The sequence below is a fragment of the Melanostigma gelatinosum genome, assembly GCF_949748355.1.
Source record: "Melanostigma gelatinosum genome assembly, chromosome: 24".
Taxonomy (NCBI): Eukaryota; Metazoa; Chordata; class Actinopteri; order Perciformes; family Zoarcidae; genus Melanostigma; species Melanostigma gelatinosum.
In genome coordinates, this window is record NC_136657.1 from 5,838,554 (window position 1) to 6,069,532 (window position 230,979).

The 230,979-nt window shown below is 44.5% G+C and overlaps 3 protein-coding genes across 4 annotated transcripts; all 3 read right to left on the reverse strand.

The window, feature by feature from the left end:
• Window positions 1-786: 786 nt before the first annotated feature.
• Window positions 787-156,016, reverse strand: LOC306797204 (interleukin-1 receptor accessory protein-like 1). The gene is made up of 12 exons (XM_079296440.1): window positions 155,880-156,016; window positions 145,261-145,354; window positions 98,616-98,895; window positions 89,076-89,262; window positions 87,798-87,951; window positions 66,012-66,086; window positions 19,591-19,723; window positions 14,269-14,414; window positions 10,951-11,097; window positions 6,221-6,391; window positions 3,931-3,975; window positions 787-1,702 (listed from the first exon to the last, which is right to left on the reverse strand). Exons 2-12 carry the CDS (start codon window positions 145,340-145,342, stop codon window positions 966-968), a joined length of 2,157 nt encoding a protein of 718 aa, XP_079152566.1. The 5' UTR covers window positions 145,343-145,354; window positions 155,880-156,016; the 3' UTR covers window positions 787-965.
• A 39,368-nt stretch (window positions 156,017-195,384) lies between these two features.
• Window positions 195,385-200,713, reverse strand: LOC306797145 (uncharacterized protein). 2 transcript variants are annotated; one of them, XM_079296345.1, is made up of 6 exons: window positions 200,556-200,713; window positions 200,164-200,268; window positions 199,916-200,025; window positions 199,637-199,798; window positions 199,118-199,344; window positions 195,385-195,519 (listed from the first exon to the last, which is right to left on the reverse strand). In XM_079296345.1, exons 1-6 carry the CDS (start codon window positions 200,620-200,622, stop codon window positions 195,447-195,449), a joined length of 744 nt encoding a protein of 247 aa, XP_079152471.1. In that variant the 5' UTR covers window positions 200,623-200,713; the 3' UTR covers window positions 195,385-195,446. The 2 variants fall into 2 exon arrangements, with proteins under 2 accessions (XP_079152471.1, XP_079152470.1); XM_079296344.1 differs by lacking the exon at window positions 195,385-195,519 and adding an exon at window positions 197,779-198,408.
• A 1,215-nt stretch (window positions 200,714-201,928) lies between these two features.
• On the reverse strand, window positions 201,929-227,347 carry LOC306797206 (FERM and PDZ domain-containing protein 4-like). Its single transcript, XM_079296442.1, has 16 exons — window positions 227,316-227,347; window positions 217,300-217,422; window positions 214,362-214,513; window positions 213,171-213,273; window positions 212,577-212,622; window positions 211,918-212,022; window positions 211,546-211,653; window positions 210,971-211,102; window positions 210,514-210,633; window positions 209,990-210,126; window positions 209,400-209,526; window positions 208,364-208,453; window positions 208,093-208,275; window positions 207,824-207,962; window positions 206,384-207,409; window positions 201,929-205,970 (listed from the first exon to the last, which is right to left on the reverse strand). The coding sequence occupies exons 1-16, from the start codon at window positions 227,330-227,332 to the stop codon at window positions 202,606-202,608; spliced, it is 5,973 nt and encodes a 1,990-aa protein (XP_079152568.1). The 5' UTR covers window positions 227,333-227,347; the 3' UTR covers window positions 201,929-202,605.
• Window positions 227,348-230,979: the final 3,632 nt, after the last annotated feature.

Genomic DNA, 230,979 nt, shown 5'->3' on the forward strand with positions numbered 1-230,979 from the left:
TTATAGTTATAACATCTCTAAGCAAATACCCCTCAGTTACAAAAATAGACTTTTCTTTTTTTCATAAAATAATACACATAATTAATTTTAGGTGATATAATCATCTGTTAAGGTAAATAGCAAGGCTGTTTTTTTTTTCTTCTTTTCTTAAAGTAAATGTTATGGTGAGAGAAACAGAGACGTGAAGCCTAGCACCATATTCTTCATATCCTCCTTCACAGATGTGACTTTTCCGCAAGCATTCGAATACGATCCATTTGTGAAACCCATCGTGTCCCTGCTCTCTGGACTCCATATTTTGCATATTCTGGTTGAGTCCAGATTCTCAACCCTTCACAGCAGCCGGTGGAGATGAAACTCCTGAAATACAAACCGAATCGTTCTCATCTCCCGAAGGCTGCGACTTTGACCCCCTCCCCGAAAAAAACCCCAAAGCTTTACAAACTACACCGGGCAACAAATCAAGATAAAGATAACAACGGTTCATCCAAAACATCTCACAGGCCATTGCTTCACTTTTGTACAAACTAAAACAAAACAAAAAAACAACTGATGATGAAACATAAGTAGTAACAAGTCCCAAACACTGATGCTACAAAGAATTAGAAAAACGTATGTACAGGACCCTGTATTCCTTGAACCTTCTGGGTAAATGATCATAGGTGTTGGCTTGTGTTACGTGAGTGTTTATACAGGCATACAAAAAAGTTCTCCTTGTTTCTTTTTTTTCTTGTTCATATTCAATAAAAGCTCTTATTGGACCAAAACAAAAAGCTGCCACCTCCTCCACCCCCAAAGAGTCCAGAGTGTCTGACGCCCTGTCGTCCCTCCCCTGATGTTTCCCGGTGCAAATTCAACAGCAGCAAGTAGCTTAGTGTCTTTCAGGTCCACCTGGCTCCGGTGCATTCAGGGTCCAAGTGCCAGAGGTGAGTCCTCCCTGTGACGGACATCGGCCGCCGTCTCTGTCACCAGATGACGCTGGATATACTGGTCTCTCTGGGCAGCAGTGGCAGCATGGCGTTGTTGCCGTGGGCCTCCTCCAGACTCTGCTGGCGCGGCGACTTGGACTGCGGCCGCTGTCCGTTGATGAGCGTCATGGGGATGTTGCAGTAGGTGTGCTGGCTGCCGAGCGTGGCGAGCGGCGGCAGCGGCGGGAGAGTGCCGCCGGGTGGCATGTCGTAGTCGTAGCTACGGTAATAGTGTTTCTGCCTCATCTGGGCGTGGCAAGAGTTGTGGAAGGTGGAGCGCAAGTCCGGGTGCGTCGTCGCCATGGCGGTGGAGGTGGCCGCCGCCATGGAGATGGCCGAGACGGTCTGGAGCTCGCCGAAGGGGCCCTGCTCGCTGACATCCAGCACCTGCTCGTGGGAGATGCTCAGGGGCTCCATGTGCTTGAAGGGCATCTCGTAGAGCAGCTGCTTCCAGAACTTGGAGTTGAGCTGGTTGCTGGACGGCCCGCGCCACTTGATGACCGTCAGCATCTTGATGGTGTGTTTGAGGGCCTCCACCTCCTGGTAGTTCATGATGCCGCGCAGCTCGGCGCACTCGATCAGGATGACCTTGATCTCGCCGGTCACCAGCATGTTGCGCAGCCTCGTCTCCAGCTCAAAGATGCTCCACCCCCTCCGCACCACGTAGCTGGGTGTCATGACGATGATGAGGCGCTTGCTCTGGTCCACGCAGCGCGCTACGTCCTCGATGTAGGCTGAGTACACACACAAAGACAGAGACGTGGAGAGATAACTTTGACTTATTTCTACTTGCTTGTTTGCTGTATGTATTTTTAGATACTTTAATCCGACATGAAAGTACACAGAGCTCACGAGTGATGGAAATGTCACACTGGCTATTTGAAGAATTCTGTTGGCCTCGTAGCGACTCGTGGCCTCGTAGCGATTCCCTTTCATCGACGTTTCAAACAACCAAATCAAATTAACTTTCCACGAAACAAAATGTGATTGTTAAAGAACGATTAAGGTTGTTTAAATTATACATCGGACGAATGCTAAAATCTACAGTAACACCTGTTTATTCACGAGGAGAGTCATGATACATTCAATGAAGATAAATGAGATATGTCATTATGTGTTTCAACTGAAATAAAGCCTCCGCAGCACTTAATAAAAAGATGTATTCGTACAGAATTATAGACAAAACAGAAAGCGGATCACTTGGTTTTACTATAAGATGACAATAAACGTAAAACATTCAAAGCCAAGCAACATACCTCTGTGAAGATCAAATGAATTTGACTTTTCAGTAAATAAAGTATTGTGTCCACGTTCTTAATGAGTAGCTCTGCCGCTTGCGTCGAAATGAACTTGATTTAAGTGTTTCCCCAGGTCTGTCTGTGGTGTCAGGAAGTGTGTGTGTGTGTTTGTGTGTGTGTGTGTGTGTGTGTGCAGCTAACGCCAGCTTTTAGCCTTTCTTGGCTGAGACGAAGACAGAGTGGCTCCTCAACAGCAGGTAGACGGGATTAACTGGGCTTCACTTCCCAATCAAAGCTTACGACCCTCTTGTGTGTGTCTGTTTTTCTTCCTCCCTCTTTCTCTTAGTCAAGAGACAACGAGATGCCGAGTGTGTGTGTGTGTGTGTGTGTGCGCATGAGTTTGAGAAAAATATCTTGCTGGTCTTTATGCAAACGAATGCCACATCTCCTGTCCTGAGAATGAACTCCTCCTTTCATGTCACCCTCTGCCTGAGGCTTCACCGTGAGAGAGACCTGATTCGAGTCAACATGACTCGTCAATCACTGGGCTCTTTGCTGATTGGTCCTTATGCGGTAAGTCTTCAGCCCCAGTCGGGTTCAAGCTTATTCCGTTTCGGCTCAAGGAAACAGGCAAAAAACCAGTTTTACTTTTATCTTCTCGTGAATCCAACAAATGGGAACGGATGAATGGATACTATATAATTAACTAATGAGGCGTAGTTTCATTTTATGTTTTGAATTGATTAAACTGTAAAGTAAATATGCCCTCTGTCTGGTAATACTTTACAGCATTATAGATTACATTCCTCCTTTCAGAGACCTCACAGGCTTCACAATCAAAGTGGTGCATGTGTAATAATTGATTCCTGGCTCCATAAAAATTAAATCAACGCTAAATTACACGGGGCAGAAAATCACTGTTGCCCTGCTCTCTGTAGTTTATCTCAATTATTTATTTAAAGGGAAAAGCCCATTGTGACAGTGAGTAGGATATGTTGTTACTGCCAGAAATTCCATCTTCCAGCTGGACGTCAGCAAAACAGAGTTAACTACAGATATTACAGGAGTACTGTGGTGTTCGTCAACAAATCAATAAATACCTGATCTGTAAATACAAAAAGCGTTCGTTCTCTGTTGCTATAGTTGCTGGCACAATCTGTAGCTACAGTCATGTTGCAACGAAGCAGCAGAGGAAGATTAGACCCTCCTCAGCCACCGTACCGCAGACCGAAAGATCAGCAAAGTCTGATGCTTTTGTTTGTAGCTTGTGCTTCCACCTGCATTTCACGCGTTTTGAGGCATCGAGATTCCAGGTCACTGATGCCTGGTTAGTGCAACACAACAAAACACACATAATATATTTCTGAGACTGACTGTCGAAATAGTTTTGATGCAGTTAACTCTACGCATCTAATTTGCTAAACACAATGAAAAAAACAGTTTGACTAATCTGTCATTTAGGTAAATGCAAGTTAAAAACATTTAAGAATTCATGATTTATGAAGGCTTTACAAGTTGTAACTAATGACTTCATACTTGATAAATAAATAATGAATCAAACCAGAAATAGCTGTTACAATATCAACCGTAACACCGTATAAACGCTAACAAAGGATGACTTATTATACAGAGTTACCAAAATGAATTTCCACATGACTGATTTGATGAGAAAATCTGAATCATTATGTGTTGACATGAAAGTTAAAAATCTGGGGGAAAAGTACCTCTAAGTAGTCTTGTGTCATCCTGGAAATGATCATTGGTGAAACCTAAACATAGATATTTACATTCAAAGTAGGATCAAAAGATTTGCAGAAAAGCATTTGAACAAAACAAAAAAAAACAGTTTTGTGAATGTGGGGACATGGTTCTGGCATAAACTGTGTTTCTCCACTGGTGTTGCACTGGCGATTGTAAAACGGTAATCGCGCTGACCAGTTTATTCCAGTTTAATATGGGAAGATGTAGCATAAAAAAGCCAAGGAAAAGCCTTTTGTTATTGCTAGTTTAGCAAAATTGCCCTGTTGTCGGCATCAACTCTATACACTACATATATATAAGAATTATATTAGAATGGTGAGATGTTTAAAATGTTAAAAATAATCCAGCATACTGTAGAATAACAGGCACATGTCGACACAAACCCCAAACCCCAAACCCCAAATGGCCAAAGTGTGTTTGTCTATGGTCGTGGATTATGCCTTATTATATCAACTGCTGAGATGCTAATACATTCCCAATGGGAGCTAAATGTTCATACATGAGCTGGAATAGTGGCAGACCCGCTTTAGGTTCCTCTCAATCCTTGCATTTTTATGCCATCTTTCCCATATTACAACGGTCCCCTCGCATCGAGCACATCATCACAGCAAGGGATTCACTGTATAACCGTGGCACAATGCCACTGAAGAGGAACATGATTAGTAATGGCGGTATGTGCGGGTAGACAGGCAGATGCAAGTATTCAAATTGAAGCTAATAGCATAATGATGTTATCCAACTCATCTGTGTGATGAGTTAAGCACAGGCCATGGTGAGACGCTCCATTAGAAATATACTGTGGTAAAACATGCATTAATATCCATGCGTCGAGAGCGTTTCGATGGTACAGCTGACATCATTACACAGCAGCATGCGGAGGTACAGTTTGCATGGAGCTGGATCAGGACACGGACTGTATCATGGCTGATCAAAACTGATCCATTGAGTGCAGCCAGCGTTTCCATATTACTGGAAACAAAGAACAAGTACCTCCAAGTATACTTAAGTACCTGAGTCATTTTACACAGTTACCTTCCGCTAATGGTAAACTCAGAAGCAAATTCAAATGAATAATAATAAGTAAGTGTTTCATTACCATGATATCCATTTCTCAGATTAATTAAATGAGCTATCTCACTACTTTTGTCAGGTGATTAGAATAAATTAGCTCCCAATCTTTTATTTCTTTGTGTCGGATTGATGAAACATGTCCTCAGAGGCTCTTCAACCCTGTTTCTTAATATACGGCCGTTAAAACCGAGCCAAACTAAACTTCAGGGGTTCTTCAGAGGCGCTGTTATAACGACAGACACAAGCTCAATGGTTAGGAAGTGCTGCTAGCAGTGGTTCACCTATCAGATTATTGTACACTGTACTCCTTCATTAACACCACTTGTGATGTTCCACTTGTGTTCATATGAACGGGATGTTGTTCAACTCTGTTAGTTATATAAAATCTGGATTGCATCGTCAATGCTTAGGTCGGGTTGGTCCGGTTTCCGTCTGCCACTTCGATTCATTCCCTTTAATTGATGTATCTTAACTAGTTTTCCAGCAACTGCAGAGGTGCCGACACAATGAAAAGAGTACACACACACACACACACACTGCTGTGGTTTTACCTGAGGTGTCAAGTCCATGTAGAATTGAAGAGGAGCTGGGAGACAGCAGTGTGTGGGTACTTTTTCTTTATGGATGTGCCTCGTAACGGCAAAAGTACCTTCAGTTGGGAATCACTCATTTTCAGACTGCAACACTGAATTAAAGGAGGCGCAAACTGTTTATTCAGAACGGTTTTAGGATGTTTTTCTCATGCTAATGCAATGCTTACGTTGCAATGTGCCATAACTGCACCTTTGTTAAAAGCTGGAATACGATGTTTATGTCGGGAATACATTATCGCTCACAAGCAGGTTGCATTGAATTAACGACTTAAATGAAAGAAACGTAAAATGCTGACACTCTAGTTTTGTTTCCTGTTCTATTCCCATTTATTTTCCCTCAAACATTTAAACTGAAGAACCCCCAAGTTCCACCTTTTACATACTGATCCGCTTCAGCTCAGCCAGTGGTTAGAGAAAGCTCGATCCGATTAAAACGATGACGGTCTTACAGGTGGAGATGCGCCACAACACAAATGCATCGCAGAAGACCACAAACAAGCCATACCACCACGGCACTGACAACACGAGCAACACCAAGCGACAAAACATTCGACACAACTTCGACATCGCCGCGAGAGAGAGCGCTTACTTCCTGTGGGGATCAAGTCCCTGTCTGGAATGAAGAGTTTATACCCATAATGCTTCTCCAGCACGTCGGGGAGGATCTCCAGGGCAAAGCGCTCCTCCTCCCGGGTCTCCTGGCTCCACTGGTCCGGGTCCACTTTGGTGTAGGACAGGTAAGCGTCGTAGTCCTTGTTATCTGCAGGGAGACGGACACGGAGATGGGTGAAATGTCACAGCTCCTGCTGTCCACCTGGCACACCAGCAGGATTTGTTAGCCTCAGCAAACCGAATAAAAGAGTCTGTTCCCTTGAATACCTGCATCACTTCATGTATGGGCATCGGGAAGCTCCCAAAACCACTTCGCCCCAATTAAACGTGGAATGTTTTATGATTTGGACATAATGTTTCCTGCTTTGATCAGCAAAGATATGCCCCAGGTGCTCGCAATCTATTTTCATACTGGTGCACAGAGAGCCATTCATTCACTGGGAGACTTCATTGAGACAGGCCGCCTCCATTACACTGACCTCTGGGCACTTCTGCCCATCTCAGTGCTTTTCATTACAGCTCCGTCCCCACTGACGAATAATGTTACCTTGATAGCTACTGTGCCCACAGCAGGCAAAAGAAATTAGACTCCGGCCTGAGCTAAAGCCCAACGTTGCCTGCTAGGCCGGCGCACGGCGCGGCTCCATCACCCACATGAAAGCCCCGATTGATGACGGAATTGAAAAGAGTGAGCGGAGAGACGGAAAGTGAGAAGTGAGGGAGGACTTAAATGTTTCTTCTCAAGCACTTCAGCAGAATGAGTCAGGAGGGTGAACATGGAAGACATGGAAGAGAGATATTCCAGATCCTCAGAGTACTACAGGAAGGAGATAACAGCCTCTTGCTCATGAACGACCAAACAAACTTCATCTATTAGAGTGGATCGATTCACGAAAACTGTCATATCTTAGCCACAAAAGAAGGGGGGGACTCAGAATCGGGACTCTGAGCTGCGATGGTAAACTCATTAGCGATGCGAGCGGGCGTCTTTGAGTCTTCATTCAGGCTCCCTTTGCTTTATAGTGGCCACCTGCAGTGCAAGTGCTGCGAGGGGATGTTTAACCTGTCGAGACACTGGAGAAGAAGAGAGCTGAGGATGAGAGAGTCAGGTCCAGGAGCGTAGAAGAGCAGCTGGGTTCAAGAGGAAGGATTGTGAGATCAACCCTCAGTACGGTATCCCCTTTATCTTTTAATATCCGCTCTATTTTACACCATGAGACCATCAACAAGACCCCCTCCCTTCCCAGTGGGAAGTCTTGCTATTTGGCACTCGTACATAACACTCATCAAACTCATTTTTATAGCATCAGGGACATGTAAAAATAATTAAAATGTAACCTCATCATCACTTAGTACGTCTAACTCTGAGGCTCATATTCTACTTCTCGGTGACATAAATCTCCCTCTCTGGCTTTTCTCCGGTAGCATTGAAATGAAAGCTGTGTAGGCGGATCAGGGGCTATTTCAATGGAGCTGATTCACTCGTCTGTAAGAGAGAGAAGGGAGAGGAAGAGGGTGAATCTCGAGGGCGGAATGACCCTGTTGTTGCACCTCGAGGAGTCACTCCTTACAGGAGGCCGGTGCATCTGAGGGCACAGCACACCTCTGGAACTGCATCCAGAACTCCTCCGTCCCACATGCAAAGGGGCCGACGCTCACTGCACATGGAGGTGCGGGGTAATATATATATATATATATATATATATATATATATATATATATTCATGTGCATAGAGAGCCTACAGTTAGACTGTGAACTCCTGAACTCGCGGTGGAGAGCGCCAAGAGAATTGGAGGCGTAATCTCCGGGTTATTTCTGGGCTCCATTACATTTAATGGAGAGTAAATTAGAACGTGGCACACCATACTTAACTTCTAAAGCTACGGAAGCACACGAGGCGGACCGCTAATGAGTAGCTGAGCACTTTTAAACATGCCGTTTTGTTTTCCATCACCAATAAACAGCTACCTGAGGTCATATTGGGCTGCGACTGGGAAAACAGAGACAGTGTCAAATCGGTATATTGTCCGGGGACAGGAGAACAAAGTGGCGATATATTTATACATACATATATAATAGATGATTCCGTTTTTTATGATTAGAGTTGTTTTCTACTTATATTTCTACATCCTAGAAGGGTTATTGTGGAATATAAAGAAAAGCTTATTTTAACTCTCGATACGTCTCTGTAAGTCTGTCGTCTTTTGACCACACAGGTGCAGCAGGTCACCAACAGATATTTTCCCATTTTGAAAACACAGCGTCTGTAGATTTATCTGTGATGATCAATGTTTCCCCCTGGCAGAAGCTGTTGTGTGTAAACTCCTTTGTTTCCCATTGCATTTGACAATATCACTTGGGAAAACCAAGACAGCATTTGACCTTCTGTTTACAAACGAGCTACTTTGTGACGTTCACCTCTGCATCTTCCATACGCAAATGAAACGGGACGCATTCCAGTTCTTGCGTGCGAGATGTGAAAACCATTAATGCTCGGTATCTCCAAACTACACTGAACACAGACGGAGCCTCATAACTCCACTGACAACACTGACATTCGTATTTATGGCAGAGTGTTGATGAGTTCCTGCCTCCTGGACATGCTCGCTCGGCTGTTGTCATCATGAAGCCTATTATTGATTCCACTGACACCCACACAATGTGACAACTGAGCAGTCTTTAACTAAATAGCTGCGCTGACAAATAGCCGACAGTCCGTCCTATTGTTACGTAAAGCTTGCAGTTTTACATCTGGCAGAAGAGGGAGGCAAGCGTTCAATTAGTTCCTCGAGTGGCCACAATGAAACACGAGCACTTTCTTGGCAGCGAGTGACGATTTATGTCGGGGAGAAAAAACTTTAACTCTCTGTGCATCCCAGACGCTGGCTTAAGGGCTTTATTTATGAAAACTATCTGTGTGTGCGCAACTACATCTTACATGCAGCCACTTTCTCTCCCTCAACTGGCAACCATTTTCAGTTTGGTGCATATTTAACGTTGTATCCTTCCCTATTCACGTCCAGTGGCCATTGGAACTGGAGGTGGAGATGACTTGGGAGGTGCAGGTGAAGTGATCTAATCGACCGCGGCGTGGAGACAAGTATCAAGAGTCTCCTGAGAGCTCCGGAGGCAGCGCTCTGTGGCTTATTGAACCTGATCCCCTTATACTGAGGAGCAAATTGAAAATCTGTTTCTCTCTCCCAGCACTCACTCGGGTGGCACAATTAACGGAGACAATTGCTGTTTGGCATTAAGTTCAAGGCCCGACATGTGTGTCGACCCCTTTTTCAACACAACTGCCTCTGGGCCATCCGTTACGCCGATGCTCCGCTTTCCGGAGCCGAAAGCCCAACACAGCCGGACGTAATGACTTTCATTGAAATGTCTGATGGAGCAGGCATCTCAGTTAAGCAGAGGATGCACGAGGAGAGGAGCAGAACGCTTTTTACCCGTTACCGCTCGTAACTCTCTCGCTGTCTCTTTCCACTACGTACAGTCCCTCGGCCTCTCCGAACTCATCTCATTCCCCCTGAATTCATTGCAGCGCTGCTACTTGAGAGACTCATTACAGGGGAATCAAATTAAAACTTGCTCCTTGTCTCAGTTTGATGCATTCCCAAGACAAGACTCACCCACCAGGCCCAATCAGGGGGCTTTTTTTTCTTTGACTGTTGCTGATGGGGCCTCAGAGTTAATGTTTTTGTCTGGCACAGGGACTGTGTTTGGATTTGCTTTCCAGAGAGTGTTCAGCAAAATGCATCATCCTTTCACTCTTGCACTTGTGCAGTTTGCATGCAGACGCATGGGAAACGATCAACAGGAGACACATTATGCAGAATCACAACCCAACCCACATTTACCTTCATGTTTTCATCACCAGTATTGCTAAAGAAAACCTACATTTCCTTCATGTTTTCATCACCAAGTTGGCCTTGACTTTCTACTGTTGTAAACTAAAGAAAACCTACATTTCCTTCATCGGCAAGATAAAGAGTGCCCAACGTTATTCACTTCCAACACTGTACTGCATGTCTTCAGCAAACGACAGCATTGTGGACAGTTACTGAGCTGACAGTGGTCTTAAAATGTCTTTTAAAGCTGCTGTCCTTGAAAAAAAACCGATGGCGCAGCGAGAGGGAACCGTTTGAAAACTTCATTAACCAGAAGTAACGCCTTGCGATGTCAGGAAACAGCACGAGCATTTCTACAAGGCTGGCTTCTGATTTGTTTTCACACGGATGCAAGAACGACAAGAGACGGAGCCACATCAATGGCTGGTGAGTTGTTCGCTGCTGTTTAGGAGACAGTTTACAGAATATTTTGCATAAAACGTTTGATTTCGCTCAGCGGGTTGAGACGACTCCCTGAAATCGGCGACATCATTTTTTAGTTCAGAACAATGGGAGGCTCTTCTCTGCGTCATTTGGACTGATAAACCAGGTGCACATTTACATAAAAATAGTGCCAGGTGGTGTGAAAAATAGCCCAGGTGTTTTCTGAGTAAAAATAAACATGTGTGCAGGAGTCTGCTAGTGCTCAGGTTAGAGATTTGATTCCTACTGATGAAAGAAAGGATGCTTTCAAAGCAGAGGAAGGAGCTTTAGAAATCATCCGCTGAACAGAAAACACTGTGGTATCACAGATTTTGGAGGATTATTATACCACGCTGTAAAGTAGATTTAGTCTTGCGCCATATCTCGTCTTACCTCCGTCTATGTCCTCACTGCCAAAGTGTCTTCTGTAGAAGAGCATGAGCTCAATCCTGTAGCACTTGTAGAGCGTCACCAGACAGATGAGCAGCACCAGGATGGCTCCCAGACCTCCGGCCAGCTCCACAGTGTACATCAGCTCTGCTAATAAGGTGACAACACAGTGAGAGGGAGAGAGAGAATTTATTGATAATAAGAAATAAATACATATCCCATTTTTCATCTCTTTCACTGGTCCTGTTCAAGATGGCAGAGTACAAGTTTAGCATGTAAAACACAGATAACAGAGTTAAAACAAACCGGAATATCATTCCGTATATTCAGTGCTAAAATTATCCTTAATGCTATTTTTAAAATCTTGCATGCTTATGAAATAATCTAGTTTAAAATGTGTTTGTAGTTCAAACAATGTTGAGGGTCCAGAAAACAGCACGGGTTCTCGGAGTGATAAACATAATCTGTCCGGAAGATTGGAGGTTGCAGCTGCTGAGTAGAATCCATCATATTTCTGAAAAAAACCCATAAAAAAAAAACTTCTGCTTCTCATTTCTTGAGTGACTCAGTATTTGAAGGTTTGCAATCATTTCCCTTATTTCTCTTGAAAGAGTCATTCTTGTATACCGGCATGGACTGAGACATCTCCAGCTATCCATTATCCAAGTACACTGTCATGATTTCTACTCTTCATGATTCATTTCAAATTTTTATCTGACATTAAAAAAAGCAAGCATAGACAATTTGATTTAAAATCTGTTCATTTATAGGCTGAATTTATAGCCGTTTGGTTGAACAGCGTGAAAGGTCAACATTTTTACTGTCACATTTATCATTTTCATGTTTTTTTCTGATCTTCCCGCAGACATTTGGTGCTGTGAGACTATATATTTGTTCTGCAAAATGTCAGAAAGTTGCACAGTTCCTCAAAACTACCTCCCCCTCCATCTTATTGATCTGCTCTTATGTACGTTAAAGTTGGCGTGCAGAAATAAATCTCACCCCAGAACATCAATACATGTGAAATAATGCATGACGCCGGTATGATGGATGAGAATAGTTGCACTCGCTATTGTTAAAAGCGTCTTTGATTCTACCTGCACAGTCGTTTGAAATAGGCATCTCCTGCGGCTGTGTTCTTTCCTCTCCATCTTTCCATGTTGCTTATATTCTCTGCATCCACAAGTACAACACCTTCTGAACCTGTAACTTAACGCTGCTTGATTGGATCATAAAAAAAAATCGCAACTCGGCAACAATAGCATACGACAGCTCAGAATGCCATGCTTATGAAGATTGGTTAGGTGTGCGGCTGCAGAGAGGTGCGCGGCGAGGAAACGCGCCTGGCTGTTTACCCGCCATCCGTCATCACTGCAGGCTGACGTGAACTCGTGAAAAGCATCAGTGGAAGCTAAATTCAAGGAACTGCAGGACTTCACTGTTGATATTTCACTTTTTCACTCACATTACTCTGTGTTACTTGTATTTCCAGAAGGACAGGACAAAGCATCCGGTAGAAGACTAGTCGTGTTATTCAGGAGGATGAAAGGTGATTTTTTTACACTACAAGACAATGGACTTCATTAAGTTCCATGGTCCAGTAGCTTGCCTTGAAAGCAAAGTCATTTGCTTTGTCTCATGGTCTCTTTTTCAAGGCTTTTTTCTTCTTCTTTTTCTTACAGTGTTTTCTGTCGGATATCACTCCATCTTTTGCAGTTCAACATTTTCTCTTGGCTACGCCTCACAAAATGTGGGTGGTCAGCCTTCATTGGCTGACTGATGGACAACAGTAAAAGGCTTGACTCGCCGCAATGCCGCACGCACGCACACACGCGCAAACATGGACGGAGAGGAGTCGCGTGCATCACCATCCATCACGACACACATTTAACCTCGTTGGGGTGCGCAATGCCCATTCCACTGCAGCGGCCATCAGGCTGACAGCTCCCATGATGAAGGATGATGTTCTGGAGAGCTAACGAGCGTGGCCCCGCGCCGCTTCATTGCGCCTGTCTGGGTGACAACCTTCAGCCAAACGTACAGACGTACGTACGCAAACAAAAGAGCAAACAAACTCGGGGCATATTGGGCACAGTTCTCTCGCCTCAGTCGCTCTCCCCTCAGCCTGGGAACCATCTTGAATGAGAGGGGAGTTGCGGCTAACGAGCACCGCGAGAGGATGGATCCAAGCAACTCCACCTCTCCCTCTCCACCTCTGCTCTGCCCTCTCGCCTCAGTAAACACTGCTCCTCTCCTCAGATATCCGCACAGTGTAACGAGCCAGCTGCTCCTCAAGCTGCAGAGATTACAGTGGAAGAGGCCAATTCTTCTCAGCCAGGCATCCATATTGTAGCAGCTCTGCAGCGGGACGGATTAAGACAAATTAGCTCCTGACTAGAAGGCTGGATTTGACGGAGCCACATGGCATCCGGCGATTCATCAGCCCCCTTTTTCCTCCCTCTATTGCTGCGTCTCTCTCTCTCTGTTGTCTAGGGAGGGAGATGAAAAGGGAGACAAGGAAAAGGCGGCGTGGGGGTTGAATGGTAAAATGAAACAGAGGAGAGCGGCTGTGAGAACGGTGAAAGCAGAGTCTGCTGCTTCTCATGTTCACAAATCAAGAATCTAGATGTTCGTTATCATATACAGCATAGGCAGCAGTCTGCCAGATGTTGCTGCTGCTGCCGTGAGATAAAAAAATGTATCTGAGGATGTGGAGCCGCAAAAATAAAAAGTTGGCCAGGAGGACGTCTAAACTTCTTCACTATGAGAAGTTGTACAAGAAGTGGAAAAGTGAAGACGTATTCTGATTGATGCTGCGCTGAGACGACCAAATTTATTTGGCGTGTCGTGCTGGTTTCACCGCTTCAAGAGACAAGCGAGGAAAAGTCTGAAAGGCAGCGTCAACACTGACTGGCCACTGCGCCACACCATGGACAACATGGGAATCGGTCGATTTCTGGACCCGCAATCCTGCGAGGACCAGGCTAACCTTCTCCGAGTTCAGTCTGAGATTTGACTGTGCGGCATAAACCCCTTTAACATAGCAAATGGAGGGGAACTGGGCTGCCATCAAAGCTGGATCCAAAGCTGCGAGCTTAAAAGAGAGGAAAAATATCTGAGTAAATGTGTTCAACACTGACAACTTTAAGGCTGCAGAGAATTAAATGGTGTTCTTCACCCTCAGAGCTGCAAAATGCCATGATTAAATCTCAAGGCTCCTACAGCCCTCTGCTAGATTCATGGTGAAATACTGTATATCCTTTAAATAACTGTTTTTCCCCCCATCTTACAAATGAATCCGTGTGCTTGCGTTCGCCCCACCTTTCTTGTTGAGCTGGATGTTGGCCTGCCGCCGCCCGTTGCCGTTCTCCACGTAGCAGGAGTAGTTGCCGAGGTCGTTCTCCTCCAGAGAGTCGATGGTCAGAGAGATGGACACCTCCTGCTCCCCGAGGTGCTCCCGGATCGTCCTGCAAAGGGGACAGAGAGCACAGAAAAGGGGATGCTGGGTTGACGCATATGAATACACATCACATTCAGTGTTTGAGCCAAAGACAAGTGCTGCAAGTATCTCATGGTGGACAGCGTCCGTCAATCACGAAGGGACGAATGATGTACGGCTGTCTGCTCAAAGCTATTACAAGTTTGCGACTTTGCAACTGCGATGGTTGGTGAAACGAAACCAACATACTGTACCAGCAGTTCGGTCAAATTTGAACGGCAACATGACTTCAAACGGAGTCCGGCCGCCTCATTACTGACATCAAAGCAGCTTCTGTAGCAGTGTTCGAAGTTGGATTGGGATGAGAAATAAAAACAACTGAAAATGTGACTCAGAACATCAGAGAACATGCAGAGCTGGAGTTATATTTTTAATTCTGTATTCCCAATGTTTGTAGGTATGCTCTGTGACTACAGATTCCAAATAACAACGTCAAACTGAATGTTCTGAATCTGGACCAAAATAATACAAACTATGGAAAACAATAACTCTAGAGTGCAGGCAGCCAAAAGTCATAGAAAGTATGACTCTTTCATAAAATATGGATGTTTCAGACAAAAAAAAAAAGTTTTCCCGAAGAAATTTGAGTTGTGTCTCAAGTATGTATCCTAAAATCCATAAATCATGACCTTGGAATTATAAGCTTCCATCTGTGTGGAATTTTGAGTCAAACTACTGTGCACTCTATACCTGCACACCCATCGTACCCATAAATATGCAAATAACTACATCAGACAGAACCGTAGTTTAATACCAAGCTCTATAATCTGCTGACATTCCGGGCAGCATTTACTTTTCCGTTCATCAACAAAACAGACGGTAGGAGGTGACAAGAAGCTAGAATCACATGAGTTACGACAGATTTCCCCCATGAACAATACTCACTGAGGCTCCTGATGTCTACTGGTTGTGACATATTGCTACGGGGACAATAGTGTGACTGTCACGATGCACTGCAGCGCCGACCTATCGCAAAACATTTTGCCAGGAGGGTCAGTGAGGAGAAGGAAAGAAAAGCCCTTTTGATGTTTTTGTTGCGTAGAATTCACCCATTTTCCGGCAATCTGTACACTTCTACAACAACACATGCAAAAGAATGCAAGCCTCGACTATATGATCACAGACTGACACTTAGATGCCATAACGTGTATACTGTTTGGCGTTTTTCCCGAAACGAGTTACCTGAAGGACCAAAGACCAGAACAACAGGAACACAACGATGGTAAAGAGCTGGATCTCTCCTGCTGAGTTGCTGTGCAAAAATAGGAATGATATATGAGCAGATAGTCTTTTTAATGGTTACAACAATTGCAGCTGTTGCAAAGCTCTGTTAAATGATGCATGGGGCTAATCGTGCGAAAAGGTACAAGGCCTCTTGGGCATTCGTCTGCCGTGGGGCATCCGAATATGAAAACCGGTGTAATTCCTGCTGATCAATGAAAGGACGAAACAAAGCAGATTGTGAAGTGCGGGGGAGATAGAGACAAACACTGCTGCCATGACAATACCTCACATTAGCTTCACAAAGCGCTGCTAATAATTGGTATCCCACATAAGATAGAGATATCACACTCCCAATGGAATTTATTTTGCATTAGAGGTAATTATGTGGTAGCTACATGGACTAGCTGCTTCATAACAACTAATTATGAAGGAGCACTTCTTTAGCTTCTGCAGGAAAGCACAGTGTTGCGGCTCGTACGTATTTGAGAGGGAAATCAATCCAGCGTTTTCTCTTAAATCCTGCAAGCTTGTCAAACGCTCATCCTTCTCCATTGTGCGGCCAGTCAGGCAGAGCCACGGGGCTCCACAAGGTTGGGATATAGATCCACGCTGATGGCTTTTTAAAGAGGTGGCACCCATGTGTGACTCAACAGAGGCTGGGCGAAAACACTGTGGGTGTTGGCAAAGGAAAGCAATACAAATCTATATTTGTTTACAAAAAGACTCCATCGTACCTGTTAGGGAAAGTTTCGAGCGTACAAGTGAGGATTCGTGTGTGTGTGTGTGTGTGATGAAAGCGGTAAACTGGTGCTGTGGAGCTGGATGGAGATGAAAATGCACTAGAAAGCCAGACCAGGGGTTCACCTAAAAACATGCATTTCAAATATACTATTCTTCTTTGAACGTGCTACAGCAGCATCCTATCATCTCTCCGAGCAGCCTCAATGCGACACCTGACCTTTTGAACTGCGCCATGTTGTCATGCTTTGCTCCATTTCTAAACGCCTCACTGGCTGTTACCATCCCGCTGTCTGCACCTCCCCTGACTACACCCCAGAGGTAGATACGAATTAGATCACAGCAGACGCTCCTGTAAAGAGTGCTTGACACGGAACATTGTATACAGTGACAGATTGCCCAATAGGCATCAGCTTGGAGTTAGCAAGCTTGTGTCACGCTGTTGCATTAAGTGTTCCACTTTTGTCCGGCCAAATTTGATTTGCTGCACAGTAAACATCAGACTGTTCAATGATAGTAGCAGGTGTGCAGGTGTGCAGGCAGTGGAAGCATTGCTGGACTGCATGTACTCTGATTTTCCATGAAGATATCTCTATATCTGCCTGAGCATGAATTAAGAGTTACATTTTACACTTAAACTGCTGCTCAAAAGGGTGCCGCATGCCCATGCACCGGGGACTGAAGCGCCTTGTGGTTTTAAACTGCAGCAGCTGTCGCTGTGTTCCACGCTGTGACTTCACCTCTGAGACCCACGGAGTCTTGTTCTGCAGCCACAACAGTTTATATCAACCCGGAATCTCAGCGGTGAAACATTGTGCCAAAAGCTCCATTTCATGTATTGCAGGCAGCCCGTCGGGGAATACTCCTTTGTGATTGATTTCCATTTCAAAGCCAAAAGCTCACAGAATGATGTCAGGGGGCGGGTTTGAAGTGGTGCACATTCAAAATGGGAACAGAAAATTGAAATAAGTAAAAAACGCACAGGGAGACGGTATCACGCGGTGGCACACAACAAAAATAGGCACTCGAACAACTTGAATGTGCACGCACCGTGGGCGCCCACTGTGTGCACACTTCTGCCCCCGCACACACACACACACACACACACTCTTTCAAAGCAGCTCAGGGTCACAGTTTCCATCTCTTGGCTCGTTACCTCATTTGAAAGCAGGGTTTCGAACCGCATATGACGCACTTCTTCATCTTCATTGTACCACCTACCCAATGCCGCCCCACCCCCCCCCACCCCTAAGTATTGTTGGCTCTAATTGGCCTGGTGTCCTTCACAACAGAGAGCGGTGCTGAGAGCTGGATGGAATGTGCTTGAAGGCTAATAGAGACATCTCCAAATGCCAGGTCACTGACTGGGCCACTAACTCTCCTCCCAGCCTTGTCGCGCTGCTTACAGTTAACCTTTTCATTAGACGGCATTTGTCGACAACAGGGGTTTTCTAGTCATACGTCGGGTCTGTCAAAGGAGTACAGTGGGGCAGCACATGAAAGGGTGTGTGAATGTGCGTATTTCAGTACAGACACACCAGCAAAAATGTCTACCTGAACAAATAATTAGCTTAAGAGGGAATTAATTATTCCTTAAAGGTGCAATGTGTAAGATAAGGGCAGAATCTTTCTTTAGAACATCAAAAACGACTGGATATCAAAAGACGGCTAACCTAAGCTGCAGGCTGAAGACACACGTGAGGATAAAAAGAGAACATGGTAGTCGTATGACAGAGAACAGTTTCTGATGATTTTGTTTCCTTATTATTCAATTTCACAGTATTTTCTGACGACAGCGGTGCAAAACACACATAATTCCACCGATTATCTGCTGCTTACATTTTTGCAACAGCATCTGGGAGACGGTGGCCACGCCGCTGCACAAATACAGTTCGTTACTTTACTTTAATTTGGTTGCAACACCTTTCCCACCTGGTTGTCTGTCAAGATACAGTCTTCTGTATCCTGAGTCACTACAAGTCTCTCGGCTCTCGGCTGTGCTCTCACTTCATCTGACAATCTGATCATATTCATCCTGTCAGGGTTTACGAAGTGAAATATAAAGGATAATAAATATGTGTTGTCATCTTTTCCTGCCATCGTCTCACACATGTGTATTAGCAGACTGAGGAGTCCTGTGTTGATGATGAGGATTGAAGGAGGGGCTATCTGAAGATGAGCTCTCTACTCTACTGCCTGAAGACCAGCTCAAAATCTAGAAGAAAAATTTGGGTGAGGTACACTGTCTTTCTCTTCGTTTACATTTTCCTAACTAGTTACATGTAACAGCATAAAATGATCAAACTACAAAATATATATGACTGCAATCAGAAACACTGAGAAAAAACATGTTATGAAACTACAGTTAAGAATCAAAATGCTGGTGGCAAAGGGGCTGCTTCCGAATATATTATTTCCGGTAAAAAGCTTCTGCAGAATGTACTTATTCTGTTGCTCTTGCATCTTTTCAATGTGCAGGAGCGCTCCTCTTAAAAACAAACAGTCAATTAGAGGGCATGTTGGATGCTCAACCATCCTCAGGCAGTATGTGTGCCTGGCCGCCAGGTTTTGACCTGACTTTGGATTCAACAGACTTCTGTTTCCAGACATGAGTGCGAGCCAAAAGATGGCGGTCACCCGAATGCACCAGGAGGCCAACACAGACATTTAATTGGAGTTTCCATCTGCTGTGCTGCTCCGCTATTAATGCCTCCACTTATATTTCAGTGCTAAGTTATCGCTGTGCATGATAAAGAATGCATAGCTATCCGCATTGTTGAATCGCTCCCATTAAGCATTCATGAATAGAATTTCAACGATAGCTTGGTGGTGAAAAGTTCCCTTTGTTGTTCCGTGTGTTGATGTGAGGCCCCTGGCTTTGAATCGGTGTTTACGGTACTAGGTCAGCTCGTGGGTCCCTTGCTGCTTTTGATGAGATTAAATGTACCTCATGAATTTGTGATGTGTTGCTCGACCTCTGCTGTAATATTAACAGGGATAAAAAAAAATACGCTCATTCAGTGGAAATAATGAACTAAGAGAATTTCTCATATTTTTGTGTCCATCTTTTTAGTTCATTCCACCAAATTGAGGTACTGAGAGAACCATAGCTTTGCGTCTAGCATCCGAATTGCCATTAACAATATGGATTTGCACTCGTAATCAGGTGTTGAATGTCTTACTTGATGTCACTCTCCTGAACCCGCTCCTCGTCCAGATCCTCGATGAACTTCTCCCCCTTCATCCAGTAGATAAGTGGACTGACGTCTCCGCTGTATCCAAAGAACGCTCTGCACGTCAGGTTGAGAGGACTTCCTGTTGGAGACAAGAGACGGGATGTGAGCTGACGCCTCCATGAACCTGCATGTCTGAGTGTATGAATAACATTGTGGCAACTTTTTGATGCCCGATTTAATCAAGAGCCAGACTTATAGTAAAATATGAATTGTTAAAAAGTTTTCACCGCATACTTTACACTGTTTTCCCACACTGCATGTGTAAGATACACTGAGACTAAGATACATCTTTCACACAACAGAGCATGCAGAGCATGTTGACACAAAGTGCTGAAAGTCCTTTCAAATGCGATCAGCAAACATAAAACAGCAGCAGGGAAAACGGACGGTGCACCAAAACAGATATCATGCGTTTTCTATTAAAATGATTAAACATCAGCTCCAGCTACCGGATGACGACAAACATTAAAACCATTCTTTATTACCCCCAAAAGGTGGTAGAAAGGGCGACCCACAGCTGCAGCATAAGACACAAATTTCCCAGCGTCAGTTCAAGTCAAGTCTCAGGATAAAACTGGTCATGCTCGACTCTGCATCAATGAGCCCCGAACACCTAAACCTGCATGTGCTTCCCGTTATGAAACCCATTCTCTTTCCAGACTCCAGTTTTTAGCGTTCAAAAACTCCACAACAGCATCCTCGAGTCCATCAACTCCTAAACCGCCTCTCGCTCTACGGAGGTGCCATCTTAAACCATCCCAGACCCATTTTAAATTCCCAGACGGCCTCTTAAACTTTAAAACACTCTCTGGAACCCTTTTTCACAAAACGTCAGCTCTGCTGCACCTCCATAAAAGCTCTTATACTCTTCAGCAGTCCCCTTCTATTTAAATTTCAATCATTGTAGTTTGCAGGAAGTACTTTTAAACACAAAAGTACGGCGCAGCTTTCAAGTTCCAGCAGTCGTGCGTCGAGGAAGGCAAAAAGGTGATTCAGCATCTCTTCATCAGCATTCCTTGCTCATTGGCCCTGTGGCGAGGACTCAGAAGTCTGTGAGATGGGAGATAACTGTGGCGTATAATTGGGTACTTGCTAGTTCAAAGATAATGGGGATTTTATTTTACCAAGGCCGGCTTTCATTTGGCCCTCTAGTGTCGTATGGCGTGCTCAGATGATGGCTAAAGCTTTAATAGGGAAAAGCTGGTTTGGAGAATCAAAAAAAGGCCCCGAGTTCGAGGACGGCTTTGCATTTTGTCTCACGGCTCAACAAAAATGTTGTCCACAGCCGAGAATCAAGGACTAGAGTGTGTGAGAGTGTGTGTGTGAGAGAAAGAGAGACAGAGCGAATGTGTTTTTCGGGATGCTGGGATCTGTCCTGGACCACACACACACATACTGCTATACTTCCCACTTCCACAAGGGGTCTCTGTGGTGCTGCAAAGCAGGAGGGCCGGTGTGCAGGAGGAGCACGTGAAGCAACAACAAAACAACGAAACAAAACACACCATTCTGACAGGTGTAGGCAACAGTAAAAGGAAACACGGATCCTTTTGTGTGCCACCTTTGATGTCAAGAGGCTTCACCCATGGATCCGAACAGCATGTTGTGGTGTAGCATTGACAGCTCTGCTGTCATTCTCCAAGACTTATTCCAAGGGCACGGGAAGAGGTTGTGTGCTCAGTTTGGGAAAAGCACCAACAGCCGTGCAGGGATTTGAGTGCACAGCTTCTAGCATTCAAAATCCCAACCTCTGGTCAGGGGGGTAAAGTGAGTCTTAATGCGATTGTCTCCTCTTTCTTATCTCCCTTCGCCTCTGGAGCATCTCTCTCAGTCGCCGTGGCTGCAGGACGGAGACGTCAGCAAAGATTCCCGTGGCTGAGCAGACGGGGCTGGATGCAATGGAACCATGAAACGCCACAGAGGGGCGGAAAAACCCGGAAAGAGACACAACGGGGAAGAGAGAGAGAGTCGGCATGGTGCGCATCTCTGCATCTGTGTGTATGCCATGCATGTGACACGTCGATACGTGTCACATGCATGGCATGAGAGAAAGGAGGCATATGTGCATGTGTGTCAGTGTGGATGTGAGTGAGACGGAGGAATCACACACATGGGGGAGCAGATCATTCTTTGTGGAGCATTGAAAGACACAGATTACAGATCAGTACATCCACATGCAGAGTGTGCACCAACCATGTCGAGTTAATCTACCAGCGTTTCCCTTCAGATCCAAACAATCCAGCTCTTGAGTTGGGAAGCCTTTTCTTTTTTCGCTTTTAGCGTTTAACAACCTTGAATAAATTAAGCCCTGTAGCTAGCAAGAATACGACTTCAGAGAGGGAAGAGACCAAGCTTTTTCGGAGGTGTTTGTTTTTGTAAAGGGCATTTGCAATCTCAACAGCAATGGGGACACAAATAGCTTCCTGTTGAGTGTCTTTGGTGAGATGGGAGGCAGTCTACGAGCTGGCAATTTAAAGACATATAATGCACAAGAGCAGCAGACTTTCCCAATTACCGGTGTTCCGCAAGCGAGCTTGAGTTCTCTCTGCGACATTTACACCATATTAATATAAACGGAGCCCATGGCTAACTGGAAGATGTAAAACAAAGACATGCAAATGTTAGTTAATTAATGTGGTTGACACAAATAATCTCACCATAATAACCATTTAGTGGCTGTTGTGGACCTTTCAATCTCATCAAATGGATGAGTATGCTAAGGCCTTCACAGTCACTCGACCTCAACCCAACTGTACAACAATAGAAGACTTTGGCGAGACGAGCTCTCCACCATCGTCACCATCAAAAAAACAAATGAGGGACTGTATCTTTTGGAAGAACGATGCGCTTCCCTCCACTAGAATGTCAGATACGTGGGGAATCTAAGCCAAGTGATGCTCTGCTGGAGGCCTCAACAACTTACTAAGGCACTCTATTTGGGGTTTTCATTTAATTTGTCACCATCTGTCCTCCACTAATATACTCCTGACTCCTAAGGTAAAAGGTATTTTTTTTATTATTCAATCCAAAAAGGCCTTCGCCCTTTTGCTTTGGACACGATAAACAGCATGTGCTTTTAAAGCACAACCGAAACCTCTTCACAAAATGTCAGAATGTCATTTCTGTAACTTCTGGCATTGGTGGAAAACTCCTCTTTTCTCCCTTCAACCAGCCAAAAATGATATTCACTCTACTCTCTAATTGGTCCTTCCTTTAATGCAACAATCTGGGCTCCACATAAAAGGACTTGAAGTTTGCCCTGTAGCTTGTGATCAGCAGGGCAGCGAGCGACTGATCTGGACCGAGAAGAAGCCCAGGAATTAAATCAGGGGATAATATGATCGTCGATGGTGAAAGGGGATTTCCCAGATTCTTCGGGGGGGCATTTGGGCAGCGTGACGCGATTCCTGAAACCATTTTTACAAGCTCTGACTGACAGTGATTATTAGCGTTATCTTCTGCCCCTGCACAACATCCAGGCAGTGAGGGCTAACACAAGTGATGGAGCCCTGCAATTGCGGTGGCTGGGTACACACTCGCATCGGCCATTGCCAGATGTGGCGGTTTAATTGTCTCTCTATTCAGCATTCACTTTGTTTTGTTTATCACAGACCGAACCTCTACAGTCACGGATTTTAAGGCAGCCATCGACTTTGCTGTGTTCAATGTTAATTTAGCTCGCGTATGGTTATTCATACTTGGCATTGCACCTCATTACCGCTAAGTAGGCATACTGCTGCCGCTGTTCCCCTTAATTATTGCAGGTAAACAATACGATGCGCAAAACGGTTTTCCTGAATTCTATAGGCATATTAACATGTGGCAATCATAATAGGAAATGCTCAATGATGTGTTGTGAAATTAAAATGTTCTCCAGTCCTTGTTATTTTTGCCGAGGACAAGCCGGGTCTAGAAATTAAATAATGTGGTGTTGTTGAGTATTAGAAGGCGGTGGGGAACAAACCGGCTGGGGGTCGGGTGAATAACAAGTCCAATTTGAGCCTTGTGGAACAGAGCATGACATTTGCAAAGATCAACAACCGCTCTTTGCATTGATGTTCTCATAATAACAATGCTCTTCAGCACAAAAGCAGGGCCTAATATTGCCGCCCAATCCAGAGTCCTTACCAATCATTACCAATGTAAAACCGTGTGTTGCTTATAATCTTGCATGGAAAAGTCACAGTTGAATTCTCCGAATGAAAAGCTGATTAGACATTAATGAAACACTTAAAGGGTACTTCACATGACAATAGACAAATGCCACGTTGAATGGAGGAAACAAGGTTATTCCACAATTAGAAAAGTCATCAGATGATGATGGCAATTGCCAAGTCAACTTTGAAGCAGATGCTCGTTTTGCTAATGGTTTTGTGAGGCATTTTGAAATATGCTCTGCCTATTGTGGTTTTATTGCTTGTTGCTGCTGCTCTGCATCAGTTATTTCTACTATTTCCTAAACAGAATCATTTGTCAGTTGGGTCGTCCATCTTATTGATCCAAATACACATACAATTGGGGCCTGCCACTTACAGCAGGCAGAGTTAAGTACAGTAGAATCTTCGTTGAAATACCAGTCTTCTGAAGTGCTGATGCTGGCTTTTTCCCTGATCCCAACATAATCTGAACGCTTACTGGGCTGTGGTGCAGGAAGAGGAGGGACTCCTGGTGGGGGACAAAGCCGTACAGAGGATCTATAAATGGCAAAATGTCGTTTAGCTCCCAATGGAAGCCAGAGAGGTGGGAGAAATGGGAAATGAGGTAGGGAGGGAAACTAGATTGACACATAATGAGAGATAGAAAGAGATTGATGGCACTGAATAGCAGGTCCCTTGAGACCATGCTGGACGACCTTTGAAGCATGCCCACACCCCCAGCAGTCCCATTTCTTAGCTGAAGCTCCCTGTGGTTAGATGCTCAGCTACAGCAACACTTTCAATGAAGGCTTTTCTTAACTGTTGTCCAGGGGTTCTGAAGTATTCTCTTCCTCCACACGGCACAAGCCTTAATGTACTTCATGTACATGACTGCAAACTAAATCTTTAAAGTTTTATGTTCAAATCTCCGTCCAGCTTTGGCCATGTTCACTTTAATGTTAATACCTAAATGTAATGATTCATAGAAGTTGCAGAATCTACGGAATGCTATTTCTGGGGTCGTGCCTTTAAGTCCACAGTGGAAAGACGAGAGGGAAGGAGATGGGGAGCGACATGCTACAAAGATCCCGAGATGTGGACAAAACTAGGGATGCTGTGGTTCATGGCCAGCGTCTGCTCAATCATCTTTGCATGTCATGCAGGTCATATAGACCGCAAACCATCGGCCTATTGGTCAGGGTTTCAACATGAAGTCTCTGCGTCTCCTCTACTAGGCTTTCCGCAAGAGTTTGCAATCTGGCGGCTGGGATTTGCTCCAATTCAACCGTAAAAAGCTTTAGTGAGGGCTCCATAGTCAGCATCCCGAAACGATTCCCAGCAATATAGATTGGAAAACATGGCTTTGAGCAGGAAAGGGCCTTCCCCAAACTGTTAAGAACACTATTGTCTGATATGTTATTGTTGAGTGGCACAAGACAACACTTCACCAGACCAAATGTACACATAAGTATGTGAGCCGGATTATTCATCCATACCATATATCAGTCTGCCCATCGTCCCTAGGCTGTATGTTCACATGTTTAGGGTTCTCCAAAGCATGATTGGGGGTACCTTATTGCAGCAGAGTGGCCGAAGCCATCAGTGAAAAGAATCTTGTCCATAAATGGTCCAGAGGAGCAAACTCACCAGCCACGATCAAGACAGCTCACTGTGCTCAGTGAGCGAGAACGAGACGGAGAGAGAGAGGTGAGTGGCGAGCACTGCTGTATCCATACCCTCTCCTGGGGAGTCCATGTAATGAAAACAGGACACAGCAGAGTGGTTGGGACCGTAGGTGCTTTTCCCAGCGTTTCAGGAGGCACGGTGTTTGATATCTGCAGCGCACGTGAGACGAATGAAAAGGGAAGTCCGGGGGGCGACTTAACTGAGGAGGCGACGTGAAGGGAATGAGTGGAAGAGGTTTGAAAGAGCAGGAGGAAAAGCTGTTGGAACTTATCACCTTAAATCTAGCTGTAGAACCAGGGGAGGGAGGGAGGAGGTGTTAGTGGGTTGGGAAATGATTGCATCACATTTCTCCAGGGGGATGGCGGGAAAAGTGAAGAACCGGGTTTACATGGTGTGACTGAGGCACTCCAGTGGTAGGAATGCATGCACCGAGATGTTCTCTCAAAAACACATGCCGATCTGAGACGTATAGATGATGACCACATTTTTCTTGAAATCAGGTTGTCTGTTCCAGACAGCTGGGAAAGAGTCTTGTTTACCTTCAAGCCAAGTTAAGGTATGCAGCTGCAAATGATTATTGAAAATATTGATTGAAGCCGCACGAATAACTTTCATGATTTGGGAGAAGAAGATGTGCAATGTGAAATGTGCAGTGGACAGACAAAATAAGCAACCAGCTGGTGAACAAAGTCAGACATAGGAAGAAAAATACCAAAATCTTTTTCTTAGGAGTTGGCAGAGACCAAAAAAAATGCGAAAACTATTATTGGATATACATTTTTCAGGTGGCACATGATGTGTGCATGCTAATGTTTCTCCATGTGTGCTGGATGTGAAAATAAACTATGTTCATCGTGGCAAGTTTATGAACTGACTAACGATATTTCACATAATTGATTCATTGTTTATTCTGTAAAAACGGTGAAAATACCAACCACAACTTTGATGTCCGGCAGGCTATTTTTGGCATGTTTGCTTTTGAAACGACAAATAATCGATGAGATGTGTTGATCACTGTTCTGTCGACTGGCTAATCACTTCTGGACTGAATACTATTTGAACTGTAAAGTGTAATTTACAGGTACAGCTGCTAATGATAGTTGGCAGACAAAAATTGTCAAACACCAATAACAGTACAATCAGCTGTCACATGGTACGACTCCATTTATCTGTTTCTCTTTTCATTGTTCATTCTTCTTCGTTTTCCATCTCCACGCATCCCCCCCCCCCCTCTCCTTTGTCTCCTGCCTCACGCCTTCCTACTCTCTCATGCCTTGCAGCTTGGGAGTGCTTTGTGCACGAACAGGTATCTATAACGAGTGCCAAATCCGGACAGGGACAAACAATAGGACTGTGTGACGGAGGGGGCCGGGAGGAATAAGAGAGACTCTGCAGGAACAACGCTGAGGGAAAGGTTAGAGCAGGCATCACCTACACAGCGTCCTGCTGCTTTCTCCCTCTCTGTCATACACTGAGATCTCGGCCTGTGTGTGTGTGTGTGTGAACGAGCGTTCTGGTGCATAGGCATGATAATTGGTGTGATTTGTATTACCTATGCTTCTGTCCGTCCAATTTGCATGAACATATGGAGGTAAATAAATCCATGTTCATATGTTCCAAGAGGGCATTGGGGGTCGTTTGGGTACAACTGTCACGCTCAAACCCTCCATGTACCCATCTGGATGAATTAGCACAAGATTGACACAGCAATCATCCGGGGACGACAAAATGTCACCACGATGGGAAATATCTGCGATGAAAAAGGCGAGGAGAATTCCCCTCGGGGGCGGCGACATGACTGGCTGAATGGTGCAGATTTCAGTGTTGTAAGGTCAGGAAGGTGTTCAGGCCGCTGTCGTTGAACAGTTTGTCATCTCGTGAACGGCGAACTAGAGCAAGTAACCGTTGGGGCATTCTCTCCAATGACCTGATATATAGATAAATCACATTTAACGCCAGTCACACAGAATAAACCCTCGGAGTCCCTAGCTCGCTCTCTGATTATATTCAGACATACTTCTCAGCATGCACTGTGGATAATCGAATTGATTTGCTCGTTCCCACCCACGACTCCTTGCTGCAGTGTATTTTCCTTACTGAGTACTCCGGTGGTCTGACCGTACTCCTGCAAGGTTTGTGCAGCAAGGAGTGGATGTAGACGTCAGAGACAGGATGTGAAATTAAGCATTTTACCAACTTCAGAAATGACCCTCAGTTCTTGCATTCTTGTTTCATCAGACAATATGTGCAGAAATGGTTTGATTGTCACTGAAGGAAGTAGTGCTGCACTGAGCCCGATGTGACTCCATCTAATTTAAAGTTCTTTATCTCGGTAATCCAAGGCTGCTTCCTCTCCGATCCTCCATGCCAAACTGAGTACACACAAGGCACAAGAGTTTGTGGTGTCCCGATGTCTGTGAATTCACCGCTACCCAGCCATCGCTTTATCGCTCTTTTCTTCTAAAGGTGACATTTTTCTAAGTGTTCAATCCCTCTTACCCACAGCGCAGCAGTTTGGGACCTATTTAGCTTTATAGTTCCGCTTTACAGTAGGTGTGCGCTGAATTTAGAATTCAGATAAGGGATGGCATGTCTTGGAACTGCCGGCCACTTAAACTCCCTTGCCATCCATTTAATTAAAAACAATACAATAAATTACAAGCAATTCTATCAAGAGGCGGGAGGGAGGGAGGGAGAAGAGGAGGTAACCGGAGCCAAGGTAAATTATGACCTGAGGCCGGAAAACATTTTAAAGCGGGGGATATCATGGTGTGTGCATAAATTCAAGAGTGCAAATGCTGATGTGTCAATCATGCACCGTTCCCTGAATGCAACAGTGGGGGGGGGGGATGGAGAATCAGTATGTTTCATGCAGAAAATACCACAAAAATGCAAATTTTTAACCAACAACACAACAACGTGTTCCACAATCATCGCCAAAAACCCTTTATCCCCGTTTGCAGCTACCACATTTCACCACTGAAACAGACTGACAAACATATGTTACAATCTGTAAACCAGCAGGCACATTGGGAGCTTTTGGGCTTATTTGCTTCATCCACTGTTAGACTAGTAGCTTCTCTACTGTAGAGACTTAGGCGGCACTCCCAAATCCACCATGTGATGCTCAGTGATAATCCACAGAATATCACAAATACTGTATCAGCAGGATTTCTAATCAAATCTGAACCAATACAACAAAATCAGACGCGCTGTTGAAACCCATATAATCAGTTCACATGAGGCGTTGAGGCGAAGAGTGAAAATATCTGTCTGCAAGTTTTGTATGTGCGACTAAAGGAGCATGTATAAGGACTACACCTTTACACACCCTGGGGCTACGGAAGTTTTGAAAGTTTTCCGCACCCCCTGCCATCGACAAATAGTAAAAGGAGTTCCCTCCTAATCAGTAAACAGAATATGAAACTCGTCAATATAAGCCAGTTCTAGGTCTGTACGGAACATGTTCACTGCCGTGGCTTCTGCCTCAGTACTGCAGCCGTTTGCTGCTAGTCGCCGGCTCAGCGATCGCAATGTTGAGAGCCGTTTGGAGACACTGCCTCAAATCATAGATTGACTCTGAATTCTGTATAGAGCTCCTATAAATGAAGGACGTTGCCAAAATGAAACACTGAGTTAAAGTTTCCTGATATCCAGAAGTAAACGAACCGAGTAATCCAGCCAAGCATTTCATTGGTCTGTTATTTGTCAATCTTGACTTGCATCCTTGTGTGTGTGCAGCATACCGATGAGTTCCCAGCATGCCCCGGATTAAATTACACTCCCCATTCTCTTTCTTTCCCTTGGCTTGACTTTCAGTCAATCTTGCCTGTTGCTCCTCCTCGAGCTCGCTTGTCTCTCTGCAGGTAAACAACTTGGCTCCTCTGCAGAGTGATGCTTCTGACTGGCTGCTGCCACAGCATTTGAATTCCTGGTGACATAAGAGCCTGAATCAGATGCTCTATCCTGTGTGTTCCTCACCCTATTCAATACGGTATATGATTTATATTCATCGAAATAATATTATATCCAGCAGTCAATGGACTACAGTACAGTAACTGCCAATTCTGACAGGATGAAAGACTGGCAGTACATGCTCCTGTTATTTGTTCATCGTACCGTTTCTGGGCACCACTCTGGCATTTATTTTCATTTTGTTCATCTTTGTGCTGGAAACTTTAAATATTAAATCATTAATAAAACATGATGAAATAAATTTCCATATGAATAAATACATACGCTGTTTAATATGACCATACATTCGAGATACATTTAGAACTGCAGCTACTGATTCAAAAAAGGTATGTTGATGTTATATTTTGTTGCTTTTTTGTGTTAATAAATTACAAAGGTTTTCCCAATCTCTGACTCACCATACAAGCTATTTACTTAAACGCGCGTCACAGAGCAGCGGACTGGATGAGGGTCAAAAATGAGGATGTCATGTTTCCAACACTGCCGATCGGAGCTGGAGCCAATAAAGACCCGAGACTACTGCAGAGCCATTTGTCCTGGGAATGAATGCCAATTGTAATCTTTCCCACTAAAGACAGATGTTGTTGTCTTTTTAGGTTTTCAAGTGAGAAAGGGTCTCAGGGTGGGAATCGCCAGAGATCTCGCGATACTTCGTTATTATCGTGATACTTCGTTATTTTCACGATACTGCGATATTCTGAGTATTGTGATAACATATATTGCGATTTATTACTTTTTTCAACTTCAAATTATGTCCCCAAAGGAAAACTGTGTCAACAACATGTTTTATCAGAGTTCTTTCTCTGATGTCTCCATCTTTGTTTCGGCCAACTTCCTACCAATCACGCACGCAGACCCGGCACCTCTGCTGACCTCACCAGAAAACAACTCAGCGCCATCTAGTGGACTGAAAAAGCAATTGATTTTTAAAAAATTAAAACAAAAAAAAAAAATAGTTTATAGAATAAAATATCGATACTTGGCGTCCGTGTAACGATATAATATCGCCACGCAAAATATCGTGACACTATGCTGTATCGATTTTTTCCCCCCACCCCTAAAAGGGTCCCAAAGATGTTATTGTCAATCATCATTTCATGGGAAGACTAAAAACAAAAGCTTTGACCTGCTGTTGGCACTAAATAAGAAGTCAGGGGGCCGACAGTCAGTCGAAGTAATCCCTTGGACACCATGAATGTCGTACATTTATTGGAAACAGATTCATTCGTTTTTGGGACATTTTAGATTGAAACAAAGGGGTTCATCAACCGACCGGTTTGCCATCACTCGATCTGGTGTGGATGACATAGAAAGACTTTGCTCGATGAGTGAAAGAAGGACTGACGTGCAGAGCCCTGCTGAGTTTCTTCTCGCACTGCAACGTGGGACACCGAGAGCCTATTTGGAATGGGTGCTGGGCACCGACGGGCACGATGCTGTTCTGAATGCCGACTGGCTCGGAGCGGGGCAGGACACCAGGTCTAGGTCAAGCGCTTTCAGAGGTGGAGCGTGGCGGGGCCGATTGACCCGGAGGTTGCGGGAGTGGAGACGAGGTGGAGGAAAGCAAGTGGGTACATCTGCTCTAGTGACTCTTCTGTGGTAATTTTTGGAAATGGAGCGGGATGCATAGAGAACATGAGTCACCCCTTGCATGACTCACCGCTTCAGGGGCTGATTGCATTCACGGCATCAGTTCAGCATCATTTAATCAGGAGATTAGATTTTTGTGAAATTGTTCAGTCTGTAAATTGCCAAAATGATGAGAAATGCCCATCACAAAGTCTCTTGTGTTGCCTCATCAATGATATCCAGCTTAATATGCTGTTGAACATAAAACAATCAGACGGTGAAGGCGTGTGCAACCAGCAAATGTTTGGCATTTTTGATTTAAAATTGAGTTTAAACAATAAATTATCAAAATTGTTGCGGAGTCATTTTGACCAACTGAGTAATACACAAATTGTTTCAGCACTAATTGCACTTGAAGGGTGCATTTGTCTTGCTTATATTAGCAAAGTAAAGCAAAGTATTATAAAGTTACGTCTTGCTTGTGTTTTTTACACACCAGCTCGTTGGTGATTCAACTGTAGAGATCATTATGTGGTGTCATTATGTAGAGTCCCTGCTTTGTTTCTAGGCCACACAGCACCGTCTCTTTGCGTGTATGTGTGGAGAGGAACCGTATCTGAACCAACCCATAGCCCCCCATGGGATGCATAGACACATCAAAGCATCCCCCGGCAACATGCTATGTATGCACCTAAGCGCATGTTGTCTATCTCCCTCTCACAGTCTCTGTCCAGGCCCACAGGCTCTCTGCTGTTTAGTCTGGAAAGGACTAAGAGGTGACCGCCGCTGAATATGAAGAGACGAGCGCTGACAGCATAATTCTCACTGCTAATTGCAAAGCATCATGCTCAAAAAAATGGAGGTTGAAAAAAAGCTGCTGATTGGCAGCAGGGCAACCAGGTGGGGATGTTTCTGAAATCATATTCAGGACCTGCTGATTTGCTGAAACATCACTTTGCAGGAAAGTCAATAGTTTCGGATGGAGACGCACGCTGGAGCTTAATTACAATATAATTAGCTGTGTTTATTTTTGTGTTATTTTTGTGTTTAGCTGTGTTTCCTACTGGATTCGAACAAGCAGCAGCTGCAGGGAGGAAGTCTCCCGCTGTGTCTGTTTTCGTGTTGATTTCACCACCGACGTTTGCCTCTGCATGCTGTGAGTGTAGAAGACGTGAACAACTGGATTCCAGGAGATCAAAAAATACACAACTGTGTATTTACGTCACCTTTTCTCTGGCGAACTGAAACATCTAAATTTCCAGGAGATACCAGTTGTTCTTTAGGTATTAATTACATTGAAAGAGATTAACAACAGAAGGTTTACTTCTAATGCACAGACGGCTGCCATTCCATATTTATATATTGGAAACAGATTTGAGTTTCCCACTCAGTCAAGCAGATTCAGTTATTCCCTCTCCACTACGGAGGGTATTTCCCGATTCGGAGGTAAAGCCCCTGAGAGACATTCTCTGGTCAAAGTCTTTGGGAATGTGATGTTCGAGGAATAAGAAACAGAAAGGTGCCATACCTTGAGGGACAGAACTAATGAAGCAGGTAATGAATGAACCTGCTTCCTAAAACATCAGCCAGCACAGCTGGAGCATAATGGAGTGCAACAAAAAAGAAGAAGAAAAAGAGTCACTTATTAGATCAGTCTCGCCTACCGATGTTGTTGGCGTAAATACCAGAAGCTATTAACGTCCAACTCGTTATGAAAGAAGACAAATAATGAATAGAAACAAAGGGAGGGATGATTGTTGAAAAGGTTTGCAGACCTTTTTTAGATGCAAATGAGACATGAGGCACAGAAACACGGTGCCGTGTGGTCCATCTGACGCATCACGGTCCACCTGACCTGACAGGGACCTTGGATGAAGGTCTGACGCAGCTCGACTTTCACCCGAGTGAGTTGTTGACCAGGGTTGCCACGGGAACCTGATCATTTTTAAATTGCGTTTACAAAAAAGCTGCAGCTTCAGAGACGATGCCAACTCCAAAACACATACGGAAATCCAAAGCAAATACAGTCACAAAAAAGCATGCAACAAACACAGAAACGATGCAAAGTCAAAAACACACAAACCCCTAAAATCAAAGAAAAGAACCGGTGCACGTTCAGTCAACGTTCTCCAGGCCTCTAGGGGCAGCGCAGAGTGGAGGAGCTTTATTGTTATCAGTGTCTGGTCCACTTAGTGCTCCCTCTATGCAGTGGTTTTCATTGAGTTGCATTTCTTTTCGGGGGATTGTGTGTTTTGGATTTGGCATCGTTTCTGTATTTGCAGCATATTTTCTGTTAACGTCTTCGATTTGGCTTTCTGCAGCAAATTCCTTCATTTGCAGCTCGTTTCCATTGATTTCTAATTGTATTATTGTGAAGCGTTTTTGAATTTGCATTTCTGACGCTGTATATACATACTGTAGCTTCACAAACATGCGATTGATTTGTCTGCATGTACTGTTCGGAAGGGAAACAAGGGAGAGACAAAAGAAACCAGGCCGATTCATCACGGGTGAAATGGAGTGGCAGGTGGCCTCCCTCCTGATCCGGTCCTGCTGTCCTCTGGTGACCCGCTGCCCCTCCCCGGCACGATCTGGCCCACCCGTCTGCTCCCCTTATGGCCCCCGCTACGCCCCATCAAGCCGGGGAGCCACAGCCATGAGCCCGGACCTCAAACACCCCTGCCTGATGGATATATGTGTGTGTGTACCAACACAGCCCCTGCTGAGGGTGACACCTGCGGATAACAGTTTAATAGCTGAGTAATGTCTCTGGCCTCCTCCCCAGCTGTGCCGGGGCAGCCTGGTGGGGCATGAGGCAATTGAAAAGCCTTTTCTCTCTTTAGTTTGTCTACATGGACTTGACCATATACACACACGTGCACACACACACTGTATATATATAGATTTGTTTCTACACACGCACAGGTGAGCAGCGGGGCAGGAGCGCCACTGAGCAGGCTTATACATCATATATTACTCCTCCACCTGCTCCTGATGTTTTCCCTTCAATTAAAGGTAAGCGTGTCCGCTGGGGGAACTGTTGTACAGTACAGTGCATTCTCAAGCTGTGCAATCGCCGCAGACCATACAGCTGTGTGGTGATTTTAATTATTTATTTTTAATCCATACATTGTACAGAATAGGAGGATAACCGAAAATGCTCCTGCCTGTGGTGAATATTGATCCTGCACTCTGATGAAATGGTTCTATTCATAGAGCTCACTGATTATCCACCCAATGAGATTATCAAACAGCTTAAGTCAACTGTGCACACATCCTAGAGACGCTGGAGAGGATAAATGGTGACGATGCATGAAAATAAAGATTTCCAATGGTACAGAGTCATGTGAGGCTGGGCAGAAGCAGGTCTGTTTCTCTTTGCGTGCATGGCTGCATCCGTGTCTCTAACCACGCTAATGAAGCCAAATTCACAAATGAGCTTTTATCCCTGACCCTGCACATGCTCCAGATGTTTTATATTGGAGTAAACAAAGTTTAAATTGCCCCTCCTGTCAGCATGTGGAACTTTGTTGGGGAACTTTTCACTGTGCCCTGACAGACGGACCGAAACTGAAGAGACATCAGGAACACCAAACGCTCCACGGAGGAATGGGAAGTAAGTTACAGAGGACCTGCCGGGAGTCTGAATGCAAGAAATGAAAGACTAACTGGCAAGTTATGAAATCTATAAAAACACACTTAATAGCTGTAACAACAAGATTACGTTTGTGAGACGGGATTCTAAAAATAAAAGGTTCACTCCACCAGACCTCCTGCTGAGCTCCTGTCTTCAAATACATTTCAGGCATCTGCCACCTCCTTAGCAGAAAGAAATGTCTCACATTAGAGGCAATAGTTTACTTGACTGATCCACTCGTCGACCACAGAAGAGAGAGACTGTGCATAATGTTCCTTCTTACTCCTTCTCATTAACTCCAATGATCTCCAGGTGATGATGCAGCGGCCATAGACTTCCAATTAGACTCTTCCATGAACTAAGCGGAGCTTTCACTCACAATTAAACCAAACATACTGCAGTAACCGTGGGGGCGACCGTGGAGGCGACTGTGGCTCACTGGGTTAAGAGGGTCGTCTGGGAACCGGAAGGTCAACGGTTCGATCCCCGACTGGGACGTGTCACGTGTCGAAGTGTACCTGAGCGATACACTGAACCCCCGGCTCCCCGGGCGCTGATCAATGGCAGCCCACTGCTCCCTATATACAGGGATGGGTCAAATGCAGAGATACATTTCGTGTATGTGTAAAAATATATATGACAATAAAAATGGTTTCCTCTTCTTCTTCTTTAAAAGTGTTACTAAAGGTGCACTCCTTCTCCTCCCAACACCTTCTACGCCCAAACAGAGACGCAAATCACCTAAATTACTAGAATATCACTAAAACGACTCAGAAATGGTCAGAAAGCTTCCCAAAAAGAGAGCATGACACTTTACTGGACACTCCCAGACACTTTACTGGAAGAAGAAAGTTTGAGCATACAATCCTGTGATAAGACTTCCAAAGGGAACCGGGAGATCCACACTTAGAGACATAGAGGAAATAATAAAACAAGATACTTCCTTGGCTCCAGGAATATCACAGAATCGATGTGAAAGTATGATTCACTCGCCTAACTTCTGGCCGTAGAGACTCTCAGCTCAACTAGCTCATAGCTACCATTACAGTCCTACTTTCTGAATGCCAGCCTTTCTTTTTCTCTCAGGCATTTTTGTGTGTCTACTATAAAAGTATGGCTTTGTTGTGTTCCGTGTGGCTCAAAGGCTGCTTTAAACCCGACCCATTCGGTGTTCAAAGGAACGCTGGTGTATTTGCCTGTTCGGTGCAGTATGTTAAAGAGGAAGTGCGCTAATTTGACACATCAAAGACTATTTCCAGATTTTGGGGAGTACTACTGCATGTGAGAAAAAGAATCAAACCTCTTGTGGCTCTAGCGGGAGCTGCACAGAGGCTGATAAATTGCCTTTTTGCGTCTGAAGACAAGTCTTGAGAGGGTGTGGAGCTCTAAAGAAGCGAGGTCACCAGACCTCTGTAGACCACTCCTCATCTCTGCTAGAGAATAGAGGCTCAAGGCTGCAGTAGTCACTGCTAGCCCTTTTCACAGCAGCCAATTTGACATGTCGGTGCAGAGTAAACACGGCTGTAATTAATAACATTAATTATGGCCTTGTACCATTCGTGGGTATTGTGCATGCTGGCTCACTAAATAGAACTGGGTCTACCCTGGCTTGTCAAAATAGCTGCTGTGCAAAGAACCTCCAACTAAACTGCTGGTGGATTGTGGGTTATGTAGGCACTACGTTTTGACACGGAGTTCTCTTATCCTACAAGTCATCGGAATTAATTGTGTTTTGATTGTCCCCAGGATTACAGTCATGAAAACTGTCCAATGAATGAAACTTTTGGGAAAACGTACCCGTCAGCCCATAAGACTTTGATGAGACAATTTTTAGAAGGAATGCTATGTTGCTGATTGACCTACAGTATGAGTGCATTTCCTCTCAATGCCTCCCGCATTGATCGATGAGGCTTTGTGAATTGATGATAATGACAATGTGACTGTATGCAGGATAATGGGCTCTCTGGCATTTGCTTGAGCATTTGTCCTTTGTCAAGCAGTCAAACAGACATCAGCGTATCGACTAAAGAGACAGAATGCTGGGTCCACTCGTCTTTCGCTCTGCGCAGAAAGAATATCCGATTAGCATCCTAATTATTACTGACAGATGGGTGGCAGGGTCACGGCAGATGCACCCACTTAGTACTAAAACCACCACTGCTCCACTTGATCTTGACGTTCTTGTAATGTTAAAACCTTGGAGCAGTGAAATGAGAATGGCAGCAGTGAATAATGGGGGTGAGGGTAACGTTCTGACCGTGCAGAATAATTAGCGAGGAGCGAATGAGTGAACCGGAAACGAAGATGAGGAATGAAAAGGGTTTGATAGCTAATCACAAAATGGTATGATTTCCAGTGAGAGATAATTACCATCCGCAATTTCTCAGCGCTGCAAGTTCCTTCTAAACATCGTGAAGGAAAAGGAGTGACGCAAAAGGAGGGCACTTCTTTACATCTGTGGCTGTCAGCCGTGGGAGCTGAGTGGCATTCATCCTCCACTCTGCTTTCAACCGGGCCGGTCAGTAAATCACAGGCTCTCTTTTCTGTTTTGTGCCTCTCTTGCCTTCTGCTGAGGTCAGCTCAGAGCGGTCCAGACGGAAGGAGGAGGCATCCATCACATTTTTATACATCCTCGGCTTCTTAATGCAGCCTGAGATAGAGCAAAAGACAATCCAATCAGCAGGCTGAGATCCAATCCTGCCACATTCCTGTGATTCCGCTATTTTCAGACTGAAAAATGCAGAGAGTTGCAGGAAGGGGCTTTCGGTAAAAAACCGATGCAGAGACGAAAAGTGTAGCTGCATACGGCTCGAGTTGATACATTCGGGACGGATGCAGGTTAAGTACGGGAGACTTAAACGTGTTTGTTCGGGAGGGAAATAATTTCCCAAGTGGCCGTTCTTTAAGGAGACTGTGATTCAGCATAAACACAAAATTGATGAGCGTTCATGGTACGAAAATATTCTCCTCACTCACATCAGGCAGGAACTGGAAGAAAACAAATTTGGAGCCATTTACTGGAAGCGGCCCCTCGAGACTAATAAGACATTCTCAGAAAGAGAATTAACGTCCACTGCATCGTCCCCCTCATTCTTCATCCCTCCAGATGCGTGTGCATTGTCAGAACAGTGGACGAGAGATGCAGTGTGAACAGATTATGACAAATAGATACAACGGCGTACAGCTGATATTGCGGCCCAGAAAAGACGCTATGGACATCAGTTTGAATGCCAGGAAAATCTGGCTGATCCCAGAGATAAGAGACAAGATTTAGGGGGATAAACTGCTCCAGGATCTGCTGTTAGAAGGCAGCCCTCCAAACCCATTATCTAAAGGCTTCTTGTATATCCTGGCCATACAGATGTTGCCAAGGTATTACACAGGCTATGTGAGGTTGTTGCCAAGACAACCTAACAAAGGTTGAGTAATGCCAGTGGTGCATGACTCCAGGAGCTCTTTCCATGGCTGCCAAACAAATCAAGTGCTCAGTTTCAATGCAAATGGCCTTTCTTTCTACAAACGAACAACATAAATGTACACAGTCTAGTGCAGGTGTGTGTGAATGACAACTTGATTGGACAATTGGACAATCTGTTACCCTTTCGTTTCTCAATTTGTGTCCCTCCAGTACTGCAGCTCATGCCAGCCACTCGTTGGTTCGTAGTGGTGGTGGCATCATGTGAAAAAGTATCATTGATGCATGAATTGCTTTTTGTGAGTCAGCAAGATTTTTCAAAGTATACACCACGGTTACCTAAGATCAGACGTCACTGCTGCTCCACTCACTGAATCACCATCCGGTCGTCGCCTCTGACTTTCAGAGAGTAGGAGTGGAGGGGTGGAGAGTTTGGGGGCTGACTCTACATCCACAACATAAGAATCCAAAAATGAACCAACACACGTAACAAAGCCGGTGTGCTGATCAAAATTCATGTTCAAAGCCTTTTTTGTTCTTTTTGTCATCTTAAAAATATGTACATATGGAGACGGAGTTTGCCTGCATGCACTTGTTTGTATTCTGCCGCAAGGACATATTAAGATTCAAATCATGTCTGCATCCCATTTTGATAAATGGAAAGAGTCTGCAAAAACTTCCCTAAATGGCCCTCTGGCATGGCTGGGGAATAAATTGAGCTAATCAAGGGTGGCCTCACAATCACTGCATCCACAAAGTAATCAAAGACTTGAAAGGGAAACACACTGTGCATGTAGATGTAGGAGTGAGTGGATGAGTGTCACCGAGTCAGTTTCGAGATATCTCCTGTTGGGTAGTAAAAGCCACTTTCGAGCGTTGCGGCTATAATTGGCGCTTGTCCTCCATTCAATGCCAGTAAATGCACGTAAAAAAAGCTGGCTGTCACAGCTGTGTGGCCGCCGTAAGCACACAAGCTGGTGTCTACATTAATAACCACCTCATTCAGTTGACGGGCCACTCAGGGCGACGCCGCAGAAATGTAGGCGCAAGCAGCCGCGGTGAATTAAATGTTGACATAAGGTGAAAATGAGCACTTCTGCTCAAACGGCTTCTTTGTGTCGGGATCCAAACAAATGACATGAGCAGGTGATGACTTTGTAAAGTCCCAGTTAGCTTAACCCAACGCGCTCCATCCCCACACGCTTTCGCTCCGTTCAAAATGAACCGAGGCCAAATAACAATCGATTCCTCCGGGACTGATGGCCGTGGAATAAATCCGGGGATTTGGGCGTAACGACACACCTGCTTTCCTTGCGAATGGGCACGCTCGCACTCCCTCCAAAAAGTGTTTTCCTGCAGCCAATTTAGTCACTGGTGAGGAGATTCTCAACGGTGGCAATTGTAGCAAACAAACATTGAGTGTGCTTCTTTGACTGGCTCCCCCAGTGGAGATGGACTGAAGCGTCATGGATAACCACTCGGCCGAGCTGCTGCTCTTTTCTACGCGCCTGGGTCGGGTCCCAGGGGTGTCGCTACAGAAAACCAGCAATGAAAGGCAAATTTCACACAAATTAAACTTTATGATCTCATACATTCTGAGCACACAGCCCTGGATGGCACTTTAGCTCTGAAGACTGTCGACTTTATCTGCAGGCACAGACCATTTGTAGACAATGTGACAGCTTCTGCTGGTGCGTTTTAACCTTGTGTTGCTGTCTATGTCAAATCCTAGCTCGTTATGCTAATTTACGCTAAACAATGCCGTTTCTTAACACGCACAAAGAGCAGCAGCATATGTCTTAAAGACTCTGCAAAGCCGAATCAGGTATAAATGCACTTGAGAAAACATTTCAACTGCATGCAGATCTTTTACACATAACCAGAGGCAAGACTGTCCATGATCATTCAGAGGTTAGGGTGCTCTTAGGTGCCAGCATTACAATTTTGCACACTCACTCCAACATGTTCCAATGTCCTTACTTACAACCAATGTTAAGCATCAACTAAATATGTAAGTCACCTTCTCAACTCTCATCAAAAAACAATCAGTTCCACGATACCAACAGGCAGCGCTCAGCTGCCGCATAATGAAAACGTGACATTGAAGTCCGATGTGGGAAAAGTCAGAGAAAACTCAACCAGATCGTACTGTCTCAAGGAAGGACGAATGCAAATCTCCCATTTGAAATGGAAAGTATGTTTCACCTACAACCTTCGCCGACTCCAAGTTTCACTCGCTGAACAAAGGCAAAATGTTGAACAGCTTTCCTTGAGCCGCTCTTTGTCAGATACCTTTACCGTCGCAGCAGGAGACCCCGTCCGTGGGTTGCGATTCTGTGCTACCAAAGGACGGAAGACGTCAAGTTGACATCCTGTGAGGCAAGTGTCTGCAGCGAGCAAGAAAGACCTGCCTTTCTTCTTTCTCACGCTATCCGGAGTGGCCTTAGCGCTCAGTCAGTCTGTTGGAACAGGCGCTGGTGGAATGGCTGAGGGGACACAGAGAGGCTTTGTTCAAAAGGCAATGGTCCATAATCCCTCTGTTTGTGACAACAAGAGGGTATATCAAGTCCATGTCAGACCTGAAACAACTCTCCCGCTCCCTTCCTCTCTCTGAAGTGTCCTTGTAAGAGGCCCGCTGAATGAAGGGTAGTGAAGCGAGGGGAAAGGAGCTACACAGCTATCCTCCTGAATATCCACTGTTCAGAGGGCAACCAAATCTATGTGGGATTAAACGCGATGTACCTTCACAAATCCCCTCCGAATGTGCCAGGGCTTCAGATATATTCTCTTCTTATCAAGTGCAGTTCGATAATTTGAAGTGTGCATGTATACTGTGTTTTTCAAACCTGGGCGCAATCGTAGGCGCCATGTGGCAGACGTCAGGAAACACAATTTCCTGTCTGTTTGCGTTACTCGGGGAGGGAAATGAACGTGCGAGACGTCTTTGTGAAACAATGAAAAGACGAGACAATGATCGGCATTGCGCACACACAGGAGTGCACACACACGCCGGTGACTCACGCTTGATTGTTCGTACTCCTCCCTTCCGTCGTCCTGCCCATCCCCCCCTGCTTCACCCACACTCAGTGTGTGTTATCTCTGTCGACCCATGCCTCCCTCCCTCACGCACCGCTGCCTCTCCTGTTAAGAGGTGGGACCGCTGTGAGCGAGCAGGCCCTTCCTCTGCGCCGCACTGATAGAGCCTTAATCTGAAGACTGATGCTCAGGGAGAGGCTGATTAAAGGGGGGCCGACGGGAAAGAGCCAGGGTCTTATCACGGCGAGCGAGAGCAGCGCAACTCTCCGGGCTAATTGTCCGGGGAGCGAGTGGCCAGCTGCCGGGCAGAGATTGGGTCACTTGATGGCTCGCCTTTCACACTGTCGGCGGGTGTACTTTTACGCACCCTCTCCCTCGAGTTTGCTCCCGTTTAACTCTCGGCCTTGTGATCCGCAGAGCTCTCCGAGAGCAGAGATGAATGTGCTCCAGTGAACCCCCCCCTCCCTCCCTCCTCCAGCCCCGCCGCACAGGGAAAACCCGGGAAGCTTGATGTCATTTTTTAAAACCATGCTCGAAGGGACGGGGATAGCAGTCCAGGAGCTACAACACAAGGTGAAAGGATTAATTGAGCTTAACAATAGGGGCCGGCGAATCACTCTCGGGATCTCTGATACAAATGCCTTGTTCACACAGGAACATTTCCTCATGACACCCCCTTGATATTTGCACAGAATTGCTGAGATAATTTACCCACCAACACGTGTCCAACCCTTCAGGCCTCACGACAGTGTGGGTTTGGTGAAGAACTAGGGCAAGAGAGTAATTACTTTTCTTTCTTTTTTTCTGAGCCGGGCTCTGGGTCTGGCATCCTAGAAGCAAGACCTCGATGCAACAGCAAAACCTCAGCGCAGACAAACAATGAATCACGAGACGTCACCAAGACACAGTACGAGAGGGATGAGGATGCAAGAGTGCATCTTCTTCGTTGTATAAATGCATGTTTACAAAGGTACAATGCATCGTCCACGGTGCTTAAATGTAATCAATGGCATGTCTTTGACGTCATTTTGGCCTCACATGGAAGGTTAGATATACACAAAAGTTATTTTTAAATAAAATGTAACCTGACTAACTAAGGTTATGTTAATTGGTATTCATGGTAATTGGACTGTCTTTATTCTTTAATCTATGTAAATTTCGCTGAGATATGGGAGAGGACAGGGAAGTACATTCCTTACAATCTCTCCAGCCCTTGCACTTTACATTGTTACTTTCTGGCAGCTCGTGTATAATTAGGCCTTAAGAGGAGCATTTTGGACATAAAATGAAATGGCTTGAACCTCAAATGAGGCGAGGAGCTCTGTTCTTCATGCTACCAGTACAAGATGTCTGCTGGAGTCCTTTGTCATCGCCCCTCTCTCCGAACTACTCATATTAGCATAAAACTCTTGTCAGACGGCGTGCGGGATTCAGCAGAAGTGCGATTGGGGAAAAAGAGGAATGATAGACTAGCATCGGGTCTGGGGGGTGGGACTCATTTTCCCAACCCAGATCTGCACCACAAGCAGAACGGATGCAAAGGCCCCTTAAACGTGCCAAGTTCAAGCCCATTCTTCAGCAAATCTAACACCTGTGACATTAAAATGAAGCTGCTTTCGCCAGATTTGTCCTCCAGCTTCCCGGATAAGATCAACAGGGCAGGGCAACACTTGAATACTGACAAAGAAAAATTGGCAATAAGTGCACTTCAAATCGACATGAAAGCGAGACCAGACACTCAGTCCCCCTGCACATGCAATTTTAGCATAAAATCATTGTAAAAGTCTTGGACAGAGAACTGACAACTGAGATCTTGTGAGAGGTGAAACAAAAGCGCTTGCCAGCTGTTACACAAAACAGCGAAATATGGAAATATGATAAATGTATGAAGGTACTATCTCAGGGATCAGGACTGACTTATGACAATCTCCAAGGTACAAAGCCTCATGCGCTGTATCCAGTAAGGGTTAGATCACTTTGTGTGACAGAGCCTTACAGGATGTGATGTGTGGTGTCATGCTCAGTGAGGATGAAAAAACCGGCGTCTTATAATCCATGACTCTTTTTTCTGTTTTACAATATAACTGCTGCGGTGGAGTATTTTTCAGAGTTATTCTTATGACACATTTTAAGACAAACCCCACCAATTCCCTGGTCGAAGTTGAAAACTGCAGATCAGCAGGAAAATGCAGAAGAAGTATTATTTTCCGTGTTCCGTTCCGAGTTCCGAAGTCCGTATTTTGTCAAATCCCTCTGATTTAACAAGCACACTGCTGAATGCTGCTTCTCACTACACCTGGGTGATAGCTGGTGAATTTAAATAATGACAGAGCTTGATGCGTCTGTTCTGGACGCACCGAGGCGCTCAGCGCTCACAAGGAGGCTGAGATGGAACGGTGTATTTTTACTCGCTGTGCCAGCCCGCACAGCTTCTTTTATGCTGAAGATAATTGAGTCTATAAAGAGAAATGCATCACCTGAAAAGCAGGTACCAATTCACTACCCGCCCTGTATTTTTCCATAAATCCACACACAGAAATGTTATTTACGGAGTCATGAATGCTGACGCACTTTGCCAGGTTTGGATAATGTCCTTTCTCTGCATCACAGTTAGTGCTACAAACGCTCATTATTTCCAAAATAACACTGGTACAATTAAAGAAAAGCAATATTATCAGATCCTTTGAAGCCCTGGAGTTGTAGCGGAGGTGACTGCGAGACTCATGCCTCGGTTTAAAGTTTGCAGGCTTTTTTTTTTTGGCCTAACCGGCAGACTTAGTCAGTACACCGGGAGGGTCACAATGTCAACGCAGGTAAAAGGCTGCTGTACAATTGGAACTTTTTCCGGGTTGATGAGAAGATAAAGACGACAAAAAGTAAAACTGACACTAAAGTAGACGTGGAATGACATTATCTGCTTGTCATAGTTTCAATGGGACCTTCAGTCGCACTATGTCCCGAAGGCATAAAAGGGATATTTGTACTGTCACAGATATGTACTGGCATTTGTATATCTGCACTGAGCTGAAACTAACTGAAATACAGCTATTATATAAGAGCTAACAGAGAGCAAAGCACATTCATTTAATCATCAAGGATGTATCTGCTGAATGTATTCAGTGTTATATGTTCAAGGACTCTGCGACCAGGTGTATTAATACAGAGTACAGCTCTGATTAAACTCTTTATAAGCGTTCTCACAGAAGTATTTATCTAAAGGATCCACATTAGCTGATGCCAATGTCAACTTCAATTCTGAAGACACAACTTTGTCATGTTCTCCACTTGTATTTGGGGCAAAATAAAGTGTTGAATTGGTGGCGTAGATTTGTATTCTCTCTTTACACAAAACAGACTGCAAGTCACTCGTAAAGATGGAATACAGAAGTGATCCGCTACGCTGCAGAAGGCCACAGTCAGCTCTGATATAGCAGAGCCTGACAACATAACCGATCACGCTGGCTGACTCTTAACAATTGTCATTACGAGTCCTCGGCAAGAGCCACCAGGACATTAAATGATGTCTTGCACAACACGGAGTGAATAACTGGCCCTGGTCAAACACATGTGTTTTGGACAAGCAGCAAGAAATACAGGGGCAGAGACACTGAAAGAGACAGACAGTAAGAATTAGAGGTACACAGAGGCTGAGCGAAACAGAGGGAGGGCGAGAGAGGCTTTGCGTGGTGTAAATCACTAGGCCTGAAGCATGGTGCCAGGCCTGCCAAGCAGCTGTTTGGTATGCAGTGTGTAAAGCCTGTTCTCTATCGGAGCTGACATCCCGGGCAGAGGAATTATGATGAGAGATGATTGTATCATGACTGTAATTGTAAATGTAAATCCTGCAGCGCGGCCACCCTCTTTTTGTGCACAACGATGAGTTGCCCAAACAAAATTTACATTCCACTTCATATCGTGCGACATTACTTTGACAAACAATAACAATTGACGAATGAATAACATAAAAGGAGATGATTAACTCCAGAAAAGCAATCTGCGCAGATAATTTACGCTGTGCTCACGTGCTGAAGCTTCCCCGGGCGGCACTTGTTTTTTCTCTGCATGTGGGTGTGTGGCTATGGCAGCACAGATTTATATCGTGCGTAGTTAGCGTGCATGGAGACCCGCACATTCATTTGTCTTCGTCATTAGAGCACTTAGTGTTTCAGCCTTATATTTTAAATAAGGAACTGGAATACTTTCAGTCTAAAATGTTAAAAGTTAAAATGTGAGATGAAACAGCTGTTGATTCCTCTCATGATAAAAAAACAAACTAAAAAGATGTGCCACAGTGCAGTGCAATCACTGGTCTATGGTGATTATACACATGCACAGAGAGACTGGAAGGTATGGCGCGTAGGACTCCAGAGGCATCAATCTCACGCAGGCAGTGCAAAGAGACTCAGCGCTGCATTGATACAACAACCGCAATTAGCATACACAAATAGCTATGTGCTGCGCCTCGTTTTTTATCAGCCAAAGAGGTAAACGAGCTCACAAAGTTGGCACAAATTAGCCTAATTAATGAAGCTAATTGATCCTCTCTTCAAATCGTTCTTCCTGTCTGTTGAGGACTGCATGTAGGGGTTACCCAAACATACTTGCTGGATTTACGGGCCTGAATATGGGCCTCGAATTTTGCCGAATGTCAAATGGTCAGTTCAGAATTGGTTTTCATTCATGCTGCTCACGACATTGGAAATTGACATTTGCAAATTTGAATTTCTTTTCTCGAAACAACTGTGAACCGTTTTCACTGGAACTAAAAACTGCCGTCCACAAACCAATGGGTGCCATCAGAGTGACAACATCCAACACAGTCTGTGACTGAAACACAAGCCCTTTTGATTGTCTTGGCATTTGCTAATGAACTAGCCAATAGGCTAATCCATCATGCTACTATCCACCCCAAGTGTTATTGGGAAAATTAACAATTGGCGTGAAAAGCATAGGATGAACCCTGTATTTTGAGTTTGGGTCAGAGAACTTTTACATTTTTGAAAAAAAAAAGAGTCATTCTCAGCTCCTGCTGTCCAGAATCTCCAGTCTGGTCGTCAAACAACGGTGCCATGTCACTTGAAAGCCTGCTCCCTTTCAGACACCAACATCCAGACAAAAAGAGACCTCTTCCAATTTCTCCACTATACTTTCTGTCTATATCCCCTCCCAATGAAGTGATTGGCAGCTCTGGTTAAATCTGCGACCCAGAGTCCAATTACATTGAAGGGGTGTGAAGTATATGAGTACGATTACGGGCCCATTTCCCCAGCAATAAGGACTCTGTCACCGGGGAGCTGTGGGCCTCACAGAGCCAGCCAAGCCTGGCCACCAATGAAAGAGGTATTCTCTCCTCTGTCACTTCTCATTGTTGTGAAGCGGCCGCTCCGCTCCGCGAGCAGACTAACCTGCAAACAGGCAGCGCAGCAGAAAATGCAAAGACATAATCTGGTATTTGTATTTCTTAAACACACGAGCACAAGCATGCACACACACAGATGTGCACAAACGGTTCCTTGTCTCTCTTTCTCAAGGGATGCATGATTGCACAGCCGTGCATGTTTGGACATTGAGCGGCCGGTTTTTAAAAGTTAATATACCGAATTCCTGCGGAGCTGCGTCACACATCCCCAAACACAACATCAAGTGAACACTAACATTAATAATGCAGATCCCATCACAGTGGTTAGTCTTATCTACTTATAGAAAACGAGGCCCATAGCATACTGCACCAAGAATACTAAAAAGCAATTATTGCTCTCAGCTGTGGTGAGCCCCAAATTAATGAGGGAGAGGGAGCCAGCGGAGTGTTGTGCAAAAACTCTGCAGGATAATTTGTTTAGAGCGTTAGGAGGAAAACAAAGTGTCGTTAATCGTATTCTTCTGGAGAAATTGGGAAAGTGCAAAAGGTAAGAGTGCCACTGGTAGGAAGAGACCCGAATCAAAAATGTTTTTAAGACCACATTTATTCTCCTTCTAAGTTGCACGCTAATTAATATCGTCGCAGACAATTACACAAGCAAGTCCTTCTGTTTTTGCAGAGAGGCCAGATGAAGCGGCAAAAATGTGTCTTCATTTGAGTGATCGCAGCGAGAAGAAACGTATGGTTGTAAGTGTTTTGCTTCAGTGTTTGAGAACATTGTCTTCTCCTCTGCGTGACAAGATAACGATCGCTCTCCCCCTTTTTTGCTGACACACGAGTCAACCTCCCAACAGTGAGAGCATCTCCCATACTGGCACCACCGGGGCCAGAGGAGGCTGACTTTCAAGTGGGGGCATCAAGTCGGCCTTCTCCGAGTCCCCTGGCTCTCAAGCTTAGGATGCACACACACACATATATATCTGTGCATGAGTGAGCGTTTATGTGGGAGGGATGTGCATTGAAAGGTCAGGGATCAGCCCACATCCTCCCCCGGAAGGACGAGAGCTGGGTGATGGGTGTGGGTGGGCAAGTGTATAAATCCAGTAAACAACATGACAGCATGCCTGCCCTGTTCTCAAACTTATTTATTTGCATGTAAACATGTACATAATTTCAGTTTGTGTACATTAGCTTCGGTTGATTGATGGAAATAAATTAACATTTGAACTGTAAACCCTAGTACCAGTACTATGAGCCCCATGAATGAAAAACCAGTTATCATTGTATTGGAGGGATGGTGTCTCAGTGGAGGACATCTCAAAACCTTGAGGTAACTGTCATAAAACACTGAAATGTGAATTATGTTTATTGTGATTTTGCTCAAAAGTTCAAATAGGGCAGCTTCCATCAACACCTCCATCTCACAGTCAACAGCTCTGCGGACCCGCTGTGTTGCTTTGCCGCCCATCTCACAGCAAATGTTGCCATGACAATAAGCAACTTTCTGACGAGCAACTTTGTTTTCTCGACTGCGCCGTAATCTCTGCAAACCAGACTCCTATATCAATGCCACTCCGCATTACCCCCGACACTCACCGGTGCTCTGGTAAAACATGAAATATAGTCTCATGAAGGTCTTATCAGCCAGACAAGTGGACCTAAGAGTTCCAGACGAGTGTGCTTAAAAGGCTCATGGTGAGTTTAAAGGATTTAATGATGTCTGGCCCTGGAATAGTTTGAGCTCAACGCACAGACTCTTTCATAAGCAATTAAACATTCGGGCTTGCCCTCCAGTGCAATTGTCAGTTATTTCCTTTTAACAACTGTGTCACAAATTCAGAAAACATGTCACCGGATTTTCACAGTGTTTTCTATATTTGTGCTGGATGGGATCATCGGTTTAATATGAAGCCAGATAAAGCCTCTCTCATAAGATCATGGTTTTAATCAACCAATAAGCAGCTGTCAGAATCTCCAGAATATGCCGGGACAGAAAAACGAGGGTGCTCATTTGTTTGAACTTGTCTCTTTAAATCCACGCTGCGGTGATCAAAAGCCTCGGCTGCCATCTCACTTAGCACATGTGACAGCTTTCAGTAGCGGCATTCAGTCCGATGACGCAGTGGACACAAACCCAGCTCCTGCCCTCCAACTGTTTGCCGTTTACCTGTCCTGTCTATCAACTTTGATTACCACTCACGGTTGTTTGTCGTTTGCTTTACCTCCCACTTCTCCATTCAACAGACACCATTCAATCAATTCACCGTCGGGCAAAATTGACGAAAATAAACCAAACAGATTTACTCCTCACCAGGGTGCTGCTCTGCTAACGGTGTCCTTTAATCCTGTATCTGCTCATGTTACGACATCGAGTCATGAATACGGAGATGTTCTCTTTCTCACACCAAACATCTGCACCATTCCTCACTGAGCACCACAGAGCCCAAAACACCGCAGGCTTGGCAATGCCATTGAAGATGATACCGTAAGGTGAACGGCAAAACAAAAGCAGCATTACAAATCTCCTGTGTTGTACAATTAAGGCAGTCACACCAGTCTTTGTATTCTCTTCTCTGAAGAGAAAAGAGGATCTATTCTAGCACTGGCCTTGGGCCGCCAACAGTGTGACAGAGGGACTCATGCTGATAGAGAATCCTTGGTGCTACAAAGCATCATTAAATCAGACCTTGATCATTTCTTAACGCTTGTGGAACACAGTTGCGGCCAAAGTATTATAGAAGGAAATGATGGCCGGGTAGAGGTGAAAGGGTAAAGTTTGCTCCTGTCACTCCATCATCACACTTAGGAAATAAACACGACTTCTGACAAAGTCCTGACAATCTTATCAGCTTATCACGGGTTGACCCGCTCCCAACTGAAAGTCCAAACAAACCTGCCTCCAGAATACAGTTGCAGACGGTCGCTAGCAACACCTATTGTCTGTTAATTGGAAATGCGTTTGTTTGCTCACTATCTCCAAAAAAGGATCTTACAGTGCAGGTTAATTATCGGACTGCTCGAGCCTGGCGAGCCCTCTGCACGCCGTATTGTTTGAGAAGCTGTGCAACTGTGTAATCAGCTGCTGTGCCCATTCATTCATTTTCATTGCATCTGTGCAAATAACAACTTTGGTCAAATTTCACCATGCTGCACGATGATGAAAATGGGCTCTCCAAAAAACTGGGTCACTTTGAAGTTCCACATTTCCAAAGCACGAACAATCTGCTTCTAGACCATAACTTCACAACAACACAGATAGAGCCTGAAAGCAACCGGTGTCGACAAAATGCATCAATATGGATTCCTTTCAAACACCTCAGGTGTTAAAAAGGAAGGTGATGGAGGAAGGCCAAACATGTACAAAGGACTTCTGACCAGGAGAATAAGCCAAACATGCAGCGTGGTTTCAACAAAGGCACAAGAGAGAGCTATGGAGACTTTATAGTATTGATTTGATGAATAAAATGAAGTCTCCCAGCCCTCAACTAACAACTGCACTGTTGAATGTGGACTGCATTAGAGAGGAAGCCATGAATGAGCCATGCCCCCCCCCGGGCTGTAAGATTATAACCTTGCTGCTAAACCCAGGGACAATTACAACTTTGGGTCCTTGGGTGTATTCTGCTCGATAGGAAAGTCCTTCAGAGTCTGTCAATCGCTACCTGCGGCTAGAGACAATTCAGCGGAGTGGTCACAGCCCAACGGAATTCAACTGTATCTGTGTTTCTAGTGTTGAGGTTTGAAAGAGAAGAAGAAAATGACAATTCAAATATTGCCAAACTTGTAGTTGTTGTCGACGGTCCTGCTTGCATATTTGTGTTTTGTATATTACGGTCAGTGAGTGATGACCTTGACCTCAAGCTGCTGGGCTGTGGATTGAGCTCCATCTCCCTTTGCCTCGCAGCGGGGGAGGATGCTCGGAGCGGGCGACTGACCTGGATGCTAACCGGGGGAGAAAGTGATGGAGACGGGACTGCCTTTGCGTGAGGATATGAAAAGCGGCCATCCGCTCCACATTGGTTGATTTACTCGGTACGCCCACGAGTGACAGCCGGAGCTTTGCTCTTACAAGGTGAAACGGATCGCATGCATGTCCCATGAGCTCTTGGTGAGTATCACAACAACAGTGATGACCAGATCAATCTCAATCGATACCCATTACGAGGCCTCCTTAAGGCCCTCTTGTTTAATCGTTGCCTATATTCATCTTCCCCTGAAACCCATAACCACGATTTTTCTTCACCGCCGATTGATTAACCGCTGCACTTTCTCTCTAAATCAGTTGCTTTTGTGTCCTGTGATGTGCCAATACACCTTGGATCAATAACCGTGGCTGTGTTTTGGGCTGTAATGACGCTTAACGGCCCATTAAGGTGATGGAGACCTTCGGCATGGTGCGGGTGCCGAGCCGTGCCTCTCATCGCCTCGGTGAGGTGACGTTTATACGAGACAAATGCACTTGATATGTAGATTTGTAATTTCAAGGGAGTCACTTCTTATCTCCCTCAATTACACTCAAACTGTCAAGAAAGTTACATCTTTAAAGAATGTAAAAAAAAAAGGAAAAAAGATGGTAATTTTTCTCTGTGTATAATTATGTTTAATTGCGGAGCAGAATAAGCAACACTTTCTCTGCAAACAAACACGGGGTGGTTAGAATATCTAGCGATTCATGAACGCTCACTCTGCCAAACAACTACTGCTAACGTCGCTCTATTGTTTCATGACCTCAGTGGTAGAAGAGGCTTGTTCTCCATTGTTTGTCTCTGCGGTGAAATTGATTAACATTGGGCTGTAATTGCAGCAAAGTTTCGGGGCCAAACATGAGACACCATTATCTTTCCCACTGGGTGACAAAATGGAGCCATAATTACCATCAACCGTTTCCCAAAGCAGCGCGTCTAAATCCGTTCAGTCGTACACGCAGTTGCACTTGCATGTGTAATTGACGATTACCCCCCCTGCTGATGAAAAAAGAGTAATGTTGCTGCAGATGGCAATAACAGAGGAGGAGGAAGAGTATGTGGGAGAGTGCGCGGCTGCATAAAAGCTGGAGAAAGAGCACAGGAGAGCCAATGAAAGGTTAAGCGAGGCAAAGTCTACGTGAATATGCATGCATATAAAATGAGACGTCCACTTATCTCAGTGAGAAGATGCCTTGCTAATAAAAGGATTATCTTGGTTGCCAACAGACTGCTTATTCGCTGACATTCTGTTCGGTACGTTTTTACAGAACTCCACGAGGGGGAACTTCTAAATGCCACTTTACTTGTACATTTTGTGATGACGGGTTTGAGTGCTGCAGCGACGGTCTGCGCTTCTTCAACAAAACTGCCTCAATGTAGGTGCCTGCACGCATGCACACGTGCGTATAAACATCAACATACACAACGCGCACGCTTTGAGATTGCACAACATGACGCTCAACTAATCCCACATGACACGAATACATCTGGCCGACAGGCAGATTTCACAGCCTCCAAAAGCCTCTCCGACGGGGGGAAACTACAGCACACGGGCCTCGGCTGTTCCTTTGAGTTGCAGCAGCCGAGCGACACGAAAAGAGCCATTTATTTCCAGTCGACGCACTGTGTGGGTCAAGACAAAACCAGACACTGCAACTGGGTGTGGACTGTCTTTGCCTTCATGCAGGTTGACACACTGGTTTCGCTGCTTCAGGCGCTGACCGCATTTCACGACTGGGGAAAAAAAAAAAAAAAGTAATCTCCATGGCAACAGCTTCTGCAGTTTGCAGGTTGTAACGCATGCGGTGCCATCATGCAGACATCATCCGCCACCATGGATCAGAGGTACCTGCTGATCCGACTCACTCGTCAGAACCTCATGTGGCCTCGGAAAAAAACCCGGAAAAAAACGAAGAGGGAAAACGAGCCTTCCATGACAATATTCAACACATGTTTACAAGAGCAATGAGGCAATGAGCCATTGAGCGTGTCAGCTGTTGAAACATCAAAAGAGAAATGAAATGAACGTCATTCACTGTCAACTCCGTTTGAAATTGAGTGATGCCGATGGTTTGGCTTGTGATTTGAACACTTTATTGGAGTCCTCGCCGGACGAAAGGCATCGTCACACCAGCTGACTGTACCCTCTGTGTTTAAAGGTCCAATGAGGAAATTCTGACGGATAGCTGGCAGAAAGACTCCAAAACAAACTCCCATTGGAGAACTATGCCTGTGTTTCGGTGAACCCCATTAACTAAATCCAATATTCTCTCCCCTTTTTCGCTCGGTTCTATCTTGGCCTGAATGTAACGCAATATCCACCAAGACCTGAGGGAAATATCTGGCCATTTAGCTGCTAAATGCTGCACTATGTTCACCAGACAGTTGCAAACTTTGACTGTCTCCACTTCTGTGCCGGGCAGGTAGTCTGCTGTCAATTTATGCCTGCTGCATTTGGAAACTATAGGTTGATGAGAGCAGTGAGAGTGGCACGAAACTGCAAAGTCACACGCTGAATAACTATACGCTGAATAATGCAGAGTAGATGGTGAGTTAAGGTACTGACTGCAGGTCATTCCTATGAAATCATCTTCTTGGAGACTTCTGTGCCACTGAGAGAAATCACATGACAGGCACACGTATATAGAGTAATGGATGTCGAATGCTACCAGAGCGCCTGAGCGAAAGATGCCACAGTGGCTGTTAATGATGCGATACAAATATGGGGAAAGGCAGCAAAAAGAAAGCTACACAAGAGGGAGCAACGATAAAATGTTGGGAGAGATTTGAGAGGAGAAGAGGGAAATATGGCAGGGAGGGAAGACAGATAGAGAGATGCCACAAGCATGAACAGATGGCTGCGAAGGGAGTCGGAAAGAGCGAGAGAGGGAACGAGAGAGGACGACACAGAGGGAGAGAGGGAGGAAAATCTGGCTGAAAAAGGCCCCGAGTTCACTTTGGGGAATGCAGTAAGTAGGACAGGCAAAACTTAAATTCCAAAAAACGAGACCCAAAAATAACCCAAAGGAGAACAAACCACTGAAGCCTGGGAGCTATGCTCGATGGTCAGTCAAAACAGAGCTGGCTGTCCCGCTTTGAAGAGCATCCCCTCTTTGGGATTCATAATCTACCTGAGGATGAGCACAAAAGGGGGCTGACATCTTAATGGTAATCGATGCAAATTCAGCTACGAGGGAAAAATAACAAACAGGGACAGTCCCGATGCAAATGAAGTCTCCTAAAGGAGGCAGATTCATCCATATGTATGTGAAGGTAGGGCTGTATCATATACTTCATGTAACGTGAGATTGAAAAATAAGCTTCTTTAGAGCTGGAGTTGGACTGGAAAGTCTTCTGTCTGCAAACCCGTGCTTCAGTCTCATCTGCCACACACCGTTCTGCATCCAGCCAATAAAGGAACAGATGCTTAAGGCAATATACACAAAGACAAAGTCATTAACTCAACGATCATATCAGTTAATTCCCGAGAACGCATTTGAACATAAGAAATGATGTGACTCATTCAGTGGGTTGAACCAATACCATTATATTGTAATATGAAACCAGCCCCGTGGTGTCCCAGATTGACAGCTGTTGGATGAGCGTAGCTACGCCGCATAATACAACGGCGCTGTGCGTCTCAATTACAGAGGAAACCCTGCCGAACCCCGCAAACACACGAACGGCACGATCCAATTTGATTCAGTGTTTACCGATCGTGCCTTTGGGCATGCGTTGGCTCTAACTTTCACCTGGTGAGTCATCCACCTCGGTGGGTAAAAAAAGACGCGATATGGTGCATGCCCTTGATTTGTATGCCCTCCAGAGAAGACGTGCGTGTTTAAAGATTACGTTTTCTTTCTCTTCATTTTAAGGGGAGCACAGTGTGCAGGCTTCTCTGCGTCGCTTTGGTTCATTTTATTACACTGTCAGTTCTGGTCACAGGTCTCTGCCTATGAACACAACCCAACCATGAGCCCATCTTAATGCATGTACTGTAATGCAATGCAAGTACAGTATAATACCAGTCAAGCTCTTAACCCTGTAAAACTTTCCAGTTCTGACTTACGTTTTTTTTTTCAGCATGACTGACGTTGAGCTGACATTATTACCCACCTTTAGACAATAAGCACTAATACTAGTTGGTAAAGTTCAAATTGTAAAAAAAAAGTCAGAATGTGTCTCCTGGACATCCCGTCTGACAGAGAAAAATCAATACAGCACAAGCCAAAACCTGTTGTTGGATTCTGACAAATTCTGTGAAACGAGGTCTTCTACTCTGTGTGTGTGTGATATTCAGCTTCTCTGCTGTCAGACAGGCAGTCTTCAAGTCATATTGGAAATACAGGAGCTGGAAATATCCGAACACCCAACAAAATAGGAAACACCAAAACACACACGTTACCCGACCGTCCGTTAGAGCCTGCAACTTCAGGCCACTAACAACCTGTTAGAAGCAACTATCATTCCGGTCAAATTACTGTACATTTATTGATCACGCCAAGTTTATATTCTGCAGGTGAAATTCATTCTGGACATATTATACAACCGTATCATTGTGTACTATACGAAATATTGTAAAGGAAACCAGAAAAGGAATCCTGTGGTGCATGTTGTATGTTATTTACAGCAGAGCTAGTCATATTTCAATGCATTTACTAATTGCAATGTCGGCTTCATGCACCTTAAGTATGCACTGTGCAGCTGTATCATACAAGAAACAAATGCTGAAAATAGATCAGATTTGGCAGCCTTTGGTCCCCGTGCCCAGCAATCTCTGCTGAACATGGCCTTTCATTTTGTTTTGCTGCACAGGCCATCAATTCAGGTTGGCATAAGCATCATGTGGAAACTGGCACAAACTGGTCCTCAAACTCAAACAACTAATAAAGCCATCGGATTTGTTTTTGAATTCCCTACCCCTCTGGCCCATCATATCTTTTAATATCCGACTGATCAGGGTTAGGGTGCTTAAGGTGTGTCCCACTCCAGCATCCTGTTTCAACAGGAAATACGTTATATTAGGGGAGTTACGGCACTATTTCATGGGAGGAACCGATGCATTCTGTTAATGTTAGCAATGGTAGCTTCATGTAGCATCGCTCTATTATTCTGCATTCTATGCTGGAACTGGTCCAGCGTGCAAACATTGGACTCCATTATATTTAATTGACTTTCCTGCAGAACACTGATAATAATGTAAACTGTATTTAATGGTGACTAATGAACTATAAGCATCAGCTGAACAAACACTGTGAGCAGAAGTGAACATAAATGATTGTCTCTATTAGTCTTGTTGCAGCCATCTATGTAGCATCAACATGAAAACATAAAATGTTACGAGCATAAACAGCTGGCAGACCCACAGCTGCTCGTAACGCTGCAGCTACTGTTCTGCCTCTGACATCGGTGTCAGGAGAAACAAAAAGAGCCCGACAGCACAGTGAGGACGACAAAGGACACACACACACACACACACACTTTACAGTTGATGAGGGGAATGAAGAGCGGCTGCAACGTTGTTTGAGTATTTATCTTAATGCAATTTGCAATCCACTAATGGAGGAAGGAAAACACAGACTGTGCATGTGTGCAGGTACAGTAATGAAAGCGATAACACAACAGCCCCCATGGTTCACTCTCGCCGTGCTTCCTTCCCCATTTTTGCACACATTAAACGTGCACATACACTTACAACGCAGGCATGTTGCTCTCTCTCTCTCTCTCTCTCACGCACCCCCCCCCCCCCCTCCCCCTTCGGCTACTGCTTGATGAGTCATAGCTCTGGGTCTTCTAAACTGGGACAATCCACACACACACACACCTACATGCCACACAGAATACACTCCCAAACAGACAAAATACACACATACACACAGGGGCGACGCGGCGGCAATGAACTTGGCAGCCTGGGGACTCTGAAGCTGCCTGGTGTTGATGGGTTAGTGCTGTCTTTCTTTCACACATCCCCAAAAAGAAGAATGGAGGTGCTGGAGAAGAATGAAGCCTTAGGCAGCACATTGAGCCGTCGTTGAGTTTGGTATCTCTGTGTATTTGCACTTTGACTGCTGGTTTGGAGGGGGAGTAGTGACTAATACATCAACATTTTATATCAAGATTCATACATTGCTCTTACAAGAAGAGCACAGAACCACTCTGGCCATCAGTGGAACTCGGCGTGAGTGACAGCACTGGATCTGGATGATAATGGCTGCATATGGAACTGTATCATTATTTGTCTGAAAATAAGAATGTCAGAGAAGGGGAGGGGGGGGGGGGGTAGAAGCAGTATGAAGTGATAGATGTAGAGTTAGTTAGAGTAGAGTCAGATAATTGGTTTGTCTGTGTCGTCTTTCCTTTGTCTTCGGAGAGTGGTTGACCTTCCATGTCTTTTGTATGATTCATAGTCGATCTGTCAGGGACATGTTCAAAAATGAAGAAACTGCATGTGATGGAAAATGGAAAACAAAATGGAAAACAAAAGAAAAATCTGTTGTTGATGGCTTTCCACCAGCTGCAGCGACCAACAGACCAACGATCCACAAATCCCCTGAAAAACACTTCAGTATGTTGATGTCATAATTAAAATTAAAATCAATACCAATACTGTGTCACAGCATGGAAGGATGCTCAATATCTTCTATCTGGCCTGCGGTTGGCAGGCAGAGTGGATGGCCGGGTGTGTGTTTGCTAAAGAAGAGAGGTTAGCCTGAGTCTCAGAGATTAAACCAGAGGGCTGCCAAGACCGTTGGCACGGAGACGCTGGTTTCTCACCAGCAACCACGGGGGGAAAATGAAATCATTTTGCAGCAAAATATGTTCTGGGCACTTTGGTTTCTTTGTTGGGAACATTTTGGTCCCTTCCAGAAGCGATATGCTGAACTGAGAAGTAATGATTTTGAATTAAACATTGGCAAGTGCATCTCGTGACTCACCCAGAATGCTCTGGGAGGAACTGCCTAAACTCAATCCTGACTGCACACCACTGTGCACTGATTTAATTCACTACTGAGTATATCTAGTAAAACTGCTTTTTTTGCATGTGGTGTGGAGTCTTTTCTCCCACAACAAAAACGTGCGCTAAATTACATATTTTAAAAAGTTATTTAGAATATAGTCATTATTTGTATGATTTCTGGATCACTTAATGCTAATCTATAGTATGGATACAATGGTTCAGTCTTAATGTGTGAAAAGGAATACATGTGTAAACCAGCAGAGGAAAATAAACATATTCATATGTATGTAACAGTGTGAATTTACACATTTCTATGAGTTAAATTGGGAATTATTGATCTAGACACCATTGACAGACTCTCCACATCTATAAGGAACTAAAACAAAAGTATAAAAGTGATATACACACTTTTAAAATATCTACAAATTAAGAATGTGATTGCTAAAACACAGCATAACTTTCTAACCCATTTCTCTTTCCCTTTAGAATAAAACTACATCATACATTTATCATTGTCACAAGTTCTAACTACCGGTATTAACATGTTGTTGATGGGAACCTACTGTAAAAAATAATCCATGTTTTTATTCCTCCTGTTATTAACCAAATTGATTTTCTGAAATGAAAATAGAGTAGAATAAATTCATTGGTTTAAAATATTAAAGTAATTAGTGTGAAATGGATATAAAGTCACTCTTCCTGTATCACAAATGACTTATAACACTATAAACAGCGAAATAAATGTCATCATTTTGCACGTGAGGAAGCAGTAGAGATGACATGTATGAACACAACAACGCTGAATTCCAAAATATAATACTTTATTCTATTCTGGTCTGCAGAGAGGTCAGGGCCTATGTGAGCATGTCACAATCCCTCCCACTGCTGAGGGAAGAAACAGTGCTTCTTTACCCGAGGTATAAAAACAAGGTGTTGCCTGACTCATAGCAGTTATGAGACAAATATCCACAACATTTCATCTGACACATTCCTATCCCCTGTAGCATGACTGCCCACGGACCGAACAGAGGACCGACACAAAGCCGACCAGTGCTGGATGCGTGTGGAGAAAGACACACCTGACCATATCAGGCTGCTTGAGCACACACAAATCCCTTGAGGTGACAGTGTGAGGTGGTAAAAGCTGCAATAGACCTTTGTGTGTGTGTGTGAGCGAGACAAACAGTGAACATTAGCTTCTGTTTCTCCTTGTTTGAAGAATATTGGATTTTGCCTGGATGGGCACCAATTATCTGTGTGTGTGTGCAGCAGCTGTATCATGACATCACAGATCTGCGGTCTCATGTGTCACTTGCCAAAGTTTGCTGCCACACACACACACACACATACAGGAGTTGGCCACAAAGACCAACGTGAGACCAAAGACAGTGCAGAGGGAGCGTCGCCTAACCAAAATCACGCTCCGGGCGGAGAGGGGACACTGTCATCTCTTTCCAACCTGGATGCACTGTCACATGAAGACAGCCGGAAGGAAACCAATATGGCCACCTGTTTGGCTGGAAACACAGCGAGGGCAATTAGTTCGACCAGGCAACACACGTGCCCTGTCGAGGGGATGATGACGAAGGGGAAGTTTGCAGGGTTTGCATTTTGGCCGAGGCTTGTGCGGTGGAACTGGCTTCACAGGAGAGGCTGATATATTCTGGGGGAAATAAAAATGCAAGCTGCTCTGCTTCTCTCTACATTCCGGGGTAAAATCCAGAGAGAGAATATCAGAGAGAAATTACAATGAAAAGATTATCTTCGAGTCACCAGAGCAAATGAATGCTGCTAGCAGTTGGATTTTTTTAAATAGTGGATCACAAAAGAGCAAGGTGACACCACTGTGTCTAGGTTAAACTGAGGGCTAAACTAATGGCTGTAAAAAAACAAAACGCTGTGCTTAACTGCCAGACTGAAATGGGTTTCATTTGAAGGAAGGTGGCTCGTGGGTGCCCAGCTGTCACAAAGTGAGTCTTCCTGCTGCTAGTAATCCATATGCTGGTGTTTGACTTAAGTTGCCTATCAGACTGGGTGTATAGCTGCTGCAGTGCAGAAGCTACTGATACATGACGGGACTGGAAGGAGCGTCAGAAAATGGAAACGAATGTGTGCGAGTGGAGGAGGAGCGCTTTCAATTTGAAATTCTAGCTCGGATCTGAAGTACACAGCTGGTGACAGAGCAACAGCTGGACGGGAACTGCACAGACTGCACTCTGTGGCAGAGTTGGTGACACGAGTCGGAGGATGGAAAAACCCAATAATAACACGGAGGGGGAAAAAAAGGTGCAGCTTTAAAGTTACACTGTGCTGAAACAAACCCAAAAGCACCAGAGTACCAATCACAGAGCGAGCGCCTGAAGGGGTTGTTGTACTGTAACATAAGGTCGCTCACACACCACTACTGCAGCTGTGACAGCCTGGATAGCAAGTCCACAGCTGTTACATCTTCCACTGTGGTGAACTGTAACTCACACAGTGAACCGAAGACGTGAAAAGGCCACCGTGACTGCAGTGGTGTATCACATCAAAACCACGAGTCAGGTTAATCAAAGAGTCAAAACAGGTCCAGTGGGTTGTAGTCAAACCGTTATATCATCTAATAATCTATGAAAATAAAAAAACGACAACAAACCAGACTTTCTGTAAACTACACGCCGAAGACCAATTCATGATGAACAGGTCTACCCAGAGACGGGAAGTGTGGCGGACACAGACAGGAGGCAGTATATCTTCATGCTTGGCAAATGCTTGACGCTATTTCTTTTGCTAAGGAGAGCGAACGCCTTCAGCCATCTTTCCCTCTTACTTTGGCAGAGACGGGTACGAGGCCGCAGATGGGAGCCGCTGACAGGAAGCAGAGCGGTCAACGGGGGACTTCAGAGTTCAATCATCATCCGACATGTCAGCATGGTGTTCGCCCTGCGGTGGCGCTAGCATCAACACCAGAATTTCCTCAAGGTGTTCAGTGAACCTAAAGTCTCCTTCGGTCTGGCGGGCCGACCGAGTCTCCGCAAGCCCTCAGACTGTCGCCCTCATTACCGCACTTATGTAAAACATTAATGGGAGCAGTCCTTTGCCAAGAATCTCTTCCAATCACCACCAACAAGCCCGCCAGTCAGGATTTATGCCTCCACGCTGCATTTGGGACAGTGTGCTGTCTTGTATCCACTTTCATCTGTAATAACTCAAGGTACGACACCATCGTATTTCATACCCTCTGTGAATCCTAAATGATCTCACTCTTTCTCCGACTCTTTGCTCCCCCCCCCACCTTAATTTCTCTCTCATTCTCTTCCCCCCTCTCTCTTCTCTCGTCTTTATCTCACGCCGTCTTCCCCTCCCTGCAGGGCCTCGACTCGTCTGGAGGCTTGCCAGGAATACAGATAGGATCACTCGCAGATGTACAATAACTTGAGGGGAATAAATATGCCCTAATTGAGAGAAATTATGTGATATTGATCCTCGGGCCTCGGACCTTTGGCGTCGATGGAGCGTTCTGCGGAGCCAGTGGCATTTAGAGGGATGGCTGGGGTGTGTGATATCGGGGATAGGTGTTACTGAGGCCGTGCTTGTGGGCGACTCTTTTTCTTTGTGGAACTAAAATGCGTTTCATGGTTTGATGAGAACATCTTGGCTGAAAAGCATGAGACTACTCGAATGGTAGCCAGAGGATGTACCGATTATAACACCGAGCGGCAGCGAGTGATGCTTTCAATTTAAAACTCGAGTCGGAAAATATCAGCGTGTGCCGTCTGTACCCGTGCCATCGAGTCAGGTTCCAGGTTGGCTTTTGGGGTTAAACTGAGCACCAACACAAGCGGTCTCATTTAAAAAACGTTCTGCTCACATCCAAGCCAAGTTGAGTGGGTTATAGGTTCAAATGTTCTCGGTTTTCATTTCAAAGTTATCTTCATTGTAGCATTATGTAAATTAGATCCAATATTTATAATCCTTGTCCTACAGGCAGACACTTGACTGAAACCCTGAGGTGCTCCACCTCTCCTGTCTGGTGCTGTTCAAACATTTACTGGATTCAATGCATTATGTAACGCACTTAAATATATATATATCTATATATATATATATATAAATAAATAAATAAAAGGAGGGCAGGTTTCGTGTGAAGACAATACATGATATTTATGTTACAAGTGAGAAAAACAACAAAATCAATAAACCCTCAAGTGATAATCACGTCTTCCTGACCCTTGGACGTTTACAGCCGTTCTCCAGAACTCTTGGTATTTACCTTGAACATGATCTACATGTGTACCTGTCTGTGGCATGGTGGGCCTTTTCCCCACAGCCAATTGTCAATAGTACATCCAACACATCAAAATCAATCGTTACGTATTGAAAAAAGTGCCTGAATCAATGCGACAAGAACCCAAATATTACTCCATGAGAAGAAATAATACATACAGCTCCAGGATAATGGGATGATCGACATTCATAGATTTATAAGGTTAAACTTTCCAAGACCATCTGTTGGACTGAGTTTCAACCGCATTGGAGCAGTGTGGTGAAAGGTGACATTTTGTCTGCTGTCTGTGTGCAGTTCATCATCTCTTCCTAATGATGCTCTGTTTCTGCAGAGGATGGAGAAAGAAACCCACACGAGTGCAAATTTCCTGACTGAGGGATCTGGGTTCGTCAAGTCTTAATGTGAAGGTTTCCATGTCAGCTAAGAGGAAAATGGGAGTCTCATAGCAACCTGACCTGCACCAGAGTAACAGTACATTGATGTGCTGGCCTCCTCATTACCAAAGCGCTGCACATTCCAAATTGATGTGGCTGCCGACTCCAAGTCAACTCAGGATAATGATGGCGTCGTTCTGAGGTGTCCTCATTTGAGAATGTAACTCCTCCTGATGAGTGACTGAAGACCAATTTCCAGTTTACACTGTTATTATTCACGAACCAACAGACGAGGAAGCTCAACCTCTGAGAGGAGTGCAGATTGTCAGATTGTAGAGAGGCTGCTTAGAACAGACATTTCCACAATGAGCCTTTCTGAGAGGCAGTAACACTGATATCCAAGCTATGTTTTTAAAAAGACGCCTTTTGTATTACTCGGTAGCGGTTTGGATTCTGGGTTTCATAACCCGGATGCAGGTGCTTGCTGTGCGCTCACGTTTAAAGTGTTTCAATTTAGCCAAAGATTACTTTTTATTTTTTTCATAATCCTAAAGTAAACAACAATATATATATATAGTTTTGGTGTAAATCAAAGCGCGACAGCGTCATTGTAGGCTGTTTTTCACAAACTATACGTCATACAGGCATTGATGGAAACAAAGCAAATAACTAAGTGAGGCACTAAAGAACAAGAAAACAAGACAGTTTGGGGGAAATCCATCAAAAGAATCAATTCAATGACTCAAACACAACACAACTCTTGCGGTGAATATTACAGATTGATGATGCGTACCAGTACGACAGAGAGTTGCAGGGCTTCTCAAAGCATTCAAGTGAGAGCTTAAAAGTGTATTTCGGGGGAATTCGGCAAGGAGGCTCAGACGCCATCACCTTGTTTTCTCTCCGCAGCAATTTCAGAAAACTCGCTGCGGTGTCGTAATGTCAAGTGTCAGGAGATGAAGTGTGATATCTTGAGGAAGGAGGCAGTTGAGAGAGCTTGAAGTTTTAACAGCCAATCAAGATCACAGGGGAACTCGCTGGATATTCCCAGTATGAGCATCACAAACGGAGTGCCGCGATGGTCGTGAATTCAATCTAACCCGAAATAAAATGCCAGGATCGGTGGGCAAGCGAGGCAGCGAGTGACACGTCAGGCCTGCACAGAAAACAGCATTAAAACAAATCAAACCTGGCAGCAGAACAAAAGTTCATGAAGCAGATTTGTTTCTGGAGGTTGAATCCCTGGTTGGGTTGTGTTCAAGAACATCGAAGTGGCACAAACATGTTCATGTATTAAGGAAATGAATCACCCCGGCGTCAAAGTGTTTAAAAATTGAACACATTAGCACTCTGGAAAAAGACTTGCGCTGCAGTTAGTCTGCTTGGCTTGACTGCAGACAATTATTCCACATCTGCACAAGACTGAGTGAAAGCAGCGCATTCAACTGTCAGACTGAATTACGGACCGAAAATGTGAGGCATCTGTCCCACAGAGAAAGCGGTGGAGAGGCCCGCCCACCGAGGGGCTGAGAAGAGCATTCATACAACACGTTTTAATCAAGCATTTGAATCAATTAGAACTCAGGAACCACGTCCATTCGGAGACGAAATAGGGAGTGGGCCACGGACGATGTGGCCCGCCATTTACAGATCTCATCAGTTCAAAATAGACAGAGTACTAAAACCAAATCCAAGGTTCTCCAAGTGGAGAGACACTTTTTGGGCTCTTGTTATGGAAATAACAAGAGCCCAAAAAGTGTCTCTCCACGTTCGCCTTTCCCACTCCTCCCGCTCTCTCCCTCTCACCTGCCTGACTAACTGTCAGCCGAAGTCATTTACGCTTCTATATTTCAGTGTTTTTCAGAGTATGAATATTAAAATTCCACCAAAACTGCCACACTGCGTTCGACTGGGTTCCCTCTGTGGATGACAAGAGCATGCTAGCCCAACGCTAACAGGAAGCGACAGGGGGTTGTACAGGCAGAGGATCAAATAGGTGCTCATATATTATGTACACAGAGGTGCTGACTCTGCATAATATCAAGCATAAAAGCATAAAAACTGTTTCTACTGATCCTCATCCACTGGTAAATCTAAATCAAGAGGAAAATCCAATCTGATACATTTGGGGGATAAAGGTCTAGAAAGCTGAAAGAAGCTGAAAATCCCTGACAGAGAATGAAAAGGACAGTAAAATGTTCAGCTCCACAATAATTAAAATCAACCCCAAAACCAGAACAGCAGCACGTTTCTTATCTTTGGAACATTATCGCCTGATCTATCAGGTAATGCGTATTGTAAATCTCCATCATCCACGATCAAACACTCAATCAGATGAAAAAAGCCAGAGAGGCTTTTATCCACCATCAATTTAAAGCGACAGCGATTTGCGTCTATTTTCTGATTGCCACCTTTTACCTCTGCGAGCCAGTTGTGTTCGTCGCCCATGACAAATTTACTTCAAAGAAAGTCTCCATCATGACCCATTTTCCCTTCCACCAACAGCTCAGCTCTCGTCCAATAAGGCACAAAGCGGGAATTCTCCCATGAGCCCCTGAGCATCAAAAGCTGGTAAGGCAAACGGAGGACTGCTGTTCTGAGGCAGCCACATGAGGCAGAAATGGAGGCAATCAGTTGAAGTAATGCTGACATTAGGAATTTGAAGGTTGCGTGAGTCGAGGTTATAGGATTTCTCAGAAGTAACAGCAGCACTTCGATTCATTTCTGACTAATTACGGCTGAACAAACCAGCATCCATGTTGCACAATGAAGAGGCACTCCAATGGAAAGGAAGAGAAAAGGCTTTTAAACCCACTGAATTAACTTTCTCTTTCATACACAAATGCATCGAATGACTCATCTCGCGTTTTTCCTCCATTGAGAGGAGAACTCAAGGTCCATTCACAAAAGGGCACAGAGAACAGACCAAATTGAAAATCTTGTACTGAACACTTTAACTCTTGTTGTCAGATCTGTGCAGATGCAAAGCATAAATTGAACTGAGAGGAAAGTGTTGGAGATCAATACAGTTCAACACAACACACTCCAACTAGTGTCAATGGTTTGATCTCATTGAATTTGAACTTTGATGTCAAGTACTCGGAGGATCACAGAGTAAAAGTTTCAGCAATACCATGAATTGGCAAATAAGAGCTGGTATTCAACTAATGTGCAAGTCTCAAGAAACAGGTCAATTCAGCATAGTCTATACTTCCACAGCAATAATTCCATTAGTGCAGTGGTTCTCAAACGGTGGTATTACAGGTGGGGTGCAGGGGGAAATGCAGAATTTTTGTATTTCAAAAAACAAATGTATTTATTTATTTTTTTAATAAATACATGGCGACATGCCTGTACTTTCGTGTAAATGTTTACGTTACGCCGTTAACATGTTACATTTGCGCATGCGCGCCAACCATGATCCTTGGCGACTCACATGTGTGGCTTCGTGTTCCAAATGAAGAGACATTTGGCAGGCGGGAACAGAAACGCAACCGCAAGCGACGCATCCGAGACGAACAGCAAGCAGCCAAGAAGAACATATGATGACGCCTCTCTTGCTCTGGGTTTCACAGTGAACGCGGTCGGAGATGAGGAGAGACCAGTCTGTGCTTTATGTCTGAAAACTAGCTGCGGATAGTATGAAACTTGTTTTGTTTAGTTTTTCACAGGTTGCACTTTGTTGTTATCTTATCAATCATTTCAGGATAATCTGCACTAATTCTATCAGTACAACAGGTAAACAAAGATGTGTTGAGATCGCATTGACAGCAAACGGCGTCAACAACGAATGGAAATGGGAGCAGATCAGAAAACAGGGAGGACTCTTCCTAAAATATGACAAACATGACGATATTGTTCCTAACAAAGCCACAGTTAAGTAGAACAGCTCCTGCTGTGAGGGAATTGGCTTTGCCACGAATATGACAGCACACGTTCCACCAACAGACAACAAGCCATCAGCGTGGGGAATAAAACACGTCTCCTTACCGATTGCCATCTCTATGACGCTCATTTGGCTCTCTGACGGGGAAAGGATTTTCGGCGGCTTGTCAGTCAGGGGAGCTGTGAGAAGGCAAACAGAGAGAAAATGAAGAGCAGATTAAATTCAACATCGTTCTCCCCCGTGGATCGCGGGAGTATGATTTATTCATTAAGGACCACAATAAAGGCTGCATTAAAAATGGGAACAAATAAAAGGAAATATAATATTTAAAGAGTGGACGGAGGAAGAGACCGGATGACTTACTGTGACTCAGAATTACCCATTCAAAGCTTTAAACATCAATGCACACGCTTTGAAAGAAGCAGCTTCTTCAATACTAATTCATTCCTCGTAAAAAACACTGGAACTCAGGATATGGCTTTGACGTGGATTGCGCTATAAACCGCACTGTATATACAGCAGCTGTGTAACCAGTCAACCATTTCTGGATCTACAGAACATATACCCGAAGGTAAAAATCCTTCACAGCTGCAGTGGGCATGGGAAGGTTAAGAGCTGCTGCAGGAGATGCAGTATTCTCAGCTGGGAAGTATACATTCTTTTGACATAGCGTGAATAATTCTGTTAAAAAAAAATGAAAGCAAAACCTTCTGCACAAGCAATGTGGTATATGTTGTCAAAAGGTCAGCCATGAGCGGGTCGCTGATCCAAAAGTGTATCACAGTTATAGTCGAACAGCCGTCGTCCCAATGCCCTTCGAAAATACACCGACTCCAATTAGACAGCTGCTGAGTAACAAAAGACGTGCAGTTAGAGCCTCCTCATTATAATGATTCCCTAATTGGTTCTAGTCTTCAAAGTGGCATCAGAGAGGTTTTCTATCCGTGCACGCTGGGAAATACTCGGAGGGACGAGGCTTGTTTCAGTACAAATGACTTGTGGTTTGACTGCAGCACTGATCGCTGAGCTCATCCTGGAGAAAAAACACAACCCACAGAGAGGAGCGACAGAATGGAGGGAGGTTTTCCAAAGTTCACGGCGAACCTGTTCCTCCATACTCCAGTTCTCTGGTGATGTGACTCACCGCAGCAGAGAGCGTTCGCTACAGTTACGTGTTTGTACAAAGCCTTCCGGCTAGTTATCAGATTCAAAATGCAGTTATTCAGATTTCTGCTTTCATATGTTGTTTGTTTCTATTTGGTTTGTGCAATACGGGGCAGCTGAGGGTTTTATGACGCTGGAAATGCACTTTTGAACTCCTGAGTTGAAATCTGTGCGTGAGATTCTGTCTTGACACGGCCAGTAAATACATTTAAAAAAGTCAATTATTACAAAATATGTCATTGCCTTCCATATAGACAAGTTTGGCCATTTTACCCTCGATGGTCAAAGCCATGTGACCCACCCCTCCGCCCCGGTTTTCACGCACGCTAGAGTTTACCGGCAGGAAAACCTTAACATTTGGCCACTTCAATCATTGAACCAACAATTAGTTTGAGCCTCTAACTGCAATGAAGAAGCAAAAATGATTAATTTGACGAAACTACGTTTTGCAGAAAAGCAAACGATGAGCTAATAAACTACGAAATGCCAAACGCCATTTGTGCAACACTTAAAAACAAGAGGTTTGATGTTTATGTGGGTATTTTGTTGAAGTTGTCCTCTCTTGGTGCAATCTCTTAATTTGTTTGGATGCACTTCATATTTTAGGCACTCCACACTATTTTCAGCCAAATATACAAGGTTCCTTCAGTGATGTCCACTCACTCCGACTAATCAAATACACTTTCATTACCAATTGACAGATGAAACCATAACTCGGTCATACAACTTGTTAAGAGGAGTGGGCTGACAATGCCTGTGTGAGCTCATTAATTACACATTTAATAAAAAGGACCGGAGCGAACGATGCCTTTCCCTGTGCCCGCCGTGTTTCAGTGCTGCGCAAAGAAACCTCATCGCCTGAATTACCTTCCTTCTTGATGAAATATGCTGAGATTATTTTGTTTCAAAAGAAAAAAACAACTTTTGCCACTCTGATGGTTTGTCTTACACAAGACAATGCTGGATTTGAGAGGAAAAGATGGCGCACGGGCAGGAATGTGGCTGCGTGTATTTATAGTAACATGAAAAGAAGCTCAGCTGGGGGTACACTCATCAACCATGGAGCCACAGCTCACTGCTTATGCGGTGAGCGAGTTTGAAAGCCATACATTATATATGTGCATGAATGATAAAACTATGATTCGAACATATCTGCAACCGCACTACTGTCAAATACATGTCAAACAGACATTTTAATGACTTATTTTCAACTTTTGTAGATTTCATTGGCCGTGTGTTGACAACTGCCTCCAGTAGCACCTCGGCGTAGGAAAGCACCACCGTGTTTGAAGTTACACAATCAACTGCATGCCGGGATGCTGCAAACGTGAAAATGGAAAATGCAGCGCAGGTTGAAAATAAGCTGAACGCTCCAGCGCTGCTCCTGGTGACCGTACCTCATGTGCTGCTCATGCAACACAACACAGCACACCGAAGGCTCTCTGATCGTTTAGATGGACGTGAACAGAGCAGAATGAGGCATGAAGATTTATTCAAAAGGTGGCGCTATCAGCCTCTGCAAAAATGAATTATATTTACCTAGAGGACAGAAATCCAAGGAAACATTTTGTCCAGTATATTGTAGTCTGGAGGGGATCTTTTATTTTTTTATGTATGTTCCTGCAGTAATTTATCCAACTGAATCCTTTTGCGGGGGCTTCTAAAAAATGCATTTTCCCCTTTACTGTGCAGTTCTTAGTATAGAGGCAGTCAGGACCATTTGGCTACCGGCGCAGCCCCAAGTTTATCGTTAAATGTCAACAAATCATGTTATAAAGTAGCCTACGTTCTGCTGTTGAAACTCAAGATCCTAAAATCTGTTCTATCATGGTAGTCGTCAGGATTTCCACACCCAGTGTGGCGAAGTGGACCAGCACAAACAGGACTAATCTATTGACTAAAAAGGGCATGACATACTGCTCACTGCGGTAACCTCACTTTGTCATTTTTAACTGACGAGGTGGATTTATTTAGATATTCTTTTTTTTTTTTTAAGTCATGCACGGCCAGGTATCGAGGATATAGAGTTTCTCTGTGAAGTCTCGTTTTGGTATGCCGGTTGCACTGAGCCGGTTGAAGGTGAAATCCCAATCCTGGAAGGCAATCAACATCGTGGAATGTTTTTTGCAGAACTTATTTTACAGCTAAAGTTAAAAAAGAAAGTAGGAGAAGGCTGTTTCACTCATCCAAATCAAGGGCACGATAGGCTGTTCGTCAGTGGGATCCCACCGTGCCGGAAGGCACGCAAACAGACACAGACACACACATTTGAGATGCATGAGTGAAGCTGGCTGGTGTTCAACTACAAAACCATAATTCTGTGGTGGGTTTTTTGTAAAAGGGAGTAGGCAGGCTTTTCGCCGAAGGGCGAGCAACACAACCAGCCTGACCTGCTTCCCTATACACACAAACAGCATGGCCACATTACACACACACACACACACACACACACACACACACACACACACACACACACACACACACCTGCACAAATGGAGGGTTGGGAGAAAATCTTTAAAGTGTCCCTCACAGGCCCTGTGATCTGCTCTCGTTGTGATCACATGATGATGGATGGATAGGGGATGGAGTGATGAAAGAGGGGGAAAAAAGACCTTTTTCTCTCCCATTACCTCTCCCATCGCCTTCCCTCCCTCCCCTATGCGTCTGTCGCTGCATGTATTTCTCACCCTGTCGGTTTCTCTCAGGGGTGAGAGAGAGCGGGGAGATGAAGAAGAAGGAGGGAGGGAGAGGGTTGCGGTCCTCTGTTCACACCTCATTAAAGACTACTTCAGCAGACACAGATTAAGAGTAGTGTGTGTTCGTGAGCTTAAGATCGTTAAAAGTGTGAGTTCCGCGGGAGAAAATATATGAAAGCGGTTTTAGAGCAACTCGAGAAGCAAAACCTTGTTAGTGAATCACATGCAAAAGAAAAAATAAATAAAAGATCTTCGACTCCTGTTGTGTTTCTGATTCAGTTTCTTCAGATCAGTCGGCACTCACTGATGGAAAACCTGCCTGAAGATTTTCCTTCTTAAATGTCAATCCTGATCAGTGACTTGATACATTGACAGAGTAATTTAAAATAAATAAATAAAAGCGTATATTAGTGAGCCTAAATGATTGAATCAAGTTGTCAACTCATCACTGTGCTTAAAAGAAGGCAACATCTGACCTAACTTGTGCAAACCAACCCAGCTGATCATTTATATCGGAAGATATGTCATTTGAGTGAGTCTGAAAGACTCAAAGACTTAAATGTGTTGAATAAGTTAGCATTAAGGTCTTCAGACTGGACTTCAGCCGAGGGGTTCTCTGGAGAACCGGGCAGGAAAATAAATTTGCCAGCCGCTGTCAGGGACTGTTAAAGTTTTGAAAAAGTGACTGGCTTCCTCAGGGCAGAGAGGATAAATGAACCACGAGCCAGAAAACTGAATTCAATACATCCCTTTGTCAAGTTTGTGCTGGTAAATAATCAAACCCATCTGGATGATTGAAATAAGGTGAAATTACTGTAAAAACACTAGAAGGGAACAATACTTGAGTCAATTGCTGGAATTAATTGCCAGAAGTTATTATTATTACTACATAATGCGCGTGCTGTATTTCCGAGAGGCTGCCATCAAGTACTTACACGCTTTTATTGTGCAACGTTCTCGTTCATGGCTAACTATACAGGTCAATAGACTGGAAAAATGCCATTGTAAATTCTTAATGTGATAGCAGCTGAAGGAAAATTGCTTTCATTACCTCACAACAGAACCGCTGCAATTTTCCTTCAGCAAACTGATTTCGGACCAGTCAGACATACAGATGTTGCCTGTGATCGCGCTGTGTGGGAGTTGGATGTTCATAGTTCTGGCAAAATAACAGTGATTTTAGCGGGAGGACCTTGCGGCTGTTGCCCCCGAAGAAGCTGCCTGAGGCAAAGCGGGTGAAATGGAGCAGACTCAGGATGAGTGCATTCTCCGATGAAGGAGTTTAACGACTACAAGAGGGAAACGGGGAGCAATAAAAGACACCTGGCTTTCATTTCTTCATAAGCTCTATCATTTAGCAATTTGAGGTTTCTATTGAGGAACTCATTGTCCTTGTTTATCCCCCTCCATTGCCGTGATAGCAGCATTGCAGGTGGGACAAAAGTCAATTGCTCACATGAGGAAGGGCGTCAATAGGCTCAACGTGGAAGTATATTATTCTGATTTGACAGTTTCCTGAAGCAACACTGGCAACTACCATTCTATTGGCATATTGTTCGCTTGTTTGTAAGCTCTTCTTAGCACTATGGCCACGAACAGAGTGAGCAGTATCATGAGTCAATTGTAGCTTTCGAATGATGTTTAGCTGACATTGAGGTGTCGAGTGTGGGTCCAGAAAAGCCTCTCCACACTTACATTACCACCACGAAGCAGGATGCCTCCATGGATTCTTACGGCAGCCTACTATGCACATACGTTGCAGCAAAATTTGTCATGCAACATGCTGAATTGTCCACTTCTTGTGATAGTGTACCCACTGTGGCCTCAATTTCTTGATCTGCGGCACTTTGAGGACAGCAGCCGTTTCGGAGATGCTGCAAGCTCCGTGTCTGGCACCAACAGTTGCACCATGTAGATCAACATCCGCCTCGCCCATTCTAATACATAGTGGAAATGTGTCTTTTGTGTGCTTTGTTGAGTCGCAGCCACTTGTTATGATGGATATTTCTGAGGTGCAAAGCATAAATCTTTTATCGGAAAGAGGACGCTGCTTGTTAAAAATGAGCTCGACTCCCCGAGCTGAAATGGTGATCTTTAAACGCGCTGGAAAATATTGGAAAGAAAATGAGCCCTAAAGCAATGACAATGCAATACTCTCCGAGGATACATGTTGAAAAATACCAATATAGAAAGCCTGAACAGAACATAATAAGGGTAGATTTCCTTATTGAAAAAGGTGTTGTTTTAGAAGATCCATCAAACCAATTGAATATAAGAGGGCTCAACGGATGGGACAATACATTCAGGGGAAATCACATAAATCATATCACTGCAGGCGTTGGGAATAGCTGGAGCGACTTCACTCTTTGAAAACAGAAAGTCACTCCACATAATTACTCACAGCGCTCACGCTGTAATGAGACGTCGGTTGGAATCCCATGCGTACTTCTTGGACCTTGCGCCACCGTAAACATTTGCGCTGCTGAAGAAAAGCTGTCCACACGCGGATCTTTCACAGCGACTAATCACGCGTCGCTATGAAAGAGTCGCTTGCTAATTAGAGAGGCCTGCACTCATTGCTCACCCGTTTCCTCGGCGGTGGCCACCCGCCCCAGAGATGTGCTATTCGCTCGACGATAGGGAGGCTGGGTGGTGGGAGGGATGGTGATATGTTTAAAGCTGCATGGCCTAAAATATCCCTGAGGGGAGGAGTTGGGGATGAGTCAGAGAGGAAGAAGCGGAGCTGCACGAAGGCTTGGGGTGCTGTGAAAAGTTGTTTTTTTTTGCGGCGGATCGAGTGGGAGAGTGAGCTGAGAAGGGATGCAAAGAAAAGAAAAATGAAGATGCTGTTTGGTGCTTCTTAACCAATAGGAAAGTGGGCCTGTGTGTGTTGGGAGGCAGCTTGGGTCATTGCGTGGGCGTGACATATGCTTTGTGATGGAGGTTGAAGAAAGAAAGCGAGCTGGGTTAACACGTAGCCGGATGACATCCTGTCATACCCGTAGTCTTCTATCTCAAAGTAGGAAAGGTTTAGATCTGAAATAAGCTGCAGTCATTCGTCTTCGGTTGACTTTGTTGGATAGGATCAGGAATGATACAGTGCAACAGTGTTGGTGAAACTAGAATAGGATGACACCTTGCTGCGTGTTGTCCTTTGCAGCGGCAGACATCAGACTTTTGACTGAGGCTTAAATGCCAGCTGGCCTTCGTGAATGATGCCAAGGCAGCAGGTGTGATGTTGAGCTCTGCAGGTCATCAAACATTCCGGGTGATTCATGTTCCCCAGATGAAATCCAACATTTTGCACATGAAATAGATCGGCTTCTGCTGATGGAAGTTAGAGGGAGTGCCGCAGAGCAAATTACACACAGAATCCACTGTGAAAAATCAATTTCTACCTTTAAGTGACAAAGTGACGGACATGATTATGACCACGTTGGCACGGTTTTCCGACTCTGAAAATAAAATAGAAAAAGGAAGAAACTGCTTTTCCCGATTCCCCCATCGTCACTATCGGTCCCTTCTAAACACCCTAATAGCTCGTCTTTCGAGTGTCTCTGACTCAGGAGATGGTGGTCCCGGCCTCAGAAGCACTAAACTGTGTTAATGTGCAGGTTTCTGCTTTTGAACTGCCTTAACAACAAATTAACATTCTGGGAAGCGGTCTCCTCTGCAGGGGGAATTGCTTTCCTGCAGCATGAAAACAACAGAAAACCAAGTGATTTAAAAAAGAAAAGAGAAAGAGAAAGAAATGATGTTACAGAAAATTCATGAAAGGGTTGGTGTAAAGTATAGTCAGCTTGATGGGAGGCAAAGAAAGAGAAAATGGATTAAACAACACCCAGGAAGCACATCTATCTCCAATCTCCACTGCGCGTGAATATGCTTGAGAATCAAATACAGATGCACATTTTCCATGAGGCAGTCGAGGAAAAACGCTCTATTGATTCATACACTTTCTTCCATATGCTGCGTTCTCAGCAAGCATGCTTGCCATTTGTCTTAGCTTTAAATTTAACTACTCGACAGGCAATACCGATGTACTTCCCTGTAATTAAAAAGTGAATTAATCTTGAGTGCTGGCTGTCATAAATTCCCCCAGCCTGCTTTCCGGTTCGCCTCAATAAATGTATTCAGAGCAATCAATAGGGGTATTACTATGTATATATCGCTGTGGGAATCAGCCTGGCAGGTTGCCTTTGGCAGTGCTACACTTCCCGCTTTGCCCATGTTGTCCTCCCAAAATGTCCGTCTCCAGTTCTATATGTGGACTTGGCTGCTGTTGAGGGGACGGTGGGAGTAACATGTGTGGGAGTGTTTGAGCAAAAGGCTGTTTAGCTGGATTTATTTTCTGTTTTTTTTGAAGTTGTAGAAACAAAATGGGCAAAAGTTAGACTTGGACAGGAACACGGCAGAGAAAGAGAGAGAGAAAAAAAGCACTGCTATTATGACAAGTTCTGCTTCCTTTGAATTTGAAATAAAGTGAAGGAAAATTAGGCAGATGCGTATACCAAGGCTGTCTGCTGTAATTAATCATGATTACGTAAATTACACTTTGTTTTTGCCATAATGAGGACTAAAAAGAGACGAACGGCAGAGGAAAATATAGAAAATGAAGGATCTTGTGCCAAATGACACTCTGCAGCCTCAGTTACTATATTGAGTCCATTGCTGTGGATATTAAAAATGCCAATTCTCTCCCTGCGGCAAATAAGTGTTCTCTCATTCCAGCTACCCCAGCAGACTGAATTATTTCTCTGCTCCGTCTGTAAAAACTTGTCTTTTAAGTCCATTATTTCCCTATTTTCCATAAGCAAAGCCACGTCTGATACAATCTTTTAATTAAGATTTTACAAGTTGCTTCCTGCAGCTGAAAAACAGATTTTCTTTTAGTGCTACAGTACACTTCCCAAGGACGAATTGTAATATTGTTTAGCTTTGCAGATCACCCATCTTCCAGAACTCATCTGTAGTGAGTGTACTACTTTTTATTTACCCTGTGCTGCAGGTGGTTCACATTACACAGACGATATAACACGGATCCTTACAACCCTCTAATGGAGATTGTTTAGGGGGACGGTGCTTCAATAAAGTTCTCATCGGCTTAATCCCACATTCAAACTCTGAAGGCAGATACCAGCGAGGCGGAACTCGATTTTAAAACTCCCTGTCGGTGTTACGACCAGTTTGAAGCATAACAGGCTGCATTCCAAATATAGAAATGATTAAATGGTCAATTTATTTTCAACTCAATTTTGTCATTCAGTCACTGCCCATCAAAGTGATGCTGCTTAATTGTGCTAGAAATTGGGAGGGTGGGTTAGAAATATCAACTGAATACATCTGATCATTTATTTTGGCACTTTATCACAGTATTTGTACAATATATATATATATAATTATACTAGTTCTATACACATAATTCATAAATAAGCTACATCAACAGCTGGCGAGGAGCTTCAGTGGAGGGAAGCTTGGAAATAATGTGATGTTGCTTCGGGAGAACTAGAACCTGACGGTCTAACCCTGGCGGCTTGTTAATGGAGGAAAAACAGGGCCTCAGACCTTGATTGCAGCCATCTATCTGCTCCACTGTGATGGTGCAGAGACGTTTTGCTGCTATAATCGGCTGCACCTCTGTAATATAACTCTGAGCCAATACAACCAAACTGGACTTGAGCAAACATGTTTCCCTCCCAATGTTTCAGTCAAACAAACTGGGTTGGTCAAATATTGGCATTTGATTTGAACCACTGCGTGGTCCGATTGCTGGTGCCTGAAATGATTTTAGCCAATGGCGCTCTGCCCTGCGCTCAAACGTCCTGTGGAATGTGCATTGAGTGTAGCATAAACCCTCTGCATTATTCATCGGAACGGCTGTCGACATACCTCTGGAAAGAAGTATGATTAAACTAGTGGGCTTAAGCATACGAGGGTATGACCGTCTTTAATAAAGTCAATCAGAACGCTGCAGCTGGAGTCCTCACTAAGACCAGGAGGGTGGATCACATCACTCCAGCTCTCAGGTCTGTGCACTGGCTTCCTGTCCAACAAAGAATTCACTTTAAAATCCTGCTGTTGGTTTATAAAGCACTGAATGGTTTCGGGCCAAAACACATCTCTGATCTGCTGCTACCTTATGAACCATCCCGACCCCTCAGGTCGTCTGGGACCGGTCTACTTTCTGTTCCCAGAGTCAGAACTAAACATGGAGAAGCAGCGTTCAGTTGTTCTGCTCCACGATAGCACCTCTCTCACTGTCTTGCATAGGACCCTCAGCCTTGTAGCCTCGCTGTAGTTCGACCTCTCTGTCACACACACACACACACCTGACCTTCCATATAGCCCTCGGCGGAGAACCAACGTTTGAACCTGGTCTGTCATTGACATCCTCTTGCATCATCATCGCAAGCTGGAAATGACCCTGTGATTGTGATGAAGTGACATCACACGGAGAGGCTGTGCACCTGAGATAACATCTGGTTTACCTGCTCAGTCAAAATACTACACACAACAGATACTTTCATTTGGAAGTAATACGTTACTGTGCAATATTAGTCTGTCTTGTCCCTCTCAACCTCCTGCCAGTGACTGCTTAGCTTTGGTCAAACCCCTGTCGCAGGCTGTGAAGCGCTCCCTTGGTTGAGTCAGGAACCTCCCACGCAGACACACAGCCGAAACCCCTCCAAAACACAGAGGCTCTTTTTTTTTGTTAACGACATACAAAACAGTTGGCATAGAGGCTTCTTGACAAACTATTTATTATTTGTCCAGGCCACTCATTCATTGCGAAACCAAAGTGACCCACCAAACTGGCCAGCCCCCTATTAAAAACGGTGTCTATTTGAGTTGAACTCTACTCCAACCTCCTCCTCAGCTTGTTGCCAGCAGCCTGTTTAATTCCTGCTTGGTGCCATTTCTGCACAGTGGCCCCCTATTGCCTATGAATCCATCCTCCTAACTCCGCCACCATGCCTCCCATCCCCCCGTCCTTCTCTCCTCCCCCACCCCCTCTTCCTTCCTCTCAACCCCTTTGCCAGTGGCCCCGCAAATCTCCGGAGGCAGGCAGTGCCAAGCGTTCCAGCTGTTTATACAGGTCAGTGGTTGGTGCCGGGTGCCAGCCGGGGTAGCTTCACCACTGTGGTGCCCTACATCGCTGGTTTGTGCAAACCCCCCGAAATCTGCTGTCCCCAAGGGAGCTGCAGGGCCCAACCTGTACTGCTCAGCTGGGAGGTGTTGGATTTACATGCATTTTATTGACTCAACATCCCTTTTTTTGTTTCCGACTTTAGTTAAAAGGCTCGATGAGGAATTCAGAGCTGTGTCACAAAGGCATGAAAACACACACACATTTATGGCAGCGTGCTCTTTCCATGAACTACAATGATCCAGGTGAAAGCTGTGAACCTTTATTGATCTCTCCTTTTAAATCCTCGAGTCATTCAGGGGAGACGTGCTGTACATAGATGAAGGGAAGAGGAAGAGACATTTTTGCAAGTTTTAAGCCTCAGTAAAAGTGAGACATGGGTTCTGCAAAAATAGAGCGCATCTCATTACGAGCAAGGCATTTCTTTTTGTTCACATTGGCAAGTTATTTTACCGAGATATGCAGTCAGAGCACCGGAAGGTTGGAGAATTTCTGAACCCAACAATTATTCCACTTTCTGTTCCATTTAGTTCCAAAAATACCCCAAAATAAATCTTACAAGGTTGACAAAGAAGTTAAGAAAAAAACTGCACAATCTCACTTAAAAATCCGGTCTAAAATTATATTTCCTTCATAAATGGCTTTCCAGTTCACATTAAACAGCATTTTATGCAAATATTAAAGAATGACAATGTGAGTTTCTTCTTTAAATGTCTGAAATTCTTTGATGGCTCCATGGGACTTACAGACTGAACAAAAGACACTCAAATATAAAGTAAAGGTCACTTTCCAATGTTTGAATTGGAAAGTCTCAGGACAGATATATTTTCAAAAGGAACAGGAGGTGATGTACTGACAGCATTTGCGAGAAAAGCTTTTCTGTATCAGAGTGGACCGTGTCAGTCTGATCAGAGCAGTTCCACATGCACACTGCGGGTTGGCTCTATGAAAGGAACGGAGGTGGACGGCTGATAACAGCAGAATCAGAAGGTTTGAATGTCGATAACATCAGTCCAGTGAAATGCTATTGGTCCAATAACAGTCACTCATTTAAAAGAAGACCTGCTGGCCCTGGGGGCCCCAATTTGGTATTATTTTGAATGCAGTTGTCAAAGCAAACATATCATTCAGTGGCCGGTGCCACGACGCCTCGACGCCCACCCTGATATCTGGTAGCTTGGGCTGGGCGGGTCTGGCCAGTGGGGTCATCATAAGCGGGAGGTAACGGTAAAGCGAATGTGGGAGGCTGATGTGCAAGACACCGATGATATGTTGCCACCATTGTAATCCATGCTCCAGATCTGTCACAGAGAGAGCTGAGATGTATTAAATCTAGCTCTATAAGCCCACAGGTGAATATGAATTCAGCATATTTGAAGTAGCCGAGTGACTCCTCATTGAGTATGTGGGGGTGGCTTCTCTCACACACACTCCCCTCTCCCAGGCTCTCTTTCATGTCTCTGCATGTGGCAAACACATTTCGCCCACAGACGCAGCTGACCGGCCACCTCTTTCCCCCTCGTGGACCCGAGCCGCTCGCCCACAGACGTTCCGCATCAAAGTTCATTTGAAAACACGAGGGAAACGCATTACTTGAACTACTCATGCGTCAGTTATTACAATTGCAATCTGAATGCCATTACACTTTAAAATAAATTAGGAACTGATTGTGTTATGAGGCCCTTAAGTACTCATCGCTATGTCCTGTGTATCTTTTGCGTGTAATATAAATCATGTTGTTTATTGTATAGCAACTAAGCAGAGTGGGAAGAAATTAAATGTGGGGAAAAAAAAAACAGAAGAAGAAACAGGATGGCAGACAGCGTAAACAACGACTTTAGAAGTTTGCCCGTGGCAAAGAAGAGCCAAGTCTCCTCCAACAACACAAAATGCATCCGCCAGCAAGTCACAGAGGAGTTCCCTGAATGCAACTTGTTGACAGGACATGGCCTCACGTGTGGAACACACGTAACTAAAGCCTCCGTCTTTACTTTTGTTGTTGTTTTCTGAGACGGGATGGGGAGGGAAAGAATAAAGGCACAAAGAGAAGCTGGAAAACTCCGTCTGTCACAGCTCTTATGTTGCAACCATTAGCTGTGTGCGGCCAATAAACAACAGATTTCATCTCGGCTGAAAATCGCCTTCCTCCCTGGTTGTCAGGTTACTGCTTCGGATAAATGGGCATATACAGTACACGGCTTGTATGTACTATACTGTACCATCATAGAACTGACACCTAAATGTGCACAGAGAAGCACAAATCATTCTTTAATTATAACTTCTGTGGCTCACTTCAACCACTATGTTCCCTACTGAGGCGGTAACTCACCAGATGGCAGGAAAATGGCTCTGAATCGTTACCCCATCACCCACCGACCCCCATCATTTTCTTCTCAATCTCTCATCGCAAACGCGCCCTTTCTTTTTCTTAAGAAACATTGCGCCATCGCAGAAATAAATAAAGAGCATTGCTGTAAATACGCCCCGAGTCACTGTACTGCCTCCTCCCCCCTCCTTTAAACTTCAACATAAGCCCGCTTTAGTGCCATTAAATAACTGGGACTGAAAATAACAATTATCTTTTTTTTTTTTTCTCTTCTTCATATTCATAGGGACCATTTCGTATTCTGAAAAAATTCTAGTCATGTTCCAAATAAGGAAACAAGCCTAATTTTGCATCATAACATCATGTAAAAATTAACAATGCAGTCTCGTCTCGCTGCAGTGAGTCTCTCCCTGAAGTGATTTAGAATGCACCTTTTGGAAAAGACCAATCTGCAACTAATTAACTACAGAGGAATTTATGCCACAAAATTGATTTTTGCTCCCTATAAATTATGCAACAGTCCCATCCGCCGTCCCTCCCCACCTTCTTATCTCCCGGGCGGAATCAGTGGATTGACGCGTGGCTCAAGTGTCCTTGATGTGGCGTTTCTAGGAACTGTCAGAGGTAGGAGTGGTAGGAGAGGAGGAAACGATATCGTCAAGGCTACTGACACATGAATCTTAAGTCTCTCGAAACCAACCTGTAAAGTAAAGACACTTAAACACAACTTTAAAGGTAAAAGAATACAAAATAATACAGATGTGTTTATTAAATCCGGTTTTCTGAAACTCTCAGAGCGATACGGTTTGGTTTTCCACATCACCTACTTTGATCGCTTTCATCACGCCACCGTGGTGTGGAATCACATTTAGCACTGCTTTTCACATCTCCAAAGCTAAGGCACTAAGCGAGCGCTAATTAGCAGAGCAAAGGCATTAATTATGCAACACGTCATCTTAATTAGCAATCCCAGATGTACAGGGTGTCGGGGGAGCATTTGCAAGCACAGTTTGCTAATTGATAGATATTTGACAAGTTGTGCGACAGCAGCCCGCTGCAAAGGTGACGGTCGGTTCAGGGATCCGAAATCAGATGGAGTAACACTCTGTGGGTGAATCTTTTCAGGGAGGAATAAGTAGACGGTGTAAAAAAAAAAAGAGTAGAATAAGAAGATAAGCTCAGCGGTGATGTGGTGAAGGACTGAGGCTTTCTGTAGTTCAGTTTCAGCTGTCAAATGACGAGGAGTATGTCAATAGCTGCCCACTGTTGGTAATTAAGGGGATTCTGTCTTCCTCTTTAACAAAAAGCCCAATCAATGTGCTGCAATAGAAGCACAGGCACCAGACCACCTGACCTTTTCTGCATTTTTCGCACCATCTGTTCAAACTGGCGTCACATCTGCTGCTTTGCTTCACCTGCTCCATGAAGACCTTTTCTCTTAGGCAAAGAGGTTTTGCTAAATATTCACTCCAAACTGTCCTGGGTTCAGATTTCCACGCACACACACGCTGATTTAATCACACGTTCACAAAGACCAGCCCACGCGAATGTGTCACGATGACACAGACATGAGTGCACCTGCCATTTGTGTCGCCATTTTGTGCATCCATGAGCACCGTGGCCAAAAGGGTTGGCACATGTGGAGTATAAATAGAATGGTGGGTGTGATGATGAATCACAGTCGAAGCCAGTCAAACCATTTGTACTAGCTTTCATCACACATGATGAAAACGTCTCATTGAATCAGAATCAGCTTTATTGGCCATGTGTGCTTACGCATACATGGAATTTGTCACCGGTTTCCACTCCAATGAAGTAGAGAAACCAGACTGACGACACCGAATAATAGGCGCCCAACTACTTTGGCTTCCATCCACATCTGACACACAGGAGACATGTATGTCAGAACACCTGCACCCATTGTTTTCCACTGTGTGTTCGGCCACGCAGGTGGCGTCTTAATGCGCCTCACTGCTCATTAGGACGTGCCGCTATTCTACTGAGTCCATAAAAGCAGTCATTCTGAAATCCCATTCATTCCCTGGCTGCTGCTGTACCCTGCTACTTTTATCAGGATGGCATAACACGCTCAGTATGTGCTGCACTTTCTGCTTCATTACATAAAGGGCAAACTGCTTTCTTCACCGCGAGTGAACACTGACATTGGATGTAAATCATGCGATGCAGAATCACCCTCTGTGAATACAGCTTCCATGGATACTGGGAGGCATAATGTGTCATGCACTCGAGCGATGGCTCGGGCGTCTTCGACAGTACATGAAGCAAGTCAATCGCTCAATCTGTACTGTAATATAGATCAGAACACGAACGCATCACATTGAGTTATTGAGCTAACTTGTACAAGGAACTCCAACGTCATGGCACCTCCACTCCCACTCATTGCCATGCACACTGTGCAAGGTATAGAAACACATGCAACATGCAAGTCAACTGCAGAAAACAGACATGTGCAGCATGGAGCAGACTTTGCAATAACAATACCGTCTTTCCCAATTCCTGATCGTGATTTGTGTATCTATACAACTCTAAAAGTCCAGAGACATAGCACTAAAAATACATTGAATCCTCTAGGCCACCCTTGCCAGCCCTATGTCCTAAATCTTGGGACAAAACGCTGAGGGAGATAGCCCTTTGTTTGCTAAAAACAGCATTTGTGCCCAGAAAGTGCCACCTCATCAAACAGGGGGGACACTGATCAAAGTCACCCCATATTGTGGAAAGCTGGCCAAGTCAAACTAAATCCTGGAGCTCTTCCTCGGCAGTTTGCTGAAATCTGGCAGGCCGAACCAAACAAAAGAGGCATCCAGAGAAATGTTGCCAGTTACCTGTCAGTGTTTCATGGGAGCAAACAGTCCCCACACACCTGAACATGTACGGGGATACAGATGCAGGGAGATGGGCTCCCCAAAGCTCTGTATCTATGATTTTGTTCATCTTCCAAACAATAACGCTGAAACCTCCTGTTCATGCACCTCAAAACACATGTTTGGTAGCAATAAACACATTTCAGTAAAATGACAGCCTCCAGTCTGAGAACACCGGGCTCTGCACATGCTTCATGCTCAGATACTCTCTCTCCTCTTCCGCCCACTTCCTCCCCTGCTGTTACCTCAGCAATCACATCTCCTGTGTGCTGTTCCTTTTGATGGCGCCAGCAGGTGGAAACCCACCGGGATGCTGAGTGTGCACTACAGTGTACACACACACACTGCTGCTGGATTGATCAGAGCCCAGGGTTGAGTTGACTCACCGGGCCGGGTAGCGTTTGCAGGGGAAACGCATAACAAACAGCCTGCCAAACCACAGGGGGATGGGGGCATTGCTGAAAACATGGAGTTCTGGCAAACAGCTGGACACAGTAGACAACTACAGACTGGAACTGTATCATGTGGAACATGTACAGAGTTGAGCATAAAGCACAGAGTAAGGCATTCTTATTTAAATGTGCTAAATTCCCCTGTTGCTGTTAGCACCGTTAGCTGCTAGCCGCTAGCTCAGCCGTCGTGTTCAGAGCCGTGGCGAGGCGATCCCTCAATCATACATACAGTATGCTCTGAATTTGGAATCAAGCACCACTGCATTACAACCGGTCTTGCATGTAGGTAATTAAAGTCTAAATACACTTCATCATCATGATCAAAATGTTGATATCATGATATGAAATTATGTTGTCATAAGAAACATGATCGATCGAAGGAAAAGCAGTATTTCATTGATCGCCCTCGAAGCTACGAAAGATGTGCCTTCTGCAAATTAAAGCTGCACAAGAAAAATAAATGTTGTCCAAAATACACCTGACTCATCAACCTAAATCTTCAAGTAAGAGCGGCAACAATGGAGTATGGGCAGTGGTGGGGAATCTTCACTGGAGCGCAGCCCGTAATGAATTGAAGCTGAGGACAATACTACACTTCCTTATTAATAGCAGTGAATGAGTTTCTGTGAAAACTAATTTGTTCATAACCTCTGGCCTCTCCAGCAATTAACATGATGAAAAAATTGAAAGTAAATTGTTGCTCACGTGACTTTTAGATTATAAATTCCAACAAATTGTTTCAAAGGTACCTCTCGCCACCACTCAGGCTTTCTTCAGTGCGCAGGTCTCAGCAAATGACTTTAACTGTTGCATGACACACTTAGACAGCTTCCATCTGCACTGCATAGTCAGCTTTTTCTCCTCTTCTGTCACATGGAATTGTGAATGGCCTCATCATGGCTATGTCCTGACGCAACAAGGCCTACAATCTGGTCCCACAGCTGACGATACAATTTAGTTGGCGGTCGCAGAAGAAGAGGAGGAAGAAGAAAATGCTTGAGACTTTCCATTTTTGGCTGTAAAAGAAAGCCTCAGGTTCTGCCTCTCACCTCTGATTGATATTTGGTCTTGACTGGGGTATGAGAGTGTGGCAGAGGTGGAACGTGACAAATGGCGACCCAAAGGGCTGAGGCAGAAAAAGGAGGTAACAAAGGAAGATATGGTGTCGTAAATCTTAAAACACCGACACTATAATGACAAAAATGCCATTTTAGATGTGATATTTGGTAATCAATTTTGGTTATGCTGTTGAAAAGCTCTTTACCAGTTGTCGATCATTTTGTCACTCATACTATTCCAAAGATCGAGAACGCTGGTATCAGGCATTGTAGCTTTTTCCATCCAAGCCCTCCCATGTTCACCAACCCTCTTCTTCCCTCCCTATCCTCGCTGTCACAATCATTCTATGTTGTTGTACGTGATTTTTCGAAAGGTCTTTGGCTGACGTCTACAACACACGTTAACCCTGCCGTGCGCTAATGAATAACTCCCACTCTTGAAGAGCTCCAGCACCAGCAAGAGACGACGGAAGACTTACAGAATAATGACAAGCTTCGTCTTTATTTATAAGTATGTTCTCTAATAAAGTGAGAAAAATATCAAAGGTGACGATGTGAAAAAAAAATTGCAAAAACGATTAAACCTCATCAAGCGCCTGCAAGAAAGGAAAAATAAAACGATTCCGCTCAGCTTCCACTCAGTGCATCATCTTCTCTTTGGCACCGGCACCTTGGCCAGATGAATCATCTTCCATCAATTAAAGGAGCAATTGTATTCCAACCTCTTTCATATGCTAATGGGTCAACTCAGGGATGGGAGAGGAAATCTGTCATGGCCACCAAATGGTGCTGGCAGGAGTTACAGCTTGCAGAATAGAGATGCGAGAGAGTCGTGTCCCATTGCACTGAAGAGGTAAACGGTTTGTTCGGTTTAACAAGAACAGAGAGGCCCTGCTCACATTTTAGCGCTCACCAACTGAGTTTGTGTGAATAATTCAATACTGAACGCATGTTTGAAGTTGCATTTTGATCATTTCAGTCTGCTAACGTGGCACGGTGAGGTAGCCTGAGCATCGCCGTCTTGCTGTGGATACTAGTTTACACACTTCGTAGAATGAGAGCGTCGTGTTACAAGTGACCAGGAGCTGCACAGTAGGATTTCAGCTGTATCTAGTTTTCATTTAGATACCTGCTTTTATGTAAAAAGAAACAAAATCAACACATTATTGGAGATCAAAGATTAGCGGTATTGACATAACCTATCTGGATTCATCTGATCGTGGGCTTATTTATTTGTATAAATAAGTGTTCCTGTTATCTAGTTTCTGTCCACATTGTAATTAGATCCAGATATGCAAATGATAATATATAATTGATCTGGATGACTAAATGCAGTGATCTCATTGTAAGCATATTATAAGTGATGGTCCATCAATAGTCTTGTTCTCTATTTAAGAATCATGTTCTAAACTTGTACACTCCTTTAACTCGTTGTCTTTATTCGCAGAAAATAGCCTCTGGCTCTCAAACGCACAGCAGGAAACGCATATCGGGGGAAATGTTCCCATCATTCAAGAGCAGCGGTTGAGCTGAGGAAGCAACACTGGAGATAAATAGTTTTTGAATGTGCTAGACTGAAAGACTGTCGAAACGAGGATTGCTTCAACCACAACGCTGCCGTAGAATCCAATCCAACACTCAGACTTTATTTAAGGGCATGAAACATATCCAGTGAATGCGTCATTCGGTTGGAGGAGGAAGTCAGCAAATGGGATACTTTCACGATTCTTTACATCCCTTCCCCAACCAAACACACGTCGTCGCGTGCTGGTTCAGAATCAGAAAAGCAGGTTAACAGCATCAGTCCCAGCTCATTAGCTCCACTGACAGTCTATTTCGCACACCAAAGTTGCTGCTGCCCTGCATGCATCCATTTCATCACCGCTCCTTTAGTCTGCCGTGTTTAATCTGAGACATCAAACGCTGCACCGTACAAAGAAGTCATAAAACCGCACATTTGATTTAAAAAGGAATGCGGCTTCCCGTTACCCAGCGAGGGAGCTCATTATGATTTGAGTGGTGCTCATTGTAATCACGTGGAATCTGACCTTTTTTGTCCCACTGCGCTGCTGTGAGAGGGCCTGCAGGCTGTTGATAGAAAGGGGAGTGACAGGGTTTTATATAATTATATTACCTAAAAAGAGAAAGTATCAGGGGCATGCCTAAAGTGGCGGTACCAATACTGGTATCGCCCCGGGAAGGAATGCAGATCCAAAGGTCAAGTCCGAACCGCAGATCTGTGGGACTTACTGTAGCGTAATGTGTATCTGTCAGGTGCCTGCAATAAACACACGTTCAAGGGGATTTACAAACTTGCATTTCCACTGTATCCACTGACAAGGGTCTTGCGTCATTAATCGTGAGGAGTGAGAAGTTGACTGGGTCTAAGCACAAAGCGCTTTTTCCAGGAACAAAACCCCCCCTTCCTTATAGGACGCGATGCGTTTCTTGTGTACTGAAGCAGCGACAGCATACAGAAGTAGAAGACAGATCAAAAGAACCCCTCCCCTAGCATGATCAGCACAGCCACAAAAGAAAACACCACGCAGGAAAGCTCAAAACTTCTTCAATCGAAGACAGACAATAAATTAATAAATCCAAAACTCAGAGGAGAGCAATTCTGCCAAAAAAGAAAGAAACCAAGCCAGAAGCAGAGTGAACAGTGGCATTGCTCTCCAAAGATAAAAAGCGCTCCAGGTTCAGAGAGAACAATGAGAACTTGGAGAACACTTTGTTTCCTGGACGCAATATTGTCTCTTGTAACTTACAGTGAAAGTCAACTTTGGTCTCTGCATCCTAAAAGGTACATTTAAGTGAACCAATAAACTGCTGGATCTCTCTTCCAATGAATTAGAACCAAAGGTATCATTATTAACGATACTATTGAAAGCAAAATCAATCACAATCCTTTCTTTCACAAAAACTGACAACTTCATCTTCAATCAAACCGTCGGGTAAACCTGATGTTATCCATCCATCCATTGTGTATACTGCTCAAGGGTTGTGAGAGCTGGAAGAGGCAGGGTGTATCCTGGACAGGTTCAAAAGGCCAAAAACAGACACATACACAGAGGCTGGTGGGAAAATGATTCATGACTTAGCTCTCCCCTCACTGGAGTCTGTCTTTGTCTCTTTCAATGGACCCACACAGTCTCATCAAGTAGCAGTTCACAGCAAACACTTTGTCTGACCCTCATACCGCGCGATGGCAGCTGCGCTGAAATCCAACGCCGCCTTTCGTCCGTCCGAAGCCTCTTCGCTTCTCTCCGTTTCGTTTCGTTCTGCGTCATCCTGCATTGGTTGGAGCCACCACTCAGCCAAATGAGTCACCGGGAGGGGAAGCTGTTGTCGTGTGCAATTGCCCAGAGCACAGGAACACTTCTACTCAAAAGAACATGAGCTGAGGAATATGAGGAATATGGAATATGACTGGCCCTGGTCCTAATACTATTCATCCGATGAATGCAAAGCCTGGTAGAGGAAACTGGCAGTGTAATGAAGGAAGCACTCACAGAAAAAAAAGATAATGTAAGTCAATATTAGCTACTGCATGTGTTTCTGTTCAGTGACGACAAACTTAAAGAAGCATTTTGTCTCAACGTTGTTTGTGGCAGTCTCGGTGGCAAGCAATCTGTCACCCACTTTAGGTGCGGGCTTAAATATTTTAACAGCCTTAAGAAAAAGTGCTGAGCTGGCTGGTGCTGGAGGTGAATTCCACGACTAAGCAATTAAAGTAGCCTAGAAGTCAGAGAGAGAGACAGTGACGCTATTGACTGCGACAGTTCGGCGAAAGGTGCAGGGATCAGCTTTAAAAAGCTCAATCTGTAAAAAAAACAACAACCTGGAGCCACTTTTTGTTTCCCTCAGGTCACAGTGTAAAAGAAACACAATCCCCCGACACCGTGCACAAAGGCGGATATTCTTTCGTGGAAACACTTTTGTTTTGGATTGCATTCAATGTACCGGTGAGTATATTTGCAAAGAGGCGTTCAGTGTGCAGTTACTGGCATTCCGTTCTGCTGTCGCAAGCACTGCAGCAATTCAGGCTCTCTGCATCTCTTCCAGGGTTTTAAACGTCTCAACAAAAGTAGCCGAGATGACTCTTCAGTCAAAGGATGTGCAGCATTGAGTAAATGTCAAAAAAAAAAAGAAAGTTCCTTACCTGTGACGGACAGCTCAGTCGTCCTCCGTACCACGAAGTTCCCAAACTGTAATTCGCATGTGTAATTCCCAATGTCGTCTTCCCGTACTTCCTTGATGGACAGAGTGTCCCTCCTCCTTTCTATGGTTTGTCGCCACTGCTTTGGCTTGCATTCCTTTATTTAAAACACGGGGGGGGGGGGTACAGAATGTTAGAATAAAGAAAACACGCGTGTCACCGTTGGCTTTCATGTGGAACTAATGTTTGAAATCAGCAGAATACTTGACATGAGCTTGAAGCATATTGAGGCTACATCCATAGAGTCAGAAAGAACTGCTACAGCTTTCCACACAGTTATGATAGAGAGACCTCGTCTCAAATTATGCCAGATTTCAGACATTAGCTTAAGTTTCAGACTTTAGTAATGTGTAAATCAGTTGCTAAGAAACATCTTCATCGCAACCCAATCCAAAGCAATCTAATTTGTGAACACGAAGTAACTTTAGCGTCAAAAACAGTGACGGAACTTCCAAAAATAACAGTTTTTGACTCCTTTGATGATGGGTCGCCCACGACAGTGTTCCGTCTTAACCAAGTCTGGACACAGAACACCTGAGGCAAAGGAAAGTGGGGCACTGTGGGGTTTTGTTTCGAGCTGTAGTCCAAGACGGGCCTCCCAGAATTCAATCTGCCCCCTCTGACAAAGTGAGAGTCAATAACTGGAGGGTGTGGAGCCCACAGTCATTATCTGCTATTATAATTTGATTCAGTGGGAACATGAAGAAGCGTTTTGGCCACCTAATCCGGCACACTTTATCGATTGATGAATTGGGCCCAAAACTCGGCCGAGCGGCTCAATCAAAGCGGCCTCTGGGACGCGGGAGGTCAGACTGGGTCAGGCACACTGTGGGCGTCACAACTCTCCGTGAGGAGGAGGAGAACGTTTGGGGTCAGAACAGAGGAAATCAGAGATGTACTCAGTGAATATACTTCTTTCTGTCGGTTATATATTTATCTCGCTGATGCTTTTAGTTTCAGAAGTCAGAGAGGAGATTGCATTTGAAGCTAATTAGATCTGAATATAGCTGACCTGAACTGGGTTATCCTTCAGATGTATGAAATAACTTCCTGTGAAGTAGCTTTTTAATTTCAAGGCTCCCATTTCAAATGATGTGCATGATGGGTTTGAGGTGAAAGAGCCCTCTGTTTAGAAAACATCTTGCACTTCTGCATTTAAAAGGGGAACAACATCAGTGGTGGATATTTGTGAGAACAGCGAATACAAAGGGGGCATCTTACCTTGTACCACACAATCTCAGGCTCCACTCCTGGATGCAGATAATCCTCAATGCCCGGGCATGTGATGTCTTTGCTTTTGCTTAGCTCTGCCTTCTCAAACAACCTCATATTGGAGTTGTAGCAAAGGTCTGTGTCATTCTCCGCCACCGTGAGGGACATGGACACCTTCATGCAGTACGTGGAGTTCCTGCAAAAAAAAAAATACAAAGTTAACCAATCACATGTAGTGTACACGAGTGTGTATGTTCACGGGGCAGGGAGACGGGCGGTAATACGGAGCGATAGCCTTGAACGTCAACAGCGCTTGGAGATTGATTGAGCCTTTGGTTGTCCCGTGTTAAGCAGATACAGCGCGAGCTAGCAGAAAATGACTTGCTACAATTGATGTACTGTAACTGCTCGCGTCATATACATAAAGAAGAGGATTTATAAGGCAAGGGAGAGGGTGCGTAAAATGCAAGATGACTTGTAATGTTCGAGGACTACGTGCTTGCCTGGGCTCAGATACTGGCGAGCATTCATCCACGGCGGAATAAACATTTCAGTTCATCGCTTGGTATTGCGGCGCACCTTCGGTGATGTGTGTTGGCAACGCTGGTCTTTAAATACTGAACCAATCTGGGTTGAGCGGTCTCCTGTGTATACGCAGAACCTTGCAGGGACCCTGATCAGATCTACTTCTGCCTGAGAGAGCGATGCTTCACAGCCACACACACACACACACACACACACACACACACACAGAGGTAAAAGATACAGCTGCGACGCATTAACAGCTGTCCTGTTTGGGTCATTAATGGGACAGTGATTTTGAGATGGGATCTGCTGCTTGAGTCATTAACATGGGAGTCAATGAACACATTGATTCACTGTGAAAGTTGGGGCTATTTGCAGAAGGGGAACAGGCGCAAAGGTCCATGATGATCAATGAATTCAACAAGAGCACCTTTTCTTTGGCTCATAAGACTGTCACAATTGACAAGTACTCCAGCCAGACTGCAGCAAATCCCTCCTGGTTAAAAGACCAAACTAATTGGCAGTGTGTGAAGGAAAATATCACTGCGAATTTTCCAACTAAAGCTGGTTACACAAATTGAGCTGAACCAACAAACAATTACAAACATGTTAAATCCTTACATAATTGCACAGCATTAGCAGCCTCGTGGATTAGTACAACACACACTGGTCTTAGCTACACTGTCTGCAAACAATCCCCCCCCCCCCCCCCGAACTGGCCACTCCGCTTACAGTGAGCGTGCCGTTTTCATGAAGCGCAGATGCAAATGTGATATGATGTGGAGATTATCCCAGACAACTTCTACCAGATGGACACCTGTGCAAATGAGATCCCATGGGTTCTCTTCCCTGTTCAATATTCTGGGCAGCACTGATAAAATGGAAAAGAGAGAGAGAGAGCGAGAGAGAGAATTGTGTCATCTGCTCCACATGAGTGATCGATGGTGTTGGCCAACACTTTGTCCTACGATGTCTTTCCAACATCTCACATCCATCGCAGTGCCTTTTGAGCCTGAAGAGGTGAGCAGGTGATCTCCTGCAGGTATTCATGACGCCTGTAGCCAAAGAACTAAGCAGGGAAACGGTCCTACTGCTGCACACTCCAGATACAGTGATACCGCGGCATTAGTGTGCGACAGTGTCTGTCAAATGTGTCAAACTGAAGGGGCTGTGCAATGCCGTGGCAATGACAGATGGCATCCTGCGTACATCAGCCGAGAGAAGTGTCAGGCTGACAGCTACTGTACACAGCTGGAGGGCAGGCAGAGGACTCGAGCTGCAATATGCAGCAAACGCAGTGAAATCCTCTGCAATGGTCAGCTAGGAGTTAAGCAGCCCGCTGAAAGGATGATGAGTCGCATACTGTGGAGAGACACTGCGGTCACTCCCCGCTACAAGATACTCATGGGATTTAGCAGTGCTTAAATCCACGGGTTCATTTACAGATTTATGTATGAAGCCAGTGCTTCTTCCAGAGTTGCATCCCTCCCACTGAAAAAAAAACCATCCGCAATATTTTATTTCATTCTATTGACCACCTATGAATCGTCCCCACCAGAGCATGAGAGCAGATGGAGCCAGCCCTTTAACTCAGCGACTGTTCACGCCGATATTAAATAATAGGCAGCAGAATTGATTTGGAATCCTCCTGAGAATCCACAGCACCTGTGGGGAAATTAATGAAGTAACTTAATGAATCTCTTAATTAAAATAACTCTCGAATAGAAAGTGGATGATGAAATGCTCGCTGATTACTCATTAGAGCTTACTTTCAACTGACAATAACGTTCCCGGAGAATCGTCTCAGCACGAGGCGAGCGGCCCAAAGATTGATTAAAGGTTACCTCGGCATAACGTCCGTACAAACCCAACACGGGGTTAACACTTTAAAGATGTAGTGTTGCTTCTTGACCTATGCTGTGCAGTAACACTAAGGTCTCCACTCAGGACGTCATTCGCGGCGACTCATCGGCTTAAATGGCTTCTCTGTCCAACCGGGCACGTCCTCCATCACCGCAGCTTTTTCAAAACGTCACAGAAATATCCCTACTGTAAACCCGGTTATGCAAACATCTGCCAAACAACTGCTGCGTCCCTTAGCAGCACACTGGATGTGTATGTATAATATAATATAATCTTCTAAATTGAAACGCCCGTCTGTGAATCAGAAAGGATATTACTTTCCTCATTTATCCACTCCACCTGGAGTCATGCTGTACCAGTGTGTCGCAAAAGCTAAAGGGGAACACATCAACAAGTACGCGAGTGACACCGCAGGTCCATTGTGTTGTCACTTGAGTCGGCATGTACCTGAGCTCGCGTCGCATGTGTCAACCAAAGCCTGTACGTCAGGATGTGAAGGGCGGATGTGAAAACAGCCGAGATCCTTCCTGAGAGCACACGGGCTGCAGGTAATGCTGCCTGGCAGGATTCGATGATTGGATGAGACGGAGACGGATGTAACGATGGCTTTAGACAAGCGGGAACGGGGTCCGATCGGCATCAAGTAGTGGCTGACAAACTGGCAACAGACTGAGGTCTGAGAGGTCAGAAAAGTGGTCTCGATAAAATGGGGATTGGACTCAAGTTGTATACACATATATGCATTACATTGGCACCAAGTACCCAAGATTAACCCACACCAAGATAGGCCGGCCCAGTTATCCTATATCAGTATTTTATGGCACCTGCATTATTTATGGCCAGAGCGAAGGTCATAGTGAGCAGTGGGAAGGCCGGGGCTCCTACCTGTAGCGCCCGCTCATAACTCACCTGTCAACACTAGCACCAGGCCCGGGATGATTAAGCACCCCGGCTCCCCAAATCTGACTGTGGGCCAACTTGCTCCTACTTAGCCTCTGTCTAAGGCTGTGGCACTTGTCTGCCATGCTGCAACAACAGACTCCTGCCTCAATTATAATCCATCCCCCCTCTCTCCCTCTCTCTGCTCATAGTTTGTCTCTGTCCTTGCTTCAACCCGCCCTTTTGTCTCTTGTCCTGTAATACAAATTTTCTCAGGGAGGAACACACACCTCTGCGGATAATTTCTTTTCTTGCCACGCTGTGAAAAACACACACATGCACCTGTTCTTCACACCAACATACAAGCTTTGCAGCTACACACAAAGTAAATCAGTGCGACGTCATGCCTTCATTTGAATGTCTGTGTTTGGTCACATGTTCAAGCTTCGAAAAATGCTTTGAAGCAGTTCCTTGAACTCGTAACACTATTTTCCAGAATACTCAAACATTGTTTTTTTTTATAAAAACCAGGTTATTCTTATGAAATCAAGAAATAATGGAACGTAACATCAGTATTGACAAAAAAATGATTGAAAATATACTGTGACACAAGGACATTTCCATCGTCGCGTCTTTTATGGATTCAGAAATCAACAGTGGACAGTGGAAACAGATTGAATAATTATTTATTTTATTGCAGCAAACAATATTTTTCAACCAGATGGTGAGACGAGGATCGTCTGGTTCTTTCAAAGATCTGTGTGTTTATTTTTCAGAGAAAATGGATGCCTAGCTTTGTGACTTAAATGTAATGGTAATACATGAAAGGAACATATTAGGGCTCATGCTTATGTAGACTTTAAAGACACATGCAAATAAATAAAAACGACTGTTCTTAATATACACCACGTCTATCTGCAAAAGCATATCATCCCCAAAATCCTACATCATCAGAAGACCTTATTTTCCTCTGAAGTCTGAGGATTCCTCCAAGCCGTCCCTTGAGTTGTGTGTCTCAAACCAACAATGGCACTTCTTGTCAGCCAACGCATTAGTCAGTCATTTTCTAGTTGATGCCTTCAGGGAACTCATTTTCCATCCCGCGACATCCTCCACTCATCTTTATGCTAGCAACCTGATTTCATAACAAGCATAAACAATTTGTCTCCATCGTATTCTCTTCTAACTCCGCCATGACCGTATTCATTGGTCCCCAGGCCCTCAGGGTGTAATGTACGAGCAGCCATTCTGCTGTGAATATCAAATACAAACCGTCTCTTACCAGACATGCTCCTGCTGCAATGGGCCGTTGCACTGTTGCATTATGGGCCATACCCATGTTTTTTTGGGGCTACTTTGGACCAGCAGAAAAAAAGGTGTGGGTCGGTTGTGGTACTAAAGTGATTGTGCTTGGGGAATGGTATTTCTGACATTTGCCAGGCAGATAAAAAGCACCAGCAGATATGAGGAAGAGAAGGTCAGGGTCCGATCAGATAGCGATGGTTTCATTTTGCACTCCAGCATATGTTAGAATATTGAATTGAAATGAATGAAACCTCTCTGTGCATTGCATGTGCCGAGGATTACCAGATAATCTTGAGAATAAGTAAATAAAAATTGGTCATAGAGTATGACCTTCTGCTCAATCGTCCGGGTTCGTCATGCGGCTTGTGACAACTGATTTGAGCGAAGAGGTCTCCCAGAATAAAATCTCCACCGCCAAACTTCTGTCCCTTTGCTCCCTGTAGCCAGGAGCCATTGCAGCTTGGCTTAATCACAAGGAATCGAGCATGGGACAAATGTCCAATCAGAAGGCGCGTGAAGGGCATGCAAGGAAATTGGCTGAGACTGTAATTCAGGCACATGGTGGATTCAATTTATACTCCAATTTCTACAAACGTACATCAAAACGTGCACATTCAGCCACTTTAGCTGCGCAATGAATACAGACGATATACATTCGGCATTTTTGATTCGGCCCATGAAAATATCATATCCCCTTTTACACAGTTATTGAAAAAAACCTAATGAGATATCTGGAATATAAGGATATTTGTGCACCTTTTCTAGTGTATGCTTGTTTTTCAACATTCAATTTTCCTTTTGTAGAATCAATAAAATGAGCTTCCTAATAAACACGTACAGCAATACTAATGTTGATCGATGAATAAGTCAATGTTGTGTCTTTCTCATGCCGACAGTGCAAGCCAATGAACGCATCTGGTTCTGCGAAGTAACGAGATCAATGTACGGGAACTGAATCGCTCCTTCACAGCATTCCCAATACGTGCAGAAAGAGGCTCATTGAAATGCTGAAATGTCCTCGTTAAGCACCGCTCGAACAGAAACAGTCGAGCCACGACACTTAAAGCAGACGTTTGAATGATAATGGTATGTAGGAGGCCTTAAATACACAGTAGCTGCCAGAGAAATGACATGAAAAGAAGAACTGAAGCAAAAGCAGACTGTAGATATATGCTGCTATATATAGCACGGTGTATGCTGTTCACTGTAATCAGGTTTTCTGGCATCAAGTAGGAACTGATTGTGGTTAAATGCATCGGGGCACATATTGTAAGTAATACATGCTGACATCTATGAATATATGCAGGAACATGAGGTTAGCTGTTGAAATGAATAGGAATCCAGTCCATTAGCTAAAAAACGGGCATGACAATACTTATATACCAGTATGCATACATAGATCTATTCATCTGCTATTTTCAAGATTCTCATATTTATAAAACCACGATTACTTCCATAATGAAAGAGTTTGAATCGGGGAAAATGGAAGAAAGAAAACGATTGATTTAAAAGTTGTCATTATTTTTCTTTTTTTTTTCCATTTGCGTGCGAGATGGAAGTCTATTATTATCCAGCACCTGGCTTCAAAACGGTTCCATGTGCACATCCATTGTAACATCCGACGTCCACAGTGAATATCCAAGTTCACACTGTCACATCACGCGGCTGAATAAAGCCCAAACAGCAGCCCCATACATCATCAGACAATGGCTGCTGGAAAACCACCTGTGCTAACCCATATAGAGCCAACTACAAGGCTGTCCAAACACTGTCGACAGGCCAGTCTCACCGTACAGGTGCACATAATACTGAATATGGGGGACCGTCATCAATAACCTCTGGCTGGTGAATGACATGGATTGGCTTCGCAATTAACGAAAACCCCACCTGGGCACTTTGAATAACTGCTGCCGGAGATTTGGCACCAACTCTCTTATGACCTCTGAAAGTAGTTTGTGGAAGATGCTCTTTTCTCCCATGAGTCATTGCTTGTGTGGCTTCTGTTCAGCCACGACGGCAATCACAGCGCATGTGCACTCAATATTTCAACAGATATTGGATGGATTTTCGTGAAATTCTGTGAAATCCGCGGGGAACAGATTCTTAAAGCCTGATCCCATGAATTTCACTCTAAAGCTTAATCAAAATTGTCACTTATCCATTGAAATATCTCCACAGTCACTTGATAGAGTGGAAGACAATTTGGTACAGACATTAATGGCTCTTGCAATGTTTCCGAATGACTTTGGTGATCCCATGAATTTTCCTCTGTCATCAAGCAGATTAAGTGTCAATTTGAATGGCTTCTCGTGTCTTCGTATAACTCTTAAACAAGGGAGAAGCTGACAAACAAGTTTCTCTGCATGAAGAGATAGAATCTAGTGACATTTAAAGTTTTTCACATGGAGCTGTCACATCCTAAATTATTAAAAGAGACTAAATTCTAGAAATCAAGACACAAGTTGCCAGATTCCAGTGGGGGCGGCGCATTTCTTATCTTTGGAAAGATTATTGGATGGAAAATAAAATGTTAATTTCAAAACCTCCTCCATATGTGCCGCTGCACCAAAGAGCATTTAAAAACAAGCCCCATTACTAAACATCCATCAGGGCGTCATTGTTAGAGCCCTCCTCGGCGAAGCTATTCCACAGAGCCACAGCTAACTGACTGTCTCCTGCCAGGTAGCTTATAACACAAACACCATCCTTGTATTATACATCATCCATAATCCCTGGCAGCACACACCATCCCTGCTGCTCCTTAGTCTAGCGTCTCTCATTGGCTTTGACAGCTGGGCTGGATCAATTGGACGGGCCCCGACTCGGCCTGAATGACAGAGTGCTCCAGACGGCCCATTCTGACTGTCACTTCCCTGAGAGATCACCAGCCACTCCTGCCCACGAATACTAACAGAGCCAACATGGCTGCGGTCAGGGACGGGTGGGATGCGTGCTCTCCGTGCGACTCCGTGGTGTGTACGGGTACGTGCACAGGTGCCAGGTGAGGTGCACCTACAGCAGACATTCAGGCTTAAAGGACCAGCACACACACACACACACACAAATGCACACCCACTCCTTTTTTATCTCAGGACATGCAGGACATGCAGGAAACCCATTAATAAGACTGGGACAGTGGCAGCTTGCCAACACCGGTAAACAGGGTTAAAGGTGAAACATTAGCTACCTGATGTGGACGGTATATTTTCAAACATATTGTGAATCTTTTCAGTCAAAGATTAAAAACGAATTACATAACTGAACAAACAAATGATTTTATCGAAACCCAAACTATCAAATACACTTATCCTTACACTTATCCTTATTCCAAATCCAAATCACATACTTTGAGATTACTGGTGAACCGTTTCCGAACATGCTTTTTTCCTTTTTCCTGTCACACCGTTACTCGGCTGTGTCTGCCGTCAGCGAGGTATGAAGAAGGAGGAATTAGCAACTTTGTCATGCTAATAGGCTTACAGAGACACTTGCAGCAATGCTCGGGAGTTAGTGGTATCCTCCATGCACCGGGATGGCCTGTATGTGTGTGTGTGTGTGTTTTCAGTCAGTCGACACTAAGTGACACACTCAGCAACTGCAGATGTTTTCCCTCTGCGTACAACGGACACAGCACGGTCAGAGTTGTAAATATTCCATTTGAGTGGCAAATATTAAGAGTTGAACAAACTGTAGAAAGTGAACTTCCTTGTGCTGACTTAAAGCCTGGAGAAAGCGACTACAGACAACAATAGTCCAAATAAATGCCTGCGGAGAGAAATCCTGTGCGATGGAAAAGTGCTCTGCATTCAAAATTATTGTTATTTCTCTCCACGATGGGCAAATAAGTGTTGCCCTTTACTTTGGTCCTGAATGGCGGAGAACGGCGACAAAGCAACACGACTCCAAATCAAATTCTCATGGCTCTACTTCCTGCGTGATTACACAATAACTCTGAGCTGACCGACCAGAAAACGCTGCCAATGTCTCTGAATAGAGGATTGTTGGATTGGTGCTGCCCATCTCTATTCACGGCGGCCGCCGCGGCAAAGGGGAGAGTGCTAATGGTGATGAATAGTAATGGACAAAAGCTCTTAGAATTGAGCTTGTGAAACACAAGGAAGCCTGTGCTGAGTGCAACTGCTCAAGAGTGCATTATTCTCCTGGGGTTTTTTTTCAGTGTAACAAATATCCTAAATCATTTGTTTTGATTGAAGTATGAATGCTTGTGTGGGATTAGGCTCCTATCGTTCAGGAGGATGTGTTTCAAAGTGCTCCTTGTCCTTGCCACAGACAACCTACACGTTAATGAAAGCGTCTGCCAATATGAGCCAGGAAGCCAGGAATTCCACCACATTATAGAGCTCACAAATCAAACAATTGTCTCCCTCCACCATCAGGCAAGTGGAAAAGGAAGATAGCCCGAATCCCCCCCACCCCATTTATTTTCTTGTTGTTTGATCTCAGCTGCCGCTTCGCTTTCCTCAGTCTTCTTGTGCTTTATTACTGTCCATTCTCTTTCATCTCACTCCTTGCTCTTTCACATTTTCAGAAAGACGGACTTGTGAAGGCCCGAGAGTTATGGATTTACCAATTGCACCTAATGGCTTATTGTCCCCCAGACGAGGATAAAGAAATTATTTAGCAAATAAAGCGAAGCAAAGGGGCCTCATACTGTTAGAAGATGCACTGTGGACCAACGACCAGTGCTCTTTTGGCCAGAGATGAGACACTCCATTAGATATCACCAGGGGAGGACTTGAAAATAGCTTTACTTGTGCCCACAGGGTTCCACAAAATGTTATTTACCCCAACTATATTTCTGTCACACTGCCGGCAAAACAAGCCCAAAATGGTGGAAGACTTCCTCATGAATGCTTCCTCCAGGTCAAGGCAAAGCAATATACGCAGCAATTTGCATTCGATAGAAATGGAGAGAGCAGTAAACGGTATGTCGCTCGAGGTGCTGAAGGAACTTACCTTAATACGCAGGAATAGTACCCCATGTCGTCCAACTCTGCTGGTCGAAACCATATGGCATCCTCCTCCTTGCTCATCCTTGTGCCGTCAAAACTGATGGGTTCCTCGAAGTCCCCGTGTCCTGCACTTTTGTACCACATGAGGCTAAGTCCTGCGCTCTGCGCATGGGTGTAGTTGGCCCGGATATATCCATAGAACAAAGCGCACTTAATCCGTACAGGTTCCCCCAGAAGCACCTTGTATTTCAGGTAGTCCACTGACCAATCCGTGCAGCCTTCCACTGAAAGAAAAGGACAGAGGACAGGAGAATTAAGCAGGCGTTACGATAAAAGGTTGGGGTTTTTGCCATTGCACATCATCCAGCCAAGCAGAGGCTATTGGTAATCATGAAAAGGGTATGCGGCAACCAAGACAAGACCACTTTCAGTGCTGGCATCAGTCTGTCTGTTCATGTGCTTTGCCAGCAATCCCTGTATCACGATCAATCAAGATGCTTTTTCCCTCCATGCAGCACTGAGGCACGGTGTCTCCTTTTTGTTTTTCACAAGGACACACAAACTTAAATTATTATACACACCTTAACTTATGACTTGTTAAGTGTGGCTAAATGAAAAGAGAGATCAAGCAGGCATCCTTATAATGTGTTATTATCACCAACATCCTTTCCAATGTTAAACTGAACTCTCAACAAAGCTATCGCTGCATTCATTCCTTCTTTCCTGGCTTCACCTACAAACACTCGTGTGTATTTGATTCGTGTGTCACCATCTCATTCATATTGAGTATAGCACTGAGTGATGGCACTTGTCTACATTTGCCCTGAGAAAAGGAGAAGCTGCAGTGAATCTGCAGACCCTTTCAGACTATCTTCAGGTCTCAAAGGATGTTTTCAGTCAAATAAATGGAAAGAAAAGTAGCTCATCTACTCAGCAAGTTACACAGGTCAAATAATACTGCATTATCCATGCACAGCAGGCAAAGGGGTGGTTTCGATCCTCAGGCTGTTTTCCATCTTTGGGTATATAAATAATTCATTCAAAAACAAACCAAGTATTAAATTGATCGTAAATCAGTAAAGTAGATCAGATCAATTCCCCCTGCAGGATCTCCATGTTGGGATGACGTTGGAATGACAACTTTACAATCGGGTCCAAAGTAAAAGGACTTCATTCACCATATTAACAATATCTTAGGAATCAGATAAAAGCTACTAATTTGCACAGGAGAGACTTTTGGCCACTTTTCCTCCAGATAAACTTCGATCAAAAAGCTTATTTCTCTCTGCTCTTTGTCTGGGTTGTATATTTGACAAACAATCTGGGCCCACACCTAATGAAAAACGAGCTGTCTGCCTGCTCTTGCCTGATCCATTTTTTCCCTTCCTGTGCCTGACATCCTCTTTTCCCTCGCCTCACCTCGCTGCATCGCTCTTCCTTTAGAAAACAGCTGGCAAGCACAGCTGCCGAAGACTCAACAGGCTTCGCTAATTGAGCCTCTATAAATGTTTTATTTACCAAAGAAGCAACTCTGGCACCAATCAGCGAGGTGCAGTGCGTGCGGGAGTCGTTGGGGGTAACCGGGGGAGGGATGTTGGTGGGGAATTGATTAAATCATGCTGATTTATGTCGCTGTGCTGTATTGTGTGGTGCAGTAAGGGTCACGCTGGGAGCGGCAGCAGCAACACTGGTGGGTGTTTTAGGGCCCGCAGACAAGAGGAAAAGCTGCAATGGAGTTCAACAGCAAAATACACATCAGTCACCAACAACTTGCAGTGAGAGATTCTGGTGCCAATCCGCCAGAGTCATAAAAGCAAGCAGTGCAGAGTTTACATAATTAGTATTGCGACATTCATATTCAAATAACCACACTGGATACATGGAGCCAGCATAGAAAAACGTGTTGAAAGGCTTCCTGAGAAATAACCGAAGAGCAGGTTAGAGAAAAAAAACATGAAACACAGCACTTTATCATAACGTAGTCCTGGAAGTCACTAAAGACGAGATATAGACAGCTATTTGAGGGTGAACGTTGCCTTTAATTTGCCATTAGCCCCGACATTTGACTGTCAGGCAGATTTGACAGCTCATTCTACCGGTAGCAGCAGTGCAAAATCTGCAGCACCTTTCCTGATCCGACATGATCCGAAATCGGCAACAATAAGTCGCCGTCTTCATTTCATGAGGACACTGCGCGCCGATGAAACGCTTTGCCGCCAACCTCGAAACCTCCTTTTGATTTCCTGGAGTAAGAGCAACACAGGGAAAACACAACCTCAACAAGAAACCAGAGGGAAGAGGAAGCAAAATGAAGCAAATGCAAACGCTTGAGAAGTGTGTTCTGCAAGCCGCCCGACTTTCATTGTGATGAAGTCAAACTGTTGCCACGGCAACACGGGGTCTACCCTCGCTTATCAAGAACTTTGCTCATTAGTTTGTGGACGATAATAACTCGGAGGCTTAAGGTAAGACAACCACCGCCAAGACGGCCTCACTTCTAATCAGGTTTCCTAATTCGGAGTGTGAAATGTTTCACTCACACCGCCTCTAAAAACAGCAGGGGAGCAGAAAAGGTCACGCAAGCAGGCGGGCGGCTCAAACTGAGAACACCATTAGTTTGGCAAAAGTGTTCACGGAGTTATCTTTCTGATAAGTCTCACACATCCTGTACTGTGAAAACAATTGGTTTTGTTGCTGCAGTGTGTATCAAGTCCAGTAGACCCAGTCATCCTGTGCTGCAGCGATCGCGCTCGCTTCATTGAGCGTGCATCTGAATAGAAATATGAACCATGAACGCTTAATATATGATGCAATGAATCTCTTTCAGATTGATTTTGATGTTTAGACAGTACAAGACAATACTTATCATGTCAAATAGCATGAATGCATCTCTACAGCTGGTTTAGTGACACACAAATAAATGTGCATGTTATAGTATTTGGACTGAACCATTCTAAGGCATTCGATTACTGCTCTGAGTTGCGAACGCATCCCCAGTTTCTCTGACAACTTAAAGAAAACAATAAAAGCGTCAGAAGTCCGAAATGAATTTCCTTTTAAGGGTGAACTCCAGCCAAGCTGTTTCAAAGGGCTGGCTGTATTTATCTCTGATGCCGCCACGAGGAGCTTGCCAGCGCCAGTATCCGTTATCTTCCACCTATCCTCAAATTGCCCGTTTCTTATTTTGACAGAGGGTTATCGTTCATTTCAGTAAGTGAGGGTGGGGATTCCGCTTAATCTGTTGGCAGGAAACAAACATGGTACTAATTGAACTCGATTAACATTTCCCAGCTCACCAGATTTCCATTCTGCTGGATCACAATTGGTGAGGGAATTGGCCAATCTGCTTTGTGAGAATAACAACTCCGGCGGCTCTTTCCGCGTCTTGGACCATCAAGCATAAGCAGCGCTTGCGGCTTTGCTACACACGACCCGCAAGCAAACAGTCAGCCGCTGTCCCCGAGAGTGTCCCGGGTCCAAACAATTCGGTTTGTCAGCTGGGGGAAAAAAATGGTAACTGTCAGCTGTCAGCTGTTTTGCCAAATGATCACAGAACAAATGCTTGCACGTCTCCCCACATGGAAATCAAGATTTAATAGAGTCACATTCACTGACACCACATTGAAATGGGGTCTTAGCCATATCCCGATTTAACCACGCCATTAAACAAAGACACAGCCATTTGTCAGGCCTGCCTAGTTTTTATGTTTGTCATGTTTGTCTCATTTGTCCAACTGTGTAAAAGACTGGGGCCTCATTTATAAAAAGACTTTCATCCTCGTGAAATAAGCCAAAACCAAGGATGTGATTTATATGAAGGAGGAAAAATATGCCAAAAGTAATTGGATGCTAAGACGCATTTTTTTTTTCATGTTTAAATGTATCTGCAAAAAACATCACCCAAGGTTTAAACTCAAATGTAGCCAAATTATACTTTAGAATCAAGGTTAAGGCAAAGGCAATTACGAAAAAGGTATTTTGATTCAAATTACACTTTCAAAACATAGATATTCACCGTGATTCAATGTTCATCGTATTCATTTGACCCTCACTCGGAGAGGGATCTCACTGGAAACTGACCTCAAGTCACTTTCCACTTACCTGGGACTTCTTTTTCTGAATTTAAAATGCAGTAAAGCGCATATCGTTTTATAGAACCTGCTTTCCTATTTTAGTGGAGCGTCTTCATATTGAATATATAGAGCACCCGTATTGTAAAACATATTCATGAAAAATAATCTTGTGTGCAGCCGACTGCTGAAAAGACACAGATGCGACCAAGATGCTAGTAAACAGGCATAGAAAAAACTAAAAAACCAACTGTGATGCATTTTTAAAGGGCACCACAGTAAAGCTATACAGATGTTATGTCATCCGTGTTCCTGCTCCATTTTACGAGCACTTGAGAAGGAGCATGTGCTCCCTAGAGGAGGTGATCAGCTCATAAATTGGGTTACAGGTCTGCTGAGGGGTAATCGTATGCAGATTAAGTCAGGTCACCACGGAGACTCACACAAAGTGTCTGTCGTCTCATAAGCACTCAAGGAGATGGTTCGCCACCATTTTTCTCGATAAAGGCCGCAGTGTAATTCAATCAGAAAGACACGCATACATTACGCCGAGGCTGATTGGACAAACACAAGCATACACACATCTACACACAGACATTCCAAGAGGTGATTCGACGTCAACCTTTACTTGCCCTCGTGGAGTGCAGTGTTTTAGCTGGCCTGGCTCCAGGGTCCCTCAAGAAACTTATCAACTTCACAGCCACTTTGGCCAAGGGAGGGAGGCAGGGGACGAGAGCAATGTCTCGGAATCTTGACCTGCCATTTCCCACCTTGTGAGAACGCTGTCGCAGCAGAGTGGGTCTCAATTAAGAGGGAAATAGCTCTGATGTGTGGGAAAGGTAACCTCTCGGCTGCCGGCGTACAGGAGGAGATTACCTGCATGATTGAAGTAACTCCAGCAGGTCGAAAAAGAGAATGAGTCATCAGCCAACAAAACGATCAGCGACAGCCTCTGCATGGGAGAGTATGTCACGCACAAACGACATATATATATGTGCACAAACACACACTCACCATCTCTGGAACAATAAGTCAACTCTGGCCTTGTGCCTGAAAACAAAAATGAAGGCTGTAGACTGCAGCAGTAAGGAACAGCACATGCTGAAATGACCAGTTATGTTCCATATGTTGACATAAAGGAGAGTCTATTACTGCAGAGAATGCAGAGAAGGGGAAATGTCAAAGTGCGCCCACCAAGTCCTCTAATGCTAACTAACCTCAACCAGAATCTAAATACTGTGCTCACTGACTGTGTCAAGCCTCATCTGCAAAAGTCAAAGACACTGCCCAAAATAACTGCACAGATGGATAAACTCTTCAGCCACAAATAGCCGTGGGAAAGTGTTTTTTTCACTTCGGCTGGAGCAAATCAAGCTGTTCCTCCTTATTTCCTGTCTTTATGCTATGCTAGGCTAACTGCAGCTCCATAGTAACAGGAAACATAGGTTTTATTTTAGTAGCTCTGACCATCAACGTTGACTTTGTCATTTCCCCTTTGGAAAGAATGAAAGCAAACGTGTACTTCCCAAAATATTGACGCCATCTTTTGAATCCAAAGAAGATTAACTACCTCGGTATAATTTTGTCACGTTTTCAGGATTTAGAAAACAAAAAAAGATGTTAAGATTGATGTTGCTGCAGGGGGTCTCCAGCTGCCCAGCTTATTTCATGACTGCAGTGACATTTACTGTACCTCCCATCCTCCTCAGAGTTCCTCAAATTAAACAGATCTCTCTCGCTTCCCGTCTCGCCTGCACTTTACTCTCATGACACTTCATCTTCATTTGTCTCTCTCCCCAACTCCCTCTCTTCCCCGACAGCCACCGGGCTGTCATTTATATGCAAATACTCATGTGATTGCGGACAAAAAAAAAGAAAAAACAAACTAACTGCTTTTCTTCCTATCGCAAAATAAACATTTTCAGCAATCTTGCCGGCTTCTCCCTTCCGTATCAGATCCGGCTCCCCTGATTGGACACAGCCTCCAGAGAGCGCGGCGCCTGCTGTCTCCAATCACGGGTTCAATGCTGACGGGGACAGGGAGCACAGAAGGGGAGCTGATGGGAGAGAGGACAAAACTAACTGCACCAGGATGGACCCTTGCAGGGAAGAGAATAAGGAAAGGAGCGAAATAAACACACACACACACACGAGTAAGACTAGATGGACTGGAAGTTGTTCCTTATGGTCACAGTTAAGGCAGAACATGTCAACAGATACCAATCATCCATTTTTTAAATCAATTTGGCAATCAATCAATTTAAGCATACCACAACAATTTTCCGATGCACTCAAACTGGTGTACACTCATTTGAAATAACTTTCTGCATCACATGCAATATTTCGCTATAGGACATAGTTATATTTTACAGTCAGAAGAAGCAACAGTCATAGCATCTGACCTTCAAAAAGCAAAGGCGCCTGCTGCCAGATGACAGATATCTCTGTCATCTTATTTATTCTTTTTTTTTTTGGGCCGTTAATTCTGTAGCGCTCGTGGCTATCACTGCTCATGCTAACTAGCCAAATATTATGTTCATTGAAAAAGAGAACTGTGGAACGCATCCTGTGAAAGGACCAATTAACGGGAGGGACCTTCCAGACAAAAGGCAAATGTACAAGCTTCCACTGAGTGGTTATTGACTCCATCCCTGTAACGTAAACTGGCAACAGTGTGGCAACTCAGTATATGGAATATTCCTCTAAATATTACTTTAACGGGTAAAAAACTGCAATATAAATGTGTCACTAATTTGAATACATTCAGTGCATTAAGTGGATGCAGAATAGTCAGTCCTGACCTAAATGTCATAGAAAGAGAAGCACACTTCAAAGCAGTATGTGAATCAGCCTGTTTGACTTTATTATGGTCACGAGGCCTGTTTTCCCTTCAATGCTCAATAGCACTCATTTGAGAGAAAAATTTCCGGGGAACACTTGACAAGGAGCAGATGTAAAAGTGATCCCGTTGTGACTGGGGTGTCTACTCCACAGAGAGAGAGAGCACTATGTAATCAGAAAGGCATCCTTCTGTTCCCCACAGCGCCAGCAATCCTCTCATCTAACAAACAGCCTTGGGAGGCATCGGGACACACAACATAAACAACACTGACTCCTGGAAAAAAAAGAAAGAAGAAATACCAGAGTGCTGCACAGCAGACATGACTGCGCACATAGGACAAGAGCGCGGATAAGACGTTTTCCACTCTCTCGCCCGCCCACACAGGCGCGAGAACAGGCCACACGATCCGCGCTGCCTCCGCTGGCAGCCCCGTCGGCCTGTTATTCTGTGCTGTATCGTGGCGGTGTGGGTGTGCGCTAAGACGGTGACTCAGACCCTCGCCGATCCACTACAGACACCGACACGCCATTTGGGCGTTGTGCTCCCGGCTCCCGGCGTTGTGTTAACTACCAGAGCATCATCGCTTCCTTTTTGTTCTGCTTTTGTACTGGCCTCTCTCTCTCCTCTGTCTCCGTTTCAACCTCCGCCTATCTCCAAGCTATTCAGTTCTTGCACAGAAGAGTGGGAGGGTGAGGGGAGGTTGTGCTGGCAGTTCAAAGAGAGAGGAAGAAGAGTACGATAGAGAAATGATTCGAGCTGCAGATCAGGAAGGACAGAAGGGTCCCCAAAAGCAACACAGGTAAGGGCACACACACACACACACACACTACAGTAAGTCAGTCACACAGGCAGCCAGGGATCTGGGGAAACCTAGTGGCCTGGAACAAGAGTAGAGCCAGAGCTTCCCATTAGAGGACATTACTGTCAAACACTGGAACGAAAACTACCTGCTGTACACTGATTACCAACCGACCTCCCGCTACAATTCAATTACAAACTAGGTAATATGATGCACTGCACTCGTTCTCTGTGGCAGTGTTGAGCCTGTGACACGGGGAAGTGAGGACAGCTGGCTGCGACGTTTCCCGAAAATGCCGATGCCGGTTTTCTGGCTTTTAGGACGGGACATTACGATCTCACAGCCCAAGAGGGCGAGCAATACCCCGGTCGTCACACGGAACGAACGCAGTATTAAAATGAATCTATTCCTCGCTTGTTATTCCCATACAAAGTGGGACCAGGGTCAGGTTTTACATTATTCATCAGATCACAGCACCATAAAATGGATCAAAGCTGCAATCACAAAAGAAATAGCCAGGGTCGAGTTTACTCATCATTGACAGTGTTGCAGCCTTTTGACTACAAAGCTTCCCATCTTGGCCAAACATGACTCCATAAAGACATTATCTAATAGAGTGTGAAGTGACAAAAGAAGAAGAAGACAACCTGAGCTTTGAGATCGTTTCAATTACTGTAATAGTCATTTATATGAATGAATATGTCCTAATTCGACCAACATTGCATTGATACTCTCATCAAATAAATTGGCTTTATTGAGTAGCACTGAAAAAGTTCTCTCCCCCAAATGGGAATTTGGGCACAATTTGAAACGTTTGCAGTTGGGAAGCCAATGACGGGTCATGTCCATGTCACTACACGAGCGACTCCTATTGGCTGGCGCGGGGTGCCTACTGTGTATGGTGGGTGGGAGGAATCTGGAAAGGAAAGTGTGAACTTCTGTCTGCTGCCTCCTCAGGCCGAGGCCGGGAGTTATCCATGACGAGGGCAGCAGACTGACGGGAAGCGCTCATTCTAAATCGGGGGTTGAGGGGAAAAATGCAGAAGACTAATTGACATGCACAGACACAGGTCAATCATTTCAGATTTCCTCTGCAGACTGAAGAGGACCAACGGCCTCCAGCGAGCCTTTTTAAAACAGTTTTACCTTCGAGAGGAGGTTCTCCTGACATTACAGCTCAAATTACCTGCAAATCACACACTCATTTATTCACACTGTAAATCTACAGAGGCAAGTGAGTCATTTATTGCACCCGTCAAGTTGCAAGCCTTCATAAAGTAAATGATTAAAAGCTGGTCTGGAAAACTGTTCCAAAATCTCTCCAAAATAGCCTGAGCGTGTCAAACCGAGAGCCAGTGAAACGCAATAGAGTGAGATATAATATGAATAGTGTCTTCCTTTGTGACTACATTAAAGAACCCAAAATAATGCCAATTCTACGTGAATAATATTAAGACACAGCAAATAGGGAGTGCTTGTATTTAGGTCAGAAACACTTTCAACTGTGAAACTAGTTAAATAAGAGATGAACATGAGCCCAATCTGGTCATTTTGAGCTACTTTTTAGTTATATAACCATGCAGGCATACTTTAAGCCACACACACAAACACAGTGATGTGTTCCACTCAGTCCACACATGAAAAAACAACTCCACGCAAACTGTAATTCCCTTATCTCTCAGCCAACTAGCTGATAACGAGCACTTCATTTTCCTGATTCAAAGTAAGCCATCAGATTCTGCTCCAATTAGAAGCTTAGGAAGGATTCCATTAGCGTGTGCTGCGCCACATCTTTTCCCTCCAAGTGCACCCGTGCTTCATGTCTCGGGAGTGGGGGTTGGGACTGAAGGTGAGCAGTTGTGGGTGCTGAGGTGCGTAGCAGTTTAAAAAACGTATTCATGCACAGTGTCAGCGAATTAGAAACTTTCATGCAAGTTGTATTTACAATAAATCCACCTGGAGCTGCCGTAGAAGAAGAAGAAAAAAAATGAAAGAGGTGGCAGAGAAGGGAGAAAAGCCAAGAAAATGAAAATCCTGGCACGATGAGCACACATTTGCATACAGATAATTCACTGCTTTAGATGGGTGACCGTCTGAGGGGAAACTGGGGAACGACGCAAAGTAGAACTGTAATAAAAAGGTGAACGGAAAGGTGATTCTAATTTTAGGGAATGAAATAATCGCTGAGATTCAACTCACTGACACACCAGTGATGGCACGCTGTATTCCATGTGCCGTTTGTACGACCGAAATAAATAAGGCCAATTAGCGGCACTCACTCAGCGAGCTTGACAAAGGCAAAACAAAACTCAGAAATAATCTGAAGCCCTCCAGTGGAAGACTCGGTGGGCTTGTTAGCGAGAATCGCAGGTTCGGGCAAGGTAACAATGGGGTAATCCAATACAAACAAACTATCCGCAGAGGTGGCTGAGTACACTGAATTAATGCAATTGTTCCTCAGCTGTTCAGACTCGCTCTCTCATTTGGTAAGTGCTCCCACTGCAGCTGTTTAATGTGGGCATGAAGAGAAGGGAGGCCTTCTGAAGGTGTCACCAGCTCCCAAAAAACAACAGGAGAGGTAAAAAGCATACTTTTTACACATTTCCTTTCAAATGTGCTGATTTACATTTAGTTCATAGCTGCAGTTAAAGGTTTGGGAGTTGGCGAGGAGTATTTAACTACTCCCAAAAAGCTGAATTAAAAATTCATTAATGCAGTTTGCTATGGAAGTAAACGTCAAAGCAGGCGATACAGCTGCTAATATTAATGTGATTGTGTGAGCATCTTCGATTTTGAACATGACATGAGCCCCATAGTATAAAGGGTCACAACATCAAGTCATCATCACATATCCTATGATCTGAGCATCACTTTTGTCACGAGGAATTTAATAACGGCTCTTACAGACTGTTAAATGTGTTGAAATATGCTCTGCAAACGCAGCGCAAAACATAACGTTTGAATAACGGCAGACAAGCGTAGCAAGTACCAGAAAAAACACATGATATGATGAATAAATACAGACACAATACGTCCATGAAATGTGGACGAATTCAATTCTACAACTCGGCTCATTATTATGAAAAATTTAATTTTTAAGATAAAAATGTCCTTTAACAAAAACCTTTTTTTAATCGAACAGAGGCCATTCACAATGCCACTTTTTAGCACACATTTTTGGTTTTGTGTCAATAAATTATGCATGGCATAATTTAAATATATAGATTCATTTCAATGCCTTGTTTTGTGCCCACAGTTTGTAAGGCTGTGACTGACTGAAGAGTAAAACAACTTGAGAGAAGCTTTTGGTTGTTGCACGGTTCAATGAAGGAGATTCACTTTATTTTTAAAAAGAAACGCTGCATTCGCTGCAGTTATTCCAATTTCCTGACAATCTCAGGGCAGTGAAACAGGAAGGCTGACGAACAATGACAAGGCTGTCATCGTTCTGGCAGAGAGTTGGATACCAGATGGTTCCGTCAACGTCCTCCTACCTCGCTGTGACATAAAGCTGCGTGCATACTGAAAGAAAGGTGCTAGAATGACATTGCACTTTCTTTCTGCGGCTGATAAAGTAATCTTCGTAAAGGCACAACATTAAAAAGTGCAGCTACTTGGACCAGCAGAGCCCCCTCCCCCCCCCCAGGCTACTTCAGCAGATAATGCTGGAAAGGACTGGAGGTCGGAGTAAAACAACTCCAGCTACAGTATATCTGTGCAGTAGCTGCACTGGATAAAAAGCACTGCCTCTGATATTGATCAAATGCTAAGACCGGTGCTCCAGTCTATCAATCAAACCGAACCAGCTCTGCTGTTAGGCCATCAATAGTAAAGTATGCCTACCTGGATTGCAACTCCAACACATTTTAGTCCTTTTTGATATCACTGCCAATATGAAGAGTCCTTGTTTTTCTTCTTTTTTAAAATCTGCTTCTGTCTCATTCATCCTCCCTTGGCTTTCCCTCCACCAGTAATCAAGAAAAAACAAGGAGGCAGTGCCCTTGGTTGGACTTTGGACAAAAAAGAAAACCTGATAAAGGCTTTAGGCTTGAAGAGAGCTATGAAAACACTAGAATTCCCCTGCTGAGATGGAGAGGATGCCATAAAGAAAGTGAATTAGATTTCTCCTGCCATTAAAAGGCGACAGAGGCCTGATGTGATGAAGAAAGGCAGCCATTGTTAGACTTTGACAGGCACTAATGCTAAGTGTTGTATCCATTTACCACTGATTTGGAGACACTCACTCAGCATAAATACACTGACAAACAGTATTTCACTAATTCATCAATTCAAGGGTAAAAATTGTAAGATCACGTCAGACGTCAGTCGTTCCCTTTTTTTCTGTCCATGTCTTTGACGTCAGCACAAATTAAATGTGGTGTTGTCACCTCCCTCTTCTGTCCGCAGAAGAAATTATAATATGAAATGCAGCGTCCGTGTTTTAAGGGGGACGCTGTCTTCTCCCCCTTCTCCCTAGACTGAAAACGAATACACATCTTGGGTATTGTCTAAGCCCAACCCACACCTTTTGTTTTACTGTTCTTTCCTGTAACCCTGCATATCATCACGGCCAGAACGCTCTCTGGTCAGAGAGAATTCTGCACCTTTGTTGTAAACTTCTGTCTCCACTGCACAGTGAATAAAACTCATCTGAACCAGCCACAGAATTGGACCTGAAAGGAACTTTTCTTCCACAGTAGCCAGCCCTGACCTCCGACCCCTCTTTGAAGGGAAGCAAGCAAATCGAGGATTTCCTTAATAAGAAGAAAAATAAATGTCAAAGTTTGTTCTTTGGCAAAATACCGGGGCCAGTTATCACGGCTCTTCTACATCCATCTCCCTCTGTCGCTGTCATCTCGCTGGGCTGCACATCATCTAATAAAGCAGAAATGCCATAAAAATGAACTTTAAAAACCCTTCAGCCTGCCAAAATCTGACACCAGCCCGATTGAGATGCCAACATAAATTCCGAAGTCTGCGCTTCTTTTATGGACAGTATGGGAAGAGGTGAGCCGAATGGCTGAGCGCGATGGATGCCAGTAATGGATGAAAAGGGGGAGACACAAAAGGAAAAGGAGAGGGGAGACACAAATGCAGAGCGATGGCCGGAGAGAGAGGGAGACAGAGTGTGTGTGTAGGTGGATAGACGGACTCAAAGACAGGCCGAGAGCCTGTCTCTCCTAGCTGCGTGAATATTAATGCGCCACTGCGGAAATCCAGCCAGCAAAGCAGCAGCCACGGTCACCAGAGATCACCAGGACCATGACTAACCGGGCCGGCCAGCGATTAGCAAGGGTGCTCTCCTCTGCTCTTCATATCAGCCTATCCATCCGTGGTATCACCCCCCCGTGTCCGTCCGAGGCCAGGTTTGAGCCGGTGATTGCTAACAGACCAACAATTCGCCTCTTTCTCAATGATCCGTGAGAGTGGGAGGCAGGCTGCATACATGAATTTAGATCAGGTGGGGGGGCTGTGAAGATGTAAAAGAGTTTCTTGCCTCGTCTTCACAGACCCTCCCCCTCCCTCCCTCCCTTAACGGGCTATTTTAGGCCAACACGCTCCATTAGCGCTCGCCATGCCCGCTCATCTGAGGGAGCAGGTTAGGGTGATACAGACACATGTATGCCATTCAGCACATGCGAGCTTCAGAGAGGCTCTGGGACTAAAGGGACTTGGAAGCACCTTCATTTCCTAAGAATCTAATCTCAAAACACACACACAAACACACACTTCAAGAGTCTGTTCAGACATCCTCAGTGCACGACTTCCTTTCGATTAACAACTAAAGTTTCCTGCAGAGTCTGAATATACGGCCCCTCGCCGAGCGACTACTACACAATCAATTCTACACTTTGATGATCTTAAAATGAAAGCAGTAAACATGCAGATTAGAGACCGTCAGCGCTCTTTCTAAAGGTCCTTTCTCCGCACACTTTATCTGCCTTCCACTACTTAGGAAAAAACAACAATAAATCACATGATAAATAACCACAACTCCTTTTTTGGATTGTTTATCTTGTTAACTTTATGCAGGAAACCAACACAAACGGGTTACCTGGCATACATAATTCACTGCGAACTGGTTTTGACAAAAGAATATTGGCTAACGTGAAGAAGATGTCAGACAGAAGGGATGGAGTTCAGTGGCCATTTCGCAGTGGTGGAAAGTATTTACACAGGTAAAGTATTTCTGTTATTCGGTACAGTAGCACCATTCTAATGCTCAGTGTAACCCAGTGTTCAGGTGTCACATGTTCAGGTCAGAGGACTTTTACTGAGTTCGATAACAGTTTTATTGAATTTATATTGAGTAACTTTCCATTTTTCTTTTCTCAAGTGAGTTCCCCACTAGGGTCTGATAGCTGTAATGCGGTCCTGTGGTGCATTTCAATTTCATTTATTCTCCTTTGAACCTCGTAAACAGCTCCCCAGACCAACACATTGACAAGTCGAGCCAGCGGTAATGACTTCTCTTTTTTTGCATTGGAATTAATCTGTCTCGCGGAATGTTGGAGGAGATAATTAACCGGTGCTTTCATCTTCATTTTAACTTGCATGTTCATTCACGTATTTGCCGTATCTGGTGGGAAAAAAGGACCTAATGTTTCTGCAAATGAAAATAAACAAATAAATTACTTGGGCCAGAGGCAATCAAAGTGGAGGCAAGGTTTTGGCAGGGTGACAGGTATCAGGAGCCAGCTTCATTCGCTGGAATAGGACAATCATGTAAGGATCATGCAGGTGGCACGGACATAATGATCATGCTAATGTCAGCTCGCAAATAATAAAACAAACAGGTCCCTGGGGCGAGGCGATCGCCAGTTCATCAAATCCTGTCTTTGTTACTTTCTATACATTTTGACACGGAATGATGATCATTAAATTATTGCTCTTTACAGCAGTGTTTCCAGCGGCTAGTGCGCTGATATTGTGCAGCTCGCTGTGTCTTAGAAAAGCAACATTTCAGGAAAACAGAAACTGCCTTTTCACGTTAAATATTTCTGAGGGAAGATTTACAACCCGAGGGGAAAAGACGGGTCTCTTGGGCCCTGAAATACACCTGAAGAAATTCCAACTGACTCTTTGTCATCATACCTTGTCAGATGACTTATCTACCCTCAGTGCTGGCCCAAAACCCAATATTGGGTAAAAGAGCCCGGCTGTCAAAGATGCTTAATCTTTCTGTCAAGAAGGCGGATATATTCTAAGAATGGAGAACATATTTCCCCCATCTATTTCCTGAGTGGCTTCTATATCTCTGCTCAGGCAGAGCGCTGTCTGAAATATCATATTGAAATAATAAGGATAGTTAGATAGATTACGAAGAAACAGAGTGGAACTCATTGTTTCATTTCTTAACTGAAAATAAACCGTTAGTTTGATCCTAATATATCCGTTTATGCTGATTTGTGTGATTTGTAATGGGTGATAAGGACCTGCTCCCTCTGTAGGTGTGGAGGCCTCATTGTAAGGTCATAAAAACACAACCATTCTTAGTTTCAGGTAATCATACACGAACGAAAACACGGTTAGGAGTTTTAAATTCCATTCCTGCCAATAGACCCCCCAACATGTTACACAGGACGCCTTTAAGTGTGAGGCCACCGCTTGGCAGGTTCCCTGTCACACAGCTTTTCCATACAATGGCGCCGGCATGCTGGCTTATCGCCTCCTGCCTTATCCCTCTCTTCCTCTCCTTCAATCCCTCTCCTCTTTTGACTCCCCCTGCTCCCCTCGCTGTAGATGCACACGGTATTTGTATATCAGTCACTGAGGAGCTGTTTCTCTAGTGGCAGTGGTTGTCGCCCTCGAGTATTCTTGTCTGGCATCACAACACAACTCGGAGATCAGAGAGCCGAGCACTATGCCTCTTAATGGGAAGATCTCCCCCCACAGGGTCCTCTACCGCATGCATTTTCTCCTGCTTTTATTTAATCCTCTCTCCTCGCCTGCTCCTCTTATATTCCCCTCCTCTCCAACCTGCTTTTCCCTCTTCCCGCCGCTTTCCCTCTTCTCCTCCAGTCCTCTCCATCTCTCTGAAACCTCTCTTAACTCTTATATCCCTCCCCCCCCATCGCCATCCCACCCTTTTCTCTTTTCTGCTCTCTTCCTCTCGTGTGCTTGTTTTGAACACACCAGAACCAGGACACGGGTCTCTGGGGGTGCCGGATCTTCTTATATAACATTATAAAAAATTCACACGTGGCATGCTCTTATTACGGAGAGAAGAAAAAGAAGAAGAAGAAGAAGAAGAAGAAAGAGGGAGGAGAAATGCTGTTGGTGGGGGGTGAGTGATGCAACCACAAATTAAAAATAACTAAAAATACAAGTACAAAACAGCCTTCAGGGCCATTTTGGCAGCCGGGATGCTGAATCCTGCGTCGTTGCATGATCAAAAACAAGCTAGCCGGCTTATGAACCGCCTCTGAAATACAGTACAGGACAGACGGAATGCTGCACAATCCCTTTTGATATCCACCGCCGCATCTACATAATGTGTACGGTGTCGCACAGCGCAAGCTCATTTCTCCCCGATATTACTTCTCTGATGGAGGTTTCCTCGTGAAAAAACAATACAATTACCACTGAATTGATGCCTGTCACGCCACGACCCTCTTTCCACGTTATCAATCATCAAAGGGGAGTTATTGAGTAAGCGGCGAGGGATTCTGGAGCCTAACGGTGCACCACTTACAACATCTTCAACAGATATGAAAAGGCATTCCAAACATCACAGCAAAGTCGAGCTTCCCGTTCGTGAGGCGACTCATTTGTTTTCTGCTAGCCACAACAAGTTGAATGGAAATTGCACCAACAACGGAGTCGTTTTCCTTTCCAGACAGGCATTACATCGCTGATTTAAAAGCCCTGAAGGCCTGTTTACCACTGCTATTCACAGATCATCTGCAGAGCATGAATTATTAATCAACCAGTGTCTCTTTCTCCCTCTTCTTTTCTCTCTGTTTAAACCGCCATCCCACAATGTCATGCAGAGGCATTAGCCGTGACTACCTCCGACGGAGTGCAGGGCTCTGGGTGGGAATGTACAACGCCAACCCATGTTGACAAATCATTTGACGGCAATGAACATTTGCGAGGTCACGTCAAACTCTGTCGCTGTCCCCTTCACAACTCTCTTCGGTTGAGGGCACACACACACACACACACACACACACACACACACACACACACACACACACACACACACACACACACACACACACACACACACACACACACACACACACACACACACACACACACACATCATCTTCCTCTCAGTTTTCGTCAATCCGTTTGTCTCTTGGGTAGAGTCGGGGCTCAGTGTTGTGCTAAATGTGGTCGAGCATGGTTGTTTCTTGGCAATGGAGCCCTTATGTCTGCAATGTTAATGAGGAATTATCAGAAATTAATTAAGATTAAAAAAAGGTCCCAAGGTGAAGGACTTGCTTATTACAGTGCCGTGTAAATCTTCTATAATCCGCTCGCACAAGAGCAAGCCAAACACTGGGAAAACCGGGAAAATGTGCCACAAGACTGCATTGTTCACTCACTGAACCCTTTCAGACCATGTATCCAGTACAGTACAATACTATTACAATTTTACAGTTGCTTTCCCGCTTGGATCGCTTCCTGCTTCTGGCAAAGGTCACACAGCTTTGCAGTTGGACTGACGACCTGCTTGTGCGGCGCTTTTTAACTACCGGTACACAAATGCATGCTGGGCTTCAGGGTAGGGGCCTTCCTCTTTGGGTGCGTTTGTCATTATTCAAAGGTGAGGAAACCCGCTGTGTCGCTACGGTGGACTGCAGCTCAAGGTTAACCGGCACATGAGTAAAAGTGCTCCTCCCGTGTAACAGGGCCCTGTGCTTGTTTCTTCCCGACTGGTGGCGCATTTTGTGGCAGACGTCAGCGGAGCGATGTGACAGTTTACATCAAACATCTCTGTCTCACCCATCATGCATCTCTGGGGTACGGGCCAAGTCCTTGTTGAGATCTGGATGCCCGACATGGAGTCGACAGCGGCTCCCATCGCACAACAGAGTCATCTCTCACAGACGCATGCACACACTGACACAGCAGTATTCTCCGTAATAAATGAGGAATGAAAGCACGAGGCGCCGGCTGGTCGGCCTCTAAAAAGTTCAGCATCAAAGTCGTCCGCTTCTGGCTTTTAGCAGACTCTCGTCTTGCTTTCTTCCTTCTTGTTTATGCTTTTGTCTCTGCGGAGGAAGACATTCTGTTGAGGCTAACCACATTCTGCAGTCGATGAAGGAAGCTGAACAGCCAAAATCAGTCTCGTGCACCTATGGAGGACATGAAATCAAGTGACAGATTTTCGAACACGGTTGATAAGTTGTTGCTTTGTCAGAGCAACAAAATTCATTCCACGGAGTTGCTGTTTTTGTCTACAAAATATGTGACCTTCTCGAGGCTCTTTTGTGGGACTGGATGTCCCACATAACAATGCAATGATAGCAAAGTGCAAAAAACAGGAAGTTGCGTAACTTCATTACACTGCAGGATGACATGGAAGCCAAACTGTCGATTTTCCACATTCTAACCCCCTGCTCTGACACGCTGAAGCCAATAAGGCTTCCATTATGAAGGGGAAGCATTCTGCGACACTGGGCAATACCAGAGCAAGGCATGTTCAGCGTCTTTCTAAAATGGCTGAAAGCATTTCTTTCCCCTGTTTTCGGAAGCAATCTAGCATTTGGAAATTTGCATTTCTTTGCAGGAGTGCCTCATTCATTCAGCATGATTGTGGAAATGTGCCATTTGTTCCACTCTTGTGACTTCTAATGCAGCAGCGAAACAGGATTGTTGCGCAGGGGAATGGTAATCTGAAACCACGCAGTGATTCTCTGGTTCTAACAGATCCAAGTTGCTGCACACTGGCAGATGTGGACGTATGCATGAATACCCGACGGGAATACAACTGGCCATTAGCACATTTATTAATCATTTAACAGATTTCACAGCTTTTGTTCTGACATTTGGCTTAATGAAATATAGAAATCATTGAAATGTTCACCTTGTATTTACCAATTACCACTTCAAGGAATTGATCTTTTAACAGGCAGAAACATAATCAAACGAAACCTAATCAACCAGTGATTTGAGTTTTAATGACTTTTACTGTGCTCCAATTTGCTGAATTGTTAGTTTAGTCAGTAAAGAATGCTCTCAAATCAAAGTCTCCACCTTCACCCTATTGCTTCATGTCAAATCCAATGTGCCGGACTCCACAGCCCAAACAAGGACATGCGTCGTCACACTTCTGCTCAGACAGTGCAGTACAGTCCTTGTGCCTTCTGGCAAATCCCAGAAACACGAGAAGAAGACATTTCGCTAAAAGCAGCAAAGTGTGTCGTATACAGCACACTGTCCAAACTGCAGAGCTTTGAATTTCAGCCAACAGCAACCATTTAATCTTCGGTGTCATCAAAGCAAAGCAAGGAACCAGAGAGGCCACACAGCGTCTGTATCCAACCAATTTACCCACAATGCTACCTGAGCTGAAAACAGCCCGCTGAAGCATATTTTGCTGCTTAACTGCACAAAATAGAATATTCAACATATCCGTTTAAGTTATCAAATTACCCTGCCAGCCTCACTGTGTTTTAAGTCACTGAACATTATACAGCAGGCAAATTGAATAATGTGTCCGCTTATATTCAACTCAAGGGAAGCAAAAGCAATTTATTCACACTGCACAAAAGCAAAGCAAACCTCCTTTGAACACAGTGGATGTTTTTATCTGGAAAAAGATGCTTTGGACTTTTCCTGAAAGCTGTAAAAATCATCGCAGACATTTCCATTACAATAGCTGTTTACTGGGTTCGGCATTTGAAAACTCTATGAAAACTTAATGCGTTTAGAAAACAGGCTCTCCAGCCACTTGGGCGTGAACAGGCTGGAAATTGAAAACAAAATAGAGCCCCATTTTCCCCTCAAATATAATTTGAAAGTTACTGAATTACATTTTCATTCGGAAACCACAGAGCAATCCTCCATAATTGATAAAGGCCAAAATAAAGGTTCCAAAAAGAGACAACTCTCAGCCTTGCACACTACAATGAAGCTGAAAAAAACCCCACAGCAGCAGAGTCAAGCTTGTACGGTCAGCCATCTTCTGTTCTTAAATCTCTTCAACCTTGTGTTCTAACTAGATACAGTTTGAATACACAGCAGGATTTCAGCACTCTGTCTTGGCCCTGATCCATAATTTACCTTAAGAACTCTGTACACACTTTTATTTTTGGGACACAGAATAAGAGGATGTTTTGCCCTTATTTTAAATACGCTGAACAAAGTTTTGCTTGGTCGTTAAAATTCTGTTTTGTGGAGTCAACAAAACCGCTTGGCCCTGGAACAGCTCTTTATTTACTTGCCAGCCGATGTTGTGGGGTAAAACGGGAGTCTGTGTGTGTGACAGCCAAGGATATAACGCTGAATATAATAGTCACCTGCAAAAATCTACCAAAAGCTCAGCTGGGCCATTACAGGACACATTAAACCAGTAAACAAACATTTGCACCATCTTGAGATAAAAAATGCTGATTCAATAATACATCACTGCTGAATTGTTTCCTGCCAACTCTGCAGGTGTGTGAAAGATGCTCATTTTTCCTTTCCTTTTTCTGGGCCATTTAAATGGATCAGTGTCGCGCATGGCCGGCGCCATCGAGACTCGATGAATACTTTTGCACATGAAAAGCGAAGGTGGGGAAGAGGCGGCGGTGAATCCATTAGCCCTGCTATGTCTCACTGACTCCATTGTTTTATTCCGTTTCCTGGCAGCAGGGGAGTCACACAGAGAAGCGCGGAGGCGATGAAAAGCGTGAGGCCGGGCCACACACGGATCCAAACGGGAGAGGAAAGGAGTGCTTGTTGTTGTGGTTGTGTGTGTGTGTGTGTGTGTGTTCGGAGCGTTTGGGGGTGGTATGTTCTGTTAATTGTAATTCACCGTTGGGGATTTAGTTCAGTGTGACCCAAGACCGAGCACAAGTCGGGCAACAACCGGAAAAAAGCCTCGCCTTAAAAGGGACATTCTGGTATTTGTGAACCTGGGTCTCATTCGTATCGACTGTGGCTGTTGCTCATGACTCTGTTGTAGAGGTTTGTGAAATGGGAACAAACAGATTAAAATATCATCGTGCACAAAATATGATTAAAGCATGTCGGTTGAAAAAATATTGACAAGCTGATCATGAAATCAAACTTTAACTTTACTTAAGATTCAAACTCTGTCATGAAACGACCAATCCATCGCATATGTTTTTCAGATTAAGTTGAGGGCTGGATCAGTAGACTCACATAAAAGGCAGTGTTTGAAAATCTCATTACCTTTTTACATTCAATGAAAAATGATTTACTTCATTCAGAATGAAAATGAAACTAATTGACCAAATTACACACAAAAACCAGAGGAACCATGTAAAAAAATGCTGTGGGTCTATATCTTGATCCACTGTTATGTTCCTCATTCGAGCTTTGTTCTCTCGTGCCGAGCTCACTAATCTATTCAGCCATTGGCTGTGGAGGGATGTAAAAAGAACCGAAGGCCCGATGAGAATGAACAGTTGAGGAGTGTGACATGTTGAGCGAGGGAAAGGTCAGCCAGAGTGATGAAGTCGGCGGTGCAGGTAGCATCTAATCAAGCTGGTGTCTTTGCGTAATACACCTATTTGTCTGCACTGCGTTGCTGATGTCTAAAAGGCTGGGAGGCAGGCATGCACAGTAATAAGCAACTCTGCAACGCTTGTATGCACACACACACACACAGCCCAAGCCATTGTCCAACTTTAAATGAGGCCTGCAATCCGACACACTGGGCTTTACTGCTGAAGAATGCAGCTCCAGGATGGGTGTCGCAGTCCTAAATGAGTCCTAGTGCCCAAATGGGAACACTGTGGATCCTAAATGAGGCATTACTAAAATAATTTGGTTTCCTCCCACTGCACACAGAGAGGCTGCAAAATAATATTTTATTTCGAGTTTAATTGCAGCTTGTGGCCCTGAGTGCCCCATCAGACAAACTATCATGGAATCTAAAATGATCGTAATGGTTACTGTCTTCACTCCGCTTCTCTGCAGCATATGGCACCGCGAGCATTTGTCCCTTTCTCTGAGAGAAAAGAAAAATGGCGGATTGCACCGTTGCGAGTGGAGCGCTAACAAGACAGATGCATCGTTTAGTGTTTTAGATTATTCCAGGCTCTTACATAAAGCGGTATTCTACTGCATGCAGCTTTTGGGAGCACTGGAAAGGGTCCAAGTGTCATAACAGCAGCAAACGTTAAACAAAAACATTCTCGGGATTGCTAATAAAAAGGAGCGAATGCCTATGAAACACTTGGTATTGACACGTGTCAAACATGCTCTGCTGTACATTTAATTGTACAGTATTTCATAGTTCATCTATATGTGGTGATATCATGAGGAAATGGAAGTCGACATGAAATAAATCAGCTAGATTTACCATTTTGTTCACATTTTAAAATGCAATCAGGTACCATTTGACCATTTGTACCTGCGTTTCTATTCCTTGGTAATTACTATGATTGTCTGTCCACTGACTTCACTTCCAGCCGCAGTTGTGAAGAATTCACAACAAGCGTGGCCTTTGACTTCACCCTTTGTTAGCAAACGGAAGAGTTCGGACAAAGGGATAACGGAGCAAACAGCCAGCATCCTGAAGGCCTTGCAAGGATCTCAGCAAAAGGATCCGAACTCATCAACAGGTCAATGCTGCAAAAGTAACATGAAAAGAGCCTTGTTTTGACATTACTCTTCTGAAAGTCCGTCTCATCCATTATATGTACAGAGAAGATAACAATCCGGGGAGACGAGACCGCCCGAGAAGTGATTGTCAGGAGGAGGGAGGCATGCGGCAAATGACATGACACACTTCCAAAGGCATGCTGGCGGAGACAACAAATCCGCCCACATCTTTATCTGTGATCAAAGGAAAAGATTCATGATTCTCTGCATTTGCACTCCACCCTCCTCCCCCCTATCTCCCTGCCTCCTCACGCGTTATCTCTCCGAGTTAGCGCTATCAGATCGAATTTGCAAGCCGATATTTTTGACCCTCCACCGACGCAAGGATGAAATTTCCCCAGAGTGACACTTTCATCAGGCCACTTACTGTCTTGCCATTCAGCGACTTGTGACCTATCTGTGGTAACATGGCTCATGCGCGTTAGCCTCAGAGTCTCGGGGCCATCTAAGGACGCACGGAAACACAGGGCACATGTTGGAGTCACCACTGGTCTCGCTCCTCTTCTCTGGACTGACAGACGGCCAGCAGGCGGGATGGATGGATACTGGGTAGAGGTAGCAGCTGAGACAGTGATGGGTTCACGAGGTCGGTGGGGCTCAAAGGAACAGCAGTGTGGAGTAAACAGAGCTCGCGGACGTTCTTGATTTGTCCGGGCTCCCAGATCACAGCGGTGGACGCCGGCTCCCTGAATGAGCTGGTATCAGGGACCCCCGGGCCATGTCACAGTTTCAATATTTACACTAACATGACACGCAAAATATTGATATTTTTCACTCGAAACGTCTCCGACACTTGTGCTTTATGCAGTAGTAGTTCTTGTCATTCACAAATACAGAGGTTATATTGTCTGGCCAATCACCTTTCTAATCAGTTGATCCTTGACCCAATTAGTCTTCATACATCATCGTAATCCTATTATCCTGCCATATTGATAGAGCCCAAGGGGCAACCTCTTTCTCCCGTTGCTAGCCTCAGTAGCTATTGCTAATTTCTCACTACTTGACTGTTACATAAATAACTCATGAGTTTTCTTCTTGTCCGTCACCTCTATGGTTAAGGTCTGCCCAAGTAAAGGCAATTAAAGCTACTTGATTGAGGTTATAAAAAAAGGTTGCGGTCATGGTTAACATGGTTCAACATATTCATAATCAACACATTATCCTCACCAGAGTTCTCTAAACCCACGTCAGAGTAAGCGCTCAGTAAATATAGAGCATATCGTTTGAGAGCTGCCCTTTTCCCTGGTGGACAGAAGCGCTTACATGCAAGAAATGCATTAGCACGGCCAATAAACGACTGGAGAAACCTGGAGTGACACTCCACTGTCTGACTTTATTTAAGCAGGCAGGTTGACAAACAACACTTTCATCCACAGTGACAGCCTGGCAGAGTTTCTGCAGAGATTTGCACGACTGCTTCGGGCTCTGAATATCGGCCGCTGGTGCCAGTGGGGTTAAATGCCTTGCTCAGGAGCAGCTAGGAGGTATAAATTGTCTGAGGTATGGAGGGAAAGTGCAGTATGGGTTTCTTTAAGTTCTTGCATGCAAAATGTTCCTCCTGCTTTGGGGATTTAAAAAAAAAAAAAAGCTACTTTTTTTTAAAGCACAAATACATTTCCCTTTTCATCAGGCTATTACTGCCCCAAAACTTCATATTGGTTTTCTAGCAGACTGGAACCAATCCGCATGGCAGGATTGACTATCGCTGTCTCACAAACAGCTCAACCGGCCTCTATTTGTGCCTCCGTTCCTATTCTGCTGTGCAGTTGCATGTTCTTGTGAGCAGGTAATAAATGATGGAAACTATTTTATTAATAGGCTTTTTCTGAGATTGTACAAACAAAAGTTTACACTTATGAAACAACATTATACTGTTTTATACTGCAGAATAAGTGTAGTGCAGAAAATGCCTTATCAGCTATTTCCTTAGTTTGTATTAGTCCTGTGTCAAATGTTCAGTTTGTATTATATTAAGTCAACCGTATCTTGAAAACCGCACATCTTAGTACAAGACATTTCGTCTCTTTTAGTCATCAGATCATATTGAACATCTATCGAGACAAGCAGCTAACTTCTGCATTGAAAAAAACTATTGAAGAAAAACTTCATCATTACATTGGCACCTGAATGCCATTTGGTTTATTCAATTGAACGGGTCAAATACATTTTGTCGTTCAGCTTGTTTGTTTTGTGTGTTAGCCAACAGAATGACTTTGCATCAAAAGCTTTTATCCCGTCCTTCAGATACTGCAACTATGTCATTTTACCACCAAAGTCCAAAAATGAAGGCTGCCATCTTTCCTTTACGGCATACAACAAGTGACTGTTATGTCATGCTTCAATGCAGAACGAACCTGCTGAATGAGTTCATTGAATAATTGAAGAATTTGTACGTTTTTAAATCAATGGTTGCCTTTTCACACTGTTGCAACAGCATGACAAAATATATATATGAAAACGAGAGACAGCATGTGTGTCAGGAAAAAAAGATAGAGCCTGTATCTCACATCAAAAGCATACAAACTGAACTACAATGTCAGGTGTCAAGCTAAGAAACACCTGAATAAGAGATTATCAGTGATGAGACAACATCATTTGGTGGGCCAGGGTATACTCTAATCAAAAAACATGAAAAAAATGAAGAAAGTTGAAGTGGGAAAGAGAGAGAATGTGTGTGTGTGTGTGTGTGTGTGTGTGTGTGTGTGTGTGTGTGTGTGTGTGTGTGTGTGTGTGTGTGTGTGTGTGTGTGAGTTAATACTGGTGCTGCTGAGTCAGCTGGATGTGTTGGCTGTGTCGATGCAACTATTCCCCAGCTGACATATGTACTGCACAAATCTCTTGTGGAGAAGCAAGAGTGAGTTGCTCTAAATCAGCGGTGCAGATTGTCAGTGTGTCTGCTGCTGCAAGGATGACCCTGTGGATGGAAAGAAACTGAAGAGCAGAGGAGGGGACTGAGGCTTGATGGATGCATTTCACAGCAAACATTTGACAGATTGGAGTTTGAGTTCTCTCAACATTTCTCAGAGGCTGCTCCGGAAGATGAAATGAACCGGCTGCCTGAGTTAAAGCTTGCTGAGAGAAAGGAAGCACCACATGAGCTGACTGGCAAACAGGAATGTGCAAGAATGGACAGGTCAACTGACATTTCTGCGATTTGGGGCACAGAATCAAAACTGTATTTCTGAGGCTTTGTGGCATTGTTGCAAACAAGGTAATTTTGGCTTTTTCATGTTTTCGTCAGTCTGGCTGATGAAGGTGAGAAAAGAAGCTGCAGATCAATTGTGGTTTAGCACTAAAATCCACAGCATCGTAACTGAGTCGATAGGACAAAGGAAAGAGAGTAGCAATCAACAGCCTCTCCTCAGTCTCAGTGCACCGCATGCAGTGGCAACATATTCACTTTTATGCCTTTTCTTTCAAGGAATCATCCCTTTTCATTTGCTTCATTCCAACCCTGCAAATTATATTAAATTGCCACGTTCACAACTTTGATTTGCAGTGTATCTATGCAACTAGAACTGGAGGAAACAAAAGACCAGCAGCAGGTGTCGTCTGAACTCCTGCACATGACCCGTTTGAGACCTGTATCCATGGCGACAAGTCAGTCACTGCTCTGGTACAAATCAAGTCAACCATTACAGCACCATAGCTACAAAGGTCCTTCTACCACTAAATATAAAGACTCAAATCATTCTCTGACTATTCCTGTCAAACGTCTCCTGAGAACAACTCTTTCCAAAGCAGCAGGTTTTCAACAATAACTACATGCTCTGCTGTTCAACTGCACACTAAAGAGCTCAATTAGAAGGTACGTTGACTGTGAGAGCACCTCTGGGTGCTGTCGGGAGTTACAAAAGGAGACAGTCTCCATGACTGTAACATTATCTATCACACAGCAGCATGGCATGAATGGGTTTAAGCAACCTCTGGGTATATAAGGTGCTTGTGAAAAGGGTTAATCTGAATGAGGGCTGCAGGCGAGCTGTGGTTTCAAGACAGTGCATCTGTGTGAAGTGGTCTGTGGAGACCTAAGTGCTGAAGGAAGAGCTTAGTATATCAGGCCAAGACTGTGTTCTGTCTGTGTTGAGTGTGTGACTGTTGCAGCAGAGTTTATTTGTGACGTTAATTTGAAACGGCTCCGAGGCGGCTCAAAGAATGTTTTCCACGGGCAATGATGCCAATGATTTTGAACCATTTGCGGACAGTTTAGGAGAGGTTATCCTTTTCCTCTCGCACGCTTCAAGCTAACAGTCCTGCGTTTTCAGTCTTCTAGTCGAATCTGTCATCTACAAACTTACATTATCTGACACCTGCAGCTGCACACTGCCTTTAAGAGGAGCAATCACAGCGAGCATAAATGGACCAATGACCCCTTTGGCTTAATCCAAAGATTAAGGTTAATGCATTACACATGGAACACGTCCAAGCACTAAAACACAAGGACATTCTGCTCAAGATTTACTTTACTTTGAACGCTTAAGTACACTATCTTAACACCTCAAGACTAAGGTACACTTATTGTACTATTCACAGACAGGACAAATCAAAGAGAATAAATACTTTTTACTCTGTGACATGCATGTACTACTTCTTCAAGTGACTTCAAGTTTACTTGCTAAAGAGACATGTCTCCCTCAGGACAGGTGGAGACCAAAAACAGAGCTACAAGGAGAGTGAATACATCATTTACACATGAAAACTGGCCAGAAGTGTGAATGCTACAGCAACTTAAAGTTGATTATATATCGATGTTGTGTTGAGAACTGGGGTCCGCTGCCCTGATGTGGCAAAATAAATCATATATGTTCTCGGAGATTGCACGATTTTCATTCTAGGCACCGACAGTAAGGGCACAAAATAAACAATGCAAGTGTTTTGCAGTCCTGTCAACAACACTCCCACAGTGAGTTTCAGACGCAATCCACAGTGGCCTCGGAAAACCACTCAAGAAACATTTCCATTAAGGGAGAGAGCACACTGTGTGTGGGAATGCAGCCTAAGTCCAGTCTCATGCATTTCAAATATATTCTTTGAATCCCAGTAGAGTTTCAGGAGATGAGCCATTGAGTGTGTCGTGTTTTATACATCGTAGGATTGCATTGTTTTTCATCATCCTTTCATGCATCTTCTGCTTGCTTTTTCTTCTGGTGATGATATCTGAGAACACCTTCATATGTAGCTTGAATCTCTGGTGTTCAGCTGTGGGTTAACGTGTGGGTGGACGGAGCAGCAGCGATAGCAAAAGTGGAGGAGGAAATCATTTCTCTGCTGAGGAAAAGGTGAGGGGTGGCTACATTGCATTCTGGTCTTTTGAGTCTATAAACAAATTGGTATCTGTGCTATCTCTACTACGGATTCCTCCCTGTATGATGACTGAATGTCAGAAATGTGGAGTCTGAGCTGAAAATATTTGTGATGTCAATGTAGCTCCACTGGAAATATCTGGACATGTTGCCGGTTGCCCAAAGGACGATAAATACACAGCTGCCAGAATGGAACCAAAGATGCAACTGCTATTTCGTAAGAGTATAAGGTGGAGGTTTGCTTGAAGCAGTGCATGTGCAACAACTTCACCTCATCAAAACTTTGAAAAACTTCATTGAACCCAACATAGATGCTCAGCTTTTCCGCAGTCAATCCAGAGCCAACATGAGTCTTTTTACTGTTCATTATTCCTCAAGTTATGGCCAGAAACAACCACAAAGCAATATTATTAATCTTGAAGAGGAGGGTAATTAATTTTCTCTGGCACATAAAGATAATTAAGCGGGGGCGCGGAAGGGATTTTGAGCTTGTTGCCGCCTCACATGTCTTGGCATGATTCCCAACACTTTGAGTTGATGTCAAAATGCAGTTACTCACCCAATAAAACCAACCTCTGTTCTTGGGGGAAGCACTAATCTGCATTCTGCAATATCACGGTATGGATGCATTTGAATGAGTGCAGCATTGACATGACACATGTTTTATGAGGCAGTACTTGAGAATCATGCTTAGACTTCGCCAAAAGTTAGCTTCTTGAATAAAGTGCCTCTAGAAGTCTGACTTTTTGCCCAGAAGTTTTTGACTCACAAGCTGGAGATGTTTCACATTATAGCCAGAGAGATGAGATGCGCATAATAAAACATGGGCTAATTTTGATCTCAATAAAGGCAGCGAGTGGGCACAGTTCAATACGATCTGATTATAGTGTCTGCTGAGAAAACAGTGCAAACATCTCCTTCACAACAGCTTTAAGGTTTCCACCGGGCCTATGTTTCCCATACTGCGGAATCACAGGATTCCTATCACTGTCATTGGACATGCTGGCTGTATGTCAGGCACACTGTGGGCTGCCTGGGGGGACACTGACTTCCCTGCAGCCGTTCCCTGTCAGAGTGGCCCATAATTGGCCCCCTGCTTCTCACCAGAGAGGGCGTTCGTGTACGTGTGTTGGCGCACGCACGTGTTGGCGCCTGCGCGCTCGCCTGTCAAATTCTCGGATGACGCACAGATCCACGGAACTGAACTGCTATGAAGACATTCTGTCAGCGTACAGTTGCTGGGAACTGCTGAGATAGTTCAATCTGCAAGCTTTTTCACAAGGTTAAAGTTGGGGATTTTCGGGAAGGATGTGCCATATCTAATCGCGGCGGAATAGAGCAGAAATAATAGATCTATGCTGTGAAAATGCACTGCGGGGAGCGAGATTTGGCCACAATGGTAGAAATGTGATATAGAAGAACAATTCTTTGTCATCAGTTGGAAATGTGGGCTGAATGAAGCAAAGCCGTGACTTTAATTTGAGGTTTCAGAGTGGAATGTGGTCGGATATAAAGGCCAGGACATGGCTTCTATGTAAACAGGGTTGTATGAGACCTTGTCCACAACACAGGAGATAAGAAAGCACAGCAAGCGGAATTCAAGCTGGATTCAAAAGTGTGTTCTCTGTGCAGAAAACACAAACAGCCCATTAAGCTCCAACCAAGGAAAATGTGCTGGCACATTAGGTCTCCAAAGAGGCCGCGAGGCTCTGCAATAAATCCACACGAACCCGATACACGACACAAGCACCCGACTCCAACACCAGCGAGTTCTGCCAACGAGAGCGGGAATCAGAGGGTAACTCACCGTATTGCTGCATGTTACCCAACTGAACAACCGTGTTTTTTCTGACTTTTCTCTGGGGGAAAAAAACTGCCTGCAGTTTATAGAGAGCCACGGACAGTGAAAACTCCTGCAGAATGTAAGCCAGAGAAAGAGAGAGATCGAAGCAAGTTAAAAAGACAGAGTGAGTCATCACAACACTAAACTTTCACAACACCTCAATCTGTGCCGGTAAGCACATCAAGTGATCTTCTAACATGACTGTCAGCGCGCCGGCATCAGTTTAGTGAGGTCGATACCAAATGTAATTAAAAAGAGCGCGCAGTTATCAAGAACACAACTCCGTTTGGTGTCAGAGGGCTGCGAAATGTCAATTGTAATCTTTGTTGATCGCAGTGACTTACATAAAGATGATACCCGAAGACAGGACGCAACGGCACAAGATGTTCTCCTAATTTAAATATGTGAGCAAGAAAGCATTTAAAAAGCAGCTGCTTGGCTGCTGTGCATGACTCCACGATGAAATATGTTGTCGTGTGAAGAGCAGAGTTTAAATAACACTGATGAACCAAGAGGAGCAGTTTAATGTCTGAGTAGGACGAGCTTCAAGAGAAAGCATGTTTTTCTTCCTTTTAAAGAGGTTGCACTCATCAAATAAACCCTCATATTAATCATTGTGATAAACAACTCCATCACCGGAGATCCAACAGTACGTTTATGAATGTGACATTTACTGGACAGCATTAAATCCAGAGATGAGTCCCGTCTCACAGTTCTTACTTTGGAAAGACCACAGATTGTAACAAAGTGGTGATAGGATTGTGAAGCTGAAATGTTGTTTTGATACAGAGATGATTATTTTAAATATATTCAGAAAATTCCAAGACCAACCATCAATAATTCATTCGTTAGTCCCATAACTAGGCTTCAACGTTTCTGGATCCTGCTGCTGACCTGATTCAACTTCTTTAGACAACGGATGTTGGCAACAGTAAAAAAAAGAAAAGCTATTCTCAAGGGATGAAAGTTTTATTGAAGTGTTTTGACGTCTTATCGGCAGCAGCCATATATCCATCGCCTGCTGCTACAATCCTGTGGGCAGCTCCTGAAGGTTCACAGGCTAATCTCTCCTCCCCAAAAGTACCAAACCTGCCACTGCCCATGCTCCAGCAACCACTCTTTTCAGCTGACACATGAGAAACGCTACACTGTAGATTCGCATAACGAGACCACTGGTCCATCATTAAAATCCAGAGGCCGCAAGACAAACCGAGCTCCACCTGACTGCCGGCTGTTGTTGCCCCCCAGAGAAACGCGCCTTGTTGAACCTGCCCCTCTTCTGTCAGCACTTTCATAAATAATTCACCGAGCACTCTGGGGCAACGGAGCCACGGAGTGTACAGAGCCTCTCCCCCGTCTTTCTCCGCATTATTGTACCGCCCCGTATTTGCGCCGAACAAACAAGATGCGCTCATTTGCATAGTTTGAGGAGACCTCCGGGTGCAGGTCATCAGAGGTGCCCGTTCGGAGGGAATGCTAACAGAGTTGTGTTGACACCGATTTGGGCTCCGTGCCGCAGGAAGTTTAGTTTTCACGTGTTTGTAACAGTTGCTTCAAAATCCCAATCGCTAGTTTTGATATTTTTCAGAAAGAAAAAGATGAAAGGCTGGAGGAGACGCCAACATCAACTGTAGCGCTGTATTTTTGAATACCCACGAGGCCGCCCCCACTATCACCTCCATCTCTCACAGGGTGCACAGAGGTCCCTGCTCGCTGCTGCATCTACATAATCAGCCCTCAACACTGGCATCAGACACTTGTTAAAGTGACACTGAAGCCGTCGCGACAACCCCTGCTGCTTCCAGGAGTGTTACAAAAGGGCCCGTTTTTTAACACCCAAACAAACAAAACAGTGGGTACTAACAACGACATCAAATGTGTTCATAATTGTTGGGTGTGTGAAAGGAATAAGGGTATAATCAGGGAGTAGAAGGTGTGAAATTGCATTTTTTTCACAGCATCTAGCGCTTACTTTCAAAGAACCAAGACGATTAGGCACGTTAGCCATTTCTGTGTGACAAGACAACAACAGACTCACGATGGTGCTTTGTGTGATTTACATACCTGCAAACTCATAAGAGGTGAAAAACCCAAAAATACTGCTGGTTCTGAGGAGTTGGCATGAATTGACGCAGTGGCGTGGCATTTATCGTATCGAGTGCGTTTGGGGATTTTCAGGGGGAAATATTTAAAAGTACCCTGCGTAAAGAAGATAAAAAGCAGGACCCGAAGTTGGAGAAATAGATCTATAACTACACATGCTAAAACTCAGTAAACTGAGTAAATAGGTACTTACTGCCACAGAAACATGAGCTTTCTCGCCTGCTGTATCTGGTTCATATCCGTTTGTCTCCACTTCCACAGAGAGCAAAAAGATTGAAGAGCTTTCTAATACGGCGGCCTAACGATAAACTTAGATGCCTCGGCACTGCATGTGCATATATGTTTTCGACTTATTCGTGCAATGTCATCTCAGATTCGTTTTAGTGATTTAAAGAGCCTTGAGAGGGGACAAAAGAAAGCCGTGCACTCAACAGGTAAACACTGAACGCAAGCTTCCACAGCGTGACATGCATTATAGCTGTATATTTCAAGCTGCTTTTATAAAAATACAAACAGCAGTAACTTCCACCTCATGTCGCTAAAGCCTGCTGAGATTGACACCCCCGCTATGTGACAAGAAAGAATTCATGGAGGCGTTAAGGGAGTGAAATGGAATGTTCTTGCCAGGTATCATCTGTGATGTTATTCCTCACCATAGACCTGGCTTTGTCTCCGCTTGCATCACAAAGGTATGAATTCATAAATGTGATGCACACACGCACTCAAACTCGACACCGCTGTTCCGTTTAGGATTTTACAACCTGTTTACCGTGCACATTTTAGACACCGAAACGATAAAACTAAATCTGACATGTGCAGGCTGAAGTATTTACCAATCGCCTCGGGGGAAACTGGGTCATGCGGCGCCAGAATGGCTTCATCAGACGGGAAAGTTACTGGAGCGTCCTTCCTCACTGTCCTTGTTCCCTCAGAATTCCTTGTGCCCTGCAGCCTCTGCACACATCCCTGTCTGATGATGACGGGTTGGAAGCACACTCGTATCTTAAATATCAGCAACATCTCACCCAATTGGAAATAGGAGTGGCCAAACACTGTGCACTTTTGTCCTGCAGCATCACACACATTCTGTGTTAAAAACAAGCACAATGATTCATCAAAGTGTTCGTGAAGTCATCCCGCTACACATTTAAGATTGGAAAAGACAAGCGGATCATGACAAATGTTCTGTGTTGTCTAATATCTGGAACAATAGAAGGTCCATTAGGCACATGAATGACTCATCTAACTGCAGTATATGATAAAGTGAGAGACCATTGAAGACGGAAGAGATGGAAACGATGAGCATTTACCTGGAGAATGAAATGTGAGCGGCCCTTTGGCACGTTTCAGGGTTTAAAAAAAGAAATACATACGCCTCTGTGACTATTTATTCTTACTTGACATCTAATGTTTGTGTGTTTTCTTCAACCACCAACAGTGAGGTACACTGTGATGTCTAAGCACTGACATTTGCATATTCTCATAGCTCTCTTTGATAATCATTCATCAAGCTGATGAATGGTTGTCATGTCATGTGTGATTTGTATAGACGCTCAACCAACGCCTGACTGAAACAGACTCTCTACAGCAGCGACTGTTCAATGGGAGTAGGGTGTAAAACAGAGCCTTATTGGTGACTGAAAGGTAATTAGTGTCTTGGTGTTCTGTGTATTACAAGAGCGAAATATGTTTCAGCTGCTAATGATCATCCTCCGAGTGAAGAAACCGCAACTCCTTTGCCGAGCTATTAATAAGCAGGAACAGAGACGAGAATGAAAGCAAAAAGTAAGAAGTGAGAGGAGTTTAAAGTCGGACCGCCGGCGCCTCAGCCAGCATGCACACCCCAGAGGGTAATTCAAGAAGTTAACACCAACAAGGTCAACATGCAGATACATGGGACCGCTCCACCCTCCTAGGTCTTATTACAGTGATGCATTTAGACAACTAGCCTCGTTTCTCAAATACGAGCTCATATCGGAGCCCCTGCAGTTTACCATGCAGCGTTGCCTTCCTCCAAAGAACCACACAGTGTCCTCTCTCATCAGCCTCCCGTTTCACAGACTACAGTATCACAAATCACTGGTTCCTTTCTATGCACAAGTGAAAGGCCCGTTTGTTATCAGGTCAGGGGGTCTTCTCTGCAGTGAAACAGCAACGAGGATTTGGTCTGATTTCACAGTAGAACGGAGGTGACTGACAACTTGTGAGATTGATCCCAGGCGCATGCTAATGGGGGATTGGAATGTGGCAAAAGAAATGAATTGGGTCTCACAGGGCTCATGTATTTTGACGAATTGCTTTGAACTATTCTTAAAAGAAAATCCCTCAAGTCATGCTGTGAATATTTGCTGTGGCATCAATGGTCTTGCTCAAGTGCACTTTAAGAGTGTTTCCATACGCCTGTTTTGATCTGCTTTTTTGAATTTTATGTCATTGAATGAAATGACATAAAAGTGTTCTTTTGACGATGAAATATTCTACGCTGTAATAATTTCCTGAAAATGTAACTCCTGAATAATATCATAAGTATTTTTAAAAAGGTTATTACAACATGAGTCAGAACATGTTATTACATGTTTGGTCAAGTTATTATATTATCAGGTTTTATTACATTTCTAATCAGGTTAAGTGCAAATATTGTTACGTTCTCGCAATGGAAACATGTCCGTTCACATTACATTGTTCCACCTTTTTGGGAATTGATGCTGGAATTCAAACTAAAGGAAAGATTGTGACTCTTCCAGTGTCAAAACAATTCCATTCTGTTCTAGTAGTTCGGGAAGTGAAGAACAACCACTTCAGGAGAGCTTCAAACTCTAGACTATTTCGGGATAACTGGACTGTTTTTGCCCAAGAGGCGGCAAATCCTTCAGGTGAATCCCTGATCCTCCTTATCTCGTCTCTTAGCCTCTCCAACCAGGTCTTATCGCCTCATGGACAGTAATTAACAGGAATTACACAGAGCTCCTATCTGCTGAACCCTTTCCCATTTAGGGCCTGTCTGCTGGGAGATTACCACTGGAGAAGGGCCACTCGATCAGGAGGCATCACACAACTGTTGGTGCCAAGCTCGGCCACAGCTTTGGTCACTTGTGCAGAGGAAGGCCACGTTGGGCGGTGGGATGAATTCCAGTAATGTTTTGCACTTGCAAATATAACAATGATTCCGATTTCATCTGTCAAAAGAGGCAGAAAACCTGACTAGGAATGTGTAGAAATTTGTCTCAAATGAGCTTTATTAAGAATGCTTCTCACCTCTACTTTAGATATTCAGATATATTGGCAGAGTTAGCAAATTTAACTGTACCATAAATATGATGCCTTTAGGTAAATTGGAGGTTTGTGAGCTGCATGATTCCATGTCTTCCAACTGTGCTGCTTGGTTAATGGAAACTGAACTTTTAACTTAAAACCAATCGTGCACATTCACCCACATAATATCCACTTCTAAGAGAAAGCATGAAACACACCTCCCTCCCTCCCTCTCTCCCTCCCTCTCTACTTCTCTCTCTCTCTGAAAAGCCTCTACACTTCTGTTTCCTTGGCAACTGGCATGCATCGGAATTGATGACATCTCCTGATCGCCCACTTACTTTGCACTAAAAAATGCTCTCCCAGTGAACTCTGCCAATGCCAATTCCCTCGCAGAGAGATGGCGGCACTTTTCCCACAGTAGAGGGGAGATGACAAGGAGAAAGAGGCTTTTTGACAAACACTGAGACAAACACTGTTCTGTAACACAAGTACTGGAAATGAAAGGAAATGGATTTAGGGAATGAGACTGGCCAATGTTTCTATCTTTAAAGAATTCAACATGAAGGGTCTCTATAATTCATGGTCGGCTGAGTGCCTGTGGGGAGATTTGTAAGTCTCACTTCCCTATTTGAATCAGGAGCTCGGCATGAATCACTATCCTTTTGGCTCCACCTCGAAGCTGCAAAACTGAAACTCTTGTCCTTATTCGGACCATCTAGTTAAACGCTTTTGTCTAACAGTGTCCCCATTCCTCACACTTTCATTCTCTCCCTTAATTAACATAGACGGGCGGCCAGAACCCGTAGCAAGACCGCTCGCTGTCACCTTGTTACCACTGTAATGGGTTCAGACGAGGTCCCCCTGACACAGGAGAGAGGGGAAATGAATTCACGAAGCCCGGCCTTGCGTACTTTCCACTTTGCCTTTGTCTCCCTTTGCCCCTCCACCTACACAGCCTTGATTAAACTGTTGGCACAATCCATTCAGCTTCATTAAAACAACACACGCACGTGCGCGCCGACAGAAAATGAACAAACACATTCCTCGAGTGTCCGTTAAAATCTATTCATTAATTCGGAGCCACGTTTCATCCGCTGTCGGTTTTGTTTGGAAGTGTTTGCATCTGAACAATAAAAATGCAAATACTCAAAAAGCGCCCGATGAAGTCAACAGCGCAGAGATGATCACTTGTTTAAACATTCGCTCAAAGTGCTAGTGCCTTCGACAGCCAAAGGAGTGCGGAGACATGCCGCTCTGTCGAGGGGCTGGATGTCACGCATGTGAGCAAGAGGCACGACACTGAGCTGTCAACACAATTAGGGTGATCAGGCACACACCGACTCCATTCTGTAGGCCTGAAAGAGGACTGAACGCTGACTTAGTAAGCTGTCAATCTAAATTCAGTTTCCTTCCTAGTTCCAGAAGAAACAAACAATTGACTTTGTATTGAAAGCGTGGAGTGTGTGTTAGCATGCAACTATATCTGTATTCCACAGTCCACAGTGCCGTGGTCACGTGATCTCCTGTTCTCATGGGTGAGCAGCATTTAGGGCCGCTTGCATGCCTGGAGGAGGCTGAGAAGCAGCAACCTCTTGCTGGTGTTCTAGATGGGTGCTTTGCTCCATCATTAGTCTCCCTGAAGAGCCCTTTGAAAGGGTTAAACGTCCTGACGCAGCCTCGACTGCAGACGTGGCCCACATGCAAGAAATGAGGTCATTTAAATCACTCAATTATAGATGTTGACATTGTATAGCTTCAATGCCGGGGATCACAATTCCATGATGTGAAATGTTTCTTAATCCTTCCCCCTCCCCTCCCCTCTGGAGATCAAAGGAAATGCTGGAATTGCTTCCCATGGCACATTGGAAATGGTTTTCTGACAGTGTCATACCAAAGTCATTTACCCGGCTGCATTTGGCTTCTGCTATGAAATGCAGACATGTCATTTTCTTATTTTGTTTGATGTGCCTGAGCCATACAGAGAGGGTCATTTAAATTGTGTGATGTGGCTTGAATGAAATACTGACACATGCCTTTTACGTAAATTAATAACGCCCAGTCGTGTTGCTAAACCTTGTATTTTGTATTTTTCAAATTTATTAACGCGTATTGCTAAAGGCTACATGATGGATGCCATTTCTTACTGACTGAAAGAGTTAAGTCTGATTCAGGGAACGGAGAAAAAAAAGGTATGGTGAATGTTTAGCGTTACCCTCCTGGTAGAAATAACACCCATGCCAAACAGTTTCCTTCCAAAAATAATCTCCTATTTGCATATGAAAGGCTGTGAAAGACACATACAGAACCATAATCCGCAGCTGTCCTTGTGTTGTTCAAGACCAGGCACTCAGTGCACAAAAAGGCGACAGAGAGCCTTTAGAGAGCGTTGCGAACAGCAAAAGGAGGCCTTTTAAATGGCTATATCACACCATTTAAAAATCACTGAGGGTGGGATGCACATTAAACATTGTGATCAGGCCATATTTGAATTTCAACGCCAAGCAAATGAAAGGTGTTGGAATGGGGTTTGGACACTTTTATTTCGGAATTGAACTAAAGTGTTTCAGGGCTGGAACTGGGACATATGACTTGTCAACAATCAGAAGGGCATTACCATGAACTGCTTTTCTTCGTGATCCTTTTCTCGGCTGTTTTTGCCAGATGAGGTTTCATTGGACAAACAAATAAGCCATAGGTTGCAAATAAACTCCCCAGCTCAATGATTGCCTATAAATAAATCACCACAGTCACTTTTAATGAATTGTCTTTGCAGGTGCAGAGAAAATTGTAAGGTCAGCGTCCTTCTAGCAGTGGTGTTAATCATTCATCAAGCTAGTTAATCTTCCGTCATCTGATGTGTTGATGGGAAACGACAGCATCGCCACTAGTCATTAGGCTTCATGAGAGTGAAAAAACAAAACAAGTAAAAAAGCATACTTTGTCAAACAGCGGCGAGCAGACTTCACAGTTAAGCTATGGGCCTCATTACACACACTCAGAAGCTAGCACTTCAAGAATCAAACTTAATTGGCTGCCTGAACATTGCATTTTTATACAGCAATTTATTTTAAGTGTTTTTGATGTCTGATGATATACGGGGGGGGGAACTTCCATGAGAGGTTGAGCGGAGCAGAAACAGTTTAATTACCCTCTGGCAAGATCACACGCAAAGGTTGCGGAGAGATGAGAACATGTTTAATCCCGTTTTGGAGGGTGCGATTGTGTGAGAGAATGTGCTGAGAACGCAGAAACACTCGGGATTGTGAGGTCGCGGTGTGCCGCGTTGCTTGGCTACTGGCAGCATACAGAGAAACAACGCCTACTTACATCTGTAGCGCCTCTCAGTTAGCAGGAGATGCTAATCGAGACTTGATGCTCTTTGGAGGCTGCTGCCTCCGCACTGTCACGACGAAGGCAAAATCTACAGCACTCGTCTAGTTTTGACCGAGGCTCCTTCTGCTCTTTTTAACTCCACTTTGCAGCTCTAAGAATGAGGCATCAGAAGCAAACTTTGTCGCATCTTCAGGACTGAAATCTGCCATGTGCTCAATCCATCTGATTTACGTTTCACAGGATAAGAGAATCTAATCGTTCTTGAAGGCCACCGGGGCTGTAAAAGCATTTCATTGCCGTTTGACCCACAGCTGAGAACTTTCCACATTTACAGGGCTGCCACTGTGTGTCACATAAAAACAAATAAATGAAAGACACTTCTTGTGAATTACAGATGATGATGCCCCCTCATGCATCACTGAGAAACACACTCCTGATGCAGCACCTCAGTAAATATGTGTTTCATGAAGGCAGAGGAGCCGTGGGGGAGGCAGTGCAACCCCATGCTGCCTTGTGATTGGCTGATAAGAGACCAGAGAGAGGCTTCTTGGAGATGAGAGTGGAACTTAATTAATATGTAGAATTTATTGATCATTGAACTGCGGGGAAATCAACTGCCACCTTCTACTATTTTTTGGACCCTGGAGGATTGTAAATTAGGGCTCCTAAATATTTCAACCAAGCGCCACATCAAACGCAAGCAATAAACATGGCAGGGAAATATGTAGTGGAACTTCACTGTAAATCATGCCAAATGAAATTACAACGCATGCATACAGGGAACAACTGAATCCGAGTGGATTTTTAAAAGCAAATTTGGCGAGTCTTAATGAAAGTCGTATTTCCCTCCCTGAACAATAGGCTATTTGGCTTTGGATACAAATGGCATACTTTCCTTTGGAGGGAATACCAGGCGATTCCTGGCGAATTACAATAAAAATGCGAAGCAGGAGGATCTGAATTGGACCTTTCCTGTATCTTCTGAACAGTGGGGAGAAACGCAGCCTGGGCCAGGAGAAGGACAGTCAGCCTGGTTTGTTTCCAGAACTCCTGCAGTGCGTCAGTCTCCTGCAACCAACAAAAGCGTAGTCCTCGGCAAGCGAGCTTACATCCTTTCTCCCTTGCGAAAAGAAAAGGGAAAACTGAAAAGCCCCAAACTTGGCAGGACTCCCTTGAGACCTGTAAGGATTCACTGTGCCTCTGCTTCTTGGAGAAATAGGTTGATTGTGCTTTGACCAATCCCAGTTTGACAAAAAAAAAGAATGAAAAGAAAAACGAAAAAAAAGACAGAGAAGGAAAGAAAATGTACAAAGAGAACAAGAGAGTAGTGTTTTTTGTTGTTAGCTGTCAATGAGCAACGGGGAGACTGTGAACAGGGAATGAACACAGCAAGAAAGGATGTGTTCAAACTTTCCAATAAAGGAGCATCGAAAAAGGCCACACGCTGAGTGGCTGGCTGACGCGAGAGAGCTCGACAGCCTCATCAAATGCTACGTTGGTGGGAGGCTTCCTGCATTCACCAAACCTCACCTCTCAAGTGACCACAGCCTCATTGTGCGGTGCAGGCTAATTCAAAATCGCAATTCGTGCGCGTTCTTTCAGAATGGCGCCGCTGAAGGAAGGAAAAGGCCACAAACCTCCCATCCAGTGGCATTATCCGCCATCTGAATTTTGTCCACTGTAGTCCTAACAAGCAAATAATTGGTTTACGGGGTCATTTGGGGGGGGATAGAAAATGACTCTTCTACAGTGGTGTTCATGTGAAATATCACACACAATTCACACCCGGTAACATCTGTGTCTGGATGCATGACCATACATGACACTCACTATTATCCACATCCCTGCACTAGAAATCTCCTCTCCATTGACTTAAATTCATCCCATCGCCTCACCAATTACAAACCCTCCTTTTCTATATGTTTGCGTGTGTAAGAATACACCACATAGTAACTATAACGGGCGGAAATAAGATGGAAAATGTCATCTTCTGTCCCAAGCCGTCAATCAAGAGAAATGATTCCTGAGTATAGCTATAAGTCCTTGGTTATACAATGCATTCTGTTGAACACAGATGGCTAAACAGCTAATTTATGCTCTTTATAACAGAGGAAAGAAATACATTTAAAGTGTGATATGAAAGTAGATCTGTGCTTTGTGTAATTCTGCATCCAGCAATGGTTCACAGACATGCTTTTTATGCTTTAGGCTGGTTATGAATCAGGTCAGAATCACGGAACTATGAATTGAAAAGCAGCATGTGAAGCATGAGGCGAAGTTGGAAAATGACAAGAGACAGTGTTGCCATGCAAATCAATGAACTCCCCTCAGAAGTCAAACTTAACCGAGTTGCATCAGTCCTAAACAAAGTTAGCGCTGCAATCAATAGCAAACGAATGTACTCCGAGAGTCGCAACACTGGAAATAAAAATAATTGAATGTCTCGGAGATTGCCGAGGCTGAAACTAGTGGAAATCAAATTTCCAGTTGGTCTAATTTTTGAATACTCGTCTTTTCTAACAGGGTCAGCTCAAGATCCACCTTTTATCAGGGAAGTATATGAGCTATCTTTTTGTCAAATCTTCCTCCAGTCAACAGATGCAGGTCTGTAATTTATAGGCCAAGCGTCTCCAGCATACATATTAGGAGGGGTAGTATTTTCAAATTAGATCTGCAAACAGCTGCAGCAAAAAGGCGTTCTTACATGAATGAAACAGGTGAGGTTATTAGTAAAACAGGCTCTGAGCTTAAACCAGTTAAAACCTAATGATGCTGACGATGACGTTTGTGGGACTAGGAATTAGTGTGTTGCTTAATTATTCAGGGAGACATCTATCCGAATCCCCAGTGATCCCGTCTGGCCTCCAGGAGAAAGTCGCCAATCGATGGCAGCAATAAATATCATGTTCTATGCACAGGAGGTGCAACATAAAGACAAGCAAGGTCACAGAGAGACCAGCAGGGACAGCAGGGCCATTTAAAGTGAGGGACCATTTTAATTTGAGAGAGGAGCTAAAAAGAGCAAACTGCCACCTCGATTGTGACAAAAGAAATGACGTACATGAGCATAACTACGTAAGAAGCGTGCTAAGACTGCTCGATATACAGACGGATGCATAGAGGTGAAGAGTGACGCAGAATGAGGGGGAGTACCCACGTGGATTAATCATGCAGCGCAGCCCCAGGTTAAAATGTGTGGTATTTTTGGGTACAGTCCCATCGACGCCTCCAGCTATTTGCATAGTACTGAGAGACGAGCGCTTCATTTCCCCCCGTCGCTCAGCTTGGCGAGAGGCAAGCGTGCAGTGGGAATTCAAATAATTAAAAAAAATAAGAGGGAAATATTGAACTGTAGATAACGCATGTGTCTGACCCCATCAGCTCCACCCACACTTACGCCTCATTTCCCAAATCTAGATTTCAGTAAACCCAAATCAAATCAGCCCGTAGACGTGGTACGCCTATGGGTGACATGTTTCTAAAGCTGACGCCTTAAACCCAAATAAATAAAAATAGCTGCAATCGGATACGTCTTTGATCCACACACAGACGTACTGACAGCCCACTTGAGATTTAAACACCTCAACCTACAGCTACACAGCACATTTTTCTCAATTGCTGTGGTGTTGGAATATTATTACAGGTCAGGAAACAGGCCACGGAGAGAGTATCCCGCTCATAAATCAGGTGATTGGTCGACATCCATCTCACACGGAGGACAGTGGCACGTGTCCCCAACCTGGAACACATATCCATCGTAACCAGAGGCATATATCTGGCACACTTGTTGAGTTGCTTCCCTCTCGCTCTCTCTCCTTCCCCTTCTCTCTCAGAGCAGCGGGAGGGAAAACAACTCCATGTGGCAAGCCATTTCATTTCTAATGTCATGTGTGTGATCAATCTCCCCTGCAATGAACGGGCGGTGCAGTGGAGGCAATCATTCACCGTTTGTGGCAGGTATGTGGTATTGACCGAGGGAAGATGAACCGCAGGCCTCTCAGTGTGTGTGTGTGTGTGTGTGTGTGTGTGTGTGCGTGTGTGCGTGTGTGTGTGTGTGTGTGTGTGTGTGTGTGTGTGTGCGCGCGTGTGTGTGTGTGTGTGTGTGTGTGTGTGTGTGTGTGCGTGTGTGTGTGTGTGCGCGTGTGTGTGTGTGTGTGTGTGTGTGCGTGTGTGTGTGTGCGTGTGTGTGTGTGACAGAGAGGGAGGGAGAGCTTGGATTTCAGCTTCCAGTTTTCAATACCTGCTTAAGTTTCTTGGATTTGTTTCGGAAACATCTTTTCAACATCATTTCGGGCCGATTCATCACAAGCAGTAACTACTGACAACCTCAAGTGGTCCATCTGATCTGATTGCATTTATTTGCATTATTTGACATTCTGTAGTTTTCCTTAGTGCCCCTTCCCTCCATCAAAGTTCTTGCTGATAACTCCCTGCCATATTTAACGTCCTTAAATATCAATTACAAAGTCAAATGGCTTGCTATAATTGAATGTGTGCAGTGCACTGACGTCCCCTGTTACCAATCACTGTCTTGTCCAATTAAGAGACGCCTTATTATTGGCCAAATGACGAGTAGCCCCATTACTGTGGGGGGAAGATTCTATCCTTTAACTGACATATTAATGCTGACATCCTCCCGGCCTTGTGCGTCGCTATGGGTGTGACGACCGTAAATTGAACCGACTGTCAGGATGTCCTTGATTCTTCCTCCTACAAGAGCGCAAAGTCTGGGAAGAGGGGGAAAAAATATATGTTGTGGACGTACTGTAGCGGCAGTAGATAAATACACGGGGAGAGACGGATGATGAGCGGCTGCTCTCTAATGGGAACCAAGGTCTTGTTGCAGTGGCGGGTTTTATTTACAGCTCCTCTTCATCAGAGTGACACGCCGGGCCCTCGGACCATCCTTCATAGAAACTAGAAGCAGAGACGGGATGCTGTTTTCTATTTCCGAATGGGAACACATGAAGGAGAGCAGCTATTTACATGCATGGATAACAGAATGATGCACGTGCTGGGAGTGAGTGTTATGGGCAATGCATTGCTGGAACTACTGGGAGACTGTGGAAAGGTAAGCGTCATGTGTCTGGGGATTTGTCCCTGCAGTGTCCACGGGGGTAAACGGTTGGAGACTGACTGTGACGCTGTCCCTGGTTTGCCTCATTAGAAATCGACCATGAACAATAAAATCTCTTGACAGCCCATTTTAGAGTGGTTTCATAACCGCCGTGTTGATCTGGGACGCACAACACAATATTTCAGTTTTTCTTACAAATCATATGACCGGTAAAATACATCAGGCGTGGACTCAGAGGAAATTCACTGGACATAATTGACGTTTTGGCCAAACCGAAGAAAGCTCAAATGTTGGCCTTGTGGTTCCTGGGATGAAAAAGCCAACAGACGTGCTGCAAAAACGCTTGTGAGCAGTAAATCTCTTGGGAAAAGAGGGAATCCTGATGCCCGGGAAGTACAGGAAGCTGCATAGAGCATGTGAATACCAAAGATAACGGGCATAGCAGAGTTCACGGCATAATGCAGATGAATAGTGATGCCCATGTGAATAGGGAAACTACTACAATGTTTAGGAAATGCTCTGTTTAATGGCTTGTGCGATGCGTGTGCATGCCCTTTTTATTCTATTCCGTATTCAGGTCCTCTAAAAGTCCTCCTCAGTACCCTCCGAAGCTCTTTCTCACTCCGATTGTATCCGTGTTCAGAGGTGAGAAAAAGAATAAACACAGATTTATTACTTCAGAGTGCCAAAAGTGAGACCTTACATGAACTCTCAAGTTCTATTTCATATCAAATTAAACGCAGCTGTGTAGTGCACAGAAAGACGATTCGGCTCTTTTAGTGTCGTAAGTAACGAAACACACATCTATCGTATGGTGTGGCCAACAAGGGAGCTGATTCTGTGTGTAAGGCAATAACAGCAACTGAGAACATCTTTAAATAACCAAGAGTAGCAAGTGCAACAGAAATAGAACAACAAAGCTAGTCTTTGTCCGCGGATTCCTCAAATCCAGAGAGAGACACAGTACAACTCACTTTTGATTGTTCAGGTTGAACAAACAGATTTCCTTCTCACTCGTTCTGCTAACCAGCTAGCTCTTACCCATGATTCATACAACTATACGGACACTGATTTATAACAAGTCCGTGCTCTGAATAAGAAACCATGATTCAAACTACGTTCTGTTTTTTGGATTTGTGGATGCATTTAGTGACATTATTCTGCACAAACGGCAATAACAGGAAAACAAAAATGCATACAGTGCCGTTACAATATTGTACAACAGAAGACAATCCCTTAGAAACAGGGGGAGCAAAGGGATGATGTCTACATCCATTTGTCCGAATGTGATCATAAACACGGACAACAGCCTCAATAAACCAAAACGCAATGCAGCCACAAGATGTTCTATGCACGATGCATGTCTTCAATACAAAATATCTGCTGGAATGACTCGTACGTCGTGGATTCAACATCCATATACAACAATGTAAGAGCATTCAAGAGTGGGGTTTGCACTTCAACATCTGACTTGATGTGCCGTTTTCAGCAGAAATATACATAATTATTCTGTTCGCCCAACCATTCAGGCCATATCAGCATTCTAACAAAGAGGAGCCACAGCAGAGGACAAATGGATACGTTCTCCTACTTATGCATGCTGAGGATTAGTACGGCAGATATGCATCGTGTGTTTTTGCACTGTTCCACCCCGACTACAAACGCAGACAAAGCATTACTCGAAGACGTGTGTTTTGAATTTAATCATCTACAGATAATAGCAGTGCACATGCAGCACTGTGCAGGGGTTTCTGGAGTTGATGTGTGTGTGTGTGTGTGTGTGTGTGAGAGCCCAGTTAGAGGGAAAGCAAGTGCGATAGTGGATTCATTGTTCCTGAGGGAGTGAATCAAGCCATTTAGTTTCCTTTAACGGGCCGACACTTCCAGGTTTGATTGTCTACACTGAATTTCTTTTAACAAAGGTACGAATGAAAAACTATACATATTTACAATGTCTGGAGCAGCTCACTTTGTCTTATTAGAAATTAAATTAGTGATTTGTTTACTACTATCCTGAGGAAACTGTGGACAAAAAAGCAAAAAGCTTTTTGGTTTAAATGGAATCACTGTGACAGTATTTTGCTCCGATAGGGGAAATAAACATTTCAAATACAACCTGTACAGCTGCATGACCCAAGCAAAGCTGAAATTGTGAAACAGTGTTAGATCCTGCATAAAGAGGCCTTTCACAGTGGCCATCACATATACAGTAAGTAGTCCCAGTTGATCAAAGGAAGCTATACTGCAAGAGATGTTTTAAGTGAGACTAGGAGCCTGATGTTATCAAATATGACCAAATTAAATTTAAGTTTTATCTCATTAACAAAGGAACCCTAAACCATCAAAAACGGTTCTTTAGAAATATACCTGATAGGACCCCAGGATATTCACCTTCTCGCCCCCGCTGTTTCGTTCCAGTCTATAAAAATGAAAGCAATGCAATTTCAAAGTGGCTTTCATCGCCCGGGATCCCGTTTACAATGGTGCTCTGACTCACAGCCAGCATGGCTTCTAATGCAGCCATACAAGCTGAAAGAGAAGGAACAAAGGACGGAGGTCTAGCACGGACGGGGTGGTCATTTATCAGCGGACACGTTTCAAATCCTTGCCCCAGGCAATGGCTCGTGAAGCAGCCGATGAGATAGCCCGTAGGGACTTCTGCTGGAAACGCAGCAAACCCTTTGGCCATTCCTGCACCAGAGCGTTATTAACTCCAGTCTGACCTGTTACAAATCTGATTCAAGCCGCAGATAATGAAGACGGAACATATGAATGGCGAATTGTTCACACTAACAGACGATCTGAGTCGTTCATGTGATCTCTCACTATGTATCAAGAAGTATGTTGCAAACCCTTCAAGGATGAACAAGCCTGTGTTCTTATTTTCTTCTCCAAAAAATAAGAAAACCACATTATACCATGCGATGGAATATGCAACCATCAGTCTCAGAACTTCAGATTGATTGGAGTGTTTGTGGACTTCAAAATAAAGCTGTCAAAAGACAAGACGGCACAAGGCCATGTGATCCTCATGTTGTTGACTGAAACATGATTTGTGCTTTCAGACAAAAAGAAAAGCATTAAAGTCTTAACAGGACTGTAGCTGTAGCTGGTAATGTACGGGACAGCGGAAGTAAAATAGAAATTATTTGGTATTTGTTTTTTCAGGACCTTACATCATTAGAACAAAAAGGAAGGAAGATACAACAGCAGTGGCAAAAAGACAGGACTTACCTGAGCCTCTCTTCGACACCACTTTCAGGCAATGGACCACAACGGCATGAAGCAGGATCAGAAGAGGAATGGGAGCTTTCATTTTTTACCAGTCCTACAAGGAAACAAAAGCTGGATTTATTATTCTGTACCGAGACAGCCTGTGAATACACTAATAATCCATCCAAAACACCAAAAAAAAAAAAAAGGAGAGATAATGATTTTGGCAGGAGATGCTCGATCAAAAAGAAATTTGAAAAACTGCAAGTGAGCCAATAATTACAGAACTTTTACAAGACCTAAGGTCAGCTGGAGAAAATCCAACACGCCTATGTGCAAATTCTGTTCCCCAAAGTGTTCGTCTGCCTCTGCTATAGTTATACCAGTGGCTCTTAAGGGAGCTACTGTATAATCAGGGGGAGGCTGCTGGTGATACAAATGTCAAGATGCATCTCTATCAAGACCAACCTGGCTCTGCAGCTTTGTCATCTATACACAGACACTAATCCCACTTTTCTCCAAACCAACAGACATAATCACGTCCCCACTTCCATCATATCTCTGTGAACGTGCAGCGCTTCATACACTCCAGTTTAGTGTTGGTCTCATTGAATCGAATATAAAATAGGACTGGCATAAAGTTCATTTAAGTCTTCGTCACAATTTAGCCAGATTTTACTCATTAGTAAAACGCTGATTAGACCCACCGTGTAACGATAGAATTATTTTTGTTTGGTTACCGGTTCATCTCCTTGCCACAGGCAAAAGTGCAATCTCTGCTGTGGCTCAACAAGACGTCCATGTCGGCTACAAGGGCGCTTCCATTGGCATTTCAGTCACGACAAAGATGCTTCACATAAATTCCACAAAGCTGCATCAGAAAGCCTTTGAGGGGAAACCCTGAAAAGCCACAATAACCCTTGAGAGACTCACAGTGGCATTCAAAACTGGCCAGTGGCCAAAGATGGCGACATTGCCGCGTTCACCTCGTCAAAGGGGCCCATTGTCGTCAAGCCCAAGCTTTCTGCAACCAATGCCACCTCAGAGAAGCTAAACGCCGCCGCACAAAAATCTTATCTTTTTCATTACTTTTCCACGTTGGGCGCCAGTCTGCAACATGAGCACAAAAGCTGTGGTTCTTTGGTTTCAACACAGCGGAAACGACTGAATCCCCAGTTCTGCTCAGTGTTCCTCCAGCTCACAGTGACATCCTGGACTGCTAGGCATTGAAGCAAGCACTTGCTGTCCCTGAAGAGGTTAACAACATGCTCTTGCGATGCGGCTAATTCATGTTTTTGTTTGTTGGGATTAAATATATTGAAGAATCACACATGAAAACATGACATAGTGCTTTGTGTTAAGCTCGTGTGCAGCCGTTGAGGGGAAAACGGCTCCGGAAGTAAGTTTCAGAAAGCCGTCTCAGAGGACACTGATCTCAGTTTAAGTCGTCCCAAAAAGGTTTGTTGATTTTTGAAATGAAGCTCTCCTGTAAGTTCAGACAGGACGATGTATGGCTTTATATTGTTGCCGCTCAGGGCAATCCCAACGCGATCACAAATCTCCTCGTTCAAGCGGCAAAGAATTTCTGCGTAACTCAGTAACGCATCATCTGTCATAACAAATGTTACCTGATCATTCACTTGTCTCTCCTGGTTGAAATACAAGTGTGTCATATGAAGTGAAGCACCATCGGCAAATGAAATGCTCAATTGAAGCCGCTCAGTGACGGTCAAAGAAAAAAATAGATGGAAAAAAAGAGTCTCGTATGTAAAAGCTTGGTTGCTGCCTGTACGTGCCTACGCTAGAGGCTGAAGAGCTGCTGCAGTTCCAGCAGCTCGTAATTTAACTACTGATTATACTGATGACTCGAGTCTCTTAATCAGCTGGGAGTCGGCTCGCAAGACAAGAAGGGAAGAATAGTCAGATTTTTCAAGATGGAGGTGCATAAAACACACTAAATATCATTAAGATTGACGACGTGCTTTATCTTTCATTCCCTGCAACTGATGGAGTGCATTTAAGGAGATGGCCACCTGTTTGAAGAATTGAGCTACTTAAATGCTTATTACGGTCAAACACTCAATATCTTATCAGCAATCAAGAAAAGGGTGTCAATGTGTTATTGTCGCTATCGTCTTACTTCTTGGCACATGGCTAGTAGCCAGTGAGAAGGGAACGATGCAGTGCAGCTGTCTAACTGTCAGAGATATGATCGGGAACACAATGGAGCAGGAAAAGAGCGGTCCCCCTTCAACAGATGTCCAAAAAATAAAATATGAAATCAGAAAAAGAAAATCCCAGCATCTCTGGATACTAGTGCAGGATGAATTTACACCCGCTCTGTTTCTGTCATTACCCCCCTCACCTGCCTCTCCCCATGTCACCTCTCTGCCCCGTCCCTCCTACCACCAGTCAGCAAATTGATATGTATTCTGCTTGGTGAGTTATTAACATTTCTATTTGCGGGGAACACTTTTCAAGCCCTTACACCCTTGGCTGACGCACACACTCGAGTCTGTGCTCTCCTCACTGAATTATTCCATTTTGGATTATCTAATAACCCGGCAGCCACGAGCCTCCGTGTTCTTGACATGGAGGCATGAGAGACAGAGAGAGGCGAGGTCGCTTCTCGAGCACAATCGACATCCATGTTCCACACCGTAAATGTCCTCGAATTGAATGTTTCTTCCGCGTTAGTGGAAAAATATGCACTAAGTCCACGTCCTCCCTGGCAACAGTGAGAATAAAAACGGCACAAAGCATCAAGAGCACAATCAAAGGAAGAACAAAAGACACACACTGTGTGCAGCAGCGGCATGCATGTGTATTTCTGTCAGTGGCTAATTTGTCTGTGTGGTGAGGATGAAACAGAAGACATATTGTTTTAAAAATCATTCATACTTGATCACAGGCCCAGACGTTGCTTTAAACTACGATGATGTTAGTCGTTGACCATCCAGCAACATGTTGCCACAGCTCTCTTTATTTCTACGGTGATGCAAAAACCATTACTTATCAGGGCTATTAACAGGATTAGCTTGGATTATATAGTCATGTAACAGTTGAAATATATCATGGTCTGAATATCGTTTCAAAGCCTATCATTGTAGGAATATAATTATGATGGAGAAACACCAAATACCGTCAATGTAACATATTTGTGGGGCTGAACAAATCAAATCTGACAAACTGTTAATTCACTAGATCTACTTTGGGAATGTTGAGCTCAACAAACAAACAACAGCCAACGGAGCTCTTAGCTCGTCATGTGACTGTTATTGTAGAAGTGACTTATATTTGAAATATGGCAGATACAGTATATGACGCACAACTGATATTTCTTCATTTTGGTCTTGGGAGCTCGGAAAAATCCACTTTAAAAGACTTCTATGGACACACACACACACACACACACACACACACACACACACACACACAAACTGTCTTTGCGGTCACATCAAATACTTAGTCCCATTACCAGAGCGGCCTGCTAACTAGATTCTTTATCCCGCCTGGCTGTCAGCAAAATAAGGATGACATTAAATGAACGGAGCTCTCTCTTTGGACATTCCAGGCCAGGGCTTAGGAGACAGAGAGAGAGCCTGCTGGAATCACTGAGAGGAAGAGGGGGAAGAGGAAGAGAGGATGAATGAGGGCTGGAAAAGGGAGAGAGAGGAGAGGTCAACCATGAGAGGCAGTATCATGGGGTGATGCCAAGCAGCAGAGGAGCAAATAGCTGGGGATTAATCTGGTCACTGTAGAGTCTTGAGCAAACTATCCGGATTTTGACATCACAGTGATTAACATCTGAATTTTATCGTCTTTAAGAGTCTTTTTTTTCAAAACACAATTATTAGGGCAGTCAAAGAGTTGTTTGTTCACTCACGGCTCTCTAAAAATCAACTCTGATGTATATGGATTTATAGCAACATAGCACCGTGAGGATTCACATGCAGCTAAATTAATACTGACGATTCTGCTGAATCGCACATCATTTGTCACTCTTTGCTATCAGCCTCAAAACACCTTTTCTCGTAAACCTGTTACAGGCAATCAATTTCAACCACATATAGGACAGTCGTGAGGTTTTGTCAGATTGTACTGAGCACGGCCTTTGTGCTATCAAAACAGCCACTACAAGAGACCTCTGGCTCATCAAACTTGCACTTATTCTTGCAGCAGCGATGCGAGAAGATCTGCGTCGACTCCACTCACTCTTAGAGTCTCAAAGTTCCCAGCAAGTTAGTTCAACTCAAGTTCATGTGCACCCCCCCACCCAGGCACGATCTGTACTGCAGGTGTCGATCAAACTGTGGCACACGGTCAGAGTTAAAGGTCTGGAAGAGGATTCACTTGGAGAGGAAGCGTGCTACAGTAGCTGCTGAATGTATGCTGCAGGGTTATCTGAAGTCTAACATTCGCCCCATCTAACTGGAGCAGCAGCTGTGTTTCAGAGAAACATGCCCAATGCGAAATAAAAAAGAAAATCCATCATGCACAGAGACTTCCAATGGCAGCCAAGAGATATTCACAGGCTGAAGCGTTGCTCTCTTTATCTCTCGCCCACACACAACCTTCAACATACATTTTTACTCAACACCTAAATTTAAATCTGTGACACAGACTGATCTGCCGCTGAACCGACGAGTCTCCAGCCAACTCTACAGTATGCTAATGCTGTTCACTGGAGAGCATCAAAGTCGGAGCTCTTCAAGCAGCTCTGACTTTAACAAAGTAAAAGAACACTGCGTATTGCAGGGGGAAAAGATTCGGTTGGATATGGGGTTTTGTATTTGGGTAGCTTTTAAAGAAAGCAGTGTGGTTGAGATCCTCTGGTGCTACACAGCATCTTTTTTACAGTTAACACAAATACATCATAAAAGGTCCAATACAATTTCTAACGCAAATATTAAATCGCAAAAATGTAGAAAGGAGAGGCCTTCAAAATGAGTTTGTGTAGTTTGCCACATCACTTGAGTTGAACACACTGTTGTCTAAGCAGCAGAACCATGGGCTGATTTAAGAGGGAATGAAAGAGGATCGTCAGATTATTAACACAACACAATAAACGCCTACCCTACAGCAACTATAACCATTAAGGCTGCGAAACATTGATCTTGACGATTTTATTAATTAAATCAAATACGAGGAAGAATCAATTTGAGCCAAAAAGGGAGCAAATCCAGCCAACGGCAAGAAATAAAAGAAAAGCCTTGGAAGGAAGAAGCAAAGTCTTTCTTCTGACAGACAATGCGCTTGGAATGGTACAGTTAATTTATCCGACTCGGTTTGTTGAGGTTGTACTGCAGCTTTCATCATCGTTGGAGTTATTTGATTGAAATACACAATATGTTGTGTACCGGCAGGCAGTCTGCAGTTTTACCTGCAAACCCTCCTCACAGGACAGAAAGCAGAACATAATAGATGTCGATGTGAAAATCGAATCGTCTTCACAGCACCTTTCCTATGATAATGTCCCCGACATGTCCGAACCAAGCAGCCCCGCAAGCAAAACCGAACGTCAGTCGGAAGGTGAGCAGACATGCTGTAGTTACCACTGAGAGCTTCGCGGCAAAATGCAAATAAGCTTCCACACAATAACAGACGACCCGCATCTCCATGCTTGGCAGCCGAGATTCAATATCGGAGGACGAGGAGTGCTGCGTCCCCAGGCTCTTCTTGTAAAGTGGCCCATAAATCAAGAACCCTGTTGAGAGCCGGTCTCTGTGGGTCCGGTCCAGCAAGGGGGGAAACGGGCTGTGGCTCTGGCTGGGGAAAAAGGCACACCAGTAGCCCCCTCAGTTGTAATGCAAAGGCAAGCATGGAATTATTGCCATCATTAGCCAAACTGGGGATTGGATTATTACTGTTTGAATTTATACAGATGATGCTGTGGGTCAGGGTGCTGTCGCTGAACTGGGTCAAACTGCATACATTTATTAATGGAGGTTCTAAAATTCAGCGCTCACTTAATACAGTGAGGAGGGCTAGAAAAGGGGGGCAATCAAAGAAAAGGAGTCAGTTTAGGAAGCCATGTAGGATACAATTATTTAATTAACGAAATAGTTTAGTGAGGAGGAAGATGGATGCTTATGAACGTCTGTTTCTGATGCGTCTGTATGTTTTGAAAATCTGATTGTGAAGTCTTCATTCAATACCTCAGCATATGATTATGGTTTCTCTTGAACACTGGAATTAATTTATTCGCCTCAATGTTTCGGGGGAAATTGAAATGATATAACTCATCAAACGCCACACTCAGGGATGATCAGCGTCACGTGACTGAATGAAATGATGATCAATGATGTGAAAAGGGTTTCGTCTCTCCTACACTCTCTGTTTGTGGTCCTTTAGCTGTTCAGACGTACAATGTTTTAAGCAGGTGGTGAACCAGAAAGCAAATGTAAAACTAGATTTTAATCTGTGATCTTTTCAGCACACTCAAATGCAACGGTGTGAAGTAAATGGACAGTAATGGACACAGCCTCTGCATTAATTCCTTCTGATCAAAAGACCCATTTTGTACTATAGAGGCAGGTTTAGGTTAGCTGTAAATAATATAGCTTCCACTAAATAGATGCTGTGGAGAATAGTATGAGCATTTTTCTTTTGAACGCATAAAAGCCTTTGCTGAGAACACAGCACCGTAAATGGGCTCTCCTGAATCGCCCGAATGCGTCACCAGCAGCCACTTAGAACACCGGTCACAATGTGCAGAAATACGGGCAGTTGTGTTCTTTTGACGACATGAAAGAGAGGAGTCTCTTCTGCGATGCATTTATCCGGCAAATGCATCTTGCACAGTCTCCTTCTCCCCCCCCCCACCTTGTCAATTGGCATTTTGCACGACTTTTTTTTCTCCACATGTCAAAACAAAGCCTTCATGAATGAGTAAGCACAGATCCGGTGACGAGAGGATGGGAAATGGGAGGAGAAATTGCTCATTTTGCTTCCCCTGGCATGCAATTTCCATCCTCCGTCCACGTCTCTCTAAAAGCCATCTAAAACGCATCAACTCCATCGTTCCAGGCTGCATGGGCCTCCGAGGATCACCTGCAGACATGGCACGATGACAGCGGGCCTGAGAAGGAAGGATGAAAATCATAATTCCGCCCTCTTGCTTACAGCAATGGGCTTCCCATTCTACTGCTGATTAAAAAGGAGGAAAAACACATTCATTCTAAACGCCCCCTGCCCCCTAGCAAAGAGAAATATGGTATATTGAGGCAATTGCTCATGCCATAGATGGCCATTTCATCGGAGGAAGTGCAACACGAGTGTTTCGTCGCCTCTTTCTTTATTTTAGCGGTGCTACAATTGACCGGCACAACATTTATGCTGCGGGGCGAGCTACGCTGTGGCTGACACGGAGTCCTTTTATTTGCTGCTGGAACAAATGGGAATATAAAGCGCTTTTAAATTGCATTTGACTCTGATCAACTTTATGCTTTGATCCCCCCCCCTGAAGACACACATATACACAGAATAGCTTGCATATTGTTTGTTGTTTTCAAGAGCAATGTATAGAGACAGTTGGAAGTGGAACCATTACCGTGCTTTTATTGTGGTATTAAGTGTCTGGATGTGAATGCCATTACATGAAGAATGTAAATAAAGCTGGCACCGCGGCATACATGAAGGCATTCAGATCAGGGTCTCAAAAACAAGTGGCCCGTGAAAATGATTTGCAGGGAAGGCCGTTCTTTTGATACCTCACTGAATAACAGCATGGAAGGGCACACGGAGAGCTGGAGGGCCACAAAGTGAACGGGAGGGCCATTTTGAAGGCCGTTTATTTCTCCGTACAGCCTCGTCGCCCATCAGCAAGTGATCGTTGTTGCTATGTTTCCTGAAAAGGACACGGGGGTTTTGTTTCCTATTTCTGCAGAAAACAGATCAGAGGACAAAGCTAACTTCTGCTGAACTCTCGATCTGGCCCGACAGGACCTACATTGTGGTTGGGAAAAAGAATATTGCTGCTTTGAACAGCTCACAAGCCAAAAAGGCCACAAGCCACTGCTTCAAAGAAAGGCTGCTTGCTATAATCGGGCACTCCAGTGTTGCTTAGTTAAAACAATGAATGGAAAGTTGTACCTAGAAATGCTGACGCCTTAAAAAAATGCAAGGATTGAAATGTTGGTGTTCGCCCTCTGCAGTCATGATTCTTCCTTTATGAGCGAGGCGACATATTGTAACATATTGTAATCTACCCGATCTACACACTTGTCAATTCATGACATGATGGCTGCAACAAAAATAAATCGCTTCGAATCGGATCGATGCCCGAGGACTGCGATGGAAAATGGAACAAGGCTTGGGGACAAAGGAATCTCATCTCCACGGGAATTGGATCTTTCAAAGGATTTAACTGAGAGCATGTCTGTTACGCATGTCGTCCACAGCTTTCACAACAGTCAATATGTCTGGACAGCAGGGCCGAGAAAGAATGGAGGGCGCTCACGCCGAAGTATGATATTTGCACACGTGCATGTGGTCACACATGCTGGATCACCTCTCGGTATTTCCATTTCCGCTCGAGTCTTATTAATTCATTTAATTGCCGTGATTGAGGGGGCCCCTCTCCAATTCCACATCAACGTACCTCCTTACAAATCCTCATCAATTGCTCCAATCACTCCTCACACAGAGCCAGTATTGCACAGCCAGACAACCCTTATTTCCCACTATATTACTGAACTCTTTCATTTGAAAGCATTTGACTGCCCGCCCCTTGATTGCAAAGTCAAGGCCAATAGGCATCGGTGACAGCTCCATGAAAATTAAACGTATCAATCAAAACGGGGGGGAGGGGGGGGGGGGGGGGGGATGTGTGATGTCTTCAGATCGCTCGGTCTGCCAGAGAGCACGACAAGCTCAACGGGGTCAAGCGCTTTTTACAAATGCTCGTCATCATACGTTTTTGAGTTTGCCTCTTGAAATACGAAAAGAGGTTAAATGTAAATTATTGTGGGGGGGGGGAAAAAAAACACAAACTGGACCATTTTCTGAGACTTGATATTGAAAGCACCACAAATAAGTAACTCATTGTACTGGGTTGATACTGTCCATGTGGGAATTGGGTTTATTCGGAAAGTGAGGCATTAAAATGTGCCGTCGGTGCGAAAATGCTTTTTAACACAGACGATGTATCCAAAACGATATTTTAAATCAACTCATCAATGAAACAAGGGCTTTATTGGCTTTCAACCTCCACTTAATTCATCAGAGAGCAGAAGAGGAATGCAATGCCGCTGGGTAAACTTGACCAGCATAAAAAAAGTGCCAATGCTGGATGACATAATCTCTGTCTGAATCAATTTGTGTGTGCGAGCACTCGACTCAGCTCAATATGTAGCTGCAGGGCATCCATTAAGTGGCACTGCCACTTACCTACAAATTCATGTGCTGCCGGTTGCTCCTGTGGCAAAGCTTAATGTCGGCGATGGACAAAGATGTTGTTAAAATAACCAAAAACATACCACCTTAAGCAGGGTGTCAAGAAGAAATAGGAGTGGGCAGATTTAGGGCAGAGCATGATGCAAGTGGGTTTTGGAGCAGAGGAAATGGGGAGCAAATGCTCCTGTTGGCAAGCATGCGATTGATGAGGAGCTGGCTGAATGTACGGCGCACACTGCCTGTAGGCCTTGGGCTGAGAGGACGTTATGCTCTCTAACAGATTTACCAACAAAAAAAGGCACGACAAAAGAAGCATCTCTGCAGCAGTCGTTGATAAAAAGGTGGAATACAACTTGCAGGGCTACAGTATACCTTCTGTAACTCGTCTGTAGTGGATGAAGAGGGAATAGGAAGCCCCCCCCCCTCTTTCTTTAAACCAGCATCTGCTCTAACTTTACAGCAGTGTAACTTCCTGATTCTGCGAATATGTGTAACTGGCAGAGCCAGAGTGGAGCTCTGACATCCATCTGGACAATCATAGGCCATCGTCCATCCAATGAAGCAGGGCTAGGAGAGGAAACACGAGCAAATACCGAGTAGAGGAGCCGCTCCTCCAGCAATCACTCAGCAGAAATCATTCGAAATAACTAAGACCGGTTTTTCTCACCTGCCTCCTCTGGCGCACACGCGCACACGTGCACAAATTCGCATACATCCACTGACACGCGCACGCAATCACGATCTTCCCACAGGCACGGCATGCACACATACATTGCTGACGCACCGGAGCGACATGAAAATACGCACAGTGTTACACTGTTAACGTCGAGAACACTAGTGCGTAAAATGACCAGCTCGTGCACACTGACACACTGTGACCGCTTTCTTTTGGATGATTGGGTTTTATCAAAGAACACAGAAGACTTAATGAAGCAGTCCACTTCACTGTCGTACTGCAGCTGTGAGCACTTCCATCGAGGAGGCTCCGTCCGCAACTAAAACAAAAAGAGAAACTGGGATTCATGCGCAATTAGGGGAAAACATATTCACTCCAAATGCGCATGGAAGTGCCGCATATTAGGAGATCGTGATTCCGTGCTGCAAATGTGTTTAGATCTGAAAAGTCAGCGTCACCCAAATGAATCGCCGCTGCCCACAAACTGGTTTAAAGATATCCACAGAAGGCAGCACGAGCATCCGACCAACTTTGGAAACGCGGAGATCGAAACATACATTGAACTCACCCACAAGCAGTTTCCAAAGGATAGCGCGTGCTCTGCTGTCAGTTCCGACAGCCCCACACCATCACGGTGTATCACAATCTGTTCTGGTCTACAGAGTAAAGAAAAACACAAGGGATCCCAGCTGTGAAATAGTCCACTTCTCCAAAAAAAAAACGCAGCGTCTATCCCAAAATTACATATTGCCAGCGTTGACTGGCGCAAATCGGAGCACAGAGACACCTGCAGCCGGTCACTTTGAAACAGGAGGAGAGAAGAAAAGGAAGAAAACCATGACAGTGATCAGGGGGATGTCGACAAAATCAAAGAGCTAAATCAGAGGAGGCAGTCAGTCTGATTCTCCTGTTAAAGCAGCTGCTCGGCCGCTCGCAGCCACACAGTCCTGCAGGTGAGCACCGCTTCAAGCAGGACTAAACCAGCGCAAATCTCCAAAGTGATGTGCACAAAAACACAGATCGGATGCAGTCTCTCTCCCTCGCGCTCTCTCTCAAAGTGCCGCTGTGTCAACGCGAGATGCATCAAGTCAGCAGAAGTTGACCGAGACAGAACAGGACACGAGGTGATTTGCCCTCAAAATAAAAGCACAGTATTATGTCATCAAATCATAATGCGTTTGTGTTTGCAGACACATAATTTGAACAACTGCAGCGCATCTGTATTTCCACCCAATCTGTTGATACCTCGCAGTTACCGTTGTATCGGCCTGTTTGTTTCCTCTTTGGTCTTCGGGGCTGCTCTCAATACTTGTGCTTTTTTATGTCCCTGTGCAGCTCTTATTTTGAAGAACACAGCAGAGGTGAGGTTTCCTAAATCTGTGCGACTTGACCCTGGTATCAACGTGAACGCTCCAGTCAGACCTGCGTTCCTCTGGAGTCTTCGTCCTCTATACATGGCGCACTGACCGAACCCCAAACACGCAAGAGGAAAATCCTCCTCCTCATGCGCCAGTTTCGAGAACCAAAGATTCGCAATTTGACTTTGTGATCCGGAAGATCGAGTGCAGAACAGAGCGCACAGACGCGTAGGCAAGGCATTGCGCAAGTTGGAGGGTACACGCACTGCCGCCCAATGGAAGTAACAGAAAAGTCCAACTGTATGAACAAATAAGCTTTAGCTTAGAAATTCACTTCAGTCTAAATGTTTAACAGTTGCACAAAATGAGTGAGATATGTGGCAATATAATCACATTTCAATGGAGGAGGACATGGGTTCGTTGTCTTTTCTGGAGATCATGAGAAGTCAAAACATATTTTTAGAACTACAGCCTCCTTACATAATCACAGCTTCTTACATCCAAAACACATTATTAATAGAAATATGTGTCTGTTTGGCAAACCTATTATTACAGACATCAGTTGACCCCATTGTCCCCTTCTTCAACACACTAATATTTCTAATTAAAGTGAAAAAAGGAAATATGATTGCTTTACTTTTGGTTGATTTAAGGACTAAACGGAGAATACATGCTGTGTTGTAATTTTGTAAATAAAACCATTCATTTTAAAAGATGCAATTTAGAGGAACGAGTACTTTAGATAATATGAACAGTATTGAAACAAAGCAGCCCATCCAAATCCCATTTAATTATGTGAACGAGCTGCTTGACCTTGCACAAACCAAATCTTTATTTTCAAAAGACAAAGTTCCAAATGCTGTGACCCATTATAGCAATGAGAACTAAATTAGATGTGTGCCTCGTGAAGGCAATCATGCTTTCATTACATTGTGATGAAACAGAAAACTCTCCAATTGCACTGGCAAATGTTTCAAATGAAAAACTTGTTTTGTCTTCAAAATAGACTTTACAGTGGTCCTTAGTTTACATAACTGCAGTATATCACACCTGGCAGCAGTATTCATTCCATCGTATCAACATTTATCACCATCCTTTCCCTGTTCAATATGAACGACACCGAGATAAATGTGACGGGTCCACTGAAGAGCCTGAAAGGATTTCAATCTGCACAGTTCAGGTATTTGCAGTATTTATGAGTCGCCAAGAGTCCAACCCAACAGGGAGGAGACTAAACCCTGAATCGCTGAAAGATGATGAATGGACAGCGAGGCCGCCTTTCTTCCTGGAAAGGTGTGATACAGATGAAGGGCTAGAAGGTAAGCGGCCTCCCTGTCGGCGAGCCAGGCCGTTAAAAAAAGAACTTGTTTGACTTCCCTCTCACTGGGTTAGCCCTGTCAAGACTTTGGCCTCTGGCACAGTGTTCCTGTGAGGCGAATTTCGATGAGGGGAGGGCTTTGAGGAGGAGAAAAAACCCACCCTCCTTGGACGGAAAATGTGCACTTGTGAGCTTTCTTTGTCATATACAGACCCTGATGTGAATAGAGGTTCCTTAATGAGCAGAGAAGTGGACAAACACGGCATTGATTCGCTCCCTTCTTTCTGAGCCCGTCGTCCGCAAACGGCCTCAACTCAATCACCCGGTCAGTGCACGACTGCAGTGAGGGCCGATTGTTCGCGGAATTTCATCTGCTGGTTTGAGGACTTGTGCGACAGCCTGGAAGAGCAGCGGCAGTGTTCAAACAAGTCCACTGACATGATGTAACATCCAAAAATCACGACAAAGTTATATCTGTGCTGTGATGTAAAAATCCTGTAACTCCCGTGTTGTACATTTGGATAAGTCCAGTTCTTTTCCACTGTGGGTTCATGGTAACGGTATGAAGCGTGAGACTGTTCCAATTAAAAGTGACACGACTGATGTACCGTGCGGAAAACATGTCGTGTCTTCTGACAAATTGATTACATGAAGGTGAAACCCAGATCGTGAATCATAAACTGTTGCAGAACTTTCAATGATTTATTTGAGCCGTTTAATTGAAGTTAAAGTTTGTCTTGCAAGTGTCGAGATGCAGCGTTTTTGGAAATAAAATTCTTCATGAAGTAGTTGTGAAATCAGCATCTAACCAACTTTTACGTTGAGTAAAATCTTTGGAGAAAACAGTACAACATCTGCAATAACAACGACAACAAAAAAGAGCAGAGAATCTCAGTCAGATTTGAAGCACAATATCTTAAAAGGGAACATTTCTGCAAGTACTTGCTTAAATTGGTTATGGTGTGTGTGTGTGTGTGTGTGTGTGAGAGAGAGATGGTGTTCTCCCTGGAGTGATGGAAAGATGATGAGATGTTCGTAACACATCTCGTTTAATGACTCATATGAACACAGGCTGGGCTTTTGAGGTTATCTCCGGTTACACGTGACTCTACTATAATAAGTATTATTGGTGTTACCCTGCTATTAAAAAAAAACAGCATGCACCAAACAATTGTTAGAAACAATACTAAAAGGCACATCTATGCTCTTCATTCGGCTCTACACAGAGACACCATATAGTCCCCTCAAAAACGAACTGAGAATGCACCAAGATTTTGATATTTTGGACACTCAGACAAACAATGAATTGGTGTAAAGTAAAAATGCACTGGGTAGTAAGCAGGGAGCGTTTCTGCACACAGTTTAAGGTTGCAGAGAGAGATACAGTGTCGTTGGTTCAGTCTGCAGATCGTTTCAGATTTCTGGAAGTTTGTTGAGAAAATGTGTAATCTAAATGTTTCCTGCATGGTTAACGATTAGCATACCAACCAGACACTGCTTCAGCACTCATAGAACTTCTGTGGCTCACACATACACCATTTCCACGGGTTATTTTGAAAGTAATAATGTACGTTTTGGCTAAATGAACGAAAGATGGAGAAGCCGATGCAGGAGTCTGTAAAAGGCACGGCCATATGGCCATGCCCCGCTTCCTCAGCTGCGTGTTTCAACCTCATTTGGACTGCGAGTGATAACCAGACATCACTTTGTGAGACGGACGGTTTTCAGAGAAGGCTACACTTTTAATTGGGGTAATGAGGTCACTGGAGGAAGCCTCGAAGCCCTTCTCCAATTACTGCCGACCAAACACAGAGTACCAACAGGATCGAGCAGAAAGCATCTCAGCATGTCAGTTATTACAGTGAATAACAAACCTGCCTATTAGAGCTAGAATGCCCCTTTTCATTTGTTCCTATAATTGAATAACGGCAAAGGAGGCAGCAGGAGCAAAAACAACATAATATGCATCTGCACCTTATACAGTAGATGCGGTGAACTTGTGCATGCACACTACATTGTCAGATTCCTCTAATAACAGGGTCGTATGAATATGGATATGTTGACATTAATGTAAAGTGACATTTGTTTTCAAGACCACAAAGCAAATATGAGCAGAACAGACACTTTGTGCATGGTGGATATTGGTTTCCCTGACAGTAGCAATCACCATGTCATGTCAGCTGTGGGAGTCTATTCATTTCATGCTGCATGGTGCATTCGACTAGGGAGTTAAGGCGTCCATGGAGACATTTGTTCGTTTTGTTCAGGCTTTCGTGGAGCTCGCTGCCGATCACAAACAAAATGTTGGTTTGCCTCGGTTATGTCGCAAACATCTACGACACAATCCCACCTGGATGTTTATTTCTTTGATAACAGCTTTCTTTCCAGCCTTATGTAAGAAAGACAAAGCCACTGAACTGACTCCCTACTTTCCGAGAATAAATCGCTGCCTGCCCTGGCAGAGGTATGTCTGGTTACAGCCCTCCTGGCCTACATCTGACAGCTCAGAATGCTAATGCTTGTCAGGGAGCCATCATTTGCTCTTAAAGTGGTTTAAGCCATGAGCTCGTCTGAATGGGCTCGCCTCACCCGCTCAAACTAACTCAACAAAAGGAGGTCATTTGGGGTATAATGGCCCTGACTTGTGCTGCACCAAGTAACCAAATTGAATACCTGCATATGTAGATCTCTTTAAAATAAACTGCAGAGAGGTTCATAAGGCGGGATAATATAATCCAAAACCAAAACAGAAAAGCAGTGATTCAGGTATAAGGCTATCCATGGTGATAGCTGGACTCACAACTCAATATAACCAATGACAAATCGAGAGCTTATATTCAGCTTTCCTTCATCGCTAGGTATGGCCGTTCATGCTTTGATCATGTTACAAACACATTCGTCCACTTTGGTTTTGCTCCAAAAACACCAAAGTCGTGACCCAAACTCCAAACGCAGAGACACACTTTAATTGGGCTGCATGAACCTTATGAAACCAATTATGGAAGAAAGAAAATGTAAAGAAACACTTATAGGTTCAAAATAATGAAGACAAACTGTAGCAGTGGCAGACCCCCGCTGGGCCACCAAACCACCCACCCACCTCGACCCCGGCCTCTGAATGGCACCATAGCAGCGCTACGTGCGTTTGAGACAAAGCTGCTGTGATGGCTGGGTAATAATCAAAGCACTTTATTCGACGGTGAGTGTTTGTAGCGGCGTATACACAGAATCCGTAGACGTTTGCAGTCCTGTAATTCTTTTTTGATGATGCAGCTCAAGAAGAAAATCAGACCCTACATGAATATACACATAGATTTACTGTATACATGGGAGGGAGCAGCATGATATCTGAGGCAAGTGGAGATATGTGCTTCACATTCAGAAGGTATATGTGCCACTTGACGTGATGTTTAATTCTGCTCAGATTTCTGTGCCCCGTAGAAGCAGTCCCCGTGGAGCCCTGCGCATCTCTTTAAAGTCAAAAATAGGTTCACTTTACACGAGACTGGATGAAAAGCTGCTATGATCCCCAATAAAAAGCCAAGGGAAGGAGTTACACATGATTTTATAACTGTGGAAATGCTTTCAAATTCTATTTATTTTCCCATCATGAGTAATTTCAAGGTCCTGCTCGTGTGTTTAGTGGCTCACGAACATGATTCACGAGCACAGCATGTTACAGTACAGCGGTGCTTTCCATGCTGTGCCTTGTCGAAATGAGAAAGGCTTATCATGAGAATGCAACACCATTGCAAGTTAACAACATACCTGATATAGTATCCAGCTCTGTGAGGGAGGGAGGAAATAGATGAAAGCAACGTTTCCCTCCATTTCACTTCCCTTCTTCTGTTCTGTGCCCTATTAAATCTGTGCAAACATCACTTTTGAGTTGTCTTCTTCAAACTTAAACACATTTGGGAAAAATATAATGACCTAAAATTTAAATATATATTTTCTGAGCCGACCATTCTGAGCTGCTGTGATTCTGTGCTCTTAATGACTGTTCAATTCCCTGAATGGGATGATGATTTATCCCATTTTTAAACTTTTTAAATTGAATTACACTTTCGATATAGCCTTTAAATATATATGACTCATCTAATGGTCAATCAAAGAAGAGAGACAAATTCAATTTATTGCCATTCCCATTTAGTTCTACTTAAACATAACAAAGCAGAGAGCTGATTTGATACAGTATACCACAGAAAATACCTCTCAGATTCTCAATATCTTATTTTAACTTAATAATTATGTGAATGGGTATACTCTTTCCATTCATTCTTGGTGTACAGTTAAACCACGTCACATTCACAGAAGCAGACTTACTGTAACCGGGTCCTAGAATACTTGAAACAAGTGAAAGAGCTTCAAACACACAAGGAAAGTGTGATTTTAAAGCTGAACAAGGTGAAATGGACTTGATGAAGGACATGTAGTATGGCACTGCTTCAAAGCCAACCTACTCTGGTGTTTGTGTGCTTAACAGAACGTGAATGCACCGGGTCTGAGCTATCCACGATGGCCTGCATGTTTCCCTGAAATGTTGTCTCGGGGGTAATACAGTGCTATGAATAATAAGTTATTCCCAGTGAGCTCTGTTTGGCTTTGTAGTGGTAACAAGGCTATCCAGGCCTTGCACTTTGATTTATAAATGATGCAATCAAGATATTCAGTACGCTGAAACAAAAAAGCTCTCGGCCTTCATATGGACATCACGCTTGGCCAAATTAATGGAAATGGCCTCAGGTGGTCCACATGTGCTTGATGCCAAACCTTAGATCATATTTGAAATGCGCACCTCGAGATGAAACAAGAAGTGTTCATTAATACTGACGTGGAAGGAATGAGCCACAAGTGGAGTGCTTAAGATGGATTCAAGTACATTTTGGGTCACTGTGAATGGGCTGTGTTCCCAGCGACAAACAATAAAAACCCCATTGGTACAGAATTAGAATAATGTGTGCATCTCATGTTACCAATAAATGACCATTCAAAACATGATCTTACCACATTGCTTGCTGCTCAGTGGGAGTGCCATGCTTTCACCCAAGTGTGTGAAGTACAGGATTATCCAATTTAAGATGTCAAGCGGGGCATATATATCACCCGGTAAGAGTGCCACAGACGAGTTACGAGCCACTGGTCTGTGTTGGCTAAAGAACAGGGAGGTTGGTGGTATGGTATCCATGGCTCCTGTTCCACTGTATGCCTTCAGAGATAGAATCCTGTTAATACTGTAAACATTGTGAATCAGATATGGACACCGGTCACTCAGTGACTCATTCGATAGACGACGATCTGGATTTGGCATATCCAGAGAAAGTAGCCAGCCTTCTCAAAGACTTTGATCATGGACTCACTGCGATGTTTCACTTCAGCTCTCAGCCTTTGTGTTAGCTAAGAGCAGGCAGCGCCGTTTATTTAGCACTCAGTCACACAGCCTTCCTGTACTCAGCCACGAATAAACCTACAACCTGCGCCAGGTTGTAGGCATTAATTATAGCTTAAGCAATGTAGCACACGAGAAGACATTAATCTCAAATTATTCTGCAAGGTTGAGTACAAAACACTCTCTCCTCTGAACTGCATGCTGTGTTTTTGTTCTTTCTTTAATGGGGTCTCAGTTCAATTGGATTTTAAGCTCATACATTTCTAATGGGAGCTTTTTATGTTGCTTGCAATATCGCAACTAAAACAGAATGCATCTGCACTGTGAGGCTTTTGAAAAGTTCCACAAACTGGTAAAGACAATTCAAATTCAAATGTTTGTATTTTATGAAAAGCAGTAAATCTCAAATGACATTTTAAGTTGTGATATTTTCTCTTCATCTTACTAAATCAGTATATCAGTATAAATAAATGAAATCTATCAAAGCTAAAGTGATTAACAATCACATGAGCAATGATTTCATTGAGATCAAGAAAAATAAAGTCAAATCCAATGCATTTTGAGGGAACCGCCTCCGAAAGGGATCCTTTCCAACACAACACTATTGTTTCAAGCAGCTGCCCTTGAAATAGACAGATCGAGCCTTCAACAGCAGAACAAAGCTTTTTACCACAATTCCCAGTGCTATGATTACAGATAAGACTTCCCTCAGGCAATTCCGAGTGAAGGGCAGAGGAGGAGTAGAAGCCTAGCATGTGGTCTAACTACGGGCCCAACTAATCGTTCCCAAAGACGTATCCAAAAGCATGGTTCCTTGGTATGCATATGGTGAGCTATAATCACACACGAACAAACGGAAAGATTGACAGATAGAGTCGCTTGGGCCTGTTCTCCACTCTGAGAACGACTTTATTCATCGCTTCGTGGCAGCTCTTGGCAAAAAAAATGGCTATCGGTCTCTGATGGTATGTAACACAGCTTTGGAGAGCCACCACGCTAAAGGCCAGGTTTGTTTGAAGTTCGCTTCGCAATGCATCAGTGGCGATGACCTAGATTTCCTGCCTCTCGTTCCTCCATGAGTGCAGAGAGAGAGACAGCCTCGTTTCAGCCCTTTTCCATCTTCTAACTGTGTCAGCTCGCCTGTAAACATTTGGCACAGAGTCACATTGCTGCGTCTCCCCGCAGACAACTCCCTTTCCCTGGTGTCTACTCTTGACTCCCCACGTGTTTGTCCCCGAGGATGGAGGTGGAAGGCTGGGTTTGTCCTCAGCTAAACAAACGGGAGATACAGTACGATAGAACACAAACAAATGATAAATCTAAGGCATGTCGTCACTTTGAAAGTCTTTTGGAAAAATAATTGGGATTGAAAACAGAATGACAAGTATGCCTGTGTCCCAAAATTGTGCAAAGAAAAAAGAATCTCATAAAAGAAGCATTTGGAGCAATACCGGAGAGATTTGGGTCATCGTGTTCCTGTTTTTTTTGGCTACAACCGAGTACCATCCCTAAACTTCCTGCGGGGGGAAGACCATGTGAGTTGTGACCCATTACACAAGTTAAACCACAGGTGCACCCTGTGGTCGGCAACATGGCCTGTCTGCGCGCCCGTCTACATATCTCCCAGTCCGTCGTCCTACTCCTCTGGCCAGCTGCCGGCTCGGTGCGTTAGACTCATCACCCAACGATGAAAACTAAATGAAATTGACAAATGGTAAAAAAAAAAAAAGGAAACAAACGGTTGGAAGCCGGCCTGGCACAGGAACAACATTATAAACCGCTTCAGCTCAACAGCAGATTCAACAAGCCCGAAAGAGTGCGCCAGGTTTATTTTTAATTATCCATGCTGCGTAGCCCTGTCAGTCAGGGAAATTCTTCTTCTCTGTTATTTCTGCTCCTGTCCTTTGTTGGTTTCCTAGGTGACTGTGTAATCTGACACGTAGCCTACAGTATACTAGCCAGAGTTGCAGGTGCCTCGTTCCAAAATATCCACCCTGCACTTCTGCCTAATCCTGTCACACCATACCGCTCTCTGTGGGGGTCATTTTCATGAGAAGACCGGTTCGAACACCTCTGTCAGACCTCAGGATGCCAGTGGAAAACAGAGTCTCGGGAGTGGAGCAAATGAATGTGCTTCCATGGAAAATCAACCAAACACTGTAGCCCTGCGTGTGGGAATGGATTTTGGCTTCAGTCCTGGCTATTTCGCTCGTTCGGCTCGGCTTCTTAATATCCTCTGTGTGCAATAGCAGGTGCAAACAGCAAATCTAAAAGAAGACCGGTACATGATGGATTGCTCAGCTTCCTCACAGAAAATGGAGAAGCACCAATTAGAAATGATGTAAAGCAATAAAGTTTGACCTACAGGCTCTTCACATAAAACACTCAGAAGTTAAGGACTCGGAGATTGTTGGCTTTTTCTGCTTGGTGCCTTTAAGAGTTTTCCCTGAAATCTGAGCTTTTTTGTTTCAATTAATTTCACATGCAAAGACTTTTTCAACCAAATCGACCTGGGAATAACACTCATATTGGACAATTCTGCCGTACATGAATCATGTTAAAAGCCAAAGTTCTGTGCCATTTAATATGGTGAAGTTGTCCTTGTAATTTGTTATCATTCAAAGCAGCCACACCCTCGACTATGTCTGATGTAAAGCTTAAATATAAATGAATGATGTCCTTGTACACCAGACAGGTGCAAAGGATCACCGGCTCCATTTTAAAGGACGACTCCCACCCTTTGCACAGGGAATTTCAGCTTCTTCCTTCTAAACGGAGGTATAGGGTCCCACGGTGCAGAACAAAGCGGTATAAAAACAGCTTTGTTCCAGCAGCCATCACGCAGGTGAACAAATCATAGCAAAGTGCACAGATGCTATAGAAACGTGTGTGCACTTATTTATTTTACTTATTGATTGACTGCTTTTTAGCCTTGTGCACTTTCATCATGTCTGTCTTGTTGTCTGTGCTGTTTGTAATGTCTTTCGAGATGGATGCGTCTCTCTCTATTTGCAAACCAAGTCTACAAATAAAAGTAACCTGACCCTGAACCTGAAAACGAGGACTAAAGAAGGGCAAGTGATTGAATTTATATTCCCACAAGCTTTGGTTGGTATCGTCATGAAAGCCTGCGCAATCCTGACCTTTTGCTTCCAAAGATGATTGTCAGGCTGAGGGAAAGATGAAACACGGTGTTCACCGTGCACGTGCCTGTTTTGGTGAAGCAGACCTTCAGCATTTGTGGGAACAGCCTTTGATAACGAAAAATAAATCACATGGATGAGAAGGTGATGATGGAAAATGCCCTTTGGGGATCATTGATGTTGTCCTTTTACAACAAATAAAAACTCAACAGCCAAAGTAGACCTAAGACTTCAATTTGCAATATTTTCAATGTTAATTCATCCATGTGAACGTTGCATTTCCTGCGGTTATGCAAACAATATACAACTGAGGACTAAGGGCATGTCTGCAGAAAACTGAAAGTTTATTAAAAGTCTTGCAAGAGTTCGTCCAAATGATACTCCCACGGTGTGTATTATTGATGGAAACCACAGCTTTTTTTGTCACTTGACTGTAATTATAAACTGTAAAAAAAAAACGAAGATGATAACCCGAGAGGCACTGGGGCTGTGCTCATGTCAGGCCTTTCAGTTTTGATGCATATCAGGCTCTCTCACAGAAGATCAGGGAGAGGAAGGACATGTTTCATCTGTTCTTTCCGCTGAAAGACTCTGTACTGCATGAACACCATCCGACTGTGGCATGTTATGCACAAACCAGGATGAAATATTTAACTGGATGTCTCTACGGAGTTTCATTCCTGACTTAACGAGCTACATCGCACAATTCATACTGGCCAGTTCAAAAGACTTCGCTAAATGCTCCGGCTTGCAATTCTGCAGGAGAGAGGTTCCTCTTTATTTTGAGAACGGTTTCTTTGGTAACCACGGATATATGTTTACAGCCGTGGGGTGAAGCTATCAGCAGCGTAGCGTGTACAGCTGCAGGAGACCCTCAGGCCTCTAGTGCACCCTCTGATGTCACCGATCCTTTGAACCGCAGCGGCACCGGTGAATCAGTTGTGCTGGAGTTATTGCAGTGAAGGCCACTTCAACCCGATTGCTGTCAACTCAACAGTTCCTCCAATCTTCATTATATGAATTAGAATAGGGGGCAAAGGGAGTGGACAAGCCAACAGGAACCAACAATGTCAACAAGAGCTTTCAATAAATATGACATTTTCATTATAAACTTCACAAAGGGTTTTTTGGCACAGAATGTTTGCATTGGAAGATAATGTTGAGGTGCAGGATCACCCGATACGTCCATAATTCATAGGGCTACTGGCCTGGAATGTTAAGTCATGCTCCATGATATATTTGTGTGTAGCTTTAACTACCTACAATAAATTGGTTGTGATACCAATTTGCTTCAACCTAATGGGCAGGATGGCCGACATTTTCTCGGCGCTTTAAAACTCCCTCGATGAAGTCATTTTTATGTCTCCGTGACATTTCATCAGCACGACTATCAAGTCAACCTTTGAATACTTTTCTATACTGGAGCTTCTCTGTCTTTGTGTAATCACACTCTTGCACCGTTTTAGCCAGGTATACCGGCTGAATACCAGATAACATGTTAATGTGTGCCGGTTGAACGACATGCAAGAGAAAGCGTAAAATCACATGACAGACGGGGTTAGCGCTTCGTTTCCAGGGAGACTGGCCAAATCAATGCTCCATGAACTCAAACTGAGTGCATGTCAAACAGTAATTGGAGGCATCTTAAATCTAGTGTACATGGATTCAGACACATCTTAGAAGTGTCTTGATTATTGCTAGTCGAGACATCTCGGTGGCTGCATGCACACAACATCTTTGCAGCATTTGGGAATGAACTCATTCTGTCGAGTGTTCCATTACAACTCGCACCTTTCTTCTTTTGATCTAACATAGAAAATATTCAGGAATTTGTTGACAATGTGAATTGCTATATGCAAGAGAACTGCAGTTACTTGTGTAAGAAGTAGATTAGACTCCATACCTTTCTGTAGGTGACACATCGACTGTATAGTATGTGTAAGAAAGTGGAAACTACAGCAGAAAAGAGCCTCAATTCTTTGGCACAGGACACACGTCTGAATGCAACATGGGCAGTGGGCCACGGACTAAAAAGAACAGAATAAGTCTCTCGTGTTGACAGTTCAGTAATGTGATGAGTAGAAAATAGCCTCATAAAATGTCTGCAAGCGAGACACTTTTAAGCTATTAATACAGCTTGTAATGAGCTATCTTTCTCAAAATAAGATCTTAAACGTTATTAACTTCAGCAGAAATTGATCAGATACAAATTGTTCCACGTTCCTTGCAACCCTTCGCAGTTTTGATGCGAGGCCAAGTCGGGCCCATTTGATCGTACTTTCAGCAGAACCTCCGATCGAGCTTTTGTTATCTTTATTGTCATTTTGCTGACACAATTCCCAACTCAGCACAGGTGCACAGACGTGGCCCTGGATTTGCGGATAGCAAAGATGCCTTACAAAGCAAAACCAGCTACGGGAGTTCATAGGGGGACGGCTCTCTCATGATTTAGTATCGGAAACTTCTTCAAGCCTATTTTGAGGGAACTCAATTAAATTTTCAATTCCAACCAATAAACTTAATTTATCCCTGCAGGGCCATATTCATGTCAAGCACAACATATACAGTAAAACACAATCTAATACATAAACACACAGGACTACAAGCAATAACTTTTTTTTTATAGAGAGCATCACTTAATTTTGAAGAGGAGCAATATTTTTGATCTTCCTTAATTCAATGCTGAGTGTGCGTGTCTGTCACCTTCTGTCTGACACACGCACACACACACTGCATGTGTTCACCTCTCGACTGGTTAAGGTAATGCTGAAAGAGGCTTTCAATGCATGAAATGAGGAGGATGAGAATGAATAAAGTCCTGAGAGCTGTGCTTGTTTTATGGACAATAAAAAAAGCAATTAGTGGGAAATGTTATTCCTATTGCTTAATTGCAATGAAACACTTATCCACATGACAGTAATTGCTATATTTCAGTGTGGTCGCTACAACCTTTGAGAAATACTCGACTGACATCATTGTACACTGCATATGTAGTTGCAGTGGGAGGAAACAAGTTGGTCTTTTGAATTATTCATCTTAAAATATTCTATGTCGTACATTTTGTTATTTACTTGTTATAGTTACCACCTATAAGAACCACTTTACTTTTTTCAGTTGTCCATTTCTCATTAACAATGCGTGCATGCATCTCAGTGTGTGGTGATGTTTTTCTATATGCTCCTATATATGGAGGGGGGAAAGTGGAAGGCAAAAGTAAAGCTTCTGAGGACTTGAAAGGAAGGAAGGAGACACTGGCACCAGTCTGAGTGGTATGATGTAGTGGGCAGTGTCAGAGCTCTATTGAGCCACATGATATATAGGACAATAGCTGAGTGTGAGGATCTACTTCCAATTGGTCTTTTATGAAATTGAGACTGAAAGGGGTCTGCTTGAAAATAGCTTTATAGGTACCATGATGAAGAGTGTACTGTTAGTGTTGGAACATGTGCACTTTGTTCCCATTATCTCTCCGAACCAAATTGGAAGATGCATGGTTTACACTCAGATATATATATCTGTACAGTATATATTTATATATGATTGAAGCACATCGTTGGCAGCTCTACAGTGAGAGAGGAGCCCTAAAGGAATACATGAGGGTGTAATGTGCACACTGCTTATCAAGACGAAAAGCCAAGAGAGCAGTGGTCTACCACTACGTTTACCATTCGATTTCTCACAAAGATCCAATATCCAATGATCGACATCAATACTCGTGCAGCAATGATGCTTACTGGCTGAAGAGACGATTCCAGGTTTTCTTTTTATCAGGTCAAGAGTCAATGTATGAAATCAAACAGTTTTCATTTCTGCAGTAGAAAGTAGTTCCAATGAAAAGGGAGATGTTTGTTTTTTGTTTCCTTTCTTATTGTTCAATTAATGTCTTCATGAATGGAATCATCCTCCCGGCATTCGCTTCCTTATAAAATACATTTGACCAGTGGATCAATTTGCAACAACTGTTCACTGTTAATTTAAGCAGTCTGAAAGGAAGTTTTATCTTTTAAACCCTCCCAAACCTAAAAAGAAGATCTGAAATCTATTGATGAACAGATTGTGTCGATCCACAAGTGAAACGGATCGATGACGACTTCAAAATGTGAAGCGTGAGGATTTCCTCTGGATCACATCTGCATGCCATCTTTAGACCTCAAGACATTTGCCGATGCCGAAGGACCAAGGCTTGGCTGTGGCGATGAAAAATGAAGAAACATTACAGCTGTAATCTTGCAGATTACCACTTAAATGTGCACTCCGATAAAAAGGCTGAAACCTTGCTGTGTAAAACCATAGCCTTAATGGAATTTATTGCAGGCCTCGTTTAAATGCAGTTTAATTTGCACTCCCCCATATTCTAAATCCCTGCTTTCCCGGATCAATCTGACCCATTAATAACAGCTACCTGTTCCTTATGGACATCTTATAGGAAGCACATGTGGAAAATATCTGATCTATAATTCAGCGAAGCAGTCCTGCTGATCGCCGAACAGGCTGCTGAGTGAGGTGGAAAATAGGGGATGAAAGATTAAAAAAAACCTCCACAACTTGTTTGTGGGAGAAATACAGCAACAGGTGAAACGCTTTGATAACGACTAACACGTCAGAGCACACCATCCTCCACTAAAACTCAGAGCCCTCTCATTGTCACATGCTTTCTACACATGGCCTTGAGGCACATTTAATGTGTTAAGTGCAAAAACATAACCGGGATACTGTTGGCTTTCTACAGTAAATGGATTTCTTAAACATCACGTAGAGAAGAAACATTAGCACTGCAACAGCAGTCCTTACACACAATCTGATTTTGTCCCAAGTATATGGAAGCCCCATATCGTAAGAGAGCTACAGACACATACACAAGTCACGACTCTCTTCACTACTGTCTTGTGGCGATGCATAAATGGCAGACTGGGGGTTTTGTGACGTCGGCACAATTCAACCAATTTGATCTGTTTGTGGAATGATGTATGGGAAAGCTTAACCTCTTTATTTTCTGACCTGATTCATTCCTCTGTCAGTCGTTGGTGACGAGCTGAAACAGTAGACACTGTGTATAAAATACAATATGTCCAGGGGCATCTATTTCAAGGATTTTCTGACTCCATCGCAGCAACCTCCATCAAGGGCAGTTTTACTTTTCATTCCCTCCTTCCAGGTATCATTCAGAGAACGCCTTTGTTTGAGGTGTCCAGGGGCAAAGTGGGAATGCGTGGCCCTCTCTCCTCTTCTTCAATGGAGGGTTGAGCTCCAGCACTGCTGCCAGTGTCAGATGCCAGCATTGATAAAGCCAGAGGCAAAATGGCAACTGTCCACCCGGGAGCCTGCATTTTAAAACTGCTCCTGACTGCAGCTTTCAGATGGGCACTGACTGCATGAAAGAGCTCCGTCTCAGCGAGCCTTCAAGTCCTTTGTTCCGTCGTTTTGTCTTGCTGCTCTAAAAGGTTTTCTAAACATTATCAAAGACGTCGTTTTCCAAGTTTGAGGGCTTGCTGTAATAAAGTTGATGTGGAACTTTCCTCTGGCACTGTGCCACCTGCTTTAGAAACAGCAGCAATTAAGCTGCAACTAAGAAGCCCGCCCCGAAGGGTTGAACGTCCGCCGTTAAGGATCCGCCCGCTATTGATTCTGATGTACTTTACAAAGTCATTGTCGCTCAAAAACTTGTTATCTTCACTGTCATAAACAACAACATAAGTCTTGGTCAAAGCTGAGAGCTAATTGCATCAGTTCACAAAAATCTGACCTTTTTGGCGATTGTAAATTGAACCGTTGCATATCACAAGGCAAGATTCGGTTCCGTCTCCACTCAAACAATTTGATGAGCGTCAAGGAAAACCGAATTCAATAAAATGTCATCTTTGTACCATCCCTGTGGTAGGTATAATACAATGTAACAATCTTAGCTTAGCATGTTAGCGTGCTGACATTTGTACGAGCACAGTGTGAGCACTAAACACAAGTACAGCTGGGGATGTAGGTAACGTCATTGGCTTTGAAGGTATTTGGTCATGAACTCAAGAATTGGACAAATAAATACTTGACGAGATGACGCTAGAGGAAAAGTTACGTGAATCCGGTTCATCCTTATCACCACATTTCATGGTAAGGCGCCACCATGAGGTTGACCGTTGACTGACAGACTGACATTGTCATCCCTACAGCCAAGCCACTAGCATGACTTAAAAAAGTTAAAGATTGTTACTTAAAACATAAATAAATACCTCATCAGCTAAGCAAGTCAACAGGTTGTATGACATAGCTGTGGTATCACAAACTACCCGTCTAAAAGAGGAGTTGAAGGACAGCGTTTCTTACATGCAGTCTTCTTCCTGTTCTCAGTTGGAGGAGCTTCCTGCAGCAATGCTACTGATGAGAGCACACTAGCTGTATTGAGATGGCTGTCATATGACGTCTGCTGCCATTTTTTTTTACAAAAGATATAATGTCAGCAAAATCATCCAATGAAAAATACGTCAAAGGAGATGGCACATTCTCTCCTCGACGCAGTTTTCCTTCAGCTCTCTTTATCTTGTCCTCCCACACACTCCACCCTGTTCATCCGCTGAGCAGAAAACATCAGTCGCTCTCCTCCTCCTCCTCTCACTTTGATTTGTTTCCCGTCATATACGTCTGCAGCTGCAGGCGATGTATCGTGTCTCAATAAAGTGATCAATAATTTATCTGCCATGAGACGTGTGGGTGCACACACACGTGTGACGAGAGCGCAGGTGTGCATATAAATGAGTGTGAGTGTGTAGGAGAGGAGCCTTGAAAGCCATGCAGATTGTGAGTAATGAGAAGAAACTAAACCCATTCTTAAGTGATAAATATGTGTAGAAACTCGTACACAGAGTAATGTGACATCTGTGTCACTGCGCGTTACGGCCTTGAAACAAGACACAAATGTACACTGCCCACCCAAAGCATGTGGGCGGTGGGGGTGGTGTGTATGTGTGCGTGTTTGAATCCAAGAGTGCAGTCAAAATGAAAGGAATATTTTCAGAATTTCCTTTGAGAATATAGCTGGACCTTTACAAGGGAAAAAATTAATTAATCTGAGCTCAAAATTAGAAATTTAGGACAGAGATAAATCAGAATGGATCGTCAGGGAGGGTCTGACTAAAGACACTTTCAAGTTGCATCATGGGAAGATATCCATTATTTTCTTAGCTTGACACATGGGGGCGAGTATATCTTGACCGCTGCTGAATCATTAAGTTTTGATCAAGTTACTTAACTCCATGGAATAACAATATCAAATTGCTGTCGTGCTCTTGTAATGCTGCCAGGAAAAACAAGCAACATCAAAGAAGCATTACTTTCAGAGCACACAGAGGCATGATGATCACACAACACAGCTGCATGTATTTGGTGATGTTTGTACCACTTGCGGGACGACTTCTGGCCAAGATTACACACAGAAATGTTATCATCCCACATCACAAAGTGTGGCTTCCTTGAGGGGCCTGTGGATTCTCTTTTTTCCTAAATGAAATTCTGGTCCCAGAGATAATCTGATCTCTGCCCACAGGAGGTGGTGAATTGAAACTTTGTCAAATCTAAACTGTCTTAACTGAGAGTGAGCTGCTGAGTGCAGCTGCAGCACGTTGCCCGTTTCCTCGAAGTTTGCTGAAGGTCGACCAGTCTACAGTCCACTGTCACGCTACTTCATTTGTACTAAACGTCATATATTTCATGCAGTTTTACCCCTCGACTACTTGGAGATGCCAAAACATGAAATTGCCTTGCAGGCACATCTTTGAACATTCAGCAGAGAAGTGAAAGGTGTGACAAATTAAAACGCATTGCTTGTAACGACAACATATATTGTTGAATGTAATTTGTCCCGCATAAATTTGGTTGAGCTGCGTTTGTGTGCCTTTTGTCTACTTCCTCTTATCACCAACTCACAGACTTAATTACCAGCGTGAGGCCATGTGGAGCGCACAACACGGAGAGGTGGTGCACCACTTGTGCTGGTAATTATTTTGTACTTCGCCGAGCTTGTAGACAACCAGCTGAAAATGTAAGCAGCATCCATGATGACAAAGCCTCAGCAATGAGTATCTCAGTCTGTGAGATGGATGAAGCAGAGAGATGGAACATTAGCCAACTTAACATGAAGGTCAACTCTGTGCTTGCAGTTCGAGGTTGTATTTCAACTCACTGTATGTTTAACTCGAATCAAAGCAACCCAATCAGTTCAAATCGGAGTATTTGGGTAAAGAATGAAAGCAGCAGCAGCATTTCTCTTCTTTACATATGAAGATGGCAAATAAATACGTTGCATTATTGGAAGATATGATGACAGTAAAGTAGCAAGAGTTTATACCTTGTTTTAGAGAAAGGCACTGAAATTTAGGCAAGCTTAAAATATTCCTAACTTTGAACACAGGCACAATTCTGATAACTTCATTTGACTACTATGCTTTCCAGAAATATTTATTTCAAATAACGTCTCGCTTTAACTGCCAACCACAGCTCGAGGTCACTCACTATAATTACCGCTATCTATGTTGAAGCTAATTCCACATTATTTTGATTGAATTCAAGTACACCTTGTGTTCCAAGTGAAATATTTCAGCGCACACTTTCCATTGTTCAGTGTCCTTACAACCCCCATAATGAGATGCTTTCCTCGGGAAAAGGTCTAAGAACTGGCTGGTCATGCTGAGCTCTGCGTGGCGTCCAGGTGTCACCGCTTTACACCAGTGTTCAGAGACAAGACCGCTCACTGTCAGCAGCTGCTGCCCTCTAATCTCCATCCCATCATCTTTCCCTCCTGTCTTGCTCCTTATCCCTGCGCTCCTTTTGTCTTGTTTGTTTTCCATGCTCTTTTAATTGCTCCTAATTTCTACCCCTTGTTTTTGCCTCCCACTGTTTTCAGTTGTCTGGCCGTGATCGATCAGTTCAACTAGCATCCAGTCTTCTCGTTCTATCATCTCTTCCTCTGGTTCTGTGCCTTTGGGTTTAGGCCTGGTGGGACATCAACACCATCATCAGCAAACTGAAACCCTCACCAATGATTTACTTTCGAGGCCCGTTACATACCGGGCTTCTAGTCAATGTTACCAGCTGGTGTTGGCTTGAGATGCCATGTGGGAAGAGCCCTGGGTACCTGGTACCTGGGTAAGGCAAATGTAAAAGTGATGTTACTGCTCGTCTAGCTGCTCTAAATGCCAGATGTAATTTGATGATGAAGAGGGGCCGGCCATTCTAGGATATTTTCTCTCAGTCACCTATACTCTCTGCTCTCCACGTGAGGCTGAATCATTGCAGCGCAGGCCTCACATCTCAACGTGTGCTCTGCGTGGGCGGCTTCCTACACCGAGAAGATGTGAAATTTGGTCTCGTCAAAATTGAAAATTAGAATACATTTGATATGTCTGCCTTTGCCTTTAGCACATTCTGGACAACTGATGTGAAACACTCAGATGTGTGTGTGGGCAGCACATGCCTTCCTCAACTGCATAACGATTTGTTATGAAAATGTAGAAACATTTACACGGCTTCCGTGTTTGGTAGTCAATGCAGTAAATAAAGAAAAAGAGTTTCAGTAATTGTTTCCATTACCCTATAATGTATCCACTATAAAGACACAGATCATTTTGTTTCATTTTTCCAGGACACTTCGCTGATAAGCAGTAGTTTCTGTCATACATTCATTTTACTCGTCATTTATCAGTGATGAAAAATGTCCCTTCCCCCCTTTTTAATTTCATTGTTCACACAATGTGCTATTTCAGTACCCGAGCCCTCCTTCAGTGTAGCTCACAGTCAATAACAGTGGCTTCAATGAATATGATCCTTTTATTGTGCCCCCATATTGGCTGCTAAACATATTCAGCTTATGATTAAGGTGGAGATGTGGCACTATTGCTTTCATTACCACTCAAAACAAACCAACCCCCTCCACCACACTCCTGCAGAGTATCATTTGTTTATTTACCTATTCTACCAGGAGCAGCAGCATATTAAACCTCCTGGCTCTGATCAGGCAGACGCAACAGGCAAGTGCACTCCTGAATAGATTGGTGCTGGGGAAAAAGGACTATGGGCTCTCCATAAATAACATCTACAAATTCCCTTGGGCAAGGACAGCCACACAATAAAATGTAAGTGATAGGGGCTTGATCAGAGGTAGAGGTTGAGATGCTTTTCTGGCAGAGTCTTGCCATTAAAAGTGGGCAGAGAACCCCAGGGAGGGAGATTGTGTTTGTTTTGCTGATATATCTTTGTTCCCAGTAGATTAATGATGCACTCGGCTGAATGGTTATCTCCTCTAAAGAAGCTCAAATCAGCATAAGGCAAAGTTCTCTTTTATTAACAATTCTTCATTTTCACAGAGAGTCAAATCACAGACCAAGTCGGTAAATAATATATTTTATATATTTCCTGATGTTACCTAAATTGCATTTTTCTATCTTTCGTTGCTATTTAGAGCAGTCAGTCTATGTTCGCTGCCTTAGGTAGCTTTTCATGTTGCTATACTATACTATCCTACGTATGCATACAACTGATTCTACAGAGTTACCAAATAGCCACAGTTTGGCCTTATAGCACTTTCTACCATTGCTTTTCAAAAATGTGTAACTAAAGTCAACATCATGTTTACATGTTTAACATGCATGCTTACAAAGATGTATTGTGGTATAACAAGGTACAATCAAAGGACATGTAGCTAGTTTGTCAAGAAAAACTGCAAATAACAACTTAACGTCACATTTAGCTGGAAATTAATTTAGGGTTCTTCAAAAAAGAACAAAACGCATTTTAATGAATAAACACCACAGGACTGTACATTTGACTCAAAAAAACAAAACATGGATGGAAATGAAACAAGCAGCTGTGTGTGAGAAGCATTCAGCACCCCAGTTGAGTGGACAGCGTCACCTCAGGATGTTCTGTTAGTTCACAGTTAAACAGAAACAGGGTGAAGCATGTAAATGTCAGAGTAATGTTCAGGAATAAAGCTAGACGCAAGTGGTTTGCTGTATAGCATCTTGTCAAAACTGAATCCCCAAAACATATTTTGGAATTAAATCCGACCCACTGAAATCACAAAGAGGCCACCATCTTTTGCATCTTTTATTTCTTCACAGGCAGCATACACCACAACGATATAATCTCAATATCACATGTAAAACATCCCAGCATAACGTGGACAAGACTCACAGGTGTGGGCTTCACACTTCATGAGGCCATCAAAGAACATCGTCATACCAAGTCGGCAGTGTTAGCATTATGTGTGCATTATCAACCTCTGGGGAGCTCGAAGTATTGTAAAAGAACAGAAAAACTGGTCCAAGAAAACAACAGAGTGTGAGCTTTTCAAACATTATTCAGAGTTGCAGATGTACTGTAGGATGACGAGTGCCTGGGTATGCATTTAAAACGTAGGGCACTTTCAAGCTGAGATGATCACAAATGTGGAAATAGGATGGGGGTAACTAACAGCAGCTGGAGCACTAAATAACATGTTTCTGCTCAATCAGAAATGGAAATCTATAACTGTCATGCACCCTTTGAATTCTCTCATTCTGTCGCAGATAATTATGATGCTTTTATTCTGCTCACTGTTCTCTTCCCGACCGTTATTAATCCATTTTAGAGAGAGAGGACAACATGACAGATGGGATACTTCTTGTGCTCATATCCTCCCACTTTGATTGCAGCGACCCATCCATACCGCCCAGGGGGCCATATGTGCTGTACTCTTTCTTGGAGGAGTGCAGGGAAGGGGCATGGAGACGTGCCAGCTCACAGTAGCATCATTTCCAATGCAATGTCAAACATGCAAAACACAGGCTTCGTCACTATTCAAGGCAATTAGCATATCATGTCTGAACAGTTTATTCGAAATTAAGCAATTTCACATTCCAGATCAGATTTTGTAAAGACTTTAAAGGTTCAAAATGCGAGATTTGGAGCATTTCTATTGCCTCTCAATGGCGATGGCTGAGATGGCGGCTTGCAGCTAACAGTGCAAACAACAGCAACAGCAATGACTGAGCTAAAAGTACTAACAACAGAGGTTGGGTACTATGCTTCCGCTACGACAATGTTATCAGCTGTGACCACCGTATAAGAGCAGTGCACAGCGGCGGGCATGAGCTAACCAGTGGTGCACGCTCACATGCACTGAAGGCACGCGAGGCCGGCCCGGCTATGTCAACAAAGAACGGAGAAATTCAGATTCCAACACACACACACACACACACACACACACACACACACACACAGAGGGAAAGTGGCTTCATTCTCTGCTCAGGTAGACATTACTCCACTCTATATTTACAGAGCAAATAGTTGTTGCTATACCAATGCTCTAAATATTGAGTTTAGTACCGTTAACACAACATTCATCATGTAGTGTATCCACATCACAAACTATGGCGCAAATTCTAATTTTGTTATCAGAAGACGTTATCAGTCCTAATAAAGAAACAGCAGGTTGGATCTTGTATTACAGTAAATCACAATGGATTGACCTCCGCCCTGACAGGACTCTACTGTGAGGGATCTACTGAGAAAAAAAAAGGGTCTGCTGGCAAGAATCCAAGGCTGCTCTGTCATGTCAGAAAGAGCTTTTATGGACCATTTCCAGCACTATGTGCCATTTCTATTGACCTTAGTAGTCGCCTCCACTCGCCAGTGCTACCCCAGAGAGCTGCTATTGAAAGGATGGTCGCCCAGGTTGGCTGTTGTCTCTAATGTACACTATCTTAGGCTGGTGTGAAAAGAGCCGAGCAGCGAGACTGAACGGGTGAATTTGCATCAATCTTCAAAGGTGTCTGTCTCTGCGGGGGGGGGGGGGGGGCCCGCTCTGCATGCTACAGTCTTTGTTGCTTGTCAAACGCGATGACAGATTGGTAGGAAGTAAGGAGATCAAAGGAGTGACAAAATGTGATGCAAATACAAATTGTGCTTCCATCCACTAATCGAAAGAAATCACATTGAAAAGTAGCTTCCATTGAAATCTTGCAGTTGTTATTAAATGTATTCCTTTTGCTCGAGCCTCATCAAGACAGCACATCAAGGCTCACTTCCAGGAACGCTGCAAGTTAATGCATCAGCAGGGAAGCACCCATCGTTGATTTAAAGTACAACTCCCACATACCAAAGCCATCACAAAACCAGACGAACATAAATGACCCTCGGTGGCTTTTCAGTCTCACTCCATCAAGAGTGATGTGAACAAACTGATCCAGTCAGCTGGGTCCACTGTGTTAGATGCTGTTCCAATTGCCTCCAATCTAGTTCCCTTTTGTGGAGCATGTTTTGCCTCTGGCATTTGGAATCAATCCATCATTCAGAATCCATGATATAAACTCTAACAATGCTGTTATCATTACGCGTCGTTTATTGTGGCTCATAATGATCAACGCAGATTTGTAAATGATATCACACAAATCATAAAGCTGATAACAAAGACTCACGCAGACACATCGAGCGAGGAACTGGTTGCATTTTCAGGTCCAGAAGGTGACAGTTATGTAAATGCAGCATCCTAATCTGTCAGTAGCACTCCTCCAGGATTGATATTTTGACAACATGACAGACTTGAACCTTCTATTTTTGGGAGATAGCTTCAACTGTCAGACACACTGACTGAACTGTCTCGCGTCAGGAGAAAGATTATGTTTTAGGGCATATTCTTATTTAAGCTCTGAGTTTTTGATAGACCAAAGAAAATGCCTTTCATCCAATGGCTTTGGGCTGCAACGACTGTTTTCTTCCTGGTTTCTTTTCATTGTTTCAATCAATCATTAAAAAGGAAAAATGAGGGCTGAATTGTGACAAATGCTCATCACCGGTTCCCAAAGACGAATGTTAAATCTTAAAATGCATTGCGTAGTCCAATCAACAGGCCAAAACCGAAAGGAATTCAATTCACAATGCTATACAATTGAGAAAACCTGCAAATCAGCACATTTGTGAAGCTTTATAAGTGACTTGAATTATAAAGGCTTGTCAACTTTTCAACTGTAATTGTTTCAATTTTGTTTTAAAGATTCTTACATTCACTATAGATGTTTTGCATGTGTTTTCATGAGCATGTACCTTCAATAGGGCATAATAGATAGTAAGTACCGTCTCTGTATCAACAGGAAATAAAACCTCTTTACCACGTACCATTATGTCCAGCAGTGCAGTCATTTCCAGTCAGTGTTATGTTCTTTTTTTTCTCCAAAAGTAACATGACAGGTAATACAAATGGTCTCAATTTCAGAAGCATAACACCCCCTGCAAGCTTAACAATTAATGCAATGCTTTTGACAAACTACCCTCTCAATGAACCGCTGGCAGAGGTGGGCTTTGAGTGCAAGAGTCTATAAGTCCGAACGGATTTAACACGACACTTTTCTTGTCAATACTCTACATACTGCACACAACCATTGAACTAATCTGACCCAATGACGGCCCTTATTCTCCCTAGCAGATGCACCGAGTGCAATTACTGCTCACGCAATTACTACTCCTCACAGTGCACAGCAGACCGTCGGGTTCAGAGTCTGTCTAACACTTCTCCGAAAAAAACAAATCTCCACAGCTCTGCTGGCATGAAGGAATCGTCTTCGTGGGCCATTTCAAGCTGTCAAAACAGGATATGATGTATGTGAACTGTGAAGCCAGAAAATGGGACATGGAGATCTCGGTATATGGTTGACAGGAGTCTAAATGTAGGTTAAGAATAATACGGTATCACCAACAGATACTGTAGAAAAAAAATATATTTTTTTTTCATGAGAGAATAAATTCTCCTGATTCTTGCAGCAGTCTTAACACGGATTTATTTAAATTAGGGAATTCACTCTGACAATAATCTCCCATCATTGAGCTTTGAGGGTTTCTGGGCTATTTTGGGCTTTTATTGTCGTCTCTCGGGTGGAAAATACTTTGGTATTGTCGTCGTCTTGGTCCGACTGTGCTAAATAGTTTCCTCTTCATATTATTAATCAAACCAACAATGCATTCAAAGAAGCCAGTGGCGCAGAATGTACCTTTTTTTTGCCCCTCAACGACACTCTGCTGACCAATTTCCCATCACTTGCTCTGACTCACCCCATTTTGAAGAAGCAGCACAATGACTTTATTACCGCGGCACAGGCAGACGGGGACTCATAAAGCTGACGGCTGCGATAACTTGTCCCCAACTTGTCATGGCTTGGAGACGAGGATGGAACAAAGGTGTGATGGAGAAGGGCATGATGCCGTCGCCCTGCAGTGTGCTCAATGGCTTTTCAGGTAACACCCTGTCGCTCCAGATTTAAAGACTGAGGGAGAGGCGCAGACAGTGATGGGTGATGGAGATGCAGACGGAGATGCACACAGGGCCGATGTACTTTGGTGTTTACGTCTTTCCGTGCACATCTCCAAAGGGCAGTTTGTTCTCTTGACTGACGCTCTTTTAAGGGCTTGAGATGAGGAGGGCATTGGTGCCTCCTGACTTTCTTTTAACCCTCGTTTTTCTTTTCTAGAGATAAGCCGATAAGGTGCTTACCTATTCAGCTTCTCAGAGAAGTCGATTCATTTTGAATATTAATATTAAATCATGTCACAATATCATTATTTAATGTGGGTACCTATCCATAATAATGGCAGTCAAATGTGCTTGGTGCACTCAATGTTGTCTTTTCTCTGTGAGGTTGCTGGGGACGAAGAGGCGACGGGGTGTATCCACACTTATGCATCTCTGCTCACCTCCAGACCTAGCTGTTCATTTATCTCCACAATCAAGATTCACGGCTCTATTTCCCACTGGCCCTGTTTGCCAGAGGTGCTCTGTTTTCTTCAGTGTTAAATGAATTAAATGGGCGGACCGCCAAGAGCCCTGCTCATTCCACACACACCAGATATAGCAGCTTGCGTCTCGGGTATGTATAGACAGAATTTTGAAGTGCACTCACACGTTGCCTGGGGCTTATTCAAAGTGATGGATTTCGGTTTCAGAGCTCCACCTCTATTTCTACAGGTCAAGCTGCGTTAATGTCATGATAAGAAAAAATATATATTAATAACGGCTTTAAGTTATAATTACTAAACGCATTGCTTTTAAATGCCATATATTTTACACTTGGGTGCACAAAAAGGTTGCAAAAGCATGTCGCCTTGATGAGCACGGTTGCTCTGCTAATTGAGGCTGCAGTGCGCCTCGTGTCTGAGAAACGGCGAGCAGCAGACAGCAGAGCCTCGGCTCTGCATGGCTGGCTCCGTCAACGGCAGCATACGGCGGTCTGGCGCTGGCCAGGTGGCTCTTACATCTGGCCTATTAGCTCTCAACCGCTGCAATGACTCTCCACACCGCTGAAAGCCTGTTGAAATAATATCATCAGGACCTGGAAGTGCTGACCGCCGCCTTGCCCATTGCCTGCTCAGAATAGCGAGTCACGGCCACACTCTGAATGTGCCCTGTCAGCTCTTAAGGCTGGGTCCATCCCGGTGTTGAATATCTTGCCATACTGCGAGGACTGTAACACGGTGCGGATCAAACTAATGCAGCTCTATCAAAATCCATCCACAAACATTTCTATCATTTTGAGTCAGTCAGTCTCTTGAGAATTGTGTGTCCCTTTCAGGTCATGGTAGTTAACGCGGAGAAAAGCAGCCAGGTCTTTGGCCTTTACTTTCCAGTCTCCGGTCCCCTGACTCTCAGGGACAAACCCCCCACCTCCAAACGCATGTCTCTTGCCCCGAGCGCTGCACTAAGTGACACATTCTATCCATCAACTGCTGCACTGCCACATACCAAGCAAAAAAGTGCAGGGACAGCAAATTCTTCATGCATATGATATTCGGGCTACAGCGCATCCGCCTACGTTAACCCAGGAGAGCGAAACTGGAAGGGGGGGGGGGGGGGTTGCTTTGAAGATGGATTACCAGATCACGTCACGAGAAAAGAGGCTGCTGTGAGCAAGCAGCAATTTCAGGAGAAGGCACTCAGAGCGAGTAGAGTGTGTGGGGAGAGGAATACAGATGCTCATTTGGAATGAAGAGTTTATTTCCACGTCAACGGACGAATATTGTGTGTTAATGCTGTCACATACTTCAGACCCCCAGCTAAAAGCCACACTTCTCTTTTCTTCCGTCTCATAAATAACAGTAAATTGCCCTTACATTTTTAAATGATAGAGCCACTGACAAAGCCACAGATAAGTGGTGATAACACGTGATTTTTTTTTTTTAAGCTTTCTCCCATTTGGTTTTAGCAATCAATTTTATTACAGCCAGGCTACATTTGGCACGTTAGAAATCTTCACTTCAGCATTGTGTTTTATGGGTGCAATTCTATTGAGCGAAAAATTAAATTTGGGGTTGAACAGGCTGCTCGGTTCATTTTACACAAAGGGGACACAAGCCAAAGAAAACTGCAATCTGTGGGTTGTTCCTTCATCTATAAGCATGACACAGCAGTGACAAAGAAGGTAGACGTGAATTGTTGCAAAAAAATGAAGGACAAAAAAATAACAAAGACAGATTTTTTGTCCTTCAATGACGTGGGCTTGCTGATGAAGTTGCTCCTGACTAAAGAAAGTCCCAGCAGATACATGACCCCATTCATAAACCAGGGGCTGGGGCATCCATTGTCAGAAGCTCTCTAAAATGAGCCACACTCCATCACATCCAAGGTTAGCAGCTCTCACTCAGCAATGCTTTTTCATCTCAAGGACAGCAGGGGAAGAAGGCTGTAAGAGCAGTGCGATTACACAACTTTGTAACTTCAACAAAACTTCATGTCTTCTGAAAACTGTGTAAATTTACAAGATGAGATACAAGAATATGTACCAACTGAGGCCAGGAAGTGATTAAAACAAATCTATTCAACACATTAACAGTCGGAGTGCAACAGAATCCGCCTTTTTAAAAAGGTATTTTGGTAAGAAGTCGGACCAAGACGATGACAACACCAAAAAAAAAAACAGGATGGGTCGGGACTAGCTGGTTAACGCTGTAACACTAAAATTCTGGCACACTTTTTTGGCACACACTTTCCTGGTTTACTTTTATGCCGAACGTGATTGTGCAGAGACAAGAAAAAAAGGATGTGTGGGCACATTTTAAATTGGATGGTGTGGAAGATTTGAAAGAACCTTGAGTGGCCTTGGTGTTGCCGTCTCTCCCTCCAGCTCTGTCCTTATTCATGCTCCTCAGAACTTTTCTATTGTGATTGAGATTGGATGTGTGCCCCACACTTCATTGGCACTGGCTTATTAAAGTCAACTTCAATATATAGGGGCGAAATCGGAGTTCGGGCGCTGTGTCTGTCTGAGAGAGAAGTAGGGGACTGAGAAGCATCGCCTTCATCAGGCTTTTTCCATATAATTATTTTTTGGGAGCGCATAGCAGTCGTGTTTTCATAGTAACAATATGACAGGACACTGGAAGAGTGTGGCGAAGGGATGTTTGAGGCTGATGCTGTGAAAGGAGATTTTTACCCCGACGAGTGGGAAGAATTGGTGGAAGAAGACGATGCGTTCAGAGGCCGTCGCTGCCAGATCCCTGTGATTTGAGTCAGACAACTACTGCTAGCTCAGCAAGTCAAACCCCTGCAGCTCATTACAGCACACTAGACCGCTGTAGTTTGTCCAGTGAGTCAGACTCCTGTAGCTCATCCTTTAAGGTTGGCCCATTGTTTAAAAGCTGCCACAGCAACACAAACAATTGAATAAGCCTTTCATTTGGGTATATATGCTGAGCCCTTCGGGAGATGGAGCACTCCTACTCCACTGTATCTATTTGATTCGGTTCTCTCTACAGATCAGTCCAACTTTGATATAGCCCCATGGGCGCATCAAGCTAGTTTGTGACTTACCGTTGCATGTAGCCTTCTCTGGTCAGGTGTTGAAATAGCAGAGCGAGGGAGTTCTGCTTCCTTGCTTGCGACATCATTTCCTTTCCCTGTGATGGACAAGAACAGTATAATCTGCCTGATGACAATGTATTTGTCTTGTATGATTTCAACAGCAAAGTCAAAAACTCCAAAGATATTTACCTTCCATACGGCAAGTCCCTGAACTCATGTCCAACGTAGGAAGTCTCACATGCTGCACACTGGAAAGCTGAGGCATCTTTGAGGTCTGTGGGAAAACATGAACCAAAAAGTAGAACCATCAGCACATGAACATGACTTCATCTCACAGAGCCTTCTGGCATCATCCACACCTGGTAATAGAGGTCTGCACAGGGCGGGCTGGCTCTGTCCCATCAGACCAACAGCAGATGTTGGTTCACAGATTTTCTTGATTTGATTTTTGTTTTCTCCCCTTTCCTGTGTGTGTGTGTGTGTGTGTGCAGATTGTAATGTGCAATGTGCAGTCGACTGTTTGTCCACAAATGCACCAAACTGCCACACTCAAACACCATTTACTGGACTCTTTCTCAAACATAAATCGTTCTGTGAATGGTGGATGGCTCAGGTTACAGATTGACAGCAAGTTGAATACTTTTTATTTATTTATATCGCCCCGTATTACAAATTTGCATCAAGGGGCTTTAAGATCTGTACATGTCCTTAGACCCTCGCCTCGGATGAGGAACCCCCGCCCATAAAAAAAAACTTTAACGGTGCAGGCTCGATGCAGTGGATTGCAGATGTGGCCAGATGTGTTGCAGAGGGCAAACCTTTTGAAAATAACAAATCTATTCCGAGTTTTAAGTCCCCCATCTCCACAAATCTAGTTTAAAATATGTTTTCTCCAAAAATAAGTCGTATTACCAAGTTCTAAAAGTCGAAACACAGCAAAGTCCTTCAAAAAACGAACAATTCTTGTTTTCAAAGATCTATCTCCCAAAACAAGAGGCATTTTCATTGGGAAAGGAACTGAGCAAGCAAGGCGCCTCAGACCCGACATGCACTGCTTGAAAAGGTCAAGCACATTCTGTTGAGATGATAAAATCCCCCCAGAGGGAAGATAACGCTTTAAATATGTATTCTATTCTCACCTCGAATATTACAACGCTAAAACAACAAATACTCGGTCCAACAATAACTTCTTATCCAGGGCTGCTTTAGGCTACTTGTCACCAGTCCCTTACAAGAAGAACGCAAACGGAACGCGCGTCTGTTCTGACGCATAATTAACACACCTGGTAAAACAAACTCCTGTATGCAGTCCAGCATAGGCTGCTTGTGGGCGCGAGGAGCCGGTTCATGACAAATGGACAAGCTGAGTTCAGCTGTGAAGCATGAAGTGCGCGCCAACAGTTAGCCAGCTGCAACAATAGGCTACAATATAACAGTTACAAATGTTACAGCTGCCATTTAATGACGCAAAAACTCACCTGTTGCGGAGCTTCATGAACACCAATCAGAGCCGCCCCGTCACCGCCTCTGCACTGTTCCCTTTCCGGTTTGTTTTCCTCTGCGCTGTTCCCTTTCCGGTTTGTTTTCTATCCAGTCGTGTTGAGATTTGCGTGGCAAACAAACATATATATTTTCCACCGAGTCTTGGAAAAAGGCTCTTTGACAGGTTTCTGGTGAAAGAATCCGCCAAACGCTCGTGTTTCTCATGTTACATTGCAAAACGTTGCAGACGCCGCCTTCTGTCAACACTAATCACTGTAATGACAGTTGCAGCTGGCCAAAAGCGCGTGGAGGTGCGGCGTCAATAGCGCGCGCCCCACCAACTATAAAGCTTGATTCAGAGTCGAGAAGTAAATTCAAGTTCATTCAAATGTAAATTCACCTACAGGTCAGTTTAAACAAGAAAATTAATTAAGCATTTAAATACTACCATATTTGGTTTATGAATAAAAATGCTGTTATTGGAAAAACAGGAATAAATAGGTGTTGAATCTAAAAATATGAATACACTTATTTTGGTTGGTAAATTCATTAGATCTTGTGATTATTCAAAAAACTTAAAATCCCTATTGTGTCCTGTGATCGACAGTCGGAGTCAGACATCCCCACACAAAACAAAAGCAGCTTGAAGCTTGTAAATCTCACTCCCAACTGAACATATCTCATCAAGTTTGCTCTGTCTGTTTGCGTCGCCGTTGTTTTGCCAAAACAACAGAGCAGCAGGGTGTCGTGGTGATTAAAGAGGCCGCCCTTCAACTGGAGGATGCTGTGCTCAGGCCCCCATGTTGGCGAGCATCTGTCCGGTCCGAAATCATAAAAAGGGATGAAAAATCAGGCTGATCTGACAGGGGGAAGAGTGATGGCGGCTTGTTAATTCATAATCACCCTGAATTAATGATTGAGTGAGACTGAGAGGCACGGGGCATATGGAAAAGAGGGCTGCAGATGCTCCCCTGCGCCTCGGGGGCTTCTAGGAATGAGAGCAACTTGGTGCCTTGTCTCACACACACACACACACACACACACACACACACACACACACACACACACACACACACACACACACAGCATGAACAAATCTCTGATAAGGAAAAGGCCTCCGTTTTATTCAGCATTCAGACCACATCAGACAATATTTTCTTTGTTTAAATCTTAGTGGTTTGGATGCTGACAGCCCGAGGGAACTTCAATAATGAAAAAGAGATATTTACTCATCCCTGGACAGTAAATTGCAGCAGGGACGCTTGAAATAACATCCTTTCCTTCCCTTCTCCCCTCCTTCGTCTCGACATTGCTGAGCATATCTTTAAACTTTTAACTTTATACTAAAGTTTATCCTTGAATAGATTTTCTGCAGATTTACCTGAAGTGCTTCCTATGCTCAGTCATTCACTCCATATCTGTAAACTGGATCAGAGCATGGTACACCAATTGTGTAGAGCGCAATTGAAATACGCCTCGAGCGTAAGCAGAAGGGTTTCTTTTTCTGTCACCGAAAGGATTATCTGGACAAGCCACAAAGAAACCTCCGTGGATTCATTTTTCGGTCCGAGAACATTGCACATCCTATCTTTTAACGCAGAATATAGCCAAGGGACGCCGGAATAAGTGTCCAGACTGTGGCAGCGAGCGGCCTCTAACTGTCTGCTATCAATATCTACAGCTGGCATAAAAAAGGAGGAGAAAACCCTTCATCCCGTGAGCATAAAGCTCGGAATGGATGCCTTGCTGGTGTTTTGTGAACATGAAAGACTGCAACCCGCAGGAACTGCAAGCACTGTTCTTTCTTATGATTCATGCTCATAGAATCAGGTGTGGATTGAGATTTGGGAATGACTGCTGTCTATTCTTTTGTTTTAAACACCTTCTCCAGCATCAAAGCGTGGATGCATCATTAGTGTATCACAAAAATAAGTTTGTAAGTGCCTACAACAGATTACAGACCTTTGTTTGCAGGTGGAAACCTTTCATCATGCCGAGTTACTTTGCTAGGTCGCTAAATGGTCCTGAGGACATTTTTCACCCTCAAGTTGTCTTCACCAGTGGACAGCAGCACAATTATCCTGCTGAGAAGAGGCTAACATCACTGATTCAGCCCCCCGCTACATTCAACTTCGAATACAAAGCACGATCCCTCACCTCGGAATCAGGTTCTGTCTCAGACCCTAATCTCTGGCTGTGCGACTGTGGTTCGTGGGAAGAAAATGTAGCTCGAAGTCGCCGGAACTGATTAGGAATGAGTGCTGAATGACAGAGTAGAGGGCACAGATTTGTGAATGAGGCAATCTCCCTGACTGAACTCGGGGCGAAGCTTGATTTAGCTGCTGTTGAGACAGAACAATAGGGATTCAACCGTGCGGAGTCGTGCTTAAACGTGTCGTTTGAGCCCATGGGCATTGAGGGCTAATTCAGTTTTGGTGAAACATTCCTTCGGACCACTAAAAACTCAATTCCTTTTTGGCTAGACTGATGATACAACTGTTTCAGTTGCAAAATAAATGAGTATTTTTTTTTTGAGTCAGCATGCGACTCAGCAAAAAGTCTTGCGAAGAACTGACAATGTCGTTTTGCTGACAAAGAACCCCCTGTGAGGACGACATTCAGCACAGGAAGTGGGTCTGATTGGGAGAGTCAGCTGCAGGGCCCCATTATTGGTCATCTATATTTAGCTGTCAGGTGAACTCCTGAATGGTTTTAGGCAAGTGTACAGTCCTTAGTAAAGAGTCTGGTCTTCTGCCTCTTCGTCGTGATATCTAATCAAAGCCGTGATGTGCAACGATTTATAAAACCCCCAATTACAACCCGTCGCACTATATTGATCAAACTTAATTGGCTATTTTATTCAAAAGACTGGAGGTTGTTAAATGTGACAGCCAGCAGTCTGTCAGGCTTGATGACAAGATTAATTGAGGGAAAACTTTTGTCTCAACAGACTCTCCTCTTTGAGTCCGTTTAGGTGGAATGAAGATGAGATTTGGTGACGCACGTCCGTCATGCTCGGCTATATTGAGAGTAGTGATAATACATAAAGTCCGCCACGTAACTAAGGAGATCGTGACGTAGGTGAGACCACTCTATTGAGTGTAGGTAACAGCTTCTGCGCTTTCTTTTTTCATTTTGTCTCTTTCTCGCTCATCGTCGGGGAGGCAATGACCCTTGAAGGTCACTTCATCCCACGCAGCAACAACAGATGGCTCTGCACCTCTGACACCTACAGGAGCACCATCGTTCGAGAGCCAACTCCACACAGCTCGGACTTAGGCGGGAAAAGCCGCTTAACCCAAACCAGGCTGTGGGAATAACAGATAAAGACCCGGCCAATCTGGGAGGTATTTGTATTTGGATCCATTCACAGATCCCTTTGTGTTACTGACGAGACATTCCGGCGTTTCTTTAATGGCACGTTACCACCTGTCTTTCCACTCGAACTGCACACACGCACGCACGTACTGATGTCAGGGGATTTCACCAATGTGAGGAAAACATATATATAAACTTCTGATTCACCTGTCTCCCATTTTTAAACGGCCAAATTCCCGCCACTCTTCCCTAATATGACACAAGTTATGTTCCTTTATTTTACAGGATTTTTTTCTCGTTCATCGATGCGTCCTGGATTAAATACGCTCCATGCTGTTGCATTGCTCTCCGTTTCTGAAGGAGCTGATTGATGCCACGCATCCCGGCTCATTATGACAGCAGGTTGTCCCTTCCTCTGTGGAGAGGGGAGACATCAAAATGCACTCGAGTGTCCGTGCGGAGAAGGTGAGCCCACGGGAGGTGTGAGAGCAAAGCCGCACCTCAGTGTTTCTTTGGCTTGTTTTCTCTCTGCTAGCCCGGCTTGCCTCTGAACACAGATGGAGATTCATCTGTTGCCTGTTCCCCCTTGACTCGTTTTCCTTTTCTACTCCCATCTTCCCCCCCCCACCCCCCCTCTCAAGAGCCTGTCTGCCAGCAGAAGCCCTGTACCTCACGGTGCGCTTATCAGACAGTTTATCCTTTTCCTGTGGGCGCCGTCCTCCATCTGTGGCTGTGACAGCCAATCGCCACGCCGAGGGTCCATTCCAAGCCGTGATTTAGGTGCCCGGCCTCGCCAGCGCTGCTCCATCAACCCCCCTCTCCCCCCTCTCCCGTGACTTTCTTTTCACACGTGAGGTGCTCGGTCCATACGTACTGCCATTCCCTCAGGCACACAAAGTCTAATGTCACACATCCTGTGAATATACTGTGTTAAATCCCAAGTGCTGCAATAACAGCAGGGTCTAATGAAGAGGCCCCGTGTATACACTCCTCATTGCTTAGGCTCTCCCCGATAACAGCCTGGCTACAGTCGTATCTCTCAGCACTTGCAAACATCCTCAAGAGGTACCTTCGTTAATATTTGACTCGGTGTAGATAGCAAATAACAAGCAAGGCATTTCCAGAGAGCAAGAGCAAACAGAACACCAGCAAGGGAGAGGACGGAAGAGGCAGAGTGGACCGCTGTCTCCCGGGTGTCAGCCACAATTGCTTTCTCATTTTTTAACTTGTCAAGTCGGCTTTATCTGTTTTATCACCAATGGAACTCCAAACGCACCGAAGGCTAAGGCAGCTCGACAGAGCAAATAGGGCTGTTACAACTTTCCGATGGGGCAGCAAAGGGAGATTTGAGGAAAAAAACGCCTGCCGTGCACCAACAAAAAAGATACCAATCAGAAAATAAACAAAGGAGAAGTCCTCATCCAAGCAACATGGCTTTCTTTCAAAAGCATGCTAAATGGTGTTTGTTCCGCATGGTAGGGAGGGAATAAAAGGGCCCGTGTACGTCTTGATAGTCTGTTTTATCTGTTCCTACATCTGTTTTATCGTCATTATTTATTGCTTCATAAACTACACATGCTCACTCTACCGTGACACAAACATAAGCAAACACATGATGTATCCAACTAGGCTGCAAACGAACCATCAGCATCAAACATCAGATGAAATAAACTGCATTTAAATACATCTGTACCGATAACCGAGATGATTAACAAAGACACACGCGATGGTTTAAATACACTTATACTGCTATTGACTGGTAGAAGCGGTAAACACTTTTACTCTGCGTATATGGTGGAACAATAAATACATAGATGAATGAATATTAAATCACATGTAGTCAACATACTCCCATCGGCCCATGTTTATTTATTTACATGTATTTATTGTTATTCTAATGTAACCCTGGTATGTGCTTGCATCATCGACGGACAATGTTCTTGCATACGGTCATTCTATTGCCTTGACTTTTATTTTGACATGTTATTACTTCTAATAATGAATAAAATACTAAAATAAAAGACAAAACAAATGGAAATAAATCAATAAAGCAACAATTCAAGCCAAGGTTGAAGTGCACCGCCCACCCCAGCACAGCAGGCGAGTGAGAGATAAACATGTGTGCAAAGTCGGCCGGGTCTCGTCAAGCGGCTGCTACTCCCGGTTCATTTTGCAGTTGCCAGCGATGTGTTAAATGGCCATCTGTGATGGGGTGAGAGCCCCGGTAATGACTTCCTGTCTGGGAAGGAAGACTGGCGTGTAGCAAGGGCTGCTAGGAAAAGCAGTGGATGTTGATGCTGTTTTTGGTGATACATGGCCAGTTTGTGTGGCCGATCTGAAGTAACGTAAGACGTGAATTCTCCAAGTGAGTTGAAAAAAGGTTCAGAAGAGGGGACGCAGATATCTGAGCCCTGGAGCTGAGAGCCTGAATAAATGATCCAATCGTGCAGGCGTGAGTTCGCTCTTACTCCTCCGTCATCCATTGCTTTCATCACACAGACCCACTTACAGGTAATTGTAGTTATGTGTGGGATATGACAGCTGCCGTGCACAAACACAGCAGATGCTAACCTGCATTATTTGTGTGTCCATTCCAGCTCACCTCTGAAATGCGGAAGGACTCCCCTCGGAGGACATTCGCCGCTGCATAATTGCCCGTAATCATCTTTTCACCCGGCTCGCTGTGTTATTTTAGAGCTCGACAGCTCTCTAACTTTTGTGTTGCACTTCCAGCCCCATCAGCACTTCTGTGTTCAGGTTCTGTGGCAGTAATTTAGCGGAACTCCAGATCTTCCACGCCTATGAGTGTGAATCTTGATCTAAATTTAAACAGGGCCGCGGCTGACAAAGACGGACAGCAAACGCTGCATCCCAATCTGTGATGTTTGAGGAGTCTGTAATGTGCATATACAGAGTCAGTCATTTTGAGACATTACGCTGTCCATATCTGTTGCCTTTGTCTCGCTCCTGCTATTAGAGCGATGTTCTGGGTAATACGCTGCATTTCAGTGGGCGATGTCAGCAGGAGTTTTGATGTGTTCTCGAATATTGTTCCTCATTCACGCCCACTGTTTGTACGAATAGAACGTTGAGACAAAGCTTTTCTCATGACACTAAACTTGACTTTAAAGGGGGCAATTAGGCAGCAGCCACTGTGGCTGGATTTGAAATGTGACATGTCGTAATTTCCTCTGAAGCGTAGAAGTCAACGGGAGCGCCGACCAACTTCACCACTGCAGTACAAATTCAAGTGATTTCTGACATTCAGGCCAATTCTGAGCAGTTCTAACGTGCCAATGTTAATGAGATCAGTTGTAAAGTTATGCACACAGTCACCTCCAGCCGGGCTCCATCTCATCTCCAGAAATGGATGTCATTCTCCCTCTGACTGAGAAACAAACAGCAATTAACCTGACTGCAGGATTTCAAAACGTGCCTTCAGAAACCTAATGCCAAGGCCACAATCAGGATATTTCCTACACTCCCAGCTTTGACGGTGTGTCGGGTGAGGGGTGAGTGACGGAGGAAGGAAGCGATCGCAGACGGAGCAGGAGAAGAAGAGACGCATTGACAGACATGCCCGACGAGCAAAGCCAGAATACGGGAGCACCTTGTAAATACACCAGACTTGTAATTCATAACTTCACGCATATTTAACATCCTCTATATTCATGAGCACCTGCTTCCAATGACCTGGGGGCGCACGCAGAATCAACCTGCATTTCATCTGCAGTTGAGAGACTAGATGTGGGAGCCAAGCACTTTAGAGTCATCGAAAACAGCTTGATGCGATTGGTTTTGACAGTGCCATCACGTGGTCATTTATCCCCTCAGAAACACATCCCGCTGAACGGCGCTCGCTCTTCCGTCAGTGGTCAAACACGCTTCGTATGCTTCGGCTGGGTTGCACGTTCGGCAGAGTTCAATCAAAAACGATTCTCCATTTATTAAATCTGAGTTTCAAGCAAAATGAGCAAGAGTTGAGATAATATGTTGATGTGTACAGAGAGACTATTGTAACTTTCTTCGAGGAATTTGATTGCTTTTGCTCAAGCCATCTCAGAAGGCAGACATTTTAAAAGTGAAATCCTTCATCTCTACCATCTTGTCTGCGTCTCTCCACTGTGCAGAAAAACACTTCAAAACGACACATCCCTGTGTATTTTGATTCCAACTGGACTCCTTTTCAGGATATGAAGAGCTCACCGATTTGACCTCTCAACCCAAATTACCGGACTCACCCGCAGAAAATACCCGCTGGTAAGAGTAGAAATGGAATGTTTTAACCTAAAAATAACGTTCGACACCAAAGACTCAAACACGTCTCAAAGAGAAATTGACATGACGGTTTGAGAAATAAAACGAGTGGTTTGAGTGTCCCGCCGTGCAGCTTTGAAGTGCAGTAGACAGCGAGGCCTCTGATTACATTTGCATGTGAGTTTGTCAAACGTGAACGGCATACTGCAATCCCAGAGGGAGACATCTGAAACACATTATTTTAATGTGAAGTAGGAAGTCAAGATATTGTTGATACTTCACTGACTTGATTGAAAGAATCATTTTACATTTTTGGGGGGACAACACTCATTTGCTTCCTTGCCGCGAGTCGATGAAAAGATTGACACCTCTCTTGCGTGTGTGTTCAGGCTTCAATATGAAGCTGGAACTAGCAGCTGGTTAGCTTAGCACAAACACTGGAAACAGGGGAAACAGCTAGCCTGGCTCTGTCTGAAGAGAACACCATCCACCTACAAGCATCTCCAACATGTGTTCGCGCTGGAATGGCAGAGCCAATGAGCCAGCATGCACAACACCAGGGCCCTGAAACATCCCCACCGAAATGGAATGCAGCCATGACTTGAACTACACCTGTCAAACTGGCTGACGTGTAAAAAAAAAAAAAGGTACATCAGCTAGTTTAGACCAGGGACACAATAAACACAAACAAATGCACACACCGTTTTAATTAAGTTCCAACACACAACCACCCCTTGTGTATTCTATAGCCCTGCAGCTTTAAACACGGGCGATGAATATTCTCCAATCCAAAAGCCAAATTCAATCGAATTGTAATAAATCAGAGTTATTTTCCATCCAGAGATAACTGTGTCAGGGGTATTCGGTCACAGATGGGAACACGTATAGTATATGCAGTGTATCCAAGGGATCGTTTGAGGAATGAACTAACAGACGTCACCGGGCCACAGACACAATTACACTTTACGAAAACAGGACTGTAAAGGTCATCTCCAGCACCGTGGCAGCACGTTTTGTCCTGGCTGTTCTTATCAGTGTCCTCGGCAGCTGCACGGCTCTTTGGATTCAGCATTGCAATTCCGGCTGCATGGCATCAGAATGCTCTCCGTCACTCTGTTCCAGCTCCGATTGCACCGGGCTGCAGCGGCAGATGTTTGAATGTCAGTGCAGATGTCTGCGAGAGGAGTTCAGCTGTACGCGAGACGATTCAAGTCATGCACAAACACTCAGCCACCGTGTTCACGCACTCTCAGTCGCTTCCTGTAACTGTGCGACTCAACAGAGCTTCTTCCCGTCCTCACAGCTAGCTAATTACCGTTAATTACACTCACCTGGCACCCTGAGGAGGAAATCAGCGCCTTATTAGATGGCTGAAGATGAACTCAAAACCACCAACGTAAAGCTCACGTTCTACCGAGAGGGAATTAGTCATTCCACAGGAACACAATCCATCGCGGGAGCTATTTTGAGATGACATTACCTTCACCCTGCCTCATCTATTTTCTGAATTGTATCACAACCCTTTAAGAAGTTCCCTGATCTGGCACAGCGACAGTCAAAGGTTGGTGAGGTTGGGCGTGACGTTGAAAGCCTGTTCATTATTACAACATTAATGCAAGAACGCATCAGCAGCAACTAAAATGGTGACATATTTGCCCGTTCTTTCCAGGGCTAACCTCCAGTGACCGCATGCATCGGGAGCATAAACTATTGCAGATTTTTGGATGTGCACAACGGAGCACTGGAGGTCAAAGGCTGAATTGACTGCGCTGTGAAGGGGCCACGGCGATGCTACGCAGACATCACAGAAAGCATTTCTTTGATGTTGCTACATTTCTTTCTCCCTCTAAAAGCAAGCGTTGAAAGCTCATTTATTGTGATGGCTTGGACTGACAGTGGTTTCATTTGCAATTTCATTATAATTATAATTATTTCTGTAATTAGAGGCAACGAAACAGACCAAGAACGTTTCTGTCCATCTCAAGAAAAACTCTGACATGTGGGCAAAGCCGAATCAATTTAATCTCCAATTTACAGATTATAAATTAACACTGTATCTGAGTGGGCGGGCCACATCAACATATATCGAGTTGCCATGGATGTCATATTACTATGCACCACTCTGCAATACCCCGGAGACAAATAATTACTTTATGTATATAGCAGCTCTATAAACAAAGTTTACAAAGCAGCGAAAGCTCTACAAACTAAGGGAAGAGTTAAACCAAGAGAACAATAGATGAAACTATAAAACCAATTGATACAAACATAATTATATTAATCCTGATTATTTAAAAGTAAAACTGAAAACTAAACTGTGCAGCATAAGCTTTCCTAAACAAAGAATAAAATCAAATACTCCAGCGAACTCTTTATTTCAGACAGATAAACTGCGCAGCAGGAAGTCTGTATGTGAGCCCGCAGCTTCTCACCCTATCAGCGTCCCATTCATCACCTCTAACCCTAAATATTATTTAATATTCACTCTAGAGTGCCATGGCAACAGCTGTTTCTACAGTGGCATATACATTACTCCCCCAGGGTTAAATCACGAGTGGAACATAGTGCAACGTGGGCTCCACCTAGTGGTGCAAAACAGTAACTCAGCAGAGCTCGAACACGATGCCCGGAACGAACAAATGATTAATCCATTGACGGATTAATCACATTATCTACAACAATGGCAGAGCTTTAAGAAGCAGCAGCCTCCAATCAAGGCGATTTACTAACTCATCAGCACATGTTGGGGGAGGAAACTCCCAGTGGTGCTGCAACTCCCATCTCGACAAGAGAAAGATGAAAACACGAGACGCACACGTCTGGTCTTCTAGGTCTAATGCACTATATGAAAAAATGTTTAGGTAGACAATAATTCACCATGTCATGCTTGGAAAGAACCGACAGACACAGAAGACGTGAAGAGCACATCTGGACACATCAGCAAATAACACATGTGATGTTGTGACTGTAAAGCAGACCAACTGGTTTGATCTTTGCAGTCACTAAGTTTATCAAAGAGCAACCATGAAACACTAACTTACTGCAAGTAGCCGAGGATCACAGCTCTGCATCAGCAGGAATATAAATGTCTGCTGCAAACAGCACTAGTTTGTTGGGTTACATGGAAAAATGCTTAGTAAGTAAATGATTAAGAGTAAATACAGAAACCAAGGACAGTGAGACAAACTACACAGATGGGCACGCTGTTCAATAGTACAAAGTAACAACTTTATTGAGTCTTTTATCAAAATGTTCAAGTTTTCAGGACAAATGGCAACAGTGCAATCAGTGACAGTCTGTTCTCTATAAACAAGACTTACATGCAAAACAACTATAGTCAAAGATGGCAAAGGCCACAGTATTCAAGTATTGTCAACGGTAACATGTATATATATATATATACACACATCCTGATAAAGCAACAAGAAAGGCCATTTCTTACTTTTAACATTTCAATAGTCCATGCAAAAGTGATTCTATACAAAGTTCTAAAAATATACAAACATCTTAAATACATCTGGCAGCACCGACTGATCGCAACATTTCTCAGGATGCGACTGTTCCTCTAACAAGGAGTGTTTTTTGTAAGGCAACATATGACGATAACATTAACAATAAATACATTTTGAGGTGTGCTACGCCACAAATGTTGCACTCCAATACGTTCCAGTCCACAGAAAAACACATTGTGATTAAAATAGAGGATTTGTTGCATTTTCGACCATGTAGGCGGTGGTTTGTTCCCTTTTCAAACCTTCACATTTTTAGTTGCTACCCCGCCCTTTGGACGAATACTGTTGTGGTTTTTCCAAACAAACACTACCACGTAAAATGTTTTTGGCCCTGTACCACATATAAATTATTTAGGTCAACTACAAAGCACACTTTTGACTGAGGTGTAGTCAGCTGGTCAAAGGGCTCGCGTTATTTTGTGTCCATGGCGGAGACGTCAGCACATCCCATCATCTTCTGCAACTCCTGAATACACGGCACAATTGACCGGCTTTGCAACTGAGCCATATTCAGCCTAGAGACAAGAAAAAAAACACAAGTCCTCTGTTAGACGTGTTTGACCTGGATACCGTCTCAAGTCAATGAAACGACATTAGGTTTTCAGGGGCCGACTACCAAAACCTACAGCCAAAAACACAAGTCAGTCAATTATGTATATGAACCTATGAATAGGATTTGAGAAAGCAAATACCTAGCTAGCTTACTTCAGCAGCTACCTCAGAATGTAAGAAACTATCATTTAGATGTAGTACTCTGAATCTTTAGCTGCTAGAATAGTGCAAAAGGACTGATCAGCATCATATACAAACACACATTATGCAGTGAGAGCTACGTTAACACTTGAGTGGTAAAGAAAGTGGAACTTCTATCAGGCCAAAGTGAACTCAAGGGGTTGGTGTACCAACCTAAGGCTAAAAGGTGAGAACTTACATTCAACAGGTGGCAATACTGGACTCCAGTCGGATGCCCATGTGGCATTTAAGTCGGAAATCAGCTGCCAACGCGCCAGCAAAGGGAACACGACTTTAAAGAAAATAATTTGCGTAAAGCGAGGTTTGAGGTAGCCTGAATTCCCCAGTGACCCGAGTGACTGTCGTTCAAGAATCAGTACAGGTCTTATTGGTGCCACAAAGGAAAATAGAGTGACTATATTGGCGTACACTTAGTATCTGGTTCACTCTGGATGTGGAGGTTCATAGGCCCTTTAAAAACTAAAGTGGTACCTTCTGAGCAGCTCGCGTCCTCTGTCGGGTCCAGGGTGGTGGTGTTGGAGAGCGGCGAGGCCGTGAGCTGCCAAAATGCCGTAACACTGTTCTCTGAGAGCGTTGTGGTTCGCTGTATCCCACTGCGGCAGCTCGCTGGTGTAGCGCCACGCCATCAAGGCGTGCTCCAACGCGGCGTCCCACTCTTTGTTCCTCAGGAGAACATGGCCCCACTCCTGACAGGAAACCTGGGGGGGGGGGGGGGGGATAATGAGGCAACGGTTTAGGATTACACAATGAAACACCAAGCTCACAGAGCCAGGCAAATTATGGAGCAAGTTCTTAACACATCAGTGACTCAAAATCCCCTTTATGAAGACATCAAGCACAACAATAGAGCAGCAGTGGTGTGCTTAAAGAGCACACGCCTCCTCCTTAAAAGTCTAGAATAAAATACGTACCTACAATAGAATTAGACAATATATAAGCACATTAAATCTGCACGTTTTCCACAAAGTGTCATCATGCATGTAGACTCACTTTGAACGCCACCAGGTGAGGATATGCTTTTCTGTAGCAGTGTGCGTCCCTGTTGGAGCCGAGCCGTGAGTACGGTATGGACCGGTAAACATTAGCTTTCTTTTGTTGCAGGTCGTCTTGAAGATACTTCAGGTCGGACGCCAGGATCCTGGGCTCTTGGCTCTAGGACGCAATGCAACACACCAATACTTCAGATTACACTGTGTGTAGTGAAGGCTGAGAGTTGGGTAAAAATTCAGCTCATCTCACTATTACACTGAAAAAGGCCAGGATGGATACCTGCTCAACTAAGATGAGGGATCTAATTAGCTGTACAAGCTGCTGTTTGGAGAGAGGGGTGTGATGCTCCACTATCCTCCCACTCCAGACCCCACCAATGGACACGTCCACTGTAAAACAAAAAGGATCATATTAGAATAAGAAAAGGGAAAGAGAAACTCAGTAATCACGAGTCATCAGGTGGTATGTAGCGTCTGCTAGTTTCTTTTTCCATGTTGCTTCCTCCAGTCAGCGTCAGTTGTACTTACGTGAGTGCCCACGCTTTGAGTTAGTCGTTGCGTTTCTCCCTCTTGGGAGTGGAGATGGAGGTAACCGAGCACTCAGAAGTTCTAGATAGGGCCTCCTCATTCGAGCTGCAAAACAGTCAATATCACCTGGGTTACACTGGCTTTTGTTAATATTCCCTACAATGATATTTGGGACACAGCATAACGCGCATCTTTTAAACTTACTGGGGAAATAAAGGTTAATTTAAAGTGTACACAGTCATCATTTTAGTTTACGCTGACCGAATGTTTGTTCTGTGGGCGCGAGCTTGTGGTAATATTAGCACGATAGCAAAGCGGCGCGTCCCGCTCAAAGAACAAAAGTTACAGCAATTTACAGTGTTAATTTAAAAGCAGGCAGGTTTCAGACTTACCTGCAATTTTGGGCTGTGGAGCAGGTATCTCCACCAAGGCACGTCGTGGCTGACACACAGCTGCCATTGTGACTCGCGCTAACTACCTGCTAGTAGCCAGTGACGCTACTGTTAGCTGAACTTTAAACCCCACGGGGTGCCCGACAGCAACTTAACTAAAGGTAGTAATGCAAGTTGGCTTCAGCTGGTGAACTCTGCAGCTTCTTCAATGCAGTTTTCGAGCTCGCTATTACCCACTACAAAGACAAACGTGCTTGAATTCACGAAGTTAAATATTACAGAAAGAGTCCGCAGAGGACGCAGCAACGGCTAAAGGATAGTGACAACTTTTGTTTGCTCCGCCGCCAATACAATGCTGATGATGAGGCGCGCGCGACACGAGTTGCCGCGCAGGCGTGGTTTGCTGCATGTGTCGACCTGATTGGTAAACGTCGTCGCGTGTGTGGAACAAGGCGCCCAATATGCAAAGGAGGTGGCCACTGTGGAGGGGTTGGGGGGGCACGTGACGACACAAGCTCGTGCACGCATGGACACAATTGTACGTGCATGTCCCCACACACCATAGGTGTATTCAATTAGTTGTTCATTCAAATATGTCACTTGGCATGGATAGATTCCTTTTTTTCATCCAGATGAAGCATGAACTTTAATAGAAACTTGATGTTAAAATTAAAAAATCATATATTCATATTTCCTCTTTCTCGCTTAAAAAGTTGCTCACCCACTCGCCCAGGTCAAACTGTATGAGGTTTATCTTCCTCTCTTCCTTGTTGATCAGGTGCAGCCATAGTCTATGAGTCCACCACTGTATAGACAGGAGATATAGTTATAGTAAATGAAAATTAAACTTAATGGCTGTTGTGTATTAATTCCAAGATGCTTATTGTATATTACAGTGAACCATTCAAACCAAGAGACACATGGTAGGAGACACAAACATATCTGTAAAATGCTTTTAATACGTTGGTGGATTATTTTTTTAAAAAGAAGAAAAACAGGAATTTAATTTCTTCTCAAGAGACATTACTGCATCTTGATACATAGTGTGGAATAATGAGTCCTTCAAGCACAGACATTAGTCCAAAACAGATAATAAAACACAAAAGCTTAAAGATGATAAGATATAATTAACACAGTGGTCAATCTGATATATTTCATGACAAATTATGTTTCTCGAAATTGATTATCGTGTCATAGGTCTAATATATTTATTTTTTGGGGGATAGTTTGATATATTATATTTACTGTTTATCACTTTTATCTGAAAATAATCCATATGGTAAATTATGAAGCAGTGGTGAATGCAGTGCAGTGATAGTGTCCCTGTATTTTCAACATCTCCAGCAAATGTCCCTCTCGTCTTGCAAAGAATGAAACTGCATTGTAATACAACAGTGTTGAAATCAGTTTATCTTACACAGTCATTCAGAAAGTCAACCGAACAGGTTGAATCATGTGGATAAAATGACAGCAACAATTTCCTCACCGGACTGACAGTGACACATTTTTACTTACATCTCTACAGGTAAACTCTAAATGTCTGACGTAAAACTGCACTTAATGAACTGAATGTAAATTCACTCCAGCCCTGTACGATATTGGAGCAAGTTATGCTGAACACTCAATGGCTTCTTGAAACTGCTACGGCAAATAATATATTTATATTGTATTTATGTACATTATATACATGTGTTTCTTTAAATAAGTTACATAATGCACAGGTAAAAGGGTATCTGTTAGGTACATCAGATTACAACGGTATGTGACATGGCTTTGTAAATATACATTACAATATTGTCATCAGAAAAAGCAAGTGCAGTCAGATAGGACTACCTTTCAGCATCATTTTTTTTCAGTTTGAGTTTTGGGTAACTCCAATGTTAAGTTGAACTGCAACTAGTCTTACGCTATATTGATTTGGATATGAAGACCGTCCAGACCTTATATGAAAAACATACGACTTCTTCAGCAGAACCAAAATCAACAAGATGCTTAAAGACAGACTAATACTGACTGCGTAGGCCACACTATAAAGCATCAAGAGTAGCTTCTACTTGCTAAGCAGCGTTTTAAGGGAGCGGGTGAGTGCGTTAGCAATGGCCGACATGGTACTGGAGTGGCGGACCAGGGCTTTCACGCTGTGCTCCCCTGGTGCTCCCACGGCGGCAGCCTCAGCCGCTTTGAGCAAACAGATGTAGTTCATCACGACCTCGTCCACCTTTGCCACGACCTCTCTCTGTTGGTGCGAGGCCGAGGCTCCGAGCCCCCTCACCAGACACATGCAAGCTTCGCAGAGGCAGCATAGCACCTGGAAGCTACAGGTTATGGCCAGCAGCATCTCCTCGGGACTGGTGTGGGCCTGCGCCATCCTCCGGCACGCCCGGCCCAATTCTTTAGACTCGACCGAGAGGAGCTGCTTGAACTGGGATACGTCTGGGAGAGGCATCTGGGCCCCGCGGTCGCAGCGACCAACGCTGGACCTCACCAGGGCAATGAGCTCGCTGGCGTCGCGGCGGACGTCCACAAAGCCAGAAGGGAAGCAGTACATGCGGTCCTTGAGTGCGTTGATTCGCGCAAGGCGGTCGCTGAAGCTCATGTTGTTGAGCACCTCCCCGTACAGCTGCTCCCCAGCTACATCCAACACTGAGCCACAGGGCAGTATGGCTGATGCAGCCGCACAGCCGTTATCCATATCGTTCCCACCGTGGTGCCGTCGGGGCCTCTCCCACTCAATGTCATCCTCCCCTAACTCGCTCTTACGTTTGAAGAAACAGTAGCTAAAAGGCCCATTGCATCTCCAGGGACTGGTGTCCAGTTTTTGAGAGCCCTTCATGTGCTTAGCGTCTTTCTGTAGTGGAAGTACCACAGACGCCCTCCTGCTGTCTGCCATACTGCCTATCGACCAGCATGTGTGGGAGGACACAGAGCCTTGGGAGTAGCTCTTGGAGAGACGCTTCCTCGTCGGCCTCCGTTGGACTTTGGTCTCACCTCGCAGGGGCACAGATGGTGACAGGAGCTGCTGGCTCCGGCACCGAGGGGGCTTATCGAGCAGGACCTCCACGCCCCCGGAACTGGCGGTGACGTTGCTGGAGCTGCGTTTGAGCTCCCTGCCCCGTTGCAGGCTATTGCAGAAGGGATCCATCTGTGTTGGGGCAACAGCCTGAATGTGGTTGTGATTTGGCCGAGACTGGATGGAATGCATGACCTCCTGTGTGCGTCCAGAGATGCCGGAGCAAGCGTTGGCTTGCGAGGGAAGAGAGAAAGGAGGTGGAGGAGGAGGCGCTGGGGGAGGGGGAGATTGCAGGTTGGGAGTGGGCGATGTAATGCAAGCCCTAGTGCCAGCACATGTCTGCCTGACAAAAGCTGAAGGGTGGTCTCCCCTTCCTAGTGAGACGGTGTTGAGCCCGTTGTCAGCCCGTTGACCACTTACACTGGGGGCAGCAGAGAAACAAAGAGAATCATTAGGACGAGAATGTGGTGACTGACGAACTGCATGCTTTGCCCTCGGGTCTGATCTGAACCAGTCCTCAGTGCTGTCACTAGGCTGGCTTCTTGACCGAGGCGGGGGGCGGTTAGCGGTACCCCCACCCTCGCGGTTTCCAGCTGTAATGAATCCCCCGTCACGACTGATACAGCCCTCTCTCTTATACAGGGACAGGAAGTGCTCTGGGTCCATACCACTCCTCTCTAGTTCGCTTTCCAGGCCAGAAAAGGAGCTTCTCCTCTCGGCAGTCGCGGGCACGAAATCTAGACTGTCATTCAGTTTCTGAGCATGCATGTCAGAACTTCTCTTGAGTTTGGCAGGAAGTGTGGCAGAATGGTATGACTGAGGATTTATATTTGCCAGCTGCATGGTGTTCACGTTCGGGGTTACTAAATTTGGGCTGAGGAATGGGGATGATATGGAGGAAGGCATACATTGGCAGCGAGCAATGGTGTTCCCCCTATTCTTTACCATTTCGACAAGCTGAGGGTTACTCGTGATAAAGCGCCTGGTGTCCTTTTTGACTGCCCCTCCCATGCCTGCACTGTGCAGCTTCCCTCCCTGATGCATCTGGCTGACTGTTAGATAGTTAATCAGCTGCCTGTAGGCCTCGCTTCCTTCCTTCTGGTTCAGCCCCTTAAAACAGGCCTGTTGTTTAGCATGCAGATCATTGTGGGGCCTCTTGCTCCCAGTACCTGTTGTCTCTTTATGCTTAGACGGCGCGGCCGACGAGGGGCGGCCTGGTTCAGCAGGAGGGTGAATGTTGGGCAGCATTTTCCGAAGGAGGGCAGGGTCTGCATGAGGGTGGAGGTCCTTTCCCTGAGTGCTCTGGATCGGGGTGCCGCGGGGGATTCCGGGTTTGCTATCCTCATAGTTTAGCACCCTGAGTAATGAGGAGGAGGAACTAGAAAGTGGGTGCCTTTGCAAATGGTGGCGTTTTAATTCAACCGCACCGGGGCCGAGGGGTGAGTCATTTGGGGTACAGGCACTGCTGTTCGTGCTGCCGCCAGCGTCCAGCGATGAGCACCGAGAACCCTGTTGGGAGCTGTGGCCTTCCCCTTGCAAATTTGAAATCCTTTTGGCGAGGTGGTACTCGCATAACCGCGCGACACTCTGCTGTCTCGAAATCGGCTGATGGTCATTTTGTATGTCCGATCCCTGGTCGCACCCTCCTGATCTGGATTCTTTGGTTGGGGACAGCAATGACGCTACAACTAGATGCTCGTCTTGCTCGACAGCAGCAGCTCCATTATCTGCACCGCAGTCCCCCAAGTTGACAACATCTAAGAGGCGATCAGAGCTTGTGGACGGAGGGCGGGGGATTCTGTGATGGTCGCGGGGGAGGCTGTTCATTGCAACGCTCTCGGCTGCAGCATTTTCTGCCAGAAAAGAATTCTGTCTCCTTTGACTTTCCCCTCGCTCACAGAAGGAAGTGCGCTGGTCCAATTCAAGATGGCCACGGCTCCCACTGCCCTCACCTCGATGCCCTTCCCTTGTGCTGAAGGTGTTGTACTTGCCACTGGAGTCCGTGGACTTTTGGTGATGCTTGCCTCCTGGTGTGGTGGAACTCGGGCGCTGGAGAGTGGATGAGAGCTTTGTCTGGGATCTAACCGTCAAGCTGTCGGGCCCCGATGAAGCGGTGTCCAAAAGGGGGCTCCGTCTTGGGGGAACAGCTGGAGGCTGAAGGTGCCGTGTTGGACTACGGGGTTTCTTCTGTATCGTTCCTACCGTGCTGGGCGAGACGGGGAATTCGGTTTTCTCCTCGAGCAAAGGTTGGTACCCTTCCCTTGTGGCCAACAGGAGACGCATGTGGCTCTCATTGATCCTGTGATTCGCAGCCAGTTCACAGATTTCCGTCATCTCCGAGGAGTTGGTCTCATTGCCAGAATCTGAGGACGACTCTGGGCTGAAGCCGCGAGATGCGTAAACACCTAGAAGACAAGAGATACAAAGTTAAATATGGGTCATTGAGCTTATTAAGCTAGCTGCTGAAGCTGTTACATGGTATGAAATATCACACAGAGATATGTCCACATCTGCAATTGAGAAGGCCGATTATAAAAATGGTTTCTGTTCTGGTGTCATGGATGTGTTTTGAGAGTTTGCTAACGTAAAAGGGGCACGAGGTCACAGAGAATTAAAGAAAACGCATTAGACAAAAAATATCGACAAACAACTCGATGTTTCAACTGTTTTAACGTGAATAACATCCCACACATTTGAGTGGTCTGAATGATATAAAATGATGTAAAATTTACACGGTGAGTAAAGCGGTCTGGAAACCGTAAACAAAGACATAGATGATGGTGATCAAACGTGACTGTTGCATAAACCTTCAACAGACCTGGATTGCTACTGCTGGGTGGTGGTGGCGGCGGAGGCCTCTGTTCAGAGACAGACAGAGCCTCCAGTGCCTGTAGGGTATGCATGACTGCATTCTCCAGCCTTCTCTCTCCTCCCATGCTCCCTTCCCCCTCCCCGCGCGTTGGAACGGCGTCGATTAACGACACCGGGATATCGGCATTTTCCGGCTTGCTTAGCGGCCTTCCCTCGGGTGCCGCGTCCTCGTCCGAATTGTCCCGGAAACCCGGTGGCGGAGCCGCGATCGCAAGGTTGAGCGTCTGCAGCAGCGTGTCGTCTTCGTCGTCGTCGACGCTGTCGTCTCCCTCGGGAGGGGGCAGCGACGTCAGGTCGATGATGTCGTCGGTGGAACCGGAAAGCGCGAGGAAGGACGCCTTGCAGGCTGCCGTGGCTAACCCTCCTCCTCGGCTGCCACGGTTTCCATCGATGCCTCCTCCGTCGTCGCCCACTGGTGTCCCCGCGGTCGAGTCCTCTTCGCAGGAAGCATCGTCGTCGTCCTCCGCATCGTCCGTTGTATCTCGATAAAACAGATCCCTAAGCAGTGGCTCCTCACCACCTTCCTCAGTTATAATGTTACTATAGACGTGCGTCAGATCACCGAACTGAAACGGCACCCTGTCCTGTGGCCGAAAGTCTGTGTTGTTGTGCAAGTAGGGCGGTCTGTGCTCGGGGACCTCAGGGCTCTCCAACAGTCTTTCATAGCCCAAGTTCTTAGGCTTGTTCAAGGGTGGGTCCCCCCCAAAGATGAACGACACTTTGGCGCTCCGAGGAGAGTCTTGAGGTTTGTGTCTGGTAGCGGGGGGGAGAGGAGGGGGCAACGGACTCCTCCGTGTTCCAGGGTCTCCGTCAGGGTTTGGGGCTTCATGGAAGTAAGGAGAGATGCTGTTTTCTCTCTGCCCATTGTTGGAACACTCAGAGTCCCTGTTGTAGACCTCTCCTTGGCTGGGTGACGGCTCCTCGTTGTCCCCCAAAGATGTGCTGTATGGCCATTCCAGGACACGATCCGGACCTGCAGACAGCAGCAACACGGTCTTATTATTTGATGCGTTTTATATTTCATGTTGATTGAATCTTAAAGCGGCTGCCTGCTCTTCGCAAGATGTTTGAGTGCTCCACTTCGAGACTTTTTGGTTTTAATGCTGCACCGTAAAGCTTACATTTTTTAAGCTTCAAGCATTTCTTCTCGACTTGTTTTAATGGTTTCAGGTGGAGTGTCCTGCCAGGACAAAGATCTTGCCACATATTTCGACAACGTTCACGAATGTGCTGGAAAACACACATTTTGTCATCCAAATGCACCCACTCGAAATAAGAAACAATTTAGATACTGACTGTACAACTCTACAAATTAAATTAGGAGCAAATCCAAACTATTTTGACCGCACACATACACTACACACTGGCTTGGTGAATCATAACTCACCAGTGTCATCCCCTCCAGTGCTATTGCAGTGGGGCATGCTGAAGATAGATCTCCTGGAGTCCACTAGGAGGCGGTAGTAGCCTGCTGTTAGACAGGCCAGGTTCATCGCATCACTGGCTTCCATGATCATTGTGATGGGCTGTGATAAAAAACGAAAGGGGGGGGGAGGGAAGGGGGGGAAAAAAGGGATGAACAACAGATCGTATCATTTGTGTTGGGCGAAATAATGCTCGCTTACTGCTTCTGTTTTCAGACAGAACCGTGCTCACCCTGACATCCAGAACATGCAGCTCCAGTCGGACGTCGGTCTCATCCTCAGTGAGGATCTCGATGCGGTTGACGTGGCTGAAGTCGGCCAACAGGGCCACGAGGTTGGTCCGGGTGTTGATGACGTGACTGATGCCGTAACGCGGGCCCACCAGCAGCGTCACCTCGGTCTGTTTCTCTCCTTGCTAAAGACAGTTAAAAGCAAATCATCGTGTCAAACTTTCATTTGAAAAGATTTCTAGTACAAACCTTTTACGGGACTAATGTCCTCACCAAAAGTAATGAATTGAACTCCCTCCCTCCATAGAGTCGGAGTTCGCTGAGGTACCTCAGGTAATGCACCTTGGCCTGCAACGCAGTCAGCTGCACAGAGAGAAGGGAAATACATTAGTCAGCATCCGAAAACAAAATCACTTCAACCTGTACGGACACATTTGTATTGTAATGTCAGGATGTAAAGCACTCTCAAGCCATTTTGATCCAGACCACTGATTTTCCATTACATCCCATCATGTGATTTAAATCTGATCAAAGTCTGAAGTGCTGCTCCGCTGCAGTTCTCTTTGTGGCTTGCTTGTGTGGATGTGTTCCTCTCCAGCCATTTAGGGTCCGTCAGGTTTTCGACATTCACTCTTAAAAGGACCCAAACTGCATTTTAGCATTAAATGCTGCTGCCTACGCTGTAATGAGACATATATCTAAGACCTGACATGTTTTACGCATCCGTTGTTACTTCTTCACGTCTTCACAGAGCAGATGTATTTCTTTATTAATATGCAACGAGTGTTCTTGCAATTGATTTGTAATGCAGAGGCAGCTGAATGACAACAGTTCTTTAAGGAGTCATAACATTCATCCAGCATTTGGAGGGAGTATTCATGGCGGCACGATGGTGTAAGTGGGATCGGCTGGAGATGAACTACAGAGCCCATGTGCATCGCTGTGAAGCGACATGCCACCACAGAGTAAATGTGGGTGTTACAGTATGAGCGCCTGTATCATTGAAACAGTTTCACAGAGAACTAAAAAGTTGAGCTGATCAGCGGCCCCTGACCGGTGGAACAGCGCGTGAATATGAATATCTTATTATGCACACAGTCTGACGACGGTTTTCACATTAGCATGCGCGGTCTGGCTCGACTGAGGGTCTCAGGTTGACAAGGGCGAGAACCTTTACAAGGTCGAGCATGGCAGCGATGCTATTTCAGGATATTGTGTCAGGAAAACAGACTGCGCTCGTGCACATGCGCGTGTGTGTGGGTCAGAAGTTTGTTAACACGGGCAAAGAGAGACAAAGGGGGCTGCTTACTTTTTTCCCTGGAGGCACGAGGTTCTGGTTGGTTTTCAGGATGTGCGTCAGAGCCTTCTTGATGTTTTTCTCCTTCATGCTGGACAGCACGACGGGAGGCAGGAACAGCGGCAGACCCCACTCCTTTCTGTTGAGAGCAGATGGGTTGCCAGTTAGAAAGAGGAGGGGAGCTTTCTCCAGGCTTCCTCAACAACTTCACAATACGCGAGAGAATAATCCGAACAACTGCTTGACTGGTTGCGGTGCCGAAACGTGTCCACGGCTCGTACGAGAGTTCTGGACCACATATGGATTTTGTTGTGTTTTTGCACGAGGCCCACTGTCTGGATGCCATTTCTTTCGATGCGATTCGACTGTTTAGCCAACCAGAACACTTTGTTTTGCAGAAGAGGAGGCAGAAAAAGACGATGAATCCTTGAGAAATTATGTAAAAGCATAAAAAAAAAACCTTAAGAGGAAACAGCCCAAACTGTCTCAGTCTATTATGTATTATTGATGGAGCAGCTCCAGGCTGTACAAGAGTTTAACATTACAGATCATGTTGGTGGTGTCAAAAACACACCCGCAACGTCCTTTACACGCAAACTTACTGGATGTATTTCAGGGACACCTTCTGGGTCTGTCTGGTCGTCATGGTGAGGATGTACATCTGCAGAGCAGCCAGTCGCAGCGCGGCGTCGTACTTCAGCTCCGTGCCGAAGCGCTCCAACACCACGTCGTTGCAGCTCTACGGCAAAGCAGGAAGCAGTGTTACATGAGAATCCAAAAGTCAACTGCTGGGGCTCGTGAAGTGCGGTTCATGTCTCCATCGAGCGATTCGAGCAGCAGCTGAGATAAGTTGCTCCCAACCTTCGTGACTTGAGCTTCCTTCAAAGGGATGCAGTTTCCAGTCCCTGGTGAAGGACTCGGAAGTACAAAATGTCAAACTGAAGATGAGCTTTCCTTCTCTCAGGCTATTTCACTTGACTAATTATCAAAGGAATCCTATGGAGAGGCAATTTATTATTTTAGAGAGTAGTCAACACAAGAGTGGATTTTGTCTTGACAGGATCCATTCTGGAGCTTTGTTATTGACCATCAATTTCACAGAATCAGTCTCAGGACTTTGCATCACCTGCACATAGAGGTATTCAAACGCCACAGCGTCTCTCCGGAGCAGCTCCACGGGGTCCCTGGGCACGAAGCTGAGCCTAAAGAAACACTTCATCTTGTCACAGCCGGGCCTCTGGGTCACCTGGGGTCACAGACAGGAGGGAGAAAGAGAGAGAGAGGAGGGGAAGAGATACATGCAGGGTCATAGGTGAGCAGAAGCATCAGAACATGCACGTGCAGAGCTCCACATCGGAATATTAAAATTGTCCTCTTGTGATGCCGCAAACCTCATTAGAATGTAGCGGACACTATGGATGAGAGTGTGTGTGTGTGTTGGAGTGTAGGTGTAATGTGCGCTAGTGCTGATTAAATAGCATCGCGGTCCAAATGCCGTGTGAATACTGAGCAGGAGTGTGTGTGTGTGTGTGTGTGCGCGCTTGTCAGACAAAGAGAGCGAACGAAGAGGAAACACCTCCTACCTGAGTAAGCATCTCCTGTTCGTGCAGGAGGAGCAGTTTGCTTCCGGAGCCTTCCGTCCTGTGCTCCAACACCAGGGAGAAGTGCTCGATGCATTTGATGGACAGCTTCTCTTGCAGGGTCAGGATCACGTCCTGGAGTAAATACACCACAAGCTTGCGTAATTAGAGTGGTCACTCTATTTCATTTGTGAATCAATTGGCTTTTCTTACTTTTTGTCATTTTCAAGTGTGAAATCACTGCGTAGCATATACTCAGAACCTGCTACGTGGGGCCGATGCATATTTGTAACACATAATACCAGCCACAAAAGTGAGAAAAGGCGTGACTCGGCGCTCTTGCTTCCTAGACGACACGCTAGGAGCCACCTCGGAGCAGAAATGAATCTACAAGTCAAACAGATACGCTCTTTGCCACCTCGCCTGAATAAATGCGCCGCTCGAACAAATCTGAACTCAAACAGTGATTCAATTTCGTGGTCTGTGTGTGTGTGTGCGCGACGGAGACACACTCATCTGCACTCTGAACGAATTTCTCAAAGTGTGCCTGGAAGGGAAGGCGCACGCAAAACACGCACCTTGACGGAAGTACTGCTGTCGAAGCGAAAAGACTTTGTCTGGCCGTTCTCCAGGTAGACCTTCAGGACGTTTGCCATGAACAGAAGAGAGTTGTCCTTCACCGGGTTCTGCAAAGGAGGAATACCGTCAGTCCTTTCATCCTGCTCATTCGACGTCCCTCGAACAGAATACAGGTGAGGTTCAATACGTGAGAGGATTTCATGAAAGTGTATCGATGTCGTAGCACATTTTTGTGACTGTCTTATCTATCTGGCATTCACTCAACCGTCTGTCTTATGTGGTAACCATCTGTCATTGCCTATATCGGTCATACATAAGTGTGTGAGCGTGTGTGTGTGTGTGTGTGTGTGTGCGTGTGTGGTAGTACTGACTGGAACCTGGCCGTTTATAATGACCTCCTCTGCAAAGCGCACTTTGACCGGATTGGACTTGAGCATGGCTTTTTTGGCTGCACTGATGAACGCTGATTTCGGGGACTAAGAGGCAGCGGTCCAAAGAGAGAGAGAGAGTCACGGGAGGGAAAGAGGGAGGCCGAGAGAGACAGATGGAGGGAGAGAGATAAAGAGAAGCATAAATAAACACACAAAAAAAAACAGGTTTCCACATTAGCTGCACATGTAACACCGGGAAAATCAATACAACTTCAACATTATAACCTACGTTTCCTGAAATTGGGAAAAGCAATTTTCTAGAAACACAAACCTGGTGCAACACACCCCAATCTTAAGAGGAGACGGATGAATGCATTTAGCTGGAGGAAGACAAGATCATTCCATCCACTTTAAAGGAAAATAAGTTTAACGGGCCTGGAAGGGAGTCAAGGAGAGCTTAAACTGTGAGCCACAAATCTATACCTCCCCAAATATGACAACAAGGGCACACGATGCCATTCATGGGGAACTCATTTTTCAACACTCAGAGGACACTAAATCACCATGTTTCTGTTTCTGATAATTATATAAAGGTGTCAATAAATATATCTGACACATACAACCCTCGTGGTGCACAATGCAAGAGCTGATCTACTCACGGGATACGGTTGGACGACGGTCAACACGATGGATTCTTTGCAGCTCCTGGAGAGAGAGAGAGAGAGAGAGAGAGAGAGAGAGAGAGAGAGAGAGAGAGAGAGAGAGAGAGAGAGAGAGAGAGAGAGAGAGAGAGAGAGAGAGAGAGAGAGAGGACAGCGAACCACAAAGTCAACAGAATCATCAGGAAACAACAGTCGCAGTGAATTGCGACGGCAGATCAGCGAGAGCAACTTGATGAGCTTGGCTGAAATGGAATGAGGCGCCTCTGGCAGTCGGCACTTACGAGTAGACTCAGTTAAACCAAGAAACACACACACACACACACACTCAGTTTCCCATTTAAACTTTGTTTCACTGTAACTTTGTCGGGCACTCACACTTTTTTTTTTTTATGCGGGTATGAGTCTGTGCATCAAGCATTGGATTTAATAGCTTATGACAGAGTCCGTTCCCAAGTCGTTTTGTGATACGAGTGAACTGGCCCTTTAAATCTAGGTGATCCATATCCTTCAGAACAGGGTTTTTGGGGGCAGGGATTCTTGTATTTGTTCACAAAATCCTCCAAAGCGTCCCCCAAAGGTTCCTGTAGTCACCTGACGAGGTCAATGACTCGTTCTCTGGGAGCCGAGCTGACGGGTTCGTCGTTGATCATGATGATCTCATCGCCTGGCAACAGCTTCCCCTCCGATGGACCACCTGCACGCACACAAGACACGAATGCACACAAGCCGTAGTTGATGACAGCGCATATATTCGGCCCGTCAGCCACAGATTGTCCGGGAATGAGTCAGTGGAGGAACAGCTGAATGGACACTGCAAATAAATGTCAGCTTACAGCTAATGTGGGCGTGTCCGTCTCCTGACACATGCATTGATTAACTGCTGCGTCCTTAAGCACATGCTGTATATTGCTTTCCTTGGCCGACGACTCGGAATGGAATATTCATTGGTTCAATTGTCTGTTTGAAATTCAGCGCTGATTGATTATTGAGATAATCACTGTGTGTGTCGTTGCAGCCACCGGAGCTGACGGCTGATAGGAGTCTGTAAGCAGTGGTTTGGCAGAAATTTGGCAATCAGCCAATTAACCAAAATAAACAACACTTCTTTTTCAGGAAAAACTGATACATCTGTGTATATTTTCTTTCTTGTATGGGGTCAATTAAACGTACTTGTGCAATCATAGTCTGGAGACTTCTAAACAATCATTACAGCAACTGTTTGCACTGATAAGCACGCTGCAAACAGGAAGGAGGAACTGATGGAACCGCTCAGAGCAATCTTTCAACGTGCAAACCCTCCGGAGGTATCAGGCCTTGCTTTCCGGCTTTGACTTTATTTTCTCTCAGTTATTCTAGCAACATCCTATCCCGCTATCCCGTTACTGAATATTGCTCCTCTAGCCGTCAGTCATCTGACACCCACAGGAGTGAATGGACTTTTGCGAAATAATCCCTCTAAAAACACGATTCATGTGTTATTCTTGGGTAAAATACAGGCAGTTAAAGGCAGTGTTTTTCACACTGGACGCAAGGCTAAATTGAACACAGTTAACGTATGTGCATGCATGTTGAATGAAACTACTTCAAAATGAGAAAACGGAATGTTTTTCTACTTGAGGAATGTGGATTGTATGAAACTATGATTCAGGGTTGCCAGTTTATTCTATCAAGTCTAAGATTTCAAGCCCCGATGTTTTGGATTTGACCATTTCTGACTTTGGCGACTCCTTGTGGTGACATCGGAGAGGACACCGTTACAGACAGCCGATGCGTGGCACCTACCTGGTGTGACAGAGCGGACCACCACCGGTTTCTCACTGCCTGCCACAAAGCCGAAGCCCAGGACCGGGTCCCGTCTCATCTCCACCAGGCGGGGGGCGGGGGGGACCCCATCCAGGTGAACCTCCTCCAGGGAGCTGCACTGGGACACTTGGCTGGAAAAAAAGAAAAGCAGGAGAGGAGGATGAGTCAGCAGATCGTTTCTCTTCAAGAAGAGATGTAGCTGGTAATAGGCTCAGTGACTGTGCTGCATATTAACGAAGAATCTCTGAGATTATGCCACATTAAAATCCAATCAATTCATTCATTCCTACACTCGGAATTTTAGCTCTGAAAGAAAACATTAAACTTGGAGTGAGTGATTTGAGCTGTCCCATCAGCTGCTCATAAATCACAGCTCTGGCTCAGGTTTGGTCATTAGCACAACATTTTATGCTGAAGAGTAGGGGTGTAACGGTTGGGTACGATACAGTGGAGCCACGGGTCGGTACGTTTCGGTACAGTAGAAAACTATAAATGCCAGAGAAATGTACTTTATTTTAAAATATATTTATTCATTACAACTAACATCATGAAGTTATTCTTTGACTTTGAACAATGATGGAACTATACCTGAGTGACCCATCTTCTGGGGTGTCTTCTTAGCAACACATAAGCATAAAAAACTAAAACTGCTCCTTAATGTTATGTAGTATTGTTGCTTACATCTTGCAAAAGATATGTTTAATCTCAATGGGACAACCTGGTTAAATAAAGGTTTAAAAAAAAAAAAAAAAAAATCTTTTTATTTATTTTTTCAAACGTATTCGGTTCGTCATGCGTACCGAACCGTGAGCCTCGTACCGAACGGTTCAATACGAATACGCGTACCGTTACACCCCTACTTAAGAGCTATTTATTTACGCACAGGTCATGCGTTCATAAAATGCCAAAGATCTGCAATCTGGAACCAATTTGGTTCGTGCATCCACATAAAAGTCGGCAGGCTTTTCCAAATGAAAGAGCACTGATCATTTAATCAAGTCACAACTGTACAAAATCAATGTGCAAAGGTCGAAAAGGCCTCGTCTCTCCTTAGCGGCTGCTGTTATCGTCATATTAGCACAATGTCATGGATGTACACGTATGCTGAAGAATGCAAACGGTGAGTCCAGAAAGAAACCTTTGCTCTTTCTGAGGGACTGAAAAAAAAATCCTTTAAATCCGTTTTGAAAAAAAAGCAACGCGAATGCAGGTTAGTATTGGTGAAGTATCGCATTATCCTTTTCTTTGCCTCACTGCAAGTCACTCTGGATGAGAGCACCACTTAAACGTAAATGCCCCATACTAAATGAAACCTTCCTGCTTGCTGAACCTCAGTCTGTCTGACCGGGACACTGAGAATGCAGAGTGCCTGTTAATTATGAAGTGATATAGGCTTTCAGAGGGGTTGACTCATTCTCTCTCTGCCTCTATCTCCACCCCCCCCTCCCCTCCTCTTTCGCAGCTTAAAACGCTCCCTTGGCAGCCGTTGCATCCCCGCTGCACATTAAGTCCGGCACAGGCCGGGGTGTCCATTGTTACCGTGCCAACATCCATTCCATATTGGCTGCCTCTGCTATCCATATAGATAAATTCATGCCTCATCTGTCCTAACCTTCACATAGTCACACGTGTTTCTCTTTTCATCCATCAGATGATATTGTTTTCAGATTTTGCACGTCCAATGTGGCTTTACCCGTGGATGTTTATCTGCGACGTGGGCGTCAGCGGGGAATATACTGCCACGAAACAGTTGGCAGGCTTTATAAAGCACACACGGAGAAGCTCATGAGCACACACCACAAGTACCCATGTTCATCCACACAGGAAGGCTCATGCTTACTCTACACACACTGTCAGATCACTCCCGAACGCTCTTCAGATGAGGAGAAATATGCTCGATGTAAATCTGTTAAACTCATTTTCTAAATTGTTTCGAGAGTAAAACACAACTCTAGAAACAATCACATTCATCTCATGACGGACACAATAAGACGAAACGCACACGACTGTATGAGTTGACATGTAAAAATGCCCATTTTATACACAGTGTGTGCATATACATACAGCCCAGCTGCCATATCACAGGGAGTTCAAATCCACTGACACTTGAGTGGCGAACGGCGTCGCAAACCTGCGAGATCATGTTCGATAAGGTTAGGGGAGATATCTGTCCATTATAGTGAAATCAACTGGCTTTAGTTGCTCTCTCGCTCTCTTCTCTCTTTCTGTCTCGCAGAAATCCAATCGGGACACTCAATCTGTGTCACCTCCACTAAAGGGGGGGGGGGGAATAATGTATAAAAGGATGGATAAGAGGATATACAGTATCGTAAGAGGGCAGGAGAGCAGGACAGGAAATGGACACATGAACAGACAATATTGAAAATAATCTTAACGTGCCACGGGTTGAACGAGTTATTTTTGAACGAGTGCTGCATTTGTCCACTGAAGCCCAGAATACCAGCCTTTGGAAAGCAGAGACCAAGGGAGGGGAATTGATGTCGAGGGGGCAAAGCGAAGAGGAGGTCAGAAGAGAAAAGGGAGGAGACAGGAGGAGGCCCCAGAGAATAGATTATAAAAAGCAGATCAAGAGTGGCGATACAAGGAAGGATGAAAAGTTCAAAAGGTTGAAGAGGAAAAGTATCAGTGAGAAGAAAAAGTGCAACCGAGAAGGAAAAGAAAGAAAACACGATGACAAGTGGCAAAGAGAGGGAGCAAGGAGAGGAGCTAGCCAACCAACACGACATATGCAGCCAGTGTCAATTCATTCACAGTGTAGTTTCACCACCACGTAAAGCAACTGGTGCGTCAAACGAGTGAATTGGATCACAGCTTATCAGAATCAGACATGTCTGCCTCACGGAGCCTGTTCCACAGCGTGTACATAGTGATTCGTTTATGATCATGCTGTACATACTTGGTGAGGCAGTCCCGCCCGTCCATGGTGCTGTTCATGCTGTCCCAGCTGTATGGAGGCCCCTGCAGTCCAGCCCAGGCGCCTGGGCCAGGGGGCGGCCAGCCCGACATTTTGTTCTTATGGCTGCAACACAAAGGACGGGGAAAATTAGCATTTCATCGCCAACAATAAGCACTTATCATTGAAATGGAACTCATACATAAACATCAAGGCACATCCATCGACTTATTTCAAGAGGAACATCATGTAAGAAAAGAATGAAAGGTGACCATATCAATCTCTGAACTGCGAGGGAAAAGTTCTTCCTTTAAATGAACAGATGATTGGTTTATTTTGGAGAACACTCCCTCCCACAGCCACGAACCATGAAGACAAGTTCATCGTCCTGACCTCATATCGGTGGTCGCAAGCGGACGCATAGCCACAGTAACAACGAATAGATTAATGGCATTTCTGGGCCAAGATTCAGACTGACATTCTGTTACGCGGCATGTTCTCCACTGTGTGCTTTACATCCCATTGAAAGCAAAGGCCCCAATTGATCAGGCGTGCGCTCTGCAGTCGATACAAATGCTTAAAAATAGAAGAAAACGCGTACTAGAGGAGGACGTCATCGCCGTAAGAATCCAGCTGATAGATTCCCATATTGTGCTGTCGATGGGCGGAATACATCAGTCAGTCATGTCGTAGCTTATGGTGTGTGGAAAAGAAAATTGGCCTTTAGACGAGAGGTGCAACACAAGCTCCACTGGGGAACAGTGGAGCTGCCGGTGGAAGTGTCAGAGCCGATCAGTCATCCTGCCGATCGGCTGTCATGTAGAAGGAAAAAAGTGGAGTCGTGATACAGTTGTCTCAAGCAATACACACATCTCCCGTGCTTCCATCAACACCCAAATGCAAAGAAAAGAAAACTAAATAAAAGGTCCATTTCAGCACTCGAGGAGTTCTTCTACTCTTGATTCTGTTGCCATGCACGCGTTTCAGTCGGACGCTTGTGCTTCTGCTGCATCTTCAGTCACCCGAAAAGGAAAACTCATCCACCGCCACTTCAGAATCCCAATCAGAGGCTCTTGTGCCTCAAAACATATACGGAGGCTGCTGCACTAACGGCTGTGCAGATCTCCAGTGCGCAGCCAGACATGCATCCTTGTTTGTCGCTGCCGAGAGCAGCTTTGGGTCCAAACTGAACTAAACTGCCGTGGCCTCGCCTCCTTTATCCCATAATCCCTCTCATCACAGAGAAAACAAATCCATGCTCTGTGTGTGTGAGAGAGAGAGAGTAATGTGTGTGTATGAGAGAGAGAAAAAATGAGAGGGAGAGAGAGTGTGTGCAACCATGCATGTATATATAAGTGTGTGTGAGAAGTAAGAGGCTTTTCAGAGAGCAACAATGTGTATGGAAACATCGCTCCATCTCTGAGCTGGAGGAAACCGACTCTTAAAGTTCACCTGGATGGCATTAATATTTTACTCTTCCCCTTTTGTCGTCCTACAGCAAAAAAACAAGTTGTTTTTATGTCCATACGGGAGAGAAAAGGACAAATGGTTCCGCCAGTAAGACGAAAAATGATAGTTGAGTGACCGACCGGCCGTTATTGCCATCCCTGGCGGAATAAAATACACTTTAAGGCCCGATTGTAAATGAAATAAGGCATTTGAAGATGGCTATTTTCTACGCGGACAAGGTCCTTTGCCTCCTCATTAGCAGCGTCGCCCCCTGAATGCAAAACGCAGGGATTAACACGCAGTTTCAAGCACAAAATCTCTCAAACTTCTCTTTTCCACCAGGGATCCGAGTATATGAATTCAGAAGAAGCAGCAGGGGTGCTTCGTTCCGTGTGTGCCTTTAGTTGAAAAGACCACTGTATTGACTTCAATAATACTGACTTCAATACTTTTTCTTCCAATCTGATCAATGCATGCTTTTTCCTCTCCCGCCTGGGATTGATCTCTCCTTCCGTCATCCACACAGCTCAAAAGCTAAACTCCATGAAAAACAAACTCAATCGATGTTTCGTCCCCTGACGAAAATGGAGCGACAACCATTTCTTCTGTGACCGTGTGGGACAGGACTGAAGGAAAATTGATATGTTTTAAAACAAATGTAGTGATTTCGGGAGAAGAAATGAAGAGGGTTGTATGTCATTGACTTAGACAGATTTCATAGATTTAATTAGACATAAGTGATTGATTTGACAGGTTGTAGGAGAAGGAGAAGCTGCCTGGTTCTGTCAACCGTAGGCCCCAGAGCAGCATGTTTTCTTTCACTTCAATGGTTTTCACCAAATTAGAATCCTGATTATTAGAATTATACATATGAGCCTAATATGCAATCGTCCATTCAAGCAGATTATAGAATCCCCTTTTCTCCCCAAATGCAAGCCAGGAGCAGAAGGGGAGCCGAGCCACTGGTGCATTACCGCGCCGATCTTTGCAAACACATTATTTGATTTAAACAAGACGCCGAAGCATGTCAAAGATCCAGCCTCAGGATGGAGGCCATTTAAAGGACTGATTTATGGCCTGGCTACTTATCACAGCTGCCGGGAGCGAAACTATTTTAGTTTGACCTTCCTTTTGTTAGAAGAGACCACACACACACACACACACACACACACACACACACACACACACACACACACACACACACACACACACACACACACACACACACACACACACACACACACACACACACACACACACACACACACACACGCGCAATGACTTGTAAAACCCCTCAAGATCTTTATCAAGACTGACTGAGTTTGCAGAAAAAGCCAGTAGCGTAAAAGCCCACCAGCCCTCTGCCGATTCTCACCACTTTACACTCTGCAGAACAAATAGGGTTTAAGCCACAACTCCCCCCCCCCCCCCCCCCCCCCGTCTTGTTAAAAGCTCAGCTCCTGGGTGTCTTGCATGCTGGTGGAGCTGAGGACCCCTCTCAGCATCCAGGGACATGTAGGTTAAGTGGTGGGTGGAGCAGTGAAATATACGTCAGGGTTTGGGTGTCTTTATTCATTTTAACATGTCAGCTAAGTCTGCAATAAACAGAAAAGTGTTCATTCTCAGTCTCCCCTTTATAAAGAACACTGACATATTGACTTAAGTGCTTTAGGAAAATCGACTGGAATAAAAGGTACGTCATCTCCAGGGACTTGAAATGAGATGCGAAGAGACGACTTTCTGCCGTGATTTCACACGACTGAGCACCAAAAGTTTAGAAAATAGAAAAAAAAGAAGATGAAACAACTCTCGATAAAAACTTCACAATTAGCCTGAAGTGACCCTGTGCATTGACAAGATGTATCACTGAGCCGGTTCTGGTTTAAAGGGCCAGAGTTGAAAAGGGAGTAAAATATGAATGCAGGGTGTTTTTCCTCTGGTCGTGGTTAGAAGTGTTCATGCAAAGACATCTAACACATGGTGTAACTGACTTGAACCAGATAACAGTTCACAGGTTAATTCACAGACATTTTGAGGCATGTTCGATCGGGTGAATCATCGCACCAGGAGGCAGGCAGAGACTGTATTTATCTGTCACTCGAAAATGTCCCAATTTCCTCCTCGACTTCCTCATGATGCTCATTAATGTTCCAACTTAACACACTCATAGCTCCCAGCAAGACAACTACAGCCATCACCTGACCTTCTCGTCCAATCCTCACCCTCGTTCCATTTGTGGGCTTTTTCCACTCTCTCGTCCTCCCTCACTCTCTTTCTCCACGCCTTTGCACAGTTCATGAAAAAAACATTGGCGCGCGTTGTTAAAAGTTGGAAGTGCTCTTACTTTATATAGCTTTACTGTCTGAAGACGCCATGCTTTGGCTCTCAGCTAGCGGGCACGTGCACGTGCACACTTTGCTCTTATGTAACACACTTGAACATTAAGCTCCATTCGGCATGCTCTCTGAACATCTCGCAGAGTGCAGATGTTTGCAAGACAAGCATAATGGAGAGCATAAAAAAGAAAAAAACTGCACGAGTTTGACAAAGTTGCTAATTTGCAAGCAGAGGCTTCTGAAACATTTCGGGAAACAAATAATCCGGAGAACAATCGCATTGACTCGTCAGCTGAAGGGATAATGGATCCATCCATTTAGATGATTCATGCCCGTTTTTCCAACCATCCATCTGAAAGTGAACAGCTCTCACATCCACCGTTCAGATCTCCTTTCACAACCACCACGAGCAGCACAAGGCCATCAAGACTTTGGACAGGAACCATCGTTTATAAAGCTCCTAATTGCAACCCTGATAATCAGACTGGCAGATCTTTGTGGAAACAGGCTGGAGTCCAAGACGCCATCGCAGCTGTGTTGCACCATTCTTCACTTCATATTCACCTCTGCTAAAGTGAAACAGTGGGCTTAATGTTCCATTTAGCTGTTGTCCTTTAAGGCAGCTTGTTAACTGCCAATCAGCAAAGTGTCACTTAGCAAAGTCGTTGGCTTATAGAGCTTTTTATGCGTCTTCATTCGGTCTTTATTGGAGGAAATGATAAGAACAAAGTGCCAGAGGGAGTAAACGGTCTGGTCCAGAGACAGAAAGAAGCTTGGAGAGTTATTGTGACCGACTAGAGTTGGCGTGTTCCCAGGCTTTTTTCACCCTCAATGAGCACAACACCACCGCTAGTTGTGAAAAGACATCTGCAGTGATTCAGAGGTCTGGAAATAATGTAATATTCATACTCAGCATGCCATACATTTGAAATGGAAAGCAAAAAATAAATGTTGAATATTTTAAAAAAGAGATTTTGTTTAAAAAAAAAACCACTCACATCTGGTTCAGTCCATATGCAATCATTTGTATTTCCACGTCAGCCACCAAGTTGCTAAATCCACAGCCTATCAGCACGAACTGCAGAGGCAGTGAGTCACCGCTATTCTGCTCTTTTATGATTAAATGTTGTCATGTTGCACTGTGCAGCTCTTTCCTCTGCAAATGACCGGTCCTCTGAGATCACAATAAAGCCTGCTCTGCCTCCTTTCCTTACGGACACTGGCTGGTCTTACTGATGTGGAAACATGCCAACGGCGTGTGGTGATGGAATCAATTAAAAGCTCACGTAAAAAACAGCTACTCCGTACAAAGACATCAAAGTAGGTGAGCGGGGGAGCTGTTACATTGAGGCTTTCAGTCAGTGTTGGTTTCAGGACCACGGACAGCTCCCCTTCGATTCTACAGCACTAGGATGGGAGTACTGATTCCCAACTTAATGCAGTGTACAAAATGATGTTCATACAAAGGCTCATTCTTCATCACTTCGTCCTCTCGCTCTCTTCCTCACACACACTCACTGTGAGTGTACCAGACTAGAACTAGTGGGCACACCCTGTCCTTTCCCAATGTGAGGATTTGGACTCTTCCACAGGCTGCTGGCCAGACTCTTGACCTTGGCAAAACACACACATCACCGCTCAACGACTGTCCTTAACAGCACTGCGAATGGCCTCTAGACAAGCCTGCGAGTTAAAAAAAACAAGGAGGCTCCATTTCTCTTCGCGATGGAAGTTTATCTGCAAGGGAAAAGCAGCATTTGGTTGAAGGACAGCAGGTGCAGCTACAAGTGTGTTCATTTATAGGATGCGATAATGTTTGCCAGATGCCATAAAAAATGAAGATAGGGGTAGTACTTTATCTGAGGTCAGGCCTGTGGGGAGTTTCATGGTAGTTTCTGGTTGGTTGACTGGTCCTCGCGTGATGCAATATGACGACAGAGCATCGACTACTTCCGTCTATTCGGACCGAGTCAATTTTAAAGGTTAGAGAAAGAACACAGTGAGAGTGTGTGTGTGTGTGTGTGCGTGCATATCTGCTTGCAGCATGAAAAAGTATCCAGTGTGTGTATATTCAGCAAATACACTCGAGTCGCTTCATTTATCACTGGCTGCACAAAACGCGTGCAGGCTGAAAACATCTGCACCGAAACATCGAGGCACAAAGCCTGGGTGTCAGCGGGAGCTCATCAATCACGTGCCGCGTCACTCAGGAATCCTTCCACATCCGTTTTGATCGCGTTTCGCTGAAATCGTATTTGTCGATCGCCTCCACGATTCCACAGTGCTGTATCCTTCCTTCCCTGTGTGTGTGTGTGTGTGTGTGTGAGTGAGAGAGACAGAGAGTGAGTGAGCGAGAGAATATGGAATGCGAGATAATGCAAGATATTTTTAACTTGCCTTCTGTCCTACAAGGATAGAATTGCCCACTGTATGTAGTAAAGCCCAGCCAACGTGATCAATTATTGAGGATGCACTTCCCCCTTAGAGCAGGACAGCGTTTGTGAAACATCCTCACACACTGGTCAAATCTGTGGAGACTTGTAGGCATTTTGAGCATCGTGATCACTTCAAGAAGAATACAGATTTTCAAGCAACATGTTATATAATGAGAACACAGATGCTCAAATCACCCACGTGTCCTCGGACACACTTCAGCACAGGCGTTGGGGAGACGGGAGGGTTGTCTCACCCCAAAAAAAATGAACAAATCCAGTTGAACTCCCGCAGTTTGGTTACGAAAAGCCAATGCATCCGTGCGTCGTTAAATAATGCACTGAGCAGGTTCCATGCAGAATGCACGCGACATAAAAGCGCTGACAGAGAAAACACATGCTGTACGTCGAGGTCTCTTAAAACTTACAGAACACGTGACGCACCCCCCCCCCCCCGTGGGCGAGAACCCAGTAAAGAGCGTCACTTCCTGCGTCACCGATCAGCTGGCAAATTGTGTCTGAATTCCACCGCGCTCGCCGGCTGACAATTAAAGCGTGATTGGGAGATGACGCTCGTTCTCCCAGTTATTTGTTTCTGGCGAAGCCGAGGCGAGGGAAGGAAGTTCAGATGCAAACGGAGCGAGGAACAAATTTGTTTGCCTCATTTGCATAATTGATAGAATTTGGGCAAAGTCAAAGGGGGAGCGGAAGCATGAGGCGCGTCGCTCCAGTCTTGTGTGAGAGATGATTGGAATTATGGGAAGTAAAATGTGGCAATCATAACAGAGAATATTAGGGTTCACCAGGAAATGAATCCCTGCAGTGAGAAGGAAAGACTGATTGACGCTTCAGAGCTGCTATCGTTTATCAAATAAGCATCAAGACATAACAAACGGGTCGGCTCCAGCACACATTTTTAAACATGTAACAAAACAAAAAAAACACCTGAAAATAAATCCAACATCCTTAAACAATCAAAAGCCATATCAGTCTCAGATTGAGAGATGAATCGCATCTGACGCAGGCAGGCAGGAATAAACACACATGGAAGTGGATGGATGGGCTGCCATATAAAGCAGACAGATAGGTGAGAGGGAGAGAGAGAGAGAGAGAGAGAGAGAGAGAGAGCGAGGGGGGAGAGATGTTGTGATGTGATTTCAGATACTGACTGAAACAGCTCCTCCTGCAGTGATCACCGACCAAGTTATTGCAAAATAACTGCAAACAAAAGGTAAAGAAATTGAATGCGTTCATTTTTAGCCTCATGCTGATTTTTTTTTAACCTTCAGGGAGAGCCAGGCTCGCTGTTTCCCCCCCCTGGTTCTTGTCATCATGCTAAGCTAACTGTGTCCTGGCTGCAGCTTCACACTTGGCATACAGACACGTGGCTCGTATTGAACTTCTCATCTCACTCTCGGCAAGAGAGTGAATCATTGGATTCCCCATATCCTCCTGTATCTGTGCTCTTTTAGAAAAGATCATGATTATTACAGCTGATTTTAAGTAACGAGTGCCCTGATTGACTAAAATTGAGCAAATGACAAGTGTTTCGGTTGCCACGACTTGTCAGATGGCTCTCGGTACAACGGAACTTTGCCCTCTGAAGTAGCAGCATGCATTTGGCAAAAAGCAGAAGGCAATTTGGCATGCGTCGCTGTAATTTGATATTCAGAACACAAACAAGGCCTGCTGGCTAGTTTCACTGCCAAATTCCGACACACTAAAAAGCCAAGATTTTCCCACAGCACAAACGCTGATACAGGTCCCTGTCTTTGGGACGCATTGGATCGGAGACTGGCCTCCCGGAATAAAGCCAGATGTGTGGTAACTGAACTCCCATGAGTCCACAGTGAGAATAAAACCAACAAACACCACGAGAAGGATCACATGTCCCTCTCACCTGCTGCAGCTGTTTTCTTTCCCATCAGACGATGAATGATTCATTACCAGCATTAGGCGGTGATGAATTAACCGCAACTCCTCGTTACAGTTTATGAAGCAAACTTGCCGTGCGCAGCATGTGCAAACAGAAGGCTCTGAAACTGTATTATGGCAGCTCATGGATACACAACGGCCATCTGGGAACGGGCAAAGCGCGGCTAACTTGCCAGTGAGGCAAACACTCTCCTGGCGCCTGTTAGCGCGACGCCATGATTCATTTTTTTTACCATTTTACAGTCTGTCAACAATGAGATTGGAGCCAAATGCGTATAAGTGGGTGTGGCGGATATTTCGACCGGCTGACAAAGCGTAAGGGAAAGTGCTAGTGGCAGCTAGGAGGGAACAAGGGAAGGAAGCACTTCTTATGACAAATGGAGGCTATTTATTCAAATCACAAGACACATCAAGACAAAAGTGTGAACATATGCATATCCTCTGTGCTGTGTGACTTATTCATCTCCATACATTAGAGGAATATGAATGTTCTCCATTGTGTGTGTTTTTTTAAACACATTGAAATAAAGTCCGGGAACAACTGATTCTAGAAATGTTGTGAAACGATTGCCGGTAAGTCGGAGCCACTGTGGACGCTTCTCTCCGTCTTCCCTCAGAGGAGTGGAGGACCCGCTCCAGATGCTAACCTCTGGATGTGTAGGTTCAAGGGATTCGTCATGAGCCACGTTTAGAGGGCTGAACGATGTGGGAGTCAGGGATCACGCAAACATGTCTCCACATACGTGCGGCGTATAAAACCCACGGTGAGCGGGGGATTGTTGTGTGCCGAGCTCTTCATCATCGCCGCGGCGCCGACGTCTTCAGACTTGTTTTCGCGCGTCTTCTCATCTCAGGCCTGCGATTGGTTTTATTCACGTCTGGTTTACACATACCTGAATGAAGCGTTTGATAAATATCTTTGCCTTTATTGTGCAATTGTAATACGTGTGCGACGTTGAGCGTCATGGAGGCTGGACAGTGTTGCTCAGGGTGAACCTGGTTCTCTGTCTCTTGAAGTACTTAGTAGTCTTGTTACGACTCGTCCTCTGGCTCTGTGCTCTCCACTGGCTCACTTTGTGTTCCCATCCTTTTCAGTAACCATTGTCCGTCCTCTTGTTTCTTTATCTTCCCCTTAATCACCAGCACTCTCTGGTTGCTCCTCGGACTCTGTGATTGCATCTCATAGATGGCAACATTTCTGAGCCACTAAAATAACACGAATAACAGGACGAAAACACAACGAGGCCTCTACCTGCGTACATATCATGTAACTCGGTACATTTTCTCAAACACTTGCTCACAACAGAGTCTGAGTCATTAATGACTTATTATCTTGTGTGCATATATGTGCATCCTTATGGATGATTACACAGTGAAATGGGCCTTTTACTTTGCTGCTTTAGGTCCATTTCAAGCAGAACGTTGAACAGGACTTTCACTTGTGACACAGGCGATTGGTTAGTGTGGTATTGTTGCTTTCACTGAAGGAAAGGATCTGAATGCTTCCTCCACCACTGACAACAGGTCACATACAAATCAGTCACTGAAGTGTCTCAACTGAAACACTTCCATCTCATTCATTGTCAGAGTCATGAAACTTTTTGAGGTGACACACACACCGGCTGACAAAGTGACTGTAGAGTGCAACTACTGGCTCTTCCAAGGAGACTCTTGACTTGTATACCCGGCAAAAAAACACCTTTTTTTTTACCTTCACCTGGAAAAATCTTCAATGGATTATCTCATCGTTCCTCCCAAGAAGGTGGCATATGTCAAGAAATTGGAATACAAAGTTAGAAAACACATGATGGTGCCCTCAGAGCCTAGAAGTAAAAGAACACACACACACACACACCCTCACACTCACCCGGACAGCTTTGGCATCTTGGAGAAACCAAACATGTCCACGTGGTCCTGCTACAGCACTCTATATCCCAAAGCGGCTCCACATCAGTATTCTAATCCACATCCAAAGCCCAGACAATCCAGTTTCAATCCGGATCCATATCAAGAGTCAACAAAAGCCGTTCGGACGCAGAATTCTGAATTCCTCACAGTTTGTGAGAAAACACGCGAACGGTGTGGTGAAAGTATCGCCCTTGTCCGGTGCGCAGACAGTCCAATTCCTTGTCTGTCCAGAATGTCGCGTCCCTTAAGTGATGACATAGACCACGCGGGTCACCCCCTTCCTCTCGGCTCTCTCTGGGACGAGTCAGCCCATTCTGCTGCTCTCCACCTGGCTGAGTTGAGCTGCAATACGCCCCCCGTGTGTGCTCTCCATCTCGGCGCATGGAGTAGTGCAGTGATCCTAGCCGCGGCGAGCAGGGTAGAGGAGGGGGGAGGGACAGTGAATGGAAGAGGGATGGGATGGAGAGGGAGAGAGGGAGGGCGGGAGGACGAGGCGAATGGATGACGGATGCGCTCCGTCTCCGGCTTTGCCCTCCGTTCATCTGGGCTGCGAGTCCCTTTGCAGGGCAGAGGAGAGAATGCAGGAAAAAGGAGGGGTACGAGGACGTCAAGATAAAAGATGGAGGGACATAAAAGGAGGGTAAAAGTGCTTTGGCTGAACAGAGAGACAGAGAAGGAGGGAGGGGGGAGCGGTGATGGGCAGAGGAAAGCTGACTCGGCAGAATGGGGCGCTGATGGGAGCAAGACCTCTTCTCTCAGGGTTTCTGTCTCTTTCCCCCCCCCCCCCCCGCTTGGTTTTACCAAGTGAGCTTGTGACACTGATGCAACAGAATGTTGAGAAATCTCTTTACATAAAATCTTCATCTGTTGTTTTCAAACCTGATTTAGATTAAAAACAAATTGACTTTAGACGGTCTCCCTTTTAAGAACCTTCAAGGAGTCTCTTTTTTATTGCATGTTCACACATACACACACACACATTCCTTCACAGCCTGTCAAACCCTGTCAACAAGTCAGGGCCTCGTGTGTGTGTGTGTGTGTGTGTGTGTGTGTGTGTGTGTGCGCAGATGGCTCAGCCTTAGCGAGGCACGAACCACAAATGGACCCCAGTGGCGATGATATACTTTAATTGAACGCAAAAGAGCATAAATTATGTTTAGCATCCCATGTAATCCAACTCAGCTGGGCGTGTAATGAAAGGAGGTACACGCTTTTCACTACTACTCTGATGGTTGAGGGCAGTCTAATCACTATTTATGAGCACGGGTGTTTCTCCGGGGAGCGATGAAAAGACTGCGCACTTGATCACATTAAAAGTTTCAGACTCTTTTTCAGAGAAAAGTTGAAGAATATTGCTCAGACTGTCCCAGGACACATAACATAATGTTCTGTAAAAAAAAAGAAAAAGGCATCCACATGCATCAAACGCACTTTGTGAGTGGCAACATACGAAAGGCCTTGTTGCCCTCTTCCATACTGGTTTGCTCACGTCCCATCTCAGGGCGAGAGAAAAGAACAAAGACCCCTTTTGTCTGTTCGTATTCAATTTCCTGTCAGACGTTATTGCAGTTCAAAGCTATTTTGGGATATCTAGTTGTGTGCATCACTGGGGGCTTATGGATGATTGTTTCCAGGAATCCTTATTGCTGCAACTTTCCTTTTAATAAATCGAGTTTGTGTAAGAATGGTGATATGGGAGGTTCTTAGATGAGTGGACATCTTTAAGTGAGGGCGACAACACAAACAAACCAAATTGGCTGGAAATAATGAGCCATCTCTGCAGCACCGCAGTTCCTCTGCCCCGACCGAATTGATCCTCCATCAGCACATTTGACCTGACACATTGACAGAAGAGCAAAGAACAACAAGCATCTTGTGCGATGCATAAGCTCTGCAACATGATAAAGCAGTGTGGCGGCTTCCATGGTACCAGCTCCTTGCTAAACACACACACACTTCCTGTACTGAAAGCATAGGTCGTGGTATGATAATGCCTGTGTTTTAGTGTACGTGGGTCGTATCTGTATCTCTGTTGCCTCCTTTCAAAGAGCAGGAGGCTGTAACAGGGTTTCCACTGGAGGCTGCCTCGGGAACAATAAAGTTCATCTTGCAGTTAAACGTGCGGCTGAGCAGCTGATGCCTCTATTTTGTAGGAAATGGACCTCGATGACTTTGACGTCCCCTTGCGTCTCATACATAAATCCCTATCACCTTTGCAACAGCCACTCACATCTCTGGTTGTTGTGTATTCTGCAGGCCACTGAGGCATGTATACAGAGCCGGCCCTGTCTGCTGCAATACGTGGTTGTGTACAACCTTTGCAAATTGTGGTTTGATGGAAACGCTGTCGCCGCCTGGATTAGGTTCACTCGCAACGCTTTTGTTTCAATTCATGAGGAGCGTCAATCTTTATAGTGTCACAGGGAGGACACGGGGACAAAGCGAGTGCACAAAGAGACGTCCTGCATCCCTCATATGGTCGGGTTGGGAAAAGCTCTCGTGTCTCATTTGCTTTAGTTGCCTTTCTTTTAAAGCTTCCCCATGGAGTTTTCAACCACTAGGGGTGCCGTAGAGCAACGTTTCAACAATGCAACAATTCAAATACAAGACGACAAGGCGTGCAAATAATGAAAGTCTAAAAACGTCAGAACAACATTGATTTTGTGACCGTTTGTTGACTTCACCATTGTTACAGCTGGTGTCATGTTTTAAATGATGACATAAATCAAGTCATACTCTGCTTTACGTTGTCACAGCTCAGGTGGGGCGTTCAATCATAACATCACCTGATTATTATCTAAGTGTGTACGCGATTGCTCGGCAACGTGCCGTCCCAGCAGCACAATCCATCAAACAGCCACATGCATGACTTCCCAGCATGCAACAGCGCGGGGCCAGGCGCTCCCAGTCATTCCAGGGGATAAAGCCGACGCCACCCTTCACATGCGCACGTGCACACACATGCAGCAACTTTATGCGACTCGTCTAAACAACAAGATCATATAATTTCATTCCTGTCCGCCTTTAATCCAAACGGCAGTCTCTCTCTTTTCCTTATGAGACAGGCTTAATCTGATAGGGCACACTACCCTAAAGCAAGGGAGGGGAGGTGGAGGGAGGGAGGGTCTGGATTGATAAAAGAAGGGAGAGCGAGGGAGGTGTACGTACGGAGAGATGGGGGGGTTGGGGGGAGAAAGGTCAGGGAGGATAAATGGAGGGAGGGAGAAGACGGCTGTTCAAAAGTGAGGGGCTATAAAATGAAGGCGTGATGTGGGAGCTGATGATGGATTGGGAGAGAAGGAGACTGAAGGATGGAATGAGCGAAAGAGATTATATGTCGAGAGGAGGCGGATACTTTGTAAATACCACATTATGCTGTTCAAGAGTCCAGATTGCTTGCTGGATGATATCTAATGCACTGTAGCGGGCACGGACCAAGTAAAAAACCTTCACTCGCTTTACAACGTTACCGGCACACAAGGTTGAGAGTTTCAGCGCGTCGTTTCTTTCTTCTCATATTCTCACAGAGCTTTTCATCTGCCTGGCATACCTGCCGTACCTGGCAGCAGCCACGTTGTCTGTGACGCACTGAACCTGTTGAGTGCTCCACGCGGGTTTAAACA

Coding starts and splice junctions, on each gene's coding strand:
- LOC306797145 (XM_079296344.1), bottom strand. CDS start 200,622: ATGGCAGCTGTGTGTCAGCCACGACGTGCCTTGGTGGAGATACCTGCT. Junction 200,269..200,555: donor TCCACAGCCCAAAATTGCAG/GTAAGTCTGAAA, acceptor ACTGTTTTGCAG/CTCGAATGAGGAGGCCCTAT. Junction 199,345..199,636: donor CTCACCTGGTGGCGTTCAAA/GTGAGTCTACAT, acceptor CCCCCCCCCCAG/GTTTCCTGTCAGGAGTGGGG.
- LOC306797204 (XM_079296440.1), bottom strand. CDS start 145,342: ATGAAAGCTCCCATTCCTCTTCTGATCCTGCTTCATGCCGTTGTGGTC. Junction 14,415..19,590: donor GTTCAGGAGAGTGACATCAA/GTAAGACATTCA, acceptor TCCCCTTTGCAG/GACGATCCGGGAGCACCTCG. Junction 3,976..6,220: donor GGACTTGATCCCCACAGGAA/GTAAGCGCTCTC, acceptor ATCTATGTTTAG/GTTTCACCAATGATCATTTC.
- LOC306797206 (XM_079296442.1), bottom strand. Junction 212,623..213,170: donor CGAGTCATTGACCTCGTCAG/GTGACTACAGGA, acceptor CTCTCTCTCCAG/GAGCTGCAAAGAATCCATCG. Junction 209,527..209,989: donor GTGTCCCTGAAATACATCCA/GTAAGTTTGCGT, acceptor TGCTCTCAACAG/AAAGGAGTGGGGTCTGCCGC.